Raw genomic sequence first — 236,122 nt, 5'->3', positions numbered from 1 at the left:
TTTTATGACATGTAGTTGGTCTTAATTAACCTGCAATGGATTGTGAATTCTGCAACTTTAACTACATTATTAGGAAAATATTTTCATCAAACTTGGTATCTGTGTATCATGAATCTATGAGTATCTTGGCACTTGTGCAAAATGAGTTTGATAATCCGCCTTCCCATGACAGTACCCATTCTGAGAAGAATGCAGTCATCGCCATGACAGCAAATTATTTTTAAAAATCTTTTTAAAATCCATTTTCAGAATAAATTGGGTTTTCTCAAAAATATCTAGGATGGTTTCAGTGTTCTGCAAAGGGCGACCAAGTGGTCAAAGGTAGTTGCCTTTAGATCACTGACCTCTGTCTTTGTGGGTTTGAGTCTTGGGCTCAGCCAACATAGCTAGGTAAGAAAGCTTGACAGTAGCTTCCTGTGGGTTTTTCCTTCCCAAATACACTGCCTGCACAATGTGATTCATTGATGAATGAGACTTGCTCAGAAGTCAGATAGGGTGAAATAATTTACAGAATTGAAAAGAAATAATTTGCTACAACACACTAAGTCATCACAATCCTACCACTTTCTCAAGTCAATTAAATTTATATAATCAGCCTATGAATAGGGTTGAGAGTGAGTTGAATTTATGAAAGGAGGTGGGAGAGGTGTCCTGAAGAGTGAGCTTAATTTTCTCAGCTTTATTGCAGGAGCATACCTGGTATATTTTTTTTAAACATTTTTTTACTGCATTAATACCGGATATATTTCATCTTGTTAAAAAAAGTTAAAGATTTTAACTGATGGTTTTGCCACTTGTTAAAATATATTTTTTCTGTACCACAAAATAAAATATGTCCAGCAGAAAAAGAAAATATTCTCTAGTTAATCATACTTGCACTGTAAAAAAGGTGCTTACTAAAGGTTTACCACTCAATAAAGATATTTATTCCTATTGATAAAAACACTGGTCAAAAAGGATCTCTGTAGGATAAAAACAAATTATGTAGCCATCAGGTAAACACAAATATTTAATCTTAAAGTCAGTAAAGTGTAAAATGTAGGTCACAGCATCCTTCTTTGGTTGTGAGGTAGTTGTAACAAGTACATCCAATGCCTCTATTGTGAACAGTATTGAAGAAATAAACTAAAATGCAAAATTTGCTTTAAGCCACTGAAGTATGAAATATAAATCAGCAAGACCTGTTTTATGATAAGAGTCTAGAACTTACTAAGATGAACCATGGTAGCAAGTTTCATCATTTTCATAGCAAAGTATGTGTAAGTAAGCAACAACAAAACATATCAGCATGTAATCATGAACTTGATAGTAACGCTCAATCCATGTCAATAAAACATGAAACATGTCACTACTTTCCTCTTCTAATGCCCATGAAAGGAACACATTTTTAAAAGTCACATTAACCTTTTTCAGTAAATAGTACTTCTTGAGAGGTATTACAACAAAGTTTCATGATAGCGTGCACAAAAAGCTGTATGGCCCTGGTCTTTAATGAACAAAACTTGTCAGAGACAACCAAGCTTCCCTGTAAACTGGTCTTTATCTGGCATTAGGGATAATTTATATATAATAAAATAATAAGCATAAGAAAAAATAAGTCCTGTGACCTATTTTCCAGTGAGGGAAAGACAATGATGCTTCAAGACACTAATAAATTTTCTACAGTTGGAGATTTGCAGAACAACTTTCACACTGGGTTATCATTTAATCAGCTATGTCATTTGTGTCAAATAAGTAAGTCACTGTGGCCAACTTAATCTTCATCTGTGGTTAGAATGATTTAAGGAATACTATGACCAAGTTTCACAGACATAGCATACCTACCAAAAGTGTGTGTTTGTATGATTTGGATCTTTAACGTAGCTTAAAAATATTTCAGTCATATCGCTATGATGTCTGCAGTGTGGCAGTTTATAGTGATGTCTAGTACTGGGGCATCATGACCCACACAGTCACACTATCCTGACACCAGGCCAACCAGTCCTAACACTACAAGCTCTTAATGCTGAGTGCTTTGTGAGGCAGCTGTTAGTACTATTTTCATATGTCTTTGGTATGACTCAACTGGGGTTTGAATCCACGATCTCTGGCATCCGAGGCATCCACTCTAACCATTAGGTCACCAGGGGTGTTACCATAAAGTTTCATTAGCCATGAGCAAGAATCTGCTACACTCCTTCATCACACATATATGCCTGCGCTGAAATTTTTTCCTCATTTTTGTGTGAGTATGTATATACAAAATAATGTCATGAACAATGCACCATAACAATCTCCTACACATCAATGAAAGTGCCAATTTTACTGAATGATAGGTGATTGTGTTTGGAAGAGAAACTTTGATTGGATCATTGAAACAGTTTGAAAGATCAAGTTGAGTCACAATATTATGAGAAAATTTTAATTTTGTAATGGTGATAAGCAGGTTTATGCAGAAATGAGGAAATTTCTGCATAGGCTGACACAAGTGATAAAGGAGCTTAGTGGATTGTCATTCTTGGCTTGCAATGATGCATACCTACAGCATGATTTAAACAAAAGGTAGGTGAAAACAGCTACATAGGGATAACATGTAGAGAAAATTCATTAGTGTAAGAAACGTGGGTCACATATATTTCCATGGGTATTATCATACCTGTGGCTGGAAAATTTCTGGAAAGGCACGGTTTTAATTGCAATTATAAAAGCAGTCCCAAATGTGATGTTTATTCATTTTTATATAGAGAAAGCACATCTTGTTGCTAGACTACATCTGACAATGCTTACATCATGGTCATCAAGAACAACTCAGTTCTGACCAGGATTTGCTCAGAGAATCCAGCAGCGAAGTTTGAACAACAATACCATCCAGTCTCTAATAAGTGCAAAGATGAACACAAACAATAATTGCATAAACTTCAAACCTCCTATTGAGGATAGCAAAGACTATCTAATTAAGCATACATTTTGCCATCCGATGCATTTTACTGATAGAAATATGGTGTATGTTTATATTTAATGTCAGTGTGGTTGTGATTATGTGAGTGTTTGCACATATGTGTATGTGTGTGGTGATGGTATTTGACAATATTATGTCTTTCAACTATTTTTTCTTTGTATGGGTATTAAATGATTTGAAGAAAACAGACAAATTATGTTTTTTCTTTGAATTTCCAATAATTTTATGTAGGCTTATATGAAAAGATAACTTATTCTCAATTGGACAATATCGCCATTTTGGTCAAATGCACTGCCCCACTCCTTGGGACCTCAAAACAGTTTTTGAGTTTCAGAAAAGCCCCAATACAGTCTGGGAGTATGGCAGGTATGTAGTCATGGATCAGTTGTGCTTGTGTGATATGATGGTGATGACAGCCCTTAGCTCATTTGATAGCTGATATGTGTAAAAACAACTTGTTCATCTGATCTTGGATTAGCTCTTTGTGGGATGAGAGGACCCATGATGGCAAAGTCTTAATGTATATACTGCATTCTTTGACTTACAAGAACAAGCCAGATCTCGCTCTTCTGGTCGGCTCAATACACTTTCAGTGTGCTGACATAGTCCTGCAGGTGCCTTGGGGAAGAAGAGTTAGAAGAAGACAGCTGTTTCATTAAGACAAAAGACTGACTTCCCCTGAGCAAGAGCATGCTCTTATCAATTTAACCAGGGGCTGTTGAGAGAGAAACCAAACAATCATGGTGAATTGCAGATAATTTGGGTCAGCTGAAAAAGCCTGAATTTCACTGATTCTGCCAACTGAGACTATACAGTGACTAGAAAATATGCCTTATATCAAGGATGTATTAATGAGGTTCTAAATGATGGTTCAAATGTGCCACAATATCAGAACCCACAGAAAAGGCCTACATAATGCAGCAAATCAAAACTGGGAAGGCCAGATAGGTCTTTGTTCTGGCATCTCTTAAGGCTGTGTCAACTGTAGACTATTTGCATTGTTTCATATTGGACCTAATACTCATGTTAAATATGTCTTGATTTACTGACTGATGGAGAAGTTTGGCATGTTGTTTCTTTTTTGGTTTAACACAGTTTTTCAGCACATGATAGGTTGTTCATGGTGACCAGTATATTTGGTGGAGAAGAACCCCAAAAGACTATGAGAAGTACCACCATCCAACAGGAAGCTACTGGCAAGCTTTCTCACATAACCACGTTGGTTGAGCCAAGACTCGAATTCATAAGGACAGAGGCAAGATGTGCGAGTGATCTGTAAAGGGCCCCTGACTGATGGGGAAATGTTAATCAGATTTGGTTCAGGGTCACCGACTGTCTTAGGAGGTAAGATGCTTTAATTACACTTTGAAGCTTTTTCTTTAAATGTGATTAAAAGTAGTTATGTAAGGAACCAGCTTGATTGTCGTGTTTAATTTTGATCACAAGTTGGAATCTTTGTTTGCTCACCTCATTTATTCCCGTCTTTTTTTTAATTTAACATAAAACATTTCTTCGAAACCTGCTGAATTAGATAATTATATTGAGATCAAAGTATATATAATTTGTCAAGATTGTAAAGCAAAGACCAATTTTAAAATCTTTTTTAACCAATCTTATATAAATTGATCAAACAATTCATCAGTTGCTTGGGTCATCATGATGTAAACTGATGTACCAATCCGTCATAGGAAATGAACAATGAAAAGCTTATCAAGTTTGTTAGTTGCAGCTATCAACAGGTGACCTGGCAACAACTTACTGTGTCCTTCTCAGTCTAATTCATGTTTACTTTGGTGATTAAAGTAATTTTTGTTCAGACAGACTCAGAACTAGTGTCTTTAAACAAAATTATTTGCCCCAGCTAAAATTTTCCCAAAGGTTCTTGGTTTTTTGTGCTATTATTTTTACACAGCATGAACATTGCTAGACTTTAAATCAAATACGGAAACATAAAACACATTAAATTTTCTTGGCTTATTTGTCTCTCAAAATAGTGTACCTAAAAATAAACATTGTGCATGATCGTGTCTTCTAAACATTTTATTTGTTTAGATTTCATGAAAAGCAATGTTTTGTCCATAATGGTCAGTAACAAAAATAGCATATGCTTAACATTGTTTTAAAACAACGTTTATGTCTCACTTTATTTTCTCATTTTGACTCCGTCCCAATTAAGGCAATGTTTACCTCGACGTCCCAATGTCAATCATTGTCCAACTCCCATATTAATGTCCACCTTACTGACTGAACTAGCCTAGTTGATGTTCATAAAGTATAGTGTGTCAGTTGTTCTCGAGACTGTCTTCAGAAACGACAGGAGAACTCAAGGTGGAGAAGTATTCATAGCTGTCCAGAATAATAAAACATCTACAGAATGTATGTAATTTATCACAGACTGAAATTGAATATGTCAATATTTTATTTAAATCGAAACAGATAATATATATTGGCACTTTATATATGCCTAAAAGAAACATTACTACCACTGACAAACTCGTTGATTCAATTAGACTCTTAGATGTATGGGCAGCCGTCACCACCAAAATTACATTAATCAAATGGTGTAGTATGAAATCAAATGATTTAACCCAGCAAATGAAATAATAAATCCACGTTAGAAATGATGTGGTGTCACATGAACTGATTTAACGAACAAAACCGAATGATGAATTTAGATTCCAAATGACGTGGTATTAAATAAAATGATATAGTATGAAATGAAATGATTTAACCCAACAAATGGATTGATGAATTCAGATTCCAAATGATGTTGTGTTATGTGAAATAATGTAGTATGAAATGAAATGATTAAACCCAAAAAATGAAATGATGAATAATGATTCCAAATGACGTGGTATTAAATGAAATGACTTAGTATAAAATTAAATGGTTTAAAGAACAACAAAAAAATGATATATACTTCCGAATTACGTGGTGTTTAATAAAATGATGTAGTCTAAAATGAAATGATTTAGCTCAACAAATTAAATCATGAATTTAAATTCCAAATGATCTGGTATTAAATAAAATTATTTAAACAACAAAACGGAATGATGAATTCTGATTCCAAATGACGTTTTAATAATTGAATTTACATAGCATAAAATTAAATGCTTTAAACCAACAAATGCAATGATGAATCCAGATTCCAAATGACGTGATATTAAATAAAATGATTTAAAGAAGAAAATGGAACGATGACATCTGTTTCCAAATGACGTGGTATTAGATAAAGTGATGTAGTCTAAAATGAAATGATTTAATCCAACAAAAGAAATGATGAATTTAAATTCCGAATGATTTGGTATTTAATAAAATGGTCCGAAGAACCGAATGGAATAATGCATTTAGATTCCAGACGACGTGGTATTAAATGAAATGTGTTGAATGTAAACGGTCTGACTGGGAACAGCACTACATTGTAAGGTCAAACTGCAAATCATCAAGCGTAAATCCAAACATGCACATGGGGGCGCTGTTATCCATGATGTATGGAGTCAGCACGCCCGAATTTATAATCTAGAGGAGTATGTTCAGCATTCGGTTGGTATTTTTGCAGACGAAACTTGGACAGCCAAGGTGTTTCCGTTCTTATGATATAAACAAGAACTATATTTTCCAATCAGCATCAAGTGATTTTAATCTACATTACGAAAGTGCGTGTGTTCTTTAACATTTCTCCACTTTATACTGCACGAGCTTCAAAGGTTCCCAACAACCTAGATATATCAATTAAGGAGATTAAATTTTTTATCTTATTTGATCGATAGTAATTGCCATATTGATGACCTGGCCTAGCATAGTCACTAGACTAACAAGTTGTTTTAAGATGATTAACTTTTATTATATGATGTGGAAACCTCTTTATATGATGTGCTTTTGTACTTATATGATGTGCGAACTTCTTTATATGCTGTGATTTTGTCCTTATATGATGTGGAAACCTCTTTATATGATGCGCTTTTGTACTTATATGGTGTGCAAACATCGTTATATGATGTGATTTCGTCCTTATATGATGTGGAAACCTCTTTATATGATGTGCTTTTGTACTTATATGGTGTGCAAACATCGTTATATGATGTGATTTTGTCCTTATATGATGTGGAAACCTCTTTATATGATGCGCTTTTGTACTTATATGGTGTGCAAACATCGTTATATGATGTGATTTCGTCCTTATATGATGTGGACATCTCTTTATATAATGTGCCTTTGTACTTATATGATATACAAACATCCTTATATGCGGTGTTTTCGTCCTTATATGATCAGCAAACTTCTTTATATGCGGTGCTTTTGTCTTTATATGATGTGGAAACGTCTTTATATAATGTGCCTTTGTACTTATATGATGTGCAAACATCGTTATATGCGGTGCCTTTGTCCTTATATGATGTGCAAACTTCTTTATATGCGGTACTTTAGTCATTTTATGATGTGCAAACGTCTTTATATGATATGATTTGATCTACATTAACGAAATTTTGTGCGTTCTTTAACATTTCTCCGCTTTGTACTGCACGGGCCTCAAAGGTTTCCAAAAACCTAGACATATCAATTAAGGAGATTAAATTGTTTATCTTATTTGATCGATTTTAATTACCATATTGATGACCTGACCTAGCATAGTCACTAGACTAAAAAGATGTTTTAAGATGATTAACTTTTATTATATGATGTGGAAACCTCTTTATATGATGTGCTTTTGTACTTATATGGTGTGTAAACATCGTTATATGCTGTGATTTCCTCCTTATATGATGTGCGAACTTCTTTATATGCTGTGCTTTTGTCCTTATATGATTTGCGAACTTCTTTATATGCGGTACTTTCGTCATTATATGATCAGCAAACTTCTTTATATGCGGTACTTTTGTCCTTATATGATGTGCGAACTTCTTTATATGCGGTGCTTTCGTCATTATATGATCAGCAAACTTCTTTATATGCGGTACTTTTGTTCTTATATGATGTGGACACCTTTTTATACGATGTGCCTTTGTACTTATATGATATGCAAACATCGTTATATGCGGTGTATCTGTCCTTATTTAACGTGCAAACTTCTTTATATGCTGTGCTTTCGTCCTTATATTATGTGCGAACTTCTCTATATGCTGTTCTTTCGTCCTTATATGATCAGCAAACTTCTTTATATGCGGTACTTTTGTCCTTATATGATGTGGAAACCTCTTTATATGATGTGCTTTTGTACTTATATGGTGTGCAAACATTGTTATATGCTGTGATTTCGTCCTTATATGATGTGCGAACTTCTTTATATGCTGTGCTTTTGTCCTTATATGATTTGCGAACTTCTTTATATGCGGTACTTTCGTCATTATATGATCAGCAAACTTCTTTATATGCGGTACTTTTGTCCTTATATGATGTGCGAACTTCTTTATATGCGGTGCTTTCGTCATTATATGATCAGCAAAATTCTTTATATGCGGTACTTTTGTCCTTATATGATGTGGAAACCTCTTTATATGATGTGCTTTTGTACTTATATGGTGTGCAAACATTGTTATATGCTGTGATTTCGTCCTTATATGATGTGCGAACTTCTTTATATGCTGTGCTTTTGTTCTTATATGATGTGAGTAGTTAAGTGGGATACCCTACGTACAATGGGAATTAGCATTACAGGGACCCCTGGGACACTCTACGTACAATGGAAATTTAACATGGCGAAAAATCGTGGGACACTCTACGTACAAGGGGAATTTAACATGGGGGGAATAGAGTTTGGGTTTGTTTAGGGACAAGGGGAATTGAAAATGGATATTTTTTTTTTTTTTAAATTTTTTTAAATTTAAATTTAAATTTAGGCAATTGAAAGGCTATCTCTTTTCGAGAAATATGGCTGGCCCTGAAAAGGGCCTTTGGGTTTTTTCTTCTTTTAACTTCTTAACTTTTTCCACCATCCTCTTATTTTGTCCATCATTCCTTTCTTTTTCTTCTTTTCTGTTTCCGGCATCCAGTCCGGGTGGCCCATGGCCCGGAACTTCTCTTGGATTTTCATCCAGTTTGTGTTCAGTTTTTCTAGTTCTTCCTTTTTTTTTATTTTCTTCTTCTTTTCTTTCCTTTGACCACTTTTCTTTGATCTTCTTGACCTCTTCGGTCAGCACATTCCTCATTAGTTCTTCAGCTTTCTTAAGTTTTTCTAACCCCCACTTCGCGAAACACCAATCTGTCCATTCTGCAATGTCTTCTAGAAAGCACCTTGCACTCGTCACATGATCTATTGCTTCTTTTAACTTACCCACTTTCACATACGGTAGGTTAATTAAACCTCTGATTCTCTTCTCCTCATCCTCTATCATTTCTTTTACAATATTTACTGATAAGTGTAGGCTGGTTACTTGTCTTCAGACGAAGTCTTTTGTCACTGCATACCTCCATTCCTGTTCAACCCTTTCTGCTACACTCAATCCATCTACCATCCAATACCAACTTCCCATAAGATCGTTGTATAAAGCTGAAGCTGCTGGCATCTTCTTGTTTGCTTATTCCGTAGAATGGGCTCCAATGACCAACACTGTTAGTTTTATAGTGAAAGCGCGTACGTGATGGAAAACATCCCCCTAAAAAACATAAAATTGATCTTACCTAGATCATGACCAAACAACGCGCGGACGTGAAGGAAAACATCCCCCTACTTTCTCATTTCATATAATAAAAACCCAAACTATACTCTCCACATACGCTAAGAAACAATAAACAAAATCCATAATCTACTATCCACACAATCGTACGTGAGCGGTTACAAAACCCAAACTATACTCTCCACATACGCTAAGAACAATAACAAAATCCATAATCTACTATCCACACAATCGTACGTGAGCGCTTACAGAACCCTAACTATACTCTTCACCAACGCTAAGAAACAATAAAGAAACCCATAATCTACTATTCCCACAAACATACCTTAGCTCTTACAAGCACCAACACACAAACACATACCCTCACACTATCTTAAAAAAGAGTTAGTGTTTATATTCACACTACTCTACCTACACATTGGCAAATTGATAGTTATTTCTTTTCTAGAGTATTGGGTAGCCCTGAAAAGGGCTGTTTTTTTTGTTTGGAACTTCATGGACACCTGGTTAATGGTGGCACCTTCCAGGCCTGGCGCCGCATACACATCTTGTCCCCCAGTTACTTTTTACCTTTTTGGGGGAGAGAGCAGAGGCAGGATATGTCGCTTCAGAATCCCAATTTTCGCTCTCTGGGATTCTGAAATTTCTTCTTCTTCTCTCCTTTTCCTCCTCCTCCTCTTCTTTGTATCTTCTCTCCTCCTCTTTGTATCTTCTTTCCTCTTCTTCTTTATATCTTCTCTCCTCCTCTTCTTTATTTCTTCTTTCCTCCTCCTCTCTTATCCTTCCCTCCTCCACAATGGCTTCCGCGGCCAGTTCATTTAATATGCGCCTGGCATATTCCAGATCCACATGAAGTTCCAACAGTTTCTCCAGTCTCGTGTTCATTTTTGGTGTTGATCAATCAACAAGGGTAGCTGGACTGCCGAACGAGTTTCAATTTATAGTGAAAGCGCGGACGTGATGGAAAACATCCCCCTAAAAACATAAAATTGATCTTACCTAGATCATAACCAAAAAAAACAACAACGCGCGGACCTAAAAGAAACACTCACTCACTTTTTTATGCTACCCATCACTATTTTAAAATTTTTTATAAATCACTTCAATAGACTATCCACATACGCAAAGCAATCCAATCTAACCCCCAAATTTACACCTCAAACACCAAAAAAAAAAAAGACATCATTTTAATCTACTATCCATACCAACTTACTTAACCACTTACAAACACAAACACACAAACACATACCCTCACATTTTTTTAAAAAAAGAGTTAGTGTTTATTTTCACACTACTCTACCTACACACATTGGCAAATCGATTGTTATTTCTTTTCTAGAGTATTGGGTAGCCCTGAAAAGGGCTGTTTTTTTTTTGTTTTGCTATGGCATTCTTTTTAGTTTCTAAGAATGCGATGTCCTCTGAGGATAGACTTTCTGGCGATAGGTCTGCTTCTTCGGAAAGAGAAGAAGAACTCTTTGGTGTCGATACGACAATCGACAAAGCCTCTGTCAGCTTCAGGTTGCTGCTGCTGCTCTTGTTGTTGTTGTTGCTGCTGTCTCTGAAGTCTGTACTTCTCTGTCCATTCTTCTTTTTCCCTGTTCATTTCTTCTCTGAAGAGCTCTTCTATCAGGTCTTCAGTGATTTTTAACATTCTCACATTCTCTATTTCTTCTGGCTTCGGTATCAGACTGTGTCTGACCCTATGCAAATTCACGTAGGCTTCGTTGAGTTTAGCTAGTTTGGAGCACATCTTCTTAGGAGGATGAGTCGACAATGGATGGTTAGACTGGAAACAACCCGGTTCTTAAAGTCAAAGCGCGGACGTGAAGGAAAACATCCCCCACACGGTTTTTGAGTCGCAACGTTTAGTGAGTGTCATGAGAGGGATAGTAAGAAATGAAAGAGCATCAATCCAACATTCTTATAGCTAAACAAAAGACAAAGGCATTTTTTTCAAAACACAACATTTTTTTATTCAAAAATCACTTAACACTAAACAACAACTCTAACATTTTTAACAATAATCCAACATCATAACATCAAACAATTTTTTTTCAAAACACAACATTTTTTCCACAGTCTCATCACATTCCATCTTTAAAGTTTCTCCACTAGGTAAAGAGAGATAACAGTCTTCCATGGTTTCTAGTAATCTAGGATGACTTCTCTCAAACTGTTGATTTCTATGGTATTATCGAATTCTGCATACAGGATGACGTTCACCGTTACATCAGGGTCTCGGTCTTTAAACTGAATTTCCACACGAATCTGGCCGGATTTTATAGGGTGGAAATGTCCCTCGTCGCTGCCTTGGTCTGGAGTGAAATCGAAAGCCCACAAAGCGTAGCCTCCTGCATAATCCTCGTACGTAATACCGTGACTGGTATTGGTTCCTAACTGTCCGGTGGCTTCGTACAGGGACAAGTACGATCTCAAGTAATTCTTCTTGGTAAAGTCAGGTTCGAAAGGTCGGGTACACAAGGTCTTGCCATCGCGACTGACTTCGATTTTGGACACTCCAAAGTGTTGAAAGTAGAAAGGATTTTTTTCGGCAGCTCCGTTGAAGGCTGTATTCTCGACGATACCAACGATCAAACGTTTGGGTAACTGTCCTTGGAACAGATGATCTTCGATCATGGATCGCTGTCCCTTGGGAATGGTGAAGGTTTTCACTTCCACGCGTCGTATGGGATACTTGGCAGTCGTTCTGCTCAACGTCTGACTGATGTCGTTTCCCACTTTAGGTAACACTTCCACACGGTGTACGTAGAGTCTGGCTTCTAGGATTTTGGTTTTGTAACCGTCACTATCAGCCATCAAATGGAAAGCGGCACTGCTACGATTCAGTCTCAGGCGGACATCCACCCCGTTCAGTAAATACTTTTCTTGCAACCACATGTCCAAATGCAAACGATCCATCAGTTCTAAACTTGTGTCGGCTCCCGTGATTCTCTTTCTTCGTTCTAGAAATCCATCATTGTTGTCTTTCTTTTCATCAGTTTCCAATATTTCAAACTTGGTAGGTTCGTCAGCTTCCCATACCACACAGGCATTGAGATGAGTGTTCTTGGCATCTATTCCGTACGTCAAGAGATTTTCCAGGTAGGCACGATAAGGGTAAGTATCCATGCTGCTACTGACCAGTTTGTTATTCAAGTACAAGTCCACTCCACTGAACAAGGAATGCATGAAATTGTTGACGGGAGCTACTGCTTCATCGTCTATAGGACCTCCAGTCTTATCTAGAATTTTGACTTTCAGGTACAAGTAACTGCTATTCAGATCGATGTAATCTTCGGGCTGTCCTTTGATTTCAAACTCGATGGGAGCGGAATCGGTCAGTGAGGAGACGGGGTGAAATTCCACCCACTGGGATTCTTGCATCGTCATCATCGTGGGGGGCATGGCAAACAGATCCAGTTCCGTCTTGGAACAAGCGCAAGATTCTCGGTGCATCATTTTTTTGTCTCTTTTCTCAATAATCGAAAATGTCTAAGTCTCGAACGGTTCTTCTTTTCTTGGCCTTTCTCGCTTGAAGTCTGGTGAAAGGGTGTTTTCTTCGTCGTCTCTTTCTGCCTTGTCCTTGCTGAATGCCTGACTCGGTAGCGTGCAGGGCATTTATAGGTGTTTCTCGTTGGCCTAAAATGTCTTTGCCCGTTTGCAGCAAGACATTTTTGCCTGCCCTCATGAAGGCTTCTTTAGGGTTTTGTTTGTCGATGATGACATTTTGGAGAAATTCTTTGCCTTGCGTCAGTGCCGCATCTTTCAAGGCGTGCAATCCGCGTGTCACCATCGGTTTCAACACCGGGGCCACCGAACGAAAGGCCGATTTTAACATATCTCCTAAGCCGTGTCCTCGCTGTCGAGCAACCCCTCGGTACACTGGATACATGACTTACTTACGAGTCGTGAGAGAACCGTTTTCGAAAATGGAGTTTCACCGTGACTTTTCCTTTGGTGAATGGAATATTTTGTCCCAGATCTCCTTTTATAGCAATGTTGACCGTGTCCAAATACGACTTACTGACAGGCAAATAGTGAGGATGTACAAATTCGCGGTGGACGTGGTAAGTGTTTCCACCTTCCTCGTCAGCGTTCGTGGCAGAATCTACTTTGAAAGGAATGACACGCAGTAACGGTACGGAGGTGTGTCCCACCACGTTGTACTCCACCACATCGGAATACACGAACATCAAATTCAGTCCTTGGTTCAGTTCTACCGGGGCACGAAATAACTTGCTAAAAGACTCGTTGTCGTAAACGATGGGTAATTCGTTTTTCTTGAGCATGGCCTTTCTCATGTCCATGTCTCCGCCCAACATGTCAAACAATTCAGGACAAAATAAAATGGACACGATTTTACTTCGTTCAAATTTCACCAAGAAGCGACGAGCTGTTTTGTGGTACTCCATGGTGACACTTTTGTTGACATGCTCCAAAGCTTTCAGAAACACGACATTAAACCTGGAGGCTATGGTGCTGACCAAATGTTGACCACTAAAATAATAGCCTGGGGGAATGAACAAGTGATAGGTGGTGTACTTTTGTGTACGGGTTTTCTTGTCATATTTGACATTGCTATCCATCCACTGTTGCATTTGCTCGTCATGAACTTCCACATCAAAAAAATTTTGATTGGGAAGGACATTGAGGACTTGGGTCGGGTGAATCATTTCTACTAAAGCCACTTCCCAATGGGCTTCGTGATCTAACTGGATGGCTTGAGGTAATTTGGCCGTGTAACAGCACAACGTGTTCTTGGGAAACACCTCCATGGAACTGTCACTGGGTAAAGTTAAGTAAAATTGGTTTTGGTGACTCATAATTCCAGAGTTCTGTGGCTGTCCGAGGGGATATTACTGGACGTCAGAGGCGTGTCTCCGTCTAAAATGGGGTTCTGATTGTGGTTGAAGTGGTGACTGGCACTGGCACTGGACACAAGGTTCCCGGGGTTCCCGTTCGAGGAGAATTTCAGGGAGGGATTAGGAAGCAGGTAACCGATGCAACTGCTCAATAAAATGGTCCACAATAGTTTGTCTCCTTGTTGCAAACTCAAATTGGCAATGGCTGCCCCGATGACACAATACACCACGAAGATTTGGCAGAAAAAGACGATTTGCGTTTTAGGCACACGTTCTCCACACCACACCCACAAGGGTTGTTTTTGTAAATCTTGCACAGAAGAACTAGGTGAAGGAGGAGTGGTCGACGTAGCTGCGTCTGCTGTGTGAAAGGGCATGATGGTCACTTCTTTTTATAGTCGATGACTTGCGAAGCGTCGATCCAAGAATCAAAACTGGGTGGATATCCTTTCCAACGTACTTTGACTTCTTTGACACGTCGTTGACACGTCGTTTGCCCACTTTACGGGTTCTGCGTTCGAGAATGCTTTCGATGTCGTACACGTCGTCTTCTTTTTTGGTGACACGTTGTAACTCGGGCAAATAAAACGTTCCTTTGAGCACTTCTCCGTTCATGTCTTCCAATTTATAGACGGCAGGATGACGGCCATGCACTCGTCCAGTGACGCGAAACAATTCGGTCGTCCAGTTAGGTAAGTAACCTTTGTCGAAAGTGCGTTTGGTTTTGCCAATGCGCACCCAATCTCCTACGGCCAACATTCCACTTTTCTCGGGGACAGCCCTCGTCGGGGACGTACCAAACAGACGCTCAAACACCAACACTTCGTTGTCGGGAGTCACGTCTTGCGGGGCACGTCCGATGCTTCGATGGTAAGATTGGTTGTACGCTTGCACCAGGTGCGGTAAGATGTCGATATACTTCAGAGTGTGGTGATGCGTAAAATATTTCCACATGCGTTCTTTCAAAGTGCGTTGAAAACGTTCCACGATGCTGGCTTTGGTTTCGGGATTCTCGGTGGTAAAAAAATGAATGTCACGTTTCTTTAATTCTTTTTGGAAAGCTTGGTTCAGAATTCGGTGCCTTTGTCCGTTTGCCATCGAAGAGGGTGACGACCGGTTTGTTTCAACACCCGTTGCAGGGCTCGCACTAACTCGCTGCTCGATTTGGAAGTCAAGGGCACGACCCAGGCAAATTTGGAAAAGACGTCGATGACACAAAACAAATATTTGTAGCCACGATTGTAGCTGGCCAAATGAGAGACATCGGCTAAATCGGCTTGCCATTGATGATCGATGCCTTCCACTCGGGTGCGACTTCTGGCAAACTTGCGTCGAATGGGTTTGTGTAAAGTGTAGGTAGCTTGTTCTTGTAACCATCGTTGCACTTGAGGTAAACGGAGACTTTTCAGTCGCGTTTTGGCAGCACGATACAATTTTTGAACTCCTGCGTAACCTGCAGGATGGGAGGGATCGTAGTAAATGCTAGCTAAGACTTTTTCAATTTTTTTTTGTGTTGGTTGGTGTGTTAATAAGACACCCACTCTTGGAGGATGCTACTCTTTTTCTCTTGGGGTATTTTCTTGGATTGCAATGCTTTGCGTGTGCGGCCAGCAATAGGTGTCGAAGAGGAGAAGGATGTCTAAGCGGGGGATATCGGTTCTTGTTTCACTTCTGTCATCACTTCTGTCTTCACTTTCTTTTCCTCTTGTGAGGAAGAAGGGGTGGCCATCATCTTTTTAATCCATCCAATTCTGGAGGTAGGTGGTGTTGTTAACTTGCGTACTTTTTCTGGTGGAGTTTGAAACCCTTCCTCTTCTTCTCCTTTTTCTGTCTTGGTCACGGGTACTGGTGGTACTGGTACTGGTACTGGTACTGGTGATGGTGCTGGACTTTTCATCAAGGTCTTAAAATCTTTCAGAGTGGGTAGAGCTGTTTCGTCTAAAGCTTTCTGGTGAAAGAGTTGCAGTCGTTGCAAGAGTTGACCGTACTTTTGCGATTTTTCTGTTTCGGACAAATCTTGGCGATCCATCAAGGACTGCAATTCGTGTTGTAACTGGGACATCTCGCTCAAATGGGGATTGGGAGGTAAATGCGGGGTGTGTTGTTCTTGCCACCGATGGTATTCCATCCATCGTTTGTAAGGTACTAAAGCTAGTTTTCGTCCTTCCATGGGGTTGTCAGGGGTCGATTCTGAGATCTTGGAACTTCCGAGGCCTTTTTATCTTGCTCCCACCAGTCCTCCCAACATGGTTCCCAAGACTCCTTTCAGTATGGGGCCTAACAAGAGAGGTAAAATATCTCCACGTTGCACTAACATCTTCTTTTTTTGACGAATGGGAATTTTCTTTTGAACCATTTGGCAAAGAACGTGACGATGTTTGCCTAAGCATTGTTTCTGGTGTTTGGACAAAGGGATCGTGCCTTTCAAAACGTTCAAACAACATTCGCACACGGTATCGATGTCCTCTTTGGAGGCTGTTTGAATGAGTTTTTTTCGTAGGGGTGGAGAAGCTTTGGACAGGACAGATAACATGTCCCAATGTTTGGCTAAACGTGGTGGCAGTCCTTTCCTTTTCTTTCCTTGGGGTTTTCTGGAGGGTGACATCTTTGAGTCTTCAGGAGCACCAAAAAAACCCACTGATACCCGACTTGGTCACAGGTCTTTTTTATACTGGAACGCGTCGCCACTGATTGTCTTGACGTCGTATTAGTTTGAGGACAGGCATGACACGTCGTGCAGGGGTACGTAACGGACTAAATCGAGCCAGTTCTTGCTTGGACAAATCCAGCAAACTTTGTAACATGCCCGATCTTTCTTGAACTTTGATTTTGGGAGAAGGTACTTTGTGAGCAGCAGCCACTGCCACTAAATTGGAAGGTCCTGCCACTGGGGAAGTTCTTTTGGGGGTCATCAACGGAGAAGTTCTTGGTGTGATCAACGTCTCCAAGTACTCTTCAGTTCTGGGTGTCATTAACGGAGAAGTGGACAAAAGTGAAGCTGCCGGAGACGCAGTCACCGCCGTGGCAGGTCGTGGTTTGCGAGTGTACGGTTGCGTCCTGGCCGAAGTGCCTCTCTTGCGACTAGTTTTCTGTGGACTTTTCTTTTTCTGGGGGCTTCTTTTCTTTTTCCGGGGTGGTGGTGGTGTCTGGTCAGAGGAGGGTCCTGCCACTGGAGAAGTTCTCCTTGGGGACCTGGTCTTTTTCTTCTTGGGGCTTCGTTGGACTTTTGTCTTGGGGATAACTTTGGGGGCATTAGGATCCCATCTTAAGAGTGAGCGAATGATGACCCCTCCTAGAGTACCGCTCCCTCCAGGTTTCAAAATGATTTGTTTTTTGGTTTGAGTGTCGATGCGGGGATCGGCCAGTTGGACCAAAGCGACTTTGTTTCGATCGAAAAAGCGTTTGGTTTGATGAGGAATCTGAATGATTCCTTGGAGTAGTTGACGTGCCGTCACCGTGAACCATCGTAAGACTTCTTTGAGACTAGCTTCCAAGACACGAGCTCGTGTTTGTGGATCTTTTTCTCGACTGATGCCATACAAGGCACGAATCAATTTGACGGGAAGATGCGACTGAAAGGACGTCATGTTCGCACTGAGAGTGAGACAGACGAGAAAGGGTCTGAGGTTTTTATAGATTTTTTATGGGGAGTGAAATGAAGTCGAGGACGGAGACGTGTACAGGACAGGCCCTCCGTCTTGGCACCAGTGGTGAAACAAGTGGGTACGAAATCGCAAATCCTCGGGAGTCGTAGGTTTCAAATCGACGAGTAAATAGGCGTGTGGAGTTTGAGTGGCATCGTCGTACGCCTGAGTCAACCAAGGCGTTCCTAACTGTTTGGCTAAGACTTGCACTTGCGATTTATCTCGAGGGCTTTTAAACAAGACCACGTAATGCGCATTGAGACTAATGGTGCGATGGGCTTTACTTTGTTGAAACAAATTTTGGGTGATGTAAACGACACTGGCATTACGGTGATGCCCTTTGCGCGTGAACCACAGTTTAATTTCTTCTTCGTCTTCTCCTAACATGTCGTCGAAAATGACCAAATGGGTTAGACGGGAGTCAGAGACGATGCCATCGTCTTCTTTAGGAATGCCTTCCACAAACACGATGGAATCGCCTTGACTTTCTCGCAAGAGGCTGTACGCCGATTGCCACTCTTTGTAACACCACACGATTCGTTGAGGGGGTCGATCGATCAAATGATGTTTATGTTCGATCAAACGTTTGACGAATTCGGTTTTGCCTGAACCGCTAGGTCCAGCAATGAGCATGTTAAAGGGATGGCGAAGATACAAAGCCTCCCAACTGGCACGATCTAAGTGTTCGTCGATGACTTTGACAGTAGAGGAAGAGGGAGCAGAGACAGCAGAGGTAGCCATGGTGTGAGAAATGTCACTTGTGACACGAAAAACAAACAAGACAAGAGTTTATATACTTTTTCAGAACACGTTTATTGAATGTTTTTTTCAAACATGAATACGAAAGACAAAAAAATACATAAAAGCCAAAGGCTTAAGTACAAGAATAAAAGGCACATGATAACCATGAACGTGGAATAAACACAAGTGTCTGTACAACATGTTTTGGGTAAAGTTCTAACCAGTTCTATAGTAGGGGTAAGGTCACACAAGTGTCCTCCCGAAAGGGTCTTTCAGGCCTGTCCACGACAGTCCTGTCCTGGGTGACGGGTTCTTCTGGCACCGTCACTAACACAGGTTGAAAAGTAACTTTTTTCCTTGAATAACTCTCGTGCATACTAGGCCACCTCTTGTGTCCAAGCCTCAAAACCCTGGTCTCGGTGATGTCCAACATTTGACTCCTAACCAATCTGGTTTCTTCTTCGTCAACGACATGGTAAGTTACTTCAATGAACACTGAACTATCGATCTTGCCTAGGGTTCCTTTTTATATACAGACCAATACCGACGTGACCGTACGGTAAGGTGAAGTGATTGGGAAGTCGCACTCGCTTCTGGTATACAATTTGATAGACTTTTTCCAAGGGTCGACTGACGATGTGGTGAGTGGGTAAACGTACAATCTTGTTCGGTTGATAGGTGGTCACTTTAAAGTTTCCATCCTCTCCCGATTGCAAGGCTTCTTTCAATACCCCAAAGTTGACCACTCGACTGGTACGATGATTCAGAGTCAGTCCTTTCACTTTGCACGTCGTGTGCACTTCTCCTTGTTTGTCCCGGTATTCGTAGCCGTAATTTTTGGGACCACCACTGACGAAACTTGGAATCTTGTCGTCGGGATGCTCGTCTGTCCAGGCTCCTAAACGGTCTCCTTCGATGTCAGGGTGCTGTTGACTCGGGTGATGGATGTAAATGCAACTGTCCGTGTCAAAGTACAGGACGCGTTCTTCTAACAGTTCTAAAGCTTCGTACAATTTTAAGCGAGCATGAGCTGTCACGTAAGCCGCAATGATGACATTTCCAAAAGGGTCGTCTTGTACAAAGTCCAGATCTTCTTCGTAATTGACCAAGATCAAATCCTCTCGAACGACGTCCACGTGTTTCATGTATTTGGTTTTGTCGTGAATCATCTGGAAGTAGCGGGAAGGTTCTGTCAAATATTCCGTCTTGGGTAAACACGGTCGTTGTGCCATTTTACCCCACAAGCAATTTAACATCACTTTGGCAAACGATCGCCTGCCTTCGTTTTTTTCGATGTGGTCTAAAGAGATGCCTTCTTGTGCGTAGTATTTCTCTTTGAATTGTATTTGGTCTTCGGGAGTGTGACACCAGGAAGGATAGCCGCTGGCTTCTTGTTTCAGTTTCAAAAAGGCATCCACGTAGTCGGCGAAAATGCCTTTCTGCGTAGGGTCACCCTTGTGGTACTGTTGTGTCTTGGTAAAGTGGCAAATTTCGTACACTTCTAACAGTTGGTATCCCATGTCCAGAGCTTTGAACAATTCCACGCTGACCCAGGTTCCCGTCAAGGCCCGTTCTTCCTGGCTGTGATGGCAAGGTTGGTCCTGGTTGCACGTTTCGGCACAAGTACGGCACAAGGGAAACATCAGTTTGCCTTGACAATGGTGAGGTAAGACGGGATGGTATAGGTTCGTGGGAGGCAAAACTTTACACTTGATCAAGCCTTCGTATTGTCGAATGTTTTTCAGGTCGATGTGTTCCGTCAGCAATTGCGGGTGCCCTACAGGAAAGCGACAATATTTGCACACGTAGGGATACAGCGAACACACGTCCAAGTATTTGATTTCTTCTCCTTTTTCTTCGTCGGCTTGGTACAGCAAACAGGTGGCATTGGTCCTTCCTCCGTACAAACTATCCCTCGGGTCCAGCGGGTCCATGAACTGGTAACTTTCCACGAGGCGTTTAAACTCGGGATCGGTTTTCATACGGTGATCGTATTCGTGTTCCCACATTTCCACCACTTGGTATCCTTGCTGTTCTAGCTTTAGGCGTCGCTGACAAGTGTCCTGGTACAGGTCTTCCATGGTCCGTTGTAAAAACTGATTTTTAGTGTCACGGTCAGGGTAGCAGACGGGACATCCGTGAAATAAGCAACCGTTAAACTCGTACACGATCTTGGGGTTTTCTAAGTCCCAGCCATCGACCGAATACGTTCCGATGGTCTTTTCGCCTCCTCCGTTGCGGGCATGCTGAATCCATTTGTCTTCCTTGTCGCACAAGTAATGTAACCAACGTAGGGCTTTGACCGAGTATTGACGCTTGACATAGTGGGTCGTTTGAGGACTGATGACAGCCACGGTGTTTTCAGGCATGAATCGTTGGCGGTACACTAAGGAACACGCTTTGGCAATGGTGCAAGCTTCTTTCAAAGGATCGACCCCTCCGTGTTCCATGAACAGTTCTCGAAATTTTCCACAGCAACGCCGTAAAATGTCCACGTCGGAACGACAATACTTTAACATTTCTTCCTGAAAGTCGAAAGGGTCCGAGGCGTGAGCTTGGTACCAAGCGTAGAAAGCTTCTCGTTGTTCGGTACGCATGTTGTCGGGGTCGTAATAGTGAGCCTCAGGCAAATGGGGTAGAACAGCATGTTGATTGGCTTCCGTATTGAAAAAGTGTGGAAAGTACCCTTTAGCCATTTCTGTCATTCCAAACGTTTTAGGCATTCGGCTCAAAGGCATGGCCAAGTAACTCATCGAATCTTTAAACTGTACTTGTCCCACTTGCATGAAAATGATTTTGGCTGCGTTCAAAATCACTTTAGGACGTTCGGTGCCATGTTCCGTATAGTACCTCAAAAGAAACTGTCCATCGTATCCGGAGAAATTGTGAGCCATCACTGTGGCATGACGATGACAATCTCCGTAACGTTCGATGTCCTCTTGGCTCCACGTCTTGTCGATGGGATCTAAGACGCATTGGGCAAAATCGGCTAACGTGTTTGGTCCCCGAAAGATTTTTTCACGCCCTCCGGGAATCTTGCTGCAGTGAGGGCAATGACTGGAGATAGGTTCTTGAATGCACTTCTCGCACGCTCGATGAGCCACGCAGAAATTAGGAATGTGAATGCCGGTCTCTTCCATGCATTCGAAATCGAAAAAGATGAAATTGCCTTTCTTCTTGTGACCGTCCTCTTTCTCTGGTGGGGGTTGGTATTTTTGCACGTAGCATTCGTGTTCCAAGTCCACGATGTGGTGACAAATGTGACATTTTTTCTTTCCTCGACATACGTGTGCCTTGGCATTGTTGGTAAGTATGCCTGGTCCACAGGTAAGGCACAATCTCAAGAGTTGACAAGCACATTTCTGCTGTGAACCTTGCGTCTTCAGATGTTGCTGGTAACAGGCAGGGCTGACAAACGTACGCAGACAAGTTGAACAAGGCACTGGTTCTTCGCTCAGACAGGGTGGAGAGGCCAAACATCCTGGGCATTTCAATCCACAATGCTTGTGTTGCTCTCTATTGTTATAACCATAATCACATTTCTCACAATAATAACCGTATCCCAGGAATCCAGTGATACTGGTAATGGTATCGAAATGGTCATCGTGATGATAGACATGAATGTATTTTCCGTCCTTAAAATCTTGGCCTCGAAACAACAGAGGCCCGCGCATTTCTTGAGGGTGCACTTTCAAGGTGTAGCGTGGAGCTAGGGCATCTTGCAATTTTTGCATCTCAGGAATGCCACAGGGTGTGTCTTTGGATAGTCCGGCTTGTTGTAACAGGAGTTCTGCTTCGTTTCGTTGTTTGGCTCGATAGGAACGTTGAATAGTGTTCCAGGTTCTTTTCCATTCTACCGTGTCGTTCTTGTTGGCATAGGTTCGTCCCACCACGATGGCTCGAGCTAAACACATCTGGTCTTGAGGGTTGTTAATTCGGACAAGACTTGTTTTGGTGTTGCGAAGATCGTCCACCAATAACATCTTTTTGCGTCCTGTCCCTTGAGGAAGAGAGACGTGAGCCATTTTCAGTGTGGCTTTACCATCGGTGATGTCAAATTGGTCATTAGATTGTTGTACGTATTGAATCTTGTCCATGACTTTGGAAGGGGTCAGTTCTGCGGGTCTGCTAAACTCGATCCAAACAGGGCATTTCAAACCGTCGTGATCTATGGATAGTGTCAAGCGATCGTCTTCTTTGGGTTGACATTGTCGCTTGAGTGCAGTGAGCAAAGAATCCCACATCTCGGTGATAAACCCTTCTGCTTTCTCTAAGGGTACGTCGGCCTTGAAATCTTTAAACTTCACCGTGTAGGTGTAAGCCGTGGTTCTAAATTTTCTAGAGGAGCGCTTTTCCGTCTCTCGAATGGAATAGTATTTTTCAGGGTTGACTAAGGGTGACGAACTTGGTTTAGAGGGTTCGGATTCTGGTTCACTCATGTCCTCTTCAAAATCACTGGCATGAATTTGTGCCAAGATTTCATCTCTGGTACGAGGCGATAGATCACGTTTCTGCCTCTTACTTTCTTCTTCTTCTTCTTTCTTCTCGAATGAATAGGATCGTTTCATCTTGAGTGCAAAACGTCAAATGACTCAAGTTCAAACACCATAGACTAATTTATAGTCATGGCAAACCAGCGTATATAAAAAGGGTGTGTCTTGTCCTTTCACTATTCATTTCACTCTCAAACTGAGGAGAACGATGGAAGAGACTACCCAGATGGAACGTTTCGTCAGAGCTTTGCGAGGGGTCATTAGAAAATTCTCTTCAGACCAGCCGACGGACTAGTCTCCTTCCTTTCGAGATATGAGTCAGGATACTTGCTATATCTGTCAGAAGAAAGGGCATTGGTCTTCATAGTGTCCAGACCGTCAAAAAAGAAAAAAAACAGGGGCTAAAAAAGACAAAAGTCAAGATACCTGTTATTATTGTAAAGAAAAAGGACATTGGTCTCCAGATTGCCCAAAAAAGAAACAAGAGGAGTCAGAAGAAAAGAAGGATTCTTCAGAAGAAGAGAGGGATTCTTCGGAAGAAGAGAGGGATTCTTCGAAAGAAGAGAGGGATTCTTCAGAGGAAGAAGAGGAAGAAAGAAGACAATTCTATTTAAAAGAAGCAAAGAAACAGGAGAAGAAAAGAAGAAGGGAAGAAAATGAGGAAAAAACGGTGAAGAAATTCAAAAAACAGAGAGACTAAACAAGGAGAAAGAAGAAGTCAATGAACTTTTAATTAAAGTGTTCTGTGGTGAATTGTGAATTGGATTGTAAAAAAATGGATAAATGAATACATGAATGATATAAGGTAAGTGTCTTTGAGTTTTGATTTTAAAATAAGAAGCTACACTCACGCACTCATACACAGGCACGTACTATAAGGGTAAAATGGGTGGGGTTTATTTTTGAGTTATTGGCAAATTGAAATTGTATTTCTTTTCGAGAAATATGGGTGGCCCTGAAAAGGGCATTTTTATTTTGGTGTAGGGGTGAGTTTAACCAATCAACTTTAACTGCATTAAGCCTTTGCCACGGCCAAGGCCTACTTCTGATGATTGGGTTGAAATCACTAAGGGTGGTACGACAGGCTTAGTCACAGGGTTGGCGTGTTTAGCTCGGGAAGGTCGTATTCTCTTCGGTCGTGATAAAGAAGTCTGATACATTTGTTTCAGACTTCTTAACTCCGCTAAAATGTCCAACAGTACCGTAGCCGTTTGATTTTCACCCTCTTGTTTCTTTGCTGCTACTTCTTCTTGCTGTTGTTGCTGTTGTTTTTTTCTTACCTCTTCTTGTTGCTGTTGCTGTTGCTGTAGGAGAAAAGCTTGTTCCGCTTCCTTTTGTCGTTGCATAAATTTCTCCAATTCTTCTTTCTGTCTCTGTCTAAAATTCTCAACTTGCGGTAATGAAGAAGGTAACGAAGGTTCCGGAACAAATTCTTGCGAGGTAAGAAAATCCACAAAATCCCAATGTAAAGTAAGTCCGGGTTCCCTTGGGCAGTCTCCCCTGCTGGTGCACCCCAATGGATCGTTTTCTGAGTTTCCGTCATGTTGAATCACTGTCGCATAGATTGACTGCACACAAGCGCTAGCGAATCTATATAGACCAACTGACGTCACAGACTACTCTCTTCGGATTGGATGCGGGCTGACTGAATTTTGTAACGCGTGTTTGGATTGGTGAATGAACTCAATCCGTTTCAATCCTACCTCTACCTATAAATAAGCGCAGTTCAGTGCATTGATTCACTTGTTCTCGTCGCTTCAAGATGTGGACCGATGTGCAATCTTCTACGCTTGTGTCTTCCATGATGTTCCGGACGGACATACCCATGTATGTCCGATCCAAGTGGACCGTTGTCCACAGGACAAACACCAGCCTGTGGATACGTAGGATCTACGTTGAAAGACAAGGATGCCTGAAAAGAGTGCTGATTTACGGACCAACAGTGAGACGTAGCCTAAGGACAAGAAGAAGACCAATGCGGTACCCTTTATGTTAATGAATACATTAACATAAACCCAAAGGCCCTTTTCAGGGCCAGCCATATTTCTCGAAAAGAGATAGCCTTTCAATTGCCTAAATTTAAATTTAAATGTAAAAAATTTAAAAAAAAAAAAAAAAAAAATCCCATGTTCAATTCCCCTTGTCCCTAAACAAACCCAAACTCTATTCCCCCATGTTAAATTCCCCTTGTACGTAGAGTGACCCACGATTTTTCGCCATGTTAAATTCCCCTTGTACGTAGAGTGTCCCACGATTTTTCGCCATGTTAAATTTCCATTGTACGTAGAGTGTCCCAGGGGTCCCTGTAATGCTAATTCCCATTGTACGTAGGGTATCCCACTTAACTACTGATGTGCGAACTTCTTTATATGCAGCGCTTTTGTCCTTATATGATGTGCGAACTTCTTTATATCTTTATATGCGGTACTTTAGTTATTATATGATGTGGAAACTTCTTTATATGTGGTGCTTTCGTCCTTATAAATGTGCAAACCTTTTTTTATATCGGGTGCTTGCATCCTTATATGATGCGCAAACTTCTTTATATGCGGTGGTTTTGTCCTTATATGATGTGCTAACTTCTTTATATGCTGTGCTTCCGTCTTTATATGATGTGCTTCCGTCTTTATATGATGTGCAAACTTCTTTATATGCGGTGCTTTCGTCCTTATATGATGTGCAAACTTCTTTATATGAAGTGCTTTCGTCTTTATATGAAACTTCTTTATAATGAGAAGCAAAAACAGAACCTAAGCAGGCGCGCGAAGGAGCCAAACAGTCCGTTGACAAAAGAAATTTGCTCGACTTAAACTGAGTAAGCAAATTTAGGCTCTGTTATCGTCACCCTGTCAGATACATTACACACTACTTCTAATCTTAACAGTGATCGCCACCAGTTTCTGTAACACGATATCTACATTCATGAGGGAAGAAAGTCTATGAGCAATCATACCAGTACGAGAGAGAGAGAGAGAGAGAGAGAGAGAGAGAGAGAGAGAGAGAGAGTTGTTGTTGTTGTTGTTATGGGGTTTAACGCCATTTTTCAGCACAAGATAGGCTATACATGGCGGCCGGTATTAATGGTGGAGGAAGAACCAGGGAAAAACCCGGAAAGAACCACCGACCCACGAGAAGCTACCGGCAAGCTTTCTCACATATCCACACTGGCCGAACCCGAGACTCGAACCCACGCAGACAGAGGTGAGATGGCAGTGATCCGTGACGGAAAGCGCTTTAGACCACTCGGCCACTCGGGGCCCCCGAGAGAGAGAGAGAGAGAGAGAGAGAGAGAGAGAGATTATAATGACGAAGGTATCTTGGTACTGATAATAATTATTTCCGACATTGTTAAATATTTGACTCAAGAAGACACGACATTTGTTTGAAGACCCTTTAAATATGACTAAAAATTATTTAATTCAGTGTCCAATGTACTAGCCATAAGATTGGTGAACATATAACCTTATGAGTATGTGAAGATTTTATATGAAGTATTACATCTGTGTATATTTTCTTCGGCTTGAATATACATAACTGATTTTGAAATCGTTATGTTCTCATGCAAACTCTTAATAGTTGTGTAGACTGCCGTTTCATCTCATTTTGTCTTGCATGGCCAAACTATTGATCAGAATATCTCTCTATCTTTCCCATGTCTATCCGCTATACCAACATCATGTCTATGCGCTATACCAAGTACAGTCTCACCTATACCAAAGTCGACTGCCACCTTGATCGAATTCATAACTGTGTAATTTATGCAAAGGTGTGCATTCATTAAATCCTGAACCTTTCTGAGAGAGAGAGAGAGAGAGAGAGAGAGAGAGAGAGAGATGGCTATATAGTCTATCCCCGGATTCTTGTTTTGCTCTACATACTAACCATATGGATGATTTTGTTTATAACAAATCAAAACTTCACTAAAGTGGTGAACATATGACCCTATGAGTCGGTGAAGATTTATAACAAGCCTTCCATCTGTATATATTTTCTTCGGTTTGAATATATTCTACTTTTTTTCTCTGTGGCACAAAGAAAGTCTCAAGTGATGATGACTCTCATCCTCTTGTCAAATAGTTTACACGGTTCTGCGAAGATAAACACTTTTCTACATTAGTATTGTAACCACATGTGGATAAAATGTCTGTATTTCTTAATTTTCAGGCGTTCAGAACAGATTGCGATACAAAGAATTTATAAAGACGGCTGTATTGTCGTCCTCAAAATATTTGTTGCAAAAATAATTATTTTAATGTTAAATTGATTCGATTGTTAAAAATGTCAGGTCAAGGGAAACATACTTTACTAATTAACTGTTGTTCATCAATGTATAGGCAGATTTCAAAGATATATGAAAGTATAAACTTTGGAGTGGGGGTGGCGCAAAATAACAGAAAGACGATTTCATTTTCTTGTTTCAGAGAAATCGTACATACATTAACGATATAGATGTTGAATCAGCAATTGTAACAGCGGCCATTTCGTATAGTTTTAATGTATGTGAAGTTGCCAATTTTCAGAAAATTTTCTTTGGTGGAAAATTCAACAATTTATATGTCTTACAGAACTGACATATATTGTAGAAATGTGTAGACACAGTAGCGCAGCAGAATAGCGGACACAATCGTCTAGAAGCATTGATTTTACCAAATAATTTTCATAACGATGCCGTAGGTTCCACCTTCCCTGCTGTTCACACTTAAACCAAAAAGATGCAAAAAAAAATAATTAAATCTTATGCTGACGTTGAAACGAAAATGGAGTCAGACTTTAAGAATGGCCTATCCCGTGACACAACGGGGCAAAGGATCATGAACTGAAACGCATGTGATGTTTTCATATAAAATTCCACCCCGTTATTCACATCAGGCTATATCTATGGGTATATGTTAACCAAATATTTTAAATGTAATTAATACATTGTTCGAAATTTATTCATTAAAGTTTTGAATTTAGTCTACATAGTGTACTTTAAAATTTCCGAAAATAAAAGTCAATTACCTAATTATGTTCGAAGGGGTTTTCAAGAAGTCAAACATTCTATGTTTTATAAATAAAAGATTTGGGAAAATAATAATGATACTGTATAAGAATAGTAACAAAGTGTTTAATTTGCGGTGGTTTTGTTTAATGCGTGCAAGTGGACAAACCTACGCTCCTGTGCGACGAGCTCTGTTTTACTGAGAGATACGGTGTTTATGCCTCTACGGTACATTCCTTCATTAATCTGAGAACACTGGTAGATGCAAAAGTGTGTTCCTACTTACTATTAACTCGATTCAACTTTAGGAATCCTGTTCGATAGAAAATTTATTTTCAGTCCACACAAATCGAATACACGTTACACTCGTTTTCAAATCATCCCCTCTATGCGCTACACACGTTAACGGCGAAATACGATTGACTCAAAGGGTAATGCTTAAATAACACTACTGCATCTGGTTCATGATGTCACCTTTCGAGCCAATCATATTGTGTTGCATATGAACGTAACTTTGTCCAGCAGGCAAAATTCGCGCAGTCCATACGTTTCGGAGCCCGTAACTTCAGCTTTGTGCAACTCAAGATTGATGATGGCCTGATGAAACAAAAAATATCTCTGGAGTAAAACAAGTCATACTGTATGGTTGTGTGTCTTCAATGACGGAAATAGCAAAGGAAATCGAGGGTCAAGCGTGGAATGAAGTTTTCGGAAGTTACTTACCACCTTGTTTCTTTATAGTATCATAGACAGGGTCATGTGTCAAAACGGGTCGCGGAGGTCATCTGAGGTTAATTTTGTCACTTTATATGATTATTCTTGTACGTATGATATATATGTTCTTTTTTGTTTACAATGTTTTTACTTTATATCTATATTTTAATTTACATGTATGGACTGTGTAGTCTGAAATGAAGAATTCTTATCTTATCTTATATGAATAATGTACCTTACTTTGGATTAAAGTGGTTTTCGCACAGTCTTCCATGTATCACATATTTGTAATGTACCTTGTTGCTGTTGTTGAGTTTAATTATAGTGGCGTGCGCACAATTGTGCATGTGCCACTTTTTCTAACTGCACAGCAGCCTGCTAGTTGTTCCTGGGGAAGGGAATGGTGCCACCTCCCCCAGGCTTTTATGGATTCAAGGAACCTTGATTGTTTGGCCTCAATCTGTGGGTCCATAAAGGTCCCTTACAGTTGAATGGTTGTCTGTCATTAGTGGGAAGGAGAGCTCGGGAACGGTCCTGCTTGCTTTACATCGCTGGTTTCTTGTTGCATTTGCCTGGTGTTTCTTGCATTTTTTTTTCGATTTTTTTCTTCTTCGTCAAAATGTTCTAAAGGGGTGGGGGGGGGTGGGGGAATGTTCAATGCTGTTTATAGAGGTTCTTAGTAGAAATCATGTATGAAGAGAGATTTTCAAGGTTATTGTGGTATTACTAGTCGAGGTGATTAGGGTGTGCTTCCTATGTTATGTCATTTATAAGTTTTTACATATTGCCTCTTTAAGTTATTTATTTATTAATGTTTTTAGAGATTGAATGTTATTTATACTTTATTTAGCAAGAGACCGGAGTCCTAACCGATTACACGGTTCGTTAAGGACATCTAAGACCGGAGTCCTAGCTGATTACTCGGTTCGTTAAGGACATCTAGGACATCCGATTTTGCGGTTTCCTTAGTTTTTGATAGGTGCTTCGTAAGTGAATTATTTATTAATACTTTTATAAAATTGAATGATATGTTATGTGTTTTTATGTGGTGGCTTCTAAATTTATTTAGCTAGTTACTGGGTCTTTTGATTTTGTGGGGATAGTAATTATATGTTGTTCCTAAGTCCTGCTGAGTCTTTGAATTTATTTATATTTTTATATGCTGATTGTTTATTTTTATTAGAGTCCATAAGTAACTCTTGGTGTGTGTGTGGTGATCCAATCTCTTTTTGGTTTTTGATAAATATTTTCCGAGCGTGTTGATATTTTGGGCATATATTGAATACGTGGTGTAGATCTTCGGTGGTGTGGCAATTAAAGCAGTTAACGGTTGCTGGTTTGGGTCCTTTAAACCTTCCAAAACTGCTTGCTAGTTTAGTTTTTCCAATTATTATCATATTTATGGTTTTCTGTTCTAAATAGGTACCCTTAGGTAGCTGTATGTTCCTATCTACGGTTTTTTGGGTTTCATGGTGCTTTTTACCTTTTGTGGAGGAGTTCCAAAAATCTTGCCATGTTTGGTCTTTATATGTTTGTGCGAAGCTTATTGCTTCTGTAGAGCTATAGTTAAGCTTGATAGAGTTTTGATCTCCTAGTTTGGTTTGTGCAACTTTGGCTGCTGTTTCGTTGCCAGAGATTCCAATGTGCGACGGTATCCACATGAGCTCGACTAATTGATGTGCTGTGGTGATATCGTCGATTAATTGGCATGCTCTGTCGAGGAATTGTTCCCTAGAGTGTGTATTGCGATTTTGGATCGATTTGATAACGCTTAGGGAATCGCTTATAATGACTGCTTTAGGTATTTGGTTGTCTTTGATCCATTGTATTGATTCAAGTATGGAGCAATAGTCAGGTAATCTGGATCCCGTGTGTATATTAAATTCAGGGATGACTATTGCTGCTGCTGTTCTTGGTGGGTTGTTTGTTTTTGATCCGTCGGTATATATTTTAATATAGTCCGGGTATTTTTGGTTGATTTCGTTTACCAGTACAGGTTTTAGTAAGTTTTCTTGTACCTTCAAAATTCGCTCCAATTTATACTGTTCGGAAACCATTCATGTGACTTTGCCTGACCAATCATTGCTTGTCTGGGACTCCAATCGGCTTGGAGCGTGCCGCACAGATGCTCATTGGGAATAGATACAAATATGTCGGTGGACGCAGACAATGATGAAAATAGTATAAAACTGAAGACTACGGTATTAAAAGTTCGAAAAAGACTCATACGTGAATAAATGAACGTCAGCATTTACAATGAACAAGTGAATTTTAATTGTAACAAATATATGAAATTGGATAAATTTTGTGTGGGACCGGTACTCAGTACTCAGTAATGTTTCAATAGTGGCCATCTTAGTTGCAGACGTATTTTATTGTGTCAGCTGATGAAGTCATCAAATGTAGAGCTGTTAAAATACCACTTGAACGGCGATACCACTTGACGCGCAGAATGAACAACTGCATGCACATATCAGGGTAAGTCACGATGTGAAACTGTTAAATTTCCAGAAACCACTTCAATTATAACAGATTAGCTTTAAAGTTAATTCGACATCTCCACACTTATTAATAGTAGTGTCTTGTTAACATTTACACTATAATATTAAATATGTCTTAAGTAAGTAAATTGGTATTAGTATTTATTAAGATGTTTTTTTTCAATATGCAGTTATTACATGATTTTCTTTCTTTCTTGAAGAAATGCAGAAAGGCAATTTTATGTTCTTATTAAGAGCTCATTTGATGCTCATGAAATTAATCAGTTTGGAATGAAAGTTTGGTACCAATGTTAAATTAAAAATTACTTGTTAGAAAATAACATACATTATAATCATTGAGCTTAAAAGAGTTTCACAAGCAATGAGCTAAATTGGCTCTGAATTACATTTTTCATCTCTACTGTGTTCGCTCATGTATTTATTAATTTGAACAGAGAAGATTGCCAGTGTGTGCAGAAGAAAGAATGTCATGACAATAGGCATGATTCTGGCAGCAGAGACATGAAAACATACACACTGCAATCTCCCTGTGGTTCGTTTGGAGAAATCAAATTTGTAGGATTTGGAAACAAAATGGAGAACAGCCCAGTGAGTTGATCTTTTGTGTTTAATTAGCTTATTTGTCTAACTTGTAAAGCATCTGTAAAACATTGGTATCACTTCCTAGATATTGTTGCTGTTGTAATTGTAGTCATAAGTGTTATGGTTCTCCTGACTGATAGGTAACCATACTTAAAATTAAGTCAGGCAAGTGACAAAATGGCAGATCAAATTTCTTGATCATGTTTTATTGATGTCTATTTAGGTTTTGTTTTTTTTTAAAAATGGCATTGATTTCATTGATTGTTTTTAAATTACTATGTTTATCTTTATTCAAAAAAACAGAAAGAAAGAAAAAAAAAAAAAAAACCCCATTACATTAAAGAGTAAAATTGATATTAGTTCATTAATGGGCTTCCCACAAGAAGCAGAATGTGTGAAATGGGCAGAGATGAAAAATCACATGATTTGATTCATTTAATAGATGACAACGAACCAAGTTGCACTAAGGGTTTCAGTTTATTAACATTATTATTTTGAATAGGTACAAAAGTGAACTCAACTTTTTGTACTTGCAGCAAAGTGTGAAACTTCTGTCAACAAAACTTCCTTAAATTGCATCATGAACTGCATGTTATTACATGATACAAACAAAAGAAGATAGCCACTCCAAAACACATGACGCTTCCAAATTGGTGCCATCACAGTATTGTTGTACCAAATTTGAGATTCCCAGACTTTCTCTTTCCTAGATTTGGAAACTCCAAAAACCTAGATTTATGGACTAAATTTAAATAAGGAGTACAAGTTTCCATGTACGTAAACAGAATTAAGTTGAATGCACCCAGATAACATAAACAATAGTACATGTATTCATGTACCAAAATTAATTTGTGTATATATTTTGTTAAACTGTTTTTAATCCCCTTATAATGTTTATTTATATTAAGAAAATCTGTTATTTTTAGGCACAAATGAAATTATGGTTTATTGTGGAAGTCTTGTTTTGTGAAGTTTGCAGTATGGTAATGTATTAAAAGCAGTATCATCATATGTAAATGAAATTATAAAAATGTCAGAAAGAGGTAAAGAAGAGGTAACATAGTAAAAGGTAAACTACAGTTTAATCTTTATTTATTTATATAATAATAATAATAATAATAATATTAATAAAGACTTTATTTAGTGAAGGTACCCCAGTTAGTTACAGAACTAATTTACCTTGAAGCCTTCTATCTGCTATGTCAGTGGAAGAAATTGAAGTTTCTATCTTAAGAGGTAAGTTGTTGATAAATAGAATGAATAACAAAGATACAAGGATAGATCCCTGTGGTACTCGACAATTAATATTTGTACTTTGAGAAAGTTGACCATTTGAAGGGACTTTTTGCATTCTGTCGATTAAGTAAGAAGTAAACCAGTTTAGGTCCAGTTTTCACTGCATTGATAGATTTTTAGTTTTTCAATTAAAATTTCATGGTATACAAGATCAGAAGGTTTATGAAAATCAACTGTAATAGTGCCCACCATTTCTCCTTGAACTAATGCTTTCAGCCATTTATCAATCAAAGAAATAAGTGCAGTTTCACAGGAGTGATTTTATCGAAAGTCTTACATCATAGAATTTATTTCTTCCTTCTCTGTAATCTCTTTTTTGCTTTCTAGTCTTTATTACACAAAAATATCAGCAGCAACATTCACTTGCATATTTCTACCCTCTTGTCACCTGAATTCAGTACCAGGCAAACCCAGAATGTTTTGAAGAACACCGGCATATTTTCATAACAGTACATACATACATACATACATACATACATAATGAAATATTTATGCCAGTCAAACTGGATACAAAAAATATATGATGGATTATATATTGGACAGGTATGTCCAATGTATATTGGAAAGAAAGTTCTATATTTTATTCTAATTTAAATGGTATGAAATACTTGTACATGCATATATTGGAAGTGTGTTAAAACACTGAATTTAAGTCATGAAGCAAATTATATAAAATATATACAATACTAAGAGGTGGGAAGATAAGAAGAGTAAACTGTTGCTGAATTATTTTTTATGGTACTTTCTCTTGGTGACTCTGCCTTTTTTGCATATCTCTTAGCCTGTTAGCCTGACAACCTTAATCTTTCTCAGTGATTAATATCTCTTCACTCTTATTTTTCTTCAGTTTATTCGAGTTTGTCCCAAAACAGACCTGGAGTTTTTGTGGACCATAATGATAAAGCAATGGAAATTGCCTGTTCCCAAACTCTTGATTTCAGTAACTGGTGGAGCCAAAAGATATAATCTTACCCCAAAACATCAGCTGATCTTTAAAAGGGGTCTAATGAATGCTGCAACTACAACAGGTTAGAGTCTATATCTTATATCTGTTGTCAGTCTTTCTTTTGATGCATGGGAAGATACAGTATTTATCTCAAATTGGAAAACTAGATTTTCTTTTTTAATGCACTATCATCATCTAGCCCCCTGTTTTGACGGAGGGTCGTAAAATCTCAGTTTGAAGTGAGAGAGAGAGCAACACTCAGTGATGTAATGTGCACAACATTTGTTTAAACTGATCAACATGAAAACAGAAAAAATTGTTGAAAATCATGTCATTATTAGCTGTGAATTGAAACAAAAATGCATACCATAAAAAAACTCCTTCATTAATTCTGTTGTTTCCATCCACGAAGTTGTCTTAAAAATCCTTACTATTGTGATAGAGCAAATCAACTTCCTGACAATAGACAATTAGGCAGCTACTGAACATGTGATAGCAACATGACTCACAGTGGATAAATGCATCATTAACTCTGTTTAAAATACTGTAGTGTATTATAAAGCTTCATGTAGAGCTGTCATTACTGATTTTCAAAAGTAGTTATTTGTTATCATAATTTGTTTATATGTACTTGAAGCACATATGTGTACAAAATACTTAATAATTAAATTGTCACCCTATAAAATTTTTCTTATACCAGAATATGAAGATTTTCTATCTAATGGCTACTACCAGTGCTCAATTTTACTACAGTTAATGTTCAATCATTTGTTACAAGAATCTTGATATTTAACTTATTTTGACCTGTATAATTTTCACAATTTGTAGAAAGAATAATAATATATTGAAATTAAAGCCTTCTACTTAAGTTTGTCTTTTGTTCCTGATTATTTGCACTTTTAGATTATAGATTATAGAGTAATGAAGGATGCAAGACAGTTTTGAAGTACCAAAACAATACTGTACAGTCAAGAATTGATGTTCTATATTACCAGTTTTGTTAAAAAGCAGGTCACATGCTAAATCTACCGTAATGACTTTTGCTGATGAAATTTTTTCAATATCATCATGTTTTTCCCCAATCTGATTCTTTTAGATTTTTTTGGACAAAATCTCTCCCCAAAACGAAAATTATGATGAATTTAAGAAAAGCTTTTGGACTGCTATATCAAGTTTCTTAATGTCATTTTTCCTATAAACTTGCATTTTTTTATGTGCTATTGATGTTGCTCTGCAATTTACTTTCTTACTAAAGCAAATGAATAATGACATCACAGGCAGAACTAGATTAACTTTTGATTGCTCTGGTGGCCTAAGTGGTTAGGGCATCTGCCTCGGATGTGGAAGGTCATGGGTTTGAACACAAGCAGAGACATAATAGATTATGCCTTGCTTGGCACTCATCATTAAGAGGTTAGTGATTGGACTGATTGGCTTGGTGTCAGGATAATGTGACTGGGTGTGACATGATGCTACATGCCTGCAGCATGATGACACAGTGCTATGCATTACTATAAACTGCCACACTGCAGACATCATAATGATATGACTGGACACACTAAAACACGCACACACACTTTCTGACAAGGAGTTGTCTGGTTGAAAAGATGTCAAGAGGAGTTTGAGCAAATATATATTGTCATTTGATAATCTTGATTAAAACAACAAATAAATGCTGATGTGTATCAGAACTGAGGATTCCAAGATATTTAATCTGTGAAGGGGGATTTCTGTTTAAGTTGATTGATTTTTGTTTGGTTCACTATGAAAGTTTAGTTTTTTTCCCACTAAACAACATGAGCAGAAAAGGTTAGAAAACATATTTTTCTTAGCAAGGAGACATATCTTTGATGTTAAAAAAATTCCATGCCACCACCATTCAGTATCAGATGTTAAGTGCCATAATAAATCTAATTTCTGAGAGTTTTAGCTGTTGTTTTTGCAGAGAGCACTCTGTTGGAAGAAGGGGAAGTTCTTTTTGAGTAATAGATTTTTTGTTTTGTTCATGTTAAAGACATAAAATTTGGTAACCAAATAACACAGATTGAATATGTTAGAATAAATATTTTTCCCAGCAAGTGGACATTAAATTTTGTGCAAACAAAAATCCAAGGTTACCACCTTCCTCTATTTGTAATGTTTTCCCCCTTTTCCTTTTACATATAATAAAACTAGTGGTTATTACTTCATAATACTTTACCAATTTGACAACGACTACATGATGTGTCATCGCTAACCACAATGTAAGTGTAGTTTTTAATTTTATTGAGACCGATTTATTTTAATTTTTTTTATCTTTATTGGTCATAGAACAAGAGATCATATGTGATGGTCTGTTGTATGTAATCCGTCCAAATGTTAGTACAAGTTTGTCATCACTTTTCCTCCTAAACTACTCCAAGGATTGCCTTGAATCTTATAATGTATTAGTCTTATTTCTGATTGGGCCTAAATAAAATGATGCTGCTTTTATGGCCACCATAGTAGCCATCTTGAAAATCATGTTATTGCAACTACTTCTGAAAAATAATGGTCATGCAGTTTTGACTTCAAGACTTCTTATGATGTCTAGTTGGTCTTAAATGAAAATGGTACCAGTTGGATGTCCAATTTGGCTGCCACAGAAACCAGCTTGAAAGTCTTGTTACTGCTACTCCTGAGCAGAAAGTCCAACCAACATGGAGTTTTCACCAGCACTGACATCTAGTTGGTCCTAAATGAAAATGGTGCAAATGTTATGTCCAGTATGGCCACCATACTGCAGTCTTCCAGATCTAATCTATCGCTACTCAATACTGCTCTTGCTATATTAACCTCAGGTTTTCACAGAAAGACATTTTGTGATGTCTAGTTGGTCCTAATTGAAATCGGTGCCAATCTGATGTCTAATATGGCTACCACTGCATACTTCTTGAAAATACTGCCATTGCTACTCCAGAATCATAGTGACATAGCATTTTCACTAGAAGACTTGTGATGTCTGGTTGGTCCTAAATGAAAATAGTGCTGCTCGCACAGCTAATATGGCAATCACAGCAGGCATCTTGAAATTCTTGTGTTGGATTTACAGAAAGACTTTATATGCTGTCTAGTTGGCAGTAAATGAAAATGTTTCAGCTCATCATCCAATATGGCTGCCACAGTGATTATCTTGAAAATCATATTATCACTACATCCCCTACATCAATGGTTATATCAGTGGTGTTTTCATTGAAATGTCACTGGCGCTAATGTAACCTTATTTATAGCTGCTACAATGGCCTTCTTAAAATCTTTTTATGACTACTTTTGCTGAATGGCTGATCATGTTGACATAGCATTTTTACCAAACGACTTCTTGTGATGTCTCTTTTGTCTTAAATGGAGATGCTGCCAAAATTATATCCAGTATAATCAACACATAGGACGTTAAGCAGAGTTGTTTAATAATGTTAATAATAATAATAATAATAATGATACTACTGCTACTAATAAAAATGACTTTAAAGCTCATTTGGTCAAGTGACCAATCTTCACTGAGATCTTCTGCAATTACATTTGTGTGTGTGTGTGTGTGTGTGTGTGTGTGTGTGTGTATATATGTATATATATATATATATATATATATATATATATATATATATAAAGAAAATTTTTTCCAAAATAATGTGTCTTTAGACAAAATATGCTATATATATATATATATATATAATGCACAATTTTTCCAAAATAATGTGTCGTTAGACAAATTATGCTATTTAAATGAAGTTTCAGATGAGTCCTGGACTTGTTGCTCATGGAAGTCGAGTCCCCAGCCTGCTGAGAGTCCCTAGCAAAATATACTTTAAAAAGGATGGAAATGAAAATGAAAAAGTACATTTTAATCATAATTTTATTACATGTCAGGTTTGAATTCCTAGCCATTTATTATCTGCTAAAAAGGAAATAGTTGTCAATAAATGTTACATAAACAACAGTACTCCATACAGATAGGCCAGAACAATAAAATCGTCAACAATTAGTTTCAGTTCCAGTTATTATTTTTGAATGCTTTGTAGTTTTCTCTTCATGTAAAATAGCATCTCCACTCACACCAAAGAAACTTGCATGTGTTAACACCTGATATTTTCACTGTGCCATATATATTAATGTAAATGACCAACATTAAATGAAACAAAGAAGGAATGAAAAATATATGAAGCATACTTTTCTGCACTCTGAAAAAGTGTCTACTATACTGTAGTTACTTAAACCAACCCTGTACTCAGTCAACATGTGGAATTTGGATGTTTGAGTAAAAACATATGACATAAAAACAAGAAAGGACCAACTCGACATTGTAAGAAAAGGAAAGTACTTACTCCTGAGTGTGCTAAAGACAGATTGAAGTCAGGAGTGCAAAGTGAGTACATTATGTCTAATTTACATGGACCCCATTAATGTTGTGATTATAACAGAAATATCTACAACCAGGGGATATTTACTAGAATAAATATGGTTAACTACACAAGCATTTCATCTCTTTATCATAGAAAGCTTCTGTTTTATTATCTCCACAGGTGCTTGGATAATCACTGGAGGAATGGGGGCAGGAGTAATGAAGTTTATTGGTGAAGCAGTTAGGGATCACATTCTTACCAAAGGCACCTCTGATAAGAACATTGTGGCCCTAGGTATTGCCACGTGGGGCTGTGTTGCCAACAGGGAGAGTTTGGATGGAGATGTAAGTCATCTTGAATAATTATAGATCTTTTTATTGGTGGATATGAAGTTTTATGAACCACTAAACCTCATGTTAATCATTACACAATGCAGAGGTCAGTATACACCACTCACTCGATAACTCGCGCACATCGGGGTCCAGAAACATCAACCGCACTATAAGTGAGGCGCGAATTATCGAGGGACCTATAAAATAAGCCCAAAACCAAGAAAGTGATTGACGACATAACGGAAAAATAAGGGGGGGGGGAGGCAGATTATACTGTTGAATACTCACTTTATAATCATTCTGAGATTAACTGTTAATAAATATCTCTTCATAACGGTGTACTTTATTATTTTTTCATAGGACAACATTGATTTCAGGATAAATTGCAGTATATTGAGGTGATCATCGAAAACATAATTCCACGTGGTTTCCGTTCGCTTAACATGTGTACCACTTCACACATCGTGTACTATGTCACTAATTTTTATGTTGAATTGGATACATTCTAGTTATTGTTTGATCCAAATTAGACGTTTTTTTATATACAAAAGATCGACTCTTTTTGAGAAACAGTGTCGATCGAACGATAGATAGATTTGAATGCGATAGAAGTAAAATGGAAAACAAAAAAAACAAGGTTTAATCAGTACTAACATATTTAATTGGTCTACAAATTTAAAACAACGTAAATTAGAACAAGTTAATACTTGCCGTTTGTGCCACGCTTGACAAATATCAATTCACTTTTTGAAAAAATCAGTTAATTTTTTTGTGTGTGTGTTACTCCTTGGTTTCTCTTCCGCCGAGCAAAATCCCTCAGATTTCTCAACTGCATGAGCTTTATGTAGTCAACATTTTGGGTCTCCAGCCACCTTATGGCAATATCAAAATATTTGATTGCTTCCTGTGCAGAGGGGTGGGGGTGCAACATCTGCGTCTGCTTCACTTTCAACACTTGTGTTACTCCAGTTAGAATCGTCTTCTGCTGCAAATTTGTTCGCTATAGAAATAATTATAATTTCATCTGACATGTATTCGGCTGTGGGGCAATCATTGTCAGCACAAATCCACTCTTCCATATCATCAAGAGAAACGCCCATCTCAGGACCACGAGTCTGTACGAATTTCTCCCAAACAGCCTCGGCATTAATGACATCAGTTTCACTGAAACATTCGAAGTCACTATCATCGTCGTTGTCTCTGTTACTGTTTTGCTTTACATCAAAGGCAGCTCCAAGACCCTTAATCCAGCACCCGAGGTCTCTTATAATCAATTTTTTTTTTAATGCAACAAACACTTCCCCAGGTTGTTGATCAAAACAAAGCCGGCATGTACATATAATTAGGTTCTTACAGAAGTACTCACGGGTTTCGATGTGATGGTCGATTGATTCTTTTCATGTTTGCAATGAACAGAATATGTTGTGATTATAATGTTTACACTGAAACGGAATTAAAGGATTAGAATTTGACTTTCACACAGGAAGATGTTTAACTGGTGTTTATTTCATTCTCTGTTGCCACCTGTTAGCATTTACCAGAAGTTTTCATTGATCGCTATTTCACCAGACTGTTTATTTACAGTATAATGACAACTATTTATCATAAAAACTTACATAATATATGATATCTTTAAATAGAGGTCTCGCTAGAATTTTAAAACTGGGTCTTTCTGCCTCTGAATTCAATCACTAAATATCAGTACATTTTCTCACTTGGCCGCCAGTCAGAGCCTTTGAACTAGCCACTTAGCTGTTGCATCATGTTCTTTTTTTTTTTTTAATGTACTCTTATAAAATGGCAACAGTACATCAAAGAGTCTTTCAGTCACTGAATTCTGTCATTGTAAATATCAGCACAGTTAACTGATCAACACATTTTCCCACAAAGCAGGTGGCTGAAACAGGACCGGCAAATCTTTGAATTTTCCCGCGTACCTATTACATGCATACAGAGGACTCCCGCCTCAGTCATTTTCTACGTCCCAGATCAAAAATTGGCATCCAAATACGCGTAATTAAGCGTTTTCGAGATCTCTGAAATTAATTCTTCTTTAGAACTTGCAAATTTCAAAATATGGATTATATTTTTACGGGCATTAATCACCATTTTCGATGAGAAAACTAGCAATGTATCAATGTTTAATTTATCAATTCGTATTGTAATTTTTTCATGTTCAGCATATTTTAAAGATATTTTAAATACATTTTCTCTGGAAAAAATCCGGCACCACGTTATAAGCGGGATTGCGAGTTATCTGGGCGCGAGTTATCAAGGGAGCGGTGTAGTAGGTTTTGTGGTTCATAGAGGTCAGCATGATAGGTGTAGTGGTTATAGAGGTCAGTATGATAAGTTTAATGGTTCAAAGAAATCAGTATAATGTTCATAGAGGTCAGACTATGATAGGTTTAGTGGTTCATAGAGGTCAGTATTGTAATACCCCGTGTGTTATATATCAAAAAGACCAGAGTTCAAGACTTGAAAATGCTTTTTTATAAATAATGGTGAGATAAAATATGTCTTTCAGTATCGCATATTGACTTTACATCAACACAGTGTTCATCACAACAATATCAACTTCTGATAATATAAAGCAGTCTTGTTTGTCTAAATGCCAAAAGACAACATTGTAATACACCATATTATGGTGAAATTAATTATATTATTAAATTCATGCATATGTTAACAGCTGAATTTATTAGATTGACTGTAACACATTCTGACATAGTAGCATATCTCAATGAGAATTTTTTGTTGTTGTACTAGTGTACTTGAGCAGTGTGGTGAGAGATAGCAGCAGCTTTATAAAGAATTACAATATAATAATTACAAGGCATTTAAATTCTATAGCAATCGTGTAATAAATCTACTTAACATTCCTCATAACAATTTGATTCAGTTTTGGTATTTTTACAGTGCCAACATTAATATTTGTTATTTAAAAATATATAATTGATGGTTTTAGAATACATGACCAAAATTCTTTTCTACTTAGATGTTCATACTTTGCTGCTCTGACAACTATCTGCCAGTTCACTGTCTGCACTCGTGTTTATAGACTCCTATTCACATCACATGACCTTAGTTAGCCAATCAGTGTTTGTCTTTCTCAGGGCTAGCCATGGCGGTAACCATGTCAACTGTTCAAACTGCATGAAAAAAAACCTCTGAACACAAAATGAGACAGAATTAAGTTGTCCTCTCAATGTCTGTGGTGTGCTTTTTTACTTTTAATCTTATTTGTGTATTCATACCTATGATTACGTGGAATTGAACGAAATGGACATGTGAATTTTGATGCGAATCGAGCGAGAATACAACGTACTGATGATGCACTGAGTCGTAATACAGTTAGAAATAGTCCCTATCAAGCATACTGTTTTGCACATTACGGTAAAATAACAAAATCTACTTAACCAAGAACCTACAGTAATGAACAGTAACATTAGTTCTAACTTATTGTTCAACAAAAGTCTGACAAGGGAAATGTGATTCTTTGGCCAGGCATATCGATTCCATCACTATCCTGCATCTCAGCTGTTTCAGTAACAAACCTCCACCGGATGGTTGAAGTCACTAACTTATGGACTAACATCATATTTCTGGCTTTGATATTCCAAAATCATGGAACATAAGATAATTCATTTCCTAAACTATCCATAAGAAATTTCAGCATGACAAAATGAATGTGGCACAATAACTGCTAACATGCGAACCTCTTCCACTTAATATTGATGTCCCAGGGCTTGTAGAACTGTTGATGTCTTTAGATGAATTCCTTCACGAATTCATTAATACTCATGACAAGAGCATGACATTACAAGGACCAGAGCAAGGTTTTATACTCACATGTAGTATAAAACACAGAGTACACATTTATAAGAGATGCAGATGGCGATCTAAACAATGGTGGGTATGTGGCATGCATTCAGGAATGGAAGAAGCAATTCACATGTGGTGGATGTTTTCAGTGACATAAAAATGACATGATCAGTTATGCCAAAGTCTTGTCGGTCAAACATCATCTCACATCTCAATGTTTAACATCAAATAATTTTCACACATTAAAATGGACAATGTACATGAAAAACTCAATTCACAATACCATTAAGGTATTACAAAATAGTGAACTGCCTCATGTTTTTCTGACTTTGTTTCAAGTTTGTACATTATCGTTATTAGTATTATTATTGAAAAAGGAATATAGTTCTTAATAGTGCCTAGTATGTTGGTTTGTTGAATTAGGTATTACACCATGATAGATTTAATGGTTTAATGAGGTCAGTATGTTAGGTTTAGGGATTTATAAAAATTAATATTCATTCAAACAATGGTATGCTTTTGTTGTTGTTGTTGTTATAGGATTTAATGCCATTTTCAGCACAAGATAGGGCTATACATGGCGGCCAGTATTATTGGTGGAGGAAGAACCCGGGAAAACCCCGGAAAGAACCACCGACTCATGAGAAGCTACCAGCTTTCTGACATATCCACATTGGACAATGGTATGCAATTGTTTTATTGTATGATTTACAACAAAAATAATTTGCTTTAGAATTGTTCAGATGACATAGCAACTGCATGAAGCTAAGAATGTGATAACATCATGTAAAGTCAAGGACATAATGGCCATGTGACATAAAGAATGACCAATTGACATTAATGAAAAATTACCTCTCATGGGAATCATGTAATAATCTCAATCAGTAATTGAATGTTTATATCAACAATGTTTGGAATACAGTCCAGTATAGTTATTATACTTTCATGTTCTGATAGTGGGTTTTAATGGCACTTTAAACACATTATTAGCTTTCCCATGGTCACACTGAGGCAACTGACCTGGGTTCATATTGAACCCACAACTTTTGGATTGTATATGCAGTGTTCCACCAACAGACCTACATTGGCTGCCTGATGTGTCATACTAAATACAATGCCATGAATAGACAGTTTCTTTTTCAAATATGTCATATAATCATAATACCTTGGGAGAACTACTACTACCTCGCAAATCCAGCCCTCCCAGATACTACTTCTAGCCAAAGAGAGCTAAAAGTTGTCTGCTGACCCATGTGGTGGTTCAGGCCAAGTGATCTTTTCTTGCATATAAGACTTAGCGGCAAAGTCTAAGAATACATCAGTTACTATTTCCACTCATGCCAGAAGCAATCTCTCACCATGAGAGACGTTGCAAAAGCCAGAATCTGTGTGGAAGATATACCTGAGCTGTGTGTTGTTTGTGTTTTGCACATGGTTCTAATCTGTAAAACAAAATAGAGCAAAACATCTTTAGTCAACAGGATCAGGCATTGAAATATGACCCATGATAGCACCTTAATTTCAAGTAAATTCTATCCGCACTGGAATTCCTTTATCTACAAGGTGTGCTCAATGTGGCAATGGACTTAATGGTCCTAGGTGGCCTTATGTGCCCATTTCACCTCTTTCCTCTGCACAAGTGGAGTTTGATGTTTACCCACTGGGCCATCTTCTCACTATCTGCATCCAGTTGAGGCACCATCTGTGGAATTGGGAGCAACCTAACTTGGCTCACAGTGGGCATATATCTACATGTCCAACCGATGGAGATTACAGTCTGTATCGATGCATGTATGGAAGGCTGGGGAGCCCACTTATTGCCATCCTTTCAGGATGCCAGCAGTACATGCTCTCCCCTAGAAGAACATCATCATATAAATAATTCTAGAGAGTACAGCCATTGTGAAAACCTTTTAACTAGTGGCAGAAATATTTGCATGGCAAGGGAATTTTCATTCTTTCTGACAACTCTACAGTGGTGACTTATCTCAAATTACAAGGAGGAACCCAGTCCTACAGTGGTGATTTATCTCCAACGACAAGGAGGACCCAAGTCCCCAGACCTTTGTATCATGATGATGGGACTCTTCTGAAGTGGTTGTTGTCATCAACAAAGCCACATACATGTTTGCCATATACCGGGACACCTCAGTGTACTGGCCAACTCTTTGTCATGGAACATTCGACTAGTACAGAAGTAATGGTCTCCATCTTTTGCTTCTCACTCAAATCTGTACCCAGTGGGACTGACTGGTGGGCCTGTTTGCGACAAGGTGGAATGCCAGATTCCCATCCTTTATCTCTCCCATTCCAACCCAAAAGCTTGGGCAGTCAATGCCATATTGTTGGATTGGACTAACCTGATCACATACATCTACTCTCCAACACCTGATTCTAGTCATATGGAAAGCAAGGGGATCAGCCTGTCACCTCATCATCATTGCACCACTCTGATGGAAGAAGTCATGGATCAATGACCTTGTCAGTCTTGCATCTTGTATTCTTGAAAAAACATATTTTACTTGGAAAAAGTGGTTTTCAAAATTTTATCAGCAACATCATCACTGATATCGGTGAAGCAAAAGCTGTTTTTCTTTAATTTATAGAGAAAGATTGGTTGGATATTAACAGCTTAATATAAAACAGTGGTTATGGTCAGAGTGAATTATGTTTTGAGCTACCCAAAACAGGGTTCTAACCTGCATATTTAAAGGAGACCAGAAATCAAAATTTTCCTTTTACGTATGTAATTATCTAGAGATTTTAATTCGACTGTCATGTTTATAAATTAAATATCGTAAGCGGGTAGTGATTATATTGCGTGGAAGATACCACGATTCTGTAAATTGCCGAGTTTTTCCGAGTTTTGATGAGACGACAGATCATGTGGTCCCGTGACGCAATACTAGCCAGTCCTCGAATACAAACATAAACATGACAAGCGAGGCAGACAGGAGGAGACCACATTTGGGTTGCACATTCAGAAGTTGAACCTGCTGCCTGATATAATAGTTTATGTACTGTACTGGTCAGTGCTAAACGAATTTTTTTAGGCACATGCACCGGGCTGGTGACTTAAATAAACTCAAGCCCCGACTGAAATTCCACAAGCCCGGACAGTTCATACCTGTCAACTCTTAAGTCGGGAGAAATACCTCCCGATTTTGGGGGTATTTCCTCATCTACCTCCCGATCTCGTATTATCTCATTAATTTTTCTCAGCGAAGTCCCAATTATTACATTATGTCTGTCAATTTTTTTTCATTTGTCAGAAGAAAACAGCCCAACCCCAAACCATTTTTAAATAGATATAACTTAAGCTATCCAGTCTAAACTGCCACACTGCAGACACCGTAGCGATATGACTGAAAAATTGTTAAAGCTACGTTAAAAATTCAAAATCACACGCACACACGTCTAAATCCGGCACTGGACGAAATAATTAACATCACACAACAGTTTTGTTTTTCTTCAGTAAATAGAACGTGAAGATTAAACATTATTCAAGTAAATTTCAGATTGTTTTAAACAACTACAACAATACTATAGTAAAAAAAAAAAAAAAAAAAAAATTGTCACCAATTAGCATAAATGGATGATCACTGTGAAATTTTCTCCGCAAACAAAATCGCATCTCCATTTCTGCCAAAGAAACTCGGCCAGTTAACATCTGACATTCCTCTACCGTATATGTAAAGTTTAATCACTATGATTAAATTACAACAAGGAATAAAACAAAATATACCACACAGTATATGTGCCCTTAAAGAACTAGTTCAGAATAAATATTTTATTCAGCAAACAGTGTTACATGGATTAAGACTTAAACCTAAGGAAATAAGGTGGGGCATAAAACGTGGGAAAAACAGTTGCCACGTGTACGGTAACTTGTGACTGCAGATTTGAACAGTTAAAATGAAGTCCATGGCATAGTAAGTAACAACAAAATAGGCATTGTTATTTGGCAATCAATTGCGGGTTTTTACATACGCACACTGTCGAACATGGTTTCTTTGAAGTATGTCTGAAGGGCAGTCCTTTTTACAAGATCAAGGCAAGGATAAGGATTATGTTCATTAGTCACACTGGCTTTATTGTTTATTACTTAAATCAAAACTTTAGCTGTTTTGCAATTTAGCCCGAGCTGACCAGAATATGCAAACCGAGCTTGTCCTGTAGGAATAATAAGGCGTATCACAGGGAGAAAAGGCATGTCCCATGGGCGCTCGCACATTGGGACAAGGGGTTGGGTCAATAGTCTCATCCCCCCCGCCTCCAGTTTATATTGTCAGCCAGTTAATGTGAAACTTACCTCTTTTCTTTTAATCGCTGCTATTTAAACTGCCAAAGGGATAGTTTTATATCAGTTCCAATCATTACAGGTTACCGTTTATGCATACTACATGTAAGAGGCATACACTGAAATTTTTTTGTTTTTAATTTTTCATTTTTTTAAGATTACTGAAAATTTTGTTTTCTCGAAACACGACAGGTTTAGAATCTTATTTTTAGCAAAGCTTCCATTTGATTAAAATCAAATCTAAATTTCACCTAGGACAGTGGTGATTTGATTTAGATTGTGCCGTGTTAAGGCATGTATGTCAGCATCTTGAAAATACATTTACTCATTTCACCAGCGCGATCAAAGTTTCCTCAGGCAAACAATTTTTGTTTCGACAAGCCCGACGGGCACCTCACTTTGAATACAGGATGGGCCGAAACTAAAACCAGAGGGGCCCAGGGTGTCGGGCTATCAGATTTGTTTTTAGCACTGCTGGTGTAGATAAAAGATCTGTGAATTGATTGTTGCATTTTGTGGTCACTTACTCGGCCTTCTGCCTATTTTCGTAACTCACACGTTTAACACTTTTCCCAGGATTTATAATATCCAAAGGTATGTCTGGAACAGCGCCAACCTTTAGCCTAGGCCTAGCATTTGCGTATCCTTGAGCTTCCATTTTTTCATGATCCATCTCATAGCATTCCTTTTAGAAATTAACTAGCACAGAATGCTGTATGGTGTTGCTTTGAACTCGACTCGTTTGTAATAATGTATCCATTCTTTCATTATGCATTTATCTTTCGGAAAAGAAAAAAAAATTTGTCCACAGGCTTTTCTTAATGTTCTATTACACCTGTAAGCAACACAAAACGGCATTGTCTTTTACTCTGGCAGCTCCCACTTGGGCTGCTGGAGTCGCTACTATGAGGTCACTTCCCGAAAGTAACCGAATAGGCACGGAAATTTTGCATACGAGGTCACGGAAATTCAGCTCTTAGAAGATAGGTCAATATTTAAATATTGGCAATACGGTCGCAGATGATACTTCGGAATAAGGTTTTCTGCTATAGGACTTTTATTATTGTTCTATATTTCCGTTGGTTTCTGGTCTCCTTTAAATAGTGAAATATTGATGATCATCAGGAATTATGTAAAGGCATAGAAGTAGCTTGATAATAATTTGACAAAGATGTAAAGCAAAAGAAATCTTTGGCACATGGGTCTCTCCATTTAAGCTTGCTTAAGTCCAAATACATATCTGCCAAACCTCCAGGCAGTGTTAGGTTTTTCTTTTGACACTCTAAAAGTGTGTTTATGGTCTAAGTGTACTTGACCCAAAATAAGAGTCTCCATAAAGTTGAGAATCAGTTATTTACTCAAACTTTCCAAAAAAATCTTGCTGAATTTTTCTCAACATTGAAAATAATATTTCTGCAGCTGCCTTTGATGAAGAGTGGTGGAGTTTTGTTGATGGATGACATATAATGTAGAATAAATAATGTCAGTATCATGGGCGTTTTTGTTAACGCAGCTGCCAAATTATCATATTTTGCATTTCATATAAAATCCGACGTAAGACTTCAGTGATCTTTACCTAGCCAGTAATCTTTAATAAAGATGGCTTAAACATTCATATTCAAGGCAATGATGTGTCATAAGTATTATTTCCTATAAACCCATCTCTGATTTGCCTAACTTCAGATGAATTGTGTTGTTCCACTTGTGTACTTTACATATGCAAATCAGCCTAATGAACTGACACACAACATCACAGTTAGAAATTGGGAGGACTGAAAAGGAGGGGAGGTTAGCAGCACTGTTAACTGACATTTTGTTTTAGAATCGATTTAGGAATAGTTGTCAATAAACAGGTATTTCTAATGAAATTGCTTGCTTTTTGGTATAAATTATCTTTATTTTCAAGATAACCAATCTCTCAAAGATCATGAAAAATATATCTAAGAAGTTAGCATTTCTCATTTGTGATGCGAATGCACCAGCGGCCTAATGTGGTTAGAGCATTCACCTCGGATGTGGGAGGTTGCAGGTTTGAATCCTGACCAAGTAATACTAAGGACTTATAAAAACAGTACTTGCAGCTGCCTCACTTGGCACTCAGCATTAAGAGTTAATGACTAGTACAATTAGGTAGTTTAATTATTACTTACACAACATTGTTTATGACAGTGTTTGAGTGGTCAGTGAAATGACTTGACCTGACAGACGACTTAGACATCTAGCTCTTACCCAGGTGGGAATTGCATGCCTTTTGACTTTTTTAAAATTTATTTCATTCTATTATATGATTTGATACAAAAGACATATTTAATGAGATTTTACAAAGCAGATTTACTTTTAATTGAGTGTAGCAATAAAACATATACATTCACAAATAGGAGATAAAACATCGTCAGCATTTAATTATATTCTCAAAAAAATGTCTACAGACATAGTGGTGACATTATTAGATTATCATTTTTCATGTTTTAATGAAAGGGTGCATTTTGTATTTATGATGATTATACTGAATCCAATTTAAAATATGTGACCAAAACACAAATTTCACAAAACTTACTTCATTGCTATTTGTTTCATAAAGTTTGAGCATTTTTAGGTATTAATGACATTCTCACTGATCAAAAAATTGTATCTATGATTGTTATTTTACTGTGTACTGAGAATTTGTTTTGTAAAGCAAATGTAATAAAATGTATGACTTCTTATTAAAAGTTGAGAAATTCTCTATGTGGTTTAAAATTTTGGACATTAACCACCATTTTTGATGATAAAATTAGCAATATATTGTCAAATCTTTCAATAGCATTCACTCATGGGAAAAGACAAAACTGCACACAGGAGACCTCTCTACATGGTTCACCTTTTAAAATGGATTTTTGAATAGATTCTATGCAATGAGTAATGTTCTTATATTGTTGTTATTATTATTATTATTGTTGTTGTTGTGAGTCATGGTGGCTTAGTGGCTAGGATGCTGGACTGAACACCAAAAGGGTATGGGTTTGAATCCTACCATCAGACCAGCTTGGGTCAGTTACTCTGGTGCATCCTTGTGCAAGGCACTTTACTGCAATTGCCTTATCACTAAATAACCTTCTTGTTTTGCTGTGCTGTAAAGTACCAAACCATTAATTATTATTATTATCATTATTGCATTATCAAGATTTATTTATGTGTATTGTACAGCAAAATCATAATTACAGGTATATGTTGTCGTCAGATTTATGTTCCCTAAAAGATTACTGTTTCACAATCATTTTAATCCATCCTAAGAATGAAATCATCACCAACCTTAAAAATAGACACCAATTTTAGAAAACAATATATGGATTAGTCTGTTACCCAGCTTACCAAGTTCAAAGGACATTTGGCTTTTGTGAGACGCGTGTGATAAATAGAAAATCAAAAGTAGCAGTATATGACTATTTCTTGTGATCCATGGACTGAAACTTCACCTGCCTTTACACAAGTTTTGAAAATTAAATGACACCTGACCCTAATGCAAAGGGATGTAAGTCTTACTATACCTATCACATTGGCACAGAATGTGACTTCCATTTCTTCTGCAATAAAACAACTACTTTTCCCACCATCCAGCAAATGAATTGCTTCAATCTTCTATAGGGATAAAAAGTGCCTTCCTTTCCGAGTAGCATGTTAACACCTTTGAGTTTGACTGACTGACTGGAGTATGGTAAGTGCAATGGAGATATGAAACTCTTACTCATCAAACAAGTGTTTAATTTGCACACTTGAATTGGTAATTGCTGATATTTTCCCGTGACCACTGAATGCAGGGTGAAACTATTGTTTAGTTAGGAAATACATACCCATTGTCTGCAGATGGCAGTTGACCATTAAATACAGGGTATTTGTATTGGTAATTTGTCAGTGGAAATTAGAATGGCCAATCTGATCAGTTGTATGCTGAACACAGGCGCAGAGATGCTTCTTGGGCACACAAATGCAGGGATCACACAAAATTTGTACAAATTCACGCACTTGGAGAGCAGTGATGCACGAGAATCCAGTAAATTAATTTAAAGTTGCACATATAGAAATGTACTCTGCAAAGGACACAATTTTTACTTAACTGTTAACCCTTAAAGTGTTTGTTGTGATGTAAGCCACTCCTCCAGTAGAGGTATCGTAGAACTTGTAAAATTTGTCTTTTTTCAGGAAGGCAACTGTTTACACATTTGGGTTCTTAAGCTTGACATGAATTGTTTATAAATTAAATTATATTGGGTATTTATATTGGTAATTTGTCAGTGGAAATTAGAATGAAACCACCTTCACTTGAGATCACTTTTCCCCCTCCAGTCAGTGGTCCTAATTGTGACTTTTTCTCTATTGATGTCCAATCAGTTACTATACTCACGACTCTTTATTTCCAGGACCGAGGGCTCTGGCCAGCTACTTACAGATCTGCAGACTTGGGTAATAGAAAGGAGATGGGAGATGAGCCAGAGGTTCCATTAGATCACAACCACACACACTTCATTCTGGTGGATGATGGTTCCATCAACAAATATGGTGTTGAGATTGAACTTGTTGCTGAGCTGGAGAAATTCATATCAAATAAGAAGATCAACACAGGATTGGCAGAGAAATTAAGTATGGAAAGTACTCTCCATTTTTATGATTATGGGTCATAGAGTCGGAAGAGCATATGGTATGGCCAGTTTTCCATCATCTGTCATCCATCATCCAATGTCTATGCATTATTATCATCACTCCCTCCTAAACTACTTGGAGGCTTGCCATGAAACTTTGCAAACATTCATTCAAACTCTAGTTGATCGAAAAGGAAAATGTTGCCGATCTGATATCCAGTATGACTGCCATAGCAGCTGTCTTGAAAATCTTGATATCATAATTCCTCCTGAATTGCAGAGATACTGTCAAGTACATGAATGTGCTAATTACACAACAGTTTTATGAACTTGTGCATTTAGAAAGCTTTATCATGTGAGAATGCCCACAAAGTAGTTCAAAACTGCACATATGAAAATGCATTGTGTGCAGTATAATGTTTTTTTTAATTGCTAAGATAAACTGAATATTAAGAATTTAAAAAAGTATAAATTCAAGAATAACTATTGGATCAGAATGCCTCTGTCCATTCCAGATTATGGAGAAATAGGTTAGTACAAAACATTCTTGGAATTCCCACTAATTATTTATAACAGAAATGCACTTTCCTCACATTTGTAAATGCACACACTTCTGAAAGGTGAGACTATAGTCAAGAATGGCTGGGTAGACAAGGGCTGGTTCTTTTCAACTTAAAGCCAATGTTGACATGAATGTGCTAATTGAATGGAAGAATGTTAATGTTGCAAGTGAAGGATGAAGTGGAGTTTCTCACCAAACATAGGAAAATAATTGTTCACTGTCATCAGATGCCAAGCTAGAGGAAACATCAAAGAAGAAATTAAAATATGATGCAGTTTTAGAAACCTTGACTGTTACAGTACAGATGGTTAAAGCACAACACCAATATTGCAGGAATGTTGTGTAATGTTTGCAAAAGCTGAGGTAAAAATTACCTTTTTACATCAGAAATCGGTGTTCGAAATTAGGACTCAAGCTTCTACATGACATGATGAGTCACCAGATCACATGCTTGTTGGAGTTTAGATTTTTATTGGACAATATACTTATGGCTGTGGAAAATTCTATAAAACAACATGCATGAAGAAGTTTTCCATCTTGTTTAAGCTGAGTTAGCTTCAGATGGTACACTTTGAAAGAGGGTTCTCAGAACACTCTTCATACACAGATAAGATTCAGATTAAGTTTGGAAATTATCAATAGATTAATGCTTCTACAAGAAGGAAGAGGGTGCATCTTGTGAAGATTTTTATTTCAATGGAACCCAGACAGATTGAACAGGATGAGAGAGAGATGGTAATTTAAGTGTTGGGTAAATAATGAACTGTGCCAACTTCTCCTTCTTTATGTTCCCTGAGCTCATTAACATTTGGAATATAAGCTTGCTACATCCTGAATCAAGTTCTCCTAAAAAGATGAAAATCATTGTTTCTGTCTATATTGTTACGGGATTCTGCTGGCCATTAACTTGGTGACCGTTCAGTGATATGTTATGCTCTCTGTAGCCAATAAACTTGCCTTAGAATAAATGCCCATTTAAACTTAGACCCTAACTCTGTGAGGCCTCTGTGAGCTGAAGTGGGCAAACCTTGCTATAAGAATGAGACTTGGGATGAAACAGGCTTAAATTTAAGTTTCAGCTGGTTTGTTAAAGGTCACAAATTGATATCGTAGTAAAACTTTAAGACTCAAATATCACTTCTAAATTAAATTGACCTTTTATCACATTGGTAGTGTGCAGTTGACAAAACATAATTAATTTAAAGTTCATTATAATAGAAGTTGACTTGAGTTGACCAGGTCCTTGCACATATTCTGACAGGCCTTTTTATACTTACTGTGAATTCTGCAGAATTCTGCTCTTTACTGGATATCAACCACAGGAAAATTTCTGCAAGCACATGCTTGAAGGGGCAACCATATTTTGTTAGCGATAGTAACAAAATCACACCTTAAATAGCAATTGTGATTACAAACTTAGATAACTTAGAGTATTAGCTGCCTAAATGGTAAAACTTTGCAATACCGAAAAATATTTTTCTTTAAAATGGGTGATACTGTAAGTGACAGCGAAGAGAGATCACAGCAGGTTTATCGTTTTTGTCAAGGAAGTTAGGAGAAATAGCTTCAGAAAGATGTGAGTGGCATCTGGTAAAATTTCTTTATCAAAGATTAATTTCCATGTCTGAAATGTAAGGCAGTTTCTGTTTGTTTTAGGTCACAGAGTACTAGTTTTTGTTGCTGCATGTACAACTTTGTTGTAGGCACAAACAATCAAGTGTCAAATGCCGTGATGGGAATTCTTATATTTCACATCTGAAAATACAAGGATATATTTTTGATGTGAAAATATAGGAATGAAAAATATGAAATTATTTTGCCAACAAGTCTGTATATGTCACTCTTAAGTATATAATAAAGTGCTTGAATTTTTTATTTTGTCATGAAGAATTTATGTATATATTTTTCCATTTACCCAAAGTAATCTTTGTGATTTATATGTTTTAGAGCATTTTCAGGTGACTGCCTCTGCATGTTCTTCCTCTTCAAATGTGAACATAAATTTTTTGCATTGAATATGTGTGTTTTTGTTCCATGTTACACTTACTGTCTGTATGATATTATTGAACTCCACAGTTGGGTAATGAATAACTGAACTTTTTTGGATTTTACATTTTTGATTTTACTTGATGAAAGTAGATTGACTTTATGAAAGGAAATGTGCAATAGTTCACCTGCTATATCTGAAGAACTTCTGACTGCAGAATTGTTATGCTTGTAATGGTTTATAAGCAAGCAGGTCCCTAATGAAGATTTTTCAGTTTGAATTTGCTGTGGTTTTTCTTTACATACAGAGATCTCAAAAATGCTTAATTATGTGTATTTGGACGCCAATTTTTGATCTGGGATGCAGAAAATCACTGAAGCAGGAGTCCTGTACGCATGTAATAGGTGTGCGGCATAATTCAAAGACTTGCTAGTCCTGTTTCAGCCACCTTCTTTGTGGGAAAATGTGTTGATCAGTTAGCTGTGCTGATATTTACAATGACAGAATTCAGTGACTGAAAGACCCCTTGATACATACGTCTTGCCACTTTATAAGAGTACATAAAAAAGAACATGATGAAATAGCTGGGCGGCAAGTTCAAAGGCTTTGACTGGCAGCCAGTGTTATTCTACTGATATTAACAGTGATTCAGTTCAAAGGCAGAAAGACCCAGAGATGTACATGTGGTCAGTTATAAAAGTATATCAAATAAATAACTTTAGCTTTCATTATTGTGTTCATTTCCGAATGTAGCGGAATAAGCAGTGCATGTGACCTCAGAATCAAGACATGTTGAGACTTAGACAAAATGCCATTTGTAAGTGAGTGACAAGTCGCCTAACATTGTAAATTTCGCCTTCTTCTGTTAGGAAAGTGAAAACAACTTCGCCCTGTGATTATTTAAGAGGTACATTGACTGACCATACCATACTTTTTTAATGGCCCTCACCTTATCTCGGTTAGTTCTAGTGTTGTAGAGAAATGTATTCACCAAGGCATCAGTAGCTAGGCCTAGTTTTTGTATCAGTTATGTTGACAAACATACTCTTGCCCATTCACAAGCATTATGTTTTGATAGCTGATTGACCATTAACCCTTTTCCGAGTAAGGTAGCAACTATCAATTTCCTGCATGCTATCCTTTGTTGATAAGACAAACAAACTTGTGTTTTAAGATCAGAATCGGTGATCTGGATGTATATTAACTGCCTTTTATACACTAGTTCGTCATAAAATTAGTTTGAAACTGTAAGTAAACCTGTAGGCCTAATGGGAAATAATGGCAGACTTCACTAAGTCTGGGATGTACCAGTTTATTAGATTGTCTGTTTTCTTAAATCATCGGGCAAATATATTCAGAAAAAATATACAAATCATGGAAACCAAAGGCTAGGTATTATTTTTATTAAAGATTTAACTTTAAAATGCAAATTATGTAGGTCAGAAACTTATGGGACAATTATATGTTGTGGAATTCGCGAGATGCGCTTTAAGGTCTAAGCTGTTTTCTGACTTGACATGTATTTGCAAAAATACGGGAAAAAACAGCAAATCAGATACTATTTATTTGCCTAAAATTACAAGTACGTATACAAATAAATAAACCATAAATTTGCGATCCTGTCAATGGACTGTTGTAAAGAAGCTATATTATAGTGAGTGATTACATTTCGAAAACCTCTCCATCTAAAAATAGATGCACTCACGTCTGTGTTGATTCTGTAGGAAAGAAGGGACTGCAACTTTTGATGGTGGGACTCCTATTTTTACCAGAATGGGAGTCTTGGACTCCTAGTTTTAAAATCCTAGCGAGGCCTCTGACATATAAACGTATTTTATATAGATTGGGATTTAATGATTTTTTCCCTTTAACTATAGACATTTAAGTCCAAATGAGTTTTAAATTGTTTGGAAAATAATTTGTCTTAAGTTGTCCTCAGATACTCGATCATAAATGGGTTACCCAGTGTCTGCTTCTAAATTCTTATGTTTTCATGCATGTAGGAGTGGATTTGCCAGTGGTGAAGATAGTGGTTGAAGGAGGAGTTAACACAATGAAAACAGTCTGGAAATCAGTCGCTGCAGATATTCCAGTTCTGGTATTACAGGGGTCTGGTCGAGCAGCAGACTTTATCTCTTATGGGTATCAGCTGTCAAGAGACATAAACATGTAAGTCTTACTTGGTTGGTGTAATTGAAATCAGACTGGATTCAATAAGGAAAATTTTACTTGCCAAATCAAAACATTCATTTATTGGCTGTAGACAGACTGGCTGTATGTGGCAACTAGTGGGTCAAAAGCTGTTGGTTGAGTTCATTAGCTTTCTATAAGAAAATCTTACAGCGTTTATTCTGCTTACAGGAGAATGCCATAAGGAAGTTTTGCAGTAAATTTTGTCTACTTTGAATGTCCGATATCTATTCAGAAATTTTAACTTGACATTAGTACTTAAATGCATGTTGATATACGTGCAAGAAATTCACAGTTGATGTAAGCATGGTGTAAACATTTAGAATATCTGTGCAATGCCATCACAGCCAAAATTTATGTCCATTTTGTACATTCCTAGACAGAGCAGTCTATGCAGTAGGGAAGTCTTAATTTCATTTAAAAACAGAAACATTTCAAAGGATCAGATCAAGTTTGATACATCACTGTTTTCTGAAAAATGTTTCTTCAAATTTCAATACCAATTTTTTACCAAATAACAGGAGATGTCATTAAAATTATATTTTGTAATTGAATTTTGAATTCCGCTTTGTTTGGGAGTGTATTTTTTAGCAGATGACATTACTGACTCAAATATCTGTACAGTTGCAAAGCCTTGTGGGTATGACTGGTTCCATACTGTACTCTGGTTAGTTTGTCCCCTAAGATCAACATAAAGGTTTTTAAAGAATAAGCTGATACCTAGAAGCCAGTTATTCAGATTTTGGCAGAATCATTCTTATTTTGAACCTCAGATTATGCTATTTATCACTTCATCAGATTGTGATTATCCAGTCAGATAAAATGTTACATATCAAACACAACTTAAACAGATATATCAATGAAATACTTGTAATGTCTCTTTCTGTTGGTAATGATTACTTAAGTACATGTATCACAAAAGCAATTGAAAATTGACCATCAGAAATCATGTCAATATAGCAGTCTCATTCACCTGAGAAAGTTTATGATGTTAGAAAAGAAAGTCAGTCTATGATGATAATACCTAAGTAAGAAAACATTGTGTGTGTACAGAAATTCAAAATGGGATATGATACAAAGCATCAGTGTTGGAAGAGCGACATATTGCAGCCAAGAAGAACTTGGAGCAGTCAGGTGTAATATTTATAATAAATTGTCAGATGCAGATTTTTACTGTTCCTATTTTTACATTCATATTCCAGGCTTTTAATGCTGGCCTTCCTATTTCACATCAGTCGGGGTTGGCATTTATGGTGATATCAGTCATACTCAGAACCTTGTGGAAAATTAACCTCACTGACTTGCCAAACAGTGCTGCTGATACTTACGGATTTCTCCTTCAAATACATTCCCTGATCACATTATGTTGAGAATATAAGCTTACTATCTCCTGAATTCAGTCCTAAAATGACAAAAATAGTAATTTCCATCCATATCATATGGATGAAAAGCAATAACTTATGCCCAGTACCCCCCCTTGCTGCTAGCAGCTTTCACCAGTTTTAAGGTTTCATGCCCAGTACCTCCTGAAAATCCTGTATTGTCTAAATGCCTTTCAACCATCTAAATCAGAAGCTGGGTTTTATTGTGTATTAATGATTCTATGACAGATGTGATACATTATTTATTTTTATATTGACCAATTTTGTGTGAATATTTCACACTTGTGGACTTTTTTCATTGTATTACCGTATATCCAACATGGTATTACCAATGCATGTTATGATTCATGTTTTTGTGCTGACTTCCTTTTATTGACTCACAGTTGAGTAGTAATGGGTGTTGCTTTTGTGACTTAATAACATGCTGAGTTGTGAATTTTTGTTTTGTTGTTGTTTCATCCTGCTTTAATGAAAGACGACTATGAGATGTCCAAAATTTAAGAAATTCAAGCCAGATAAGGATTCACATGATGCAAGCCTTGCCTACACTATATGTACTTTGTCACTGACATGCAGGCTGTATTTGCATTGTGGTTGGATGATATGTGGTCAACCATTCTGTTTTAAGAGTGTCAAAAAGAGAGAAAAAGTGGCAAATCTTGCAACAAGCAGACAGATGTAATGATTATTAACCCTAAAGTGGAATCAATTGTGAGCCTAGTGGGGGACTTTGTTTGGAGTCCCCCACTCTACCTCAACCACTAAGTGTGAGATATGATGTTTATGGATGTGGTTAGTGGCAAGTGGGAGCTGGAGGTAATGCTATCTTTACATCAGCCTTCTGTAAAAGAAGGCTATAATCAATGTTGTTTAGTTCTGGGAGGACTGATTTGAAGGAAAACAGTTGTTATTGTGTCAGGTAACTTGATGGTGGTGACTTGCCTCTAAACATGGGGAACCAAAATCACCCAAATTGTGCATTCTGGTGCAGCAGTTTCTGCATTGGTGCTTCCAAACTAATATCATGTAAAAAAAATCAGACTACGTCCTGGCTGACTTTCTATCAACGAAGGGTCAGATAATACCTGATGGTCCATCCATCAATTGATCTCATTGGATTTTCACCCTTTGACGGTGTCCAGTGAATAACATTTTTTTTACAAGGTGGAATCACAAAGTGCCCATCTTAATCTCACAAGTTATGGATCCAGATATTTGGGTTGTTGAGGTACTCTCAGCTGGTTGGGAAGGGTTTTGGGACTTGGCCTACACACCCAGGGTCATGGTACAAAAAATGTTATAGAAGCCGAGGTGTCAGAACTACAAGCTCATTTTGATAGCCATTCAGATGGGACAAGTCCTAGGTCAATAATCCACTCAGTCTGTCAGTATATTTTCTCAGGATGATTCTGTTCAAGCCAGATCTAAAATAATCAGTCACAGGTGTTCCATCTTTCTTTGCACTGTGTACTCCATCATGTCTGGCTTTTGTCATCAGTGGGCAGTAAGAGTCTCAGAGTCATTATACACTCTTTCTCTTTGACAGACATGCTAAGAGAGGTGACCATGCAAGATCCTTTCTGTACCTGCAAGCAATACTTGAAGCACACTGAGCGAGAAAATTGCTGTTTCTCCAGGTGAATGTCTGGAAAGAAGATATCATCCTTCAAGCCCTATCATTGTGGCTGAGGTGGTTGTACACTTTGAATACTGTTGAGTCAACCTTTTAGAGTTTTTATTGCCAGGATTAAGCTTTGCAGACTGAGACAAAATTGTAACCTCATGGGTCCAGTGGCTGCTGCCCAGTGTAACAAGATAACTGGGTTGAGGTCAGATTGTAACAGAACACTTTTGTTTGTGAGTCACAAAAATACAATGTTTATTTATGAATGATTCAATGAAAAAAGACTTTGATTTGTGTGCAAGAATATCCAAATATTGGATATTTAACAAAATATGCACAAACCTGATAAATGTATTGCAATTTAAATGAAATGTGAACTGATATGCAAGAAAAAACCCTTAAATAGTAAAAAAGATACCATGAATAACGATTGATAGTCATTCCACACAAATAATGAAATGTGACAAGTTTTCACTCAGATAGTGAAATATGATGAGTTTTCACTCAAAGAGTGAAATATGATATGAAACAATGGGACATGTATATTGTGGAGTTGAATGCAAATCCGAAAGGTCTTCTCAGCCCGAACACTGTGTCAAATGGTTGAGGAGCCACCATGAACGGTCTGCATAAAGATTCGTAGAATCTTTTGTTCTCTGCAGACCTGTTGGTCCAGAAGTCTCAATTCTTCACTATGTGATGACCTTTATCTTCTTCCGGACCAACATCACCCACCGATAGCAGGACACTGGGTATAATGCAACCCAAATTAGCACAATGGCTAAACAACACCTACAATATGGTTCACAGGGATGGTCCTGGCTTTTAAAAAGCTGTTGCCAAAAAAATCGCCAACCTCAATATTTTGTTGCCAATTTTCACAAAAAGTGTCGCCAGAACAAGTAGTGTACATTTTTCCAAGTGTTAATTTAGTCTATTAATGTAACAGGCAATGAAAATTACAAAAGATGGGTTAGTTAATACTTTAATTACAGCAAGCATTAACAAAATGTTACAGAGTGTTACATGAAGATCCGTTGCGATTTTAGGGCTGCCCACTTGTTGAATGCAGTTTCAAAGTCTAATTTTTCACATCTGTACATGCTGATTCTTATTAAATTCTCGAGAGATGAGATGCAGAGTTTATTTCTGATGTCAGTTTTTATGAGGTTCATCTTACTGATTCCACGTTCACAGTCTACACTGCTGACAGGTGACACCAGTAGTCTCTCAGCAGCCGCAGATATCGCAAGGGTATGTTGCCCTGGATCTCACTGCCAACTGGATCAAGTCCTTAACACCTCTATACACCTTACCATTCCTGAGAACTTGAACCCTAGCATAAGCCACAAAGCCAGCCAACTCCTGACTAACCTCTGACTGATTACCTAACCCACAAGTAGACAAGTAATCTGAAACAATATCTGAAACCTCTGAAAGAATGGAACTGTTAGCCTGTGAACCATACAAATAGGGATCAAACAACTTGGTTAGAGCACTCAAAACTATCGAATCACCCTCCTTCATGAACCTTGCTTTTAGATTGTCTGTAACAATATCTTTAAATTTGGCACAAGATGATGCAGCCTCCGACCTTTGCTTAGCACCATCGCTAATTGTATGGCCTTTGTACTCAAAAGTACACAAACCTGATGAATCTAAATTTGGTTCTGCTGGAATCTCAGAAAGAAACCTAGAAATGTTACTACCAGACATGAACCTCAGACTTTCAAGAAGCTCAGCAGTGGAGTGGAGAAGGGGATTAACCTCGGCAAAGTCAATATCAGATCTCTGATAAGCTTGACACAGAACTGCTAAAGGCCTCAGAATGTCAGCCATATAGTGTGCAGTATAAAAAAATTTGAAACAAGCAATGGGCTTATACAGTACAAGAGCCTTTGCAGACTTCTCGTCCAAGAAGACATTAACTAGAGCTTGAAAATTATCAACAACTGCCTGTACACTACCTTCAAAACTCAGCCACCTTGTGTGGAATACCTGATGCAAGCGAGTGTGAGAAGACTCCAACACTGACTGAATTGCCTCAAGCCTACACATATTATCCGATTCGGCCCCGATCCCGTCTGTAGGCGTGATGAGGCTGTACCCTACTTCAAAGCTCTGCAGCATCAAAGCCATTTAAGATACACCAACGTGGGTGGTATTAAAAAAAAGCAGACAGATACAGCTCTAAAATGGTATCAGATAATCTGGAAGTTCTAGTTGCACTATGAAATACAGAGAGAAAAACCTCATTTTTTGGACCCGGTTTTTTTTCACCCAAAATTCGCTTGAGATCGGAATGCGATTTTGTGTCCGGATTTTAGACCTTGTGGCCTCAGATCTAAGGCATACCAGTCTTAACTGCACATAGACAGGTGAACCTTTGCAAAAACTAGGATAAGGTGGGCATTGGGAATAAATTGCCGTTTCCATATGAAAATGATGGGTCTATTAAACAAAAAAAAAAAAAAACAAAAAAAAAAGAACTCCAACTTTTACCTTTCTGCTCATGCGCAAGCAAAATAACCAATGGAAATTGATGTTTCTAATACAACTAGGCATTATTCTCATGGATAATCGGTTGAAAACCGCTGTATTACAATGTATTCAGACATAGTACCCCAAATGTCTTTCCTACGCACATTTCAGGCAAAAACGACAAAAACCTCTGGGGCCGAATGAGTTAAGGGGGGAATATGCAAAATACTTGTACATATTATTCAGTATATCTTGAAACTTGACCATGTATCTAACCTCGTCAGCTGCAGCACCTGTACCCAGAGCTAACCTATGTGCAATGCAGTGAGTTGCAAGCAAACCTTTAGTAGCCTCCTTCAACCTGGTAACAACACCACTCTTGCAACCCAACATGACTGCAGCACCATCCGGTGATACACCAGTCAGATTGTCCAGACTAAAACCAAATGACTCAAACCTAACAACTCTGAATATATAGATTCTGCGTTTGCGGTTTGAAGCTGACGAATACCTAGAAATTGTGTCACTGGTTCAACACTGCCAACCAAACTAGTTAAGTACCTAACATAAACAATCAAATTCTGATGTACTGAAACATCTGTGCTCTCATCAAGCATGACACTGTAAACACGAGATTCCTTGACCTCGGTAACCATCTCATCAACTATTACATCGGCCAACGACTGCTGAAACTCACTGGTGCTTTTGTGACTGTCATACGATGTGTGCTTATCTACTTTGAAGTCTGAGAGTTGGGTGGTGCCCTGAAATAGAAATAATCATTAATTTTGTATGCCATAAATATTTCATTTATAATTATACATGTTCTGATATATATATATATATATATATATATATATATATATATATATATATATATATATATATAAAATTGGCATTTATAAAACAACCACGGTGTACTACAGTAACATCACATTGCATATATTAAGGTTGTACACATGTTTTTCCCTATGTTAGTCATTTAAATCCATAGAATATTACTGTTAACAAGCTATAATATAATATTCTCAATAGCTGTGTGATACACAACTGGTGCAGCTTTGGAACAATTGTATTAGCCAGGTTGTAGTAAGCCGCAAAGAAAGTATTCCGCATAACACTAATAATTTCATTTTTGCTTTTACTAATGGCAGTGATCTTCGCTGCTTCCATGGTGTTGGCATCCTGAATCACCGTTTGTGCACATGTATGACTGTTGTTACCTGAAAAAAATGCATTATCAACTTTAGTTGACATTTTAATAATAATAAAACCTTATGATCATACATTGCAGTGTAAGATAAGTGATGTATAATGCGACCGTCAATTGCATGCATTCCATAATTAAATGATCCCCCCACTTTATGGCTAGCTTCACAAAGTTTGTAGTGAATTGCTTCCTAAATCCCAAGAATGATCACTGGATGCTGTATAAATTTTCTCGACAAGCAAAATAGGATCTCCATTCCCATGAATGAAACTTACACGAATCAACACCTGGCAATATTGGACCGTATATATAAGCATAAATTCACACCCAATTTAGGGATTCTTTCACTGCTGTATTTTGAGAAATAAATAATTATTTTTAATTATGCAAAACTTGTTTTTTTTGCTATTTCTTGTTGCGGAGTTTAAATCTCTGCAGCCATAGCACGGGATTGATGGCAAAAGGAAAAGATCAATGAGTAAAATGTACAAATATTACTTACCCTGCCTGGATTCATGTTTGGTGACACTCCTTCTTCAAAATATCACAGCCAGTTGTAAATGAATTGACGAACTTTGCCTTGATACATACATCACAGAACATCTGTTTTAACTTTTTATCATATCTCAGCCACGGATGCCCAAGTTTCCAACTGAATAGAAATTTTCAGGAATTTTTGCCCCGTTCATCATAATGTGGTGTTGCACTTGAAGCATTACATGTAGATGATGTTGGACTGCAAGGTTTATCATCGGGTTCAGTGACTGTATTGTCTAATGAATTTACACTAAATCCAAATGCTGTTAATTTTTGTAACTTAGGATGAGACGATGAACACGCAACGTCTAACTTCCGTTTGCTCATGATAATGTTGCACTGGCGACATATAATTGTGATTGAGATTTTTTCCATTTGCTTTGTATTTATATACAGTAGTCGGTACTTCAAAGATTATCAGTTTTCTATGAAGGTTTAGCAAAACTATTGTATTGGTATATGTAAAAAAAACAACAGAAGGATTAGCCATTCAATTAATTGTATCTGTTCTATTCGCGTCTTCAGAAGTCGGTCAGTTGTAGGTATAGTTCGGTAGCATGATTGACTGTATCACAGCATACAGTACTCAGCCCAGATGTCAGCATAAGCAGATTATGATGTTGTTGTTGTTGTTGTGGGGTTTAACGCCATTTTTCAGCACACGATAGGCCATATATGGCGGCCAGTATTAATGGTGGAGGAAGAAACCGGGAAAACCCCGGAAAGAACCACCGACCCACGAGAAGCTACTGGCATGCTTTCTCACATATCTACATTGGCTGAATCTGAGACTCGAACCGGCGCAGACAGAGGTGAGATGGCAGTGATCCGTAACGGCAAACGCTTTAGACCACTCGGCCACTCGGGGCCCCCAGATTATGATGTAACAATGCACTGTAAAGATGGGGTTGTCAATACGAACAAAGGATCGTTTGTGTAACAGATTGATTCCAATGCATTGCTTAGTCAAGTTTGTGGCTTCCTTTCGTTCTCCCTTTTAATTTATCCTGTCCAAATCCATGATTGTATGTACAAATTAAATAACCAAAAAGTCTGTTGCCAAAAAAATCGCCAGATTGGATATTTTTGTCGCCAATAAGAAAAAAAATCGCAATTTGCGACATTGGCGAAGCCCAGGATGATCCCTGGTTCATATAAAGAGATACAGCATAACTATCACTCCATCTGTCCTTCGCTCCTTCAGCACTACACTGAGCAGTCATCATTCGCCAGTCACCGGCCATCAATCAGTTAGCTCTACAGCTGGAGATCGCACATCATTAAAGTAGATTGCACGCTGATAAGACTTTTCGTAATGTGATGTTTTACTCTTCGATGAGAGAATTTATACACAGGGAAATCAATGTAGCCATACACTGCCTGTGTGCTCAAGGTATATCAGTTTTTCCCTCATAAGCACTTTGCTCATGCAGCATTGGGATGAACCAAACTCACCATTTCAAAATAATATATGATATACATAAACCAACCTCGAGTAATACTGTATACAGAAATACCTGAGTACATGTATTTAATCCAAAGAATTAATAAATGATAGATATTGTTAGGCCAGTGCATCTGGTTTAAGTCAACAGCGGCATCTTTAGCATGTTTACAGCATGGTATTTCTTGTTCACTGCACCATTGTAATATACATCTTGTTCATGAAGTGAACTATTTCATGCAACTAGGAATGACCCTATTAGTTATATGTAATTGTTATGCTGAAAATGTCCCAGTTTTAACTCACACATATGTAGATTTATTTCGGCAGACGTGATTTGAACGTTCATTCATGCAGAGCACATGTTGTGTATTATCGCTATGATGTGTTGTCAACGGATGTTGGAAGAAATGTATTTTGATCTGATTTGACATTTTCATCACATGGCTTGTCTATTCACATCTTAAATGTATGACACCTTGTGTAGTTGCATTTTGTTTGTAATCATTAATTGTGTGGAAATCTGTAGAATTAATTCTTATCGTGTCTGGTGTTCTTGGGTCTTCGTGTTTATACGATTATGTCACTTTCAGCATAGACTGTTTGATGCTTGATTTTGTTTGGTCAGTAATTCTTTCTTGCCCGATGGTCGCAAGTGCTAAATTCTGATTGGTCAATAATAATAGTATAAAAGGAGGTCAGCATTCACGACCTTTGTCACTCTTCAATCTTTGTTGAAGGTGCTAAGTACAAAATTGCTCAACCAACCTTAAAATCAGATGTGGCTATGGTAAAAAAATGTTACAGTTGTCTAACTAATTCCATTGCATAAAATAATAATAGCAGAGTGTTATTTTGTGACTTTAGTAAAATTACATGTTTTGAACTTATTTCTTTTGGAATTTAAATAATAGGTGAATAACCTACATCTATATTTAACAACTCTATTTATATTCAATGTGCCTATAATTTATTATTCTATGCACTTTTGTACCCAAGCCTGAAGCTGTGAACTAGAACCATAGGCTTTGGGTGCATCTGCACCCAAACCTTAGGAACATTGAGCACCAAAGACATTGGTGCACCAACAATAGTAAACCTTGAACCCTGATTTTATTTCTGTTACCCCCCCCCCCCTTTATGAATGAATAAAGAATAAATGAGAACATATTGAACACCAATAGCTTGCATTACTCAGTACTAACAATATTAACCCTGCATATAAAAAATAACAAGATACACATGAGTATTTTAGTCTTTATTGCTAGTTAGTTGCTTGACACACTGCATTTTCATGCACTTGCATGCTTCAGCTCTGTACATGTGTTTAAAAGTACTTTCAATTAGAAAAGCATATGTAATTTCTTGCTGCTTCCTGTTAGTCATAACTTATGTTAACATGCTTTATGAACAAATTTGTGTTTTACTAACGGATTCAACTTAAAACTAACAACAATTTAGATGATAATATATTGCATTTCATAATGTTAGTCACGCTATAATTTCACAAACATTTCAGGTACGTCACTTGAGATGCTTGGCTCATCTTTTCTGTCATTAACACATTAACCCCTGGAGCTTTTTGTCATTTTCGCCTGAAAATTGAGTAGGAAACACATTTTGAAAGCTATTTCTGAATAGACTCAACAACACCAAACCCCCGGTCATCTTTCAATAACACACTGTCTAGTTGTGTTAGAAACATCGTTTTTCATTGGCTATTTGACTCGCGCATGAGCAGAAGGGTAAAAGTTGGAGTTCTTTTTTTCTTTTTTTTTTGTTGATAAACAGAGCCATTATTTTTGTATGGAGACCACTCTTTATTCCAAATGCCCATTTTATCCTACTTTTTGCAAAGGCTAATCTGTTTGCAGTTCATACCGGTTTGCCTTAGATCTGAGACCAAAAAGTCTAAAATCCGGACACAAAATCGGATTCCAACCACAAGCGAATTTTGGGTAGAAAAAAGTCGGGTCCAGAAAATGAGTTTTTTTATCTGTATTTTGTAGTGCAACTAGATATTCCAGATTATTTGGTATCATTGTAGATCTACATCTGTCTACCTTTCTATAATACCACCCACTTTAGTGTATCTTGCATGACCATGACGCTACAGAGCTCGGCAGTAGGCTACTACCTCCTGCCCCATTAAGTCGTCGCTAGGGGTTAATGTGTTAAATAATGTTACCTTCATTTGACACCTCTGTTCATTAATTATACCCATAGAATAAGATCATTCCCTTAGAATATGATAGTATATCCTCAAGTGAACCAAAAGCTGGTGACAAGACAGACCCTTTCTGAATCTGTTGCCTGTCCACGAGGGGCGACGCGACAATATGTATAATTCTGTGACACCCAGATGACAAGTCCCAGTTGCAGTCAACACGGCCTCTTCTGGACATAGACAGCAGTTTTGCTGCATTCATCTATAAAAAGTTTGTCAGTAAGAAGATTTTAGTAATCACCTTAGCTGGGCACATTTGTTAATGATCATGCAACTGTTACCATTGCTGCTTTCAAGTTAGGAGAGCGGACTGTCTTAGTTTTGCTAGAATTATTTCCCTTTTTGTCGTGTAATTTCATGCATTGTATATGTTGCAAGCGTAAATAGTTTCACAGATTTTAGCTCAAAAGGCTGTTAGGTTAAAAGTGAGCTTATGGAATGTAGCTTCACTGTGCATTGTCTCTCATGTGAAATCCCTCTTTCAACATTGTTATTTTTAGCTTCTTAAAAACTGGTCAACAGAATTTTACCAGATTTGATGTTGATCCAATGTCCAATATGGCCACCACAGCAGCTGTGTTAAAACTTGTGTTACTACTCCTGAACTGAAAGTCATATTCATCAGAATACTTCTTTCGATGCAGAATTGTGCAAGTCTGACATCCAATATGGATGAAAATTGTGACAACTTGACATCCATTATACCCACCACAGCAGCTGTCTTAAAAATCTTGTTACTTCTGCTCCAGGATAAAAGTTCCTGATATTATCTTGCTTTATGGAGATGTTGCCTTCTTAAACAATAGTAGTAATATTAGAAATTGCTGTTGTTGTATCCTATGTGTACAAGAAACTTTTTATAACCAGTCCTTAATATGGCTACATCTAGTATATAACATTATTGCAGTTAGCTTGAAAACCTTTTTACTGCTTCTCCTAAATGAAAACCATATTGACACAGGATTTTCACCAACAGACTAATTATCATATCGAGTTGGTTCTGAATTTAAATAAATCCAATCTGACCTCAAATGTGGCCACCATGTCAGCGATCTGCATAGAAAGTCATATCAGCATGGGGTTTTCAGAGGAAGATTCTAGTTGATCCTAAATGAAAATGATGCCAGACTGACATCCGGTATGGCCAGCATCATCTAGATAATCTTGTTATTGATGTTCCATCAGAATTGATGGTCCTTAATTTACATTTGGTTTTCACCAAAGGACTTCTTATGATATCTAGTTTGTCATACATGAAAGTTGTGCCAGACGGAGATCTAATGTGGCTACCATAAGGGACATAATTACTGAAAATTGTTACTAATTCACCTGATTGAATGGTTTATACGGATTTATGATCTTTATCAAAAATCGTCTAATGGCGTCCAGTTTGCTTTAGTTAAAAATGGTGCCAATCTTACATCCAGTAGCTGGGCCACCACAGTAGTTAATTGAAACTTATTTGACTGTCAGACATGGTTTCAACACCCAGGAATATCAAGAAATGATATATCTTGCATTCCTGGAGATTTGTTTTGGACAGTAAAACATTACCTTCAAGGGACTCTTGTTTTAATTTATTGTTCTTTCTTGGCTATTTAGATTTGATATCTTTGAAATATAGTACATATTATGATCATCATCATAAGATATATATATCAGAACAGGTAATTGTATCATTGTACTTGCACTTTTTTCAGAAGAGTTATGACCTTTTTTGAGTATGGACTTGTCACCATGATGGAATAGAGGTGGGATGTGGGAGGGGTGAGGATATATGCACATGAGCAAATTGCTCATCATTCTTCAAATATGAATTTCTTTCATAATCTAGTGCTGTTGCTGCAGTGTTGTCATGTGATGTAGGGGCATACAGAATTACCATTTACTGTCTGTCACTGCAGGTAAGTTTACATTTAAGCCAGTTTTCTGGCACTATGGTGTTGCATTTATGTTCCATGAACAATTTAGAGGATGCATCTACAAGTCTCATGTGAGAAGTACTTAGGAGAAAGATATTATTTGCCACTAAATGTAGCCCTGTTGTTATTAATGCAGGAAAAATGTATTTTGCCTTTAATTTCCAGATTGAAAATGCTGACCATTGTAGTTGGAAACTTGATGTTGTCTTCTGTAATCCTTTGTATAATATTGTCTGTCATATACTATTAAAGTTCAAGATTGACTTTCCTTATAGCATTCATATCTATGAAGTATATATATATATATATATATATATATATATATATATATATATATATATATATATATATATATAATATGTTGATTTTGACATTTGAGATTATAATAATTATTATATATTTCTACTATATTTGAGAATAAAATTCATATTTACAATAGAATCCATTGTTTATTCTTATTTATATTTATTTCCAGTTTGCCTAAAGACTTTTATGCAAAGTTGAAGAAGAAGGCAGAAAATATATTTCAGTGGGAGGAAAAGGACAGCAAGGAACAAATTGAAGAATGTGTTCAGGAGCTGAAAGATATACTTGCCAAAGAAAGATTGGTATATAATTTTCTGTTCTTATTTCAGTGGTTGTGTTTCTCTGTCTGTCAAAATATCATAATATCTACATATGTACATGTACCTGTTTTTAATATTTTGACATACAATGCCCTGACAGTTAACAGAGACTGACAGTTAATTGGGTGCTGGATAATTAAAGTTCTGCTGTACTGTGAATTGGATCATTTAGAACTGCTATTTTTATACTGTGATCTATAATTGAATTCATGGAGTATCATATAAATGGATTTAAAATGTCAAGCATTGTGTATTTTAATGAATTTAATTGGGATAAATTGTAAGTTTTGTCTCATGCTAGTTGTTTACTAGCAGTCTACAACATGTGCCAACAGCATGTACCCACCATATGCATCTTGAGTCAGTAAAATCATTACATGGCTTGTTTATAACATCACTGCCAAAGTGAATAGTATGTGATCTTCTGAGCATACCACTAACTTGCTATTATTTGTTTATGTTTATGAGTGTAGAAAACGTTATTCAGGTTATTGAGGGAGGTTTTTTCTAAATTTTGCCTTTTCTGTCTCTCTCTCCAACCAAAGAACAGTCAAATGCAGTTTTTGATAATGCAATGTCTGTAACATTTAAATCTTACATGTTTCTGTAGATAGCAGAAATAAGTCATTATCTCACATATACACACATAAACAGTGAGGTTCTCACTACCTATAAAGTATACAGCTTAAATACTAATTGTTGTTCTAAAATATAATACTAAAGTAGTTTTACCAATGTCTGTTAATTTCTGATTGTTGAGTAATCTGCACCTTAGTTGTCTTTGCAAAACTTGCAGATGAAAGTTTTAATTGCTTTATACTTTTACATTGGCAGATTGGCACTGAATTGGGTCAGGAAAAGCATCTGTCATATCTTATTATTTCAAGCGCATGGGTGTAGTTAAAATCTTTTTAAATACATATTTTTGTATTGTGACATCATACTACAGTAAAACCTGTCATGAGCGACCTCTGCTGTGAGCAACCACCTGTCATTTCCGACCACAATCGTAATGCACGGATTGATTTTACTATATAAACGCTCTGTTATAAACGACCACCTGCTGAACGCGACCAGTGACCACTATTTCTTGGCAAAATATGCATTTTGACACTGCTATGAACAACCGCATCACCAAACAAACAAAACAGATTGACACCACTGACCTTAACTTAATCCTTTGTAAACACTATAGAGCTCGGGATAAATGTAGGATGCAAACAAAGTGCACATTAAATAACACTGTAGTTGAACAACCATATATCGAGATAAACACCTCTAACCATCATTTAATCCTTTGTAACAAAGACTGCATAAATGGTAAAGATTGCTCTAATAAAGTATTTAAAAAGAATTGGTCTTGCTACAGTACCAGTTTTGTGAAATTTACAACTCCAGCGTACAGTGTCATTTGTAAACTGCAGTAAGCCAGACTAAAGTACATGTCGCTAACTGCCATTGTAGCGCCAAAGTCATGTGAATAGCCAGTAAGAATAACATCAAAGGGAGTAATGATGGATATACGCAGTCAATTTAGAGGTTTGTATTTTTTCTTTATCTTTATGAAAACTCACAAAATGCCGGTAGTCCTTATGTCCCAGTCAGAAATCGTTTGAAAGGGCTTCAGTGTAGGTTTGAGTACATCGTTTGTCTTTCCAGTTAATCCATAATGCCTGGAGGGTGAATGAGCTCATTGTCTTTAATACTAGTAAGTGAGAATCATTTCCAGATTTTTTTAAAATTATTTTTTAATTCTTTTGTTAGTGTTTCACCAAGCCACCATCTGTTTACCTGGGTGCAGATGGTCGCAACCTTTGCTTATCGAGCTATAACGCTGTTGATTTAAACTTCGTCTCAGAATAAATGTATTGTTTCTTGATGAGTTAATTATGTCTTTTGGTTTCATTCATTGGTACATAATATATATTTATTTCACATTTCGCCAAAACCTGATCAAAACCGATAGTCTTTATAACGTCAACACTAATAACAATGGCAGAACCTCCACTGAAAAAAAGAAAAATTTTAATACTAGAAGAAAGGATTAATGTCATTGAAAGAAATGAAAAAGGGGAGACCGCTCGCAAAATAGCAGTTAGCTTAAGCGGCCAGTATTAATGGTGGAGGAAGAACCCAGGAAAGAACCACCGACCCACATTTAAAAGAGATTAAAGAATATGCTTTACAACATGGTGATCCCAAAATTTTGCTTCTTTGCTCAGAAAAGGAGATACATGTTCAGACCAAACAGCTGAGTTAAACATGTCAACAAAGAAGTATAATGGATTTCTTAAAAAACAAGCGAATAAGTGTATAGAATAAGATATATACATCATATCTAACTGTTCATTTTTTGTACATATTAATGTGATGTTAAAATATAAATTTTATTCTCGTTTTTTGATAGATGTATATCTTTATATTACAAAGATATTTTGAGAGGAATGCATGCAATATTTAACAAGATTTATGAATAAAGGATATGATACATGTACAGTGAGTATGGGTATTATTTATTTTTCAACAATGCTAACAATTGACTCTGAAAACCAGTCCATTTTCACACACCTCTTATGAGAGACCACCTGTCTTGAGAGACTGCTTTTGGTTGGCAGAAGGGGCGGTCTCTCAGAACAGGTTTTACTGTACATGACATTTGATCCAGTTTACAATGGATCATACCTGTTGATTGGCCTTGTCTAAAAAAATTTATGTACTTTTTAATATTGAATTTATTGTATGTATTTCTGGGGGCAGTTATATAATAATCTTCGAAAGAAAGTTGATTGACAGAGAGTGAAATATAGTGAATAATTGACATTTAAAGGTATGTGAAATGAGATTCTCAAATATGACACCTATCCCTGAAATAGTGGGTAACAAGTGAGTACATGACCCATATAACTTATTTCTTTCTTGACATAAATAAATAAGTCAATTTAGCCTCAGAAGTTTTGGTATAAATAAGTATGGGAAGATTTCAGGAAATACTTTCACACACTTATGACTGCTTGTTACCCTCCTGCAGAGATGAACATGTTAGTCATAATTCATAATAACAAGTAGTAACTGGCTCAATGGCACAATGCAGTTGAATTCATAATAACTTCAGAATGGTTACAGAGATTTACTTTGAACTTTGCCCAGTTATATATTATGACTTAAGATGATTATACCATGTGCCATGTCAAGGGCCCCAGCCTCATGGTCAAGATCACAAGGATATGATGACAGAAAGGACAAATAGAAATTAATTACTTCTATACATGTATTTTCTATAGCTTTGGACAAGTGACTATTTTAAAATAACTTAAGCTGTTACATATTTTGACTTAACAGTTTCTCACTAATTCATAATACCACCTGCCCCCAATATCAAGGTCACAGTGAAAGCTAATGAATGTCATTGACTTTTTCCTTATCCAGGCTGTCACATTTTAATCCCTACAACTATTTTGATGAAATTTAACCCAGGTTCACACCTTGTCACAGAGTTAACAAATTCCTAGCTTAAACTTTAAAGTCATCTGTTGGGAAATGGTTTTTCAGTTAAGAGCAAATGATAACCAGTCCTTTTGGACAAGTTCAGATCTGACTCTTTTTGATGGTTTATTCACTTCTGATTCACAGTTTTGATCGACTGGTTTAGTAATATTCTTTATGTGGTTAAACACAAAACTTATATCTGATTATTTGCAAGCACAATGCCAAGATATCACTAGTAAGCAACCTTAAACCAGTCTTTGTGTTTTTAAATGGAGAAAATATGGTCATGTGCAGCTTTTGTCATGGAGAAAACAATATTTTGTGATTCATCAGGGAGTATTTTTAGCTACAGTTCCTGAATATATTCTCTGACACAGAAGATAGGGATGTGAATATCTGTGTGAATAATAATAATAATAATAAAGGCTTTATTTTGGGAAGATGAAAATCTACCTTGAGGCCTTCTAGCTGTTGTGTACAATATAAACAGTGTATACAACATGATAAATTTGGCTTGACATTAAAGATTTAAGTGATTCAAAAAAATCAAAAGCATCAAGCCTGGAACATGTATACATGCATCTGTGAACACATAAACATATATAAAATGATAAAACACCATCCAGTATTGAAAAATTCAATAGTGAAAATGATGCAAAAGTACAGAAAAGCATATGTTATGTATATTACTTGAACTGTTAATTGTCTTAAGATTTCGTCCATTTGAAACATCGATTATTAAAAGAAGAAATGCCAAGAGCCTGCCTTTCGTCACTGAGAATGTTCCATACCAGTGAACCAGTATATTGGAATTCTTTTTAAAAAAAACTCCTTCTTTGGCTTTGTTATAATGTAATTTTTACATTTAATGGACCTTAAATACGTAATATCATCATCTTTTTGCTGAAAGATATTGCTTAAGCAGACAGGAATGGCTTTTCTGGACGCTTTAAAATAAAATTTGACCTTTCTGAGAAATATTCTTTCATGTGTTGTTAAATTTTTATATTATTTGTTGCATCCTGGACATTGTGTATACATTGGTCTAGACTTAGATTGCATTAACCCATACAGAAAAATCTCACCAGTTCACATGAGCTGCTCATAAGCTGCACATGAGAACCTTGTTAGAAATGTATGCAAATTGGGTAGATTTTGCAGGCTCATGTGTGCAGTTTGTTAGATCTTGTGAGCCAAGGAAAAACTAACCTGATTCTCACGTGAGCAGATTTTGCTCACATGAGAATCTAAATTTTCACATGAGAAAGTAGAACTTAGAAAACATTCTTTTCCATTACATACAACCATGTTTGAAAATAAGACAGAGTTCTAATTTCTCACATGAGAAACTTGGACTTTGATTCTGGTTAAACACTTATTTCAAATTTATTCAAAGTTGGATTTTCTCATGTGAGTTCTCACATAAGCAATTTGGACTTAAATATTTTGTGTATGTTGAATGTCAAGCATCTCCATTATTGTCAAATAGACATCGTTTCTTTTTTGCACTTGCTGTTGCTTTGTTGTACTTTTTTAATTTTAAAACATTTTCAACTTATTTTCTCACAGTGAGTTTTAATCTTATTTTGACCCAACAGGCTCCTTGTATTTGAACATATTAAGGTTCATTTCACTGTTTATAAAACGAAACAATTCAGAATTAAGGTCTCGTATAACCAGACTACCCATTAAACTTTAACAGCTGTCAAAGAATAGAGTTAATAACTTGCATACTGATCGTGGTTGATGTTTAATAATCCGTAAAAAGGTGAAATGTTTCTCTTCCCAAAATTCACAGTTTACAAATATAAAAAGGAAATAAAACTTTTGCCCTAAAATGAATCCTATGTACCATAAACATATGATGCAACTCCTTTGTTCACAAACTTCTAAAACCCCACAATCAAATTGTAAAACAAATACATAGCCTCATATCTGGAAAAAAATAAACACTGATACATAGTCCTTTTGGCCTAATAAACTCTCAAGTCATTTTCCATAAAAATTGGAGAATTACATAAACTACGTCATTTTCTTCCATGCCTAACGTTCGCACAAAAGTCAATACAATCTTATACTTACTGCATTGTGTAATTCAGCTTAGGGGTCATCCATTTAGTACGTACGCAAAAGTCTGGCAAAGCTTGACCCCCCCCCCCCCGTACGCATGCATACGTTTTTACGCCCCCCCCCCCCCCCGCGTACGTGCGCTTGACGCCCCCCTCCCCATATTCTATAAAATGGCCTATGTTTAATCCACGCAGAAACCATAAAGGATTAATAATATTAACGTGTTTAATAAAACATTTACCACCGACGTTGAATGTCTGGTATCAAAGAAATACGCGGGGTAACATTAAACATTTTGTCTAGTGTCTGCTAAAATTCAAACGCCAACTGAACAATCGAACAGGTTACATGTTAGACAAATTATTATCGAGGTTTCACCCCAACCCCGTTTCATATGCATATGTACATTATCAGTATAAAAAAACATGTACTGTACATAAAGTTTAATAAATCCGCAAGAAACTGCCTAATCCAGTCGTGTTTGGTTGTGTAGCTGTTTCGCACTGTTTTACACGTGTATATTCTTGGCAATGGAAAATTTTGCTTATTTGCTGCCTTTTAAATGTTCTGATCGTGTCATTTCAAAGTTTATAAAAGAAGTTTCCTATTGAAATAATCACAAAACAAATCACTGACGTTTCCGTTAACTTTTCTGTGACCCAGGTTATCAGAGTACATGGTGGAAGAATCGGCTTGTTAGAACCATTAGAGTGTCCTATGGGGCATGGCTTGGCACAAGCTACTGTAAAAACATCAAAATTAACTAGGTCTTTATTAATTAACTTATTAATGATATGAATTCACTTATAGCTCAGTTTTTATGAAACATCAGATAATAAAATAGCATTTATTTGATATATAAAATATAACGTTAAGAAATACCCAAGTACATGTGTATAAAGGAGTGTAAAACCAGAAGGGCTCGCATCGTTGCTTACATTTTAAATGTCAGTCATACAGCAGTATAAAATAATAAAAGTATTATTTGTATACTACATGTATGACTGAATTTTATATTGTAATCAATGATACAATCCCCTATGCGTACAACAACATGTTTACTAATAATTTATCCTTTATGGCGCCTCAGATGAACTCAGCAGATGCTGGATGTTGACCTACAGTGAACAGACAGAAATTTACGCGCGGGCCATGTTCTCTTAGCAAGGGCCACGCTGTTTATGAAGAAAGTTATTTAATATTCTCCTGCAACATGTTTGCTCTTAAAACATTCTGACAGCAAGAGTGTGGACATTATTAAAATATAGAAACCAACACCAACATCTAAAGATGTCCACGTTGGTACTGATGTTAATGTCCAGTACAAAACAGAAGACGTTGATGTGCTGTTAGGGAAGATTCAAGGATTATGAAAGACTTGATCTTTGCCGAGAAAGAGGTAAGTTACTTTTACTCATTTCTTTTTACAATTTTCGCATATAGAATGATCAAAGTGGATAGCCTGAATCATCGACATTATAAGCATAAGCATAAATTCGCATGGTCATTTAAAATTGAGCCAAGGGTTTGTTTCAGATTTTACTTAAAGATAATAATTCAACCTCCTGTTTCTAAAAATGATATATACACCACACTATCATCGAATATTTTAAGCCTTCCACAATTCAACTGTGCAACCATATCTGGCTCTTACCCCCACCCCCAATAATAATGCGGGCGCCTCAGTGAGGAGCACTAGCGTTACCGATTGAAACATTTTGTACAAACATAAATGTTCTTCGTATTATTGTATTGCTGATTGGTTGGATCAAGACAAGCATACACGATTGAGAACCAATGCATTAGCTTAATTCATGATTTTATTCCTAAAAGACATTTGCCCTGTCTGTCAAATATTTTGATTGGTATTTCAGTGCATTCTTTCTGTTCTGCATAGATTTAAAAAAATGACCAATTATACTAATTTTTATCTTTTTACAGATTAAACTTCATGAAGGTCACAAAATTTAATCAACACAACAAAGTTAGCAATCATTTAAAAGAAGTGCAAAACATTGACAGCAATAACAGGAAGAAGTCAGACAAAACCCCATTGCCATGCTAGAGGAAATTCTGACTCCAGTAAAGGGTATGTATAAGACGCTTCAAATCTTTTGATGTAATACACATGATAAAATGTGCATTTCATACTCTAAAATTTAACCCTCAATACATTTTTTTTTTTAATATAAAAATTGGAAACCAGATTTTAAATTTCTTTATATATTGCAAATGTACATATTTTGGAAAAATGTATCCTAAAAGTTTTGGAGAAATCTTCCAGAGGACTGTTCCAGAAGTAGATTTGTAAATATTTTTAAAATTTCTAATGTGTACCCATCATTCCTAACAATTGGTTACCAGAGTATACAATCGAAAGGAAATTGTATTAAATGTGAAGCTGAACTGCTTTGTTGTGGGTTCACATGTTCCAACCCCAAAAAGAGCTGTAAGCATAATTATTACTAATATAAGTGGCAAAAATCATAATCTGAGCACAACAAGAGTATAAATTACATGCCATTATTACAGAAAACTGTATGCAAAATGTATATGCAGTTATAATTTTTGTCACAAATCAGCTGAACTCGTGTGGATTAGTAGTATCGATGAGAATAGACACAAAAGAAATTGATAAATTATTTGTGCATAACAGTCATTTCGACTAGTGTACAGGTCTACAGTAACTTTCACGAATTGTCATGAAGTCCATAAATGTTGATTGTTGTATTATCCTCAACCTGCCATGGTTCATCCCATAACGACGGTCCAGTGCAACATGTTTTAAGTTTAACAAAATCTCTTTTCTCTAACATTTTTCAGTTACATAACATTCATCAGTTGCATTGATACATCCCGGGTTATTTTTGTTGTTGTTTTTTCTTCTTTTTTTAAAAATGATATCTGATGCCATTTATTTTCTGTTTAAGCTGGACTGCTATGTGTGTAGTATCATAATAGAATGAATCTAGGGCAAATGGTTTCACATTCAAGAACCTGTCTGTTTTCTTGGAACTGTTTGATGTAAAATTCATGCAGAAGTTACCAATACATTAATTTTTATTTGATTTTTTCAAAACTGTTATTAAGTAGCAAACTTTTTTTGATCTTTATATTTCAGTCTGTATAGTTGTCCATTTCATTCATTCTTTGGCCTAACATGGTGGTATAAGAAGTGCATGTTACAGTAGCCAAGTTGGGTCAAATAAAATTAAGCACAATATGAATGTCTGAGACATTCATATTGTGCTTAATTTTATTTGACCCAGTTAAATTATGTCACCAGTGTTTTAAGTCTTGAGAAAATTGGCACATGAACCATGGACAGGCATGAAGTTAGGATGGTCAGGCTTGAAATATCAGCATTGATTCTTAAATAGGTCACTTGAGAAAGGATTGTATTATTATACAGACCACGTATGACAAGTAAATTGTAAGCAACCATATGAGCCCCTGTGAACACTTTTTATTTAACGGGTACCCAATTGTTCGTTTTATTACCCAGGTTATTATCAATGGGAGAATACCCGGGTACACATTGGCATCTTTATCCAGAAGTAGTCAAATTTGGAATATGCAACGTGACTTGCAGGTATCTCATCAGCAATGCAGTTTATATGTTTGCTACTGAACTATGGTGATTCTATTGGTAGAGCAATTTGACTCATAGTCCAAAGGATGAATTTTCAGACTGGGTTGGCTGCGTAAGTGTGCCCTTGGGAAAACAGTTGGCTCCTATTTTCACAGTGTGATAAAGTGCCATCTAATCCAAACTACAATTATGTATTTTGCCTTTATCAATTGTAAAACAAATCTTCAAAAATCCACCTTACAGAATGTCTCAAATGCTGTGATCAGAAAAAAAACTTCTACCAACTTTTTCATTTCCATTACAGGTTTCATTTTTCAACAGTTCAAAACTGAGCCTGCTAAAAAATTCAGTGGTCAACAGGAAGTGCATTGATTCAAAGAGAACAATCTCCAAGTGAAAATATTGTTGCAGACTGGCAAATAATGAAATTCAGAAGCAGGAATGTCAATTACACGTTTTGTTTGCTTTGAATTTTCTGGAACAGTGAAGAATGGTCTTCATGTGAAGCAAATTTCCAGCAGTATCTTTCATTATGACCTTAAAGTTTTTAGAATAAATGTGATGTATTAATATAACAGGTACATACATACATACATCATAAATGCATACATACATACATACATTCATACTCTATTTGTCTTACCTTATTAGAAGATCACTAATCAAACTCAGATTATATGATTATGATTACTAGATTTGAATATTGATCTTACTCTGTTTAATTCTTGTAAAAGATGTATGTATTCAATAAAAACTAAATACTATAGTTGTTTTTTTGTTGTTTTTGCTCATGTGAGCAAGATGCCGCACACGTGAGCAGATCTTGCTCACATGAGCGAGGTGTGGCTCATGTGAGCAAGATGTTGCTCACATGAGCAGATCTTGCTCACGTGAGCGAGGTGTGGCTCACGTGAGCAAGGTGTGGCTCACGTGAGCAAGATATTGCTCTTGTTAACAATTCCTGCACATGTGATTTTCTTATTAGAATCTATTTGCTCATGTGAGTTCTACCTAATTTGCATGTTAAATTGCACATGAGACTAACCTGAGTTAGATCTCACGTGAGAATCTCATGTGCAGAAGGGTAGGCAGTTTTGGTGTGGGATGCCTTATTTAGGAGTCAAAAAGTTTTGCTATGTCAGAATTAGAGGTATTACCCCAAATTACATTACAATAGTCCAGATATGGCTTTTATATAAGATGACTCTATATTGAACTGGAATGTATGTTTTGATTTTCCTGAGCAGCCACAATTACTATTTTTACTTTCAGAAATTTGACCATTTAAAGCTACTACCAGGGTTAAGTAATATATCAGTTAAGTAAGAATTGTATCAATTTAGGGGGTTTCTTTGCGTTGATAGATTTTTAGTTTTTCAAGCAAAATTTCATGGTCTACAAGATCAAAAGCTTAACGAAAATCAACTGTAATGGTGCCTACCATTTCTCCAGTATCTAATACTTTCAGCCATATATCAATCATATACATGAGTTCAGTTTTGCATGAGAGGTTTTGTCAAAAGCCAGACTGTTATCATGGATAATAACCTTTATAACCTTTATAAGCGTTCAAATAGAAAAGAATTGTGTACATGTTTTACTTGTCATTTGGTAAGACAAGATAGGATAGAGATGGGTCTGCACTTATTTACATCATCTTTTGTTCCAACTTTATGCATTGGTGTTACCTTGGCAGTTTTCCATGTCTGGAAATTTATTAGACCTAATGCTTAAATTGTAAATGAAAGTTATACTAATCCTACTATCGCAGCTGAAGGTGCCTTTAGTAACCTTGATCCAATCAGATCACGCTCTGTAGTTTTATGATCATCCATTTTTTGAAAATAATTCAGCACAAATTCAGGATTCATTTCAGGAATTTCAAACTTTATATTGTTAGGGAGTTTTTTTAGTCCAAACCTTTTTGAGTTTCAGATGATCAGATGAAGTTTTGGATTCTTTAAGTTCTTCAGTAATTTGAACAAACAGGTCATTAACACATTAACCCCTGGAGGTTTTTGTCATTTTCGCCTGAAAATCGAGTAAGAAGCACATTTTGGAAGCTATTTCTGAATAGATCTGAAAACACCAAATCATAGGTAATCTTTCAATAACATACTGCCTAGTTGTGCTAGAAACATCATTTTTCATTGGCTATTTGACTCACGCATGAGCAGAAGGGTAAATGTTGGAGTTCTTGATTTTATTGTATTTTTTTTTTGGTGCTAAATGGAGCCATTATTTTTGTGTCAAGAACACTCTTTATTCCAAATCCCATCTTATCCTACTTTTTGCAAAGGCTCATCTGTCTGTTTGCAGTTCATACCAGTTTGCCTTACATTTGAGACCAAAAAGTATAAAATCCGGACACAAAATCGGATTCCAACCATGGGCGAATTTTGGGTTAAAAAAAGTCGGGTCAAAAATGAGATTTTTTTATCTGTATTTTGTAGTGCAACTAGATATTCAGATTATTTGGCATCATTGTAGAGCTACATCTGTCTATCTTTTTATAATATCACCCACTTTAGTGTGTCCTGCATGACCATGATGCTACAGAGCTCGGCAGTAGGCTACTACCTCCTGCCACATTAACTGATCGCTAGGGGTTAATGTGTTAAAAATATTTGAGATGTCAGTTGGATTATCAGTATAAATGCCCTCAGGATTGAGAGACAAACTTTCACCTTTCTATTTTCCTGCACCAAACTCTGTAAAATCTCTCCAGATAGCTTTCGGGTTATTTCTGTTTCTATCCAGCACTTTTTTTGTGGTGTACTTGCTTGTCTTTACGTATCATTTTATGAACTTTTTTCGATATTTAGCATGATTTCCTACAGATTTTAGATGGTCCATTTTCTTTATTTTATCTAAAAGTTCTGGGGAGATCCAGCCTGGCTGGTGGTCTTTCTTTATCCTGTGTCTTTTTAAAGGGGCATGTTTATGAAAAGGTCCATTCAGGTACCTAAAACATCATCAATATCTTCAAAGATTTGGACTGTATTCCATGGAATCTGTTTCAGATCCTCCAGGAATTTAACAGTATCAAAGTTTTGAAAAGATCTATAAGTATTGGATTTATGGGTATTATTTTTCATTGATTTGCCATTGAATTTACATGTTAGAAAAATTGCACATTGGCCACTTAAACCAATACTGGAAACCATTACTTCCAAAACATTTTGTATTGGTATAAATATGGTCTATAAGCATTTATGTAAAAAAGGACAAAGTCTATGGATTAGTACCATTTCTTTTACTGCTTCTGATTACTTTGTCCTTTTTAATCATATTTTGACTCTTTCTGGATCTAAACTTAACAACATATAAATGGAATTTCTTATTTCATACAATTCCTTATTACAAATTTTGGGTTTATGTTATTTGATGCTTCCAGACTGCTCCGGTGGCCTAGTGGTTAGAGTGTCCCCATCGGATGCGGGAGGTTGTGGGTTCAATCCCTGGCAGAGTCATACCAAAGACTTATAAAAATGGTGCTAACAGCTGCCTCGCTTGGAGCTCAGCATTAAGAGGTTAGTGTTAGGACTGGTCAGCCTGGTGTCAGGATAATGTGACTAGGTGGGACATCATGTTACATGTCTGTGGCATGATGCCCCAGTGCTAGACATCACTATAAACTGCCACACTGCAGACATCATAGCGACATGACTGAAAAATTGTTAAAGCTATGTTAAAACTCCAAATCACACACACACACATTCAGTGCTTCCCATTTGTGCATGGTGTTACTGCATACTGTATTTATCCAATGATAAACCCACCCCTCACTTTTTGACAAATGTAAAGGATATGGTCATCTGCCAAGTCCTGAAGGTTGACCCCCTAGTTTTATCATGGGATAGATACTGCATCTTGTTTCTCCAGACCTTATTAATATCCAGAATTATTAGCTCATATGCACCTCATGTATGTCTCAGTAATGTGCAGATAGGTATAACTCATTTGTTTGATCTTTGATCTGTTAGTCGTTTCTCTTTTTTTGTATTTCCTCCACTACCATCCTAGCAAGGAGTTCAGCTCAAGAAGTTGTACTGTTTGTGCATTGTTTAGGTCCGGACTGGTGCCTATTTAATTAGAACAAAGGACATAGGATGATACATGAATATCCATTGCAGTGTATTAAGGTGTGAGGATAGTGATAGTGCTATACTATTGTCTGCCCATATGTTTGTTTGTCAATCCATTTGTCTGTTACACATCTTTAATGATGACCCTTGGGTCATGGTTTTTCCCAACTTGGGGAAGATAGGAAGAAGGTAAGGGTAAGTGAGGAGACATTGAAGAAGTATGTGATAAAAGGGTGTGCTCTGGTGGGCTATGGAAGTATCTCTTGTTTTTATGCAAGCTTGCATAAGGTGTTTGGAAGGCCTTTAATGTCAAGTTGCATACTAATTATTGAGAGATTGTTGCAGAAAGATTGACAATTTCTGTTATTTTTTCCAGATTAATGTTTTCAATCTGAATGAAGCAGACACAAAAGACATTGACAGAGCCATACTGTATGCACTTATGAAAGGTAATTGATGTTTTAATAATATTAATACAATGACTGCTTTTATTGTATTGCATGTTGCTTGCACTAGTCCCCAGTCCATGGAGATTATTCTCATCTCCAATTATTTATTAGAGATATAGAATTAGAAAAAATATGATCCCAGTCTGATATCTTTGTTTCATTCATTTAGGATATTGTCTTTCAGCCGAGACAGAAATGATCTTAATCCTCTTCATCAGTGGAAGACCCATTTGCATTTTTAGGAGGAGGGGTCCAAGGCACTTTCTGCTTTAGGGAAGTGGCCATTTCCCATAAGATAGGGATGGGATTCTTTCCATAACTGTTTGAGAATTACCTAGTTCAGTAAGGGTAGGATTGCAGACACTTTCTGGTAAGTGGAACTTGTCAGTTCACATGAAGGAGAGATCCTTGGCTTGCTCTATTTGGGAAAAGTCACTAACATCTGATAGTTAGTCCTGTCTTCCTGGTACAAGGGAATAGAAGGTTTCATCTCAATCTAGTAGATCTGCTGACAGATCAAGGAAGATTGTTCATCAGATTAATTGTAGAGACTCCTCAATCAGATCTTTACCGCTTGTTAAATCTTTGCTCAGTGAGCAGTGTTTTTGGTAAGAATTAGATAAATGTTACTGATTAAGACATTTTTTTACCAGTCACCCAGTATCATTCAGTGGGTACCAGGTGACAGTCCCTGTACATCAGATACTGGGTAACAATTACTAGTAATATATAAAGTAGCATTCACTGGGTCTTTATCACTGGTCAGTGGTTAAATACACTAGTACTGGTTGCCTGACCAGAGGACATGGATGGTGGACATGTTCAGTCTAAGGTGGAAAGAACTACATTTAACTCCTCTCAGCTTCAAATTTATTATTTGTTGGTTCTTGTTAGGGAAAAATATAAAAATATTTTTGTCATCATAGAAAAAATAGTCTTATGGAAATGTCAGTAACATAATCATAACATTAATCTAGTTCATACAAACAAACAAAAAACAGAAGACACTGTTCACTTTTGACCCCGATTCCATTGTCTATGGTCAAAATAATGGCAAAGAAAATAAACCTGTAGAAAAGCTTTGTTTGTGCTTTTATGTTATCTGTTCACACAAGAAATTAACACGTTAATGGCAAAGTAAACAAGCCATGCTGATGGCTTGTGTCATGCTAATTTCTTTGTTTGCACATGGGCATCAGTCTTCAAAAAGTTTGTGAATATACATGTATCTGGGATGAAATATGACCAATTGGTAATTGTTATAAAACAGTTTAAATGAAAGTACTGGTGTGAAATATTAATAATTCATACACACACACACACACACACACACTGAGCCAAAAAAGATATTTCTGCCGTGAACATTTTTCAAGATTGTGATTGTGTTTTGAAGATCTTTTTACCAAGGTTAGTTTAAAAAAATAATGCTATTAGTTTTAAAAAATAATGCTAAAATGCTTATTAATTATAACTAAATTTTACTATTTTGATGCTTGATCTGCTGGCATTTTTAGTCAATCTTCAGAATTGAAATCTAATATTTTGACCAATTATAAATCTACACATTGAGAAATTTGGAGGAACAATTTGTAGGATACATCCATCCAGAATGCCTTAAATTTGTTGCAAATTAAAATTTGTGAGCATCTAAGATTTGAGTGTTTCCATATTATTTTTTCATTTCATACATTGTGGGCATATTAATTATGATCAATTACCAAATTTCCACTCTTAATGATGGACCATAATTGGAGTTGTTTAGTGAAACGCTTTAAGTGGCACAAATTTATCTTGCAATGAATGAAAGACCAAGAAAATTCCCAGTTGGAAAGTTGTGTAGATGTATATTCAGCCTTGTGACTGTGCTTAAGGACTAAAAATGACGTTCACATTTAACTGTAAATTGAGTGTTTTCTGTCTTGTTGTTTGTATTTCTAAGCAGAATCATTCTTTGGAATATAACTGTCCATACCTCACAGGATTACTTTTCATGTTCAAACAAAAGGATAAATTTACACTCTACAAGAGAAGCACAACAAGGTTTGTCTCTCCTGCAGGCAATGCGTAAATTTGTTCAGAATAAAGTCAAAGCCTAAACTTATTGTGAAAAAAACGTTGATCAACCTTTTCTAAATTAAAATACATATAGTAATATTTTGTATGTATAATTTGGATTTTTAATGTAGCTTTAACAATTTTTCAGTCATATCGCTACATAATATGCATTGTGGCAGTTTATAGTGATGTCTAGAACTGGGGCATCATGCCGCAGACTCGTAGCATGATGTCCAACCCAGTTACATTATCCTGACACCAGGTTGACCAGTCCTAGCACTAACCTCTTAATGCATAGCGTCAGGCGAGGCAGCTGTTAATACCATATTTATAAGTCTTTGGTATGATTTGGCTGGGGTTTTTAACCCACGTCCGAGGCAGACGCTCTATACACTAGGCCACCAGAGCAGTAGTATTAATACAGTTTGCAATGCATTGCCATATAAATGGTAATATTATCTAAAACTTGATTTAAATTCGATTTGGCATTGTCTATTACACTATCATCATTAAAACTAGGAAATGGTTAGAATCAGCTGATAACGATGTAGCTAAATTGGTCTTTCTCTCTCTGTGAACCACTCAAGAGTTTGCTTGCAGGGATCATACACAGTAAACCACACCCATTTGATACAGACCTCGTTCATGAGAAAACATTGGTGCGCAGAGAAATTCAACATGAACTGCAACGGCAATTCTGACAGGATGCATGGAGAAATGATGGAGGTTTTGTTTATCGGCAATTCTGACAGGATGCATGGAGAAATGATGGAGGTTTTGTTTATCTTAATCTTCTCCACTCTCACTCAACCCTAACCAAGATGTGTGTGGTTTCACAGAATTGTGTGAGCTCCATTGTAGGTGCCAGATCTGTTAACAGTTGATATCTTGATCAAGTTTGATTAACAGATATATGGTTCTTTGGTAGACCACATGTGCACAACGAATAAATAAATACATTGACCTCTGACAGGTTTGAAAGACCTATTTTCATTAGCTATAGTATACATCAGCATACCTACCAACCATTACACTTTTTGCATAATTATTACATTTTTTTTCTCACCAAATTATGATTACACTGACCTGTATATGGATTATGCTTTTTTGTACAATAAAAAATAAAAATAAAAAGTTGTTTTTGTAATTTGTATTATCATCTCTTTAATTCCACTCATATAAATTTGAGAATATTCTTAAAAGGATGATAAGAATAGCTTAAGATTACTTTCCTTATTTGCTAATATTGCTAATATAGCAACTGTATGTGACCCATTTCCAAGAAAACAGACAGGTTTCTTCAATTTAGGTTCATTATATTGATAAGTTAGCTAGTGGACCAGTCTGTATTTTGAAAGAAAATTGTGCCACATGCTTTATGGTGCAAATTGTGGATGTTATGTGATGGAAAATGTTAGAGCAGATAGATCTTTTCAAACCTCAAAACATTTCAGATCAGAAAAATTGACCAATCAAAACCACTTTACAAACATTAGAAGAATATGGAAGTGATGTAATACAGCATGCTGAGCACTTGATCATGCCTGTTGTAAAATTCAAGTTCATGAACATGATCATTCAGTGAAAGTTATACATGCAGACTAGTTAAAGTGGGTGCTGAATATAAATCATTTTTCAGTATTTTGAGTTTTTATTCTGATTCTAATCCAATTTAATCTAATTTGTGACAAGAATTTTGACCAGCTGCAGAACCAGGTTAGTAGCCAAAACGAGTATCTTTATCAAACATGCTGTAGAGCATGTAACCTTGAATTTTCGTCATGTTTTTTTATTTTGTAATGAAGTTGCATCATGTTTAATTAAAAGCATTGTTTTTGTATTATTATATTGTTATAATTCCAAGTCTTAAATTATATGTAAGAGAAAGAAAGTGAAACCAACAGTTTAAGTACAACAAGCAATTTATTTCTCTAAGTACCTGTATGAAATTTTCCACATTGATTGGATATGGAATCCATACATACTTTTACAGAAATATCCATATGGACATTTTTATTCTATAGCTGAACCACTCTTATGGATTTCAGTGTATCCATATGGAAATGTTGTGGATTCCTTATGTACTCCGTATGGAAAATCTCATGGAATATGCAAATTAGTCCATGAGATATGTAGGTTGTCCATATGGAATAAAATTAAAATTCCATATGGAATTTGGCAATAATCCATATGGAATTTGTGAATAATCCATATGGAATTTGGCAACAGTCCATATGGAATTTGTAAATAGTTCATATGGAATTTGGTAATAGTCCATCCCGTACAAAATTTTCCAGGCATACTTAAAGTGGATTTCAGACAAGTTTATTAAGCGCTTTCTGACTAAACATAAAAAATCTGCTTCAGATTTCTATTAAACTGCCTAATGATTCTTAGACATTATTGGGAATCAATGATAAATATTCACAATAGTTGTTCAAATGGGTTATTTTGACAGACATTATCAAATAAGATTTAGTTTTTTCTTGTCCTCATTTTCTTTCTCGCATACAAAACCTAATCCATGATTGCATCACTTAAGTCTTTTTCATTTCACTGAAAAGTTTGGTGAGATTTCACAAATATTTTGACCAAAACTTTCATTGAAATTGTGGTGAGATCTCACTAAAATTTCACTGAAATATTTGTGGTTTCACAAAAAATTTGACTAAAACTTTTGTGAGATTTCACTAAAATTTTGATCATTATTTAGTATTTTACTGAAGTTTCAGTAGTTTTTCAGACATTTCAGAAGGTTTCAAATAATAATGGATATGAATTAAACAGGACTTTATTAAGCAAGGTGATATTAAGTGTGCATGAAAAAAAAAAATACAGATGTTGTAATTATATGACATCCAAGGTAAGAGATATGGGAGTTAATAATAATAATAATAATAATAACTTTATTTAGAGAAGGTAACTCAATTAGTTACAGAACTAATCTACCTTGAGGCCTTCTATCTGTTATGTACAATATATACAGTATATACAAAATGATGTGAAGAATCTGGCTTGACACTAAATAATTAAGTGATTTTAAAAATCAAAGTATCAAGTCTGGAATATATGCACAGGCATCTGTGAACACATAAACATATATAAAATATAAAATATTAATCTGCATTGAAAATTTCAACTGTGAAAATAATGCAAAATTACAGAAAAGCATCCATTTGAGGCATGAAAAGAAGAAATGCCAGGACTACAAGTGATATATGGCAGGCTCCTTGCATTTCTTCTTTTCATGTCTCAAATGGATGCTTTTTTCTGTAATTTTGCATTATTTTCACAGTTGAATTTTACAAGTGATATATGGCAGGCTCCTAGCATTTCTTCTTTTTATGTCTCAAATGGATGCTTTTCTGTAATTTTGCATTATTTTCACAGTTGAATTTTTCAATGCAGATTAATATTTTATATTTTATATATGTTTATGTGTTCACAGATGCCTGTGCATATACAAGTTGTACTGCAGATTTGATTTTTGATCAATGTACAAACTATGATGATGTTGTGGTCCCTTGAATTAGTCCTTGTTCCATAAGCAGCCGTGACAAATGTTTATCATGATATAATTACTCTTATTTTACACTGAATTCCAACACACCTAGAATATTTTGATAATATACACAATAATGTCTCACAATATTGAAAGATGATTCTACGTGTGGGCCAAGAAAATTCCGCAAAGATATGACGATCTTTGATAGACATGGGTATTTCACAACAATTCCCACCAATGATCTATAGGTTGTCCTCCTTAAATTCATTCTGGAAGTTAATAAGTTTTGAGTTATATAACTTCAAAATCATCCTGGTTCAATTCCTTGCCCTATTTAGCATGTTAGCCGCTACTGTGAAGCTCTTTATGGCACAAAAAGCAAAATGCTTGTCCTGGCGTTCAGTTTTCATACAGACTGACCATTTACGTTCCCATCGACATTGCATTCAAGCTATTCTCATTCCTGCACATTTTTCAAATGGTTATTCAATCACGTATCCGGCTCGAAAGTTCGAATCGCCATGTTTAGCATTTCCATCAGTTTCTGTTACGCAATGATTCATTGGGAAAGTACAACATTTTGACCAATCAGAAAGCTCTTTACAGCGATCATCCTTTAAGTAATAACGGAACAAATACTTATTAGAAAGCTTGTTGTGGAATGGGACCAGATAGAGCATTATTTTAAAAAAAGTTTCAGAGACGATATTAAAGAAAGGGTCTGTATCGAGGAAAATCAGATTCAGGTCAGGAGAAAAGCGAAATTCTGATTTAAAACAGAAGACAAGAAAATTTGTTTGAGGGCAGTTAAATCCAGTTTAAGTGAAACAAAAATGCAACAACAAAATCTGATAAAGAAATATAACAAAGAAAGATGTGGAAAGAAGTTATTGTGCCCAAAATAAACAATACAATTACAGCTATCACAAACAGGCATTATAAATACTGCTGAAAATCATTCAAATTGTACAAGAAAAAAAATTTTTATTATATCTTATTGATACTTTTTACTGAAATGTCAGTGATATTACAATCACAAGATATCACTATATTTTTAGAATTTTTGACAAACTCTCGGTGAAATTTCAATCACAAATTCCCACTGATATTTTCAGAAATTTTGGTAAAATCTCCTGAAATACCATAATTTTAGTGAAAAAGGACATTTGAATGAATGTCAAGAAATGTTCAGTGATTTGTCAGAAATTTCAGTCACATTTTCACTAGGGTCTGACTTTTGTAGAGCATATTTTAATAGGAAGCCAAAACAAATTACTTTTAAGAATACACATCAGATCAAGCCCCAAATCCACCTTGCACCAAATTTTCTCAGTCCAAAGATTCATTTATGCTTGTACTACCAGATATTAATTTTCTGATCATGTTTACATTTTCTCTGATTTTTTGGTCATGTCTTTGTTTTTAAACATCTGTGGAAATAAATTAAAGAAAACTGACGTGTTTCTTCAAATTTATATGGGTATATATTCATCCTTCCACATCAACTACACTGAGACATACATGTACTCTAACTCCCACCAATATTTCTATTTGAATCAGATAGTTCACGTTATTAATTCTTCAGAGAGTATTTTCCATGATGCTATAATACATGAGCCTGCTTTCCATATGGAAAAAAGTGCTTATGGATTAAAGTTTCAACTTTATTTCATATGGAATTTTCACTTGCTGTGAAGTACTTATGGAATTGATATGGAATAAATTGATTCCATAAGTTTTTCAGTCCATGTCTCTTCCATATGGACTCTTGAAGTATTCTATATGGAATCCATGAGAAATTTATGTATGGGTTACAATGTGAACATTTAAGAGACAGTATTAAATCCCAGATAATCCTAAATATCCAGTCACAAGTTCAAAAGTATAGAATGTTCCAAATGAATTCCAGTATGATCTTTAATGTCCTGATGTACCAAAGTGCTGTAACTCAGAAAGCCTTCAAGTTCTTGGTAATCTCAGAGTAGTGTTTTAGTTCCAAAAAGTCAGTGAACTCTTTAGTTATTCCATTAAACAATGTGAATATATAGCTCCCCTCAAATTGTATCTGAACACAAATAAATGATTCCAAAGACTGATCTTAAATCAGGAGTGAATACTTGTTTACTCTCTTTCTCTTTCTCTCTCTCTCTCTCTCTCTCTCTCTCTCTCTATATATATATATATATATATATATATATAGTTGTTCTGCAGTGTAAAAGATTTCCTGTGGGGAAACCCACTAACTCATGAACAATAGGTCAAGTTTTGAACAAAGATTCAGGTAGAGATCTTGTGTACTCTGTACTTCTTGCCATCTTGGCAGCAGTCAGCTAGGCATTAGTTCCAAAAAACCCAATCATGGACAAAAAATTAAACACACATTATAGATATATATAACAGTATTTATTGGTCACAAGCATATAAAATTATGTAAAATATAGTAATATTTTACTAACTTGAAAACATGATGAAGAAGAATCTGCAAAATAGTAAAATTCAATGAAAAACTAGTCATCCTAACCCTCAGGATAAATATTCTTGCAGAAGTGGAATGATGAAGATGCCGATGGGACGACGACTCCTCTCCTAATCCTTATAAAGTTCCAACGAAAAAGTGTGATAAAACCACAAAAATTGGTTTGCTTGAACATAAAAAAGTCAATGTATTTCATTTGATTAAGAGCATGAAGACTTTGATCTTGATATTATTCAATATTGCTTCAAATGAATTATATATATCTTCTACATCTTCAGCTAAGAAATCCAATTCAGAAGCACAGCTGGCATTAGCTCTGGCATGGAACAGATCTGACATTGCCAGGGAAAAAATCATTACACCCAGCAATCGAAAATGGTGGAAGGTTAGTAACATATGATACATGTCTTTGTCTGCAGGCTAAATTTTACATGCAAAATATAATAACAACTTAGATTCTCTGCATGAGCTATGGATAGAAATTAGTCTTGTATTTTTCATATTATTATAGTCTTTTTTTTCACATGTGAAAAATAAATCTGTATATTGCACATATTAACACAATTTATGGATTAAAGACATTAAAGTGTCAATTATCACAAGAAATTTATTTATGAATATGACCTATTTCATAATAACACACAAACTGCTGATTGGAACAAGTTCAAATATCAAGATCATTTCATAATATAAAGATTCTTAGACAACAAACTCTGTTGCAGAAATTATATACATCTATATATCAGTTATTATTGTCGTCCCAAAAAATGAAAAGGATAATTAATATTTTCCATTGAAAATGGGGGCCCCGAGTGGCCGAGTGGTCTAAAGCGCTCACCGTTACGGATCATTGCCATCTCACCTCTGTCTGCGTCGGTTCGAGTCTCGGATTCGGCTAATGTGGTTATGTGAGAAAGCTTGCCAGTAGCTTCTCGTGGGTCGGTGGTTCTTTCTGGGGTTTTCCGGGTTCTTCCTCCACCATTAATACTGGCCGCCATGTATAGCCTATCTTGTGCTGAAAAATGGCGTTAAACCCTACAACAACAACTCCATTGAAAATGCTTGAACCAACCTCAGTAATGCAACTCCGGACATGGTGCTGACTACCACAAATATGGAACTGGTTTGATTTTGTTTTTCTTGGTTTTAACAACACTCATGGACACATTATTGGCTATATCATGCTGAGGACATGGGAGCTAAGGACATTTCTCAAGGAGACACCAAGACAGCCAATCCAGGCTGGCCTTGCTGGGTCTTTAACCTGTGAACCATGGATTACAAGACTGTTGCCATACTGACTGAGCTGCCATGGCTCACAAACAGTTAGTGAACCATTCCTGCCATATTCTCAGACAGTACTTTTTTTTTAAAAACTCAAAAAGTGTGTTGAGGTCCCAAGGGGATGTGGGGGTGGGGGATGGGCTAGGGATCGGTGCACATTTCTAAAGTGCATATAAGCCTGTAGAAATTAATTGGAAAATCAAATCATAATAAGAAAAAATAACTTGTCTGTTTTCTTCAAAGCATTTAACATACTTACAAAAAAGTAGTTGGTGGAATTAGCATTGTCAAATATCATCACCGTACACATCACAACCACACCGACATAAAATAAAAACAGAAACACAGGTTTCTTTAAAATCCATTGATGGTAAAATATATGCTTTCTTCCATTTCTCAGTAGTTCAGTAGAGGGTCTGAAAGTATTGCAGATGTCATTTAAAGTGTTCATCTTTGTACTCACTAGTAAATTGATGGTACTGTTGTTCAAACTGCCCAGCTGGATTCTATGAGTGAATCCTGGTCAGAACTGATTTGTCCTTGATGACCATAACATTAGCATTGTCAGAACTGTGTTTGATACAGTTCGATCATGAGATATGCTTGTTTCTATGGATATCTATCACTTTGGGACTGACAATTTCATTGAAGGAATGGGGAGGGGAAATAATATTTTCAAGTTTAATGGAGGCTTAACACGTAAAACAACAGTAATAAATGCCTGTCCAGTTCTGGTATTAATGCTTTATCAACACAAGCAAATCAGCTGTGCAAACACTAGGGTTCGATTAACATTGTCTTTCAATTGTCTGTTTCATGGCGAAGATCATCCCAAAGAGCATGTGTCAGATAATAATATTTTAACAAGATTAAGATAACAATTATTAATACAAAGTACTATTCTGAATGTTAAGTTCTGCATGTTGAATATGTTACATACAGGTGGACTTTGCTTCAGTTTTGATGGATGTCATACTCTCCATAATGACATATATTAATATGTTATTTTGCAGTGTGTCATTGCTAAAAAAATCCAATGGCCCAACACCCAGGGCACCTCTGATTTTAGATCAGGCCCATCCTGTATACTAAGTCAAGTGTCCATTGGGCTGGTTGAAAAAAAAATTAATTTGCCTGAGGAAACTTTGATCGTGCTGATGAAATATGTAAACATATTTTCAAGATGATGACATACCTGCCATAACATTGCACAGTCTAAATCAGTCACCACTACTGTCCTATGTGAAATTGAAATCTGATTTTAATTAGATTGAAGCCTGGTGAGTCATGCTAAAATTATCATTTTGTCTTCCAAACCCCCCTGGTAAAGTCGTGTTTTGAGAAAATACAATTTTCAGCTATCTTCAAACAAAAAAAATTTAAAACAAGCAATCACTTTCAGTATATGCCCCTTAGATGCTACTAGCATGTATAAACGGTAAACAGTCATGATTGGAGCTGATGTAAAACTATCCCTTTGGTAGTTTAAATAGCAGCTATTAAAGGAAAAGAGGTCAGGTATAATCCACCATTTCACATATTACTTAATTGGCTGACAGTAGCTAGTGAGATGTGTCTAAAGGCTGTGATGGGTAAGCCCATTGTTCTAATTTGCATAGATAGGATCAGGAAGTGGAACAGCCCATTATAGGTAAATCAAAGAAATGCTAGATGCATGTACAAGAACAAAAGTTATTACTTATTATTACCTTTAATTAGAATGTTTAAGCCAAATGTATCATTATCGACAAGTTTGTCAACAGCAGCATCGTTTCTTTTAAGTCGGATTTTGCTGCATGTATAGAATGCAAATCATGATCAATGTTCAATGTTGCATGACAGTAATAAAAAAGGGGAAATTTTGGTCATGTGAAAATTGGAGTGCGTGCTTGTGGAATTTCAGTTAGGGTGTGTGAGTTATTTAAGTCACAAGTCTGAGGCCTGTCCCTAAAACCATTTCTTTGAGTACTGCAGTGTGTGCAGAGAATTAAAGGTGCCCCCACTGAGCCTTACAAAGTAAAACTCTGTCAGCCTGGAGTTATGAAATTTATTTTTCCCAGGCTTTGCTTGTTTTTGATAATAGCTTATTGCTACCTGAATCACTTGAACACTATTCTGACAGGTGAAATAGTCGATCTTTGCAATTTATATATAGAGTAAAATCTGACTTCAAAGGAAACATTGCTAATAATCTTCAATACAGGTAGCTTAAAGATTCTTGTACAAGGCAGTAATGTTTAATAATTTTTTTTCTTCTGTATATGCATCTAGCACCATTTTGATTAACCTATAACTTAAAATGAATTGGATTGTTTCACTATGCAAATTCGCACAATAGGCTCCCACACAGTAGACTTCAGTTAAGTAATATGTGAAATGATGGTTTTGTTTATACCTGACTTCTTTACCTTTAAATTGTTGTATAAGCTGCCCAAAGGATTAAAAGTTTTACAGAGTAAAATTGATCTGTTAGCAGGACTATTTACTGTTTATACATGCTACATATTACGAGCATGTACTGAACTTTGTTTTTTTTTAAAGATTAGTGAAAATTGTGTTTTTCAAAACACATCCATGTAAGGGGGTTTGGAAGTAAAAAAAATATTTTTTGCATGACAGGTAGTGTTTCAGGAAAATAATTATGAAATACCAATTTTTGTAATTCTATAATAGCCATGAAAACTGATCAGCTATGACCAGTGTGAGGTTATAAGGAAAAATCTTGTCCAGCTTGTATGTCAGAGATGTTGACTGCTTTGACACAAATGAATATAAACTTGGTCTGGCATTCTGATAAAGGAAAAACATAGATAATAACCCACATACGTGTTTTAACAATTTATCTAAAACAAGAATGGACTTAACTGAGAATGTGAGTAATCACAAGTTGTGAAGCAGGTCAGCTGTCTTTATTGCTGCCCTGTTGACCACGCCTTCAGTTACTCCATGATATTGCTGCCTATTGACCACACCATCCCTTAATCCAATGCATTGCTGCCTATTGACCACATGTTCACGTAATCCATGCTATTGCTGCCAGTTGACCACACCTTCAGTTAATCCATGCTATTGCTATCAATTTACCACACCTTCAGTTAATCCATGCTATTGCTATCAATTTACCACACCTTCAGTTAATTGATGATGTTGCTGCTTATTGACCATACCTTTGCTTAATCCATGCTATATCTGCCTGTTGACCATACCTTCACTTAATCCATGCTATATCTGCCTGTTGACCATACCTTCACTTAATCCATGCTATATCTGCCTGTTGACCATACCTTCACTTAATCCATGCTATTTCTACCTATTGACCACAGCTTCTCTTAATCCATGCACTTATTTGGATAATCAAAGGAACCTAAGTCTGATAGTTGTCTTTATCATTATAACATTCCTTGGGTTTAGTCCATCTAGAATGCTTTATTTCTGTCAGCTTTAAGAAACTTGCTTGGTGTCCTGATATTATAATGTTTAATTGAAAATTAAAATAGATTTTGATATTATGGTGTATGGATGTTCATATATTACCTTATCAGTGAAGATACAGCTTTGCAGGATTATTTGTGACTTGCTGTCATGCACTTCTACAATAAGTTATGTTACCTGTTATTATGCCCACCACATTACTGTCTACATGTTATTGTTTGGTTGCTAGCCTTTGAAAGAAAGGCTGTCCAAATGGCAGTATCTTGCTGCTTGCAGGGACTCCATATTTGGCTTGGATATGTTCATATATTGTTTATTTAAAAAATGTTACTGATTTTAAAAGATTTGATCATAACAAATATCCAGTTTGTCCATATATGACAAACCTCTTTGATGGTTGATTTTGTCTGACTTAATTAAGTGACTCACACCTAGGGATTAAGGGTGTGGGAAGTAGTTGATGGAGATATGAATCGCACTTGACTTGATTCGCTTAATCTTCAAAGTCGGAAGCAAAATCAGACCAGAACAATTATTTTCTGAATTCAGTCCACATATTCAGTACTTTGTCACATGTTACCACAAAACATCAGAATTTGCCAATCCCATCTTAGCTGATACTCCACATGGCTATCACTTTGGCATCCATTTGTGTGTGTGTATGCATGTTCACACCCTAGATTAACCTAAGTGTTTAATTTTTTTACATTTTTGTTTCAATAGATTTTATGTTGCTCTCTTTAGATTAGCTTCTGTATGCACTTTAGCTAAGATAATGCCCTTGTTAGTGAATCTCAGAAGCTGACTTGACTAGTGTTCCTTTGTCAGTTTCTTGTGACAAGTGGTGTTTGTTGGACCATACAGTGAAATGTATCTGGTATTATTAACACATGAAAATATCTTTAATTTGGGTGAAAGTTACTGTTGTAAGAGTAGTTGTTTGCTTGTTTTGTTTTTACAGGAAAAGGAACATTTCCTGTATCAGGCCATGTTCACAGCACTGGTGCAGGACAAAGTGGATTTTATTCAGCTGTTTCTTGACTGTGGTGTATCATTCAGCAGGTTCCTCACTATACACACACTCTGGAACTTATATAAATGTGTAAGTACATTCTTGCTTGCCAAGGATAGTAAACTTTGGATAATCTTGAAAGTGTTATGTAACACTGAGTGTCCATACCTAAACCATAGAATGAGGTCTTTTTTTCTCAGTCTTTTCATGGGATTTGCAAAACTTTAGTCTGCAGAATTGGGGTGGGTGGGTCAAATATCAACAACTGTCACCACTATGACATTCATTACAATAGAATGTTATGCTCTGACAAAAAGTTATTGGTAACAGATATGTCTGATGGTAAATTTCTAAAATAATAAAATAAAGTAGAGACTTTTCATATGTAAAATTATATTCTTATGAAGGATATACAATATATCAATAAAAATTTAATACAATTTTATATAGTGTATTGGCATTAAGACCATTAGGACACAAAGTATCTAACTTATGAATCCAATAAGTTTCTTTTATGAGTCACCATGTCACCATGCACAATATCTATTTGGCATGAAAGAAAAATCGAGTAGAGAGTGATTTTGGTATTGAAGTGTGTTGAAATAGTAGAGGAAAACTCTATAATTTTTTTTATATGAAAGCAATGATTATTCATTCTCCCAGAAACTTGTTGAAGTGTTTGTGTAACATGTTTTTTTTCTTTTTTTTAAATTTATTTATTGTATATCTTTTATAACAATATTATTATATGTATGACTATTTGTCACTATTTTACTTCATTATTTTACTGAGTCAGGTTTCATTAGAGACTCCTGTATCCTTTAGATCCTGTCATACATATATATATATATATATATATATATATATATATATATATATATATATAATTGTTATTATGATGCATATCATTTATGATGTTACATAATGACGTAATTGTTATTTTAAAATAAAAGACGTCATCTGTTTCTTTCAAAACATTTCATGCCTGAAGAAGCTAAATGCAAAACTGTTGCACAGAATTTTTGGCATTTGTGTTGGTTTTTTATCTCAATTCTGATGGTAAATTTGAAATTTAAAATGGGTATTCAGTTTGTTAGGAGGCTACATCTGGCTCATAGAAGTCCAGGCCTTCCAAGCTAAAAAAGATTTTTTCCACCACTTTTTATGACTTCTTTTTAGCAACAAAAATACTAAAAGGTCATCTGCTTGCCAAGGCAGAAATCAGACTTGAATGGCTTTTCTTGGATAGTGGGTTTGGATCCCCCATTTCAGACTATTTCTGATCCAGTTTGGGGTAAACTAGGCAAATAAACTGAAATCATCTAGATCTTTTGTTTCATGCTTTTAACCTCAAAACCACCAAACATATGAACTATTTGATTGAAGTTTTAAGAAAAACTAATCAAGGTTCCAATATGTTAACCTATCTACACCCTAGGTGGATCAATCCATTATTTCAGTGCTTTTCACATGCAACATCTATCGGATTCACAAGTTACCTCCCTTAGTAAGTAATGCCAACTAGCCAAATAATAGTGTAATACAGCAGTGCATTGTAAATTGGCTGAAAATGGTGGAGACAGGTTGCCATATTGCTGACAGTGACAATGATAAATGTAAGAGCAACTTCGATTGGATATAGTTGCTTGAAAGACCCAAAGCACCAAAATATCAGTTTGATCCATCAGGGCGTAGATAGGTTGACATATCAAAACCATAGCTAGCAAAGATATAACAAAAATAATTTGCAATTATTTATGATGTCAAATAATTTAAGTTTTATGTTACCCAAACTCATTACTGTTGCAGGTTTTAAAGGACTACAGCATGGAATTCATAACACAATGCTCATTCTAAGGTCAGCTTTATATTTAGTAATTTTTGCAGTGATTTTCTTGTACAATATTTTTAGAATGTATTACATTTCTAATTTCTTTCAGTCTCTATTGGACTATTCTGACAGCAGTGCTCAAATGTTAAGAAACTTGATGATATACATACAGGTAAGTGGGAAGAAAAAACATACCTCCACATTATGACCAACTTCATAATACACTGATACCTCAGTAAAATACCATTCATGAGAGATTAAATGTGTTTTTTACTGCCTTGCATTGGGGTACATTGAGGCAGATTGTTCTATAATGGGTTATAATTATTAGCAGGATTATATTAATAAAGGTATTTTATTAATGGGAAAGACTTGGAAAGGGTTTACATTATAAGGAGAACTGTGTTGTAATGGCTTGTTATCATGAGAAACACTGCTCATAAAGTAATTTTATCATTAGAAAGATCTTCAGTGGTTTATATTATCAGGAGGACTGTGTTATCATGGGTTTATATTATGAGCAAAACCTTGTTGGAATGAGTTTGTATTATGAGCAATATTTTGTTGTAAAATCAGCTCATAAAACTTAAATTTAGTGAAATAAGTTTATGAGTATTTTTAAAAGAGATTTAATGGAATCCATGACCTTGATATCTGCTTTATGGTCAAGTTCAGCATCATCTGCTATGAGCTTCTTTAAATAAAGCCATTATTATTATTATTATTGTCTATCAGTGAAGATGCAATTGATCAATTGTCCCAAGTGAAAATAACACATGACACTGCTGATCCTCCAGCACTGACTGAAACCATGAAAGCATTTGATCTGCTGGAGCAGATGCTATGCCAGCATAAGCCTACAAAACCAAAAGCTTATGCATGGCAGAGAAACTTAATGAACTCTTCCAATCAATGGCAAGTCAGGGAACTGTACCCCAGGAGCACAAGGATGCATCCAGCATCTGCTTGTACAAACCGAGATGCAACAGACAATCCTCTGACAACCATAGATGCTGCTAGGATGTGTGAATCTTGCAAAATTTGAACAAATTTACACACTTGGAGAGCAGTGATGCACGAGAACTCCCACAAATTAATTTAAAGTCACACATATAAAAATGTACTCTGCGCAGTATACAGTTTTTTATTTAACTTAACCCACAAAGTCCTTGTTGTGACACAAGTCATAGTCATGCTGCCGGTAGAGGTAATTGTAGCACTTGGTACAGCATCTGTCTCTTTTCAGGTAGGCAACTGTTTACACATCTGGGTTCCTTGGCTTGACATGAATAGTTGTTCAGCTAAATTTGATTGGCACATTGGTCCCTGGAGCAAGCATTCTGTCAGTTGAACCTTTCATCAAGTATGTTTTACAAATCTTTATTTAAAATATGGGCTACCTAGAACACCAAAATGGCTGCTTCCCAACATGGTTCATTTTCAGATGATGATTTTATTCGGCAAGTAATGGCTGATGATAGTGACAATGAAAATAATATGTATAGTTAGGAAGTATATCAGATTATTGGAGCTATGAATGTGTTAATGAAGATACCAGTGAGTGATTTTGGACCTGAAAATGTTGAATAGGAGTCAGATGTACAGCAGTATTTCAAAATTAAATATAGAAAAGGAGAATACCAGGCCTAATTAAAAGACAGACAATTTGAAAGGAGGAGGCAATTTTCATTTCTTTCCTCAAACAATTTAGCCATATGGAATCTAGTGCTACAAAACTATATAGCCATATAAGGTTTAAGATAAATTGAATAAATAAGTATCTAAAATGAAATTATAAAGTAAGATATTTATTTGATGAAAATACCTCTGTCATATAAAGGACACTCTGGCATTGATGGAGTTGAAACCCTAATATACCATTACGGAGCAGACAAGAAATCTGGCAAAGCACTAATTTATGAAAGTGAGACTTTGGCAGAGCTTACATTAGTGAAAAATCTTTTTTTGGAGCAGAAGTATCCAAATGACAAAACTTATGAGCTGTGGAAAATTGTACATAACCATAAAGAACAGTTTCCCAACTTGTTCAAGCTTGCCCCTTAAGACAGCAGACTGTGAAGTAGCATCTTGGCACAGAACAATATTCACCAACAGAAAAGGTTCAGATTAAGCTCAGAAACAGTATATTAATGCTAATACAACTAGAGGCAACTTTTAAAACATTTGATTTTAATAGAGTGGGTCTGGAAAAGAGAGAGATAATGAAGTGCCAGGTATATATTGAATTGTGACTGTTACCTCCTCCACTCTTTTTTTTATACTACCCGTTATTTTTGTAACAAGGGGGGAACCCCTTCCTTTAGTTAAAATCCTGCAGCATCTCTGCAACCATCAGGGTATCTGCTGTGCATAGCCATCAAAATACTTACTAGAATTGTGCTGTGTCTTGTGCGTCATGTCAATGAAGGGGAGCTAGTGTTGCTTCAGAAAAGGGTGAAGGACTACAAACATGGTGTTTGCAGCTTGCCAACACCAGGAGAAATGCTCAGAACAGAATTCCAACCGATATACAACAAATATCGACCTGACAAAAGCTTCTGACACAGTCAGTCTTAGAGGCCTTGGGAAAGCTCTTGGCAAAATTTGGTTGCCCCGTGGTCATCATGTTGGTTTGGCAATTCCATGATGGCAAAATGCTTATGTTTTGGATGATGATGAGTCATCTGAACTATTCCCAGTCACCAGTTGATTCAAGCAGGGCTGTGCTTTGGCATCAACCCCTGTATGATGCCTTTTGCTATGTTACTGATCCCTTCTGTGACTATGACATTAGATACAGGCAAGCTCTTCAGTCTGAGGAGACTACAGGTGAAGATGAAATTACAGGAGGTGACTGTTCACACACACACACAAATATATATATATATATATATATATATATATATATATATATATATATATATATATATATATATATATATATATATATTTGTGGGCACATTTATTGCCTCAGCACTAAACAACCTACATGTATTGCTCTATTGTAATTCAACAAAACAAATATATATATATATATATATATACGAAGTTAATGTCTTGAAAACCATTGATTAGATGCCGGTTTTGCTGCTGTCAGTGGCAGTAGTGGGGGGGGGGTGGCAGAGGTTTGAAAGTAATAAAGGTGTCATTTATGTTCATCTTGGCACTCATTTGAGACTGGATGTTGTTCAAAATAACCCTGAGGACCTTATTGAATTTTCTCAGCACAGAAAATGATCTTTCTGCATCTTCATCGCTGTGAGGGAGGGAGAAGCAAACATGCTGTGTTTCGTTGCTATGTCTTAAACTCCATAATGATTAACTTTGATATACTGTTTGCAGTACTGGTATGTTCAATGCTTCCCTTGATGCAGTGCTCCACAAAGTCAAATTCCATGCAGGAGTTCTGAAATGTAGTTTTGATGAACCTTGTTCATTTTTATGAGACTTATATTTTTCTTAGCTGCATTTTGATATTTGTCTTAAACAATATATCATACTTGTACACTATGCTGACTACCAAAATAAGCATGTTTTGCATTTTATATATGGAGTAATATCTTAATTTTAAAAAAGTTGCTAATGATCTCATACTTGCCAATAATCTTTAATAATGGCTTAAACACTTTCACAAAAGGAATTGGTATGTAATAACTTTATTTGTTCTTCAACACACATCTCTATGATTGTACTTAACAAATTGGGTTGTTCAGCTTTGTGTACTTTACCTCTGCAAATTAACCAGTGAGCAGTGTTCAAAGGATTTGACATTGTATCATCCTAGTTATTCTCAGTCAGTTGGCTGAAATGGTTGTTGCTTATCTCTGTCTTGTCTTGTAATTGACCTATTGATATTCATTTGTATAAACTTTCAGGAAGATAGCTTTACGTAGGCTCTGAACAGGACTTTTAACTCTTTACAGAGACTACATGTTCCTGACATGTATACTGGTGTTCAGAATGTATTTTTTTTCTCCAAAGATTATTATTGAAAATAATATTTTTCCAAATACAATGGTCTCTGGGTCTTTGGGAGATAAAAATCGTGTTTTCACATGATATGTCATATTATGGGAAGTATGAGTAATTAGTCCAGTTTAGAAGCATTAGAAACTGGGACACAGTTTGCTAGAGCATGCTGATCTATTACCTGTATTAGTAAGTTAATATCATTTTTATTTTCAGCAATCCTGGACAGCCTACATTTTCCATAAACAACCAGAGAAATTTCATCCTAAACCTGATTTGTTGAATTCAGTTGGCAAGATCATGGTTCATCTGCTTGGAGATGAATCCATGAATCTTTATAGTGGTGAGTTCTTTTGGTAATGATTTCAAAGAGAACCTCAAACATAAGCAAAAATTAGTGAAAGATTATCAGAAAGGAATTAAAATACCACATATACTGGAATTCATTTATTTTCATGGATATCAGATATTGCAAAACAAAGGACATTTTTAAAATTAGCTAATTTGTGTGTATGCCTGGAAGGGTGCTGTTATTGTTGTTTGGTTCTTAATGGCACTTTCTGTACACTATTTAGATATATCTTGTCAAGGAAATGGGAGGCAGGGACCTTTCCCAAGGACACACATAGGCAGCCAATGTGGGCTGGCCAGGGCAGGTATTGAACTTGTGACTCTTGGAAAAGAGTCTGCACTTCTGCCAATTTAGCCACATTTGGGAAAAGCAGGTCCTATTTTCTCATCAAATGCATTAGTGTTTCTTTGGTCAGATTTGATGTGTATTTCCCTTAGGTAATTCTATCATATTTATTATGCTCATTCAAAATTGCCCACCTATCCCTACCATTATACTGGTCAATGCATGTGGTTCATCTTTGCACAGGTAGGATTCATGGCTGATGCATGTCATTCATATATATATTATTTTTGGCCTGTCCAATCATTGGCAAAAATAAAAACTCTATCAAGCATCTTAAAAATAGAATAAATTGGTCACTACACTACTAGATCATTTGAATGCATTGGCTGAAACATTCTCCAAAAAACTTTCTGAAAACTTCAACCATGTAAAATGCTTGAAAGAAAAGGTTCTGTTAAATGTTAAAATCTGTTAATGCTGAAGATTACTAGTATTGTGAATTTTGTAGATGTATTTGTAACTCATAATTGAGCAAACATTGCAGATGTCATTGTGACATATAGTCATTTTAAGTTGATGTATGTTGTCTGACATGGAATTAAATCCAAGGCAGGGGTAAGGATATGATGCTTTGATCAGTCTTGTGGGGACATGATTGATCTTTAATGTTTTCCTTGTAATAACTATGTCAAATTATCTGGTTAAGCTTTGGTTGTTTATAAAAAATGTCAAGGGTTGAAATGGTGCAGAAACAGCATTTGTACTTTCTGAAATACTTGTCATAAGCTGAACCTTTGCCAAGATCATTTCATTCAGGAAATCAGGAATAATGTGGAAGATTCCAAACCCTGGTTGGGCATGTGTTAATTATGGCACTTAAATAAACCTAAAATCTTGATTGCATAAGATAAATCTGGGGTTTGTTTCTGAGATGGAGTTTTGAGTTTTATAAATGTATTATCCCACAAAATTTGTCAGTCTGCATTTTTCTGCACTCAGCAAGAAGTCTTGACTTCGAGTAGTAAAGCAAGTATTTTCTAGTAAAAAGGTCTAAGGAATGTGCAGTGGAGACGATTCTGTAAAAAGGGAAATGAGAGCAAGGTACCATGTTCGTTGATATAATCCTGAAGATAATTGTTTGAATTTGTCTTGAATGTTATATGAATCATGTATTCAAACAATTTCATATGTTGCATTTCTTTGATGCAAGACATAAGGTAATTGATTGAATTTTTCTTAAGTGATATGAAATATGTATGCTGAAAATTGATTATTATTAGATCCATAGGATGTTTATGCCACTTAATTATTAGTTAGCATAAGTAAAGACAAGAAATGAATCTTGTTTAATTAATTTGTATAACTAAAATGTGTATTCTCTTCACCTATGAATTTGTGTATCAGCATTGGAGCAACAGTAGGGAACATTTGGCTTTTTATTGTCAACCGTATGTGTGCATGTATCTATAGGGGGTTAATTAGTATGAGGCAAGAGCAGACTATGCTTTTGATCAGTTTGTAATGGTGGCTGGATGTATTAGGGAAATACATTAAGTTACTTTAATGAAACGCTATATAACCCAGATTATGCTATGGTATGCAAGGTTGTGTCCTGGAGCCATGTTAGCAGTTAGCATTTGTTATACAGTATAGCTAAATTCTGAAGGGGACAAGAGATGTAATGTTAGTTCATTCAAGGGAGTTATGAAAAAACAGAAATCTAGATGCATTGTCTTATATTAATGGGAAATAGCATTTCAGAATGTTGGATAGAAAGATTCCACAGTGAATAGAAAGAATCCCTGGTGGATTAAAGAATCCACATGTGAACATAGAGCAAAGACCAGAAGGAATGGAGTGTTGATGTACAAGTCAACTCCAACCGACAAGCAGGGTGATTCTGGAAGGTGGCCAGCACCCAGATGAGTTCATATAGTCATGCTGAACAGTTATGATTTTTTTATGTTTCATAATTCTCTCTCCTATTGAATGTATAACTGACTATGTTTATTTGACCTCAAATTTCACATTTGTGATCAGAGAACTCTCCCTTTCTGTTTAGTTGAATTGTTTCCTGTCTCATTTGTTTTGTCCTGTTGATTATGTTTGATTCTAAATTGCCCTCCAAGCTCTGTCTGTATCTGTCCAAGTCTTGCAGCTTTAACGATTTTTCAGTCATATTGCTACGGTGTCTGCATTGTAGCAGCTTATTGTGATGTCTAGCACTGGGGCATCATTCCGAAGCATGATGTCCCACCCAGTAAAATTATCCTGACACCAGGCCGACCAGTCCTAACACTAACCTCTTAATGCTGAGTACCAAGCAAGGTAGCTGTCAGTACCATTTGTATAAGTCTTTGGTATCACTCGGCTTGGGATCAAACCCACGACCTCCCACATCTGAGGCAGACGCTCTAGCCAGTAGGCCACTGATGCAGTGGAAATCGTATTGAAGAATATGGCAGAGAACATCATGCTGAAGAGGGTTGGGGCCATCAAACAGTCTGGCTTGACTCCATTAGTGACTGAGAATGGTTTGGATAACTCACTCTCATCCATGACATGAGCAAGTATGCCATCATGGAAATTCCAAAGCAATCATCCTCAATAAAGCAACTGTCAAGGACATCTTGGTGTTTTCACTTTGGACCAAAGTCAGAATTCTCATGCAGTGCAGATATGAGGCAGAGTTTCATGGAAGGACAAGAAACTTGCAATGAATTGACCTTATTTCTTTACAAACTTTTCATAACATGAACAGTGTAACTGTATGGATTGAATTGAAATATGCTTCTATATTTTCAATTCAAAATGTTAATATATTTTCAGATAACAAATTTACTGTGGATAGTAGAAAATCAGAACAAAGATGGTTTCCAGGGAACCATGAGGAGGAGAAAAAGGCTGAAGGAAATCAGCAGCATTCTCAGGCCCACCACACATCTGGTAGGTGCTTGGGAGATCATTCATTATGAAGAACTTTGTCTGATAAATTAAGAATAGTATAAAGTCAGCATACAGTGTTTATAATAGAGGCAAGAATTTTGCTGTTTTAAGCAAAAGATTACCTTCTATTAGGCAAGTTTTACAAGGGAGAACCAGCATTTTGGTAATGTAGTACATATTTATTTATTTTATGTGAATGAAAATGAAGAATACTGATTTATTACTTAGATATACATGGATAGACAGATCTTTCAGTAGTAGCAGACATTTTTGATAACCATAGGCTCTGATTTGTATCAGTCTCTGTATTTGGGCATAACAAAGGGCTGTTCCTGGACTTTGCCCAGTTAACATATTCCACAGGTTGACACCAATTAAAATCATGTCAGACTAACCAGTAGTGTGTAACAATACCCATTTTACTTGGGTAAAGGCATATTCCATTTGCAAATGAACTTTGAAATGAAATACGAGTGATTACATTTATTGATGGAGCTTGCTAATATTTGGTACAATGCATTGAAATAGCTTATCAACCTGCAACCATGTTGAGGTGAGTACAGCTTGGAACTTTTGCAAATAATTTTTGTATAGACCAGAAGTCATGAAACTCTGAGAAGAAAGTCAGAACTAGTAAAATTAGTAAAATATATTGACTTTCCCTGCATGAGAAAATGTATTGATTTCCGTGCATGAGGAAATGTATTGATTTTCCATGCATGAGAATATATATTGATTTTCCATGCATGTGAAAATATATTGCATGTGAAAATATATTGATTTTCCATGCATGAGAAGACAAGCAGAATATGTGATAGATTTTATACCTCATGTTAATTTCTTTTAAGCTTTATCCTCTGTTACCTTCATTTAAATGCAATATATACAACAATGGGTGCATTGCTTCAGCATTTATGACAGAGAGTTTATTCGAAACCATTCACTGAAAGATGTGTGCATAGTTAATTTATGTCTGTACTTTGGCTATTTACATTTGCTTAAGGTTTGCTGACAAATGATATTCTGTAATAAGGCTTGAAAAGGTTGTTTCTAACACACTTTTCCAGGATCATTGGTCCCTACACTGCCAAAGACAACATGAGCCAGCATTGGTAGAACAACTAAATCTGCTCTGCAAAATTCAGTCAAACAAAAAAGTGGATGCTTGTTCTTAGCTGAGTTGAGGAAAGACAAACATTTGATTGACAAAGATCAAATTTAGATTTGTGTTCTGCATATTGCATGCTAAATTTGATGATTTCCAGCAATGTGCTAGAAGTCACACAATCAAACAACTGACTGCTGCTTGCATCATTTTACTCTTAAGATGTTTTGAGATATTTCAAAGATTAAACAGAACATATTGTTCAAGTTGTAAGAACAATGCAAAAATGTTAAATGGTCTGATGGACTAGTATTGGTAAGATTTGACAGATCTGCATATGAAAAAGATAAATTTCTGAACCTTTGACCATCATTATTTTAAGGCCCTATGTAATAGTGAAATACAAGATTGCTGTGAGGGTGATATTACATATTGTCATCCTCTTAGAGTAGAACCTTATTTACTTTTCAGTTTGCTTCAGTACCCTGGACCGCATTGACTCAAATTTGTATGCCTTGAACTGTGTTTTTTTTATGTTCTTTGGATTTTGGAGCTGTTGAAGTTCTTCTGTATTTTATTGAAACAAAATACTGTTAAAATAATGGGCAAGTTTTTAATATTTTTTCCATAAAAATAAAGCGTCAGTAAAAGATATAAATGTAGGCAATAAAATTCCATATAGTGGAATTAATGAAAACTTTAAAGATTTTTGAGACATTTTAATCTGTATGATAAGGCAGACAGTTTACATTACATGCTGTAGCATCCTTATTTTCATGCTTTTTTAACTAAAAAAAGTTCATAGTTTTAGCAGCCAAAGTTTGCATCTATGTTATTTAATTTTGTGGATTAACTTCTACAGATACCTCAATTAAGAATACTAAAAACACAGACTATGCTGACAACAAATGGTAGTTGCTTCAATGGTTAAAACAATACTACTACCTGTATGAGTACAAATCAAATGCCAGTCAAGATCAGCCACCTACCCTAACATCAAAGGGAGGTGACACAGCCAAGGACACTAAGCTAATTGTTTATTAAAGTACATGTGTATAATCTTGTAACACTGTCCATAAAGTTGCACTATCAACTACTTTCTGACAACCATGGGATTCACAGTGTGGGTGTATGTGTTTTGGATTTTTAGCATAGCTTTTAAAAACATTCAGTCATATCACTACGATGTCTGTAGTGTTAAAGTTTAAGGTGATGTCTAGAACTGGGGCATCATGCTGCAGAAATGTAGCATGATGTCTCACCCAGTCTCATTATCCTGACACCAGGTCAGCCAGTCGTATTTATTACAAGATTACAGCAATGATATTGATTTATCAAATAGCTTTGTTGATTAGATAGATGGACTCTACACAGCAGATTTTGACTCAACATATCACCCTGGCACAGTGCTGTCCAACCTTTTTGACACCATGGGCCAATGAAAAATGTTTTTCTTGAAGCCGAGGGCCGCAACAGAAAACTGAAAAGCAACGACTATGCAGATGCACGAGCTCTGGCAGGCCATTTAAAATGCACCCATGGGCCGCGGGTTGGACAGCACTGCCTAGCAGGTCTTGCTATTTTTTGACAATTAAGTAATCTCTCAAATGTGTTTTTTTTTCTTTCTTATCTCAGACCACCATACCTTTAAAAATTGCCCCTGTTATTAGCTGTATGCCCCAAGGATAGGTTTAGCTGAGCTTTGAGCAGGATTGTTTGCTATTCATACATACTGATTACAGACATAATTATTTCATGGTGGTCAAGAAATTGTATTTTTGTTGAAAATAAAATTTGCAGCTAAGATTTAATGTTTTTCAAAACTTGACCTTGGTGTGGGTTTTAGGAGTCCAAAATCGTGTTTTTCATGCCGCACAGCATAGTATGGCAAGTATGCAAATAATGTATAATCAAGGAATCTGTAGCAAGTTTTGACCAAATAGTGTGTGTGTACGTGTGTGTGTGAAGTTATTAAAGTATGTAATAGTTAATCATCAGAAAATATGTCAGTGAATATAGTGCAGATGAGAAAAAAGAGATTGTTTATTAAACATTTTTCATTCCAGTTTTATTCATTTTGAGTGAGTTAAAAAAATTCTCTCAAGTTTCAGTTTTCATTGTTTTGCAGTCATATGTAACTTCTGACTGTACTTGAGTACATGGATTGGAGATGGGGTTCTATGGTTTCCACAGAATGTTAATGATTCATTCAGTGTTTAAATTTATGTCTTGTAAAAACATGAAATCCATGAATATTGGCTCATCATGAATAATAGTTAATTCACAGTATTCCACAGATCAAGTTAAAATTTTGGACTTGTAATTCTTAAATTACTATTTTTTTTAATTTCATTATTTAGAATTGGTAGTTTTACTTTTATTGCTTCTAGAGGACACTAGCAAGTTGAATAACAACAAGAGCAGCACACATGACTTTGAACACCCAGAAAAAGAGCTTTTCCTTTGGGCTATTCTCTTCAACAGACAAGAGATGGCCAAAATGTTATGGAAAATGTCTGAAAACCAGATTGGTAAGTTTTGTCAAATTTCTGAAAAATTTTATTGCCAAATTTGAAATTTTTATTTCTAATTAATATTTTATATATTTTGATTATTAGTTGAAAGCAATATAATGTAATTATGAAAGCCACCTTAAAATATTTCTTAAAATTCATGTTTTTGAAATATTCTTTTTGGAAAGGAATAAAATAAGCATAAAATCAACCATAAATAGTTTTAGAGCAACTAGCAGTGCCCAATCATTTTTGTATTCATCAGTTTGGAGGTTGAGCTGCCTTATTTTTGTACAGGATTTATCCATTAAATCAACTTTTAGTTTGAACTGCCTAATTTGTATAGGATTTATCCCTTAAGTCAATTTGGAGGTTGAACTTCCGAATTTATTTCACGGGATTTATCCATTAAGTCAATTTTGAGTATGAACTGCTTAATTTTTTTGTACAGGATTTATCCATTAAATTAATTTGGAGGTTGAATTGACTGCATGTAATTTGTACAGGATTAATCCATTACATCAGTTTAGAAGTTGAACTGCCTAATTTACACAGGAGTTACCATTAAGTCGGTTAGGAAGATTAACTAATTTATAAAGGATTTATCCATTAGACCTGTATAGTGCTCATAACTCTAGAGGTTGAAATGATTGATTTGTATAGGATTTATCCATTTATTCAAAAATTTGGCATCACTTTGGACCTTAAGTTTTGTGCAGTAATAATTTGTTGTGGACATTGGATGGATATTGGTTGTACTTTATATCAGCATGTAGGGGCATATTTTTGGCAATGGCAACCAAATCCTGCCTTGAATGTGTAAATTCTTGAACAGATTCACATATAACATTCATTTGAACGGAGCTTTCCACTTTCTTACCAAATACTTGGAATTTTCTCTGTTCCTGATTAGAAACACAAGATTTTCTAATTATTTGTCTCAAATTGTTCCAGTTCAACCAAATATAGGTATAAGAGGTCTTTTGATTTTGGTGAAGTGTCAAGATTGAACACTTGAAGCATATGAAGTTTGGTTTATATATTCTGTTTATAATTTTCATTAATCAACACAAATGGTCTTGAACATTTAGAATTTAACAAAGTATTTGGTCTGACGTTAATTTAAAAAAAACATTTATTACAAATAGCTTGGTTACAATGGTTTCAGTTAAAAATACATTAATAATTTATTGTGTTAAAGATGTGTTTTTATAATATATCTCCAAGATACATAACTTTTTGCTGTGTATGTAGTTAAGTAAGATGTTATATTGACAAGTGAAATGTACTGTGATGACCACTATTGGTGAGCCAAGCCCTTTTATCCTAAGATTGAAATGTTATCAAGAAGACTGAGAAGATCAGCTTTAAAATATGTTAGAAGATTTTCCAGTTGATACAAAAATTTTAATAAATGGGAATTATTGTATTTAATAAAGGATGTATTGTCTTGTGTCATGAAAGCATGCACATGTTATGGTGAATGTTTTAAGTTTACATTTTAAATATCAAAGTGTTCTCTTTCATATCAAGGATTGATTTTCAGAAACAATGACATGATATTCATCAGGTCATTAGCTTTTCAGAAGTAATGGATTACTTAACCCAGTACATTTTAACTATGCCATTCCATTTAACAGTTAAAAAAATTATGAACTAAGAAATTTATATGTACTAAAATTGTCAGAAGGTAGTAAAAGTTCCACAATCCAGTCAGCAGTCCTAGTGATTAATAGAGCATATCAACTGTCAAATTTAAAGTAATGGGAATAAAAAGGTTGAAAGAAAATAATATATTTGGGTATATACTAACTGGAAAAATACAGTACTTTTTGCAACAATCTGAAAAGTGAAATTATGAATAATATTCTAGCAGGTATGGCAAATATCATAGAAAATATACTTATTTAATTTGTTTAGTAGCATATGATTTTAATATGTGTTCGAGAACTTAATCAGATAATAACTAGGTATATACTCTGACTTCTGGGTTTTAGAAAGAACAAACAATAAACATCAGTTTTCATGAATTAGGAAAGAATTTTCATAAGTTGTTTACATATTTGCATATATATATATATATATATATATATATATATATATATAATTAATTGAATGCTCAAATTTATATATATATATATATATATATATATATATATATATATATATATATATATATATATATAATTAATTGAATGCTTAAATTAAATGAAAGTAAAATTATATACAAATTAAATTTCTGAGGGAAGTGCAATATGGGCACATTTTACAACATGTCATGGTTTTGTACCAAGAGGCAATTTTTTAAACGTAGAAAATTATTTTTCAACTAAGAATATACTTTTGGTAACACAGATTAGGATGTCATCCTTTTAGAAATTCAAAAACAATCAAGCTTCCACTCATGCTAGTATTTTAAATTAAATAAACAATAACAAATAAGAAATTAATATGACATGGCATTTCTGTAATAAGTATTAAATATGGATGAAATCATAAAAAATGGTGTACTTATTAATAGTACATGTTACACCACCCAAGGGATGCTACATAATGCTGGGGTCCTTATGGGCAAATTGAGCAGTTTAATGTCTATCATAATAATAATAATAATAATGACTTTATTTAAAGAAGAAGCTCATTTGGTCAACTGACCAATCTTTCATGAGGCCTTCTACAATGACATTTGTGCATTTGTATGTGTTTATTTATATATAATGCACAACTTTTACAAGATGAGGTGTCTTTAGAAAACAAATTCTGTTGAAAACTTGACAGTTGATCTACTGCTACAATAAAATGTGAACAAGGCCTCAAGGATGAATACATGCAGGATTCATACAATTGGTAGTAGTGAACATGTGTAAAACATTATTGGTGAGTACATGATAACAGTGTTGTAAAAAGTAGTAGTACTGAATTAAAGAAAATCATACAAATGATTGTTTCTGTAGATGTTGACTAAAAAGCTTTTTAAAAGCTTCTCATCTGTCAGCAGACTTTGTATAAAGTGATGGAATTCCATAGTTTGGCTCCAGAAAAAGCAACTCTCTTCTTATAAAGCTCTTGTTTGTTTTAGGTAAATATACCTTCTTGTTGTTTGAGATGGATTTTAGTTCATACCTATGTACATTTTTAACAAATTTAACCATGTAAGGATTTATAGACTAATAAACCCTTGTGAAATATAGTTCTCTGCTGAAATGGAAGCCACGCCACTGTAGGGTTTTAAAAAGATTTATTGATGGTGTATCTAAATCAGCATCAGGTATAACTCAAGCAGCTCTTTTATGAAATGTCAGTAATTTTTCCTGATTTTATGTACTACTGTTACTCCAGATAGAACAACAACATTCTAGGTGTGGCATGATATATGCATTGTAGAATATCTTTCACTGTTGTTGAAGGAGATAAGATTTTGTTCTGTTCAAGAGATAAAGCAGTGAATTGACTTTTTTAATAACCTTATCAACTTGTTTTTTCCAGCACAAGATGTGGTCTATCATAATGCCAAGTAGTTTGTATATCCATTCCTTTTATCATTACTTTGAAATAGTTGTTCTCAGCTTTTACTCTTGCTCGACTAACTATGATCATGGCTTTTGATTTGGCTGGTGGTGGATAGCTCAATGTGATATGGTAAATCATTGATGTGCAGCGGAAAGAGTAATGGTCCAAGAACTGATCCTTGTGATACACCTGACTTTATCAGTTTCTTATCTGAAAGTTTATTTAAAATAGAAACTTGTTGTCGTCTGCCTTCAAGATAGGATCGAAACTAAGTTCTTTCATGGTTAACTTTATATATGCTGAGCTTTTCCAGCAGGATTATGTGATTTACAAGGTTAAAACCTTTGAAAGGTCAAGAAACACTGTGCCTACAAGGTTGTCTAGATCTATTGCTTTTAACTAATCATCTATCGTAATTCTAGTTAGTGTAGTCTGGCATGAATGTCCTTCATGGAGGCCTGATTGTTATGAATGTAGCAAATTAAATGATTCCAGGTAAATTCATTACAAACATGTCTTTCTAATATCTTTGAAAGTGATGATAAAACTGATATAGGTCTATAGATAGTCATATCAGAAAGACCTCCCTTCTTATGTATTGGAATTACTTTTGCCAGTTTTAGCCTGTTTGGAAAAGTACCTGTAGAAATACTTAGATGGAAGATATAAGTAAGTGAAGGTGCAATCACTTGAGATGAGAGTTTTAGGAATTCAGCAATTATATTATCTAGACCTGTTGCTGTTGTGACATCAGGTTGGTCTAATTCATTTAAAATTAATTCAAGGCTTATTTGAGGGATTTTGAAGCACACTTCTCTGCTAAGTTTTGAAGAAATATGTTCAATTAATTCATCACTGGAGAATCTTCTAGGAGTTCTGAAATCCACAAGTTTTTCATTTATATTCACAAAGTAATCATTGAGTGCATTTGCAATTTCAAGAGGTCTGTGCTTAATATCACCATTTGCATCACTAATATATGTAAATAGCAGGTTATTGACAGATTTGCCTTTCAAGTCATTAAAGGTTTTCCAGAGTTTTCTAGGATTCTTTTTTGTAATGCTATCTAATTTCAGTGGAATAATAAGTTTTCTTTGCCTTTTGAATCATTAACTTAACTCTGTTTCTCCATATTCTGTAATTGTCCATATATTTTAATCTATGAAGTCTATCCCTTATCTTAACAGGATTCAGTATATCACCTGTAATCCAGTTTGGTTGATTTTGTTGCTTGACTCTCTTGAAATTAAACGAGCATGAGTGCTCAGGGTGTCAGTAAATATGTCTGTCCAGATGTCAAGAGTATCTGATGGGTCATCAAAACATTCATTTACTGACCAAGGGATATCTTTCAATTCTTTAAGGAATATTTGAATTGAATCTTTTCATTATTCGATAGTTGATATATTTGTGATGATAAGTTTTACTTTTTTGACTTAATTTTCTTGTACAACATTAGGATAATGATCACTTATGGAATATTGGGGAACTGCAACTTCTATAATATTGTTAACATTGTTAAAGTAAATTTGATCAATTAGTGCTTTAGATACTTCTGTTATCCTAGTGGGTACATGAACTAGCTGATTATAATTCGAGAAATTCATGGTTTTAATACAGCTTTGATTGGTATCATAAAGTAAACTGTAATTGAAGTCACCTGCTAAAATTCTGTTTTCTATATACAGAGTTTCAAGCTTGTTTTGAAATGTATTATGCCAAGCATTGTCAGTGTTCGGTGGTCTATACACAGCCTAACACAAATGGTTTTTGGACATTATTAGGTATGTCTCATTTCTAGCCAGATTATTTCCATTTCCAAGGTCATATTGATGTTTGAAAGATATGCCATCCTTAATGTAAACAAGAAGTCCACCACCCTTTCGGACAAGCCAGTCTTTTCTTTGAAAACTGTAGTAAGGAATATTAAGTTCAAAAGCAAAAATATCAATTATTGAATTATTTCCTGAAAGAAGTAATTTGATTTCATCTAGTTTTAGAAAAAGATAATGAATGTTCAGATGTCAAATTTTGAGACCTTTTTGCTTAAGCCACTGATTTTGAGAGAATTCTGAGTTTTGATGGTTTTGAGATGAATGATATGGAGTATCTGAATTAATATTTTCACTATCACTTTATGAACCATGAAATTTCTCCAAAGTTTCTTCTATACATTGTCCTAAATTGATGACTATCAGCTGTTTCTTTAGGAGATTTTTCAATGACTCTTTGGCACATGCAACAGTTATGTCAGTAGCAGTTACAAAATTATCTTCACTTTCATTGATGGAAGAACTTAATGGGGGGGCTCCGAGTGGTCTTAAGTGCTCTCTGTTACGGATCACTGCCATCTCACCTCTGTCTGCATGGGTTCGAGTCTAGGATTCAGCCAATGTGGGTATGTGAAAAAGCTTGCCAGTAGCTTCTCGTGGGTCGGTGGTTCTTCCCAGGGTTTTCCCGGGTTCTTCCTCCACCATTAATACTGGCCGCCATGCATAGCCTATCGTGTGCTGAAAAATGGCGTTAAACCCCACAACAACAACAACAACAACTTAATGGGATTGTACCAGAGGTAATTTCATGGACATCATCACTCAGTAGGGTATCATCAGTTTACTTTCTGTCATCACAGGGAGAATTGACCTATTGCCAATTGTCAATCATTCTGCTCGATTGACCAATCAGCGAGCGCTATTATACACACCTCTATGCACTGTTTACGTCTGCCATTTTCCTCCGACAAGCTGCTTCTGTCGATATCAACTCGGCTATTGTATATATTTACAAATTTCGCAACGGTTCGGAGAAGTCAGCCCAAGGATCATATATAGTAATTCTGAGATATAGCCACATGGTTAAGGCTTTATTTATTGTTGTTTTTCTTCAACTTAATAACTTATTAAATTATCAACTCCACTTATGTACTTAATGAAAAATAAGTGTTATCTGTCCCTTTTGCTCTGCTCTTCAAATCATTAGATGCATTTTAATAATATTTGTAGAGATAGTGTTATCAATATTTTTTATTACATTTACATCTAAAAATGAAACATAAGTACTAGATGCAGTATAAGTAAATTTAATCATTGGGTGAAAATGATTTAGGCGATCAATAATTTTTTTCAGTTCTTCAGTTGAATGCTTCCAGATCATAAATATGTCATCTAAAAATCTGAACCAAAGAGATGGATTAAACTTTTCATTTTGAATAAAATCCTTTTCTAATTCACTCATGAAAGGGAAGAGTATATAGGAGCCATATTAATACCCATTATCTGTATGTAATTTGGATTATTAAATTGAAAATAATTATTTTCCAAGATATGTTTTTATTATTTTACAAATAACTTTGTTAGATAGTGTGCTATTATCAGGATTGTTATCAAGAAAATATTTGCACGCTTCAATACCATCTGCATGCGGAATGTTGGTATATAGTAATGTTACATCTAATGATACCAGGATTGAAATTATCAGATAGATGTGGAATAGACAGACTTCGACTTTTTAATGAAAGTAGTTGTATCTTTAATGTATGAAGGAAGTGATTTCATTAAAGGTTGAAAAAACACTATCAATAAATTTGGATAGGTTTTCAGTATATGAATTACAATCTGATATAATGGGTCGTCCTGGAAAATATAAAGGTAAATTATGGTCAGGATTTTTATGAATTTTGGGTAATATTTAGAATTGAGGTGTACGTATGTTAAGAGGGAAAGTATCAGATTCCTCATATACGGAATTATTATTTTTGATGTGTACTTATGTTAAGAGGGAAATTATCAAATTCCTCACATACAGAATTATTATTTTTAGCAATCTCATTAATGGATGTTGAAATTTTTTATTTAATTTCTTTTTGACGTTCAACTTCTTTAACATAATTATTTTGATTCACAATAATAATAGTGTTTGACTTATCATCCTTTTTAGTCACTATACTGTTGTCATTCATTAGATTATATACAGACTTAATTTCGTTCTTATAATTATTACTATGATATTGCTTTAATTTAGTTAATATCTCTTTTGTGATCGCATATATATAAAAATATAAATATGAATCACGTAAAAGATGACTTAATTCTGTTATAAAAAGGTTATTTGGGTGACAAGTTTTGGGATGACTTCTCTAACCAATTGAGGCGACTTCTCCAACCACTCTGGGGCAACTTCTCCAGATATGTGGTGGCGAGTTCTCCGCATACCGATGTAACTTAGCGAAGTGCAAGCGATGGATAAATGCTCTTGCTTTCTGTCTCTGTCTCGTTGTTTCATATGACAAATATTGCTCACCAATATCGTCTGGTATATCTTTTAATGTTATCACACCCGCCATTTTGACAGAATGTTTGTCAGAGGTTAAGACGTTGTCAAGTCACATGTTCAGTAGGCAGAGCGATCTACGTTCTGGCATAAGGTCAGTTACATTTGGCAGCTCTTACAGGATGTTTTGAAGTTAATGGAAAAATGGGTTTGTTTGTTTAACCTTTGGCCCCATCTTCATTGCCATTTTCCTAAAACTGCATATTTGAGTGGAACATTTTGCAGTGTTTTGCCTTATGTCCATATTGTAGACAGTCATGACACTATTTTATTTGTGTGTCTGCATGATTGCACATTATGCCCATGTTCAAAACAGTAGAAACAACTCACTGATTTCTGATGATGGCTAGAACAGTTTATGTTTTTGTGCCTTTTAGAGGCATCATGGCTGCCCTTTAGTATTGGGGAAAATCTCATTTATTCCAATGAGAGAGTGGAACAAACCCTTCTTAATTAGATGAATTTTGTCTTTCACCATTAAGTGTTCCAGAACTAATCCAGACTTGGTCACAAATCATGTTCAATGTCAGTCATTTTTTAAATTCCACTCCTGACATAGATGTTTAATTAGAGCATTCAATTCATGAATGTCCATGTCAATTCTTGGGCATGCACTGCATAAAAGACTGCAGTTAGGATTTTCCAGGTATATGTTGTTTATGATATAAAAATCGGTTTCAATCTGATCAGTATGAACATTGTTACTTACATCATTGCTACCAGCACTGATTATAATGGTGTCATATTGAGAAAGGTTGATAATCAAATATATGACCCAGTTTCTGCCCCAGGTAAACACTTAACTTGAACCCAACATTTCAGACCTCTTTCATTTACATATTTAATAATGGAGTCTCCTATTATGAGGATGTTTTTTTTCTGGAATTATCATGTTCTTTGATTTTTTTCTTCTCTGTCTTTGGTAGAATCCAGTGTATTACAAAATCTAAAGCTGTTATTTGTGAGATATCAGATATGAAGACCCTTTCTTGCTGTTTGTGACATTGTGTGGTAGAGAGTTTTCCACTGTGGCTTGAGGAACAGTAGGTTTTTTTTCTATATTCTGAGTGGGTTAGAAATTATAATTTTCTCTCTGGGCATTTCCTTTTACATGTAGTTTCATAAGCCGACTTATTTCACTGATGTGTTTTTGTGACTTTTCTTTGAGAGTACTGACAATTTCCGTTTTTATATTTGTAATGTCTTCCAGCACTGCTGCTAAAATGTCAGGATGCATGCTGTTTGAAGTAGCTTAGCCATATTTAAGCTGCATAATTTCTGACAGGAGTGAATCTTTATCTTTATTTAAATATTTTTACTTTCTCTTTCATTGTTGTGTTGTCCTCTTCCAGAATAAGGCAATGGCTTGATGTTGTACTTAGGTCACATCTGATGGTTTTCATGTTTTTGTCCTTGCTGACTCCTGTTTGATTCGGATACAAACTGCCAAACATGTTAAATCAAAAAGAGAACTTTAAAAATATGATGAACTGTTTTACAAGGTTTACTTATTTTTGAAAATGTCTTAAACGATATGAAATAATCACAGGGTCAGTATATGAATTGCTCACTACTCAGAAGTACTGCAAAGAACAAAGAAGGTACATTTATCTTTCTTTTCACATGGTAATTTTGTGGATTGAGGAAATAATGAATACATGCAGTGTTCATATGATTTTTATGTTATATTACACGTTTTACATGTTAACCATCATTGTTTATGAGGAAATTATAAAGAGGATGAATATTATATTCTCCTTTAAGATGACATCTGTTTTTAGATGTTATGCCAGCTTTAATGTGCTCAGACACAGTATTTCTCTTGAATACACAGACATTTATATGAAATTAGGATTATTTTAATAGTTTTTATATTAGATTTACCATAAAAAGTTCTTATGTTCTAAAACAATTATAATAATGTGATGGATTATTAGTCATTAATCTTTTTTTCTACAAATTCATTAAAGAATATCAGTAATCATATTTCACTGCAAATCTTTACACTGAATCGTTTGTAAATACTGTTTGAAGGTATGACTTGTTTTAATTGTATTATTATTAAGCTGGAGCCCTTGTAGCATGTGCACTTCTGAAAGGCCTGGCTGCTAAAGCTGCTGATGAGGAAGAACTAGAACTGAATGCTAATCTTCAAGAACACTCACAGTAAGCTCATTTTCAAGATGTCTGCATTGGTAGCCATTCAAGTCATAGGATTTTTAGCATATATGTGTGGTTAATTTGTCAATTAATTTGACCTTTTAATACATCCAGCTAGTAATGACAAGTAGGGAAGGTTATTGCCACCAGTAATAGGAAATTAAACAAAATAAATACTTTCAAATAAACCAAGAAAAAAAATAAATAGAACAAGCATGATTATAAAATTAAAATATTACAACCCATACAATATTCAAATGAAAGAAATGAAGCACAAACAGAACCAGCAAATGTCAAAAGAAACAAACAAAGCACAAATTAAATAATTAAATGCCAAATGAAATAATGGTATTTAAAACAAAAAGATCAATACTCGTATAAAACAAACATAGCACAAACCAAACAGACATGTGAAAAGAAACAAAATACACTGTAACAAGCAAAGAACAAACAAAATCTAGTATATATATGAAGCAAACAAAATTCAAGCTGGTTAAGCTAATGTAGAAAAGAAACAACAACAGAAAAAGTAAAGAAACACATATACACCACCGTGAGAAAACATTATTGACAAATGAACAAAACACATAGATATCAACTTTATGAAAAGAACATAGGGCACCACTGCATTGTAAGAGATGACATTTATTGAGCCAAGAGTGCAAAACACAGAAATGTGACTTCAGATTAGACAGAATGATATAACTGTAAGGCTGTTAAATGAAGCAGCCAATTTGTTGTCATATGCCATAAAAATAATACAGGTGAATCAAGACCGATACTGCTGTTCTTTCCGATGACGCCACTGCCATTGACAATATCAAGATTGCCCCTCAAATTGACTAGGACAACATCAAAGAGTTATTTGAAGAGTTTCTAGTGTAGGTGGACTTAATTGGCTTGAAGTGTTTACTTTTTATTCTTGATCAGTTTGGTTCAAATGGGCACCTGCAGAATTATTTTGAGTTTGGGATCGGGCAAGAATGTAGTGGTCAGCTAATAAATTTTACAGGCAAAGGCCTTGCTCCTATGTGCAGACACTCATGGGTTCAGTTTATTAGTACCTCATAAAATAACAATTGTGCATTGTAGAAGGCCTTGAAACTATTTTAGATGTGGTTTCATTAAATCCTGAACCACTTTGGAGAGAGAGTTGTTGTTGTTGTTGTTCTAGGGTTTGACGCCATTTTTCAGCACAAGATACATGTCTAACTGGTGGAGGAAGAACCCTGGAAAACCCAGGGAAGAACATTGACCCACAAGAAGCTACTGGCGGGCTTTCCCACATACCCATGCTAGCCGAGCCTTGGACTCGAACCCACGCAGACAGAGTTGAGATGGCAGTGATCCGGAACGGTGAGCACTTTAGACCACTCGGCCACTCAGGGCCCCTTGGAGAGAGAGAGACAGAGAGAGTGGTACATTGACTATCCCTGGATTCTGGTTTCGCTCTACATACTATCATAAGGATGATTATTTTTTAATGACAAATTAAAATCTCGTAGTGGTGAACGTGTAACCCACCAAGTCAGTGAAGATTGTATACTAAGTCTTCCAACTTTATAAAGATGATCATTTGAGTATTGTATTTTGTGCATTTGTCAATAGTGTTTTCTCATGGGTATTGTATATCTGTGTGTAGAAACACATATTTTCTGTTGTTGCTTTGTTTCATTTTATGTAACTCAACCAGCTTGAATTGTGTTTGCTCCATTTGAACATTGGTTATTTTGTTGGTGTTTGCTTGTTTGCTTTGTGTTTTGTTTATATCTTTTTACATTCGCCTGTTTGTTTTGTGTCTTATTTGTTTTATTTGAGTATAGCTGATTCACAATGTCCAAGTTCAGTTGCTGCATCAGGATCTGTTCCACTGTTGGTCCACTGTAACTCAGTTTGGTCTCCTACCCAATGTCGAGAAGTTGAGACTTGTTCCATCACGGACTTTGTTTACATGGGGATGAACTTCCTTATGAACCAAAATGTGGTTCAGGTTCCCTTGGATTGGGTAGATTGAATCCTGTTCTGCTAAAGATTCTATGAGCAGAAACTGTTATCTGCTTGCCCTCATCTTTCCCTATTTGGAACTGTGTGTGCCTCTGCTGATTTGGTTCCTGTAGGACGTCTCCACATGCGTCCTCTACAGTACCTCCTATTTGCAAGGTGGAGAGCTCATAGGGATTCTCTATCAACCCTGATCTCTTTAGGACCAGTTTTTCACCACCATTTGCCTCGATGGATGAATCGAGACAGATTCCTAATGGGGGTGCCCATGCATGCATCTGACCACCATTCCTAATTGTTCACTGATATATCAGATTTGGAGCTCATTTAGAGCCAGAGGGCATAATTCTCCATGGTTCCTGGCTGAATTGTCTCTCAACATCAACAACCTAGAAATGGAAGCAGTATTTCTAGCTTTGCCCCAGGGTACATTGACCTGATAAGGGGCAAGTTTGTCTCTTCAGACAACACATTCATCATATAGCCTGGAACCTCTTCTTCTGGGCAGCCTCAGAGAATGTCACAGTTTGAGTTAACCACATTCCAGGCAGAATAACATATTAATGGACAGTCTATCCAGAAAAACCATACTTTTCTCATCTGAATGGTCTCTTAACCACTCAGTAACAGAGTCCCTGTTTTTCCCTCTGAGGAAGAAGTCCCTTTTATGTGTCTATTCTGGGTTAGAGAGCACAGGCAGTCAAAACATACAGTTTCCAGTGGGATCACCAATTTGCATATGCATGCCCACTCTTCTGACTGTTAGCACAAGTTAGTTCTGCAATGAGTCAGAACTTCTCTGGTGCAGAATCTGCATTTGGTGCAGTGCCCGGCTGTACTTTTTCCATCGTATACTCTGGAAAAGGATGGAATACGATGGAAAAACATGGAAAACCCTGGAAAACGATGGAAAAATGAAATATTCTGCAGAATTTAGCATGGAAAGCCTGGACATTGTGCATGGAAAATGCTGGACATGCCTGGAAAATGCTGGACATTTTGGACTTTGAAATTTTTCAGCATGGAAAACCCTGGAAAACGATGGACGTTTTGGACTTTGATTTTTTTCAGCATGGAAAACCCTGGAAAATGATGGACATTTTGGACTCTGAATTTTTTTCAGCATGGAAAACCCTGGAAAAGCATGGACAGTTTAGACTTAGAATTTTTTGGATAAATTTCAGCATGGAAAACCCTGGAAAAGGATGGACAGTTTGGACTTAGAATTTTTGGGATAAATTTCAGCATGGAAAACCCTGGAAAAGAACTTAGTCAATTTTCAAGATTGGTACAAAGAATTATTTTGAATTACCTAAAGAAAGAACAATCATGACTAAACTGCGCTGTAACACAGATTTTTGAACTTGAAACTAAACTATTATTTCAAACCTATGATAAATATATACTGAGAAATAGAGGACACAAGTCAAATAAACAAACTAAACCATACACACACACACACTTGACCCCTGCTTTAAAAAAACAAACTACAAGTGTTGAAGTAGTACATCATTTATTGTATGTACCACATATGTAATTAAATGTTCATTATCAAAAGAACATCACTATACAAAAATGTTGGTGTTTGGTGTAACACAAACTATACATGTATGAAAAGACATCCTGAAAAATTAGTTAAATCCTGACCAGAAAATATCTGGTGCATATAAAATCATAAATATGTCCAAATCTGTTCACCACATGAGCTTGACACTACAGTGTATAAGTATGAAATTCTGCTGTGCAGTGGTGAAAGCCATTTTAGTCCTTTTCATGATGTTTGGGGAGAACAGTACCATAAATGGCATTTCTAATTTCAACAACAATAATAGGTTCTCGAAGACACTTGATCCTATTTTTGATGATGAAAGGAAGTCTTCTTTCTTGTCAGAGCCAACTTCATTCCAAAGAGATGTTTGCTCATAATTATTAGTTATGTACACCTGTACAGCCCCCAGTTTCACACATTTCTTCTTTATCGGAGTACAATTTTTTGCAGATCTCACAATAAAAATTGTATTTGAGATACTCCTTACTGAATTCAGTCCAAAAAGTCACATATTTAGCATCTGACAAATTATGTCTTGTTGGCAAAGCCCCAAGGACAATAACATGTTCAGACTTTGTGATTTCACTACAATATATATCTTGTTATAGGGCTATGACATAAAGTGGGGGATCTGTGACATGGGATGGGTAAGACTGAGTTGCTTCATTCACCTGATGATACTGTTCATCGTCTGAACTTGATTAAAACTCTATACTTTCTTCTGAGTCAGATGAAAAACTCATGTCACTGTCACCATATCTAGTTGGTTCATCTGTTGATATTCTCATTATATTTGAAGATTAGTATTACGTACTGTCACCAATTTCATAATATCCAAGACCAACAGAACTGGATTCACCTAGATCAACAACACTGTAATGAGAAATACAAATTTTAGTGAACATGTATAATTCATATTAAAATCTTAACATTCAAACATTATTGTTTTGTTGTGGGAATTGAATATGTACAGTTAATATTACACTGTTACAGTAGTTTAGTTTGACAAATCCAATGTTAATGCATGCATCATTTAAACATGGGTAATGCAAATATGATACACAATGAATGCATGTAAATGACAAGTAATTTATACACAATAATATACTCAATCATACAAAGTACATGTGATACAACATACACTTCATAAATGTATGTGATGTTTTCAGAAAAACAACTCAAGTTTCATAACGTTTTAGGGCATTATAAGAAAAATGAAAGTAAAAATTATATTTAACATTTTAAATAATTAAAAACTGAAGTATGACAATGCATAACAATAAATTATTATATCTTGTTCTGCAAGAATCAATACTGATCAGATATTTCCTGGAATTTCTGTAATTGGCTGCTTTGGTTAAATATGGTGTACATTGTGCATATATTGTGTATGCTGTGTTGGATAACCCATACAGAGTGAATGTTCTGTTCAAACACGTACATTGAATATTCTGTTTGTAAATACTGAATGATTTCACCATATACTCAGAATTTGTTGAACTCTGAAAATTCCACTTAGTGTTGTACAGTGAAATTTGTTTATTCCTTAAATTATTGATATGGTAATGAAACTGTGTTTAAGATATGAGCCATGTTAAGCTGTGAATGTACTAGGTAAGAACAAATGTATAAAGAATAATGCTTATCTTCACACAAATAAACATTGTTGTGGGAGACAGCTGCAGACATTATTTAAAATGTAAAAAAACTCTCTATTACTCCTGGAATTACCATTGTTTTCTCTTCCTCCAGTACATGGTGCTTTTAGGAATGGACTTTGTGGAATTAACTTCAAGCTGCTTATATATTTTGTCCTGAACACCAGTACCTGTAATACACAAACAGCATTAAAATGTTTACAGACTGTACAGTCAGACTGATTAAAACATTAACATATCGTTCAAAAATCATCTTCATGGTAAAACTTGTGTACATTTTAATCTTGCTAAGATTAATGTGAAATTTTTCAAAATTTCTTTTTCCAGGACTTAAGTTACTTAAGTTATGATTTTACTTATATATGTTGCAGTCTGAAAATTTAGCAGTAACCTAAAGACCTTTTTGGACTAGATCTATAAATACTCAAGAAATTCACAACTTTATCATAATACCAGAGCAAACCCTGTTTGGGCTTACAGGTATCACTGGAGTTAACATTTCCAAGACTGACAATTACAAGGTTATGGCTGTTAAAATAAAATTCCACAAATTAGGTTGCTTTGAAAGTTATATATACATATATATTGAAAAACAAAAATACCTACTCTAATTTTAAAACTGGTGCAAAAGGAAACTTGTTTTTGACCTTGTATATCTTTTCACATTTATTTAAATACTTGCTTACAATTTAATTATCAGTCATACATATATAGTGTTGGGCGGTTAATCATATAGTCAGTTTATACTTGGGCAAACGAGATAAAGTCGAGACTCCGTTTATTTCATACTCACCTATAATATTTGGGTGTCCAATTTGTGTTGTCTTTCCATTTGTGTTCCACACCTCGACACGATATCGCCTCTTGGTCGTAAACTTTGTCTTCTAAAACCACTTTACTGTAAACCAATCATTCCCCAACATATCCAAATCACGGCGTTGGTATCCGATGTATAGATATTAACTCTAGATAAATCATAAATCAAAAGAGAACAAAATGTCTGATTTTTCTGTCAAGTATTCGCCTTCACGTATCGGAGTCACGTTTTTGTCACGCAGTAATAGCCGAGGTTGTTCCGTATGATGATGGCTGATGAAGCTGACTATGATGGGATATAAAATTATGTACTTATTTTTTTAAACCAATTACTACATTGAAAAAGCCGGCATATTTCGATTTCATGCGTTAGAACCAAATTTTCTGTAAAATGAAAAAAAAAAAAAAAAAAAAAAAACCGTTTCTGTAAAGTTTGGTTCCAAATTTGGCACCGTAAAACGCTATGGATAACCAGTCTAGAATTTGGGCGCAATTTTCGATTGGAGTGTCATTGAAATTGTAAAATATAAAATATCCCAGGATTTTAAGATGACCACTGAACCAGAAATATCACTGGTTATAGGGTGAATGAGGCATAATCTGTATGGCTGATGTACACTCGCCACGAAAAGAAATGAAGGAATATCGCACGGGAGAGAAAGTGATGGCGGTTTGTCGTGGATTCAAGGGATACCATGAGTGTATTATTGCGAAAATAGCAGGTAAGTCATTACTCAGTCCAGTTGTAGCAAAATTATTTGCACGGCCGCCAAGTACCTTAGCTGCGAAAGACTTCGCGTGACGTAAATTTACGGAAAGCTATTACGAAATATATCCTATGGAACAATTTCTTTTTTTTATGCTGTTTGAAGACTGATAAATTAAACGTCAAACTTGTAAGGATATTGAAAGGTATGTGTTATGTTTTAAGCTTTGTTTACATAATTGGCAACATTTTTTACTTATCCTAATGCACAATGACCAGTCATCTCGTGTCTGTCTTTCAAAAAAGTTGGTACGTGCCGGCCTTGCGAATATATATTTCCAAATTGTAAATTTCACTTTAAATTTTATTCACCCATGATATTATTAATGATCTGACTGGTATTTTTATTTTTTACATTTTCGTTATTATTTTCCAGACAGTGTGCTATTTGTAGCAATAAGTTATATTTGTTTTAATTAATTTTAGACTGTGACTCGGAAATATACCGGTAGATCTCTTTTCCAATTAATCTTCAATTCAGATTATGGCTTGTTTCTGTCTATCCAATTTATATTCAGCCATTTCAGTAATATTTAATAGTAACTTATTGTATAATTAATAAGAATGTACAGATGTAAACTGTTGGAAATGATTATCAATTTTCCTCACCAAAAATACTTGTTTAGTTTGTGTCCTTTAATTTCAGAAAAAAGTGGCAAGGCACAGTTATGTAAACAACTTGATGGCGACAGCTTCCTTGAAATTCTTCGATCTTTTAATTTTGAATTAAGCAAGCGAGAGGTAATACCACATTTGTTTTAAATTCAAATGTCTAGAACATTAGCTGTAACCTGGAGTTGTGTATATAGATAAGTAAATATATCAGAAACTTAGTGCATATGAATCATCATGGTGAAAATTTGGATTAAATTTTTTTTCACACCCAGCATGAGGCAGAAATATGTCAGATTTTGGATTTTAACAAAGCTGCTAGATAAATATTCAGAATGCTGTACAGCTCTGTTGAATATATTGCAAGACACTAACTGGGGCAAGAGCCAATAATAAGCACACACAAGGCCACCTCTCCAAGACCAGTCCAGAATTCAAATAATTTATGGTATATTTTAAATTATTAACCATGCATTTTAAACTTTGTTAACCTATGACAAAATATATGCCAAATTGTAACAAAATTTTTTTATGAACTAAGGCTGGAACATTATTATGAAATTTAAATGTATCCACAACTACTACTTGAAACATTGTAGTGTAGACAGGCAATATTCAAATGGACAATGTAAATCTACTTTCAGTTTAAATGGTATAATCACAACTGCATGTATATGGTAGCCAGTTTGTGTGTGCGTGATTCAGATGTTTAGTAACGTAGCTGTAACGAATGTTTAGTCACATCGCTACAATGTCTGCAGTGTGGCAATTTATAGTGATGTCTAGCACTGGGATATCATGCCACAGACGTGTAGCATAATGTCTTCTACCCAGACACATTATCTTGACACCAGGTTGACCAGTCCTAACACTAACCTTTTAACCGTTTACCTTATAGAGCATAATTACAAAGTGCAGCATGCTATAAATAGAGCACCTGTTACCTATACGACTCCATACGCATAGGCCTGCCTGTTAACTGTTAAGCATTGTAGTGTATTTTATGTTAAACAGCAATTGTAACCATTTTACATTTTTGGTACACATCTATTATGTGTGGAAAAATTTGAGATTAAAAGTCTGATTGTTATAGCTGCGTAAATTTTTTTCACTGAAGAATTTTTTACGTGCTTTAAAATCTTGAGAGGATTCATTCACCGTCATGTCAGTGAGGCCGCGTGACCAATCGTAGCTGCCATTTCTCATACTTGAAATTTACAATTTGTCGTCTGCATCTACGTCACTAAGTCATCTGAATTTGATAATTTATGAAAACTAATTGCTGCCTGCATCAATATCAGAGCCTTTACCTAAGTTATTGAATCTTTCGTAGTTCTGATTCTAATCGTGAAAACTTCCTAAGTACTGAATGAAATCCGCGACCTCCATTTTGGAGAGTGGAGATTATGACCCAGTTACTTTAAATAGCAGATATCGACCAGGGCATAAACAGTGACCACGTGATCCGATGTAATTGTCATTCACAGAAATGAATGTAGTATCTAAATGGGGGTTTTCCCCGAAGGTGGCGCTATGAAAACCAGCTTAAAATGGCTGATGTTTACAGCAGGCGTCAAAAGGCGCTTCCACGTGAATGGAGTAGAGGCGTCAAAAGACGCTTGCATGAGGTAAAGGGTTAATGCTGAGCACCAGGCAAGGCAGCTAATAGTACCATTTTTTTAATAAGTCTTTGGTATGACTCGGTTAAGGGTTCAAACCTGTGACCTCTCACACCCGTAGCAGGCGCTCTAACCACTTAGACTTAGGCCACAGGAGCAGTTAGGTAGCCAGTTTAATTTGTGATGGAAACCACAGGTTTTTAAGCCTATCAAGTTAGTCATCAAGCCAAGTACCTCATTACAATTACCAACCTCAGGTATTGTAAAAGTACTGTAATTGCATGAAATGTTTCAGACATAACTCTCATTCTCTCACTCCCCTCTCTCTCTCTCTCTCTCTCTCTCTCTCTCTCTCTCTCTATATATATATATATATGGGATTGAAATAAATTTGAAATCTTGCTTGATTCTATTCATTAATATACAATGATTTGTATTTCAGAAATCATGAAGGAGAAGTATAACATTGGGGAGGTGATGGTGAGATAGAAGCTTTGCGATTTGGTTAAACCATCAAGAGTACCATCACTTCCACAGACTCCAGTGGTGACAACAGAAAAATAAGAAATGTGGTGAAAGAACTATGAAACAACACGTGTAAAAAAAAATATTTTAAATTTTTTTAATTAAAATTGAGATAGAAATTAACGTGAATTTCTGTTATTTTGTTGTTAAGATTGCTTCAGAATAAATTCAAACTATAACTAGAGTAAGAGAACATATTTTTAGAAACTTGGATGATGTTAAGGAGCCAGTAATCTGGATTTTATGACACACCAGCAGAAGTGTAGCAATATTTATGACAACTTAAGCCATGTTGTCTACTGAATACTAGTGCACAACCTATTAAGCTACCAGTGACAAGTATAGTTTTTAATTTTTGTTTCCTTGTTTAAAAGTTACTAAACATCACAGTCAATACAAGGAGTTGGTTGGGGTAATTTGGATAATGTTCTTCTTGAAATTATCATCAAATAAAAGTTGCATCACTGTTAAAAATCTCGTTTTCATAAAATATTTCAACAATTTTCAGCTAAATTTTAGTGTTGTCCAGGGTTTTCCAGCCTACCCTGGATAAAGACTGGAATATTAGTCCAAATGCTCCAGCATTTTCCATGCTAGAATTGTCCAGGGTTTTCCATCGTTTTCCATGCTAGAATTGTCCAGGGTTTTCCAGCCTACCCTGGACATAGCCTGGAATATAGTCCAAATACTCCAGCGTTTTCCATGCTAGAATTTTCCAGCGTTTTCCATGCAAGAATTGTCCAGGGTTTTCCAGCCTTCCCTGGACAGAGGCTGGAATATTAGTCCAAATACTCCAGCGTTTTCCATGCTAGAATTTTCCAGCGTTTTCCATGCTAGAATTGTCCAGGGTTTTCCAGCCTACCCTGGACATAGGCTGGAATATTAGTCCAAATACTCCAGCGTTTTCCATGCTAGAATTTTCCAGCGTTTTCCATGCTAGAATTGTCCAGGGTTTTCCAGCCTACCCTGGACATAGGCTGGAATATTAGTCCAAATACTCCAGCGTTTTCCATGCTAGAATTGTCCAGGGTTTTCCAGCCTACCCTGGACATAGCCTGGAATAATAGTCCAAATACTCCAGCGTTTTCCATGCTAGAATTGTCCAGCGTTTTCCATGCAAGAATTGTTCAGGGTTTTCCAGCCTACCCTGGACAGAGGCTGGAATATTAGTCCAAATACTCCAGCGTTTTCCATGCTAGAATTTTCCAGCGTTTTCCAGCGTTTTTCATGGAATATGATGGACATTCTACAGCCGGGTAGGAACACGTTGATAGTCTCTGCCTCCCTTAACTTCATTGCTGATTTCCTTTTATTCCCTTTTAAGACCAAAATATGTTAAGTACCACTCTCAAGGGCTATCATGCTTCCATCGCCTTGAAGATCTTGTGTTTTGGGTTCCAGAGTCCTGTGTCCCTCTTTCTTGCGTCCAGATGGAATCATCTTGTTTCTTATGGTCATTAACCAAGCCCTGTGTGAACCATTGAGTGAAGCTTCCTTCTGCAAGACAAAGAAGTGAGATTCATGCCTTGTTTATTGACACTGGTTGTCTCTGGTTTCTAGCAGGTTGCATCCACCTATTCGGTAGGTTGCAGAGTGCAATGGTGTGTTGCACCTTACTCTTTGGAGGTAGAACATCTTGACATCAGGTTGTGCTCTCCCATTAGGGAGGTGGAGCACTGCAACCATGGGTTGCACCCTCCCATTAGGGAGGTAGAGCACTGCAACACATCTCTTATTTGTGTTTCTCTCTCGGGCTGATTGTTATGACACAATATGGGACTCAGACATCAACCTTCTATAGATCGACCTCTCCCTCTATGGTGAGTACAACTCATATTCTCAGTTTTTTATCTATTTGACTAAAACATCAGCCTACCTTCCTAACTGTCAAATTCAGAGTGGTATGCAAAATAAGAGAGTATAGTGCAAAATGTCATTCTGACCTTTTCTTGATTCTAAGAGGATGTATTCACATCAAATGAATAGTTAGTTTTTGGCACGAAAATAGGTTCACTACGCAATAGCGGCAGGTAAGTATTACATAATTAAAATTAGTTTTACCCTCCCCCAAAAACTTTTTTTAAAATAATTTTGATTTTGGGGTCCATGGTACTACCATGTCATATCAGGAATCACATTATAGAGAATCATGTTTTAAGAGGAGAGGTGTAGTAGTGACCCACTTGTATGGTCTTAATAAAATTAGTAACAGAACTTGGATATGCTGGCCTTTCAGTTTTATAAAATTTAGGTCAATGATTATACCAGATAATCTTCTTCTTATTTTCTTTTTCCGCTGATGGTAGTATTTTGGTGACAAGCTTTCAGATACAAAACTTCTGTCAAGGATTGAGCCCTGGATCCCTAGCAGTAAAGTTCACAAACATGTCACCTGATGAAAAGGTTAAGGAGATAGGCTATTAATGTTACATCACGCTCCGTTACATTAAATTCTTCTTTCTACACATTTAGAAAATATGAAGACTTTGCCACAGATGTTTTGGGAGAGTGCTACAGCAAAAATAGTCAGTTAGCACGTCAACTTATAGTAAGGCGGATTACCATATATGGTGACACCACGTTGTTTACATTGGCAGAGGCCAGTGATCTGATGAAGTTCATGGGACACACTTGCTGTCAGACCAAGCTCAATCTCATCTGGAAAGGGAGGATGGCACAGTACACACAGAGCTGGCTGGTAAACAGATTGGTGTTACTTTTGAGATTTAAGCTTTTTATATTTTATGTGGATTTGCAGTAAGTTTTAAAAGCTTATACCACATAGTCTCTGTTGACTTCTATGTTGGTTGAGCAGAAGATATTGGAGAACTGTGGAAAACATCTACTCATTTATTCATGCAACCATTCACTCATGCACAAATGATGACTAGGAATTGAACCTGAGACCGCAGAGGTGCAAAGAGAGCATGTTAGTGCTACACTGTCTATGTTTTGTGTTTAATTTCCTTAGAATGTTACACTACAAGGTTCTCATAAGGTTATTGGTGTTCACTTGAGTGAACCATAATGCATTCAGGCTAAATGCTTTACATTCATGTAGATAATGTGGATTATCTATACACTGCAAAATTTACAGCTGAACTGGAATTTCTGTCTTGATTTTAGAGAGCTTATTATTAGACATAAATCAATTTGGTCAGAATGTCAAAGAGATCAAACTTTGCAAAGAATATGCTGAGCCAGACAGTTTTTATAACTTGGGGGCAGGAGACTGAAATCTTGAATCCAAAAATCTATATAAAAAAGAAGCTAAGTATTTGATCTCTGCTCACACACTACCAAAATAACAATTAAAAATGACTTCTTGTACAGAAATCAACCTGAACTTGACCAGCTTGGATTCTTTTGGAAGCAATTTTAAACATTTGTTGTCATTTACCAACATTTTAGGTGAGGCTTTGCTTAGGCCAGCAAGGGCTAATAGTGGCTGCCTGTAACAAACATTGAGATTAGATAAAACTTGGTAAATATATTTGTATCATCAAGACCTTTGACAAGTGTGTATTATGAACAAGAGACTATACATTTAAGTTATACATTTATATTTGAAAATAGAACGTTTGTGAGATAGTTTATGAATGGGTGTTTTCTTAAAATGTTACATAAATGTGCTTTGTGAAAATGGGCAACTATTATGTAAGACAGGTAAGCCTTGTTGGATAATTTGTTCATTTATTATCTTGCATGTAGAGTGATGCTTTTTGAACTCGGCCCAGTATAAAAAATGCTGATTTGGTGCTTGAACTTCAATTTTATTTTTTTTAGGTCAATGATTTAACTACTTTTCATCTGCTTTTTGGAAAAGAAAAAGAAATCAGTTATATTTTTCCCTTCAGAAACAAGTGGAAAATGTAGTAATACCAACCTGGTTGTAAGACTGCTATTCTCATGTACTTTATTTTAATTCAGGTGTTTTACGCTATACAAATTTAAATTATTTTGAACGTTTAACAGTAGCAGCAAAATGCATGTTGCAGCTTCTGAGATTTTACACACTGCTGATATCTTTGACACTACAGGATGACAACTTCTGAGATCTTTCACACTGCTCATGAAAGCTTTTGAGATCTTTCACATTGCACATGATGTCTTTAGAGATCTTTCACACTTCACATGATAGCTACAGAGATCTTTCATACAACTCATGATATCTTCTAAAAAAATTCACACTTCAGGTAGCTCTAGATATCTTTCACACTACACATTGATAGCTTCTGTGATATTGTACACTACACATGATAGCTTCTGAGATCTTTAACACAACACATGGTAGCTTCTGAGAACTGTATGTAAAAGCTTTCGAGTTCTTTCACACTGCACATGACATCTTCAGAGACCTTTTACGTAACACATTGATATCTTCTGAGAACTTTCACACTACACATGGTAGCTCCTGAGATCTTTCACACTACACATGGCAGCTTCTGAGATCTTTCACACTACACATGATAGCTTTTTGAGATCTTTCACACTATACATGATAGCTTCTGAGATCTTTCACACTACACATGGCAGCTTCTGAGATCTTTGATTCTCCTAAGATTTTTTTAATACTACACATGACATCTGAGAACATGGAAATGGTATAATGCATGTTTTATTTTATTTTTTTTCTCTCCTTTCTGTCAGATCCTGATTTCCATCATTTTCCCCTTCTTGATACCATTGATCAAGTTCACATGTAATCAAGCATCACTTGAGCTACAGGACAAATCTGAGACCCACATGGAGGGAGATGAGTTGCAGACACAACGAAAAGAGAAGGTTGCCAAAAACCAGGTGAAGCCAAAGACGGATGGATTCACAGTTCAACATTGGGAGGCAGAAGCGTCTATCAGATCAAAAGTATTCCAAAACAAGTGGACACAGGAGCAGCCTGACAAACTAGCAATGCTCACTGATCCATCTAACAGCACAGTTGGCCTAATCAGTGCAGTCTATTACTTTTATACAGCACCCATAACAGTCTTCCTTATTAATAATGTAAGTATGTAAATTTCACATAACTGTTCATATTAGCTGTATTTACAATTTGTTGATTTGGTAGCAGGTCATGACATTACAGTACCCACTCATTAGAGCACTGTATGGGAGAACCAGAAGTCCGGTATTTTCAAGTTTGAAGTTAGATTTTGACAAAATAATTCTTATAAAGATCATGACCCGATGGCTAGAAAAGAATGTGATAGAAGTAATATAAAACTATTTCATTGCCTACTGCAATTTTCTGATAAGTTGACTGGAGGAATGTCCATCATAATTAATGTTAACTCCTCACAGCCTGATTAATTTTAATAGATCATTGGAAGTTCTAGCTGTTTTCATGTCCATAATCACCCTTCAAGCACTGCAAACAAACAGTCTGATCTCTTTTTTTGTTGACAATCTTATTAAACAGTTGCCACATGCATTTGCTGTACTTGGTGACTTAGAAAGCCACCATACACATTGAGGTTGCTAAGATTATGAGAAATAGAAGAGTTTGTTTCCATCACAGTCTTTGCCCTTTTTATTTATAATTCATATATTTGCATGTATATTGCAGCAGGATTCTACTCATCCTTAGATATCACTGCAACCCATCTCTGACTACTTAATAATAATAATAATAATCATAATTACAATCATAACACAATTTGATCAACTGACCAATCTTCTATGAGGCTAAATTCTACAACTGCATTTGCAGATTTACATTTAATGCACAAATTTTACAAGATGAGGTGTCATTTGGCAAAAAATGCCATTACAAAACTAGGCAATTGATTTACTGCTACATTTAAATAACACAAAATACATAGGTTCAGTATAAACTTTATTGTAAATATAAATAATCATTGGCATAATGGGGGCAAATCCTGTCACAGCACACTGCATCAGCCGAGCTCTGAATTGTTTCTATAGGAATACCTTGGAGAGACTTGGGTGAGTTTGTAGGGTTGTGAAGAGTGTCCGACACCTGTATGTGGAGCCGCAAGGGGCTGATACGAGGTATATAGGGACACTGATAACCGAAACTCGATAAGTCTGATCATGAGGATTGCTATGATAACAAAAATCAGCCGATACTCCATACATGCACAGTAGGAAGCAGGCATGAAGTATATGACCATAATAGTTGAGTACATTTAAGTACTGACACAAAAAGGGGGTCAAAAGCAAAGTTGTGAATGCATTAAATTTGGCAATGGCAATAGCATTAGCCGATTTGATAAAGGGCCCCTAAAACAGAGCAGGAATGGTACGCTATGCAAGAAATGTCCCAAATAAACAACATGGTGGAAGGAGGGGAGGCTGGTTGTTCTTTCTGCAAATAATGTTAAAATTAAATGCAGCATCTGCACTGAAAGGAATGCATCTCTACAGGTGTATCAGTTATATGAGTGATGCCTAACTGACAGTTTTTGATCACATGCTTCAACTCAGTCATCTGATTGGTTCAACATGAAAACGTATCTAAATTTAGTTACTAGCTTATTAACATGTATTGGCTGCAATGACATCATGTGTGGGCAGAGAACCATAGCAGACAAAGAGGGGCCCAGCAAGGAGCCAGAGAAGGATGCACTGTGTATTAAACTACATTTAACCAATTAAATTATAATAAAATATACATGAGGCTTTAAGGACAAATACATGCCGGATTCATACAAAGTGTAGTAGTGAACATGTGTAAAACATGTAGGTGATTGCGTGATATAACAATGTTTTAAAGAGTAGTAGTACTGAGTTAAGCAAAACCATACAAATGATTGTTTCTGTAGATATAGACAAAGAAGCTTTTTGAAAGCTTGGCATGAGTCAGCTGATTTTATATCTGGTGGTATGGAATTCCATAGTTCGGCTTCAGGAAAAACAAAACTATCTTCAAACTCTGAATTTGGTTTAGGACCAATCTTCCATCAGGCCTTCTACAATTACATTTGTGTGTGTGTGTGTATATATATATATATATATATATATATATATATATATATATATATATATATCTCACAAGTTTTACAAGATAAGGTCTTTGAACTACATTGGAAACCTCCCAAAAAACCAATTTCATTATTGTTTTGGATTTCTCTTCCACACTGAAATCTTAGATTAATTATTAAATTCTTATAGAAACATGATTTGCTTATACAGTCTGGAGAAAAGTTTTCTGCCTTGTCATATTGGTATTCAAAATAATGAAAAGCCAGATAAAACAGCCAGCTTGAAAGCTGCCTTGCAGAATTCCATTTTTTGAAAGGAAGATTCCATATTCTGACCTCAAATATTGCATAAATCAGCATAATGTTCTTCAAACGTAGAAAAATATATGGAATGAAAATTAGACCAACAAGGTTCAGAACATTAAACCCACCATTAGAGAATGCCATCACTAATATAGAAGATATTGCAGAAATGAAGTGGGATGTTGTTTCATATTGTGGCTGTATCTATGTATCAATAATGGATTTCAGTGGCATCATTATCATGATTGTAACATTTCTATATTTTTGGTTAGAAAGCAGTTTTAACAGCATACTGCTATTAATCCTTGCATACAAATGTATTGTTGGATGAGATCTCTCTGTGTGGCTATACCCATGAATGAGTAGTGGATTTAAAGTAGTATCAGTTCCCTATAGTGTTGTTATACTTATCCTTTTTCCAGGTCACATCTAACAGAAATGACTGGATTCCCCATTGCGTTTATATTAGGTGAAACTGAAAACATGCATTCCAGTCCTATAGACTTTTTTTAAGTAGAGAAATAAGATGTTCTGGTTCTTGCCCCGGCACGTCTTGTTTATTCAGAGCAATAACAACATGCACAGATTTTTCAACTCATCTGCTCCACAGTGATGTATATTCATATTTGTATAAAAATAAAAATATGGTTCAGAATCTGTGTAATTTCACTTGATGATGTGTGCCAGACACGTGTTAGTTGCTTTCTTCCTCTGAGAAGTTACTATTATACTGAATGATTCATTAAAGTGCTTTTTTCCTTTTTGATCTTAGAAGTTAGATTTATGTGAGACACTTGTCTGTTTTTATATCAGCTGATTGGGAGCATTGCTTTGCCCTGAAAAAGAATTAAAGCCCATATATCAGGTCATCATCTTCACTTTGGAAACTTTAAAATTGCATATGAAAATATAAAGGTTTTTTTTTAAAATTTTATTTAAGGATAGCAATGATGTTTTATCTGGCATCTACATTTATTCCATTCTGAAAGTTGATGGAGAGCAACCAATAGAAACAAAACAACCATTTGATGGACAAATGTGGCATTGTATTACTTGGTCTTGTATTACTTGATCTGTTACACATATTTGTTATGGTTTTTTCCACAGTAATATGAGAGAAGTTGATTATTTTATAATAATTTACTTGAGATATTTTTATAAAGATATTACAGATTTCTTCAGCCAATAGATGTCATGCATAACTGATATGTACACAAAACTCTTTATATGTTTTGTTCCATTTTGGTGGAAAGAGTGAGTTTGATATGGTGTAGGGGTATGTCAGGACCATCAGACCAAGACATATTATAAGCCATATCAAACCAGTTCTTTTCCCAATTTGTAACTAAACAGAAATTAGATTTTGTACTTATTGCATACCCCTCTTTTACACTTTTGAATATTTATAGCTTTACTGAATGAATGAAATAACCCCAAAATTATGATTTATAAAAGTTTGATACATGGACCTCAAAAATTACACCGAAATAGTTTCAATCTGAGTGGTGTGTGACATGTAAATAACAGATTTGAACAGCTGTATTGAATACCAGATAAAGCATGCAAGATTAGTTGGATATGTAATAAGTATTATTATGTATTAATAATCAGACAGTGATTTACCTCATGCATGTAAATCCTTTCCTCATTTCAGATCTCTTATTTGATATTCCTTGCCATATTTACTTACTTTGTGCTGACAGATCTATACCCCAGTAAGCCTTCAGTATTGGAATACATCACATGGGGATGGACAGTGACCATGTTGATTGAAGAATTCAGACAGGTTAGAGGTTTTTTCACAAACAGACAACTGCATTATATTAACTTAAATTAATGATCTGTTTTTGTCTGTAAAGTTAAATATCAGTTAAAATGTTGTGTAATACATAGAAGATCTTGTAAGAGTATTTATTTGCTATGAAATTTATTAAATTAGTTGAATAATAATATGTCCAATGAGCTGCTGGCAGTAAATGGTGTATTGTATTACCATATTTACTGCATACGTTGGGACAAAAAATAATTATTTTTTTTTCATGGCCCAGAACTGATGGTGAATATTTTTTAACCTACATCATGTGTCCCAAGACTTAGGGAATGAAATAAATTGTGTTCATTTGGGCCCCTCGGCTACAACTGGCCACACTGCATGTTACAATAAAATAGATAAATAGAATGCTTTTTTGATAATAAAATGAGAAAAACTAACCTTGTACTGTTATCATTTATTCACTTTTTTGGTCGACATTAGCATTTATTAAAGGAAAAATATATCCACGAACTCCGTATAAGTAGCGCATGCATCCATAGTGTTATTGCTTTTGCCAGACAACACAACACGTTGGTCATTAATGTGAATATTGAGAAACGAATCATGTTTGGTTGCCCTCAAAGGTTTGAATGTCATGAGAATGAAAACTGGATCCTGCAAAATCACATGCAAATAAGAGGGAGAGAGCAAGTGAGAATTATCAACCCCATTGCTCGAAAGCACTTGCCATTCATGTGTGACACGGTGTAAAGTACAAAATAACAAAGAGTGAATTATATTCAGGGTAACAATATGAAAGTATCTCGCAAACTAAAATCATTATTAGAAATAAATTCACTGTGAGTACAAATGACAATCTTTTTGATTCTATGGGTTACAAAAAGTATTATTAAAGCAAGTTAATGCTGTGTATACTATTTACACTGAAGAACTCAAAACCCATTTGTGTCAATTATGACTACAGATGGCATATAATTGAAAGCTCAGGTGTTGAATAAACACACCTTGTAACAGCCATAAACTCATTATTTGAACTTACTGGTAGGATATCAAATACAACGGTTAGTTTATTACAAAACAAGCCAACCCTGGAAGCAGACTTTGGATTCCCTTTAGTGTGGAGATTTTTTTTAACTATACACAACTATACAGAGTCGTCAGACATGGGGAAGCGAGCTTTTATTTCTTTCTATCAGTTTTCACTGGGATTTTGAAAATAAAAAGAAACAATGGAACACTTTGAAACGATAACTTCACACATTTACACAAAAAGTGATTCTTCACAGTCATTGTTATCATGTACATAGCATATATAAAGGGGTATAAAAATAAAACAAAACAAACCACATTATTGATCTCCACTATTATGGATAAGTTTGTTGTGCAGTACTAAAGTTGTGAAGAGGTCTTGCCTCGTGCATGGAAAGAAAATACGTTGCCTAAAGCTTCATCTAAGAGGCCTGTAGGTCGACCAAAAAAGCGTGCTGGAGAGGAGAAGTGTGATGTAAAAGAAAATGAATCAACTGCAAAAAGACATGAAATTTGAGACCCGAGTCAGGAGAGAGATGATGCCTATGAAAATGATTATGTCCGGCAAGGGCATTACAAGCATTTTACATTAAAGCAAAAAGAGGAAGTTGTAAATTTCTCAAAATTGCTTGGAATTTGAGTAACTGCAAGACATTTCAAAATCCTCAAATCAATCACAGACAGCAAATTGGTAAAAAGTAGATTTTTCTCAGCAGTTGAATGAATGGGGACATTTAACAAGGAATGGGAGACCAGTATCATATGGCAATGAGTTAGATTGAAATATTGCAAAGTGGGTTCTCGTCCAATGTGATCTGCAGATCCCTGTTAGTGTAGACACTATATGCTTTTATGCCAAGGAATTTGTGTCAAGTGAACGTCCAGAAATTGAGTTTCAAGCCAGTAGGAAATGGGCAACAGGTTTTTTTTTAAAGAGACACAACCTTGTGCTTCGTTCACGGACAGCATTGGCCCAGTGTGTTCAAGAATATTTGGAGGAGAAAATAAAATTATTCCACAAATTCGTAAAGGCAAGAAGAGAAGAAGACAGTTTCAAAGACAAGATAATTTATTCATAAAGCAGCAGAGGGCCTTTACAAGGAAAATAACAACACGTCTCGTATTAAGAGTGCAGATAAACAAACAGTTATGGACTGGATTGTGAAAGCAGTCTAATTGCTTTGGGACAAGCCAGATCTGATCCAAAAATCATTTAAAGTTTGTGGTATTAATGATAACTTGAATGGATGTGAGGACAATATAAGAGATGCTGAATGTGATGGCAGTGACAGTGAAGAGGATGAATTTGATGGATTTGAGCCTGAGGATGTTGCGTGGGCAATTAAGAAAGTGTACAGATTAAAGGATTTAAATTAAATATATTAGTGGCATTCAAGTTTGTTCAGCAGTACTTGGATTAAGTCAGATATCACCACTGGTAAATAAAAGATGTTCGGTTTTGGAATTAGTATGTTCATCAATCACTCTGTACCATCACTATCTACCGGTATCTCTCTCTCTCTCTCTCTTTGAATATATTTTTACATAATTACAGTGAATAGTTTATAATTTGCTCATCAATAGTTATTTTGCCAAAATAAGTTGTGTAATGAGCATGAACGGTAAATAAACCTCGACATTTAATATTTTAAAAAATCTTTGTTGAAGCCTAAATTATAACAGAAAAAGATAAACTAGTTCTCATATACACAAACAATTCCTACCTGAGCTCTTTTTCTTAGCAGATTTGCATTTACGAAGAAAATTGTTAACAAACAACACTAACAGCGTTTTCTTTTTTAAAGTTTTCTTTAATAAAATTTACTTTTGAGTGCATTTTCTGACATGTAATTTTCAAATGATTTAAAAGGTGTCCCACAACTTACAACTTGAAAAAAATAATGTGTTCCAGAACGTACAGTGCACAAAAAAATTACTTTTAAAATAAATTTTTGGTGTCCCAACAAATATATATATATACCAGGTATATTGAAACTCGTATCCACTCCTGAAATGCAAATATTTATTTAGCAACATATGCAAGTCAAGATTATTTTTTTTCTTTATTTTGACAACTATCTGTTTTTGGGGCTTATTTTTATCCCAGAGTCAAAAGAGTACAAACTTATCTTCTGATTATGTTCTCCAAAACACAGATATGTAAACCATGTGCAGCCAAACTACAGATTAGTTTTCCTAATATATTCTTTGCACCTGGTAGAATATTGTTAATACCTTATTCAAAGTTAATTCTCATTGCCAAAAAGTAGTCCTTTTGCCAAGTTAGTTTATACCCAAAACATACTTTTTTTTTTGATCTTTGTATTCATAATTTAAATTTATACACATATCTGCTCTACTAATTACTAGTACTTATGATATAAATTTCAAACTTGGGTTGAACTGCTTTCTGACATTTTAAGTACATACGCATTTACATGGTTTATAGACCATTCTCATAATGTGTTCATGTATTTATGTGACCATGGGACAGTGAATCCAAAACGAGGCTAAGCTAGGCACCAGCTTCATTTTACCTCGCAAACATGGCTGCTACAATTGATACTGGCAAGGGAAAAAATCGTGACGAATATTGTTGTGTTCCGTTGTCCAATGGCAATGCTAGAATTTGCATGGATATAAACTTCTACCATATTCCATCAGTGAAGAAGATGGAGCTTCATAGAAAATGGATTGTTGCAATACGTTGTGATGAGAGGCCGAATTTTAAGATAAGGAACTAGATGATTGTTGGTGTGTTTGTATTTTCTTTCAACTGAATGATGTTATAAAGAGAAATCCAAATGCAAAATAAGTTCTGTCGATGAAGCAAATGAATGTATGCATGTGTTTGATAAAGGAAGGTTTCTAAATTTTTTACCCCATGTCCCATTCCATAAAACGGGGTCATCGAAATCTCTGCTTACCTCCATGCAGAGCATTCATATGAACAATTATGAATTGATGTACAAGTAGTAATTAGAGAAAAAGTGAACTTTATTATCTCGTTGAAAATTGCCACGATAGAGAGGAGAGATAGCACCAGTAAAATGAAAACGATGAGAGGACAAGTTGAATGTAATTACGAGAGGGAGAGAGAGAGTGGATAAGAATCAATGAAACTGTTGATAAAACCTATTGATGTGTGCAAACGTAAGCAAAATGCACACTTAAATCACAAGCCATTGAAATTCTATCATTGTAGCAAGTTACTGTCAGAATTCCCCCCCAAAAGGGAGGCAAAGATATATATATATACACATATATCATACATATATGTACACACACACACACACACACACACATATATATATATATATATATATATATATATATATATATATATATATATATATACATACATGTATATATATGTATCTATTTATTTCTCTCTCTCTCTCTCTCTCTCTCTCTCTCTCCCTATATATATATATATATATATATATGCTTTTTTCCTCCCTTTTTTCTTGCATATTCTGGCATTTTATTTCACTACAGTGATATAATTTCAATGGTATGTGCTGAAATAATTTTTTTATTTTTTTGACAACTAAATATTGAAACTCATTGTTTAATTTTTATTTTGGAGTCACCCGTGATGACATTTTCAACGAATGCAAAATAAATATCTGGCAAACAGCTCATCTCGTTACTCAATGTGAAGTAGGACACCATATTTTTTCTCAATCTGCCTAGCTTAGCCTCGTTTTCATGAAACATTAATATTCATGAGGATCACATTAAGAATGGTCTATACATATCAGATTTTGTTACAAGACAGCCGCTTGTCAAATATTGCATACAAAAGAGAGGTTTAATGGAATAGCATCCTTAAAGTTGTTAGGTAAATTTTTTAAATATTATGTAACGTTTTATGAGTAAACAATATATTTAAAAGAGGAACAAACTTGAATTTTGAGGGCTGTTTAATAAACTTAAGCTTGTTTATGTGTGATAAAAATGTAATTTTGTCATGATTTTTACACATTCTTGGCTGGATTTGGTTGCCATGGCAACCAATCATATCTTCCCCTGCATGCTGAAATAAAGTATACTCAATACCCATCCAGTGTACACAATAAATAAATTTACCTCTATAAACAAAATTAATAGTGCACAAGAAGTAAACTCAAAAGGGATGCTAAGTTACTGAATTAATGGATAAATCCTGTGCAAATTGGGAAGTTAAGCCTTCAGACTGATGCATAGTAAAGGGTTGACTTGCTTCATAATAAAATAACTTTGTATATGATATTCTGTTGGTAAGTTCAGGCAATGAGTTTATTGCTTGCTGCCAGTGGAGTTTCTTCACCATCTGGGCTTCTATTTGATTTGCATCTGTAGTCGTAATTGACACAATCGTGCACTGATGTAAATAGTATGCATAACAATAACTTGATTTAATAATACTTTTTGTTTTAACTCATGCTAGCAATAAGATTGCACTTAACAGTGAATGTATTGTCAAATAATGATTTTTATTTGCAAGATACTGTCATTAACCTGAATATAATACAATTTTGGTTGTTTTGCACCCAGCACAATATCATGCATGAATTGCAGATGGCTTAAAGCAATCAGTTGATATTACTCTCATTTGTTTGCAAGTTTGTTGGACCCAGTTTTCAGTCGGATAACATTTTCAAACATATGAGACATCCAAACAGGATTTGTCTCTTGATATTCACGTCAGTATACAATGTGCATGTGTTATCTGACACGAGTGACACATGCTACAGTATTGATGCCTACACCACAGATATAGAGTTTGTGGATATATTTTTTCATTAATGCTCATGATAAATAAAAGAGGAATAAATGATAATAGTACAAGGTTATATTCTTTCATTTCATTATCAAATAAGTTTGAAAAGATTATCATTTGCACTCACAGTGAATGTATTTTAAAATAATGATTTTTTATTTGCAAGATACCATCATATAGTTAACCTGGATACAATGCAATCTTGGTCATTTTGCAATTTATACCTTATCATGCATAAATGGCAGGTGCCTGAATCAAGCAATCGGGTGATATTCTCATCTCTTTTGCAATTTTGATGTTTGATGTAAGCAATACAAACCACAGTAAGGATGCATATGCCAGCCGGCATCTGGTACATCTACAGAGTTCGTGGATATATTTTTTTCTTTAATGAATTTCACATGACGAAAATAGAAGGAATAAATGATAATGCAAGGTTAGTTTCTTTCATTTTATTTTCAAATAAGTGTTTGTTTATCAATTTTATTGTACCATGCAGGTGGGTAGTGGCACAAATTCAACACAAAATTATTTCTTTTCTTATTTGTATGGAATAATGGAGCAAATCTAATTGATGACATTGACTAGAAATGACGAGCTTTCAGTTTACGTGCACACACATTAAGACATCAGCTTGAAAAATAAAAGCAAACAATAAATTAACTGGTAAGAGCTTCATATTGTAGCAACTAAACACTGACAAAATGCTCAGCATTATACTCTCTTTCTCTCTCTCATATAATCGAGTGTGTATTATATGCAGCATTGTTACAACCTGACACCTAAAATTAAATATATTTGTTATAATATTTCATGTACATTACTCTTAGAAAAACATATACATATTCTGTAGAATATTATCAGGTAGTAACAGTAATGATAATTGGACCGGAAAACGTAAATTGAGAATGTTGTTGTGCAAATGCATATATTTCTTTTCAGCATAAAAATAAATGTATATAAATATTTTAATTAATAATTAATTAGAATGAGCAAGATATGTCAGTTTGTGTTTTCTCTCATATAAATGTATGTTACGAAGTATGATTATTTTCTTTTAAAGAATATCAAAATAGTTTAATTTGTTTAAATATGTTCAATTTTTTCCTAAAACCTATTTTATTTTGCAACCTTTAAAAATTGTCAAAGTCGTTTTATCTTAATAAATTATATATATATATATATATATATATATATATATATATATATATAGTTGTTTGAAGAAAAGAACTTGTTCAAACTATTGTTAAGTTGGGCTGAATTGTCTTTCGAGTTGGGCCGAATCGTCTTAATTTCAGCTGAATTTGGGCCGAATTGTCTTTGGGCCAAATTGACTATAATCTGGCATATATGGTACAACTTTCCCATCCCTCTCCCTATTCGATCCCCCAGTTTCAATCCACTTTTTTTTCTGGTACACAGAGTCTTTCGGAAAAGAAAGATCCCTTTTGTCACATCATCACTCTTTTGGTTACATTTTTATGCAACATAGTGCACCATAGTTGCTGTACAAAAGCATGATCGTAACATATATCACACATTTACATGGAGAAATTAAACTCTTGAATGGCTAGGTTGAATAGAAGAGATAAATGTACATAACATAACATCACACAGACATTTACACAGAGAAATTAAACACTTGAATGGCTTGGTTGAATAGAAGGGATAAATGTATGTCATATCCATTTTTGGCAGATGGAAACTATTGATTGTTTATGGAGATTGCTGAGTAATTTTTTTCATTTTAAAAAGTGGATTTTTAAGTCTAATTACATTTTTTAATCGTGTGCATACATAACAAATGCATATTGTTTATGACTAATAATATCAGAAGTTTGTACAATATAGATGGCCAGTGACCTTTAACCTATGATTAATAGTTCTTTGAGAACTTTACCCCTGAGACAGTTTTTCTGTTATCTATAGTGTCCGTGAGGAAATGTGAAATTCATGCCATGCCAGTAAGTGGATTTCATGCTTTGTCAGTTGGAAATGGTTGGTAATGGTTCTGTGGTAACTATGATCCAATTTCTTCTTTGCCGGTCTGAGTTTCTGGATTAGAAACTTAAGTTACTAAGCCACTGTTTCTGTTGAGATTCCTAGTCTTAGTCATACCTGTGCTGGAAAAAAGCTTCTTTGCCCATGCAGTTAGAGCCTTAGGGTTTTATTTAGTTCCCCCTAAAATGACAAGGAAAGGTCACAATATTCTCCTTATCCCAAAGTGGTTTCTCAGTGGATTGTCCTCATTTTTCAAGAGAGCTTATTAGCCAATGAGGTTATGGCTATTGCTGTATCTTTGACCGACTTTAATCACTCTTCTTTGGAAAATGTTTGGAGAGCCTCCTTTTGGCTGTCTCACTGTCTTTTCATCCTTTGACCTTTGGTACACCAATGTGAAGGCATTTGCTGGTTGGGTTCAGTTGCTGCAGCATAGGATGTTGCCAGGCCATCTGCCAGTTTATAGGTAAACATTCAACATGCATTAAGAGTAAGTGCATTTTTTTCTTCTTGTAGTTTTTTGGGGTTTTTTTAGGCCTTCATCCTTAATTCAGCAGTGCAGTAGTAGTAAATAATGTATTATTTGTTCATTAAATGTAGTTGGGGGGTGGGATGGATAGAACTAATTTTAATTATGTAACATCTACCTGCTACTGTGGCAGAGATTCACTCCTTCAACTCACTCTTATGTCCTGTTGTCTCAGTCCAAGTTAAAAAAGGAAGATATTCTGTATGCTGGTTGTGACTTAAGAATCAGACTGCATGCATATATGCATATAATTATAATTGGGGACTAATGTAATATAGCCGGTAAATATTTCATGATTGAAGTTACTTGTATTTGCAGAAAAGTACATACTTATTTATTCGTTATGTAAAATAATGAGCACTAATGCCAAATCCTCTATTTAGTCTCAAGTTATTTTACAGGTTGTGGCAGGAGACCAACATTCCATTAAGTTTAAGATCCGCAGCTGGTTTAGCAGTATATGGAACAGGTTTGATCTGGTGATGTACATGTTGTTATTGGTGTCTGTCATAACTCGTTATGTCCTGAGTGAGGATCAGTTTACATGGGCTCGCATCATCTACAGCATAACGTTGGCTGTGTATTACATACGTTTCATGCAGGCTTTCTTTGTGGAGAAAAATATTGGGCCTAAAGTCATCATGATCAAAAATATGGTAAGCCTAATAATAATATTTTCTGATATATATATATATATATATATATATATATATATATATATATATATATATATATATATATACCAGTTTTTAATGAGTTAATGTTTATTTCTTTTGAACTGCAATCAATTGTACTGTTTAAGCTCACTTTCATTAGGTGAAGTTGGACTCTCAAAACAGTTGAATGCTTCATAAAGGTTTATTTCTACAAAAGTTGGATGTCAGGAATCCCAGAAGGAATGTAGTTACTTAGGCCAAATTTGACTGTAAATGATACCTAATTTTCTTGTCCTAGGTTTACAAGGGAACATTTTTAAGCTGAGCTAAGATTTAAAGAAGAAAATTTCCACTTTGACTAATTATGTGATATATCTGAGCTTTTCACTTTAATATTTCATGAAATATTGCGGGGCCCCGAGTGGCCGAGTGGTCTTAAGCGCTCACTGTTACGGATCACTGCCATCTCACCTTTGTCTGTGTCAGTTCGAGTCTCGGATTCGGCTAATGTGGTTATGTGAGAAAGCTCGCCAGTAGCTTCTCGTGGGTCGGTGGTTCTTTCCGGGTTTATTCTGGGTTCTTCCTCCACCATTAATACTGGCCGCCATGTATAGCCTATCGTGTGCTGAAAATGGCGTTAAACCCTACAACAACAACAACAACAACAACAACATGAAATACAATGCTGAAATTATATGATGCAGGAATTATTTACAAGTTTTTTATGACTTCCTGAATAATTTCAGATTTTGCTAGAAACCTATGTTCATATGATGTCATGCAAACAAACGCATTGGATGATGAACTTGAATAGAAGGATTGTTTTTTACCTATATGATTTATTCAGGTTGCTTGACTAGGAAACAAAGTTTTGGGAGTGACATAGCTTAAATCAATGGCTGGCATTTTATTTTTCTTCAGATAACTTGACTGTAGTACCTTATGATTACAACCACTAATTATAATGCTTTCTCCCAAGCTAATATTTGGCAATAAAACAACCGAAACAGCACCTGCTCACATTAGTGGAATAGAGATGCACTAGGATGATTCTGTTTGGTAAATGGATTGGCACTTAATCCTGTCAACACTTCAGTTACTGCTGTCATTTGTGCTAGCAAGCACGACTTTGCAAAGCTGTTTTCAATTTGTGCCTATTTATATTTTGAGAGGATGTTGATCTTTTTCACATGGGAAAGTATACTTCATCTATATTTATAGTGCTTCATTTTATCCAAGACTAAGTTTCCCACTTTATTGGTCTAAGTTGAGTATGCAGTATAGATGCGTGAACCATTTTAGTTATCTGTCCTCTGGTCAGTAATTTATTCATTCACTAATTCATACTTGACCTAACATACAAATTCTGTTATTAATTGTCAGGTGTTGCATACTGCAAGGTCATCCATGTAATTATTGTAGACATTTGTGTTGGTTATTAGCATCCTCTTCACAGTAAATGTATGCAGATCTTGGCTGATTTCACTTGTATCAGCAATTGTTTTGCTGTTTGCATGTACAGGTGTCAACACAATGGACAGGATTAAGTGCTTTGAATACAAATGGCCTAAGCTGGCTGAGGATAACCATTCTATATGTCTAAAATATATAGGGTGTGATTTAAATCATACAGGATACATTTGTGCATGAAAGATGGTAAGTCTGACATGTGGGCTTCTGTCTTGACAAGACAGTGCACATAGGCTAATAAGAAAGAAAGGAAGCACACTGTCAGAGATGAGGATACTATTAGCATTGCCAGAAACTTTGAAAGTTAAGAGCTAGTAGATGCCATTTAACACAGATATCAAAACCTGTGTTTTCCCTGCCTTCACCTTTATAATCACAACAGATCTTTATGGTGGTACCTTTAGGACCATTCCCAACGTGGTTTTGGAATCTCATCTGGACCAGCAGTGGCATTATAGGTTGATTGGCAGCAGTAAGTACTGGTTCTGACATGGTCTCAACTGATGCACTGGAATAACTGGTTATGGTGATTTAATTTCCACTAACTGATCCTGGCATCATGAACTTGTCATCAGCGTGAAAGAACAATGGCCTCACTACATAAAGGCTGAACTATGCCATCAGATATGGATCAAATACAGCCAAGACCGAAGTTGATGAAACCTCTACTAATGCCTGGAAGGACAAATAACATTGATCCAATATCCTGTACTGGCACTGACATAGAAGAATGGATGGCCTTCATCAAGTATAGTGCTATATTGGACCCATGTTGACTCACAGATCATCCTTAGTCCACTGCCAGCATGGTGCCATACCATACTGGTGGCATTATGAACCCAGATCCATTTATGGCCATTCCAGATCCATGTTAACTTGGTGCCATTACAGATTCATTTTGGTCCATTCCCATTATGAGGGCATATAGGTTTGGTACCACTAGAGATCCATGTCAGTCCATGATCATTACATGTTTATTTAATTCTGTTACCATCATGGATCCATCTCATTCCTGTGCCATCACAGACTTGTGTTGAAAAACTTCAGCAAATTTCATCACGATCTACCAACCTAGTTATGGTGATGCTCCAGTTCTGGACTCCAAGTACTGTTTTTAAACAATGAAAATCATTATCTTTCCTCATCTGCTGAACTGTACTTCATCATCATCATCAGTTTCTTCTAAACTCCAAACTATCAAACCTACATATCTTGATTATATCAAACAAGCACTAGGAGATTTTCCAGAACAAGTGCTGGACAGTCACTCAGACAAAAGGTTTTGCCACTCTGACAGTATATAAGGGAAAGTGAATGTTCTTTCAGTGGTGCAGGCAGGATGACATCTTACCATTAAATATGTAACTTCCTCTTGTGGCTTTTTGAAGATATGAAGTTATCACCCATTACTCTGGAAGGACACATTGCAACCTTGAAAGGGAAACTTTGATGTGTCCAAATTAAATCTTTTGCACTGTTTCCAAAATAAAATTTAATGTGGGTTCTGATGTGACTAAATAAAGCACCATTTAGACTTCTGTCTAGAGCCTCTTTTCATCTCATAACATTATCTTTCTGTTCATTTGGAGCTGAAGCAGGCAGAATCAGTGAGATACACACCTTGTTGGTCAATCCAAATTATCAGCCGATTCATCATATGGTTTATTTTTTACTCACATTGGCCCCTGCATTCATTGCTCAGAACAGAGTAGTGCTAATGGGAATCAGTCCTTTGTTGTGAAACTTTTTCTTTGTTGGACCCTTTATCTCAGCTACACGAAAATTATCTACCCTTCTGCATACAAGATTCTCATGTGATATCTAATTCATGTTGGTCTCATATGCATTTTAACATGCAAATTAGGTAAAAAACAGATGAGCAACAGAATTTTTAAAAAATCTAAAAATTACATGAGCAGGAATTGTTAATATAAACAGATTTTGCTTATGTGAGCAAGCATTTCCTCACACAAGTAAGACTTTTCTCACATGAGCAGAGTCTGCTGATGTGAAAATCACTCAGGTGGGAACTGTTAATATGCATTTCCTCACATGAGCAATAGGTTAGTGGGAGTAAAGTTAAAAAAGACTAGCTCGTGATTTGCTTTTGATACGAATGAAAAAAGAACAATTTTGTAAAACTCATCATTTAGCACCAATAAAGATACTTTCAAAGTCATATTCAAATCTAGTGGAGATGAGCATATTTGAGTTCAATTATGCATGTTTTTGTGAGATTTCACATATGAGAATGAACATACATACATACATACATACATACATACATGATTTTCAATTATTATTATTATTATGTCACATGCATTTTATAACAATAAATAAACCATGCATAAAGTAAATTAGCATGATTAGCCAGGTATAAGGCATCCAGGCACTGATTTCATTACTAATGAAAACGATGGTACAGTCAAACCCAGTTATCTTGATTACGTTGGGTGTGTCAGTAAATCGTTGACATAACCAAGTCCCGAGATATCAGGGTTCATAAAATCTGGTAATGTAATTTTAAAGATTTCCATGACCTTTATTCCTGTCTCTTACTCTTAGGTTTACAGGAACATTGCTGTCAAATATGTCGTATTTTAAGATTAATAATTGCTATAAAAACAAGTATCATGATTTCATAGCATTTTACACAGAATTCAGACTCATGCTGTACATAGCAGACAATACAAAAGAAAAGTGTTGATAATAAATTATTTATATGTGTACATGTATATGTTCTCTGAAATAAAGGTATTCTATTTTCTGATTTAATTCGACAGTCAGTGTATATTTTACAGTGTGCATATCACATTTTTAATATTCCTCAGTAAATAAAATAACCTTTCTGTCAGAAGAAAAAAAATACCAACTTGTAAAACCCCACCACCCCTATGTAAATGAAATGGATGTGCTTTTGTCTTTGCAGATGGGAAAGAAATATGATATACATATGCCTATAGCTGCCCTGAATCTAAGGTCACATATTATTTAATTGAAATTGATACACCATAGTGCATCACTGTCAAATTGTTCGGCCTCAAGACAGAATCAGAGTTTGAAGGGGAAAAAAAGGCCCAATTAATAACCATTCAACCTCACCTGATACATTCTTAAGCTAAAACAAATGATTGTGTGTTTTTCTTCAAATGAAGTGGCCATTGAAATGTATATGTGTGCTCTAAATAATTTATATTTATTATTAAGATCTTTTAATTTAAAAAAAAAATCAAATTTAGTGATTTTCAGACAAAAAATGGTAGTCTTGTTTTATGTACTGTATAATCCATTGTTGACCAACATGTGTAAACAAACAATTAACGGTCACTACATGCATTGTCCAGCAGCATGTGGCTGTTTAGTTGTTCACGTACTTAAATTGGTCTAGATTTTGAACTACCTCAGTGCCCGAGACAACAAATGTAAACTTCTTTAATGAGGCTACATAGGGAAAAGGCTACTCATAGGGAAATGAAAACCTGTCACCAAGTTTTACATTTTTTTTATTAAGCTTAAGTAAATCTTGTACTATTTTAAAATATGCACAAATTCCAGAGCAGAGTAATACATATAATTATGATTAACCTGCAGGAAACGAAACTAATGCACAACAAAATAAATTTGTTCCAATCACCAATAACTATGAAAAATACAATACTCATAGATTTCATTGTTTCAGTCAGAAATATCTTGAATCAATGGCTGATGAGAACGAGATCGCAGACTACATTGTCAATACTTTGGAAGAATTTTCTTATTATCCACACATGGATGATGAAGCTACTGTGAAATGGCTGAATGTATTTTAAAAAAATGAAATTGTTTGTGGAAAGTGTTGCCAGTGTTAAGCATATGTATGAAAACGTAAGTGCTTTTGAATTGTTTCTTTGAAATAAGCAGGTCCTCATGTTACTTTTGACCAAAACTTATGCCTGACATAACAAGGATGTCAGCTTAACAGGGGTCGAGGTAAGTGGGAAAAAATTAGCATAACAATGAAGGATTTTTTTGGAACCGGACCTAAACGCTCCACATAAATGGGTTTTAGAGATACCCGAGGTCAAAATAAGTGGGTTTGACTGTATATAGGTTCTTGGGATAGTATTGCCTGCAATGTGAAATGGCAGAAATCTGACAACAGAAAAGATTGTGATCACATATATGATCAATAGAAGCTACTAAGAAAGTACCAGAAATACTGGGTAAATGAACACAGGTGGCTAAAAATTTTCCTAGGAAAGGCCATGGTGTTGAGCACTTTATGTACTGAGTATTCTGAGAATGACTAAAGTGTGTGGGATACATCATTATTGATTACTGTTGGTGAAATAATTGATAAATTAAACTAGACTTGCCAAGTCTAAGTTTGATTGTAATTTCTTGAACCTGCCTTAGTGATCACATCAGATGATGCTGGTCATGTGGCTGATCAGTCTTGAGAGCAAAGAAATGGAAGCCTCAATGTCTTATTGGATGGGAAGTATTAAGGGTGGGCATGTGATCACTAAGGCACTTATGGGGTTCATAAAATTACAATCAAACTTCGACTTGGTAAGTCTAGTTTAATTTATCAATTTCACTTCCCCCATAAGTGCCTCATGATCCCATGAGATTTCAGAGCAAGGCTTCCATTTACAGAATAGATTAACAACAACTAGAAGAAAAAGAAGAAAACTTTTATATGTTGGTATTAAACCAGAAAATCCAAAGTTACATTGTACATTACATGACCATTATAAAATTCTGGATGCAGACGAGGCCTTCGTACTGAATTAAGTCTGGTATGTAACAGGCTTGTTATAGAATTTCCTGAAAAAAAACAGGCACTAGCCCAACCAGCTGTATTAAAGATTATACCCAATTGTACCCCTTTAGCACAGGTTGCAGAAACAGATGCAGCCCTTGTGCTTAGGCTGGATTTAGAAGCTACTTATAAGACTAACTAATGATGAAATTGCAGATCTAGCTGTATTTACAGAACTATAACCTAAACCTCTATCTACTAATTCTGTTAAAAAAAACTCTATAACAATAGTCACAGGTGGGTCAAGTGGATTAATCTGTCTTTGATTTGAAAATAACATCCACTTTTGGAGATGACCCTAATACTGTTTTTTAGTTGATGAGGCAGGCAGCCCTTTCTGATAATCCTTGATTTTTGATTGCCGTCCAGATAAGTGAAAAACACCCATCTTCAATTTGTGGAGGGGGTGTCATCGTTGCGGATTGTGTGCCAAGTGTAGAATCTCTTGTGGATGTGGCAGTAGAAAACAAGGACCGACTACAGCATGCAGTAGACTCGGAAACCAGGGTTGTATTGTCCATCCTTGTGCCACCAAAATAACATCTGCTTCATCTTGGGACATTTTTTTGCAGCACCGCTCCCAACAGAAAGAAAGGTGGAAAGCAATAAAGGCGACTGTAATTCCATTTTAAAGAAAAGCATCAACTGCTATAGCTTTTTGGTCAGGTCTGTATGAAACATAATGCGGAAGTTGGTGATTTAGCCTGGAAGCAAATTAATCCACATCTATGTGCCCGTACACTTTAATGATTGCACTGAATACTGTAGCACTTAACTTCCATTCAGAATCTTCATTTATGTTGCTAGACAATCTATCTGCATCACAATTTAGTGTTCCCAGCAAAGAGAAACACTTAATCAGATACCCATAATGGTACACCACAGCCAGATATCACGCGATAATTTATGCAATTTAGAAATGCGCCCCCCCCCATTTTTTTCACATATGAAACTGTTACACAGTTATCCATGTAGGTGCGCACATGTGTGTTCTCCACTTTGGAACAAAAAGATTGTGATGTCAAAAAACATGCTTTCAGTTCCTAGAAGTTAATGTGATGCAGTTGTTCCTCTTGATCCCAATGACCACCTGTTTCAGCTTTGGTTGTGCGATTTACTCCCCCCAACCAACAAGTGAGCTGTCACTGGTTAAGACAATCTGTGGTTCACCATGTGAAACTTCCTTATAACTGGAGTGCACATTAGATATCCACCAAGATATACACTGTCTGCTCTCTGCCGAAAGAAACAAATAAGCATCAAAATTACCTTTATGTATCTTTAAGTATTTATCTTTTTCATATTCTAGATCTTTATAATATAAAGGTGCTTACTCTACACCCGGTTCGCAAGCAACAAGCTTTCCCACAAGTTGAGCCAATTCACGAATAGTGATGTTCCGTTTCCGCAGTATGTCAGAACACTGAGCAATGATACTGCTTGCTTTATCTCGAGTTAGTCTGACAGTCATTGTGACCAAGTCAAGCAAAAATCCAACTAATATTATTTTCTGGGTCAGTTCAAACACAGATTTTCTGCGGTGAATGGTTATGCCCCCTGATAATTCCAGTTCTGGAGGTGTCTGGCCCGTGAATAGGATCGTCCTAAAAAAGGCATATTGCTTTTAAAATTTGATGCCACTTGTTGTTTTGCTGCTTCCTGTTGCTTTTTTCCCAGCAGCTGAGCTCAGGTTATCTCCAAAAAGCTGGTCTGTGATGGGATTCGATGCAGCACAGGTGGGCTGATACATGTCAGTAAGCTCAGGTTTTAATAGTTCACGGCACTTAAAACTGAAGTCGTTGAACAAAAATGATGACATTTTAAAATTGTCCATGACAGAGTCCCTCACTGAATCCAACGGTAATTCTCGAAGATTGTTTCTATGCTTTTTAAACAATTCCAATGCCCTTAAGGTGGGGACCAACTATTGCCCCAACTGAGTTTGCAACTTTTGCAGTAATATATCAACACTCCTGGCCTGTTTTGACATTGCATTCCAGACCTCAATATTGACTCTGGGCACCTTTAAATTGTCACAGTTTCCTGGTCTGGGATACTTCTCCTGCATTGGTTTAACCTTGCTGAACGTAGTCCTTTATTGAGAACTTCCGCTAATTTTTCATCCACATTTGGGCCAACTTTTTGGTGTTCAAGTACAAAACTTTCCAACTCCGCAAACAAATCATCATCATTTGCATTGACCTCATCAGAATCTGTATCTGGCATAATTAACTTTGCAGCATCCACATCCGAGTTGACATCCCCTTTTTTGTGCACAGTGTCCAAATCTTTTTCAAATTGATCAATTTGTGCCGATCCTGCAGAACCGCAGTTGATGTGCTTGGCATTTGGGTTTAACTAGCAACACTCGCCATGATCTCTTCCATTTTTGTCATGCGTGCATGCACTTTAGACACAACATCTGTGTTTTGTGCCCACAACTGACATTGCATGACTAATTCTTTATCCAGGGTAGCCATATTGATTGTTTGGGCAGAAATCATGTGACTTGCACCCATAGCAGACAATTACATAATTTCTTCTTGTAATGGTCGAATTAATTTAGCTTTTCCCAGATGCCCAACATGAGCTTCACTAGACCTCACATCTATGGAGGCAGTTGCTGATAGCAAATACACTCGTTTCCCAATCAAACCCATTCCGGAACCCATACTTACATCATCTGTGACATTTCCTTTGTGTTTTTGACAATTTCTGAATATTTCACTCATTGAGCCTGTCCCCTCTGTGATCTGCCTGGGTGGTTCGCACCCTCCATTTTCTTTAAATTGCAGTTCAGCGAAAACTCGCAAAAGTTGGGAACTATCTGCAACACTTTGCCTCTGCAAAGGTGCAACCCAGTTTGCGTAAATTAATGCATCATAATGCATAAAACCGATGACTGCAAAACTTTTCTTCCAAAATCATAAATTACGCTGTTAATTTTTGGTGTTTTCATCTTGAATTTGCTCCCAAACTGAACACTTCTATGCAACCGTTGTTTTGACCAGCCACATGACCAGTGTCATCTCATGGAATCACGAGGCACTTTTGGGGGAAGTGAAATCCTGCATCCTCCATTGCTTCTTGTATGATTCAGGTACTATTCAGTGAAATAAATTACAGCAACATGTACTATGCAAACCAGAGAAAAAATGTGACTATTTACCTGTTTGATAAAAGCATTTCATTTTTTAGTTCAACATTCAAAAATCACTTAACACATCTTAAAAACATCTCTGAGTGTTATTTATGACCATCCTTTAAAGAGATCCTAAATTTTAGTTTTACCATCCATTTTGAATGGGCTATTCAACAAAAGTTAGATATCTTGACAAGTTAAAGTGAATGTTGAATATAAATTATTTGTCAGCATTTTTTATGTTTGTATTCTGGTTCTAATTTACATGGATTTTGCCATTTTGCCAAGAATTTTGACCAGCTGCAGATCAAGGTTAGTAGCAAAAATAAATGTACATTTTTCATACACTGTACAGTAAATATGGTATGTAATATATAGGTGACACTTTTTATCTCAGATTATACTTTTTTGCCACTTAGCAAAAAATTACGCTTATACCTTTCATGAGGCTGGCAGACTGCACCAGTGGCCTAATGGTTAGAGTGTCTGCCTTGGATGAGGGAGGTCATGGGTTTGATCCCCAGCGGAGTCATACAAAAGACTTATAAAAATGGCACTCAGCATTAAGAGGCATTAAGAGGTTAGTGTTATGACTGATCAGCCTGGTGTCAGGATAATGTGGCAGGGTCAGGCATGATGCCCCAGTGCTAGACATCACTATAAACTGCCACACTGCATACATCATAGCGATATGACTGAAAAATTGTTAAAGCTATGTTAAAAATCCAAACCACATCACATCATGAGGTTGGCATGTATGCACCCACCCAACCTCCATACAGTTACATCTTGACTGGCAGAGTATGCATTTCTGCTCTAGTAATAACTGAAGTATCGACAGAATTCATTATCATGCCCTCCAATCAAGAGAACACACTTTTCTACCTTTCACCTAATGTGAGAAAATGGCTCAACTTTTTATTGATAACGCTTGACTTGTGAGTGCTGGATTTGCAAAGTATTATTCATAATCCTGAGGTATTGTTATTGGGTAATGTATTGGAAGAAGACACATATTTTAATTCAAATATTAGTTTCTAATACTGCAAAAAGAATCTAAAAGGAAATTGTAGTACAAAATGCTAGAGTATTATCATGCAGCTGCAGAAGAAAACTTATACATTGATCTAAACTATTGATTTCATAGCCCATATAGAAACTGTCCAAATTTTTCTTCATAATGTATCTTCATCAGAAATTTTATTTTCACTTCATTAATGTGACCATTATACAAAAATATTGAAAAATTCTCCTTTTAACTTTATTCTCACTTCAGAGAAAAATTGACATAATGCTGATGAAAGTCTGACTTCATATAAGGAAACATAAGTACACCACAAGTGTTTATTGATCACAGCATCAAAACATAACTTTTGTCACAATTGGTTTATCTTATGAGTTTCTAGTTGGTAACAATTATTCTCCCCCCCCCCCAAAAAAAAATACTGAATCAGTCTTATTTTCTTTCTTTCAGATAGTGGATCTCATGTTCTTTGTACTGATATTTTTGATATTTGTGCTTAGTTTTGGGGTGGCTTACCAAGCCAATCTATTTCCCAACTCTGAGCCCAGCTGGTATCTACTGAAAAGCATTGTCTATATGCCTTACTGGCAGATGTATGGAGAACTGTCACTGGATGAGATGGCAGGTTAGTACATGACAGGTACAATTTAAATATTGTTACGCGTCTTTGCTCTTAAAGTAAGTACAGAAAAGAGTGAAGACAACAAGCTTTGTAAAATTTAACAAATAATTTATTTCCCTAAAACACAAAGTGAAAAATGAGAAAAAAGAATTTATTGCAAATTAAATCCAAATTATAATCCAAGAATCAAAGACATAAGTCCTAGTAAAAAAATCCTGAATAAAACACAGTTCGAGTCCTGAAGAGATCTGAAATTGAAGGCGATGACATCTGTAATAACCTACAAATTGCATTTCTTTCAACAGTCTCTTGTTGAATCACAGAAAATATTATTCCAGTTTTGAACTCAGTATAAATTGCAGTGAATGTCTTTGTCCAAGAATTATATCAGAGCACTCTTGTATTTCCAGGGAAAATAATCATTTGAATTCAATAATTTGAGGAAAATAAAATTCAGCTCAAACTGGACACAACATAATACAACGTGTCAAGTAATTTAAGCCCAACTGACAAACCTTTATCAAAACATCAGTTATATGACAAAATTAAGATGCAAAACAGATACTCAGATGAGGGTCAAAAGTTCATTCCTTTGGAAAAAATAGAATAATATAAATATCATATAGTCCAGGTATGACCTTGACTCAAGTTAATAATTCTTACTCTGAGAAAGAAAAACAAAATAATTTTTAAAATGTTGTTTACTTGAATAATAATTTGGTTAATAACACATCAATTTTGGACAAGGTCAAGTCCAGTAAACAATGTTACATTACAATAACATGTAATGAAATAATAAAAAAATTAAAACTAACAAACAAAATTAAGTATACATAACAATATTGAACATTTAAATCAATGACTCCAATTGATAGAAGACACCAGAATTTTTTTGTGTGGTTTGATATACATATTGTAATAAATTTGGAGTATGCACATTTGTTATAGCACGTCGTTTTAAGGAATTTTTAGATTTTTTTGATTACTTGTCTGATTATTGGAATTCAGTGCAATGGAAATATTTCTTAGCTTGAAATATTTAGCCAGTTACTAGGAGCAAATGTCACAGAGTGAAGTGTTAGTGAGTTTCCATGATGCCATGGTTTGTTAGTAGTGAATTCAGGCCAAAACCAAATGAGTGTCCCTGGAATAACAAAGTCCCTCTTAAAATCTAGTGGTGTACATTGGTGGTGTGACTGCAGTAGCAGTAGTCACGGTAGGAAACTGGTAAATTACACAATAAAATGAATAAGAAGAGACTCAGCAGATACCATTTATGTTGCCATGGTGGCAAATGTGATTCAGTTGTACTGGTGAAATGTGCCTAGAAACCGTAGTTTTACTGGCCAAAGGTGGCATAGTTAAAATTTCTCCCAGTGTTATGGGATAGTTGTATTGTTTCTAGGGCATGAACTGTTGGCGGTACCGAAACCTTATGAAGAGAAACCCTGCAGATGTGCGGTTGATAGATATTTGGCAGGTTGTGAGATCTGTGGTCTTGCATTGATTAGAGTAAAATTTATGTATAGAATGGACATGTCGGGCTGTCTTATTTACATCTGAAGTTGTATGGAAGTCTTTGGAAGTTTGGGGTAAACTTATGACCTCTAGCAGGAATTGTGCCAGAGTTTGATACAACTCGGTCAAGTAAAGACTCCTGGCTTGTAAAAAGAAAATTTCTGGGGGCAGCGATGAGATTTTTGAATAGTTCTGTGATAGTGTTGTAAGTGATTTGGTTTTTATTATGTTTTGCACAGACTATTTGTTCGCAATTTGGAAAGAAAGATGTGTCCTATAAAATAAAATAAAAAAGTATATCATTGATAGAGTGCCTTTAAAATTTTCATTTTGGTTTCGCAACATTTAGTCTGCAAAAGTAGATATATTTATTTGGTCTTAAGAAAAATGTTTAATTTCAGTGCATTATGTTTAGTCAAGACTGAATATTTTATCTGGATGTAAAATAAACCGATGATATGGACAAGAAAGTGAAATTGATGAGAGGGCTCACAGGTGCAGGAAGGGGAGTGAGAAGCAGCATGTTACATTTTGTCAACATGCAGTAGCTAGAACTGGGCCAAATGATTGTTTTTTTCCCTACTAATAAGATCGAATGAACTATAAAAAAAATATCAGAATTATTGGCCATGAAATCCTGTGCATATTCGGTTCGTGTATTCAGCTGTATAATCTTTAATTAACTGAAAAGAACCGCTAAAGAAGAACACCTATTTGACCAAATAAAAAAAAATACTCTATTGTGTTAAGTTCATAAAATTTATACTGAATTTATTGAAACCCCATAACAGATATGGCAATAAAATTAACAACAATAACAATTATGTGATTTCAACATTTCTTTGCACCTGATTGGAAACATTATTGGGTAATGGGTACATTTGTACTGCTGTTTGCAAAGGGCAATCATGTCGCCATAAAATGTATAGCCTGGAAGCATTGAAAAAAAAACTCCAAAATGGACAATGAGGATCAGTCTCTTGAAATTGTACTGGGCAACAGTGCCCATTTTAAACAAAAATGCACGCAGTTTCAGTCCATTGCCTAAATCCAGGGTTCCCATGCTACCATGAAATCTGGAAAAAGTCGGGAGAAATTATAATTTTTTTCCAACCATGAAAAGTCCTTGAATTTTGCAAATATTGAAGAAAGTTGGGAAAAACTGGAATTTTCCTCCACAGTGTGACGCTCGAAACAGTTATGTAATTGAGTCATAACTGTACTCATTGTGAGTCAAATTTATCGAGTTCTAACCAGAATATTAGGAGGTTGCAGTATCAGTCACTTGAGTGCTTGCCATAAATATATTTGTTGAGACAATCCAAATGCTCAGTGGAATAGATTCATCTAGTAGACTTTTTGTTTTACAGACAGCTAGATATCCATATGTTTTTAAGGGAAGGTATGAAAACCAGTCTAGCATCACAAGAGGCCAACATGGTGGCGTTAAAGCATAATCGCATTGCAGATGGGCTAGCAAACTTAAACGTTACTAAATCGAGTTATATCAGCATAAAATCTATATGAAAATTGTTTATTTTCTCAGAAATTGCAAGAGTATTAAAATCGTTACATCTTAAATCTGCTGAAAGACGATGAAACTAATACGTTGATGAAATTTGAGCTGGTACTAGCGATTTTGGTAGCTTGTCGCATGAGCACACATAATCTCACAACCGTTAATTTTAAATATTATAGAAAAAAATATTAAATGAAAGTACAGTAAAACCTGTCATGAGCGACCTCTGCTATGAGCGACCACCTGTCATGTCCGACCACAATCGTAATGCACGGATCGATTTTACTATATAAACGCTCTGTTATGAACGACCACCTGCTGAACGCAACCAGCGACCGTGATTTCTTGGCAAAATGTGCATTTTGACACTGCTATGAATGACCGCATCGCCAAAAAATCAAAACAGATTGACACCACTGACCTTAACTTAATCCTTTGTAAACATTAGAGCTCGGGATAAATGTAGTATGCAAACAAAGTGCACATTAAATAACACTATAGTTGAACAACCATATATCGGGATAAACACCTCTAACCATCATTTAATCCTTTGTAACAAAGACGGCAAAAATAGCAAAGATTGCTCTAATAAAGTATTTAAAAATAATTTGTCTTGCTACAGTACCAGTTTTGTGAAATTTACAACTCCAGCGTACGGTGTCATTTGTAAACTGCAGTAAACTAGACTAAAGTACATGTCACTAACCGCCATTGTAGTGCCGAAGTCATGTGAATAGCCAGTAAGAGTAACATCAAAGCGAGTAATGATGGATATACGCAGTCAATTTAGAGGTTTGTATTTTTTCTTTATCTGTATGAAAACTCACAAAACGCCGGTAGTCCTTATGTCCAAGTGAGAAATCGTTTGAAAGGGCTTCAGTGTTGGTTTGAGTACGTCGTTTGCTTTCCAGTTAATCCATAATGCCTGGAGGGTGAATGAGCTCATTGTCTTTAATACTAGTAAGTGAGAATCATTTCCGGATTTTTTTAAAATTATTTTTTATTTCTTTTGTTAGTGTTTCACCAAGCCACAATCTGTTTACGTGGGTGCAGATGGTCGGAACATTTGTTTATCGAGCTATAACGCTGTTGATTTAAATAAATGTACAGTATTGTTTCCTGATGAGTTAATTATGTCTTTTGGTTTCATTCATTGGTACATAATATATATCTATTCCACAATTCCCCAAAACCTGATCAAAACCGATAGTCTTTATAACGTCAACACTAATAACAACGGCAGAATCTCCACTGAAAAAAAGAAAAATTTTAACACTGGAAGAAAGGATTAATGTCATTGAAAGAAATGAAAAAGGTGAGACCACTCGCAAAATAGCAGTCAGCTTAAGTGTCCGTAAAACGCAAGTTCAAAATGTAATCAAAGACAAGAAGTCCATTAGAAACGAATGGCAGAAAGGTGCACAAGCACAGAGGAAATATGCCACGGCACGACGGACAGTTTACGGAGATCTGAACGAGCGAGTATGGGAGTGGTTTTGTGTTGCAAGGAGTAAAAACATACCAGTAAGTGGAAAGTTGATTCAGGAAAAGGCAATAATTGAGATACATGTTCAGACCAAATAGCTGAGTAAAACATGTCAACAAAGAAGTATAATGGATTTCTTTTAAAAAAACAGTGAATAAGTGTATAAAATAAGATATATACATCATATCTAACTGTTCATTTTTTGTACATATTAATGTGATGTTGAAATATAAATTTTATTCTCGTTGTTTGATAGATGTATATCTTTATTATATAAAGATATTTTGAGAGGAATGCATGCATTATTTAACAAGATTCATGAATAAAGGATATGATACATGTACAGTGAGTATGGGTATTATTTATTTTTCAACAATGCTAACTATTGACCCTGAAAACCAGTCCATTTTCACACACCTCTTATGAGAGACCACCTGTCTTGAGAGACCGCTTTTGGTTGGCAGAAGGGGCGGTCTCTCATAACAGGTTTTACTGTAGTATACTGGTTGTAATAAACATACAAAAATGAAAGAGCACAAAATTCTCTATATTTATTCCGACAACAACTTTGGAGTTTTGTTGTATCACATGACTACCACATTAACATGTGCTCTGTAGCATACAAAGCGGGCAACAAGACTACTCTGCTTGATGAATCAGACTGGCCATGTTTCTTGTCGTTATTCTCTAAATAAATATGGTGAGAAATATGTTCTGTCTGGATTTTACAAAAGGTATCAGATTTTCATTTAATATAATTGAAATTTTGTACAATAACATTAAAACAGAATTTGTTGTTGATGTCACGTGACTATTGGACTTCCGATGTCGTTGTTTGAGATTTGTGAAGTAATGTGACTATTAATGCAAATGTCGAGTGCTGGGTCAGGTTTCATCTATGCTGAGTTTTGTCTAATCTTTCAGCAGATTAAAGACATAACGATTATGATCCTTGCCATTTTTGAGAAAATAATAATTTTCCTATCAATTTCATAAGTCGATATAACCTAGTTTAAATTTGCTAGGCCCGCTGGTAAGCTATCTTTCGGTGGTGGCAGATTCCAATTTTTTTATATGTAATTGCTATGAACCCACACTTCATCCAAAATGTCCAAATGTGAAAAATGGGGTTGGAATATTTAACGGAAACCAGAATTATAAAAATTTAGAATCTCTGAGCTGAACTTTGGTGGAAACTATTACACAGTGACATGTAGCTTGAAGCATTGGTTTCGGATCTTAACTGGAACGCAGGAGAAATGGGAAATTGTCAGCCCTTTTATTATATCTTAAGAACCAATAAGAGCCCATGTATCAATACAGGTTTGGGGACTGATTTATTGAACTACAAGAAGACAAGTTGATTTTACAGAAATTTCAGTCTTTGTTCATACAACAATATATAATTTTTAAAGGTCTTTTGTCAAAATTTAAATCGACCCTTTTGTAAATGTCTTTAAATGATGGAATTTTTTAACCAGATCATCTTAAGAAGTTTAGGTTGGTTGAAAAATCTTGTTTGAGCATTTATTGGCACACATAATTTCAGGGTTAAACTTTTTTCGTAACAAGATTCTGAAACATTGCATTTATTGTTTTTTTTCTTCTTCATACTGTGATAGGAAATGTATACTTTGTATAACATGCACACATGTTCCTATAGAACTCTTTGGAATTAAAGGAACAAGTCCATTGATTCAGAGTTTTGTCTTAATCATGTTTGGGAATCATTAATCGGAGTTGGTGGTTGATTTGGGGGAAAGTTGTCAATTTTGATTAGACCACAGAAGTGTGATGTTTGTGTCACTCGAGTTTGAGTGATCTTTTAAAAGATTGGGGTAATGTAATAAATTTGGAGCATGTGCATTTAGTTATTGTGCCCTGTTTTAAGGAATTCTTAGATTCTTTTGATCACTTGTCTGATTATTGGAATTCGGGACAATGGAAATATTCCTTAGCCTGATATAATTAGCTAATTACTAGGAGCAAATTTCATGGAGTGAAGTGTTAGTGGTTTCCATGATGCCATGGCTCACTAGTAGTGAATTCAGGTAAAAACTAAAGGAGTGTCCATGGAAGAGAAACCATGCAGATGTGCAGTTGATAGATATTTGGCAGGTTGTGAGATCTGTGGTCTTGCATTGATTAGAGTAAAATTTATGTGTAGAATGGACACGTTGGGCTTTCTAATTTACAACTGAAGTTGTATGGAAGTCTTTGGAAATTTTGGATAAACTTGTGACTTCTAGTGGGAATCATGCCAGGGTTTGACGCCACTCAGTTAAGTAAAGACCCCTGGCTTGTAACAATACCTTTATGGTTTTCACACACACACACACACACACACACTAAAATGTTACTGTATTGGTAATGTTTTTACATTGAATCCATTTGCATGTCACCCATCTGATCTCAGTGGTGAGAGTGAAATAAAACTTCTCTTTCAGATGGTGATTGTATAAAAATGAACTGTTGTTTCTATTTGGCCTTCTAGTTTGAAGATGACCATGACATCACTAAGTGGTTTGGTTTCTGCAAGTATGTGAGTATGTGAGCGGCTGATCATGCCAGTTTTTGCTCTGAACTGTCTTTGGCACACTGAACAGAAGATGCTGCTTGGAGTTGCTTGATCAACAGGGGACATGCTGCAGTTCCAAGATTTATGCTACGTGTGCTTCTGTGCTTTCTCTGCAGTTCACCTTGACCCAAGGTCTGTAGATGGATGAGACATGGAATGATCCTATGCATGATCTTCCCAAAACTTTGCCCATCTCAGCTGTGAGTTTATCAGCAGAATGTGGATGCTTGTAATGCTTGCCCGTGTGAGAACCTTTGTTGTCTGGGACCTTGTCCTGCCATCTTAATCTTACCCTCATCAGTTTCTTCAGGCAGTCCATGTGAAAATGGCATGCTCTTTCACATGTGACATCTGTATACAATTAGGTTTTGCATGGATATAGCAGGGTTGGCAACACATGCCACTTTATTTGCACACATTTGTATGTAGTCTTCTGAAGGCTGGAATTTGTTTTGGCAATCCTGACATTGGTTTTATCATCAATGTAGACTGTGGTGAAAATGTGCTGCTGAGGTGTATGGTTTTATCATCAATGTAGACTGTAGGTGAAAATGTACTGCTGAGGTATATGAACTAGTCAAATGCCTGGAGTGCTTGATCATTCACTGTGACATTAAGTTCTACATAAGGCTTTCCTGTTTTATCTTGGCACATCACCTGTTTTCTTCATACTTTTGTGAGATCAAAGTTTGCCAGAAGCTGAAGAGAAATGGTTCATACTCTGCTGCATGTCAGACTCCGATTTGGCATTCAGGGCTTCTTTGAATTTGTTTTCACTATAGTATCCTCAGATTATAAAGCTTGCCTATTCAGTCTGGTAAATGATAATTAAAAAAAATTCAAAGTCTTTTCCATGCACTGATTTCAAATAAAATGTTACAACAGATGGACAGACAGAATGATAGTAAGTTATCCTCACTCTGATATTGTGCTCTTTTACAGGTAAAAGTGTGGATGACTGTGTCAAAAATGAAACAATATGGCGAGCAGCAGGTGGGCATGGGCGCTGTCCTGCTGATACTGTCCTGGTACCCATATTAGGAGCAATCTACGTGGTACTGACAAACATTCTTCTCATCAACCTCCTGATTGCCATGTTCAGGTAAGGGCTGCAGTATTAGAAAAGACTGAAGAATAATGGAGAAAATTATTATTATGTTTGGATTGAATTCCATCTTTGTCAATAATATGAATTCTTGGATGACTTTAGTGGTAGCCATTTATTCTGTACTTCGAAATATTTGTCTGCTGTTCCTTCTGATTGTTTAGATAAGGAATACTTGTACATTATAACGAAGGATATAGAAATGATTTTAAAATGTTCAATCTGTCAGATGAATAAGTTACCATATTTACCACTGATGATCAGCATAGACTTAGCATATCAGCCATCACATCGAGTACCATCAAAACAGAGTCTTACTGTATGCCATCACATCAAGTACCATCAAAACAGAGTCTTTACTGTATGCCATCACATCAAGTACCATCAAAACAGGGCCCCGAGTGGCCGAGTGGTCTAAAGCGCGCTCCGTTACGGATCACTGCCATCTCACCTCTGTCTGTTTGGGTTTGAGTCTCGGATTCAGCCAATGTGGGTATGTGAGAAAGCTTGCCACTAGCTTCTCGTGGGTCGGTGGTTCTTTCTGGGGTTTTCCCAGGTTCTTCCTCCACCATTAATAGTGGCTGCCATGTATAGCCTATCGTGTACTGAAAAATGGCATTAAACCCTACAACAACAACAACAACCGTCAAAACAGAGTCCTTACTGTATGCCATCACGTCAGTTACCATCAAAACAAGCCTTTACTCTATGCCATCACATCAAGTACCATCAAAAGAGAGTCTTTACTCTATGCCATCACATCAAGTACCATCAAAACAGAGTCTTTACTGTATCCCAGCACATCAAGTACCATTAAAACAGAGTCTTTACTGTATGCCATCACATCAAATACCATCTTTGCTGTCCAGTATGTCTATGACTTCAAGCAGACATCAGATTACACAATGTCAGTCCTAAGTTAATGCTTTGGCAATTTAGTAGAATCTTTTACACTGGTAAATACGGTAAATGGCAATGTGTCATTACATAGGGAGACAGTCACAGTGCAGGTGAGTAATGTAATTGGAGATGTCTCATGGAGGCAGTGACAATGCAGATAGATAAATTGCAATGTCTCGTGCAAGGAGAGACATGCACAGTGCAGGCTAAAATATGGTAACATCAGTACAAGGAGAGATATTCCCAAGGCAGGTATATACAGTAAATATGGTAATTGGTAATGTCAAGTGCGCATCACACTAGTGTTCTCTCTAGATGTAGTAAACCGTAGCATAAAGGACTATATGGAATAAGGGCCATTTTCTGCCCCCGTTTTTATGGGGGAAAAAAATTCTTGTAAATATCACAACTCTGTGCCATGTTGTATTATTTGATGTATAAATCACCCTATTCTGCATTAAATATGCACATAAATGTCTTTTTCATACCATAACACAACCTTTGAACATGGTCTGGTATGGGAAATTTAAGAGAAAATGTTATATTTGAACAACTTGAAACTAAAAATAAGATATAAGCGCAGGCTTGATCAGACAAAGTATTTACACTGATTTATTAATTTTTATTAAAATTGTTAGGTTTTCATATTAACTCATGTGTTCACGTTTGCGCTAATCACTAAAAATTAAAAAATTCTTGAATTTGCTGTCTGTATATCATTGTCATTGTTTTCCCTATTGTACCGTACCTGCCGAAGTATCACTATGTGTGAGCAATTAGATCAGCATTTCTAGAGTGCGCTATATTATTTCTATCATTATTATATTAGGAAAATTCCAGGAATAATAACTATTCAGATATTTTAAAAATAATGTTTCCATTCTTTCTCTCTTTCTTCATTCTATCTAAATTGCATTGGGAACAAGATTTTTTGAAGAGGCACTGAAGGGGCATTTGGAACTATATATATAAACAAAGACTACGTGGATTAAACATTAAACGAAATTGTATTTTTACGTTGCCAATTTTTGGCAAAAGGATGCTTTAAATAATAGGGTAAGTACACATATATTATTTATTTTATACATTAATAACATGGGTTTTTCTTCAGTTCCATCACGATACCGTTTGTTATGTTTAATTCACTATTACAGCGCAATTCCGTACATGTCATCTAAATGAATCTGTCAATTTTCTGATGGAAATAACGTTTACAACCTGCTTACTTTTTCATTAAATTTTGTTAACTGTGTCTTGCTTCATATAGTAACAATAACAATATTCTTTAAAATTCTATTATTAAATGTGCAAACAACAACTAATAGTCTGCAGTTATATAAAGCAGCTTGGAAAAAATGTCATCTGCATGATATACATATAATGCTTTGAAAGTTTCAATAGCTCAAACGGTCGAGCATTTATTCCGGAAACCTATTGTACCAAGTTCGAATCCCCCACACTTCTTTTTAAGAATTAATATTCATAATATCAACAGCTGTGAATTTATTTTGAAATAAAGTTAGTAACAACTCAGCAAAACCAACAAAAAAAAAAATAATGCACAATTGAAAAATCAATTTAAATTTTATTTCAAGCAAGGTAACATTTTTTATCAATATGTTGTTCATCTAAAATTGAACATTACAAGGGTGGCCAATCATGTCTGCATCAGAAAATAATGGTAGTGGAACCCATGTTGTGAAGCGGTTATTCTTCCATATTTAGATAGTATAACTTTCATACAAGTATATTTATATTCAATTTTTTCCTACTCAATTTTTATCACACTTTCCGATACACTCGTACATAACAAGAATTATCGTTTAAAGAATGACATAAAAAAATTTCACTTGCTTACTACACTAATGATGTTTTTAACAATTGCTAAAAAAAATAACAATTGCTAAAATTTTAAACTGTCCAAACTGTGGGAACAATGTCCACAGTCCCAATGGAAGCCAAGTAATTATGATTTTGTAACTGAAAATAATATTTGCATTACTTCTACACCATAAACCTATTAGTTCAATCTAATTATCTAATTACTGCATATTTATTGTAATGACATAATGTCTTTATTTCATTAAAAGAGCACCTCAAAACCTTCTAAACTTACTAATCAGGTATAATAAAACAAAAAAACTATAGTGCCATAAAATTTACAGGTGAAAGTCTTTTATTCAAAGTAAAACTTGCTTGAATAAAAGTAATATCACTAATACTACTACTAGTAATAATAAATAGTAACAGCAGTAGTAAAATAATAACAAAATGTAGCCGACATACCATTTTTGTACGGGAAATAAACAATGAGGGGGGTATTTATTGACCATAAAACATATATAGCATAAAATATATTCAGACCAAAGTGATTTAGAAGTACAAAATGTTGGCCTCTGTTATACGTCATAACTGATTATGCAATAAAACTATTATATAAAACATGAATTATGACAATTAATACATAATAAGCTGAGTTTTTTATTTTTATATGCTGTACATACAATCTGTTTCAGGCTACATCACTACAAGAACTGTGTGGGTGGAAGTTGCAGGCTTTGAGTACCAGTATATAATAAATATGATTGCCTAAGTGAATAGTTGCAAAATAATGAAAAGTAACCATAAATGAGTGTTATATAAGACTTTATGTCATATGTGACAGTTTATTAAATGGTCTAAAATCAATTAATTTCTACAAAAATCTGAAATGCCTAAAGCGTATCAATGTTCCTGGTGCTACAAAAGGGTAAAACCATCGGCTAGAACAAAAGTACTTACAGGCATCCTAGAAAAGCATACAGAGGAATTATTGCAATGGGCTGTAACACAAGATGATGTTGTTTGCTCTAGTTGCCATAGTAAATATTACAGAAATCTGTCAGTCACATGTTCACCCAGTCCACAACATGATCCAGATTTTCAGCTGCCAACTACTTCAAGTGCTGCCTTATAAAGCCCACAAACAATTCAACTTCAAATTTCATCAACACCAAGATCACACAGACGTTGTGTTGTCTGTAAAATACCACATGGGCATCGAAATCATCTTGTTAATGTCCCAATCTGTGCCATTACCCAGTCTTTTGTAGAGTGTGGTATATTTATAAATTCATATAGTAGATGTTGCAGATTTCATTTGGAAAACTCATACTTCAGTAATGAAGCCTTACAATCTATCAGTGCAACAAAAGAGTTTGAAGACTTTTCAAGAACAGACATTACCTCACTTTTACAAAATGTGCGTGAGCTAATTAAAACAAAGTCATATTTTAACTTTGATGCTCCTTCTTCCTTGTCTGATGATGACTATTTCCATCTTACTGGCTTGAAAAGAGATCAATTCCTGTAAGTGTCTTCTTTCTTGAATATACTGCGTAATATACATGGTAGATCTCCACTGACATACCTGGGTGTTTTTCTAACAACGCTGCGGGTAGGCCTTCCAAACACCATTTTATCCACATTTTTCCATCTAACAACATCACAAGTGCAATGAATAATTAAAACAGTGTGGGAGTCCCTTATGGTTTACTTTGTTGGTCAACACCTGGGTTTCAACACATCACACATGATGTATTCTCATCTGTACACACTACTCCAACTAAAAGGGAGATATTTAATCATGGAAGCAACAAGGCAGTCCTTGTCCTTGATGGTACATATATACATATATATATATACAAAAGAGCTCTGACTATAACTTCCAATGATGTTCATACAGTTTACATAAAAATCGACCATTAGTTAAGCCAATGATGGTTGTGGGAACTAATGGTTATATTTTAACTGTTCTAGGCCCATATTTAGCTGATCATTATAACAATGATGCAAGCATAACTAAACACATATGTGTTTAGTTATGCTTGCATCATTGTAAGAACAGATGCTAAAGATATTACAAATTGGTTACAGGAGGGTGATGTTTCTGTTGTAGACAGGGGGTTCCGCGACTCTGTCGATTTCCTACAGGAACATGGATTTAAAGTTGAAATGCCAGTTTTTCTACATAAAGGACAGAAGCAGAATTCAACAGAAGATGCCAACACTTCAAGACTGGTCACAAAAGTACGATGGGTAGTAGAGAGCGTTAATGCACGAGTAAAACAGTGGAGGTTTTTTGGCAAAGTACTGCCAAATACACTTGTTCCTCATATAGGTGACTTCCTTAGAATTATCTGTGCATTAATGAATAAATTTCGACCACCCCTGGCCAACATGCATCCATCAACTGCTGAGACCACAAAAAGGATGGTTGAAACCGAACAGTGTTCAAATCCTGGTTCAAGAGAACAACTTGCTGAATAAGCACAAAATCTACTTTAAGATGGATGCATCAACTGATAAACTGACTGATTTCCCCAGGCTCTCAGTTGATTACCTGCGTTACATCGCTATGGGCATTTATCAAGTCAAACAGGCCCCAAGCTATACAAATGAACATCTCACAGATGAGGGGCTTTATGATGTTATGGTATGCATGGATTTTCCAGGCCTGTTACGTGCAAAAATCCAGTCTCGCCACTCCAGAAAGAAAACACATTTACTGTGGATCCAATACAAGCCTAATGATTACACGGATTCCATCAAAGGATGGTACTGTACCTGCAAGGTTGGTCCTCGGGTTGTAGGGGGTTGTGCACACGTGTCAAGTGTCATACGGTCTCTGGGCTGCAAAAGATGGGAAAATGATGAGTTGACAAAGAGAAAATCACTAACTTGTCAACTTAAGGATGCATCAACTGAGTAGTGATTGCTATACCACGACCACTACCTTTATCAATAATCATCTGGTTCCTTTGTTATATGCATATATAAAAGTTTAACGTTGTTTGTTCTGAGTTTATCATGGTATAAATTGTCCTGCTTGATCATAGATGGGGCACTTAACTTGAAACTCATGTATTTCCTTAACTTGTTTGCACTTACTCTTTTTACTTGGAACTAAACTGAAAGGTGCAGTTATTGAAATGACAGGAGGATTGTGTAATGGAACCTGTCATAGAGTTCACTGTATGTGACAGTGCTTGTAAGGATTTTGAGCAGATTCAGTACTAACATTTACTTGATTTGTACTCCTTGGGTTTGTAGGGGTCATTTGAACATTTTCTTGAGTAGTATTGCTTGAGTTTGTTGGGGTCATTTGAACATTTACAGTTGCATGATATAGTATTGCTGAAGAGTCTTGAGCAGACAATGCTACATTTGAACATACATTGGAAAGAATGTTACTCACTTGTTGTTTATGTTGAGTGCTGGGCTTTGTGTATGGTTTCAATGATAGTTCATTGGAGTGGTCAGACAAAGACATAATGTGCCTAACAGGAAGGTTGGCATCTGTCATTGCATTCAAAGCATCTGTCATTGCATTCAAAGTAGTTGGATTGATGTGCCTGTTACAAGCATCAGGATTTGCGATTAATTGTGTTTAACAACTAACGTTACTGGTACAAAGTATTTATTTAGTGCATTTCATTTGAAATTTACCATTGTGCTTCATTGGCATATTAATAAAGTGTGTTCTCGCCATTATAGATTTCACAGGTAAAACATAGTAAGATGCATTTTTGGGGTGGGGTGGGGGTGTCCCATTTACCCATTACCATTCATGTTTTACAAAAGTATGCAAAAATTAGAAAAGTGTTGGTGTAAGGGATATTAAATATTGCTTGGCATTCGCACTGAAACGTGTGTGTGTGTTATATTGCCATGAAAGTATAAAGATAAAAATACATAAAGAACACTTGTCATTTCCAGTGAAGGTAACAAACCAATATATTCGGTGAAGAAGTGAACATATTGGTCCCTGTTAATGCCTAAATATATTCATAACATTCAATAATATCAAACAATAATTCAAATAAATCAATAACATGAACAGCGTTCAATAATTTTAATCAATATTTCATGTTGGAACATCTTTTATTATTTTATGGTTAAGTACCTTTTTTGTCAATGTAATTCAGGTGTAGTATTCAGTGGACTAATATATATATATATATATATATATATATATATATATATATATATATATATATATATATATATATATGATTTTGGCTAAGATAAATCCATATGGAATAGTTTTAGAAATAAGAGCTTTGTAACCCAAAAATAATATAAATGCATATTGCAATATTTAAAACTGAGTGAACAGTTGTTGAGAAAGCAGTATTTATGAGAAGTTAATGGAAAAAATGACTACTTTTCATGTCTTTTTATAAAGTGTTTTGACAACCTGTAACCATGGCAATGGAAAGATGTGTCCGGCCCATCTAACTTGGGCTTTCTGCAGCAACGTAAAGTTAGATAGGATTTTCTATTAGTTTTTGGTTAACTGCTACCGTTTGGTAATGTGTGTTTAGTGAGTGCATTTCTTTTATCGAATGTTTCATCGTCTCTTGTTTGCATATATTTCTTTTTAACATGTCCCTGAACCTCCAGTTATATAGAAAGCCTTACAGCAAGATATTCGCAAATTTTTTGAGTAGGAATATAGAAAAACATGTCGGCGTACATGTATTATAGTACTTACAATATTTAGGCACAAAAATTGTCTTTGAAACCATTATAAACTTATAAAAGTCAATGCGATAATGTGACTAGCTTTCCTTTAATGGTATATATGAGCACATATTCATATAACATTATTTTATTCGTCAAAATGTTTCTATACGTTTTTGAATTTCTTCATTGCCCCCACCGAGGGCCCCAGTTTTGATCCTGCAAAGAATTGAATATAGGCATACATGTGCATAGGAGGAGGAGAGAGAGAGATTATAGTCATATATAGTTATTTTAAACAATGAAAAGGTAGAAAAATACTTACTTTGACTCGTTTTTCATCGAAGTTTATGTGCAAACTTGTTCCTAAAAATTCTTTAAAGCTGCATTCATTCTATGAATCCCCGAATCTTGCACGCTGTAAATCACCATCTTTGCCAACTCTAAGTGCTGATAAATAGCATTTGTAAAATAAATAATAAAATGATTGTTTCCATTTGTTCGTTATAGGTATATGTTCTTTATAAACGTGTGCATCCTCTCATTTCACAGACAACAGCATGCAGTTAGTGTAATGCAGCATTTCCGCACTGGTTTAAAAATAGACGCAAAAGGTCTAAAGAGTACAAAACGTATAGTCTGTTTCTTGCTTGTACTCTCCAATACCATTACTTCTAAAACATATTTCAGTTTTCAGAAGTTCATTAAAAGTGCTGAACCAATAGTTTTTCTTATTTATATCCATATTATATCTTTTTGGATGAATATAAAGTTTATAACTAGAATACAGTTTGACTATAGACTACCTCAATGGGTGTGGGAGACAATTTATTGATTTTTTTTCTTCTAAAAATAGAAACATAGTATTGTATGTGTTTTATAGCATGAAAATATAAGGATAAAAGTACATAAATACATAAAGAACACTTGTCATTTCCATTAAGTACCTTTTTGTCAACGTATTTTAGAAAGTTTTCAGTTGACGTATAAGTTCGATATTCTATTTTTGACAATTTATTGATTTTTTTCTTCTGAAAATAGAAACACAGTATTGTATGTGTTTTATAGCATGAAAATATAAGGATAAAAGTACATAAATACATAAAGAACACTTGTCATTTCCGTTAAGTACCTTTTTGTCAACGTATTTTAGAAAGTTTTCAGTTGACGTATAAGTTCGATATTCTATTTTTGACAGTTTATTGATTTTTTTCTTCTGAAAATAGAAACACAGTATTGTATGTGTTTTATAGCATGAAAATATAAGGATAAAAGTACATAAATACATAAAGAACACTTGTCATTTCTGTTAAGTACCTTTTTGTCAACGTATTTTAGAAAGTTTTCAGTTGACATATAAGTTCGATATTCTATTTTTGTTTACGATGGACCATTTTGGAATAGTTTTAGAAACTAAGCTTTATATATATGTATATATATATATATATATATATATATATATATATATATATATATATATATATATATACACAGCTTTATAACCTCTAAAATAATAAAAATGCATATTGCAAATTTGAAAGTGAGTGAATAGCTCATGGAAGAGCAGTATCGATGAGAAGTAAATGGACAAGATGATTGCTTTTCATGCATTTTCTGATAGTGTTTTGACACCCTGTAAAAATGGCAATGGACACGTGAACACAAAACTGATGTCAGAAATAACTGTTAACCACCTCATATGTACATTATACATAATATAAGGACATTTGGAGAGGGGGCAGAAAATGGCCCTTATTCAATATAGTCCTTTACCAGTCTTTTTCCGTGTAAGAAAGAGAGTTCTGTATTTTATAGAATTTTTATTGAGATAATGAAGCATACATACATACATACATACATACAGTAACAAGGTGAGCACAATTCAACACGTTGAATTAAATATCCTATATAGATACCATATACGACGTGGTTCCTGTGATGTCAATTTAAACTGAAGAACACGCAGCATCTAGTGAGCACTCTGTTGTTATTCCTTGCATAAATGACTTACCAGTAAGATAAAAAATGATTTTGATAGTAAGTGTATCCAGCTGCTGCAAGTGTACATGAAGTAACCCAATGTCCCTGGAGGAACTGAAACTGGAGGAAAAAGGTTACCATGTAAATATTTGGAAAAACAACAAACGGATAATGTAACACCATTAGATATAATTATTGTAGAGGCTAGGTTGCAATTGCGATTAAAAAACACTGCAATGGGCATATTTTCTCTGGTGTTTGGCACATGTCTGATCACATTAATGTCCATGAAGAAGATGAGCTAGCTGTGCTTGTTTTGCACTTAACATAGCAGGGACAAGCGAGCTGCATGAGGAATTGCATCATACTGACAAATCTTCACTCTAAGGGAGGTTGTATGCTCATGAAATGGACAGTATGTTTGTTTTCAGCACAAATAAGAAAACTAAACAATAGCCATGGTTAAGTATTGCATAATTAAAATTAGTTTTACCCTCCAAAAATTCTACATTTAAATTCACCTGTTGGCATATAAATCTGCCCTCATTTAGAAACTGCCAAAACGTCTTGCCAGTACTGTGAAATTCTCCAGTACATAATCAGTGCATTGGCATCAGTTGATTATTGACGAAAAAGGAAGAATATACTTTCAAATTACTAACACAGTCTGGCAGAGTTGCTGGACCACAAATCAGCCAACTCTTTTTTGCACAAAGACACCTTCCCTCAGACTTTAGTTGGCAGTTCTGTAAGTCCCACACACCAGTTTTCCATTTGGATTCCCAGCACTTGACAGAAATATCACATATTTGGGGATGGCAAAACCATCCTGTATACATGTATTAGAAGTCTTTAATGACATACAGCAGTTGTTAGGGTCTAGTTGGAGTATCCTTGGCGATCTTGCAAAGGCAGAACATAGTGTATCTTTTCCCAAGCCAAATTTCACAGGACATGCTTGGGAGTCTGTTTCCAGAATGGACTGCATCTTAAACAGAACTGACCAGCATACTCTGGCCAATGTCTTAAGAGCAGCTACAAACTTACAACTAGCAGAACACGACACAGTCTTTCTACTGCCACCTTTTATTAGACCATCATAAGGCCAGCTATCTTCACAACATCTACTATCTGATCTCTTTAATGGTCAGGTTGATGACAATCCACAAGCCACCAAGCAGACCAATTTCACTCCAGCACAGACTCTGTTACTGTGAAGGAATTTTCCAAGCAATCAACAAAATGATTGCAGGGATGCCCATAGGATACAAACTACTCAGAAGCAATCTTACTGAATCTGCATCTATCAAGTTTTCCCAAAGAAAAGTGGATAAAAGACGGAGTGAGTGATCTTTTTCACCAGCTGTTCTTTCCACAAGGGGCTCCATATCTAAAAAAACAAGACATCATCTTCATGCTGTTCTTGTCATAGATCTCGCTTGGAATGTGCTCCAATTCTTTGTTTTGAAATCCATGATGACCTTTGGACCTGACAAGTGGTTTTCAAGGGAGTCAGTATCACTTTCTGTGCAGCTTCTCCTTTGCTCAGGGTTCCCGTATCTACAAACGCAGTACTCTTTGCCTGTCATCAGCCTAATGACACTCAGTCAGTTCATTTGCACCCCTTGATTCATGGTGGAAATACCACAACAGATTCTAAATTTAATTTCAGAGGGAAACTACACAGTCAGTGTGAGTTTGCGAGATGCATATCTTCACATCTTTATTCACATGGGACCTCTGGTGGCCTAGTAGTTTCAGTGTCCACCGCAGATCGAGGAGGTCACAGATTTGAACCCCAGCTGTGTCATACCAAAGACTGATAAAACTGGTACTGACCTCTGCCTCTCTATGTGCTTAGCATTAAGAGGTTAGTGTTAGGACTGGTCACCCTGGTGTCAAGATAATGTGACTAGGTGGGACATCATGCTACATGTCTGTGGCATGAATCCCCAGTGTTACATATCACTATAAACTGCCACACTGCAGACACTGTACGATATGACTGAAAACCTTTTAAGGCTACACTAAAAATCCAAATCACGCACGCACACTCATTCACATGGCTTCCAGGAAATTCATGTGATTAACCTACAAAAACATTGTTTCCCATTTCAAAGCACTCCCAGTTGACTCAACATCAGTCTCTGTGTTTTCATTTTGATGGATGGACCAGGAGAATGGGCCATGTCTGGACCACCTCCATGGTAGCAATATAAACAACCTGTAGTACATTTTACAAAAACATCAGCTAAGTCATATGCTGGAGCAAGACATGATATCCTTTGTTACTCTCCTTCTCTACCTTGGTTTCCTTCTCATCACAAGGACTCATCTGACCTCCTACTATGTCAACATTGTGTTCATTTGGGGTGGATTTCAACACTAAAGTAAATAGAGTATGTCTCCCTCAGGAACAAGCATCGAAATGAGTGCAATGGTGGTCCCATTGCTTATATAGGATGATCTGCCTGCCAGAGAATTTATTCACCAGCTGGTTTTGCTCAATTTGGCATCAGATCTTTTAATCATACTTCGCCTTTCATACGCCCATTACAAATGATTTTCTTCTCCAAATGGAGGTGAAAACATTGCCCATTGTTCTAACTTCTCATAATCTGCACAAATATGAGGTTCCATCTCAGAAAATAGGGCAACCGCACTTGGCTCACAACAGGTATACCTCTGTAGTACAACCTCCAGAAATCGCAATCTCTGTGGATGCAAGCACAGAGGTCTGCAGGGCACACCGCATTTTATCATTTCAGGAAGCCAATGGAGTGTTGCCTTCTCAGGGTTGTCATTTACATGTCAACATTCTCAACATGAAAACCATTTTGAAAGCTTTTCATTGGTGTCAGGAGCACCTACATGAGTATTTAATTCTTATTTTGTATGACATCTTCACTGTGGTGACTTATCTCAAATGGCAAGGTGGAAGCAAGTCACCAGACCATTGCGTTCCAGGTCATACTTTTCTCAGGTGGTGTCTTCAAGAACAAATCCACATCAAAGTTAATCATATTCCAGGCTGACTAAATGTATTGGCAGGCTAGCTGTCCTGGGAAAATCATCGAATACCAACAGATTGGTCTCTTTTCGCATTTTTCACTCACATATGTGCCTGACAGGACCAACCAATGGTGGACCTATTTGCAACAAGGTAGAATCATGACTCGCAACTAGTCTCAAATCCAAAGGCCTGGACAGTAAATGATCTTTCTGTACACTGGAAAGATCTGGACATATATGCTTACCCTACAACACCTTTGTTCTGAAGGTGATGCAGAAAGCAAGAGAAGCAGAGTGTTGCCTGATTACTCCACTTAAAAGGGAAAAATTGTGGATCAATGACCTCGTCAATCTTGCAACAATATTACCAGGAATATCAATTGATATTCCCTCATCTGCTCAAGCAACCACAGTGGCAGCTGTTTTGCCCAAACCCAGAGTTGCTGAATCTGCACATCAGGATCATTTTAAACAAGCCCTCAGGAAGAAGCAGTTCTCAAACTAGTGGTGGAGAAATTGCTCAAACAAGTTTGCCTTCTTCTGTAAAAGCATTCGAAGGGAAATGGAAATGCTTCACATAGTACCATGCCAATGAACACATTATACCAGGCATCAGTGCTTCAAATAGCTAACTTTCTCTTGTGGCTCTTTGACGAGAAGCAGTTAGCACCAGTCACAATAACTGACACCCTGCATCAGCGTGATGGAGAGGATATCAATCGGACAAAACCAAGACATATCCAGTGTTCTGTCCAATTTTGGTTACATACCGGTACATCAAAAGATGTCTGTGTGTCCTAAGTGGAATCTGTCATGGGTACAAACCAGACTGAACAAGACACCATTTATATTTCTCACAAGAGCCTTATTGGTTCACCTCTCATATTGAACTTGCTTCCTCAATGCATTAGCAGACAGGCTGAATCAGTGAAATACATGCTCTATCAGCAGACCCAAACTACATGCAATTCCAACAAGATGGGTCAGTATCACTAATGATGGCCCCTGCTTTCATTGTCAAGAACTTGCTTTCATTCATGAGGATTTAGAATTTTATAAAGAAATTTCTGTCTATGCTGGAAATGTGATCTCAACATTGTCTACAGGACCCAATACAAGCAATGAAGTGTGAGTTAAGGTGCTTTGTGGGGGTGGGGCAGTCAGGTTTGTATCTGCTGCAGCCCCTATGACATCATTCACTACAAGACATAACACAGAAGTTATAAAAAATTTTAAGTACTGTCACAAAGTGGATTGCATCAAAATAAAATCTAATAGTGGCCATGCATTTTGGAATATAAACAATGTTTTTAGAAATTAGCTGTAGTGAAATCCATTTTCAGATCCAACTGACTCCCATTTTTGTTTTTGGAATATAAACAATGTGTTTAGAATTTAATTGTAGTGATATCCATTTTCAGATCAGACTGACTCCCTTTTTTTCCGGACATATTTGTCTTGTACAATTTTACATGTTTTTATATATATATATATATATATATATATATATATATATATATATATATATATATATATATATATATATAATTTCAGCTACACATTTCAGCAAGTTCAGGAGCAGTCAGAAAATGTCTGGAGATTCTACCGCTTCTCTCTGGTGTACGAGTACTATGACCGACCTTTCTTGTGCCCACCTTTTATCATCTTTAACCATCTCTTTAGACTTGTCAAATATGCCTGCCACAAGTGTGGATATGACATTTCCAAGTCGTACAATGAATTTAGTAAGTTATTGTAATTTATACATATTTGTACATGTACTTATGCAAGTCACATAATTTTCATAAGAATACAAAAAACATTTTAGTTAGAAACAATAAATATGTGAAAATATTATTTACAATGGAAAGAAACATGAATTTGCTATATATTTCATATGAGTACGATTCATACATATTAATAAGGTAATTTTGCATTTGATTGGCTGAACTTGCTAGTCCTCAGACAAGAAGCTATATTTTTAATCCTACTTTGAAGGGAATAAAGAAAAGTCAGGCAGTCATACATGCATACAGTGTGACCCTGCTATAACACAGTAGTTGGGATCCATAGAACTCGACCATGTTATAGACTGAACCGTGTTATAACCAACCAAGTCAAGTTAGCTGAAGAAAATTATTTATTTTTTAAATTATGGCAGGCTTGGGGTGGTAATGAAAGTGGGCACAAAAATATGCACCTTTGATTAAATAAAAAAGACAAACTAGTCTGAAAACACTTTTATATTGACAACTTACATTTGTGTAGTACAATCCATAATCCATTAAGTACTGTACTTGTATATAATAAATCCATGAATTTGAGTATAGATTACTTGTTATACACTTCATGTATGACCGTATCCAATTAGAAAACACAGCATGTATTTATATTTTTAAAAAATAGTAGTCCTCGTATATATCCAATTGTAATTTAAATCACTACAACTGTCACGTAGCACAAGGATATAGCTGTGTATGCTACATGTACATGCACTTAAATTGGCCTAGATTTTGGTCAGCTGGATCTTGCCGAGGCTACCCAGGGGATGAAGCTATTTAGAGGGAAATGAAAACTTAAACAAAAAACCAAACATCTTTGCAAGATACCCCATCTTCACTTAACTTGACGGCCATATATCTGTGGTCTCAAAAGATTGGACATCTGATTTGCGTTTTATGCCGTCGTCAGTAGCAACCATAAGCATATTTGTCGGCTTATAAGATGATACTTTTTGTCTTGTACTCCGAATCAACTTATATATGGATTTTGTCATCCAGTATGCTTTATCATATTTTTCATATGGAAAATAATTCTCCAAGAGCATGAAAAATAATGTGCAATAAATATTTCATTTTGGGGAAGAGATCATATATGAACAAATACAGGATCCCACAGTGAGTATTTTAAACAATTTATGATTGTCAGTATTAAAAATTAACATAAATCAGATGTAATTGTGCTAAAACAGCATGCACCAGTAATGTACATTATTTAAATTTAATTACATATATGTGTTTTAGAATTTACAAGTCAAAAGATGAATAACCACAGACGTAATTTCCATCACAATTTTCTTCTTGCACCTAATGATCAAATAATCTATATGCCCCAATGAGAGAGACAGACAGACAGACAAACAGTGATGTCTTCACAATTGGAAATCTATATTGTTCACTTACGTGATGACTGATTTTACTTGTGTATATGTGCAGTACCATATTCCATTATCAATTAATACCACTAGTGAAGCAATTCCTTCTAATTTTTATTTCCACTTGAATTATTACAAGAATCACAGGGGCCCCGAGTGGCCGAGTGGTCTAAAGTGCTCATCGTTCCGGATCACTGCCATCTCACCTCTGTCTGCGTATGTTCGAGTCCAAGGCTCGGCTAGCGTGGGTACGTGGGAAAGCCTGCCAGTAGCTTCTCGTAAGTCGGTGGTTCTTTCCTGGGTTTTCCAGGGTTCTTCCTCGACCAGTTATACTGGCCACCATATATGGCCTATCTTGTGCTGAAAAATGGCGTTAAACCCTAGAACAACAACAACAACAAGAATCACATGGCTCTGTAGTGGCATTTACATGCTAATTAAACATGCTAAGGCTGTATTCAGTCATTCCAAGATTATTTAACACCTGTTTGAGGTCAGGATTCTGCAGACCAGATCATATTTGCGAGGCTACTATTAGGGAAATGAGGCTACCCATAGGTATTATGAATATGCTACCATATAGTTAAAGGCAATGCCAGGTGGTTGCTATTGTAAATTTCTCAGCCATGACATTTTTCAACTTGTGGACAGAACTGACAGCAATTTAAAGTACATCTAGCATAAGCAAGGATCAATAACAGTTGATGCCTAAGTACAGGAATAGCACATGCACTTTAAACAAAATCTTAATTGTTGGAAATGGAGAGGTCATTATACTTGCAAAGAAAATTAGCGTGCAAAACCTAATGGAGACTATATGAATATGACTATTGTGAATATTTAAACCCTGAAGGAGTATGGTATGTATTTTCATAATTTACATTTGAATATTTCAATGCAGGATTATATTTTATGTTTTATATATATGTTTATGTTTTCACTGATGCCTGTGAATGTGTTCCAGGCTTGATACTTTGAATTTTAAAATTACTTAATTATTTAGTGTCAAGCCAGACTCTTCACATCATGTTGTATATACTGTATATATTGTACATAACAGATGGAAGGCCTCAAGGTAGATTAGTTCTGTAACTAATTGAGTTACCTTCTCTAAATAAAGTCTTTATTATTACTATTATTATTATTATTATTATTATTTATTAATGTTTTCTCTGTTGACAAAAGCTTCAGCAACACGAGGGCAATAAGGCAAAAAAGAACAAAAAATCAACAAAGAGCTGAATTTTCTGTCTCGCCTCTGTCTGTCTGTCTCTCTCTCTAATATATCAGACCATATTTGATTTTGATCACAATGTGCAGAGTCAAATGCGATGGAATACATATGCATCCTTCTCTCTATCTCTTTTCCCCTCCCCCCACCCTGGAAAATGCATTTTAGTATTAATGATGTAATTTCCCTATTACTGGTAATCTGAAATAGTATACATGATACTTTTAATATTTATGAAACATGAAGTTATTATAATTTAATTCCAACATGCAATTTTTGTCCTATCTATAACTCAATAAATTTTTGGGTTAGCGTCATTATATGTACCTAAAGTACATAATATGTTTAAAATACTTCTTGTGAAATAAATTAGGTACTTTTAGTTACATTTAGTGATCCTGACTGGAAAGGTTCCTGAGTTAAAGGTAGGATAAAATTCGCAATGTTCTTGGAACAAGGTGAAAGACACAATCTGAGGTGTTGATCTGGCCTCGTCTTATATTCAGCATTGGCTTATATAAGTATGAAGGATAGAAAATTTGCCAAATTTGTTGATTCGAATTGTACACGACATCGACTTATAGGCCGGCAAATAGAGTGTAAGATTCTGTTGCTTTTATCTAAGTTTGGTGCTGACTTCCTTTGATGAAAGGTTAATTGTTATTATTGAAGATTGTAGTCTGCTTTCTTTGTTGGAAGGTGCATGTGCTATTGAAGTTGCTGCTAAAGGACAGCTTTGGACCAAATAGATGTATGTTTCATTTTGTGGTGGTAATATCAAATAACCGTTGAACGTTGATTGAGACTGTAAAAAAAAAATTTGTTTGCTTAGTATTTATGCAGAACAATTGGTGCTTCAAAGGTGATCAGTTTTCTTTGAAGTTCCAGCAAAACTTTTTTTCTGGGTATTTGTTTTACAAACAAAAGGAATTGGCCATTGTTTGGTCAGTTGTAGCAGTTATATACTTTTCCTGCCATCAAAAGTTGGTCGATTATAGTTAAACAGACCAACATGAAGATCTTCAGGTCTTTTATTGTTGTTGTGTTTTTTTGATTCTCATGACATTTCTGGTGGCGAAGTGTTGCTGCCTTCCATCCATGCATCAGAATTTTTTTATTTTAAAAAGGCCAACAGACGATGAATACACAAAAGTACATTTAGTGTTCAGACAGGGATAACTACAGAAAATATGAGTGTTGTGAAGAATTTAATTCTGTGAGTGAAAAGAAGAGGAAGTTTACTTACCATCCACATACAGAGGTCATTCAGAATAAATATATTAATTACTAGTGGCATCCACAAGATCCATTATGAAATAATATGTGCCTCTTGTGGTTAATCTCCTCTACCAGAAATGTTTTTAAAATAATAAAGGTGATGAGATCTCATGGCATACAGTACTCGTGACAGATGTCAGAATAAGCGGATTATGGTATAACAGTGCACTGTTCAGATGGTTCATCAACATGAACAAAGAATATTTTTATCTTGCAATAGATAAGTTCTGGTGCATTTTATATCAAGTTTGCAGCTTCCTTTCATAATACCTCAGAATTTCTTTCGCCAGTTAGTATATTTTTGTTGCCAGTAAGGAATATGAACTGCAATTTCCAACACTGGCAATGCCCAATATGATCCCTGAATAAATATTTTACATGTTATTTTTCATGCTTTTAAGAAGAAAAACTTTTTTTCAGGTATGAGAAAAATAGATATGAAATTGTACAAGATGACATGTCTTGTATTAGAAAGTATACTCAATCTCTCCCCCAAAAATGATAATAAACTTTTTACATGTTACTTTTTTGAACTTTTAAAAAAGAAAAACAAATTTCATGTATGAGAAAACATTTGTATATTAAATTTTGGGAGCCATGCCACAACAGTGTTGTATCCGAATTTATGTTATAATGGAGCGAGCTATAGCAGATTCACACTGTACATGCACGTACACACACACATATACATACATACATACATGTTTTTTGGATTTTACACCATCCCTCAGTGCAGGATGGGCTTTACATAACAGCCAATATAACTTGTGGAAGAAAACTCCGATGAGAACCACCGACTCATGCTAAGCTACTGGCAAGCATTCTCACATACCTACATTAGCCGAGCCTGCAAGCATGCATGCATACTTCCAGCCATACATACATACAAACCAAGGTTCAGAAAATTGGTGATATGATGTTGTACATTTGATTTTCAACACAATTGGTGGATGGTCAAAGCCACTAACATAACCATATTAAAGCCTCCACCAACTGTTTAGTTATATATACTTGTAGTCATTTCAATGCATAATAAAACTAAATATTACTGCCATAAATCAGTAAGCAACTATGTAATTGCAGTATCTCTTATATTTCAACTTGAAAAGCTGGAAGTTGAGATCATTGCCCCAGTGTGAACTTTTTTCTTCTCTAAAATGTCTAACTTCCAGCTTAGAATTTGCACAGCCAATAAGGTACGTAATTGAAACATTTCAAAAGATTAAATGTATTATTCGAAATAATGTTTTGTAATATTTGAGAGGCATCTTTCATCTTGTGTGCTACTTTTGTTGCACCAATGACTATTTTGACCCTTCTTTGGGTCTCATCACTTGGTGATAGAATATTTGCAATCAAAACCCTTGGAAGTCTATATATATTTTCACTAATAATATTCAAAGTATTTTCTGTAATAAATTTAAAATTCACTAAGCTGACAGAACATATTCTAGGACTTGTACTTGGTGATTGGAGAATAAGCTTTTTGAAATAGCTCTGTCTCGGATTCACCTGCCAACCCTGTCACTTCATCAAACAAGTGTCAGTTTGTGTTCTGCCATGTTTTGAGTTTTGAGGAATGTATGTCTTAATTACTCCCTGCATGTATGACAAGGGCTGACAAAAAAATCGGAAAAACCTGGACTGAGACAATTGTTCTTCTGCTTGAACACAACTTGCAAAATATTGAATTCAGTGTTTTGCTGCATTGCAGTCATGTGATCAGATCAAACCATTTGCTGCTGAAACTTCTTCGGATTAAAATTTTTCACACTGCCTTCCTCTTTCTCGTAGTCATGATGATTATTGCTTGCTGTTCATATTCAAGATCCATGATAACGCAAGGAAAAATGAAAATGCTTTTTCTTTCCTTTGATCTTTTGCAATAATTTAATTCTTGACTGCAACTGTGAACAAGTCGCAAAACCTGGATAGTTTGTTTTTCTCCATTTTTACTTACCTATTGTTATCTATGTCATAACTTTTATTGGAGCAAAACCATAATATAGTACTTACTGTTACTGTTATAGAAATGTCAACAATGTGTAATGTTGATTCAGGTTCATACCAGCAATATCGATGGGATCACTTGGATACAACAGTGTATTATACCTTAATCAAAATTATTGGTGAAAGAGTGAAGCCGGGAGTAGGAAGCATTTGTGGCCTATTCTCAAGGTAGTTTGACACCTGTCTTAGGAAAATTTGCTTGATTTGTCAGATGAGGATCAAGTTTAAAATTATTTTAGCATTTGTGAAGCTAAATATATGAAGAAGATAGAGATTTGTGTTCATAATTAGAAATGTCCATCAGGACTATTTTACAGTCAGTCAAAATATTATTACCATCAGACATGTTAGTCATATACAAGGGTTTCCAGAGCTTGATACAGTATATACATGCATGCATACTTACAAAGACAAACAATAAATGGAGATTGATGAAAAAAGAAAAAAAGAGACATATGTACAAATAAAATCATTGATGAATAGCAGTAATTTGTTTAGCTTTCAGATCTAAACAGAAAGGAAAGTTCATTATAGCTGAACCATTTACTACCATTTCTCTGCAATTTGGAAGCTTAATCTAGGGATCAGGAAATATTTAATATAGATTAGTTTTTAACACATTGACATACATATTGGTTGTAAGATATTCATAAAATTATTGTACTTTTTTTCTGCAGAGCTTGAACTGAGTGATGAGGACAATTACCGCTTAACACTTTTTGAAAAGAGTGCACTAGAAGAGTACTTGAGTTCATCCCAGAGACTAGAACTGGAAACTGTTGATAGAAAAGTCACCACTACACATGAAAGGTAATGTACCAATGTGAGGATGATGCTCCTCAAATGGTATTTTGTACGTGAACACAATCTACTAATAAGAGGATGATGTTTATTGTAGTATTTGTACTTTTGTTGTACTGCCACAACTGCAAACAGTAACTGACAATGAAGCAATTGCCTGGCAGGTATGGTACAGGATTTATATTATAAATGAGACAAAGCAGTACAAAAAATATTTCTAAGACCCTGTAAATTGTTATAAATTGCACTGTCCCAGGTTTTATATTGCTTCTTTTGTATTAAATAAGACTTGAAAAGTTGATGAGTGGTTGGTTGAGTTGGATTGGATTGGATCTGAAAGTGGTCAAGGATATTTGAAAAGCGGACCCATTTCAGGTTGCAAATTTTGGTAGTGCAACATCAATCACTCAAATCTCAGCACCACTTTGAGAGACTAGCTCAGTCCTGGTGTGGCATATCTCCATGTCTGCAACCTCCATTAACTATAAATAGCCAAAACCAAATATTTTGGCCCAAACATGTTTTGACTTTATAAGATTCTGCTTTATTTTTTATATGTAAATAAATATTTAACTGGGCAGGAAAATAAAGAAGCATATTATTTTATGTCTGATATTTGCAAACATGTTAAAACAATTTTCTACAAATCCATGCTCTAATGTATACAGCCAAGAGGACAGAATTGGATGAATAGAGATACTGGTGTTCATGTTACTTGTTGTCTTTACCAAGTTCCAAGTAATTTGATGCTTTAACTTTTGCCCATAATTTACCAGTACACCTAAACATATTATTGTCAAAGAAAGTTACATTTGCTGAAAATTATCATTTTAAGTACAAAATATCTGACAAAGCAGTGTGTTGTTACAATGTGATATCATCCATGACGGGGATTTGTTATGCTGTAGGCATAGCTGCCAACCCTTACGAATTTGGTGTGAATTTCACGACTTTTTCAGCGATTCACAGATTTATGCCGCAAGCCAAAAATTCACGAATTCTCCAGTCCTCAATTATTTTAAATCTTTAATAAAATAACTGATTTCCCGTTAAGCACTAGTCATGATATTCGCAGTTGCCAAAACGGTCCGGTACTGATGGTCACGATATTAGTAGATCTGCAGCTGATTAGTACAGTTGGCTTGGTAGCAAGGACTTTAGCATATTTTAATCTATATGTATAAGAGTAGTTTTACAAATGATTTTGAGAGAAACTGGGGCCTAATCGGAATTTCGCTCCACACATGCGTCACCAATACTGTTACCGTTCAGCATCGCATGTAAGATCTTGAAAATGTCTTCACCACCAAGGAAAAAGAAATGTATTAATCAAAAAGTGAAGTTTAATTTGGAATATGTCAAAAATTGGCAGTGCATTCTGCCATTAAACATTGATATTCATCATGCTTTTTTGCACTCAGTGTGCCGTCGCAGAGATGATGTGAAGAAGCACGTCGGTTGCAAAAAACATGTAGAAGTTGGGAAAATTAAGAATTAGCAGATTTCTGCTCTGGAATATTTTAAGCCATCGGTGGAAGACCTGCAGGCTACCAACGCTAAAGCATTATTGTGAGTTTTCTTGTCGAACACAATCTACCTTTTTCAGCTGGAGACCATGCTAAACATTTGTTCTGACAAATGTTCCCAGACTCCAAAATTGCTTCCAAATTTTCCTGTGGAAGAACCAAAAGTGCTGAAGCTCCTGTGCATTCCTTACAGCAGCAGTGACAATAAAAGAGTATTTTCTCTAGTGAGGAAAAATAAAACAGACTTTAGGGCCTCCTTAGCTGCAGAAAATTTGTCAGCAATTTTAGTCACCAAGATCAACCAGCAGGCAAGAAGTCTGAACTGTTTAGAAAACAAATTTACGATCAAGTAGTTGAGGAAGTTCAAGTCTGCCACAGTATCATGTCTTAATAATAAATATTTCTGCATATATGTAGTGGTTTTGTTTTATATTGTGAACTTGATATAGTGTAGTATTGACGGTCAGAATGAATGGAGTTATTGTCATGGTATTTTTCACTATTTCTTATCCAAATTCACGACTTTTTATTTCTATTTTCACTAATTGTGAGCCTGGAAGGTTGGCAGCTATGTGTAGGAGATAAGTATCATATAAAAGACTCAATATGATATGAAAGGAAAGTAGGTATGTACATCATCAGCTGGCAGTCATCTTGGGCATATAATTAATAGTGTCTTTGTATTTCTGATTGCTTTTTCTTGTATCATTCAGCTTATGTAGATGGCCTGCACTATGTTGGCATTGATTATGGACCTACTTCTAGCAAAAAGAAATGCATTGAAATGCCATTAGACTTCCATTTATATTCTTGCCATTGAAAATCCAAGGATTCACCATTTTTTGGCTTAGATTTGTAACTGGAAGAAAGAATGCAGAAAACCATTGATATTCCATAGAAAAACCATTGAAATACCAGTAGAAAAGCATTGAAAAACCATGGATTTAAGCCAAAAAATTCAAATGAGATTGACCATTTCTGGAAGTCACAAAAAATGGTAAATGTGGCAAAATCAATGGATAGTAAGTAACATTCAAAGAATATTGAAGTGATGTCATAAAAATAGAACAAAACATGGAATAAAAATGGTTCAAATAATGATTTACATCTTTATTGATGTCATAAAAATGGTTTTAAAATGGTAATCAGTGGGCTAAATATAGGAAATACAAATTATGTGCTATAATTGTTCTGTAGTACAAGCTTAATTGCTATACAATTTTGAATATATAAAATCAGGAGCAACATTTGCAAAATAATTACATAATGAAGAAAATGATCGATCAGATTTTGGAAAAATGATAAAAGTGTCACAAAGTGGAGGTGTAGGTTCTAGAAGCAGGGGCAACACATTGTGATGCTCACTGCATACAGTTCTGATGAAGTATATATATTCTCAGTTTAAACCTTTGACAGTTTAGGCTTCTGAGTATGCCTTATATTTCCAAGTTTGTTCTGTAGTGCTGTTGTATACACCTTTGGTGTCACAGGATCTATTGCCATTGATGCATATTTACTATGTAGGTATTCTGAAAAATAAAAGAGAACAATTTAAATTTCAGTGGTAAAATGAATGATATGCAAGATGTTTACATATAATTATTTCTCATATGATGTACAGCTTAAATGGATATTTATTTTACTGGAAATGTTACGTGGTTTCATATACGATGTAGTTCTGGAAATAGTGGTTCTAATCTTTTATATGGATATAGAATTCATGTGTAAAAGCTCAATACATGCAGTTCTTTAACTTTATAAACAATTATGTAACCTTTATATTGATACTGTACCCTGCAGTAGATTTATTTGTGGTGGTTGGAAGGGAAAAAAAACTATTATAAGAAGATTTATATATGAACATTCTAACCTAAAAAGCTTCACAAGTATGTATTTTCAAATACAGTGTGACCCCGCTATAGCGCACTCCGTTATAACGCGAATTTGGATATAACGTGGTCGTGGCGTGGCTCCCGAAATTTCATATAAATATACAAAAAAAATCTTAAAACGTACAAAAAAAACAAAAGTTGCTTATCATTTTTGGGAAGAGATCGCATATGAATAATACAATACGATCGTGGCTTGGCTTCTGAAATTTTATATGTATTTTTCTCATACATGAAAAAGTATTTTTCTTGTACATGAAAAAGTATTTTTATTCTTCTAAAAGTAAGAAGAATAAACACTTAAAAAGTTTATTCTGGGATCGCGTAGGTCTTCGCCAATGTAACAAACTTGGATTGTTTTTCCTTACTGGCTGCAAAACATACCATGTGGCTTTTTTATTTGTTGGTGACATTGTTAGCTGTTTAAACTTTTATATACAACCATTGGTTTGGAGTGCAGAAATTCAGAGGCCCCATAAGGAAGCCACAAACTGGATATAAAATGCATTGAAATTTATCTGTTGTTACATAAACAAATTCTTTGTCCATACTGACAAACAGTGCATTGTTATATCATAATCCGCTTATCCTGACATCTAGCATAAGTTCTGTTTGTTGTGAAATATCCGCTTTTTTGTTGTTGACATTTCTGGTAACGGAGATCAACAGGACGAGGCATTGTCTTGTAATCTATCTTTCATCGGATTTTTGGCCTCTCGCTAGTAATTAATATATTTACAAAGACTGACATTTGTAGGTTGATGGTTAGTAAATTCCTCTTCATTTCACTCAGAATTAAAGCCTTCAGAATGCTCAAGTTTTCTGTAATAATCCCTGTCATCAGAACACGTGTGTCTCTATTGTCCGTTGACCCTTTGTTAATTTTCAGACGCATGCGTGGAAGGCAGCATCACACTGCTACCACAAATTTTTAAAAAAAACTATAAAAAAAAAAAAAAAATACATCTTATTGGTTTATTCAGTAGGCATGGAGGGACAGTAACTAGAACGACAGCCAATTTCTTTTTAAAAATGTACCCAGATAAAATAGTTTGCTGAAATTTCAAAGGAAACAGATTACCTTTGAAGCACCGACTGTTATGAAAACGTACTTAGCAAATGGAAAAAATACCAGTCTCAATCATGCAATACAGTTATTTGATGTTGCCTCCACAATAAGAAATGGGCATTCGTTTGGTTCTCCAAAACTGTTCTTAGTGGTGACTTCAATAGCGCATGCACCCTTCATCAAAGAAAGCCGACTACAATCTTTCAATAACAGGAAAGAACTTTTCTTCAAAGGAAGTTAGTACCAAACTTAAATAAAAGTGATGGAATCTGATGGATTTTTGCATTTTTCAACGTGACTGGAACACGTTAACTGTACTGTGAAAGTTTACTTTTTGTAGCGAAAAGGTTTATGCCAACAGCAGCTTAAAACGCAAACTAACTTTTACCGACTTGGAACGTACTTTAAAGTAAATGTGCTTCGTCATTCATTATGTGATTGTGCTATGTTTTTCCACTGAATTCAGACCAATATGACCTGTTAAAAAATTTATGAATATTTTAAAGCTGTGTGTGCATATTTTCAATGGAATCACTTGTTTTGTGGATTCAATATATATGATGAGGTTTGCAGGTGTGTACATGTTGTTGACACTCTATTCATGCTATACATTAGACATTTTTATATAAACAGGATTCACATATATGTACCAATTCATGGTTCTCTAAATAAAGTAAACTATTATATTATGTCTTCTCTGTTTTCACTAGTGGTGTATTTCTCATTTAATATGCGTCAATTCAAGATGGTAACTGTGCCAACAAAGCACGTATTTTACCGGCCGCATTTATATCCCCCCCGCCCCCCACACACACCACACATTTTTTTGGGGGGTGGGTACATTTTATTCAGCTAACTGACTTGGTTGCATATAACATGGTTCGGTATATAACACGGTCGGATTTTATGGCTCCCAACTACCGTGTAATAGCGTGGTCACACTGTACCTTTAAGTGCTTCTTCTTTGTGCTTGTCTAGACCTGTAACCTCTTTAGACTTAAAATATTCTTCCTGGCTGAAGACAAGGTCTGCCACCTTATATAGTAACATCCTTGATGGGTCCTTGGAAGTTAGGCACTTTATTTCTGCTGTCCTTAGCTTTGATGGATTTACTCAGACATCATCAAACTTTTCAGGATCATCCTAGTCGACAATAAGAGGAACTTTTCTCTGCAAAAATAGTATAACAGATAAATTACAATGCTTTCCACTGGTTTAAATTAGGAAATGTAAACTTCTTTTATTTCTTAGTGCAGATCTTGAAAACAAGTTTGTGAAATGAATGCACAACAAAAATTATGTAAATGGCCATGTTACAAGACTGCACATTTTATGAGGAGAAAATGATGTCATGTATAGTTGATGACAAATATGACTTTCTTTGCTATCCATATCAGTTATTAAGAGAAAATAGGCATTTACCTAATGTTCATTTCATTATTGTCATGGCTGACATATTGTGTGATTGGTTAGTGGCTGCACATGTTAAGCAGGTGTCAAAAACAGATAACAGTGTCTTTATTTAAAAGTGATTTTGTTGATGACCTGCTGAAACATGCAGAATTATGTCAGTCATTTTGGAATGAATAGCTATGAAGTGTAATGTAGTTTACCATCAAATGGCCCAGCTCTTGCAAAAGGACAGAAGTTGTGTGGGTCCTCAAAGAATGTGTAGATTAGAATATAAATAAGCAAATACTAGTAGGAGGCAAACTATATTACAATTAGGCAATTACTACTATTCAGTGGGACACATATGATAACAGACAATAAAATCATTCTGCTGGTCTAAATAACTGGATTTGATCTGTAAAGGAAAAGAAGAGTGTTCATTGTAGAATATACATTAAACAGTTCTTACCTCCATTGCTGATGCAGTACTACAAGTTGAGAAACCTGAAACTGAAGGGCCTTGCATTGAGATGGGCTTCTGGTTGCTGACATTTCCAAGTACAGAAACCATTTTTGACATGAAACCAACAACACCACATTGTTGTTTTTTGGTCAAGTTCTTGATATAACATGGAAAAATTTAATGCAAGTTGCTATTTTGAAAGACAGCATGTATTACATGGAAATATCTAACAAAATAAAATATTTAAAGTTTTTTTTTAAATCAAATTATCTAATGTTATAATCTAATAATTTACATACAGCAAGAGGTCAAATTTTATTAAATTTTGTTGATAGTGAATTGTGCAATTTTACATTATTTTTTTTTGTTAGTAATATAGTATCCAAATTCAGTATTAAGTTAACCATGTCATTTTTGCAGATGTAAAGAGCTTTCAAAATGTTTACACATTTAAAGGGCCTTCATACCAAAATGATGTCTGCATTGGTTAAATCATGTTGAGAATGGTGATTTTTAACAATAAACACAAGTATATTAATTTGGTGTGCTGCTCAAGAAAGATAATGACAGAGTTTGATTACACTTGGCCACTCTTTTTGCCAGAAGCCATCAAGTAGGTAGCAAATTATGATTGACAAATAATGCACAATTCAGGATCATAAAATGAACTCATTCAGATCTTTCTGGCTTTTAAATCATATCATGCCAAAGTGACTTAAAATTAAAATGGTGCCTGTCACACCTCAACAGTATGAACTCAGTCAGAAAAAGCTGTTAATTTTGGACTGCACACAGCCAAATAAAATAATTTTACTGTAACAATTAATAAAGCAAGCATGTGCATCAAACGTACTTACCAACATTGCTGTCTTGGTTGGGCTGCATTTCATTTTGGTATGGGAGATTTTTTCTTGAGCCCTGTGAATCAGATTTATCAAACTGGCTCGTTTGAGCATTATTAGCCTGATTAAAGCCATACTCTCCCTCAGAAATACTACTACTACTACTATTTTGTTTGGTACCATCATCTTGATTTCGAAGATCCATGTCAAGATAATCATTTGAGTTCAAAAAGCTATAAATCTTGCTGAAATAGCTGAATATAGGTCATCGCTATCTATAATTGTGCTATCAATGATGCATTCCTGGTTGAACCCATTGCATTTTCTTCAGATCTTGTCACTGTATACTAGGTTGCTAAAGATTTCTTTGCTTTAGGTGTATTTGGATAACTTTGCAGGTTTGCAGGTGACTTGACTGAACATATTGAGCTTGGTTGTGCAGGAGATTTGTTTGGAGTCTTTAATTCTGAAGTACTTGACTTGGATGGAGATCTTGATTTAGATGGCAATTTAGATGGAGTACATTTGGATTTTTCTGATGTATTTGCAGGGGAGCTGAATTTTGCTGGTCACTGGACTAACATGAAATTTGCAGGTGACCTGGCTGGAGATATGGATTTTACTGGAGACTTGACTGCAAGAGATCTTAATTTTTCTGGAGACTTAATCTGTGCTCAAGATTTGAATTGAGAATTTGATTTTGCTGGAGATGTCAGTTTTGCTGGAGTTGACTTTGCTAGAGATCTTGATTTGTTTGATTCAGCCAGAGTCTGATCTATAGGAGTGATTGGACTTGGGCTCCCACTTTGCATATTAGCAAATGCCATAATTTCTGCAACTTTTATGGCATCAAGCTTCTTAACACATTAACCCCTAGCGACGACTTTACGGGGCAGGAGGTAGTAGCCTACTGCCGAGCTCTGTAGCGTCATGGTCATGCATGATACACTAAAGTGGGTGGTATTATGGAAAGGTAGACAGATGTAGCTCTATAATGATACCAAATAATCTGGAATATCTAGTTGCACTACAAAATACAGATAGAAAAACCTCATTTTTGGACCTGACTTTTTTTAACCCAAAATTTGCCCTTGGTCTTCATACAAAAACAACAGCTCCGTTAAGCAAAAAAACAAAAAAAGAGGTCCAACTTTTACCCTTCTGCTCATGCATGAGTCAAATAGCCAACGAAAATAGATGTTTCTAACACCACTAGGCAGTATTTTATTGAAAGATGACCGGGGATTTGGTGTTTTCGAGTCTATTCAGAAATAGCTTTCAGAGTGTGTTTCCTACTCGATTTTTAGGCAAAAATGACAGAAAGCTTCAGGGGTTATGTATTAACTGGTTTCTGTTTCAGGCTGTGCTTTTCTTGACTCATAATTTTCCCTTTCCTCAATTTGGGCTGTTTGCACTCACAAGTAGCGTCATTTTGCAGCAACCCTTTCTAACTTCAGACTTGCACCCCTTTTTCCTGAGGTTTGCATTTCCACTGAAAGGTATTCTAACTTCTCTTCACAGTCTACCTTGGTAATGTCCACTTCTTCCAAAGCTTGGTTAAAAAACTTTTGCGAGTGTAACAACCTACAAAACAAAACAAAAATACTGACAAATATAAGGTGTGTGTGTTTGTGTGTAATTTGGATTTTTCTAGTATCTTTAACAATTTTTCAGTCACATCGCTACAATGTCTGCAGTGTGACAGTTTATAGTGATGCACTGGGGCATCATGCCGCAGATATGTAGCTAGATGTCCCACCCAGTCACATTATCCTGACACCAGGTCAGCCAATCCTAACACTAACATCTTATTGCTGAGTGCCAAGCGAGGCAGCTGTGGTAACATTTTTGTAAGTCTTTGGTATGACTCGGCCAGGTATTGAAGCTACAACCTTCTGCATCCGTCTTCCAAGAGGTCTTGTATATTAACTGTACTCTTTACCAGTATGTCAGCTATAATGAAACCTATGGTGGTTGAAGAAATATATTCAGCTCTCAAATACCAAGAACAAAATTCGCTTGCTTGGATTCATAACAAAAAGAACCCACAAAAATCCCTATTATATCTATTATATTAATTGAACTGAATAAATTATCATGAGATAAAAGAAAATCTCTAGGTCCTATGTACAGGTTTACGTTTGAATGTGGAAATATGAATGACTAATGAGTTTTTATGTCTTTGGGAGGGCAGTAGAGGCCATCCATTTTGCATGTATGCAAAATAATCAGCCATTTTTGACACCACCCTCCCCCACTGTTGCATGGCCTAATTTTATGCAAATATTGGCTGCAAATGACAATTATTTTTGACTAATATACTGTTCTAGAAACCAGAGAAGGACAGTGAGCATGCAGTCTAGTTGTTAGCTTCTTTATATAGAGAGCTTCCATTTGCTTTGAAATGCAGACAATTAAAGTTGATTGTATTAGGTGTCCCCCGGCGATAATGATGTTAGAAATTATAAATTGACTAGCTCAACTGCCCATCTGAGGATGGGAGTCATAAAAAAGTTTGCACATAAAAAAATGGGTAAGCGAGTTTAATAGAAAGTTTGAACATAAATATACAACAAAATATATTTTTTTAAAATTTGGATATGCAGCCACATGTTTCACACTCCCGACCTTTTGTTTGGCTGATGCTTGACACATATGGAAAAAAAGACAAATGTGGGTGTCTGTATATAAGATGAATGCAGTGATTAAGATTAATGCATTTTTTTTATATCCTTGATGCTTTTCATTTTTAAAATCAGCAGGTACAAACAGGAAGGTGGACAAATACTATAGCCAGATAGTATTTGCCCACCTTCCCTATAGTATAGGTTGTTTGTTGTTTGCTAAAGCAAATGTTTTACCCTTAGTTGCTACAATTTAGTTTGTTATTATATGCGTACGTACTAGTTTTACTCACGCCCACCCACCCATTCATAAGTACTAAATGGACAGCCCCATACGAAATGATGAACAACATGTTTTTAATTAAAAATTATTAATACAAATACTACAATAATAATAATAATAATAATAATACTTACTGCCTGAGAAAATGATCTGCCCGACATGGTTGATCAGTTATCTGTTCCAATCCCTCATTGTCCAGCAGAGAAGTTTTAAACAGAAACCCATGTGCTATCGCTCTCACTTGGCCAAACCAACTGGCCTTTGGTAAACATTGTAAACTTTTGTCATACTGAAAGAAAACTATAAAGTGTGATCCATGGAACTCACTTTGGAAGCCAGTTGGAATTGGACGGCCATCTTTTGAAGTTTGATTTTTCTGCTAATTCTGTAAATCAGCCAATCAGAGAAGTGTCAGCATCACTCCTCTAGCATGTACATGTTGATCACAATATAAAGTTGCTTTTGTCCTTGAAAACTACAGTAAACTAGGTCAAGTCAGCTGCTGGGAAATTACAGTTGCTTCGGGTGATAACATTTCTTTTGGAAAGAAAGATCAACAAACAATTCCAATGGAACCATGCAATGAAAAACGAAGTAGACCATATTTAAAAATAAACTCAAACTGTGTAAGTATAGTTTTTTATGATTTATAATTTAGACCTATATTTTTAAGTGTATATATATGGCCCATATGTGCATGTAATGGCCCATTTGGCAATGCAAAAAATGTATACCTTTTTTTCAGAAATATATATTTGCATTCTTTCTAACCTGCCTAAAGGAGTCAATGGCTACAATCGTAGAAGGGCATGTTGAGTCTCTCTCTCTCTCTCTGTGTCTCACACACACACCTACACACACACATACATACGCAGTGATAGTTTACCCACCCATCATTAATAGGCCATAAGTAATTATATGGCTGGCAAGATAATGACAGTGGGTTTTGTTAAATCTAGGATAAGTACTGATTACTTGCCTAGGATTATCGTTAAAGACCATGATTCAATCAAAGGTGTTCTGTAGTTTAGCTATTGGCAGCATGCAGAGGGGAGGGGTGGGGTGGCAAGTGGCAATAGACTCCAAGCGAATTGGGGTTTTTATTTTTTAGCTGAAATTTTCATAGTATTTCACCTCAACTTGTTGAATCAGGGAGAGTTCTTCATAAAAACTAAATTTAGGAAGGGGGAGGAAGGGGAGTGCACATAACTTACATAAAAACTGTTCTCTGTGGCAAAGCAGGATCATCACTGAGGCACATTAATTTCCCCCGATTGCCTCAAACCATTGTGCTGCAACTGGTCAAAGCCTACATACAGGATTTTTTTATGAACGATCAATCGTGACCTAACAGGTGCTAAAATTAACCATCTACTGACACAGGTGTATATGTTATGGTTTACCTTGGTTGATGCTTTTTGACACTGCATGGAAACACTTTGAGAATGAATTTTAGAATTTAATTAAATGACAATAATATTTGTATTTCACCTTTTCTCTGCTGTTACACATGTCAGATGTCTACAGAAAGTATTTACTTATTTACTTAAACATAATAAGCAGTCAACACTATTTATATTTACCAAAATTCGATCAGACATAATCTTTAGATGCCGTTAATCTGGGCCCCAAAAATTGGCATTTACTGTGCATTCATCAAGTAATTTTCAAAATATGATATCTTAATAGAAGAAAAATCCTTTAAGGATGAGACAGCAACAGTGACTGAATTTCAGACCATACAAGCTTCCAGTTCAGAACTGCAAGTAGTTTTAGAAGCAAATGAAGTTGAAAATTCTTTTAATTATCTTGAAGATGAAGATGATATAATTAGGAAATAAAATATACTTCCAACTTGTACCCAGAGTTCAGAACCCTTTTGCACAAAGCACCAATGAAACAAAAGAAACTGAAAACATTGAAGGAACAAATGAGATAAATCGAACTTCATTATCATATGCAGTGAACCCAGAATATGTGCCAGTAATAAATGATGCTTTGATGTCAAGTTTGATGAATTGATTGAGATAATTCAAAATGAATTTAAGGAAAGAAGCTATGCTTCACTTGCTGCTGATGATGATTATGATGTTTTTGATGTATGGAGCCAGGAAGCTGATACACTTCATCATTTAACAGAGATTTTTGACTCCTCAACAGCTAAAACCAAAGATGTGAAGACTAATTTTGAGACATGTAAACCAAACATGGAATCAGATGAATTTTACAGTGGATCCACACACACATTAAGAGTGACAATACTTTTAATCTGTTGTTTTCTAATTCGATTTAGAATGCCTGATGAAGCAGCATCATATATGCTTAGAATTATTGCCTGTAACATGCCTCATGATCACAAGTTAATGGGAACAATGTAGCAAATGAGGAAATTTCATTCTGACTTCACAGCAGATATGGTTCCTAAAATACATTATCATTCGTTGTAATTTTTGCTATTTAGCTGTGGTAAGGCAGAAAAAGGAGTGTCGAACTTGCTTTAAAAGTCTAACTTGTTCTGGATCACTGGCATATTCTGTTCAGTTAAAGTTGATATCACAACTATCAGCGTTGTGGAAAAATCCTGAATTTAGTTTTGCTGTTAGGACACAGATTCAAACATTAAAGAGAAAATAGCAAAGGCTTTTTGAAGGATATATATATATATATATATATGATGGGAAAATGTACAAGAGACTTTATGAAGATGGTATTTTAAATGACAAAAAGAACTTGTCATTTTCAGTGAATACTGATGGTGTGCCACTCTTTAAATCTTCAAATGTCGGAATGTGGCCAGTTTACACGCTGATTAATGAACTTCCTATATCCCAAAGAAAGATGCACCATGACTCAGTATTCTATGGTTTTTGGATATCCAGCAGAAAACCACAAACGTGGTTATTTCTAAAACCTTGATTTAAAGAACTTTAGAATTTGGAAACCCATGGCCATAATCTTTTAATGATTCTGATGGTAATCCTTCTAATAGCAAATGTGTTTTACTGACACGTACCATGGTCTACAGCTGTACACAATATAATGGAGATTATAGTTGTTGGTTCTGTCTTCAGAAGGTGAAACATAAACTTGACACTGGTGGCATTTGCCATGTTTGTCCTTTTGATGTTAAGAACCCAAAAGGTACACCAAGCACAAAGGAAATGGTCATAAATGATGTTGAAATTGTATTAAAAAACAATATTGCAAACAATGTCATTAAGTACACTTGTAATGGTCATACGGAACCATTTTAGTTTATGTACCTACAGTATTTTGATGTGATTAATAGTTGTGTCCTTGATTTTATACATGGCATCTGTCTTGGGATTATGAAACAGATGTTGAACTTGTGGTTTGACAAAACAAAAAAATCTAAAGACTTATATTGCCTTGCAATATATTTATCCAGCAATATTTGTAGCACAAATTCCCAGAAGTCTTAATAATCTGTCATGTTGAAAATCCTCTTAATTTAGAAATTTCTTGCTTTATTGGGGTGTGGCTATTTTGAAGAATGTTCTTAATAATGAGTGCTTTGATCATTTCTGTTTATTTGCAGAAGCCTTTTATTTAGTTTTGAAAGAAACTTATTTCAGAATGTGATTTGCAAGTTGCTCAGCCATGTTTGCTTCATTTTGTGGAAAATTATGAAAAGCTTTGCAGAATTTGATACCTACTACTAAATTTACATCAACTGCTGCATCTTGTTGACTTGATGAAACAAACTGGACCATTATTTGTTTACAATTGTTTCATCTTTGAAGACTTAAATGGATATATCATTAAACATATACATGGGACTCAAGGGGTTGAGATGCAACTGATGAATATTATATGCATGTTAAAGGCGACTCCTTATGTATGATACCTTTTTCAGGAAGTTTGTACGAAGATTTGGTTGCATTATATTATGAGTTAACTGCGGGTGTGCATAGTAGACATTTCAATGAGGATGAGACTGAAGATGGAATACGCCCCATTGGATCTATTCAGTGAAGACATTTAACAGACCAAGAGTTTGCTGTGGTGTCTTCATTTGGGATAACTGTCAAGGATGTTAAATGTTTCATGAAAATGAAGATGTATAAACATGGGTTTAGTGTTTATGGCAAAGAATATTCCAGGCTTAAGAAAAGAAGGCAAGATATTATAACCTGTTCACTGAATGAATCTGCAGATTTGTGAAGTGTCATTTGTTTTATACAGTCACAAGTTCAGAAATGGGATGGATTCACAATTGGTAATTTGGCACTTATTAAGCAATTCACCGAAGTTAAGTTATTTGGACCGGTTTGGCATGTTACGTACTCAGCTTTGTCTGAAATGAAAGAAATTCCATTATCTTCTATTATTAATGTTACAACTTTGTTGAAATAGATGGAGAAAAATTTGCCCAATGCCAAACAGATATAATCGTGATTGAGAAATGTTCTTGTTTGATGAATAAAGATATACCATATTTCTCGCTCTTGCTGTATGTGTGTGTGAGTGAGAGTGTGTGTGTGCATATATATATATATATATATATATATATATATATATATATATATATATATATATATATATATACACAGTGTGACCCCGCAATAACATGGTAATTGGGAGTCATAAAACCTGACTGTATTATAGACCGATCTGTGTTACAACCAACCAGGTCAGTTAGTTGAAGAAAATTATGAATGTACCCCAAAAAAAGGTGGTGGGAGCTGGTAGGTAGTAAATGCGGGCAGTATAATATGTGCTTCATTGGCTCAGTTACCATCTTAAATCGATGCACATTAAATGGGAAATATACCTGTAGTGAAAACAGAGAAGGCATATGTTATATTTTACTTTATTTAGAGAACCACGGATTGGTACATATAAGTGTATATTGTTGAGATATACATGTCTAATATATATCATGAATAGAGTATCAACACCGTGTACTCACCCGGAAATCTTATCACGTACATTGAATCCACAAATACATGTAATTCCAGCAAATAAATGCACACACACACATTTAAAATATTCAGTAATTTTGTCACAGGTCATATATGGCTGAATTAAGGAGATAAAAATAGCACAATCATGTAACAAATGATGAAGCACATTTACTTTTCAGTACATCCCAAGTCAGTACAAGTTAGTTTGCGTTTTAAGCTGCCAATGGTAGCATTCGTAAGCATGAATTTTTTCCCTGCAAAAAGGAAACTTTCACAGCACAGTAAACATGTTCCAGTCATGTTGGAAAATGCAAATATCTATCAGATTCCATTGCTTTTATGTAAGTTTGGTACTGACTTCCTTTGAAGAAAAGTTCTGTGTTTTTATTGAAGGTTGTAGTCGGCTTTCTTTGATGAAAGGTGCATGTGTTATTGAAGTCACCGCTAAAGGACAGTTTGGAGAACCAAACAAATGCCCATTTCTTATTGTGGCGGCAACATCAAATAATTGTATTGCATGATTGCGACTGATTTTTTTCTCCATTTGCTTAGTACATTTTCATAACAGTCTGTGTTTCAAAGGTAATGTTTTCTTTGAAATTTCAGCAAACTATTTTATCTGGGTACATTTTTAAAAGAGGGATTGGCTGTCATTTGGTTAATTGTAGTTACTGTTCCTCCCTGTCTATTGAATAGACCAACAAGAAAGATGTTTCTTTTATATTATTTTATTTTTACATTTGTGGTAGCGGAGTGATACTGCCTTCCATGCATGCATCAGAAATTTAACAAAGGGTCAACGGACGATAGAGACACAGGTGTTCTGGTCTTAGTACAGAAAATGTGAGTGTTCTGAAGGATTTAATTCTGAGTAAAAAGAAGAGGAATTTTACTTACCATCCACATACAAATGTCAGTCTATCTAAATATATTAATTACTAGCAAGTGGCTGAAAATCCGACAAAAGATAGATTACGAAATAATGCCTTGTCCAGTTGATCTCCACTACCAGAAATGTCAACAACAAAAAAAGTAGACATCTCACAGCATACAGTACTCATGCTAGATGTTGATGTAAGGGGATTATGGTATAACAGTGCACTGTTAAGATGGTTTGTAAATATGGACAAAGAATTTGTTCATGTAACTGTAGATAAATTTCAGTGCATTTTATATCAAGTTTGCAGCTTCCTTTGATGGGGCCTCTGAATTTCTCCACTCCAAACAAATGGTTGTATATACAAGTTTCAACAGCTAATGTCACCATCAACAAAAAAAAAAGATAATATATTTTGCTGGCAATAAGGAAATAAAATCACAATTTGCAATGTTGGCAAAGCCCTGTGTGATCCCTGAATAAACTTTTTGGACGTTATTGTTATTTTTGTACTTTTAAGAAGGAAAAACTAGTTTCTCGTGTACAAGAAGAATAGACATAAAATTTCAGGAGCCATGCCATGATGATCTTGTATTATTTATACACAATCTCTTACCCACAATAATAATAATAAATATTCAACTTTTTAAATTTGTTTGTACATTTAAGAAAGAAAAGGGGGGAGTATGAGAAAATACATGTTTATGGAATTTTGGGAGCCACGCCATGACCGTGTTATATCCAAATTCGTGTTATAGCAGAGTGTGCTATAGTGGGGTTACACTGTATACTACTAGTTCATGTCCAGGTGAGTATTTTGAGACTATGTTAAGATGTTTTGCCAAAGAATGTTCTGTATGATTTATATTATGTACAACCATCAATGTATTTTATGATGTCTGCCATCTTTGTTATGGCGGTAGTTTTTTATTGAAGGCACCTTCAGTGTTTAACGTTGTTTGTTTACATTGGTTGAATGTTGTGAATTACACATATAATAGCTTCATGTACAGATGGATATTTTGAGACCATGTTAAGTATGATGTATTGCCAAAGAATGTTCGGTATGATTATGTGCAACATTCAATGTATTTTACAATGTCCACCATCTATGTTTTAGAGGCAATGGTATGTATTGGAGGCACATCAGATTTTCACTATGCAGTGTGTACAAGTATTATTGAGCACCAATAAACCATTTATATAACGGGTTTTTACATAGAATAAGTTATGGTCAAAAATAAAATAATGCACTAATCAACTCCAGCAAGGATAACACATCTGCATGGTGCTTGTTCTAATTTTCTTGCACCACCAACTCGTTTGGAGGCCAGTGTTTACAGTTATGTGTCTGATACAATATTTTAGTGTTTGGTCTTGCATTTGTAATTAAAAGTGTAATACTATAATTAGCATTCAATATTTGTCTTGAATCTCATTATTTTAACGATATCTGTTATTTATTGCGTCTTAAATACCTGTTAGTAACATGCTCTATATTGGCAAAGTGTTACATTGTGTAGTGCAGCTGAAGGTTATAAATAGTGGTTTGTGCACACCAGTCAGTTTCCCTTCAAGTGGCATGGGGTTCCTATGCAAATGCAATATATACTGTATACATGTAATTGGCTTCCATAAGTGATGGGGAATGTTATCATTCGATAAACAGAAATTAATTGAAAGAAATCATATTGAAAAATATACATTTATTTCTGCAAAATAAATATTTAGTAAATTAAGGTTCTAAAGAAAATAAAAGCAAAGATACAGAGACAGCCAGGAAACCATCATCATCTCATTCCAATGCAATTAAAATAACTTCATCTCTCAGAGTTAGTCATAGTAATACTTCTAAGATTGGTATAAGCTTTAGCTGGATGAATGTCTCATTAGATGCACAAAGAACAGATCCTTTTAAAATTATAGGTGTTAATAATAATACTAATAATAAAGACTTTTTTTAGAGAAGGTAACTCAGTTAGCTACAGAACTAATCTACCTTGAGGCCTTCTATCTGTTATGCACAATATATACAGTATATACAACATGATGTGAAGAATCTGGCTTGACACTAAGTAATTGAGTGATTTTAAAAGTCAAAGTATAAGCCTGGAACACATGCACAGGCATCTATGAAAACATAAACATATATAAAATATAAAATATCATACTGTATTGAAAAATTCAACTGTGAAAATGATGCAGAATTGCAAAAAAGCAGGTGGTTGATGGAAAGGTGTGCTTGGAAATCAGTGTCTGCAAGATGAACAACAATAGCCTGCTCCTACTCAGCAAATGTGCAGAATTTGACCTCTAATCAAAAACTCAATGTTCAGAATGGCAAACAAACACAAGAACACCTGGATGCACCCCAGATCTCACCAATGGCACTTAATCGACTATGTAATAGACTGCCAGCGCAATGCCCAGGATGTCCTCATCATCAAGGCCGTGCGAGGAGCAGAATACTGGACAGACCAAAGACTTGTCCGAACTACCTTAAAGCTGTGCATTGCCCCACATCATCCAATGCATCCTAAGCTTGTCTGCACAGCCTTCAACATTGTCAAACTCCAGCAGTCTTCCACCCAGCTCAATTTCCAGAAGATCCTAGATGACAAGCTGTCCACCAACGGACCTATTTGTGGAAACGGCTCAGAGAAATGGAACAAGCTCAGGGACATGGTAGAAGAAACAGCTATGGCAACTCTGGGCCCCAAGAAGAGAACCCTTCAAGACTGGTTTGATTAGAACAATGGTGCCATTGAAGATCTGTTTGCCAGAAAGAACAAAGCATTCATGAACTGGCAGAATGACACAAACTCCATCCCCAAAATAGACCGCTTCAAATCCTATCAAGCTGAGACTCAGAGAGAAATCTGCATGATGCATGACCATTGGTGGGAAAGGAAAGCTGATGAAGTGCAACACTATGCCGATACTAACAACTCCAAAGAGTTCTACAATGCCATCAAGTCAATCTTCAGCCCTTCAGAGTCTGGCTCTGCCCCCTTGCTTGTTGCAGATGGAAGTACACTAATAAAGGACATGGCTGGCATTAAGGACAGATAGAAAGAACACTTTAGTCAGCTCCTAAACCTGCCCTCATCGGTCAACCAATCTGTTCTTGACCAAATACCCCAACAGCCAATGCACGACCAACAGATGTTCCGTCAATGATAGAAGAGTTGAGGACGGCCATTAAACAAATGAACTATGGCAGGGCACCTGGAAAGGATGGTATCCCAGCTGAGGTGTACAAGGCTTTCAGTGAACAGACTCTGGAGGCATTCCACGATGTGCTAATTAGCATCTGGACAGAAGAGGAGATGCCAGACGACCTCTGCAACACATCATTTGTGACCTACATGAATAAAGGCACATGTGTAGACTGCAGTAACTATAGAGGCATCTCCTTGCTCTCCATCGCTGGCAAAATGCTTGCATCATTCTCAACATGCTTATTGCAGCAGTGTCTTCCAGCCCACCCCAAACACTGTCCTTTCACAACCCTTCATCACCATTGGCAACACGCGGCAGAAGAATATGGACATTTTCAAATACCTTGGCAGCACAATATCCAGTGATGGCTCCCTGGACAAAGGGATCTCTGCAGGGATCCAAAAAGCCAGTCAAGCACTCAGACAACTCCGAACCAAGGTCTTGCAGTACAAGGACATACGCCTGTCAACAAAGATGAAAGTTAACAATGCAGTTGTCCTCACATCTCTCTTGTATGGCTGTAAAACATGGACTGTCTACCAAAGGCATATCATTCAGTTGGAACAATTCCACCAGCACTTCCTGAGATCCAACATGCAGATCAAGTGACAGGACCAAATCAGCAGCCTGGAAGTCCTTGATAGAGCCAGCACAACAAGCATCGAAGCCAAACTAATCCAGGCCCAGCTTCATTGGACTGGCCATGTCATCTGCATGGATCAAAACATAATCTCAAAGCAGCTGATCTTTGGTGAGCTAGCCCAGGGCAAGCAAAACCAAGGCCTCCCTTGCAAGAGGTACAAAGATAATCTCAAAACGCACATCAAATGGACAGACTTTCAACCCCACCAGCTTGAGCTTGCTGCCTCAGACAGAAGCCACTGGCGAGCCCTAACCAGAAAAGCCTGTTCTACCTTCGAGGTTGACCACCACCAGGGCCTTGCTGCAGTTCGTGAGAGACATCACAGAGCTGTATCCCAGCCACACCCAACCACTGGTGTCCCATGCCCCACCTGCAAATGCCTGTGTGCATCAGAATTTGGATTTAAGAGCCACATGCGCCTCCACCATCGATGAGATTGCACACCTTGTCTTCCTCATCTCGAGAGACTACCAAGAGAGAGAGAGAGTGACCAAGGATTTGAGGGCAGTTCAAAATGACCAGTGTCAGCATCCAAGATTATTCCATAGCATGCAGATGAAAAGGAGGCTATTTGAACTGATGCAAGACACTGTGTTCTTTGGACTGATTGCATTTTTAAGTCACTGCTTTTATGTTTATGGAAATAATGATAGTGGATGCCATCAGATATAGTTACTGTTACTACAGTGTCACAGACTTTTAACAAGTTTGAAAGAAAGTGTCCTAGCTTCAGTGCCATTTGGATTTATATAAAAGGTGCTGTTCTGCCATCAAATATGGCATGCTGTTTGTAAAAGTAGAGAAAGAGTTACACAACTGTACCTCCAACAACTGCTGAACTGAATTTGATTAACTTTGACACAAAGTATAGCAATATAGGGTGTTTCAACTTTGGCACATGTTGATGATGAGAGAAACCTTGAAACATTTGTTTTCATAATATATGCAATCAACAGCATTGAAAGAAATTTCAACAGAAATAAGCACCCCAATGACTCAGATTTTTGGCCGACAAAAGCACAGAAGTAACCTATGATAAGGACTATTTAGAAGCAAGTTTTAGATTATGCATAACTTTTGCTCTTATAGAAAGAAAGTATAACACACATTAAATTTAATTTAGAATACCTGATGAATAAGAACAAGTTATAAAACTAACTTAATTATACAGGTTAAGGATTATAATGAATAATTGAAAATTTACACTGAAGAAAAATGTAAACTAGCAGTATGAAGCTATATTATAAGTTTATAATAAAATGATATAATTATATTTCTAAGAATGGTTTGTAAATTGATAATGAGTTTTATTGTCTTATGAATAAAGATGTTTTTGTTGACGAAGAGTCCAAGGGACACCAGTAGATGTATCTAAATATCAGAATTTCTTTAAATATTTAAAAATGTGCAAGAAAATGATGTAAAAAGCATGTCCAAGTTTATATATTTATTTGCAAAAAATTATTATTGAAAACTTTATTTGTAATTCCAGTATATTTTGATGAAAAATTTATATATTTAGTCCAACCAAGTTTGAGTTTATTGTACTGCCATATTAAAGTGAATCGAATGTTTGTTGTTTATAAATTCAGTAAGTGTGAATTTGAATCTGCAAGCTGACTTGCATTAACTACCCAGGTGAGCAATATCAGAACCACCTGGTCCTCTTGTTTAGTGTACTGTTGTATCCTTATTTATGGGGATTCACTAAAAAGTGTAAACTGTTTCATTGTTAACTCATTCACACTAGGTTAGAGAGAGTAATAGATGACCTAGATAACATCAGGGAATCAGTCAAGCCACTGAAAGATCTTGCCAGATGGAAGGAGAAAGTCACAGAGGACCTAGATAATATCAAAGAATCAGTGAAGCCTTTGGAAAATCTTGCAAAATGGATGGACTCTGCAGTTGTTTTTTCACCACCTTTGAGCTCGTAAGTACTAGGAGTGAGAGAAAGACTAGAGGATGAAATATTGGAATAGTACATTGAGATTTAAACCAGTTACTTGCTTCAGTATGACTATTAAAAATCACAGTGTTTTATAAATGTGATAGTAACTGCTTGTATACTTTAACATTACCTGAATTACTTATTCAGTACTGGAGTAAAATCTGCTATTGTTCATGATGTCAGGAATTAAACGATTGAGATCTTAAAAAAAATGGGCTAAATCACTTAGAGTTGTATAGTTCTTCTAAACTTTATTGAAATTCGATTGAACTACCAGTGAAATTTGACTGAACAGTGAAATTTCAGAGTTACTATATACAGTATTTGATTGAAGTTTCAGTAATTTTTTGCAGATATTTCAGAAAGTTTCAAATTAAATAACAGATATGAATTATACAGCAATTTATTAACCACTGTAATGTTTCAATATAAACGAAGCAACATTATACAAGTATTATAATTATATGACATCCATGAGATATGGGAGTTGTACTGCAAACTCGACTTTTGAATGTAAAAACTGTGATGATGTTCTGACCGATGGAATGAGTCCACGATCCATAGGCAACCATGACAAATATTTATCAAGATATAATTACTAAGATTTTACTCAGAATTCTAACACAGCTAGAATATTTTGGTAATATAAAAAGTAATATCACTCATGACGTTGAAAGATGATTCTTAGTTGTGGGCCGTGAAACTTCTGCAAAGATATGACCCATCTTTGATAGACATGGGTATCTGGCAACAGTATTGTCACTTCCCCAACAGTGATTTATATGTTGTCCCCCTTAACTTCTAGAAGTGAATCAGATTTGGAGTTACATAAATTGTCATTCAACTTGTTAGCCACTAATGTACTAATAGTTCAAACCTTTATGGCAAAATGTGAAAAATGCTAGTCCTGGCATTCATTTTTTTAAAAACAGATTGACCAATTGTATTCCCATTGACTTCACATTCAAGCATTCTCATTTCAGCACATTTTTCTAACCATTATTCAAACTTATGTCCTGCTGGAAAATTTGAAGTTTGCCATGCATGTTCGTTTCATCAGTTTCCATTATGTGAAGATTCATTGGGCAAATACACACTTTACAAGATCATCTGCTGAATAATATACAGAACGAATGTTATTATCAGGATCATTGCAGAATGGGAACTGGACAGACCATTTTGTTAAAAAAATGCTTCAGAGACAATATAAAAAAAATATAAAAAATGGTCCAGCAAAACTGGATACAGGTCAGGAGAAAAGTGGAACTCTGCTTTAAAACAGAAAACAATTTTGTTTTCTGAGTGCAGTTAAATTCAATTCAGGTTAAACAAAAAGAATGGAAAAAGTAAAAATAACAAGGAAAGGTGCGGAAGGAAGTTATTATTCCCAAAATGAACAATAAATTTAGAGTTTTCAGAAACTTGAAATATGTTTTGCTGAAAATCGTTCAAAATGTTAAAGGAAAAAAGAGATTATATTAAAATGGAACAATATTTTTTTTAAACTTGCCACTTTTTTGCAATCTGTTGCAGTGCAGTCCAGAAGAGATAGTTGTTCTTATGCATAATGTAGCTAGGTCCGTTCAAACAATTATCATTTTCTAGTTAAATGGGATTTAAAAGATAAATATTATTTGTATTAATGAGTGAATTAAGACATTTAAGCTCACAATGGAGATGTCCAGGAAAAGGAAAGTTAATTCTTTGAATATGATCATAATTTTGAGTGATTCATGGAGGATGTTAAAGAGGCTAAAGCCGTGCTACATTTGATGATGTTCAGTACTGGATCAAACTTGATGAGGATTGCCCCACTGTGTAATGTAAGACTGATGCTGACATCATCCAGTTCTTCCTAGGCGCCAAAAATAAATAGCTTTGATCTACTATCGACAGTGACCAGGAGAACTGAACAGAAATAGCCCATGCTGTTTATTAAGCTATATTTGCATTCAAGAAAGCCCATGAAAATTATGCAGCTGATAAATGTCATACACTTTGTCAAAAAGAACACCAAAAAACATGAACAATTTGGTCTCAAACAACATAAAATTATGAAAAACTGCCAGTTGGAAATGAACATCAAGTGAATGAACAGTGTATATTCTATTTGGACTAGTACTTGTGAGCGAATGTGTTTGTTTCAGACATTATTGAATATTAAATTGATTACATATGTGTATGAAAGTTTCTTATTTTGTTTGGGGGTTTTTTCTTCCTGTTATTCCATGTTTTGGAATTAATAAAATTATGTGCATGTGATGCAATAACACTTGGTCATATGTAACTGATATTTTAAACTGAATATGAAATCTTTTTATTTATAAAAATGACTTGATATTGTTCAGTGCTCTTTTTACAGATATATGTTCTAGAAGTGTTATACATGCAATTGTGAGTTCTTAAGGTACAAAAAATGAAGCTTTTAGTATGAAGCCGTGCAACCTGAATTAAATACTTTTTTTCTGGCAAAGGGATGATATTTTTTCATCAATTTAAATCACTTTAAACTTGATGCAACTGTGGATATAAGTTATGACTAGCAAGCGTATTTATTAAAATGAGGTGTTCATATCATTTTTAAAAAATTATTACTCAAAATCTGACCTATCATATGTACTACAGTATGGGTTGAAAGAAAACAACCTGAAGCTTGGTATTTATTGGTTACTGCATTTGTATGGGAAATCATGAATGAGTTTTTTCAGGTAATACTGCACAACTTTTAAAATAATTAAATGGGAAAAATTGTAAGCAGCTGTTGTGTGACAGTCCATTTAACCAGTGAAAATCATACTTTTTCATCGTTTTGACTTACTGGTCCTGAGGCTGTTAGCTTCATACCAAAACCTTCAGTTGAATTTTTTTCTTGAACCGCTCCGGTGGCCTAGTGGTCAGAGTGTCCGCCTCAGATGCGGGAGGTCATGGGTTCGATCCTCAGCCGAGTCATACCAAAGACTTACAAAAATTTTACTAACAGCTCCTTCGCTTGACGCTCAGCATTAAGAGGTTAGTGTTAGGACTGGTAGGCCTGGTGTCAGGACAGTGTGACTACCTTTAAGGAATGCCAGACCATTTTCCTGTGCTACCACTCAAAGATTGCCATGATTGTGCCTGCATAATATGCAAGTACAGTTCACTGAATGGAATATTGCCCTCTCATTGGCCAAAGCAAAATAATGAACTGTACCTATCTATAACTTAGTTTGGTATTATTATGTAGTACATATATGACTGATCATTAATTTTGGAAACTACGATATGATCCCTGTATTCATCATTAGACCTCCATCTAATTTCCTTATTTTCTATTTATAGTATGTACATAAAACAGTTCCAAGAAAACTGACAGATTTCTTGAATGTGAAACCGTGTCACAGATTCATTTTTTTGATACCACATACGTAGCAGACCAGTCTTAATTGAAAATAAATGGTGCCATATATTGTAATAAATGGACTTTTGTTGATGTGACTGATAGATGTTATATGACAAAAAATGTATTGAAGAGGGATTTTGTTAAACTTGGAAACATATTGCATCTAGAAAAGCACAAATCAATACCTCAACAATTTTGAAACGAGAATTAGACAGTGATGTACAGCAGTCATCATTTATGGACTTCACGAGTTTTATGAAAGTTACTGTAGACATGTAGACTAGTTAAATTGAGTGTTATGCATAAATAATTGATCAATTTCATTTGTGTCTGTAATTTTGTACTAGCTACTAATCCACATGGATTTAGCTGATTTGTGACAAAAAATTTAACTGCAGATCCCAGTAAGTAGTAAAATTAAATGTAAGTTTTTCATACAGGTTTCTATAATTATTCCTTGTATTATATAGATTTCTCTATTTATGCTCAGATTACACTATTTTGCAACTTATATTAGTAATAATTATGCTTATACCTCTCTTGGGGGTTGGCATGTATGAACCTACAACAAAGCAATTCAGGTTCACACTTAGTACAACTTCCATTTGATCAGGTAACCAATCATTAGGATCAGCAAGTACCTGGCGGAAGTTTCCTAAAATTTTGACATCTCTGACAAAGAGAATAGATTACAGTCTCTTTAAATAAACAGGTCTTTGTAGACAAAAGGTATTCTTACCGATCTGCTCTTTCCTGGTGAACCAACATATTAGGGTATGTGTAGACAAACAGCATATGCCCATATCTGATATCACTTTCTGTACCAGCAGATCAAGGTTTATGTAGACAAAAAGTATTGAGCAGATAAGTTGGTTTTTTTAAAGTGTAATCAACAGATTTGGTTATGTGTAGACAAACAGCATTACCCAGATCTGCTGTTGCTTGGTGTATCAACATATCTGGATCTATTTAGACAAAGAGCATAGACCCAGATCTGCTCTCACTTTCTACAGTGACATATAAAAATCTATGAAAATAAACCGCATGCACAGATCCAGAGCTACCATTACTTTCTGTACCCAACCAAGAACTGGCTCAGATCTAGATCTGCAGTCACACAATGTGCCAGTAGATATTGGTTGATGCTGTTTGTCAGCATATAATTACAACTGAAAAGCTGAGTTTCAGTTGAAATTCTGTGCAAAAGCATAGGCACCTATCTACATGCACAATGTATGACATCAGAATTATGTTGGGTACATACTATAGACTGAGGGGGCCCCGAGTGGCCGAGTGGTCTAAAGCGTTCTCTGTTACGGATCACTGCCATCTCACCTCTGTCTGCGCCGGTTCGAGTCTCAGATACAGCCAATGTAGGTATGTGAGAAAGCATGCCAGTAGCTTCTTGTGGGTCGGTGGTTCTTTCTGGGGTTTTCCCAGGTTCTTCCTCCACCATTAATACTGGCCGCCATATATAGCCTATCGTGTGCTGAAAAATGGCGTTAAACCCCACAACAACAACAACAACTATAGACTGATAAATATGGTACATGTTTTAGTCAGCAAATTTTGGTACATGTTATAAATTGGAAAAAATATGGCTCATGTTGTAGACCAGCTAATTTGGCACGTGTTATAGACTGGTAAATATGGTTCATGTTATAGACTGGTAAATACAGTTAAGTAAATTTAGTACATGTTATAGACTTGGAAATATGGACCATGTTATAGTCCAGTAGATCTGATACATCTTAAAAGACTGGTAAAGCTGGTACATGTTATATACCAGTAAATATGGTATCTAGAGTGATAAATATGGTACTTGTCATAGATCAATCAGTATGGTAAAATATGTTATTGACTGGTAAATATGGTACTAATAGACCAATCAGTATGGTAAAATATGCTATTGACTGGTAAATATGGTACTTGCTATGGACCAATCAGTATGGTAAATATGCTCTTGACTGGTAAATATGGTACTTATAGACCAAACAGTATGATAAAATATGCTATTGACTGGTAAATATGGTACTTATAGACCAATCAGTATGGTAAAATATGCTATTGACTGGTAAATATGGTACTTATCATAGACCAATCAGTATGGTAAAATATGTTATTGACTGGTAAATATGGTACTTATAGACCAATCAGTATGGTAAAATATGTTATTGACTGTAAATTTGGTACTTGTCATAGACCAATCAGTATGGTAAAATATATTATTGACTGATAAATATGGTACTTATCATAGACAAATCAGTATGGTAAAATATGTTATTGACTGGTAAATATGGTACTTATAGACCAATCAGTATGGTAAAATATGTTATTGACTGGTAAATATGGTACTTGTCAACGACCAATCAGTATGGTAAAATATGTTATTGACTGGTAAATATGGTGCTTATCATAGACGAATCAGTATGGTAAAATATGTTATTGACTGGTAAATATGGTACTTGTCATAGACCAATCAGTATGGTAAAATACTGACTGGTAAATATGGTACTTATAGACCAATCAGTATGGTAAATATGCCATTGACTGGTAAATATGGTTCTTGTCATAGACCAATCAGTATGGTAAAATATGATATTGACTGGTACATAATGTACTTGTCATTGACCATTCAGTATGGTAAAACATGTCATTGACTGGTAAATATGTTACTTGTCATTGACCAATCAGTATGGTAAAATATGCTGTTGACTGGTACATAATGTACTTGTCATAGACCAATCAGTATGGTAAAATATGTTATTGACTGGTAAATATGCTCCAGATTGTTACTTTAGTATTGTAGAAATAACTTTTAAGCACAGGCTGGATTGAATTGGTGTGGTCTTCATACTTGGATTTGTTATTGTTGATAATTTTAAAGAGGTACATTTTGTTTAAATAGAATGAGGTAGGAAAATGACAAATACTGCCTTTTCTAAATATCAGAATTAAATTTCAAAAGTCATTGGTGCTGTTTAGTGCTATATTTATTTTGATTCAGTCATTGGAATAAAACATTGCTAGGTATGTTTCTGTCAAGTTCCAGGCCTTTTTCTTTAACGCATTTAACCACAAAAAAAATTAATGATAATGTTTATTACCTCTATTTTCAGTCGTAAGGTTATCACTAATATCACAGATGACACTGGAGAAGAAATGCAGATATGCCTGAATGAGCTGGGAAATCAAGTGGCACAAAATAGTCACCATATCAACCAGATGATGCAAATGTTGCAACAAATTCTTAGAAATCAAGAACAAAACATGCGTACTTCCCACCTGGAGATTAATGATATCAGTCCATCTGCTGATGCTTAAGTACATGTGGGCTTTTACAACAGTGATGGATTCTTTATGCTGCAAACAGATAAGCTGCAGTCATTAGTTTTTAAACTTATTAATGATTTTTTAGTAATTAGATATTCATACATATATCTGTCTGTGCAGAAGTTTTGTAATATTTCCCACCATCCCTAAGGCGAAAGAATTTTAAACAATCAAATTACATTTAGAATTTAACAGTATACATCAATTACATATACTTCACATTGTGTTTTGGAATATTCTTAAGGGAAGGTTATTTATAGTTTAGACCAACTTCCATTGAAAATATTCATAGATATTCAGTGGAGAAAAGTAATTACTGAACTAGAACTGTAATTAATGTATGTCATAGATTAATGAAATTAATAAACACCTAATTATCTTCAATACCTTGTAATTGTCTTTGATGATAAGTTTGCTTCAAATTTAATTTATGTTGTTTTATTTTATCCAAGTCTCAATAGATCATACCTATTAACCCCTTGAGATTAAAATCTGTATGCCAGACCAACAAAACCTCACAAAGACCAGAAAAACCTTACACAAAAAAATGTGTTCATACATTATATAAGATCAACAATTTTAAAACAACAAATGCCATAAATGAACTAATTTTACACACATTTACATAACTATTTACATCTCTGAAACTTTATTTTATTTTATTCTTTTGATTTTGAGTGTGTTGTAACACAAACGTTGTTGCAAAACATGCACCCTTTGCACTTTTCAAAATGTAATCAGGGGTTTAAAGTCGATTCAGCAGATGTCAATGTTTATTTTAAACTGTAAAAATAATGTTAGTGTGTCAGCATTCAGGGACTTCCTACACTTGGTATGTTTTTTCATCATATAGAAAGATCTCTCACAGTCTACATTGTTGTGAGGCAAGGGAAGTTGTCACTGAATAACTAATTTCAGATTTGGGAAGCAGACGCCACCAATACTAATTGTCTGGCTGATAATGTCCAGCCAGTAGCTACAAAAGCTCCTTTTCTGGCGATCATCTGTCAGTACAAGAGCACACACATCAGGCAGCATGCAATAATCCTCAAACTCATCTTTAAGTGCTTCATGATCCAGGTGTGGAGCAACTCTAAACCAAAAGTTTTGCTACTAGTAAAAGAAAAAGATATGTGCAGGGTATTTTGAAAAACAAATTTTCAAGTTACATGGTGTAATATTAACTTTTTTGATTTATCATGGTTTCATTATTGCATATTTATATTTTCCCCCATAAACCCTTAGTCCTGCAATGTAAGAACTCAACCTGATATTTATGTTTTGGGTGTTGAGGTCTTATTGCCCAATAAGACCACTCCGGTGGCCTAGTGGTTAGAGTGTTTGCCACGGAAGTGGGAGGTCGTGGGTTCAAACCCCAGCTGAGTCATAGCAAAGACTTACAAAAAATGATACTAACAGCTGCTTCGCTTGGTGCTCAACATTAAGAGGTTAGTGTTAGGACTGGTCAGCCTGGTGTCAGAATAATGTGACAGGGTGGGACATCATGCTACGTGTCTGCGGCATGATGCCCCAGTGCTAGACATCACTATAAACTGCCGCACTGCAGATATCGTAGCGATATGACTGAAATTTTGTAAAAAGCTACATTAAAAATCCTAATCACACACACACACACTGCCCAATAGCATTACTGTATAGCGTTTTTTGATGTTGATTAATATTGGAATGACAAGTCAGATTTTCAGGAATATCTCATACACTTAGCATCCCATATCGGCGCTTTTTTACAAATTAAAGTTATAATGTTATAGTCAAGCTTTACTTACACTGAACTTTTTCCTAATAAATTCAAATTCTGACACAAGCGAATGGACATGTTTTCAAGTTCCGTTGGCCTACTTCTCAGTTGGCTCAAATGTGATGGAAGCCAGAAATACCGAAACCGGTTAAAATGATCATAAGAATCTTGAATGAAGTGAGGCTATCTAAACACTTTCTTCAGTATTAATATATTTTTATTTGTTTTGTTAAAGAAGGATATTTCAACTTAACCCTATTTTGGCATTTTCAACTTCCATCGCTTTCCAAAGTATATATCAGAGCTAAAAAAAAGATTCTGGATCGTGCTTGATTTAAAATAACAAAAAAATTACTTCCAGACTCCCGGGATTAACAAAAACAAAATTGGAAAATTAAAAAGGAAAAGATGATTTCTTATAATAAAAAAACTTACAAAACAGTTGTCAAGCATACACACAAAAACAAACAAAACCCATACAAAGTATGGGTAACCCATACAAGATGACAGGTATGATTGATTATAAAAAAAAGTCTCACTTATGGCACTCCTAATAGTTAGGAACACGTCAGTGTTTGTCTGTCTGTCTGCTGATAAGCAAGTTGGAGATGAAAATATTATTTTAAGCCTGTATTTTCATTATTGGATATTTTTCAAGCTAACATTTTATCATAGACAATGATTGCTGATTTTCAAGGGAGGCAACCTTTGCTTACATTTTGATTCATCAGATATACTACTGTCGGATGAAAACGAATGCCTAAAGTTGTCCTGTGCACTTAGGTAGATATGCTTTAAGTCATCCTATGGACAGAGAGATATATGCTAGAGTTTAAGTTTTCTTTTATTTTCTGTTGTAATGGTTCCATGTGTATAACAAGAAACCATGGAAATTTTGTACCATATAGATCTTGTACATTTTGTTACATAGCTTACAGTAATGATGTTTTAAAAATGACTATGCATTGTGTTTGTAGATGCACAGTTTTATCGACAAAATATAACATTTTATAAGTAATATTGTTACAGGGTTTATATAAGACCAGTGTACACACTAGAAGGCAAATATTTTACCATATTTTATCTTATGTACATTACAACTTACAAGATTTTTCAAAATCCTATGCTTTGCAGTAGGGGATTTAAATTGGCAAGCATACTGATGGCAACTCCATGATGAATGGACTGTGGACAGTACAAATTGACTTTAAATTACCAGTGCCTGAAGACCACCCATGTGAAGACAGACATCAAGAGTGATTTACAACCAAATACCATTTGAAGAATCGGTCACCCTAATTTTAGTTAGATACACCTCTCCCTCGATAACTCGCGCACAACGGGGTCCACAAACATAGACCACACTATAATCGAGGTGCGAGTTACCGAGGGACCTCCAGAAATTGAAAAAAATTGCTTTAACATCAAGAAAACTGTAGGAGGGGGTGGGTGGCATTAGAGAACTGGGCTGTTTAATGACTGAATCCTCATTTTACAATCACGTCGATAATAATTTTTAATAATGCGCTTTTTCTGCTGAAGTTGTTCGTTATTCTGTTTAAATAACATTTTTGTTTTCTCAAAATATCCAACATATGAAAGATCATTCCAACTGGTTTGAACAACCATCACATGTGTGCGCAAAATCTGTGTATTATGTCACTGCTTTTTGTTTTCTTCATGAGTCTGGTTCCCGTAATGGTATTTAATAGTATCTTGCAAAATCGGTAGCCCACAATTTGGGAACTAGACTAACTGTTGATACACAATCATACAAGATTCCTTTTTTTTTTCAAAAACATGCAACATTTATTTTGTGACACGTCTACGTCGAAACTCAATTTTTTATTGTTCAGTTAGTAGAATGTTAATGTCGTGATTTAATTGGAAGTAATAATGAAATTTCTTATCATCCCAGAGGATATCTCTAAATGCCAGTTCAAGAATTCTCTGAAACTCGCTTGCCCACAATGGTCCGTATCTGTGAAATCAAGCTCTTTATTTTGCGAAGAATTCTTTTCGCTTTGCTGCCTTGTTATCTTTGATCACAGTTATGAAAGAGTCGGTTAATTTAAGGTAGTTTCTGTTACATACACAATAACGTTTATTACAGTGTTCGATTTATCAAATGAAGTGAGCTCACCCAACATACGACCGAGGCCGCTAGATTTTAAGTTAGTCTGATTTTTGTGCCTTTTAACTTTTCTTTTGTTCCACTCCTTTTTTTTCATTCAAAAGACATAATTAACGTGATAATATAAAGGAGACCAGCTTTTAATTCAGTGCAACAATACAGTAAATACTTAGCAAGTTAGTTATCATAACACGGTCGGCACTTAATGAGGTTCTCAGAGAAACGCTCGTGGACATAGCTGTTAGGGTAGATTGACGCATTTTATGTTTAATTACAAGAGGACACATTGCACTTTGATTACACTTATAAGGAACTAAAAGATGGAACTAGAATACAAATTTCAATTGATAAAAAATTATCTAATTTGTATTTATTTATTAAAGTACTGCCTCCACTTGGCGTACATTGATCGAAATTTCCTTACATATCGTTAATTGCAGTGTACTAGGAATGTCGTTTGGAAAAGAAAATTTAAAAAATTGTACAAGTTATTTTTAAATTTGATATTTCATAGTGTTGATTAAAATTTCCAGGTCCTATCTACCGTTTTCAACAATAAAACGAGCGATACATCAGAGTTTCCATTACCAATTTTTATCGCAATTTTCTTAAACTTCAACAATTTGGGATAAATTTTTGGGGTATTTTCGGGTTTAAAAAAATGGGATCCATGCCTGACACCGTGTTATAAGTGGGTTCACGAGTTATCAGGGCATGAGTTATCGAGGGAGTGGTGTATTTGGATAAAGAAAATAATTGCAAAAGTCTTGTATATTCAGCACATTATATTAAGAAAATGTTTATCTACTCCTTTTGCAATAATTTTATACATTTAGTGTATTCAAAGGAATCCGATCAAATGTATGCACAGACTTGTCAAGAGGCACAGCAAGTTGAACTTCTCCTGAACAGCATAAATGTATTCTATCGTTGCAAAGGAAAAGTAATTATCTGTGATATGGACAATTAAATTCCAGATTGGCAACCTCTTATTTACTCCGAAATGCAAACTACGTGCTTAGTCCATAAGCAGTAATGGCACAGTCCCGAGACATTACACAACTATGAACTAGTTAAATTTTCACTGCTTGTTTACTCAAAGAAATTGGTCATTTAATGTATGGGTTTTTATGACCTGGATTATTTTTCTCTTTCGTCACAAGATATATATGTTTCAAGATAAATAAGGAATGTAATAATATTTTTTTTGTGTACTCCAAATCAGTCATAGACAACTGTTTTCAAGCATTTTAAAAAAACCACTTCGAAAATTAAATGTTCTCTCCCTAAAAAAGACTTGACTTCAGCAGATGTTTACAGAAATCAAGGCAGCAACCACTGTCAACAGTGTTTTCAATTATTGACAAGGATTAGCATCCAAAGACTGTGTCGGTTTCAGCTTGGGAAAGGTGTTTTTATTGTATGAAGCCATCTGTCTTGGCATGTTGTAAGGGCTGCAATTATCATATGCTTTTAACAATGGAAGTGTTATAAATGTTCGCAATGAATCTGAACTCAGCTTATTGCCAAAGTGAATAATAATGTGGAAAATTGTCAAATCTCAGATGTTTGGAGATCTTAATTTCCAATAAAATTCAGGGATTCTGCATGTATATTATGTATCATCTTCACATGAATGCTCATGTTTACATAAAACCAACATTTTTTATCATCATAGAAAAAAATTAGTAAAACATGGAAATTGTATGTCAATAACCTATTCATAATATTGATCAATTTCTAAAAATTATTTTGATGCTGATATTAAAATATGCAGTTTCCTGTGTGTGATTTTTGGAGCATTTGGCTACTGAGAGAAAACAAAACTAATTTCTTTGAATGATATGAAGTGTTGGACATGTTTCTATATGTAGTATATTGTTTTAGAACTACGTTTAGTGTGCCTCAATGAATGAAGACATGCATACACATGCACAATGCATTTGACTTTGGAGCATGATTTTGCCAAATTTCTTTCTCTTTCTTCAATGACACCATGATGTCGAGTACATTATTACTTTTCTTACTACCTAATAAACTTTTCCGGAATTTAGTTTCTGTTTGTCGGTAGATTTTTAATATTTAAATTCTGAAGATTAGTTATAAATGTGAACATGTCAAACATCGAAAATTTGGTTAATGTTAATAAGCATTTTAATGTTATTTTTTAAACTCTCATTCAAACTTAAAACATAAATAGAATCTTAAGAACTTTCATTGCAGGAACTTCTTTTTGATTTGATGTGAATGATGAAGCTGCTAATCGGAGAAAACTAGGCAGTTAGGCAATACTTGTATAGTTACTGAGGCATGGAGAAAAGAATTTTTTTTTTAATGTTAAGTGTAACTGATCATGATAACTTGTGCAACATTGATCTGGATTCCATATTTTATGAGAGGAACTATATTAAAAACAGCTAATTATCTACAAATGTTTCTGAACAGGTTTAAATCATTTGTCTGTATTATGCATATTATGCAATAGGAAAATGGACAGAAAAAGAAAAGTAAACATTAATTGATCTGATGCTAAAGTTTACTCAGTGTTACAATTGAATGGTATACTGACACAGTAAGTACAAGGACCATACATTTCCATGTAGATATTGCATGGATTTATTTGCCATTCAACAATTACTTAACAGCTTTCACCTTTACTGTGGTGGAGTCAGCAAGAAGCCTCAGCTTATGATCATGGTAGAGCCTGGCAAGAACATTCTGAAATCACCACAGTGCAATGGAAGATGATGGTCACGTATGTTATCTATTTGGACTTTGAATGTTTGAATTTTCCCATGAACTTCAATGACCTATAAACCTCTGCAGTTCATCTGAATAAAATAAAGTAGCTGAACAAGTCACATACAGGTTTCACAACACTACAGTTCAACTGAGCCACCAATGTTGTACAGTGGCTAGGATTTGGCTCAGATGTTTATTAAATCACTCACACTGAAATTAATGTATTAACAGTTCTCCTCACCCACAGGCATGATTAGGACCACTGTCAACATTGGTGAGTTTTCCACAGTTATTCATTGATGGATCTGTGAAGGAGCATTCAGCATCACTGGTGTGTACGGAGGAGCCGCACACAGTGCATACAGTATAATTACAAATGTACCCTAACAAAAGAATAATCACTGTTGTGCTTCATAATCTGCATGGGTATGATGGTCACCTGATCATACAAGGAATCACAAGAGCATCAGATGCTGAAATAAGTGTCGATCCCAACAACATGGAAAAATTCATTACGTTTCGGCTGGGCCAGCTGCAGTTCATTGACTCACTTCAGTTCCTCAGTTTTAGACTGGACAAACTTATCAACAACTTTACAGTAGGAAGCAACAGTCTCTCTGTGATTAATCATCACTAAAGTGGTGCTGAACCTGGAATGTTCAAGTTACTCACCCTGCAATGGAATCTCCACAAGAGTACATGAGTGATTGGGAGAACATAAACTCAGTAGCCACCCATACAGACCTATTCAACGTCATCTCATGAAGATATTTCTGCCAATGAATACATGCACATAAATAGTGTCTGATCTGGGTTTAGTTGCCAAAATCTCTGTGACTATCATCTGTATTTGCACACTTATGTATTGCTGCTTGCTGATACAGTCTTTCGTCTGTACAGACTTGACTCCATGCACTACTTTTCATCATTGGAATGACTTGAGACTTATTGCTTGTCAAAAATCCATGTCAAATTGGAGCTGTTAACAGAGATCAAATAGTTATTCATCGAACATGGTATTTGAGATGGGCTTTCCACAGAGAGTCTCTACTAGACTTGTGCAAACATCTCAGTCATGGATGGATATGACCCAGCTGTCTCAAAAGTAACATGGTGTTTTTTGACACTAGCAACTTGCATTGATAGACAATGATGCAACCAATGCCTGTTGGCGAGTTTCAGTGTATTAGACCCATGCATGTGGACATGTATGACAGCAACAGAGATATTGGATACTTCTTTGAAGTTGACATGGAATACCTGGATGACCATCAACATGACAATAATGATTATTCACTGGACCAAGAAGTGTTGTTGCCCCAAGAATGGATCTCCCCATACCAGTGTGCACTCCTGGACAAGTTCGTTGAATGCACCAAGCTATTTCCAAATCTGCTTCACAAGCTTAAATGCATCATCCATATATGGCATAAGCAGTTGTATCTGTGGCTTCGAATGTGTATGTGTAAAGTTCATCGAGTGCTGCAACTTCACCATGCATGGCACCTAACTATGATGATCTGTGAATGGCCGACATGAACAGATGTAATAATTACTTCTTCAAGCTAATGAATAATGTTGTGTTTGAGAAAATAATGTAGAATCTCCAAAAACAAATTTGTGTTAACCTTGTCTGGGACAATGATTAACAGGAACTTTATTGATTGGTTTCTGACCCAGCCTTTGAGTCACACAAGATATTTGATGGTAGGCTCATTGCAAAAAAGCTGAAGTTGACAAAACCCATGTATATTGGTGCATCCATGTAGGATTTGTCTTAACTACTTGTGTATGAGTTCTATTATGATAAGATTAAACCATGGTATGGGAGCAAAATCAAGATGCTGTAAACAGACACCGACTTGTAGCTGATGCTCATTACCACTCAGGTGATGACATCAATGCTGACAAGGGTGAGACACTACTTATGAATGTTTTTGATACCAGTATCTGAAGTATTATTTCATGTTTAGCAAGGCCCCAAAAAGTTGTGGGGATATTCAAAGATGAATTGCTGGTAATTAACCTATCAAGGAATGCATTGGACTGTGCCCCAAAAATATATGCGATTGTCACCTACTCATGAGATTGATCATGAATAATCATTCTGCAAGTGTATGGTTGGATTGTTCATTGATTGCCTGTTTAAAATTTATAGAAACATGTCCATGGCACACTAGCACATTATGTTTCGCTAACAATGCTGCAGCCCTGCAGAACCTGTGGCCATGTTCATAGCTATTTTTGAATGCATACTTGTATGTATGACCATGTACCCAATTTTGTGGTAGAAACAGATATCAGCTTCTTGAACTTGATCTTGGGTCCTTACATCAGACAATACGTGAGAATTGTTTCTTGGAGCAGGCAGATAAATCTGTCTCAATGCTTGTTTGGCCAACCATTCTCGAATGATCCCATGGACAACTATAACCAATGATTGCTAACTTTTCAGTGGCAGCTTTGTCCTTCTAATACCCATGGGACTGTAGTATGTGGCAGATATGGTTCACTCAGAAGTCATGTTTATTATATTGCAGTTTTGCCTCCAATGAAAATCGTAGCTTTCATACCTCCTTTGATGATCCATCTGGCAATTCTTTCTCCAACTGTAGGACTGATTGCACTGGCATGTTGGCATGCACATATACCATTGATGCTTTTTATGCAAGATCATACCTGTAATATGCAGCATTGACATCGTTTACATATTCTTTGGGCTTTGGTCGATTGTTGGAATTCATTCATACATCCAACCGGGTGCCAGGCATGCAATGAATCTATACAGGGATATGTTTTTCACCAGATAATTGCTTCAGGGTGCCATGGGGAGTTTTGTTAATGCAGCAACAATATCACTGCAAGAAATTTTTTCAGATTTGGAAGGTTTGCCCACAAACATAAACTTCTTTGCTGCACACTGGATGCAGGTTGCCTGGATTCCAGCTGGACCATTACATGTCCCATCTATAATTGGAATTGATGGACATTTTTCATGCAGCATCACATACACTAGTAAGGCATGATTGAGTTGTACAGAAATTAATATTTAACATGGCAAACCAAAAATAAAAGTATCTTTGCTGTCCTTCACTTCTCTGTGCAGACAAATGCTAGACCACCCAAGCAGGTTGATGTGTGTTATACAGTTCATACACTAATTATTGACCAGGTTGGATCAAGGAAAACCCAGTTGTTGTTGAATCTGATCTTGAGATGGTTTAATTGATTGTGGTTATTTTACTTTAATTTGTTCTGAAACTGCACCTTTGAAACTGGTCATTTTGTACAAACCTATAATGAGAAACCACCTGTCTTGAGAAACCATTTTTTGTTGGCAAAAGGGGCAATCTCTCATAACCGGTTTTACAATACTACCACTAAGAGTATACAATATATCTGCAGCAGGTGCATCCAATCACATTCAAACTGTTCTGCAGTGGTAAACAGTTGGAATGCTAATGTGCCTGTATACTGAATGATTGGAGGAGAAACCAAACATGGACCGAATTTTGCAGTCCATCTTTTGATTGGTGGAACATTCCAACCCATTTGAACCCATTCTTTTACTATATATATATATATATATATATATATATATAAATACACATGCATAGGAGTGCATTATCCCATGGTTTCACCTGTTCTGAAGACATCTCAGGCAAAATGTGGTCTAGTGTAGAGACATGAGCCACATCAACCATAGTTTCAGGAATGCTGTTCATCCTGGATTACCCCATGTATGCATAGGCATCATGGGCCATTAATGGATCACAGAGACAGTGATATGATCAGTTGTACCATTGACTATAAAGATGGTTTTGACTGGGCTTTGGGAAAATATGAAAAATCTGTACATGTGCATTGCAAATCTAACAATTAATGAAATCAAAAATAAGTTATCTCATCCAGAAACAGAATTATTCACTCGCAAACAAAAGTCAATAGCTTAATTCAAAGAAGACATACAGGGTTAACTCTGTGTGTAAACTCTATTAACAAGTGTTTAACTCAGTCACACTAACTTGAATAACTTGGTGACTGGGATACTCACTTGCTGGTTTAGTAGACAAAGACTTTATTTTACCCCAGGCAATATGGATTAACTCTAATGACAAATAATATATGCAATCAATACCTTAATTTTGGCACTATAATGGGAACTCGCAACATGTAAATTAACCTAGTTTATGGACTGTATCATCTATCACTATATACAGTCCGGTAGCCAAATCTCTGTTTTTATTCTTTCTTACTATTCAAGCGATCATTGCTACAAATGATTACATAAAGGTTAGTGGTGTATGTCTCTGTTCTCGTTATATGGCCGTTCATAGAGCTGGATGCTGGGTCTTACTTGTACGCATTGTTGGTAGCTACAATAAGGCCAGGAACCAGGCTAAATGCTGGCATACTCTACAGGTACTTTAGTCTGGTTTACAATAGAAAATATATAAACACCAGCAAAATTAATATGCTGGTAGCCATCCTCTTTTTGATTATAACTTGTAAGCGATCATTGGATTAAATAAGGGTTGGTAGAGCTTATCACCATTTTTGCAATGCTAGAAGTGTCAAAATGCTTATTTTGCCAAGATATCATGGTCACTGGTCGTGTTTAGCAGGTAGTTACTCATGACAGTGTTTATATAATAAAATCAATCTGTGCATCATGGTTGTGGTTGGAAATTACAGATGGTTGCTGAAGGCACAGGTCGCTTATAACAGTTTTTACTGTACCATTAATATGACTACTGATGAAGCTGTTACCAGTATTGTGCAACAAGCAGTTGACTTCAGTTTCACTTTGGTTGATTTCTTATTGTCTCCATAATGGTAGTACTAGCTTCACCTCCTTTTCAATCATTACCATTGGTGGATGATTTCAGAAAGAGAAGTTTGAATCGGAGAATTTTCTGCAATGAGAGAAAGAAGCAGATGAAGCATTTATTCTACAAGAAGAAGAAGATGGAAAAAAATAAATGAGATGAAGATGAAGAAGAGAGGTAAAATATGAAGTGTGAAGGACAGTATGAAAGGAGTAAAAACCAAATACTGTACTGTGTGAGCTACAAGATATTTTGGCAGAGTTAAGGTATCTGAGACAGATTTATCAGACTTCTTTATAACTAAACTCAAGAGAAAGAGTCCTTCTCATGCCAAGATGTCTAAACCTTCCATCACTACATCCATGCTCATCACCATAGAGATACCTGCAACAGCAGTTACTACTACCACAACAAAAGCAGCAACAGCAACAGGAGGATGAGTGTGACTTGTCTGTGGAATGGGATTAAAAAAGTTAGTGACGATGTCAAGTACATGTTTTTTTGTGATTCAAAAGAAAGATGCCTATGGTCCTTTCCAGGGCCACTTAAATATCTCTTAGATAGAGGTACTACTCGATGACTACCAAATCAAGTAAACTTAAATTCCTTACCACCATGATTCAATGGTTTGCATGTGTGAATGTTTAAGTATCTTATCCATACCAAATGAAAAAGTCAAGACAAGAGACAATTACCATTCTGTTTCTTTGGTATATTCAGTTTGAATCAGAATCACAATGAAAATTCATAACATATCACAAAGTTCCATTTTCTTTTGTCTTTCACTGTCGGTCTCTTGTTGGACATTCTTCACTGGCATGGGTTCTTTTACTTTACTTTCTTCCAGTTGTCTTGCCATCTTGAATTTCTTGATTGTCATGGATCCTTCTCTTTTCTGATGAATGCTCCTCCATGCTTCTCATGTTTGTTTGTTTCTTCTGTTTTTTTTTTGACTCTCAGAAGACTGTCATTTTTCCTGACAATGATAACAGGTGGTTTTACCTTTGTCTGTCTTTTCTCCTGTCTTTCCTTTGCTTTGATGTTGTTGTCCTGTGCCCTTTCTCTTGACATATATAGCAAGTATGTTTCCTTTTATCTCAGTAGGAGTAGTCAGTCGTTTTATCTGCAGTATACATTCTAATGACTCTCTGTAAATCCCTACACAGAAGAGGGATCTGTTTTTACTCTTCCATCTTCTTCACAGTCTGAAAGCTAACTAGAGTCAACCAGCTGACAATTTAGCATACCTTTATCCTTTCCAACTTCAGTTTCTGTTTCTTAGCCTGGCATTTCTGCAGTGACATGATAAAATACAAAAGCATGCTCTGACATTTGTGTATGATTACTACACAAGCAGCTGTAAGAAATTCTTAAATATGGCAAAAAAGCCATCCCTAATGGTGCATAGACTTTAGGTTTTGGCTCTAGAGACTTTCAAGATCATGATTAAGCATGTTTGTATGAATTGTTATGTTTGAAACTTAATAAATACAATTTTAGGTATTCAAATATACATGTTCCAAGAAATAAAACCTCAACATTTGGCAAAAAATCTTTTAGATATGCAGCTGCCATTCTATGGAATGAGCATCAACACTTGCCTAGGTTCCGATATGATGACCCTGTCTACACCTTGGCGTAATGAGCAGATATTTCAAAATTAAGTTGTTCAGATTTGAACACTGTTCCTGCAAGACAAAGGAAGCACACAACTTAAATGGACTGATAACTAAGCAATTTTCCTCTGCTGGTTTGTGTTTGTACAAATGCTTTTCACTCAAATACACTTGTAATGACTTCCCTCAGGTCTGTAGTCATACTTTCAATGTTAAACTTACCAGGTATCCTTAAGTCAATAACCTCCACCATTTCCAGTCTGATTTACAATGCACCGCTGTTACATCCTGTTGGTTAGTTTGCATTACATACTTAGGCAACTCATGAAATCCAATAGATGTTGCTAGGACAAACCACTAAAATATCTGTTCGATCCACTAAGGTGTAGATAGGGTTATCATATTAGAACCTTGGCTAGCAAAGATGTGGAATGAGCTACCAAATCACTTTAGAAAAGAATAGAATTTTAATTCATTTTGAGCTTTAGTTCTGTCATGGAATGGTGTGTGTGATTTGGATTTTAAAAGTAGCTTTAACAATTTTTCAGTCATATCACTGATGTCTGCAATGTGGTAGTTTATAGTGATGTCTAGCACTTGGGCATCATGCCGCAGACATGTAGCATAATGTCCTACCCAATTATTGGGAAATTTTTTCTTGCAGCAAAAGTTGAGGTATGTGGATGAGGTGTGTTATTGACTGATTTTCTAGTATTTTGGTACCAGCAAATTTGTTGTGGGCTATTTATGAACAGTACATACAGCAAAGAGATGGCCTTCAATTTTCTTTTTCTGTCACGAAAGTTGAATTGTGCTAGAAGTTTCGAGAATAGTGATGAAGACAAGCTGTATACCCTCGTGCGAAGAAGATATTCATATCGCTAAGTTCATACGTACAAGGAAGTGGATTGCTAGTTGGTTGCACCAACATATTTACAAATGGAAAGATGTACCAAGTCAGAGAAAGTCTCAACTTCAATGCTAAGAAGTGACACACCATAATAAAGATATTTTTTTACACTAATGAAAGAAAAGAAGTCAACTTAGAATTAGTGCAAGAAGTGAAAATGAAATTAGAATTAATTTTCAAATAGTGCAAGAAAAACCTGAAACAGGATAAGAATTAGCACTGGTCCACTAGAGTAACATTGTACAAATAGAAAAAATTGGGAACAAAATTACATTCCCAGAGATTAGAGACAATGAATTTAACAGAGACTAGAAGAAGTGAGAGCATGTACACAGATTTCTTGGGGTACACATATATCGAGAATATTATACACTTGTTCATAAGCAGCTTTGGTCATTTAATCTGTACCACATTGATGTATGTGGCTGCCTGTACAAAATTTTCCATACATACTGTTACAGAAATTTCCATATGGATATTTATATTCTATTGCTGAACCACTGTTATGGATTTCAGTGTATGCTTATGGAAATGTTATGGATTCCGTGCGAACTTCTTATGGAAAATCTAATGGAATATGCAAATTAGTCCGTAGGATATATAGATTAACCATATGGAATAAAACTAAAATTTCATATGGAATTTGGCAATAGTTCATATGGAATTTGGCAATATACCATAAGGAATTTGTAAATGTCCATATGGAATATAATTAAAATTCCATATGGAATTTGTAAATAGCCAATGTGATATTTGTAAATAGTCCACATGGAATTTGGCAATAGTCCATATAGAATATGGCAACAGACCATATGAAATTTTGAAACAGAGAATATGGAATAATTGGCAGCAATATGGAATATAGCTCTACTCCATATGGAATAAATACAATATCTTTAACCTTTTTTCCCCACATTTAGCACTAAATATTGAAATCCAAATAAAGACTAAAGTTTACAAATGTTTCTGAAATATTTATTTCTTAGGTATTTATTATCCTTCTTGAGTGAGATTTAAGTTTTTAGTTTGTTTTTGAGCATAATTGATGCATTCACTTATGGCCATCATTGTTTTGGTTGATTTAGACCTTTCATGACCATGGTTCAAGCACCAAAGTCTGAAATATAAGATAGTTTTTCTTTTGCTTAACCTTGCATGGCTATTCCAGTTGTTTTGCTGATGTTCTAACTAAACCACATTGTTTGTCCTTGACCTTATTTTTAAGAATTTAATGCACTGATCTTAAGAATTTATGTCAAGAAACTGCTATTTGAACATAATAAGCAAACAATCCCTATAACTGCACATTTTCTGGTAATTTTCTCAGAAACACAAAGTTAAACCAAAATTGATCAAAGACAAGATAATTGAATAGTTGGATCATCAGTAATGAGTATATGTGATACTATTCATCAGTAACAATATTTATGAAAATCATTTGAAGAATGAAATAATAAAATAATTATCATTAGGAATTAAACTGTACCTCTATTAGTATCAAGTCTAGTTTTGTCCAGGGGAGGGCATTTATCATTCTTGAAGGTTTAGCAGTTCCCTCCCTGACCTCTTGACTCTGCTAATTCTTGGTAGGAAAACAGACTATAAACTAACTTCATTGTAAGCGTGTAGCTGGCCTACTGCTATTTGCAGTTCTTTCACAGGCCATAATCCTGTCTCCTTTCTTAATTTTGACATCATGGGTCTCTATTAGTTTTCACCAGCTGAAAGCAAGAGAAGAGAGTTACTATAAAAAAATATGTATAAAAAATTAATATATTGTCTTTTACAGTGTCATCTGTTGAATTTGGTGGTGATGCCTAAACAGATTATAAAATCATATTAGGACAACAAAAAAATGTTTTTCCTATTGCACTGGTTTTAAAATTCTGGTAGGCAGGTCAGTTTTTTTTAAACATTTTTTTTTCAACAATGGGGTAAAAAGTTCTTGGATCAACAGTGAGAAACAGGGACAGGCAGCAGACCTGAAATACGTAATTTTTCGTTTGGCTTAAAACACTTTTAATGATGTATGAATATTTCCATTAAATTCTTTGCTGGCCTGGAAATTGCATGAACAATGCACATTTCTTAAAATGATGGATGCAGGACATACATTTCCTCTAGGTTATTGAAAATCTCGTGTAAAAGCCTCCACTTCATTTTTAATGGTATAATAAAATTATGTATTTGTTAATGAAGGATGCTGTCTTTAATTGAAAGTGGGGGCTGACAAAGCCAGTACCAGGTGTGGAAGGTAGATTCTCAGTGTTTTCTTATGTCACTTGTTTAGGCTTGAATGAACAGTAACACAAGAAAGAGTGAAAACAACAAGCTTTGAAAATACAATAATTTATTACCCTGTAAAAATGAAAAAATATGAACTTACGGTTTTATAGAATCAAATCCAGAAATAATCTGAGAATAAAATTTTATTAGTCCTAATAACAAAATGTTCTACTTATTTCACGTTTGAATCCTGATGAAGAATCCAAGATGGAAGACTATGACGTATGCTGCAATCTGTAGTGTTGAAGTATACAGTTCCTTGTAGAAAAAAAAAATTATCACTCCGGTTTCTGATAGCTGAATAAATTTTTATATAAAATAAAACTCTCCTTGTTCCACAATATTACATGAGCACACGTATTTTCCCGAAAAATAATGGAATTAATCCTTTTGAATCCAAGTAATTTGAAATAACTCCAAACCAAGTAATTTGAAATAACTCCAAACAGCACAACATACAACTAACAGTTTAACAGCCCATCTTCTATTGAGATTAATTCTCCAAAACATGGGTTAAATGGTCTTTCTAAAACGTAAACAAGTGTCACGTGATCATCTTCTGGAAGTTTATAGAAGCAAGTACTTGTTACAGATCACGTTTACCCAGTGTGACCCTGATGAAAACCAATCCTTTTTACTCTAAGAAATAAAAAAAAATATAAAATTGCTTATATGTTAAAGACGAAGTCCCATCATAACCTTGGAAACAACCAAAATTTTGATTTTAAAATAAATTTGAACTTGTTTACAAAGGCTGCTACAAATTCCGAAACAAGGTCAGTATTTAGATCAACACCTGGTGTTTATAAACTAAGTCAAGGTCAAACTATTTTCTAAAAAAAATGTATCATCTCTAGTGAATAACTTTACAAAATCATGTAATGAAAAATAATTTTTTAAAAACTGACAAATAAATTGAAATATATATTAAATCAGATATAATTTAAAAATATACATAACACTTCCTTCCATAAAGAAAAAGAAAAAATATGTATACATTAAGTTTTCTTTTTACCACAGACTAATCATACATGAGGTTTAAAAGAACTCCTATAAATTACACAATGTACATGAAATAATATATTGTTATACACGGGGAAAGTGCGTCTGCTATTAAATTATCTTTTCTATTGATGTGCCTGATGTCAAGATTATATTCCTGTAACAATAATCTCCATCTTAGTAGTCGGAGATTTTTATTTCTCATCTTGCCGATGATAGTAAGGGGGTTGTGGTCACTAAATACAATAATCGAGGAAGGAGCTGAACTTAGGTAAATTTCAAAATGTTGTAATGCCAATATCAAAGTCAAACAATCCTTCTCGATTGTTGAATAATTTCTTTGGTGCTTATTTAATTACTTGGAAAAATAGCACACTGGATGATCAATACCACTTTCATCTTCTTGAATCAAAACTACTCCAACCCCAACGTCACTTGCATCAACAGAAAGTTCAAAAGATTGATGAAATTTGGAGCTCTAAGAACTGGCGCACTTTTAATTATGGCTTTCAACTTGTCAAAAGCCTTCTGACATTTTGCAGTTCAAAGAAACTTCCTTTTCTTACTCATTAAATTTGTCCGGGGTTAAGCAGTTATAGAAAAATTGGAACAAAATTTTCGATAGTATCTGGCCATACTTAAAAATCTCATCAGTTGCTTTTTTTAACAGGCACGGGAAATTCAGAGATAGCCTTGACCTTAGCATCTATAGGTTTAACTTGTCCATGTCCCATGACATGTCCTACGAAAGTTACATTAGCACGGCAGAACTCGCGTTTAGATAAATTAATTGTCAAACATGCATGTGTTTGTCTGTCAAAGAATTTCCGAATTGTTGCTAAATGTTCTTTCCAGGTGTCGTTGTAGATGATGCCATCATCGACGTAAGCATCACAATTTCCCAGACCAGAGGTAATCACATTCATGAGGCGTTGAAATGTACTTGGCGACCCTTTCATCCCAAACGGCATTATTTTCTATAGGTAAAGTCCATCTGGAATCACGAATGCCGAAATTTCCTTTTCTCTTTCCGTTAGTAGAATCTGCCAAAATCCTTTCAGAAGGTCAAATTTGGTGACATAATACTTGGCATTCCCGATCTTATCAATACAGTCATCGATTCTTGGCAATGGGAATGAATCTGTTTTTGTCACACTTTTCACCTTCCTATAATCAGTACACATACGGAAAGTTTTATCTGGTTTTGGAACAAGTATGCATGTTGAACTGCAGACACTTTTACTGGGCTCTATAGAATCATTCTCCAGCAAATGTTGAATTTCGTTTTTGCAAGTATTCCTGTTTGATAAGGTTCATCCTGTACGGGTGTTGTTTGACAGGTTTTGAATTTACAATTTCAACGTCATGGAAAATTTTGTTTGTCCTTTTAGGAGCATCTGGAAATAGGTAAAAAAAAATAATTGTTTAAGTTCATTTCTTTCTTGCTCTTGCGAATGTGAACGTTTCTGGTCCAGATCTTTCATAATTTCTAAATTTCGAAGATTTGTCACTCCAATGTCAGTAGAATCCGATGATATTCCTTCACTTAAATCTTCACTGAGTGGTACAGGTACAACTCAGTTAATTGCATGTTTAACCTGGCTATCTCTTTCAATATAATGGTACTCCTATAATTATTTAGATCCCAGGATAATATTATAATTGAACTCGTTCATTTTCTTCTTAAGGGCCATAAAATCTAACCTGAATAAAAATTTGTAAAATTAGCAAGAGAGACAGAACCCCATCATTACATAACTCGAAAGTTCCTTCCATCGATATTCTGTCAAACTATAAATTCACTGTTTACTTGAATTGCTGAAAGCCAAATTCAAGCAGAATAGGCTGGATTATTCCAGACCTAAAATTTTACCCTTGACCCGATTGGTTAGAGTTAGAAAGGCAACAAGAGTAAAAGACTTTATCAAAGCTTTTACTATTATTTTAGTATTTAAATTCCTTAAGTGAATTGCCTCTGGTAACCTTGTTGACGCACACATAATGGTCAACAGTTATTGGTTACCTGACTTTGTCTTAGGTAAGGGACCAACACAATCTACTATAATTCTACTGAATGGTTCGTCAAAGGCGGAAATAGGTTGTAGATGAGCCTTGGGAATTTTCTGATTTGGTTTTCATACCATTTGACAGATAAGACAAGATCTACAGTATTTACCAATATAACTTTTAATTTTTGGTGAGTTAAGATCTTGTGATACGTTTTATTGATCCATAAATGACCAGCCAATATAGTTTCATGGGCCAGACTAAGTATTTCGTGTCTGTAATGTTTTAGAACTACAATTTGATAGTTCACTGAGCATTCGTCATCAGCAGGTACCTCGGGAGGACAC

The 236,122-nt window shown here is 35.5% G+C and overlaps 1 protein-coding gene, 2 long non-coding RNA genes and 2 pseudogenes across 3 annotated transcripts; 3 read left to right on the top strand and 2 right to left on the bottom strand.

Moving 5' to 3' along the window:
* The first annotated feature begins 31,159 nt into the window (after positions 1 to 31,159).
* Positions 31,160 to 216,874, top strand: LOC149803618 (transient receptor potential cation channel subfamily M member-like 2). The gene is made up of 25 exons (XM_089953967.1): positions 31,160 to 31,468; positions 31,926 to 32,079; positions 34,217 to 34,397; positions 38,854 to 39,017; positions 51,525 to 51,744; positions 56,296 to 56,461; positions 69,785 to 69,917; positions 83,548 to 83,620; positions 91,935 to 92,041; positions 97,334 to 97,474; positions 99,325 to 99,399; positions 103,395 to 103,527; positions 106,651 to 106,767; positions 110,263 to 110,403; positions 120,291 to 120,390; positions 132,403 to 132,628; positions 134,581 to 134,934; positions 138,832 to 138,963; positions 147,677 to 147,931; positions 158,822 to 158,996; positions 167,037 to 167,196; positions 181,150 to 181,340; positions 187,946 to 188,078; positions 209,578 to 209,760; positions 216,277 to 216,874. The coding sequence occupies exons 1-25, from the start codon at positions 31,443 to 31,445 to the stop codon at positions 216,479 to 216,481; spliced, it is 3,945 nt and encodes a 1,314-aa protein (XP_089810093.1). The 5' UTR covers positions 31,160 to 31,442; the 3' UTR covers positions 216,482 to 216,874.
* Positions 57,866 to 63,142, bottom strand: LOC149803622 (zinc finger protein 862-like; annotated as a pseudogene).
* LOC149803621 (uncharacterized) lies at positions 123,964 to 126,626 on the bottom strand. The gene is made up of 3 exons (XR_016420235.1): positions 126,386 to 126,626; positions 125,666 to 125,762; positions 123,964 to 124,807 (listed from the first exon to the last, which is right to left on the bottom strand). It is a non-coding gene; the product is annotated as an uncharacterized LOC149803621 (long non-coding RNA).
* Positions 126,880 to 130,074, top strand: LOC149803620 (uncharacterized). Its single transcript, XR_016420234.1, has 3 exons — positions 126,880 to 127,130; positions 127,821 to 127,915; positions 129,848 to 130,074. It is a non-coding gene; the product is annotated as an uncharacterized LOC149803620 (long non-coding RNA).
* LOC149803619 (uncharacterized) lies at positions 172,011 to 172,849 on the top strand (annotated as a pseudogene).
* Positions 216,875 to 236,122: the final 19,248 nt, after the last annotated feature.

Source organism: Sinohyriopsis cumingii, chromosome 3 (genome assembly GCF_028554795.1).
Source record: "Sinohyriopsis cumingii isolate HCF-2022 chromosome 3, ASM2855479v2, whole genome shotgun sequence".
NCBI lineage: Eukaryota > Metazoa > Mollusca > Bivalvia > Unionida > Unionidae > Sinohyriopsis > Sinohyriopsis cumingii.
The sequence above is the reverse complement of the archived record's forward strand: the minus strand, read 5'-3'. Positions and strand labels throughout refer to the sequence as shown.

Coding starts and splice junctions, on each gene's coding strand:
- LOC149803618 (XM_089953967.1), top strand. CDS start 31,443: ATGAACAACTGCATGCACATATCAGG. Junction 31,469..31,925: donor AACTGCATGCACATATCAGG/GTAAGTCACGAT, acceptor TAATTTGAACAG/AGAAGATTGCCAGTGTGTGC. Junction 99,400..103,394: donor ACATACAGGTAAGTGGGAAG/AAAAAACATACC, acceptor TATCATTTTTAT/TTTCAGCAATCCTGGACAGC.